Source organism: Struthio camelus, chromosome 26 (genome assembly GCF_040807025.1).
Source record: "Struthio camelus isolate bStrCam1 chromosome 26, bStrCam1.hap1, whole genome shotgun sequence".
In the NCBI taxonomy this organism is placed as follows: Eukaryota; Metazoa; Chordata; class Aves; order Struthioniformes; family Struthionidae; genus Struthio; species Struthio camelus.
In genome coordinates, this window is record NC_090967.1 from 3,355,894 (window position 1) to 3,634,681 (window position 278,788).

The window sequence follows — 278,788 nt, forward strand, 5'->3', positions numbered from 1 at the left end:
TGTTTACCTGCCTTCGGTGAAGAAAGTGAAAAGCAAGGTGGGGGGATTAGCAGATGTTCATGTGCATCCCGGCCCAGTAGCTGCCAGCACTTCTCCTGCCTCCAGGGAAGGAGGCTCACTGGTGGGGGGATTTGCTCTTTGTTTGTTCCCAGATCCTCCCCGAAGCGCCCGCTGGGCCCTTGCTCCTAGAGTGGAGATGGACACGGCTCTTCCGCCTGTGCAGTCAGGTATTTGCTCCCATGGGAATTGCTGGAGGAGAGACCGGGCTGCTGAGTGAGTTGTGCAACGCTGCTGGGCCTTGACATGCTTATCTGTGAAGGGGGCTGGCGGTCTCCAAGTAAAAGCTGGGGCCATGGGCAGGGGTGCTGGGTGCTGCAGCAAGTAGGGTGCTGCAGTGCGCAGGGGTGCTGGGTGCTGCGGTGCAAAGAGGGGCTGGGTGCTGCAGCAAGCAGGGTGCTGCAGTGCGCAGGGGCATTGGGTGCTGCGGTGCAAAGAGGGGCTGGGTGCTGCAGCAAGCAGGGTGCTGCAGTGCGCAGGGGTGCTGGGTGCTGCGGTGCAAAGAGGGGCTGGGTGCTGCAGTGAGCAGGGTGCTGCAGTGTGCAGGGGTGCTGGGTGCTGCGGTGCAAAGAGGGGCTGGGTGCTGCAGCAAGCAGGGTGCTGCAGTGCGTAGGGGTGCTGGGTGCTGCGGTGCAAAGAGGGGCTGGGTGCTGCAGCGAGCAGGGTGCTGCAGCGCACAGGGGCACCGGGTGCTGGGGAGGGCAGAGAGGCTGGGTGCGGCCGCGGGAATGGGTGCTCTTCCCCCAAATCCCCTGCTGCTCAGGCGTCCACCTGGGGACCAGGAAGCCCTGATGCTGTGGGGGTCATTCAACCACTGGGCAACGTGCTCGGTGTTTCACAGGCTGAAAACTACTTAAAAATCACCCGCTGGAGATGTTTAGAAACAAACCCTTCGCCGCCGGCTGTTTTGATGAACAACGTTCCTTCCCCGAAGCGAAACCCCCCTGAAATAGTTGAGATCGGCTCGGCTTTCGAGCCCTGCCTCGAGCGGCTCCCTCGCTTTTCCCGCGACCTTCGTCTCTGACCGCGATTTTCCCGGTGGTTTGTAACCGGCCCCGTTTTCCGCCCGGGGCCACCGAGGCCACGTGGCATTTTGCCGTCGCCGACAGGCTGGTGGGCGAGTGGAAAATCAGACCCAGGTCTCGGGCGTCGCAGGCAGCTGGATCGCTGCCTCTTCCAGCCCGGCGCGCGCTAATCTCCGACTTGCTGGCACGCGCCCAAGCCGTATTTCTGCCGGGCTCTCTTGTTCTTTTTGGATCCGGGTGTGTTTCGTCCTGCCTTTAGCAAAACGCACGCACAGGACGCGCGCTTTTTCCCCGGGAAAGGAGCTCGGCCGGCATCAGCTGCCGGTGCCCGCGGCCGGGCTGCGCGGGAACTCGCTCTCCCTGGGCACGCGGAGGCAAAGACGGACCAGCTTCCCCCCCCCCCCGCATATTTACAGTAAAACAGAAACGTGTCAAACCCCAGGAAGATCCTGCAAGGATGAATTTGGAGGAAGCCAAGGAAGGGCCTGGGTGGGGAGATGCTGGTGGGACAACCTGTGCGGGTGAAAGCTCCCGGGAGGTCCGGGTTTGTGGTTGTGCCTTGATTTCCAGCAATGCAAAAATTAGGGATTGTGGGTTGGGGGTGGGGAGGGTGATGCCCCAGGCACAGCTGGCACCCCATGGTGCCCCGCGGCACCCAGACACCCACCGTGGCCACCAAGGCGCCGGTGCCTCGGTGCCTCGTTGCCCTGCGCCGCTCTCCTCCATCCCACCCTCCCTCTTTCACACCCAGTCCAGCTGGGAGCTGCCCATAAAAGTGGAGGAGGCTGACGTGGCCCCCCTCCCCCCGTGGGGTGGCCCATGTCCCTCAGGTGCCCCCCCAACAGCCCTCACTGCCGGGCAGGCGAGATTTCTCCCAGAAAAGGGATATTAGCAACTGAATGGCCGAGAGAGCTGCAAGGGGGGGATGCTCCTCCAGGGCCTGATTTAATCGCTGAGCTCCTTGCCGTTGCTGGATGTCTATAGAGATGCAGAATGGTGATGGTATCTCTGAGCTCCCAGCCTTGATGGATGTCTATAGAGATGCAAGAGGGTATCTCTGAGCTCCTTGCCATTACTGGATGTCTATAGAGATGCAGGAGGGTATCTCTGAGTGTCCAGCCTTAATGAACATCTATAGAGATGCAGGAGGGTATCTCTGAGCTCCTTGCCATTGCTGGATGTCTATAGACATGCAAAATGGTATACTCAGCTCCCAGCCTTGATGGACATCTAGAGACACGCCGGCCGGATGGTACCACTCAGCTCCCAGCCTTGCTGGACCTCTGCAGAGATGCAGCAGCGCTGGCTTCGGAGCTCTCTGCTCTTGGCTGAGCCAGTTTGTCCGAGCTGAACCACGGCCTCCGGGCTTGGCCCCGTGCATCTGAGCACCTCCGGCCTGCAGGCTGGTTGACCTCTCTCCCTTACCTCCACCCAGGTGGAGATGGAGGTGGCAACCAGGCCGGCCACTTGCCTTTCCCAGGAGGCCGGCAGCTGGTCCCCAGGCCCAGGTCGCGGTCAGCACGGCCGCGGGAGGGATTTGTACTTTAACCGGGGTCACCTGGCCGCGGGGCAGGGTGGCACCTCGACGTGCTCCGCCTGCGCACGGCCTCTGACTAAGCTCTCCGGCTCGAGTTTAGTCCAAACACGCTGCAAGGGCAGGGGAAAAAAACCCTCTTATTTGCAAGAGGTTGTTGCATGCACCGTAAAGAGCTCCTCCAAAAGCAAAGGGCTGCAGAAAGGGGAGTGCTTCGGGTGCCTCGAAAGGCTCCACCACCGGGACGCCCCAGCACAACTGAAGCAGTCTGGCGAGTTTGCTTTAGCAGCAGGCTGCCCAGCGTCGCAAGGACGTAGTTCCCCGTCCGGTTCCTTATTGCCTCCCTGTTTTATTTTTTTTTTTGTTCGGAGCCCAAATGGCATTTATACAATTCCATCATGTTTGGAGAAGGGCGTCAATGGATTACATTTTAACCGCCCTAGCAGCGTGAAAAGCTTTCCATCATGTAGACAGAGCAAAAAGGATGTTGCATTAAAGCAAGGTTGCCGTTCAAGTTTTGTGTGCGCTCACTCGTCCCTCGCCCTGGCGATCCCCGGCCGACCAGAAATGTCAAGTCATCACATTTGATGAGCAGTAAACTCCCTTAATTCAAGAACCAACAGAGCCATTATTCAACCAGAAGGCAACAAGGAACGGACTATTTGTTAAGCATTAACGACGACACCGTCCTTGCCCCGCAGAGCTTTGCCCCGGCGTCACTTTTTGCTTGCAGGGAGCTGAACGCCACGGACGTTTCCTCCTTGCAAGGGCTGTTTTCAGCAGTGAGCAACTCTTACCTCTCCACTTTCCCTAAGTGCTTTGGAACAAAAGGCACAATGTCTGCTCTTTTTAAAAATAGCTAACCAGAAAGGCTGGGTTTGCTTGCTTGCTTTCTTTCTTTCTTTTTTTTTTTTTTTAAACTAGGAAAAAAAGCTCCAAAACTTGCTTGGACTTAGATGACCACACATCCCCTACAAGGCTTCATGCACCGATGTTTGCATCCCAGACCTCACCACGCGGCCCTCGATTTGCGCTTGGGAAAGAGGAAGGGAAATGCACCCATGGCAAAAGACCAACCGGAACAAGAAGTAGCGCGGAGAGCAGCGTGTTAGGAAGGAAACCCCTTGCACAAGCCACGCGCGGTCCGTTTGGAGGTCACTGATCTTGCAAAAGTGAAATGCAGTTACTTTGCAAGCGCTGAACCACCACTGTGCAGTGCGGGGGGCTGCAGTGGGGCGAGAGGGGCAGGTGGAAGTCTGCAGAGCAGGGCCTGGGCTGATCGCTGCTATAAGCCTTGCGCCATTACCCAAGTGCAAGGTGCAAACCTCACACCGTCACTTAGCGCAGCGTGCAAGTCTTGCGCTGTATCGCCTGCGTGTGACGCACAAGCCTTGCGCTGTTGCCTTATTCTGATGGGCAAACCTGACACCGTTACCTGGGTGCAGTGTGCAAACTTTGCACCGTCCCCTATGCAGCACGCAAGCCTTGCACCATAACTTTAGTGCAACGTGCAAATCTTGCACCACCACACATGCAGCATTCAAGCCCTGCACTGCTAGCTTAGTGCGATATGCAGACCTTGCACCATTACTGGTGTGGCATGCAAGCCTTGCACCCTCACGTTAGTGTGACGTGCCAGCCTTACGCTGCCACTCGCGCCTGGCGCTCTCACGCTGGTGGGTTGTGCAAACCTTGTACTGTCACCCCAGCCTCACGCCCTCATGGGTGATGTGCCAACCTCGCATCATCACCTGTGAGTGATGTCCAAGCCGGACACCCTCATGTTAGTGCCATGTGCCAACCTGTGTGCGGCACGCAAGCCTGGCATCCTCGTGTTAATGTGATGTGCATGTGCTGCACCGTCTCCCAGGCTTTGCACCCTCATGTCAGTGTGATGCGCAACCCTTGCTCTGTCCCCGAGCGTTGCACCTTCATGTCAGTGCGCTGTGCAAACCAGGTACCTGTGTGGCACGTGAGCCTTGCATCCTCCCGTCGGTGTGACGCGTGAACCTTGCACCGTCCCCGAGTGGCACCCTAATGCTAGTGCAACGTGCAACCCGTGCGCCTGTGTGTGATGTGCAAGCCTGGCACCCTTGTGTTGGTGTGATGTGGGAAACCTTGCATCGTCCCTGAGCCTGGCACCCTCCTGTCAGTGTGACGTGTGAACCTTGCACCATGCCCAAGCCAGGCACCCTCCTGTCCATGTGATGTGTGCGCCTTGCACCATGCCCATGCCTGGCACCCTCGCGTCAGCGTGCGCTGCAAACCGTGCACCTGTGCAGCATGCAAGCCCGGTACCCTCCTGTCGGTGTGATGTGCAAACCTTGCATCGCCCCCGACCCCGGTACCCTCCGGTCGGTGTGATGTGCAAACCTTGCATCGCCCTCGAGCCCGGTACCCTCCGGTCGGTGTGATGTGCAAACCTTGCATCGCCCTCGAGCCCGGTACCCTCCTGTTGGTGTGATGTGCAAACCTTGCATCGCCCTCGAGCCCGGCACCCTCTGGTCGGTGTGATGTGCAAACCTTGCATCGCCCTCGAGCCCGGCACCCTCCTGTCGGTGTGATGTGCAAACCTTGCATCGCCCTCGAGCCCGGCACCCTCCGGTCGGTGTGATGTGCAAACCTTGCATCGCCCCCGAGCCCAGTACCCTCTGGTCGGTGTGATGCGCCAGCCTTGCATCGCCCCCGAGCCTGGCACCCTCCGGTCGGTGTGATGCGCCAGCCTTGCATCGCCCCCGAGCCCGGCACCCTCCGGTCGGTGTGATGCGCCAGCCTTGCATCGCCCCCGAGCCCGGTACCCTCCGGTCCGTGTGATGCGCCAGCCTTGCATCGCCCCCGAGCCCGGTACCCTCCGGTCCGTGTGATGCGCCAGCCTTGCATCGCCCCCGAGCCCGGCGCCCTCCGGTCGGTGTGATGCGCCAGCCTTGCATCGCCCCCGAGCCCGGCGCCCTCCGGTCGGTGTGATGCGCCAGCCTTGCATCGCCCCCGAGCCCGGTGCCCTCCGGTCCGTGTGATGCGCCAGCCTTGCATCGCCCCCGAGCCCGGCGCCCTCCGGTCGGTGTGATGCGCCAGCCTTGCATCGCCCCCGAGCCCGGCGCCCTCCGGTCGGTGTGATGCGCCAGCCTTGCATCGCCCCCGAGCCCGGTACCCTCCGGTCGGTGTGATGCGCCAGCCTTGCATCGCCCCCGAGCCCAGTACCCTCTGGTCGGTGTGATGCGCCAGCCTTGCATCGCCCCCGAGCCCGGCACCCTCCGGTCGGTGTGATGCGCCAGCCTTGCATCGCCCCCGAGCCCGGTGCCCTCCGGTCGGTGTGATGCGCCAGCCTTGCATCGCCCTCGAGCCCGGCACCCTCCGGTCGGTGTGATGCGCCAGCCTTGCATCGCCCCCGAGCCCGGTGCCCTCCGGTCCGTGTGATGCGCCAGCCTTGCACCGTCACCTGCGCGTGGCACCGAGCCCGGCGCCCTGCTGCCAGCGCGCGCTCCCCAGCCCCGCGCGGGGCGGGCGGGCGGGCGGGGTGGGGAGGGGAGGGGAGGGGAGGGGGGGCGCGCGCGCGGGGCGGGGAGGGGGGGCGCGCGGGGGCGGGCGGGCGCGCGCGCGGCGCCGCGGGCTGCCGGCGGGGAGGGCAGCTGAGGACAGGGGGAGGGAGCGCGAGGCCTCGCCCGCCCCCGCCCCCCCGCGTCTGGCGCGTTGGTCGGGCCCGGCCCGGCTCCTCATTGTGCTCGCTTCACGCCGGCCCAAGATGGCGGCGGCGCTGGAGAGCCCCGCGAGCCGCTAACGACAATAGAGGGAGGCGAAGGGGAGCGGGCGCCCCCGCCGGCACCGGCCTCCCCCCTCCCCCTCCCTCTCCCCCCCTCCCTCCCTCCTCCTCCTCCTCCCCCCCCCCCACCACCACCACCACCATCATCATCATCGCCGCCTCACCTCGCACACGCCCCCGGCCGGGCCCGGCCGCCACACCCCGACCGGCCCCCTCTAGCATGGTGCGGGGCCGCCGCCGCCTCCTCCTCCGGCTGCCGACATGGGCGAGAGGCTGGAGCTCAGGCTGAAGTCGCCCGTGGGAGCCGAGCCGGCCGTCTACCCCTGGCCGCTGCCCGTCTATGTGAGTATGGCCCCGCGGGGGGGGGGGGGGAACAGGGCGCCCGGCTCGGCCCCCCCGGCCCCTCGCAGCGGCACCTGCCCCCCTCCCCGTTCCCTGTCACGCCGGTGGCCCCCCCCCCCCGACAGCCGTGCCCTCTGCTCCCTCGATACTCCCATTGTACCTTTATTTATTAATTCCCCCCCCCCCCCACCGGAGCCCTGAGGCGCCTCTTCCCCACGCTGCCCCCGGGGACTCGGGCCGGCGCCGCGCTGCTCCCCTGGCCGCGGCCCCGTCCGAGCCCCCGGCAGCCCGCTCCTTCCTCCGCATAACCCTCCTCGTGTCAAATATTTTCCCTCCTTCGGTGCCCCAGACCCACCTCTCTCGTCTCGCCAGACCCCTTTCTTTCCCCTCTCCACCCATAGTTCAGGTTGAATGTTTTATGTCACTTGTTAAGGCTTTTCCCCCCACCCCTTACTGAAAGCTGTAACAATTTGGATTATGGTATTTATCGTACAGCTATTTTAATACAATAACAAAAAAATCCAAACCAACAGGCTCCAGGGTAGAAGGCTGTTGAGGCTGGATTCTTCCAAGGCTCCCCAATCTGGGGTGCTATTGCTCTCCTGGAAGTCAAATTCCCTATTTCTTTTTATAATTGGTTGACTAAACTTAAGGGCGGGGATGAAGACTGGTTAATGAAAAGTTTTCGTGTTTTCTTGAACTCAGTTCGTGTAACTAGTTAATAACCAGAGCTGTTTCAAACTGAGTAAGAGGGCTTTCTAGCTTATAAATCTATACAAATCACCTATTCCTTCAGATGGTAGTGGGGACCCCCTTTCTTCCTCCCCCCCCGGCCCCCCCCCCAAAAAAAAAAAAAAAAACCAGCCACAGGAGTGGAGATAAACAGAGGAAAAGCTTAATTGTGGGCAGAGAGGGAAAGGCTTTGCACTTGATATGTATTTGTAGGGTTGGTGCTATTGGCTATGTTTTCGTTAAGCGAGTGCCCTTGTATGTGCTCTCTTATTTAGTCTAAATAGAATTCAAGTCAGGTTTGGCAGTTGATGGCAGTTGTAATCCACATGCTTTCAAATAAAATGTCACTTGTCCCTTTTTAGTTATGTCAGCAGAGGTTTTTTTTTTTTTTTTTTTAACTTGCCTGACTTTTGTCCTGCCTCTTCTGTGTCATGAGTGTGAGATGTGTGACCTTGATAACAATGTCCATGTTCAAATTAGCGAAAATCTCACGAGAGGCAGGAGGCTTGCTTCTAGTTTTTGTGTAAGGCTTGTACCAGTCCTTGAACAATCTTTTCATCTTAAATGTTTATGTCCCCTTTGAGAACCGTTTTGTAAAAAGAAAAAAAAAATTAACTTGGCGTGAGTACTGTTGATTCTTCCCTGTGTTTGAGGGTTTGCTCTTGTACGTGTTACACTTCACAGGGAGAACAAGCTGGGACATAGGCTGGGGAAGCTGGTATTGCTGATATTGTTGCTCATTTGTCAATCGTAGCCTATGTGTGTGTGAATGATTAGAAATATATTGCTTGTGGCAGAGGAGATGGCTGTGCGTTACTATCTGCTGTCTGCCTTTTGGTGCTGTTGATGTATCTGTGGTTTCCAAAACATCCTCCATGTAAGCTGGCGTGCTATTTTAATCGGCTGCTCCCAGAGCCTGAGCCTCCAGCACACACTAGTTAATGCAGCCTTTCCTGTTTGGGCAGCTCTGTCATTCGTATGTCTGTGCGCGGGCGCGCGCTATGCTTAAATTGACAGAAACTGAAAGCATAATGATGACCAGTTCAGTTTTCTTCACGTTACCAAATATTAACTTGCTTCTCCAAGCAGGTTATGTGAAGTATAGGTTAAAGATTACATAGGATAAGGATTAATCTGGAAGAAAGGAATAATTACATATGTATACTCACAAAACTTTCTATAGTAAAAAAAAAAAAACTCCAGAAAAACCCCAGATCCACAAAAATGTGCATTTTAATGCTGTTTTTAACTTAGGATTTGGTTAATTGGGGAAAACTTGAGCAGCTGGTTCTGAAGATGGCAGAGGACATAAATTTTCTCTTCCAGTTGATCAGAAATGCAGTGGGCAGGAGTGCTTATCCACATATGTAGATAACACATGTAGAGAAATGCTGCAGAACCCGAACATCCTGCCGTTAAAGTGGCCTCTCTGGGTTGGAGATTTTTTTCCACAGTAATACAGAAGTGGATGGTTCATCTGGAGCCAATCAGTATTTTGTCCTGCAGTTGTGCTGAGCAGATCATGCCGCATGTTATAGAAGCATATGTTTGTTTGTGGGGAGGAACACATACATACAGCCTGCAACTCTGGCCTTTGCAGCAGCAGATGAACTCTGATGCTTTAGAAATAAATCCTAGTCTTTGTACATGGCAGTGTTTGGCCTGCTAACATTGTACTCCGTTGAACTGTAGACTTTCTTTCCCTCCTTGGCTCAGGCTGTAGTTGGCAGCAGGGTATATGTACCGTTGTGGTTTTAGAGCTCAGCTCTGTTTGACGTAAGCAGAACATTTCTTAGTTTCACCACACTTTCTGCTGCTTGGTTTCTAGGAAGCAAGGTGGGATACCTGGAAAAAAAATACTTCAGGTAGTTTTATTTACCAGCATTCTCTCTCTCAGCTTCCGAAGGTTTACCGCTTCCTGTTGTATGCCATAAAATATATTTTCCAGAAGGGGCTGGAGAGAAAGGGGCTGGTGGGGGGGGGAGGGGAACCCTCAGTCCTTGCTAATTATTTTTGATAAGAACAACGGGAATGGCAGAGGATCATATTTCCCAGCAGCAGAGGTTGAGTTGTATTGCAGAATTGCTGCTTGATGAACACCTCCGTGATGTAACACTGTATTAAATAACTTAGCTATTTTATGTTCTCACTCCATCTTAAATTAGTGATGTTGGTGTTGCTATGTAAAAGAGTAAGAGTTTAATCTCTCATATGAATGAATACCTGGATTAATAATGTGTCTGTTTATTTAAGGACTGTTGCTTATGGTGTATATATAATAGAAAAAGTGGGATCTCTTCAGATTGCTGAGTTTGCATAATAGCTCAGCTGACAAACTAATGCTTGTTGAGATGCTAAAAGGGCCTAGGAGGGTGATGTGAAACACGTATTTCCCTACCAGACTAATTAAGGCCGTGGGAGGAGAGAGCATTGGTGTTACAGATACAGCCTCCCACTGGCTTACATACAAAACTGAAAGTATGACTCTTTCCCCCGCCTTCTGCTTTTCTCAAAGGAAAGGCCATGGTTTTCTAATGAATACATGGTGAGCAGTTCTGTCCATAACACACTGTGATGAGTAAGTTGAATAGTGCATGGTGAGTAATCTCTCCTCATGACTCACAAAATATTTTCTGATGTTGACCTCTGGTTTTCAGGAGTGCCCTGTTTAATCAGAGCTGAAGTACGTTTATTCTTTTGTATGCACAGTTTAACTCCTTGACTCCCAAATACCTGCCTCAATTTTTGCTTGCTCTAAGTTGTCAAAGGCCGGTGATGCTGCAAACTGAGTTCTACTTCTGTGCTTGTTACCAAAATAAACAATTTATTACATGTGAGAAATGAGGCCTCTAGATAAAGGAGGTACGTTATTAGCTCTGCTGGCTCACCCATTTCAAGCAAACGGATCTAGGTGATCATAAATAGGCTAATGCCAACAGAGAGGGTTGTTTGTGGTCATACTTCAGGTATTGATACACAAGAATTGGTATTTATTACCTTGAGGTAGATATGAAGGTTACAAAGGATGAAGTCCCCTTGTAGTTCTAAGACTTGAAGATATTTAGGTTTATCCTGGAGAATTGTCCTTGGATTGGCTGTGTTTTGTGTTTGTGTATGTTTCTGACTTCTGATATGGTTAAATATGAATATTTCTTAGGTTTGTAGGTTTGAACATGGAGTTTTTTCATAACCTTGATAAATTCTGCCTCATCTGCAAAGTATTTGAACACCTCTTTTGACAACGGGGCCTGCTTAAGGAGTCATGGCCTATGATGTGCAAAAGGTTTTTTTTTTTTAAAACCTGGATCAGTTCCTTGATCTGGTTTGGGCACCGATAACTGAGGGATTGTTTGTGAGTGAGTGAACTGAGTGAGTGGAGGCTCAGGTGCTGCCAAAGCTGTGTGTGTGTGTGTTTTTTTTTTTTTTTTTTGGGTGTCACCAAAACCAGTGTTTGTTCAGCTGCACCTTAGGGTAGTTTACAAGTTTGTATGCAAAAAGTCTTATTTTCTGGGTAGCTCTTATATCAATAAGAGGGCACTTCCCTGGTCCCTTTTTCTTCTGTCTTTTACATATGCACTGAACTGGTTTGCAGGGGGATCAAAGCGAACGTCAGCCCTGACAAAAGGGAGTGGATGGCAAGGCACAGTCAAGTGATGAGAGGAGGGTGGAATTGGTGTTGACTTTGAGTGACTTAGGCTGTTGTGGAACTGCATCCTTCATCTTGATGGCTTTAAATGACTTGCTGCCTGTCATGTTAAATAGTGCTTAAATCCTTGCAAGTTTCAAAATTAGACATCTGCCCGTCTTGCCTTGCTCTTTTCATCTAGTAGGCTTTCTCATTGTTTGCCTACTGAATAGCATTCTCCCAGAAGATAAGTGCTAACCTCCATACACGTCAGGATTTTTTTCTCAGGTATGACTTCTGAGGGCTAGCCGTTTCTGTTGTGATATCTTGTAGCGCAGGCCTCCATTGAGCAAATCATTGTGCATCCCAGGAGGGTTACCTTCTTGGTACCTTTAAAATCGTGTTCCTATTTTCCATATTCCAGCTTGGAAATTTCAAGGCCTTGACTCTGTCCCAGGGGAGGACAGTCTTGGTTGTGCTACTGGGGAAGTCATATTGGGGTGAAGTACCTCTGTGATGAGCCACTGAAGCTTGAGCCTCCAAATCAGCAATGATGATGATAAATCTGGACTGAATGATTCAGTGATTTGTCTGTGTTTTTTCTCTTTGCTGCTGTCTTTCCACTCTGCTCTAATGGCAAGAAATTCCCATTGGCTAATTGAGTGTTGTCATAGCATCACTCTCTGCAGCTGTTTGAGAGGTATACATGTGTCTGTTACTAAGGAGTAATGGAATACAAGCTTGATAATACTTGACTTTATTTGTACAGGTGGAAGAGTGCACAGTATGTGGTTCCTCCCCCCTCTCCCCTGCTGTATCCCGAACCTGGTCTGTGATACAGCTGATGCAATTCTGTCACCCCAGGAACGTGTTATGGACTAAAAGCTCAAGGACAGCCAGTGATAATGAAAATCGCAGCCCAGCAGGGAGTGTCACCCTTTAAAACTAAAGATCAGCTGTAGAGATGAATAACAAACCTTGTTTAAGAATTTAGTGCTTTTTTTTTGTTTTGTTTTGGTGGGACTCAGCCTTGCTGGGAATATAGTTTCTCTGATAACTGGCTTTGACTTGGGAGACACCCGTCTAGGTGTTGGAGCAGATGCTAAAGCTGAGAGTGCAGTTGTTCTGTATGGTAAGATCATTTTAGGCAGGCCTTGTCTTCAGCAGCTTGTTCCTACTCCTGTGCAGTACTCCCCTGTCTTGCATAGCGTGGTTTGGTATTGTACCTAATCTGGTGTAGCTGCAAGGCTGCTGCTAAGGGTGGTGCTGCTACCTCCTTTCCCTCAGCCACTAGTCATTTCCCTTATCCAGATCCAGCCATTACTTATTACATATTACATTACACTTCATTTCACTTGTGCATGTGCACGTGGGTTTTCTGTTGGATCAGCTTGTGCTAGTGGCTGGAGGGAAAAGGCGGGAGTGCCTGGCTGGAGATGAGGGGGCGCATGGTGAGGCTACCCCTTTCATGCAGCGAAACCGCAGGTGGCTGCTGAACGGTAGTGTCAGACCCTCTGCGCTGATGTAAGCCTGCGGGAGGTAGTTTGGTAAACCAGATTGCTGAAAATATCTACACAGGAAAAAAAGTTTTAGTGCTTTCACAGCCACCCCCCCCCCCAAAAAAAAAAAAATCTGTACTCTGACTCATACTGTCTTACCCCGGGCAGTTGTGGCAGTACAAAGGAGGGGGTGGTGAGCAGAGGAAACTGGTGAGCTGGCTTTGCCAGGCAAAACCCCCTCACACTTTGAGTAATCACCCAGAAATACAAATACGGCAGTGGTGGCAGGGGTTAGGGGATTTTTCTCTGACTTAATGTTGTTGATGAAGCTTGTTGGGAAACGGTTGCAGGGATGATACATTAATTAAAAAGCTTCTCTAGTGAAGAAAAGGTTTTGAAAACTTCAGCAGACTTCCTCTTTCTCAAGTCTTTCCCCCCCCCCCCCCCAAATTCTTCAAAAATGTGGAGTGCCAAGAGTGAGTAGTATAAAACCAGGAAATAATTGACTCAATCATTTCAAAAGTACTTAGGTTTCTCTGCTACCCAGCAAATAAACAGAAGCAAATGACAGAATTGGCACAGTCAAATAATTTGTACTTTTCTGCTCCTGTGAATGCCAAGTGGAACTAAGTAGTGTGCTTGTTCTGAGGTTGTTAATCTAGTAGCTCAGAAGGTGAGGAAGACTGTAACCATGCAGTTTTTAGCTGCAGCCTGTGGTTACTATAGAACGGCAGTTTTCTCCTGTACTTTACCCTTTTAAGTCTAACTTGTCATGTGTGACAGCCAGTATTTGTTCAGTTTTCAGACTAGCTTGTGTTAAAAGCCCTGACCCAAAAGATACAATCTATAGTAGTCCAGTAGGCCTAACTCTTTATCCTAATATTTCTATATGAAAAGTAAAAATTGTTCTGTTGTACTGCGTTGTGAGATCCTAGAGCTCTTATTTTTCAGGTAGCTGAGCTAGTTGAGAGGTAACTGTTGAAAGACAGAAGTAGTTGCTAAAGCTCCTGTTTTTCTCTTGGGAAGAATGGTGAGGATTAATGTCCCTGTCCTGGCCTGACTTCTAACTCTGACGATTGGAGTTGAGCTACCTAAAATTCACCCATCAGTTACAACTGGACACAGTATTGGTAGTTTTCAGTGTGCCATTTAAAATTTTATCACCTTTCTCCCCAGACATCCATATGTCTACGTTTGTACTCTTCCTTCTTCCTTTCTTTCTCCCTTTTCATACTGCCTAACTCTTTTTTTTTTCTTGCTACTTTAAGAGTTAATCTTTGACTGACTAATGCTTTTTACTGTAATGAGGAAGATAAGGAGCAGAAGTGGGGTGGATGTGGGTGGTTTTTTCCCCCCACCCCTTCAAACTGTCTTTATCACTGATTATTAGGTTGATAATCATGAAGCACACTTAAAATATTTTTGCTTAAATAGAAGGATCCGCAGAAGGAAAATAAGTTTATGCTAGGAACTTGTGAATGTAATAAATTTATGTTTGTAGTGATCGTTAAAGGCAAGACAAAACCAGCCCTGAAGGAAGAGCAAGAAATAAAACTGGACATATGATACTTGCCACACATTGTGGAGATATCAAATTGAGTAGGTACTATTTTTAGCATATAGGAAGAAGGTGAATGTATTTTACAACAGGAAATGATGGCCTCATAGATATGAGCAGATCTATGAATAACGAAAAGGTTTCTACTCTGCAGTATTTTTTTTTTGTTTCACTTCATGAGTGAATGAGAGTTTCCTCAAAATCAACATGCAAGAAGTATTTTGGTTTTAGATGAAAAAAATCTAGTGAACAAATGAAGACAGCTAAATCATATACTGGGAAGTGTTTTTGGGGATTGTTTTTTAAATTAATATTGTTATTGATATTAGAAAGCCTATAGAAAGTTCTGAGCAAGTTTCTTTGTAAAATTTAATGGCCTGTAACACCTTTTCTAAGACTGATAAGATTTCTGATATTTTCTGTGTAGTGTGAAGTGTGTGCAGTTTCCTGAGTGTACTGGCTTTACTTTGTCATTTACTTAGTAGAGCTTAGCAGTATTATTGGTATTTGATAGTATATGATTTCAAAATTCTAAAAAGTTTGGGCTCTTAAGCTGCTTTCTCATTCCTCTTCAGATACAGCTGGATTTCAGTTGCATTGCAGGTGATCCCTCTGGTGTGCACATCTGTTTGCAGAGTTATTTGATGCGAAGAGCTCAGGTGTTAGTGTGGGGCAGCATCTGACCCTGTAAAGCTGGTGATATGAGTTTGTGTTCTCATTTGACGTCTTCAGTGGCTGCTTGTTTGAAGGGATAGTAATTTTGTTCAGTTTCTTTTTTCTTTTAAATGAAGAATACTTTGTAATATTGGAGAGCCTAAACCATTTACAAGTCCTTAAAATGGAAGCTTTTAAAATGATTAGCACTTAGAATTTCTGTATGTATGCTGCTCAAAATCTGTAGTGGGCGTAGCTTGTACAAGTTGGAGCTTACTGGAAGAAGAACATAACTATTCATATTCTTCTTTTGTACCTTACAGAAACATTTTTTTTAGGAACTCAGTGGGCTTCATAAAGAATGCAAGGCTTTATTGCTAACTTATGTTGCAGCAGAACATTTATACATGAAAAGTAGGAGCAGAATTTGTGAGTTGTCCAAGATTGACGCTTCATAGAATGTAAAGCGGTTGTTTTAGGCAGCTTTGTCCTACCAGTGGCCTGCAGGATGCTTCCATTTGGCCTGCCAATTTTCCTTGTGGGAGATGAAGAACAGCTGTTCAAACACCAAATGCTCACCGAAAGAGCTAGGCTGTGTCATGAGCTTTCTCCTAGCCTCACAGAGAACCAGCCTCCACCAAGGAGGTGGGATAATGGTGGGCTTGTGGGAGCAAGAATGGGAATAGATGTGGTAGCCCTCTTTCATCAACAGCAATTATCCTGTTCTTTCTCTTTGCTCATCTGAAGTGCTCATGCACTTGTCACCGATGTCAGCTTATCTCCTGCAGTCCTCCAGCGTCTTGGTGACGGGTACAGCAAACATAGAGGTCAGTCTGCTGAGAGGAAGGGCTGGTTGCTGCTAGGGGAAAGTTGGAGGGGTCCTAAAGCCTTCATCTATCTCACCTCAGTTTTGATGGTTGAGTATCTTAATTAAACATGAGGCTAACAGCAAGAGCAGGTAGAAAAGTTACTTTTTTTTTTTTTTAAGGTAGATTGCCTACCTTCAAAATGAGAAAAAAGTTATATGAACTAGTACAATTCTAGATCAGATACAACTTTTGGCTCCTATAATTCTGTTTATTCTTTGGATGTATTCTGTGCATAGCCTGATGAGCCCTGTGACTTTTCCAGTAGAATGAGATGAAATCCAAACGTTTCACAGATGCTTTAGATGAAGGCAGTGGAGAGCCTTATTATAGTGGGAATTTTGTCACAGCCTTATTATACTGGGAGTTTTGTCACAGAATGACACACTTCAGGCAAATGTATTTGGTAAGTCTATTAATTTGTTTCCACTGTTCTAGAGCTAGACAAACATGCATGTTCTTTTATGAATAATAATTCTGGTGCTTTTAAATATTATCAAAGAAATTTGGAAGAATGGGCTTAACTTCTGCTTTCTTTTATTGCATATTCTTAATGGAATTTTAAAATTAATGCAACTGCAGTTCATATTCAGGCACTTAATGCAGTTTTGGGACTGGGTATTCATTTCTATCAGGAATAACCTACGTTAATTACCTTTGCTTAGGTTTTACATAAAGGCTTAAGTTTCTGGCAATGAAGATGGCAATGAAGGCTGCATTCTTCTCTGCTTCCCTCCCGTTCCTCCACTCCCTGCTATATGGGAGGGTTATTTCTCCATTAACATAGGCCATACTTATATGAAGGTTTAAAACTGTTGCTTCTGCAGTAGAAACCCTTCTGCCATCTCTGTCCAGTTGCTCCTGTGTTAAAGTTGCCTCACCCTTACAATGATATGTCTGTACAGTAGTGTGGTGAACTGGGTCAGTGAACTGGTCTGGTTGAAAAGTAACCAAGCCCCCTCCCCCCGAAAAAAGTTGAATTTTGATCTAGGTCTTCACTGACTTTGCTATGTGGGTGCACAGGCGCTGCTGGCCCAGAAGAGGAGGTGGCTTTAGTAGGAAGTAGTGGCTGGGCAGGTGGCTGTGTTGGCTTAAAGTGTTTGTGAAATGATGGCTAAAGCCATCTTCCTTGTTGACTGTAGTGAAAGCCCAGCAAACACTGGACATCTTTACGTGTACACATTGTGCTTCTTCAGCTGCTGGGATAGTTAAAGCATCAGCATGCTCCCTCCAGCTGTTTTATTATGGAAATGGTTTATAATTGCCTAAAACTTACTGAAAGAACAATAGCGCATACCAATATATGTTACCATTTTACTGAAATGGTTACATTCCCCTCTATATTCCAATAGAACAGTCTTTTTTTTTTGTTGTTTTGTTTGTTTTAAATAAGTCTTCTTGCCTAATAGAACTAGTATTTAATTATGTCTGGTCTATGTCTGGTTTGCAAGGACTGAAGCTAATAAGTCATACTGGTGTAACTATCCCATATGGATGTAGCCTTAGACGCTTCTACAGAGTGATTGCACATTAATATATTTCTACAGCCCCTCCTACCTGCTATCATGGGAACCATTCCCTCTTGCATTTGTGCAGTGTCCGTAGCAACAATTGTGACTGCTGTGTGGAAAGGCAAAATGTTTTTATTGTGGCTTCAGTAACTGCAGTGAAAGTGTGAGTGCCCTATGGTAGCCAGATCCACGCTCGTCTACAAATTATGCATCACTTGTACTCATGGTGTATGTGGGTTGCCCAGATCGGTGTGGATCCTCTAGTCTGATGCTTATGTCCTTTGTTGATTTTTGTAGTTTTAATAAATACTGGATCTCAGTCCAAACTTTGCTTTATTTTTCTTTAAAAATCCTGAAGCAGATCTTAAGGAGGCCATAACGCAGTGCATGTTTTCCATGGTGTTTTCTGTTTAGTTTTGTGGCACAGTAAAGTCTTACTAACTACTGAAACTGTGACCAACTTGTCATTTCTCTTGCTGTCTGGAAGATGGGTTTCAAAATGCAGTCTTGGTAGCTCTTTATTCCCAATTTAGTTAAGATTAAAAGAATGGACGAAGGCTGTTTGCAGCAGGAGGTCTCTTTTCATATGTATCAATACATATGTATATTTTTCTGTGTGTGTGTTTATACTTTCTTGATATAAGGGAAGAACAGTCATTGGATGCTTCAGAGAAGGTTTCTGGTTTGGTTGCTGCTGTGAAAATAACAGGGCACTGTCTTTTTTTTTTTTTTTTGTTTGCATAAAATCAGATAATGTTAAACAAAGTCATGGTCTGTGCAACATTACCTACTTCATACCTAGCTTTCTCTTTTCCTTACTCAAAGGGTCATAGGCGTTTGAGCATCAGCCAAAGACTTAAAAATTCTCAGTGATTCAAGGTAGTAGCTGTCTAGACTGCAGAGCTTGAGATTTTTTCCTTTTATTCAGCCGTCCTCAGGCAGTCTCTCTTTCTTTTCTGTTGAAGCAGTTGGAAGTACTTCTCAAATTGATTTCGACTTGTCATTGACTCTTATCAACCACTGTTTGCAGGTGTATTGAATATAAACATGTTCTGGACATAGAAACTTTACTGATGAATCTTTCTAGACAATGTACAAAGTAAGTTAAACCCTGGGGGGGTTGTCCTGGGTCAGGAGGCAGGCAAACTTTGGATGTCCTTAAAGCAGTGGTTATTAAGAGGGCATCCAAGTGCCATGCAGAATGCTGCATACTCTCCTCTCCTAATTCCTTTGGGGCAATTGCAGCTGCAGTAGCTCCACACTACCTTTTTTGTCTAGAGAAAAGCTTATCATCTGGCCGCAGATGGGGGAAATCTAGGGGATATTAAAGAGGCGCTAGTCTCATTGGTCTTCTGCAAGATAGATTGGCTCTTCCTGTTCCATCTTTTTGATCTCTGCTAACCATCTTGTCTTGAGCTGTAACACCCTCTCCTTTGGATTTATGGCCACTGCATGTGGAGAAAGCAGCCACTATGGGGAACTAGGCAGTGTTTGAATCTGGAGGCTAGTGAGACTGACCCCTTCTGTTTTGCAAGTTGAGTAAGATCATAGTCATTTGCAGATTAGAAATCATCAATCAAAATGACTTCTGTGAAAGTATAAGGAGTGATGTCAGTGTTTGGAAGTTGAGCCAATGTTACATGATTCAAATGCTGGAAGTAGAATGGTATTTAAGGATACATCATTAATAGTAACATTCGTGCAGTTTCTAATTTATTTTTAATTAAGTTGTCTCAGATTTTGTTTCTTCTGAATTGTTTGAATTCATTCGGTGGACAATGGAAAGCTTGTAAGAGATCTCTCCCTCCAGCTTTGCAGATGCTTGTCCACAGCTTGTTTGCACAATTTTGAAGAGCTGCTTTGGTCACCTAGCCCGTTGTTTGGGGAAGAAATGTGGTATAGTGATTAGAAGAACACCTGACTGGCTCTGCAAAGTTGACTTCTTGCTGTGGGACAGTTTACTCTTGGGCAAGTCAACACTTTGTGTTCTTTTGAAAAAAAAACAACAAAAAAAACCCCATCTGTGGAAAAGCAGATAAGGAATCTTAAAGCTTTTAGTAAGGTATTTTGGCGTCTACTGATAAAAGTGTGAGAGCTGTGTTTATTTTTTTTCACAAGACCACATCCAGATTCTCAAACGGTTGTTCTTCTCTTAGATTTGCAAGATGTTCTGACCTGCATTTTCCCCTTGTTTTTTTCTGGGCTTTTTGCTGCAGTTGGTATTTAGCGCTGTATAGACTGAGAAGATTTCACTGGAATACCCCATATTATACATGGGGGAAGATGAAGCTGGGTGTGAGATTAAGTTTAGGAGAATGCAGTGTTCACCCCTCATGCCCCCATGTGATAAGCATAATTTAATATGAAGGAATGAAATATAAAAAAAAAATGCAAAATTGGAAGAGCACTAGGATGTGGTTCCTTGCTTCAGGCAGTGCCAGCCGCAGCGTTTTAATTGAACATGCTCTGTGTTTGAGGAAGAAACGTATAGTGCTTAGATCTGTTACTTTTGGTTAGAGATTCAGTTTTTGGTATGAATTGTTGCTCTGTGAAATAACTAGTCCCTTAACAAATATACATGAGAGGCTGGGATACAGTACTGGATTACAGACGTATTTCACAGTAATGCCATTGAGCTATCCAAAGAGATGTTAACTTTAAAAATAGCCTGACCAAAACAGCCTCACCTCATGTAATATCAAATACAAAGCACTGCATGCTTTTCCATTACCAGCCTTCCTAACAGCTAGCTTGTTAAACTTATGCCGCAATACAAAGGGTTATTTTCACTCTCGCTTACTCTTGTAGAGTGTTCTGTAAAAACTTCTCATTTAGCTAGGTTTTTATTAGAAATTTGGTGTTTCATGGAACAAAGCTATATATAGACAACTGAAACGTGTCTGGTACTGTTTATATGATGCATAGTGTGATTGGGACCCCGTTAATTTTCTTATGTAGGCATTATAGTAATAGCTGTGATTACTACTCAAAATTTATCAGTTCTGATTGTATAGATTTTTTTTTTTAACTTGGGTTAACAAAAGGAGTATGTGATTATAGAAAATAATGATTTCATGAAAATACTTATTTGGGAAGCACTTTTAGACACTATCTTCTTTTAGGTTTAAGAACCCATGCAGGGCTTCTCATATGGCTGTCAGATATAAAACAGCTTCCAGTTCAAACGGAGAGCTGGCCAACTTCTGCACTGAGGTATTCAGAAACATTTGCATATCCTTGTTTCCCTGTGATGGGAGAGCTTAACTTAACCTTCAGGAAAAAGTCCTAGCTTTCAGAAAAAGCATGATGGATAGCTTTTGGGGAAGAGATGAAGGGAAAGATCAAACTCTTAAAAATAGTTCCATGGCCTAATCTTCATGTCCACAAAGGCAAAACTGCGAAGGAGGACTCATTCTGCTAGGCACTGCGTGTAAGTGCAACAGTGGGACCTTCCTCTATCAGTAGGGTATCTGGGCACCGAGATACTAAAAGTTAGAGTAATCGGTATACTTCTGGCGCTACTCTGATTAGAGTAGTATTAACGTATGGCTGGGCAAGTCTAATCTTAAGAGTCAGAACTGTGAAGCTGGTCAGTAGAGCTGGCTGCAACTTTTCTCCACTGTTTTCCATAGAAAATAAGATTCTTATAAGTGACTTTTTCAAAAGTGTCTGCTTTCTTTCCATTAATTTTTCCAGTGCAACATCTTGGCAAAAACTACTGAATCTTCTCTGGAAGCTCACATTTCAATTTTAGATTGAACATTTAGATTGAAAATAAGAAATGTTTTATTATAAACTTCAGTTGGAGAGAACTGACTGTAATGACTAGCTCTTAATATGTGTGTTTAAGTTTAAGAGAAAACTTGTTATGAATAGCTTTGGGCATTCTCAATAATTATATACTGCAACTTCTTATTTTAAATACTTAGTGCTTAGACCACATTAAAGAGATAATGTCTCATCTCATGAAATAGCTTCCATTTATGTGGCCCAGAAGACTCAGAGTGCCTCTCCAACTACATAAATATAAGATCATCGCAGAAGTACAGCCAGACCAACGAACGGCACGTAGTATGCGTCACATGAGTGTGTAGGGGAGGAGGGAGGGAGAAAAGCTCCGAGCAGAGCCAGAGGATGAATGGAGCTCCTCTTTGTGACAAAAAGTACTGTGGCATCATCTCGTGACTACATACAGAACAGATACGTTTCTTGAGACTCGTCCAAAAGGCTTCTGCACAATGTATTTTATGATAGAGAGCCAGTCTGTTTGTAAGAGGCTCTTTTATCAGTATATTTTACTGGCAAAGCATTGAGGGTATGGATGCAGATACAGTGTAAAGCTGTGCTGTCTCTGGTGACTGTTTGCCAAGGCACATCGTGACGTGTCTGTATAATGTGCCTGTGCTAGAGGCATAGCTGGCATGCTGGTATTGGTGATGGGTCGCTGCAGCCTGAAAAAAAAGTAGGATATGTCTGAATTTGAGAAGCTACAGGCCACCTTCAAATGTGCAGGTTTAACCAGGAGCTGAGCTAGCTTTAAAGTTTGTCAGACTTTTCTGGTTGCGGCGGAGCCACCAGGTTCCCATTTGTCCCTCCCAACTGGCCAGTTAGTGTTCATCTTGTGGGCAAACACTCCAAGTAAAAACTGCTTCACCAGGCTCAGTTGCTGTAAAAGTAGCATGTTTGGCCTAAACCAGTGCATTTGCTTGGAAGGGTGATTAGCTGAGGTTGATCTTGACCGGAGCGGAATCTGTGGTTTTGGTGAGGTTTCTATTTGACTGACTTTTTGAGTTGCTGAAGAATCTCCATCAGTGTCATAAGCGATTGTACGGGCACAGAGGTGATGACTGATGCTGGTTAGTGCCTGTTCTTATTAAATCTTACAACTGTAATGCTGAATGGGACTAAAAGTGATAGCTAAAGAAAATGAAAGTGATTAATGTTTTCACTAGATATGGGTGTTTTTTCCTCCCCTTTCCCTTCTCCGTTTCCCCGGCCATTTGCAATTTGGAGAAATGTTGGGAGATCACCTCTAATTTATTTTGGAAGACTTTCATGCGATCTTTGAGCTTGTCTACTCAGACAAAGTATATTAATTAAACAGTATAGTTAAATTGTTAAGTCTCTCAACATGAAAAATTTTATTGAGGTAAACGTGGAGCTTTTTCAACTTTGTTAATCCTTGATGACACAGAATAAACTCTGAGAGGGCCCTTCTGGCTGGAGCCTCCTTATGAGGCTGTGTTAGTAAATGCACTTGTTCGAATTGGAAGATCTGTACTTGTAGACGTGCATTGTAATTCCTTTAAAAAAAAAACTTTTTTAACTCAAGGTAAGGGAATCTGTTAAACAAGCAATTTTGAACATTTACAGGGTGCTTTCATGAAGACATATAGGGCAGGGTTTTTTAAACGGACGTTCTGCTAGCACTGAAGTTGTGCAAAGGAGTCAGTGAAGAATGTATGTTTTTCAGAGAAAGTGGTTATGCTAACATAAGCATGAATACACCTTCCCAGTATAATGTGCTTATGTTGATAAAGCATATTCTTACTATACAGTAGCACAGTTTACTGGAAGAGCTGGATCAGCCAAGGGGTTTATATTGTGATAATTGTGCATGTAGTGAAAGGTGAAAACTTAAAAGGCGTGTTTATGGATGAGCTGAGAGTCGTTTTTTTTAAATACCTTGCAGATGAGAAATAAAAGGCCTACGCTTTTAAATATATATGTGTGTATGTATATTTTATATATATATATATGTGCCCTGAGTCAGGTGCGAATTTTAGTTCAACCGTTTGCCTGTTTTTTGGGCCAAGACTTATTAAGAGAATTACTCTCCTTCCATCTCTGAACTTCAATTGATTGTCTGTTTGTTGATGCTGTTGGTTTCTGTTGGCTTTGGGGCTGTCCCAGTCTGGGGCCATGAGGTCAATGGCAAAGACTGGAAGAAGCATAATCCCACGGTCATTCTGGATTGCTTGTAGTGTCCCAGGCATTTGTGTAGCATTGGCACTTTGTTATGAAACATGACCAAAATAACACTGGTTTTCCAGGCTCTTGTGTGTTGAAACCAAAATGTCCAGACTACTTCTGATGTTGGCTTCTCTCCTTTTTGGTGGTGTTGTAACTGGAACATTTGGTTTTTCTGCTCATATGTGACTCCTGGATATGGGGTTAATTTCTGGCATTCTAAAAGTAAAAACTTTTCCTAGTAAAATAGGAAGCGTTACTTTGTACCTGTACTGTAACAGGCTAAGAGACACTTGCCCTTATTTCCATCCCTCTTACTCGTGCAACTCTTTCTCCAGGTTGCCTACAAGGCCTGTTACTTGTGTGCATGCAGGTTTCTGGGAGTGAGAGCTTCTACAAGGCAGGTTGACATTGTGTAGAGGAATCCATTGCACAAGGGGGGAAAAAAAAAATTTCTGTTTCTTTGTGCAGACTTGAAAGCTGTAATACAGTCAGAAAGCGCTTACGTTTAGCTTATGCCCTTCAATAACTTGTAGAAGTTGAAATAATCCCCAGCCATTTCTGTCATGTGTCTACTAGAGCTCCTCTTCCGCTCCCTTCCTTCCTCTCCTACCGACCCTCTGCTTTTTGTTGCCTCTCCCTACCCCTTGCTGAGAGATTCCCACAGGTAACACTGCAGAAATTACATTTCTGCAGCAGAAAAAAAGGAAAATTATTCGAGAGGAAGAGATAGTATTTACCCTTCTAACTCTGGAAGGTGCTTAGGTACTGGAGTCTTAATTAAAAGGTCAAACCCACTTTAAGAAACAAATATCTAAATATAACCTAAACTCTATGCAGGCAGTCTCTGGTAACTAAGGCTTCACAAAATGGACACAATAGTATGTATAGGAACTCTTGTAACTTTACTAAAATAGACTTTTTTTTTTTTAATATGATGCATGTGTATGTGGCTACAATGGCTTTATTGGCACTCATTTGGAAAAGCTTGCTAAACTTGCTTGTACTTCTGCTGTTCCCAAGTACATTCCAAAATTAATGTCAACAAACATCTGTGCCACAGTTTAGTATATACTTTCAGTGCACAATTTTTGATGTGTTTTGTGTGTGTTTTTTGTTTTTCAGTAGATGAAAAGGTCTGCATTTTCAAGTCTCTCTTTTTTGTACCCCTTTTTTTAATACTGATATCTGCTCTTACCGCTTATTTGATGCTGTATTTTAGAAAGCCATTTGGTGCTCTAGAATTGTATTGTCCATATGGAGACATGAGTGTGTACCAGACGCTAGGTCGAAGAAATCAGCTGTTCGTTACAGAACTTGCAGTCCCATACCTACTGCATACCAAAAATCTCCATGGGTATCAACTAGGCAATTCCTTATTTTTGGACGTGACAAAGAAATAAGTAGAATGGCACTTTTTTCATGTAAGTCTTGTGCTAGTCCACAGAAACTTGAAAAAATACAATCCTTAAGCCTGTTTCTCAGAGTAATCATTTTGATTGGTTTAATGGCCTGAGTGACAATTGAAGACTCCTTCCCTTGTATGCTGTCACCTGTATTTTTGAAAAGGTTGTGATTCCTGTAACTGACAGGTATGGTGTTTTTCAGACATCTCTTTGAAACATCTATTTTCCTTTAATTTCAGGACAAACACCATGATGCTGCTCATGAAATTATCGAGACAATTCGGTAAGTGTTCAATGCAGCCATGCCTCAACTTTCTTGTGTATTGCTTCATCTCAGTAAATGGACTCCCTGAGACAAAGTATAAAGGAGGATAGTAGTCATAATAACTTAGTAGCTCTAAATTTAATTTTCTAACCTGAATTGATGTTGTTGCAATACAAATCTGTAACTTTCCCTATCAAACTTCAACTTGATTTTTAACATGCCAAATTCTGTTCTTGTTTGGACAGAATTAAAAATGAATAGCGACATTCAACTTTTGTTGATGCGTATAATGAAGTTTATGATGCTTCCAGGAAACTCTACTTCACAAACAGTGATGGCAATTTGCCATCTTCAGAGAAACAAAATTAAGAAAATATAATTGTCATGATGTTTTGAGTTCTAGTACTGTTCAAGAATAAGCAGTTTATTCTCTTCTCCGCCTTCTCCCCTTTTCCTTTGTTGCTATGATGTTGCAGCGTCATTAGCATTTGTACTATTTAGAGATGACGTCCTTATCATTCCTCCTAGTTCTGGTGGAGTTGGATCAGTGCCAGGAAAAATGTGAGGATGGAGGTGAAAGACAAATGCAAAGAGTAGGACGACTGAATGTCTCCAAACAATATTAGGGTCAGAGGCAGGCAGTGCGATGACATGGCTTGCTGTTATTTCGGCAGGATTGGGAAGTGACTTTCTGTAGAGCAATGCCTATTAAACAGTAACAAAAACTCCCCAAACACCTCAGGTCAGTATTATCCATGTCAATTTGTTAAAAAGCTGTTATTGATAACTTTTAGAACCTTATTTTCTATGTTTTCTGGGTTGGAGGGCTTTCTGTGCTTGAGCGTTGTATCTGCAGCAGGTTTTAATGGTTTAACAGTGCAGATACAGATGAAATGTGGACAGTGTTTTGTCTACATATCTGCCTGGGCTTGAAATCTGGTCAGTAGCAGATGGCCTAGGAAACAGTGTTGAGACTTCTTTGCTCCCAACGTGACTCGAAGACCTAAGTGCTTGCATGCTTGCTAGAGCTAATAATAACACTTCCATGAAATCACAGTATTTTACCGTGGTCTGCAAAACAGGTTTCTTCTGTTAGTGGGAGAGAATGCGTAATGACCATGTTAGGGGCTACAGCTGAGACTTATTTCATAAAGCAGTGTTCTTTTCTAACTACAAAATCCTGATGCAAGATGCACTGTCGCTGCTACTTCCAGTTCAGTTGTACTGGTTCTGATAATGCCTTGGTACTTGTGGCTTCATTTGTCAGCGTGATTTTTGAGAAGGCCCTCTGTGAAGAGGTTGAAACAGACATGGTGCTGAAAGTGACTGCCAGAGTCATCTGTGCTAGTGCTTTCTGCACTATACCAGCTGAAAGCAATGAGAAAACTGTGTTAGAAAGCAGTTTGGCCGAAGTAGTTTCACAACTTTCTTTTAAGCGAGTATATACAAGCTGTTAAAATGCTTTCATGCTACCTTTGTCTGCCTTGTGCAAAGTAACCACGATGTGGTTGCTTTTGGTACTGAACAGTCTTACGAAAGTTTTGGGTGAAAGAATTCAAAGAAATATTTCTCTTTGCAAGCCAGTAGTAAACAGCAGTTGGCTGCCCATTGGCCTAATTTAAGAGAAGAGAGTTGCAGAGATAGAAGTTGTCACATTTTCAAGGAAATGGTAGATATTAGTCAGAAGAGAGGCAGACATAGATTTAAAAGTTCTGTTTTTTTCTTGCTTATTATATTTTTAATCATAGTGAATCGGACAGAAGGAACCAGAACTGTTGGATCTCTAATTATTATATTTTTTCCCCATTTTAAAGCTGAAGTATGCGTCATGGTGCGGGAAGAAGAAACTTTACCATTCCCCTTGCTGTTCATCCTACATTACGCTCTAGAGTTTTTTTTGATGATAAATGTCTTCCCGTTTTGATGCTTTCAGAGGAAAGAGTGTGCAAAGCCTTTTAAATTGTCTGTGAAAAGAAATAATCTTTGTTTTTCAAGAGTGAAGATCTCTTCTGTTAGATTCTGTTCTTGAAGGCATTGCAAATGGGTGTGAGCTTTCCGTTTTTAATGGCAACACCACTTTGGACCTTGTTAATTCAGCACACAAAAGGGATCTTTTATCAAAATGGTTTTTGAAAATCTGTTTCAGGGTTGGTCATTTAAGGTGGAAGAACAGTTTAGAGCACTGCACAAAGGAGAATATCCTTGCAACGAATATTTGGTAGCATTGTTTTGGGGTACTGCAGGAAATGTCTTCTCAACATTCAGCTTTGTCAAGAACGCTTATTACAGTATCGGTTTTGTTAAAGATCTTGTCAAAAGATTACACTTTGCATTATGTTTTATGTTAGGTTAGCATCAGCTACGGCTTTGTGAGTTTTTAGATGCATTGAATATATTTATCACCTCATTTTGAAGTTGTGCTGTTTCAAGAGGTTTATAGTACTGCCAATGTCCACGGGCATCTTACTGCTCTTACTGTTCGACACAAATATGAACTATTGCGGCTTTCCAATTAGCATTTTGTGATGTCTGCCTTACTCCTAACAGTATTGTCATCTTCCGTGTCTGCTGCAGTGTTCTGTTTTTATATATAGCAATGGCAGTTAGTCTGCCTTATTGAACTAAGTTGGAAATGTTGGTTTTATTCTGTTTCTTCTCTCATTTCAGGTGGGTCTGTGAAGAAATCCCAGATCTCAAGCTTGCTATGGAAAATTATGTTTTAATTGACTATGATACAAAAAGGTGAGAAGAATTTTTTTTTCTACCAGGAGGGCAAGCTAGAACAGTTTATAACGAATTGGTTTGTAACTAGTTATTCTTAGACACTATAAACTGAAGTTTTCTTTTAGAACTGGCTTCAGACTCTGCAAAGTTATTTTGGTAGGAAATGTGTAATAGAAATATTGGCAAAGGCTGTTGGATTAAGGACATAATTGGAAACTCCACACAGCAGAAAGTTGAGCTCTGGTGTACGTTGGAATTACTCACTCTGAAACAATGATTGGTATCTGTGCTGTTGGACTGCGTCCAGAGTTAGGAATCTGAATGGCATTGAGGTTTCTACTTTTGTAGTAGCTAAGAATTCCTGTTTAGAAAATGGCATGCCAGAACTGTCTGTCAGCACTGTGTCCTTCTCTTGCCATGAATGTAGGAGGTTAATGTTCCCCATTTCTCCTCTGTTTAGAATTCAATGCAAGTGGGATGCTATTTGAGTGGGGGGGGGATAAATTAAAAGGCAAAGTATTTATACCACTTTTCTGGGCAGCTAGAAGTAGTTTTAAGATGCCTTTGGCTACATGCGAATACCTATTCCACAAACAGCTTGAGATGTATGATATGTGGCATTCATCTAGTGGTTGGGAGAGGTGGATTCTGACCCTGTGACATATATCTGTGGAGAAGTTTGATGTTTTGTGTATTGACTTGGCTGTACTGAGCCTGGAGAAAGAGATGACCCTCAAGTTGTAATTCACAAAAACCTCCTTAATTGCTTTCATGGGAAAAACTGGATTTGTTCAAGTCCACAGCATGACGAAAGTTATAAAAGAAGGTTTACAGATGAAACTGCATCAATTGGTAATATATCAGCGGCTATTGTCCTGAGCACTATCGCAGTCTACTTCCTCCTCTTTATTTCATTTTCCTTTAATTGTTTCACCGCAAGACATGTTAGTCCCTCTCTCCTTCCCAGTGAATTCAAAAGGAGAGATCAGGGCCCAGCAGCCTCTGTCGTCAAATCCATGGTTTATGCACTGAGACTGCAGTGCTGTAACGTTTGTAGATCTGGTGTCCTCACTGGGCACGGGTAACTTGGTAGGTTCAGTGTTGTCAGCAGTGGTGCTGTATGAAACGAAACCACCGTTCCCCAAAGTCTCACCTCACTTACCTTCCTGCAGCTTTTCAAGGACGCCATAAACCTGTAATTCTGGTAATGGTTTTAATCTGTTTACTTCCTTTTGAAAATTTTGTCGGAAAAATTACGTGAAGCAGATTGACTGACAAATGCATGTGAACAAAGAGCAGTGACTTACAGAAACGTGTGCTCTGTATGTAGTCGAAACTCATTTCAGCCTCTCTTGTCTTAACATGGAATTAAACACAGACAGTTGAAAGCTTGTAGAGGGGATTCAGCAGCACTCTTCGATGAAGGAGTCTTGGCCAGGGTAGTGATAATTTGAGGTTCACAAGAAACTAAAGAGCTGCTTCCTTCCCACGGCCTCTGTCTCCCTCCACGCTTCCTGATTTGGGAATGGCCACGATTTAGTTATCTTACTCATATAATTGCTTGGATTGGTCTTTTCGCTGCTGCTTTGTGGAATCTGATTATATATGATGTTCCTAGCAATATCTTTTCCTCCCTGCCTTGAGATGAATTTTTTTTAAATCCTCTCAGCTTCTGTCATTATGTGACTGGCTGAACTGACTGTAAACCCAACCAACCCATGAAGCAATTGGTATGCTTTTCTAATGGATGAAGTTTTTATAGATAGCGTGCTGGGGCAGTCTACATGGGCAGATGGAACAAAGCAGAGCAATTTACATGTGTTAAATTTTTGTGTGTATGAGGATCTGGAAAGGAGGTAAGGGACAATAAGAATACAATTCCTAAAAAATCAGAATTTGTGTTAAGTTCAGTTCTTTTCCTGTTGATCAAGGAAACTAATATTAATGTTCAGCTTCCAGAATTTTATTGTAAAATGCCATTTTTGTCTTCTATTACATGAATATATTGTATTGCGGAATTTATTGCTCATTTGTCAGGTACTGCTGGTCCACAGTTTTAAGGAAACTGTATACAGTGCTCTAAAACTGTGTACGTAGTTACATAGATTGCAGAAAACAAATCCTAAACAGCTGTCTACTTATAGTATCTATGGTTAAAAAACAAAAAAACAAAAAAAAACTTGTACCTTCAAATCTCAGCTGCCTCTTAGAGCTCTGTTTTTAACTGACCTTGAGTGTTTTTTTTCTCCCTTTGTAGCTTTGAAAGCATGCAGAGGCTTTGTGACAAATACAACCGAGCCATTGATAGCATTCATCAGTTGGTATGTGTTTACCTTTGTTATGCCATGATGTTTATCTAGCCGGTTTCAAATTCGTGTATAGTGATAGGATATATCCAAGGAAGTGCTGACTTTCTTAACGCTGAACTACGTATATTAGTCTAGCTGCATCACCAGCGCTTCAGCATTTCCATTCTTTCTGGGAGTTAATAAAACTTACATTAAAACTTGTTTTCTTGATTGTATCTGGGCAATCAAGCATGGAGAGAGAGATATATATATATAGAGAGAGAGAGTTTTTTTTTTTTTGAGTGCCTTTCTTATCTAAAGAGAAAAACCATAATTCTTTTCCCAGCTGCAAGTTTGGAGTCTATTACTGTCAAGTGTTACCCCTTGGCACCCTTGTTTGGACACTTTGAAATAGCTGGGTGACCTTTCAAAAAAAAAAAAAAAAAAAAAAGATTTCCCTGAATTCAGCATTTGGAAGTTTCACAAGGATTTATCATATAGCTTTACTTTCACATGTGGAAATCTCTGGCTTACGGGCTACTTAAATAATCCATATGAACCCTCCTGTGTATTGCGGCAGTGATCCATGGCTTAAGAATTTCCTTTCTGTTCAGTTCAGCTTCTCTGTTCTACAGGATCACTCTGGCAAAACTAGACTGAAACTTCTTTTCAGACCGTTTTAACAAGTTAGTCTTTTTGACTTTCTTGCCCAAATATAAGGTTGAGTTGGAAGAAATAAAACATGAACAGTGGAGTAATACTACTATTGTATTTAATTTTGGAAATCAGTGGATGTTTTTGTCTCTAATGTGCTTGTGGGAATTATTTGAAATAGGCAACGTTATGACTATGAGATTTAACTTTTGTTTCATCTTGTGGGCCTACAGCTCCATAAAACTCGTGCTTGTTTGGATTTAGGTGTCTTCATTCATGTCTTCGCTAATAGCTAAAAATTTGAAGACATTCAGTGAAGACATTCAGCGTTTGTAACTGCCGTCTGAAATGTTTGAGCATAGGCCAGCTATGGAAACGGTACTGGAATCTCAAATAGAGGAATGCTTGGGAGGGATCCTGGAGTTGTCATCCCCTCCCTTTTTTTTTTTTTTTGCTCTTTTTTTTTTTTTTTGGAAAGATAGTTAAGAAGTATACTAGGAAGATTAGGAACAAAGTAAATTATCCAAGGAGAAAATATTTCTAAAACTAACAACTCCTCTATTTAGGAGAAAACTCTTTTCTTGAAGAATGGAAGCTTGATTTTCATCTCTTTCCTGCCACTCCCTACTTGAATGCATGTGATCCCTCCCATCCGAAGCTCATGAAAGAAAATGAAACTATTTCAGATATTAAAAGTACAAATAATGGTTTGGTAGTGACAAGTAAATAAAAAATGGGTAAGCTTGCTTGTCACCTATTCTGAATATATTCAATATGTGGCTTTATATTGCCCATTGATTTTTACATTTCTTTAATTTCCCCTTGTCACCTATTCCTAGCAGGCGTGTTTGAGGTTACCTATTAGTTGATGCGACACAGACGATAGAGTAATACTTGTTGTATTAACATCGTTAACATCTTTTGCTCTTTTCCGAGAACACCTGTAGACCAGCCTGTGGGGGAAGGGATGAGAGGGAATTGTATCAGTTCTGCTTCCTGCAAATGCTGCCTTGTTCTGATGAAGTTTACTTTTCCTTGTATTTGGCTTATGTTTTCTTCCTGCTCTCTGTTTAGTGGAAGGGAACCACCCAGCCCATGAAACTGAACACTCGTCCCTCCAATGGGCTCCTCCGTCATATCCTGCAGCAAGTATATAACCACTCAGTGACTGATCCAGAGAAACTCAACAACTATGAGCCCTTTTCCCCAGAGGTTTATGGAGAAACTTCCTTTGACTTAGTAGCCCAAATGATAGATGAAATTAAAATGACAGAGGATGATTTGTTTGTTGACTTGGGCAGTGGTAAGTGATGAATAACTTAAAGGATTTTTCTCTTTCTCTTTTTGCATACTGCTTTTTACTGCCATTCAAAAAAAAAAGTTACAAATATTTTGAAAGTAAACCAGGACTGAGGATTGCATTGCAGAATAAGCACCTTTTCTAGTTAATCCCCCAATGATGCTCTTGCTTTTTATGCTAACATTAATTAGATATTCTTTCCTGTGTTGCTGGTGAAATGGGCTAGAAAGCAATAAATCCATATTACAAAAACAGTTATCTTTAGAAAACTTTTAGTTTCTGTTGCTATTGGTAGATACACTTATAATGAAGAGGATATTAAGAATGATTCTGGAAAGATAAGAGTAGCGTATTCCATTGTAAGTATTCGACCATTTTCTGTGGATTGAGTTTATGCCCTTTGTAAATGAAATTGTGATTTCCTGGCCCTTCCTGTGCCAGCATGACATGCTTGACCTGTTATCTGAAAATCAAGCAGTTACTTACCCTCTGACATACTTTTCAGTATGTCAAAAAAGACTTTATAGTCGGCTTTGACAGCACAGTAACTCACAACTGCATGTCCTCTACAGGTTAGAGTTTTCAAAGGAAGTAAGTGTTTCTAGTTGGTAAAGAAACCAGATATGACTCAAACGCATGTAGAACAGATATACTGAGCAAGAAGATGATGTTCTTGTTTTTGTTGCTAAGATCTGGTTCAAAGCAGGAAAAGAAAAATAAGAATTTCCCCTTTTACTGGGTTGATCATAAAGTTTTAGATGAAGCATGTTTCGGTTTTGTGGCTGTTAAGATAGACGGCTTTGGGGGGAAAAATATTTTAAAATATACTTAACAACTAAATATGCTTAAACACAGCAGAACTACCAGTGTTTTTTCCATACTTAACATATTCCAAGTCAGGGGTCTTCAGCCGTTTTCCCTCTTCTCCCCTCAGTGGAACTTGGGTCTTAAATTTCCTGTTTCATGACTTATGTGCAAATGAGACACTTAAAAAAGCATCAGATCTGATGAGCTGTTTTCCATCTGGAAGGGGAAAAAAAATATCAGGGATACTTGTAGTTGTTTGTGCAGGAAGGTCAAAGAAGATCGTATCTGAAGTCTTGTAGTGCTGCTGTTTATGTAACAGGATGAAGTATGTGATCAAACTTAGAAGTTAGATTTCCTTGTACCACTAGAATCAAAATCAGGTGTTTATTGCTACCCTTTAGTGTTGGATATTGACCAACAATATAAAAATTTACAGAGTTTCAGTTGCATTTGAAAGGAATGGTTTAAATTCAGAAGTTTTTAGTGTTTGGAGCACTGCAATAATTAAAAGCAGAACGTGCAGAAGAAAGTATTCTCTCAGTTGTTGACTTTGTTCTGATGGAGTAAATTTTTGTAAATTGTAATGAATGTGATATTGAATGCAATTTAAGTGAAAATACTGTGACAGTATATTATTCCTGTCAGCAAACTTAGTATTTTTCCAATAATTACATGCATAAAGCAATGGCTGAACAGTAGGGCTAAACCTCCACCAGAATGTTGCGGCTGGGTGGTGTTTTTTTTTTTTTTTTTTTTTAAACTTCCATGTAGGATGTCAGGATTAATTGACTGATTGCAAGAGGATTTTATGGAGGTATTGATCATAATTAGGCAAACAAACTACAGCACAGTTAAGTTCTTTCAAAAGAAAAGCCAAGGAAAGACAAAATTAGTAACTTCTGCAGTAGCCATATGATTTGAGTCAATGCAGCTTGTTCTTGATCTTCCCTGTTGTCTTTCTGTCCTTGTTACTCTCCCTAAATAGGAGATACTGAAACAGTTGTGTCCCTCAGCACGTTTTTTCTGTGTTGTACCCCACCCCGTGCCCAGTGCTTAGCATGAGACTATTCAGTGCTTGTTGAAGGCACTGAACAGTTCCCCGTGCAGAAATTTATACATCTATATTTGCATGCGTTTAAAATCTGTGTGTATGCAAAGTGTGAAATAACAACAACAAAAAAATAAAGCAACAAATCCTGTCAGCACTGCAGTTCTGGTGGTGCCAGACGGCATTGTCCTGGTAATGGTTTAAAGGCAGGAGTTCCACCCCTTCAATTACCAGTGTGGCTTCCTGCAGGCAATCAGTGAAATGGAAAACGGCAATATGCTTTCCGTGCAAATGGGTTATCCTCTTAGATTCGTAGCGGGCTGGTGAGATGAGCATCCCTCTTGTGTTAGTCGTAGACAAAAGGTGATGCGTCAGTATACTACTGATGAATATTGCATGCTCATAGAAAATTGAAAGTGACCACTTTGAGCAGTGTCGTTCCACGTTCCTGTAGTGTGTGCAAAATCTGGGCCGTTTGTACAGACAGAAATCTAATGGATAGTTTTCTTTTTTTCCTTTTAACGTAAGTCAGAGAGAAAGAAGACAGGGAATGCATTGAGGCAAGGTGTGGAAATGGCGGCTAATTACTGCTGGTAGTGTCTGACACAAGTAGAATTCGGAGTGAAGGGAAGTTCATGCATTTTTAAGTAATGCTTAGTCTTGCCAGTGTAGTTTTGCTTCTGCAATTGTTTTGAGTTTTGAACCCTTTGCTTAAATATGCTTTATATGTTCAGACTTCCGTATGTACTGTGGATCATGGTGAAAGCTTGTATAAATAATGTTAGACTCTTGCAAATGTTTTTGACGTTCTTTAATGGCGTAGGCATGCGATCAACAAGTGTTTGTTTTGGGATGCAGTTAAATAGTGAAGTACATGTAAAATCTGTAAGTTTTGTGGAATGCATATAAAATTGGTGGACAAAAATTTTAAAATTCAGATGTCCTGAAGCCTCTCTGCATCTGTAAAAATGAGCCCTTAATATTTAATAAAAGTAGCTGTTAATGTTTATCAACACAAATGTTGCTGTAATGTTGTAGTTTTACACTATTTTGTTAAAAAGCCTTCAATGTATGGAAAAATATAAAACTCAAAACTGGAGTACTAGAATTTTTTTTTGGCCTGCAAGAAAGATATTAAATTACTCTGTTTATTTTGTAGTTAGGATGTAAAGTCCTTTTACTGAAAAGTAGGTTCTTAATATTTCTTATAGCTCTGGAAAACAGGACTTATTTTAATAATGCACACTGGCTTAAATCTTTTCAGTTGAGGAACGGACAGAGTTGATATGAGAACTGGCAGGCAGAACTGGGAGTTGAAACTGCCTATCCTGAAGTGCTGTCCCACAAATGATCTAAGTTTTCCTTATTACTGCCTGGCCTTTGCTCTAAAAGCACTCGTCTCCACTTGCAGCAGTTTTATACTGTGCCTTGTTCTCAGGCTTGTTTTTACTTTTCCTGCAGGTGTGGGTCAGGTTGTGCTTCAGGTGGCTGCAGCCACAAACTGCAAACATCACTATGGTGTGGAGAAAGCTGATATTCCAGCCAAATATGCTGAGGTAAGGAGGTGATGGGATTTTTTTTTTTTTTTTGAAGTGAGGGGCGTGTGTGTGTTTATATAAAAAATTCACACACACACCCCTTTTAATTTGCATTATATATAATGTAAATTTTATTATATACACATACATACACACACACACACACACACACACACACATATATATATATATATGAGTGGTACATACATACATACCCCCCCCCCCCTTATTTGAAGGCCAACTCAATGATTCAGATTACTGCCAAGTGCTGTGTAGTACCAGGCAGAAAAGCTGAGTTTGTCTTAGATGCTTTTGCTTTCTCAGATCAGTAAGATCTGGAGCACAGCGCTCTTGGGGCAAGCTATGTATGTCCTAGCATTTCCTAGCAGTGCTTGCTAAGTGGTGAGAAACAGCATTAGCCTGGTTTTGAAGAAATTTCAGGACCAGCAGCTGTTAAGCTGTTTGACTGTGATGGTGTAGGGCCTATTCAAAACGGAATGTAATGTAGGCTTCACATAAATGCTTGGAATCCTGTGTCTGAAATGGGTCTGATGCAGCACTTTCAAAGACCATAGCATTGAGCAAATCTGGGAATGAAGGACAGAACAAATAGTTCTTTAAAGCTATCTTTCCGCCTATTTTAGCGATGCACCTTTTTAGGTACCCCAAAGCTGAAATTTAACTCCGTTAATTAAAACGTTGTAGGCTAACTGGGCCTTATGTTTGCGTTAGATACTTGGTTAATAGCTGCTTAGTAGGCACCCAAATGAAGTTGTATAAGAGGACCATTGTAATATTTAGGCAATTTTCTTTACCCTTGTTCTAATTCTGTGCCAGTGGGGACACAATTCCAAGGAAAACCTGGAACACAAATGAACTGCAAGCAAACAATAAAAGTTAGTCATGCCTTACCATAAGAAGTTTACTGTCTCTAATAGGCTGAGCAGAAACGTATCCCTCCATATTGTTAAAATAAACTGACTCTGACCAGGCTAGCAAGTTGTACATTGTAAAGAAGAAGAAGAAAAAAATAATCCTTGATCCCCCTTTTGGGATGTATGGGCAAAAATGTGTAAACACAGTGGTGAAGAGGATCAGACAAGGATCTAAAAATCCGTTTCTCTTCTTCTGCTGTGACCCAGTGGAAACTTCCAACTGGAACGCTCTTTTCAGTGGCTTTGCAGGCATGTTCTAGTTTCTTTAGAGAGTGAATTGCAAGGCCTAAACTCCTGTCTGTGTTTAACAGTAAGCTTAATTTAAAGATCAGTATTTCAGAGGGAAAGATAAATTCTTGCTTTCTTTAATACGCCTTCCTATCACTCTATGTAAACACATGGCTTCAGTGAAAATGAGAATTGAATCAGTATAAAAAAAAAAAAAATTAGGAGTATTAACTCATGGAATCCTTTCAGCTTCAAAAGACATGCATCAGTATTTCATAAGTTTACTGGATGAACAAAATGTACTACGTTATCCTTCCAGTTATAGATGGTGTCCTGTCAGATTTAACAACTCAACAGCTGCTGCAGTTTCAGAATGCGTGAATCTGCCTGAGTACAGCTCATCTGCCTCGTGCTGTGTGTAGTGGACCAGTTTCCCTCCCTTTCTCTGACAAACATTTGTGACAAGGATAGGATTAAGCTTCTAGTTAAGACTTGCTGCGGCAACATGTCTGTGGCTGCTATGATATTTAATGCGGTTGGTCTTGAAAAGCTTCAGCTCAAGAGGGAGAATCTTAATTTTTTTTTAAGGAAGTTATCTTTTTAAAAAAAGGAAGCTCAAAATGAGAGTTCATACTGAGCACGAAGGTACCGAAGATTTGTGTGAGTTGTCCACTAAGCTGTGGGCTGCTTTTGAAACCAAAGAATTTTAAAATGCATCTGTCCACACAAGCTGTTTCATTGATCTGCTGATGGAAGTCTCCAGCATTTTTGGGTTGTAGGTGAAACCAGAATTCCCTCTATGCTGCTCTCCACTCTCTCCCTTCCTTGCTACCTCCAAATTTAGCCCCTTCATTTGTGGAGTAAAATCTTAAAGATACAGGAGGATTTTTTTTTTTTTTCTACTCTTTCAAGGCACTTAGGTTTTGTTTCTTGAATGTGGTATACAGGTGCAACCTCGCTGCCACCACAAAGTAGTGACTTGTGCTGCATATTCTCAGTTTATGTAGACAGGGACAATATTTTGTAAATATGGAGGGATTTGTTTGCAAGGCAGAGAACTGTCTCGATGTGTGGGGTTTTTGGCTCCTTTCTCCCTGTTTTCGGGCAATGGATAACCAGTGCCAGCTACCTGGTTTGATAGTAGAGGAGCCTTCTATCCCCTGTAACCCTAGTCTGTTTAAAAGTACTTTAAAGTGTTCTTCCTGATTGCTCTGGCAAGTGTGATGCTCCTTCCATTTGCTGTGTTGCACTTGCTCTGCATGCCACCTCCTGCTTTTTCATTTACCCTAGCAGACCTGTCTCTATCCCATTTGCTCCTTTGCTATCTGGATTTAGGCTGGGCTGCATTCAATGCCTTCTACGCACTGTGGGATTATATAGCACAACACAGTAGCTTCTTTAGGTTGTGCCATTTTTAGTGCTGAGTCAACTGAGGTTGCCTTTCTATAACATGCAACTTTGCTGAAAAAGGGAGGAGAGAAGAAGATGCCAGTTTTGACTTGGCCCTGGTGAAGTAAAGATGTTTCTTAGGAAAAAGAAACTGCAGTAGATATGTGTCTGTCCTTTGAGTGTTAATGGCAAAAATGCCTTGTGGGTCAATGAACGCTGTCAGAGTTGCATCTCCTTTCGCTGCAATGTAACTGGTAACACGAGCTGTCCTAATAGGTGGTTTTGTTTTTCCTCCCTCTTCTAGACGATGGACAGAGAGTTCAGAAAGTGGATGAAATGGTATGGGAAAAAACATGCAGAATACACAGTGAGTGAAATTCAGCTGAAAAACTTTGTAATCCATGCTGATGTACAGAATTTGCAAAGTCCTCTTCATCCCTTCACTAGCCAAGCAGCAGTATGAGTCATCTGCTTCTTGGCTTTTATCTTAATCCCGAGGATGGTGTTCTCTAAGGCATCCTCCCAGGGCCTTTTCTCTTTGTCTCACTTGACATTTGGTATGGTGTCATTGGGAGTACTTTCAGGGCTTTTCAGAAGTGCTTGGAAGATTTTACTCTTCCAAAGCATTGTCATTCATGAAATGGGGCTGCCATGTGTCTTTTCTGGGTCAAATCTTCTTTCACCCCTGTTTAGGTTTCTGAAATCTCCTGCTAGTAGAAACAAAGCTGAAGCTTTGGTCCTGCAGGCAGGTGAAGGTGTGGTCATCTGGGACAGGCGATGGAAGGGATGGCAGGGGTGTTTCGGCTTTGGGGAGCGTGGGGTTGAAGTTCTGGGTTGACTACCAGCACTGCAAGATCAGTGCACGAAGCTCCAGGGTTTGTAGGAGGATAGGTAGTTTTTAGTTGGAGGTAAGGGGTGGGTGTGCAGTCTTGGAAAAGATGATTAATAGTTAGTCCTGAGCTGTAAAGGATTGAAATTAAGTGCTCTGAGGGTGGAACTAGAGCAGGAGGAGTAAATGGGTCATCGCAGGGCATCTGTCTCCTTGGAACTAGGAATACATGTTGGAACAGCTTTCCCCTTTCTCCTAACCTTCCTCAGTCATTGTGGATGTGTTTTCCACTCTGAAATGATAGTTTCAAGCACGTGCGCAGTCATGTCATACTGTTTTGTGTTATTGCTTCCCCTTTCCCTTTTCTCCCCCTTCTTAAATGTCATTAAGAAAAACTACTCCCCTAATTAACCACTTGCCTGTGAGGAAATGTATATAATCATAGTACACTAGCAGCCCGCTGAGGATTTTAGTAATGCTTGCACGTGTGCTTCTCCTACCACTTCTTGTCCTCAGGAAAGAGGATGCATGGATCAGTGGTGTCCCCTAATTGCCTAGAGAAGTTAAAGCACTCTTTCCTGCTTGGAAGTTGCAGCTAGTGATGTGTACTGTAGCTGAGGTGCAAGCAAGCTTGAGGAACTACTTTTCCATTTTGTTTGTACAGATCACATTATTGCTATGTTTTTGGAATGGTTTGAACCACATGGCTATTAGCATCCCAGTAGTGTAGTATCAGATGACAGGTTGTTGGTGGCCAGCCTTTATTTCCCAGTTTTTGTGACTGAACTGAGAGCTATAGCCCCCTAGAGCTTTTTAGGGGGCTTATCTTGTAATGAGGGGTGCTGCGATTCTCCCTTTTGGAAGTAGGCTGGGGCAAGGTGACAGTACCATCTCCCTCTGTGCACTTTCTTCCTAAAACACCTTTATCATATAGCTTGAGTTTCATCAGAAGGACGCTGGGCCTGCTGTGGGACTAGTTTGTAGCAGGATTGATATCAAGCTGCTAACTCTTTCCTGCTGTGGAAACGCTGTGCGTGCTTTACTTTTCATGAAGTGGCCATATGGCATTTTTCCATTGTGTCACCCAGCTGGCATTACATGAAAGGAATTGTTACTGAAGATACTCTGCTTATGAGCTGTGCAATTTAAAGAATAGGAGAGGAACTTGGACTAAAATATTGAAAGCATATTGATTGCCTTAGGCTGCAAGCATTTCCATATTGTGCGTTCCATGTGACAGAATCTGGTACTGTATTGAAACAAAACTTCTTTTTTTTTCTAGATTCTTTGGCTTTTATAACTCTGTTTTGTAAAAAGTGTTTAGAACAATATTTTTTTTTTCCTTCAAGTATGCAGTTTGCTTTTTTGGGAAGTGCTGAGAACTTGCAGTGCTTTTTGACTTAACTGAAAATTGGTTTCTTATCACTTTGTCACAGTGAGGCTTAAAGATGGAGTTTGGTCTCTTCTGTGTGGACGCACAAGGTTGGGTTTTATTTTGTTTTTATTGCTTCACCAGACAGAGGTTTGCATTTGCTTTCTGTTGCCAAACAGTGTGTATATATGTATCTTTTTAATCACTCCTTAGCTCTTTAGACAGGTGACTCTATTTTTAGATAACAAACTTGTGTCATAAGGCAGCTAGAAGACCCTGAAAGGCAGGGGATTAAAAGCCTGGTACCTTCATCTTGGTGCGGAACAATCTTCTCTCTGTAAAATGTTTAGTGAGATCCCAAAATTCCAAATGCTGGAGACAGAATAAGCACAGATTGAAATAGTCTATGATCAACAGAGCTTAATTTCTGAATTCCACTCTAATGTTTTAGGCAGTCATATGCAAAATAAATATTTTGAGAAGAATAAAATGTTGGAGGAGGGAAGTTTGGCAGAAGCTCAGCGGGAAGAAGTCTTAGATCCCACCTGCTGCTTTGTCTGAATAATGCGGACGGTGGTTTAGACTTCATGCATGTCACAGCTGCTTTGCTGTAGAAGTAAAAACTGTGGTACATAAGGCAACCATAAATCCTGGGGTTCGGCCTGCAGGTTTACTTTTTAACAGCCAGGAGCCTAGTTCAGCTCTATGATCCCAAGATGAATGGATTTTTGATCACTCTCTGAAAAGTGATCTGCTGACTGTCTTAAATCTTGTATTTTAACTGACGTTATTTTGGTGAGGCAACAGTTGATAGCTAGCACTTATCGGCTCTGCAAACATCAGTTGGAGTTTGAGGTTGAGATTTCTTTTCCTTGTCCTTCTCCACTGGTATATTACTGCTATTGCTGGAAGTTCAGAACTTCAGCGCGTTAATTCTGATGAGCGAGGTTCAGGGGAACGCTGGTTGTCTCGCTGTATTTCCATTGTATTTTGTCCACAGTAGTAAACGTATGTTAGAAGAAAATTCATCTTTGAGAAGTATTTCCATACAAAATATGCAGAGTCAGATATATGCGGATCTGTCGAGTGGAAAAAAAACATTGGTAGTCACTTTCAAACGGTAGTTGTGTGTTCGACTTCTCCAGTAGCCAGGGCCAAACCGTCCTAAGGCATGTTGGATGCCTAAGGCTATAGCTGCTATTAATGGATTATTACTGCAACTTGCGAGTAGGGATAGCCACTTTGGGCATGAGACAAGTGGGAGAGAGTTTGCTCTTCATAGGTTGACTGGGGAAATTTTCTAATCTCCAGCTATTGAAGGTAATCATCTTGTTAATAAGTGAATTGAGTTTCATTTTAAATGACAGGCTGTTCAATCTCATGATTCTAATTAAAAAAAAAAAATCAACACTTTCTGGTAAAATGCCTTCTTTTAGTTTTTAATTTCAATTTAAATGCTTAAGCTCTCTATGAGTAATTATCTGTCCTTGTGCTTCCCTGGTATCGGTTAGGAGCAATCATATTCTTTGCTAGTCTTCTCTGTGTTTGGAAGGAGTATGTTATACTTGCAGAGGTTTTTCATCAGCAGTAAGTAGCTGCTTCAGCTTTTTGGGCTCCATTGTTCCACTTTGAACCCATCTGATTTTGTTTCAACTCCTTTTATATTCTGGTTTCTTTTCCCATGGGACTTGAAAGTTTTTGAAAGATTAGCTCCACCTCAGTCTTTTTCAAGAAACCTGTTGTCTGAAGGAAACTGGAGATTTTTAAGGTTGTTGGGCCTAGGTAATTAGAAAGTTTCTCCTGGGGAATTTCTGCACATGTGCAGTCACCAAATTAAAACAGTATTGCAATTAAGAGATAGATGGGGTTTCATGGTTTCTAACTGTAAATATCTTCCTGTGGATCCAAAATCAGAACCATCTCCAGGTGTCTAGGGTGTAATGCTGAGATTGCCCTGCAGAAGAAAGTGCCCAAGCGTTCTTCCCAGGGTACTCTTGAAATAAGTTTTTGCTGTGTCCTCAATGCCTGCTACCTGTTGTACTGTTTTGCTAAGGAGAACGTGTTTTCCAGTAGTGGGTTAGAGTAGCTCTGTGCAAGTAAAGTTGGCAGTAGCTGCAGTCCCGCAGTGGACCTGTCATTCTGCTGAACACGAGGGTGTGTTTTTGTTTGTTTGTTTACTCTGGGTTGTTATAATGGAAGGCTTTCCTCTGCTCCTTAAGAGCTTATTTTAACAGTAGGAGGAAATCATCTGAAAATCTTCAAAATAAGGGTAGGAAAACACAAATCAGCGTTGCTAACGGCTGAGACTTTGGCTGGATTGACACCTCTAACATCACATACTGCCTATTCAAAGGAAACCCCAATAGCTTCTAATACAGAGGATTCTCTGCGGTTCAGCCCCGTGAATCAGAGGTAATCTTTGTGCGTGAGTGAGTGGAAGCCTGGCATCTGTAAGCTTGCAGGCTTCTCTCTGGCTAGGTTTGAGGTGCTTGTTTTCGCAGAAATCTCACTTCTGAATAAAAGCAGGATGAGTTGTGTAGGAGTAGCACTGTCTTTTACTGCCTGATACCAGTAGCTGGGCTGTGATTTGTGGGGCTATAACTGACATCATCTGTACTTAAAACCTCCCATTGCTTAACAGCACACTCCAGCTAAGGAAAGGGCAAGATAATCTGTTTGTCCCAGATATTTTTGAATGCCCTATTTCAGCGGGAAACTTGATGTTTTGGTATTTGAAAAGCCCTCCAAACGTCCCCTGTGGCTTTGAAATGATGCCATGTTTTGGAGGTTTGGATTCGTGCCTCCAGTTATTTTTGAAAAGAACAGGAACCTAAAAATAACCATGTGTACTTTTCCAGGCAGAATTAACTGTTTTTTTGTGAGCCAAGTGTTTGCATGGAGGCTGCTGGAATGAGACATTCTGCGTGTGAATTTATGGCTTTGTGCAGTCGGTCAAACGGCATTACCAGAGAAACTGCCGGTGTAGATCTGGGGCGAGAACGAAGTCCTGTCCCAAGGAAAAGGACGCTTGACCTTCAGAAACCGTTGTGCTGCAATGTAATGAATAGAAGCCTGCTATAGTGTCTCTTGTTCCTTCCCGGTGGCTGCAACCTGCCAGTTTTCTTTTGAGTTAGAGGACTCGGATACCGTTGAACATGTTTCTGCAGTCTGTCGAGCAAATTTATCCAGCTGAAAAACCTGAAGAAAAACCTGGTTTTTGCTTCTAAATTTAGAAACAATGCAGGCTGGCAGCTCTCTGAAGCGGATTTCAGGGAGCTAATTATCCTTTCAGATAAAGCGCGTCTCCTGCATTGTCTAATCAGATGAAAATATCTGCATTACAGATGGTCCCTTCCATTCATTATTCACTAAGGAGATTAAGTTTCTCAGCGAGAGAGAGAGAACATGATGGGGGTGGGGACACTGATTGGAAGAGATTGAGCGCATCCCCATTGCTATTACTGCCGTTTCACGCTGACGTGCTGCGGTTTCCCTACATGACCTTAATGTATAGTGTTCTTTTACTGGCTTACCTAGTGCAGCACTTGGTCAGGAGTGTGCTGTTAACTTGCGTTTCCTTACCCGTTCTTGTTTCAGTCTTCAAAATTACTGCAGACGGCAGAGTTGACTGTGATTTTTCATTTGGGCTTTTGCATCCCATTGGAGTCGATAGGAAAGGGCGTACTTTTCCCCTTTTAGGAAACAGTGATCAATAAATACTTATGTGTGGTATATAAAGGAGCTGCTTGTTGGGAAAAGTCAATCAGATAGCTCTTGCGCTCTGTTTTGCGTGTAGCAGGCAGCTCATCTAGGAATCACTGTTTTGCTTCCAGAGGGGGAAAAAATAACCAGTTTTCTCCCAACCATAGTTGACCATCTGGTTATTTCTGTGTTCCAGTATTTTTTCCGGGTGAGATTTTTCCCTCAAGTATTGGCTAAGTTTGAGCTAGGGTAGCATTACAGTACAGAAATAGAATTGTTTAAAGGGGACTGTGGTTCATTTGAATTGTAACACAGCTATATCTTACTAAAGTAGACTGGAAAAACGTGTTCAGCCTGTATGTGTGTATCGAGTTTAAACATGGAGGTTTTGGTTGTAACTGTTCTTTTCCTAAACACATGGGCAAGGCAAACACATAGTGTAATTGGGTCCAAATAAAGTTTCACAACCACTTACGTTAGAGTTCAAGGCCTTTATATAAAACTTAATATTTCAAAATAGTTTCGCGATACTCTGGTTCTCTGTTCTCCTGCTAGACTACGGCTTTACGATCACACTTGGTTATTCCTGAAGCGTTTTTCTTTCTCCTATTACTGTATGAAAACTTCCTGCAGCCATCAGAAATTGTATGGCATGGAAGACAGCAATATAGAAGCTGACTTGCACAAATTTTTGTAAAATAAGTACAGTGAACTTGCATGTGGGTTTTCTTCTACTCTCTTGGTTATTCAACCAAGAAACTATTTACTACAAGACCAGATAAGTCTTTGAGACAGGATTATGCTTTAAAAATAATACCGGGAAAATATGCATTCGCAAATAGGGTATATGGTACCCTAGAAGTTAAGCGTAGTAGATGAGAAAAATATGCAAAACTTTTCTGATGTTGCTTTAGCTTTTGAATGTATTTCTTGTTTAGGTCGGATCTTCTCTCTCAGTTCAGTCTCCAGTATGTACTTTATGAACTGTAGTAGAGATGAGAAAAGGTACACTCCCTTGCACCTTCTACAAAAAGCATGCGTGATAATACAGGTGACTATTCTATTTAAAACCTTACTTCAGTGCCACTGTTAGGCAGAGCAGATGATTCCGATTGACTTTAAGCGTTATCCTCACCAGTTGTTTTCAGCTTGTACAATTTTTTTTAAGCTTAAGGCCCCTTGCAGGGTTCTTGACCTGGCTCTTGCCTAAGAATCCTTGATGTTTGTTTCTCTTAGCCCTCCTCGTCCTCTGGTGGAGCAGACAGACTCCTGTGAGCAACTGTGGCCTTTTCCTTCGCAGCGGCAGACGGGTTTACCCCCCTTTCCCATCCTTTCTTCCCATCTGAGTTAAGTCAACCTACTCTACTGGGAAAGGAAAGCTGTGTTAGAAGACATCATGCTCCAGAACGGATACAGATATCCCTGCTGTGCTAGTGAGGCTTCAAGTAGCTTGAGTGAATCTGCATTGCAGTGCGTGCACTTCTGTTTGAGTTGTCACCTAAGCTAGAATAAGTACTGGCGTTTGAAGTGTTCCTTTCTTCCAATAGAAAGGAATATACGCAGGGAAAAAAGGATGCTAAGCAATCACTGCTGTTGCTTTGATGTTCTTGGGGTTGTGATACAAACCTTCATCTTACTTGTTCCTCCTTCAGTATGTTACAATCATTAATTACGTAGTTGCATGTTATTTTTTTTCTCCTCCTTCCTCTTCTCCCCCTCCAGCCCTCCTCCTGCCTTACTTGTGACACAGCAAAATAGCGTGTCCTGTGAGGTTCCTCCCTCATTCCTGAAGCACAGCTGAAGAAACTGTTGATCTGCAGAGTAACTCTGTTGTTGCAGTATTAACCTGTGCCATGATGTGTTCTCATCAGCGCGTTACTAGATAGGTTACTGAGGTCATCAATACAGTCCTTTTCAAATAAGGCCTTTATGTCTTACTTGGTTTCTAACTTGAAAGTGTTAGAAGCATTCAAGATTCATACTTAGCACCACTGAAGAATCAGATGCCTGCCCGTCAGTTGTGAAGAAAGCCTAGCTTGGCCATGGGCTTTACCAGCATTCGGCAGAATCTCTTGCTTCGATTCCCTCCCCTGTAAAAAGAGGAAGATAGGATCTTGTTTGTCAGCGGGGATTTGAGGAGACGTTCGTTGAATGCTTACGATACAGATTCTGCAGTGCAGAGAGCCTTTTGCCTTACGTGCTCTGTATCCGAGTATAGTGTTTGTAAGACCCTGGTTATACCCTGAAAGATCCTTGCCCATTTCTCCCATGATGGAAGAATAGCTGAGGGGTGGGAGCAGAGAAGGGAGGCCTTCCAGGACCAAAAAGCTGGCTCGTGAATTGTGGGTGTTTTATCTTTTGGGTATTTCCTAAAGATTTCACATGGCTTCATTTGTAGTAGTATCACTGAATTAATAAAGCATGCTTGGCCTCCTCTAAACAAGAGGAGATATGCATTTGGAAGGAGCAATGTTAACTCTTGTGTGTTTGTGTGTGGTTTTTGTTTTGTCTTTTGTTCTTTTTTAAGCTGGAAAGAGGTGACTTCCTCTCAGAAGAGTGGAGAGAGAGAATTGCAAACACAAGGTATGGTACAGTACAGCAGTTGAATGCCGCTTTATGAACTGAATATTTGGGAGTCTGTATAATGGAAATTGGGAGGCTGGCCAGCTTTCTATATAGAATTTCCATAGCAAATAGCCACAAGCCTATCTGCCAACTTTTATACTGGCTTCTTTGGATCCTGTTTTCTGACTAGAGGAATGCATTTAAGTGCATGTTCCTTGACATTACACAGAAGGGTGTATCTGGTTATACAGAGAATAGAACCCTATTCGTGTCTTGTATATCCTTATAGTGAATGTCAGTTATTCTGGCAAAATACTAATTACCTCGCATACAGCTAGGCTCACTTTCTGTTAAATAAAAGAATAAAAGCAAAAGACCAAGTGAGGCTGTACCATCTTAAATTGGGAATTTGGTTAAATGGATTGTTTTTTGAATGCTTAGATCTGAAGATCTGTATGAAGGTTAGAGCCCTTTTTGACTGTAGTAAAAAGGGAGTAGGTTGTTAAAAATATGGAGGAATATTTTAATACTTTAAAGGCTTTGCGTTCTTTCAGCCTTAAGGACAGAAAGAAGTCTTACTAGTATTTGACCTTCTAGGACCACCCTATTACGTGGGGGAATGGAAGACGGTTGTCAAATAGGAAGACGTTTGAAAGTCTTCAGGGCTGTGGCAATTCATGGATTGCTCCCAGGACAGTGTTTAAGAGCTCTCCATTAAGAAAGCGTCTGCCAGCCTGATGACTTTTGCGTTATGCACCTCAGTTAAAATTCTGGAGCTGCCTCTTAATTTGTGGACAGACGTCCCAGCCCAGCAGTATAACGTGGTTTTGCTTTGTTGCTTGCTGTTCTACGTGTGTACTCCTCTGCTGTCTGTGCAGCTTTGATTCCTTTGGAAGAAATTTTGATTTTTCTTTTTAGATGGAGTGTATCTAACTGCATAGGGAAATGCTGGTAGATGTTTATTTTGCATGGTATGCAGCTACTTGTCTTCACGCTGATCCTTGCTCTCTGCTACGGAAATTCGTAAAGAAGTAGCTTTTTTTGTTCACAAATGTTAGGCATTTGTGTGTGTTCTGAGGGTGCCAACTGTTCAGCATCTGCTCTTTTTAATGAGAGCGCAGATTGCCCGATAAATTTACGTTTGAGCCATCCAAACTTCTAGAGTAAGTTGAAGTGTCACCCTTCTAGCGTAAATGGACCAAAGGCCAAACTCTGAAGGGAGTACATGCATTTTTACTAGTACACAGCACTGTTCAAGGGAGTGCTGACATGTAAGCAAGCTGTGTGACGCAGTTAACTCTTCTTGAGGCTTAGCAATATGCACTGAAAAGAGGGATGAAATCAAGGTGGACGAGGGGCTCCTGTAGTTCTGTCACGTGCATACAAAATACTGTGCCAGAACGAACACTAAAGAATATTCCTGGCAGACTTGCTCTTTTTCCCTTCCTTTCCTGGATGTTTTCTAGTCACATTAATATGCTTGGCTGTTCTGCAAGGCCTCTTTTTTGGCATGCGATGGGAAGGAGGAGGAAAGAACCCCTGCTAGCCTTACTTGCCAAGCAGGGTTTCCTAAGTTTCTAAGAGCAAAGCATAGCAAGAATAAGTTCTTTTTTTTTTTCCTTTTTATTGGTGAATATGCATATATACTTTTATATATATATCTCTTTATATATACATATATATTTATTTATTTTAACTGTGGTTTTAAATAGCTTTGGCTGCTACTCTTAAGCTCAGTGTCCTTTTTGAGCATGTTTCGTGTGTGGAGGCACTGGAAGGGGAGTTTGCAAGCAGACCTCTTGTAAAGAAATTGATTCTGTACGTTGAAACAATATACAGGAAAGGCCTACACAGCTTATGCATGCACAGTGCTTAATGGCTTCTGAAAGATATTGAGGACTCCTATTGCAAGCTGATAGGAAATAGGAACCAAGGACAGAGTAGGAACAGACTTTCTGCTGCTTAAAAATAGACATTTTATTTCTTCTTTAACCCATGACGTGTCCTGTTTCTTTCCCAAATACTCTTATCATTTGTGTGATTCTACCTTTGTGCAGGTCTCTGTTTCTGCGTGACTGATATTTTTCAGGAGCAAAAAACCCTCATTGGATTTCATAACCCAGAAAGAAAGATGCAACCCTCCTGTTGTAGGTTAGGATGAAGTGCTGAGCTTAGGACAGGGATAGTGAATTGAGAGATGTGAGCTGCCTCTTTACGTTATGAAGGAATTTAAACTAGCAGAAAAAGCTATGATATTTTGCTGCGGTGTTCTTAAACAAATGTGAAGAAATAATTAGATGAAGTTTGTTATATTGGAGTAATGTTTTTCATGTGTTGCTATACTACTGTAAGCGTATTGGTAGTTGCTCTTGTTAGGGTTGATCTCGGTACGAGATATGGTGAAAATATTTTAAACAGTATTTCTGTGTTGAAACTTGCTGATGTAAATAATAAGTTTACGGTGCAAAGCCCAGCAATATGATGTGAGTAATCGTAATAGGATGACAGTGTTTCAACAATATCTGTGAAAGCTAAAGATAACTTACTGTCTTGTGAAACTATGTAAGAGGAGAACTTGTTTACTGGATGGAAGTAGCTGTATAATCAGGGACAAATAGCATTTTTCTGTTTTGTAATAGTGACTGTCACTTGCAGCAGGCTTTTTGAGGGATAGTAGTGTATGTATACTAAAATGCCACTTGTCTGTCCCCGTTTATTAACTAGACCATTATCTTGCAGTGTTATTTTTGTGAATAATTTTGCCTTTGGTCCTGAGGTGGATCACCAACTGAAGGAGCGATTTGCGAACATGAAGGAAGGTAACAAATCGAACTTAAAATCCTTTTCCGTTGGTTTCCTGCAGTGCTGTGGGAGCTGGTAGTGGTAATGGTTTAGTTATAACCATCAAAAGCCAGGTTGGTGGGTTTTATTCTGTTCCTTCTGGACAAGTAGCTGCATCGCGGTGGTTAGTGCTTCGACTTCTTACTTCCTGTCTTAAATATACTCCAATCCACATGATCCCCGTTAACATGCTCTGCATGTTAAAGGTTTTACGTGGGGCTTTGTGGGGTGGCAGGAACTACCCCTCCTGTCCTACGTGCTATGGGAGTTGACAAAACTTCTGACTGGTAAACTTGTGAAATTTGAATGCTCTGAACACCAATGGTGGGAAGAGGGGAGTAGAAGATATATCTAACTGTGGAAGCTGCAAGGCTTCCTGGCTGTACACACAGGGGTTTGTAAATCCAGTTTCTGTAATTGCATGCTGAATGTAATTGCTGGATTCTCCTGTTTAACATTGCCACATTTGGACTTGAGTATTAACTGGTAAGCGTTAAATTGTGGACGCTGTCACTGGCAGCATCTCGGGTGCCTCTCGAGAAGATGCATCACGGATGCTAGCGACTGGAACGTCCTGTAACGCAACGGTGGCCCTTAAGTTGCCTGAGGCACTCTTGGTGTCTTGGTTTCTTTCCGCTTTACCACTTGGACAGTTAAGACTTCTGCCATAACCAAATACAATTTACAAAAATAAGTGTTTATTCTTAAAAAGAAAGTATGTGGAAAGAACAAAGAAGAGGCAACTTCAGCCCAAAGCTGAAGTAGATAGTGCAACTTTTGTGCTCTGATAGAAACCAGAAAACCCCAAAACTTAATCTGTCTTCTCTAATTATTCTGGTCAATATTTTTGATTTTTCTTTAGTAGTGTCTTGAGAGAAGTGGAAGATGCGGCAGGTTCAAGAGCTCCTCATAAAATTGAGACACCTGAGTTCTCTCCATGGTTCTGTTTCATGATTTGCTCAGGCTCTGTGCCTTTGATTAAATGACCATAAATAGCTGTAAAATTGAGATTAGCACTTTTTTTTTTTTTTAGATGAAAGGACTTTGGGGGCTTGTGTATAAGAGAGACCCTAAGTAGGAATGAGATAGCAGTGTTCCTAATTAAATTTTTGTAGATTGCCACAGAGAATTAATATGCTCCTTTTTCTGAAGCATTTTTAAGATCTGTCATTTTTAAGTGGTCCTTGATGCGCTACCTCATAGCTAGCTAGCAGGGCTAATACATTCACTTTCCTAGATGCTGCCAGCATTAGTGTTGTGGCATTTTTTTCTGACAATGATATACAGTTTTATTTGGGCTGCTTTAGGACTGTGTTCTGAGTTACGTTTAGTAACTAGTCATTTCTAGCAGAAATAGTGTTAACTGACTCTACAATTTTTCTTTTTCCAGGTGGGAGAATTGTGTCCTCAAAACCTTTTGCACCTCTGAATTTTAGAATAAACAGTCGAAACTTGAGCGGTATGATTGCCCTTTTTCCTTGTTTATTGCTCTTATTCTGTATTCATTGTCTGACCACGTCTATAGTGGGACTTTTTGCTGCTCTTTTAAGAGCTCTGTAAGCATATACAAAAATGCTGTTGTATTATAGCACACATGCCGAAGGGACAGATGTCTTAAATAAATTCACCAGAGAAGATGGACACTCCTTTCATGGGATTCATCGTGCTACATTTAGATGTCTATAGTGCAGATGTTTCACTGGCTTCCTTTGCCTGGGTATGTTTTGTAGTTGAAGAGAAATAAGGTGTTTCTAGGGCATGATTCATTTTTAACTGCAAAGGGAGTTGCAGTGATTAGCTTGCACATAGACTCATTATATCATAGCTGTCTAAATTTGGACAGGTAAATCCCACCAGTCAAGATTTGTAAGGCTTAGAAGCTGAAGTGTATATCTTTGAATGCCTTATCTTCTCTACCGTAAACTGATCAAACAGGCCCGTCCCATAAAGGCCCAGTTGCAGCATCTGCTTTGTTGCCAGCAATTTTTTTTTTCCTTCTGAATTGAGTAGGCTTGATGTTTGCCGATGTTATTCTTTGCAGGTCTGTGAACTGCAGTCTGAGGTTTTGAGAATGGTCATACCCCCGGGGTTGTGCTTTTGCTTCTGACCTTTTTCATTTCTTAACTGTTGAAAGCTTTGCAAGCAGTAGGAAGATCCAGGCCAGGGCTTACGTGCGTTTCCTGCGTCCAGTGCAAACCCCTCCCTAAACTAAAAAAGCCACCTTATTCCACTCCTTCTACAAACACGGCAGGTGACATACTGAGTTACAAATCTCAGTCTCTGTATTCCTTTTTTTGGCCTGCTGTTTATGGTAAACTGCTTTTCGAGAGTAGTAATTTGAAGGCTGTCATTAAGACCTTTCACTGGAATAGCGCCATTGTGGTTTATTTTTGCTAAACTTGAATTGTTGTGAATGTCCTGTGCATCGAACACCCAAAACTACCAGGTTCCTGCGTGTTTGCGATACTATTTTCTGTAGTGTCTGATTGCTTGGAACCTTAGTAACCGTTTTGACTCTAGTTTGCCAGTCCTTTTCAGACATGTACTTAACGGACAGGGGTGTATTACTTGGCAATCCTCAAACCTCCGGAGAGCTGAGATCAGTCTGTCACTTCTTAATAAGACAAAGAGCACCTAAGTAAAGCCTCTTACCTCTTTACAGCACGCTGTAACATGAAATGTAAGAAGGTACTTCAGAGGCTTCTGTTAAGAGATCTGCCTATATATATATAATTTCTTGGCCTTTGAAGCATTTTCTTTCCAGGCTTTTCACTATGTTGTTCTCTGTCTTTGCTAGGGATACTACAGTTTTTAAATAAATGGTAGGGTGGCAAAGTAGGCAACGTACCACTTTTTTTTCCCTAATGAAAGGCCTGATTTTTTTGACTATCAGCTGAGCCATTTCTTTATCCTGTTTCAGCCTTCACCCCAGTATGATTTCAGTGGGAATAATTTTCTGGAATGCCACCTGGTATTTGATACTTTATGTGAATGTTGCCACTACAATTATTTAGAGATAGCTAATTAAGATTTGGCCTTAATTTTTGCTTAGCAAAAGAACAGATAATAGCTTCCCCTAATAGGAAACTTACAGTAATTCCAGTAAGAGGTCTTCAAAAGGAATTACCTTTTATGTACTACAAATAATGGGGAAGAATTGTGGAAATGTGGGAATCCCATTCTGCAACCATACTGTACATGGGAAATACCAATATCAAATAAACATTCCTGTGATATTCTAGGCTGGGGCATGTTCCAGGCTTAATAGCTTGTTCTAAATGATGCTTTTAAGGAAGTGTCATCCACTTAGAGCTCATGGTATAAAAATGCAGCATATCCTTGACATACAGGGAAGGTGATTTGTTCACTTTGCTAGCTTTATGCTGCTGCCTTACTAGTTTTTTTGTAATGCTTTTATTCAGCAGGTTTGTTTCTTTTGTGCCCGAGCGTGACTTGACTGATGTGGCCTGCTGTCTGTTAATTGTTCTGTTCTGAAGTATAAACAGCTAAATAACTGCAAAAAACAGAATAGAAAGGATAAAACTTTAAGGAGGCTGCAACCTTTTTTTTTTTTTTTTTTCCTCAATACCATTTTTGTCCTTAGTAATTCCTCCTGGGAAAAGAAATGGAAATGTGGGAAGAATTGAGACAGACCAAAACAACTATTACAATGTAGGTAAAATGTAGGAAATTAGAACAAAACAAATGTAGGCAAGAAAGCAAATTATAAAACATTTGTCCTCAATACGAATATAGTGCAGTTGTAGTTTACATGGGTTGGATCTATCTACATTCTCTAACTGATCCTATCTAATTAGATCCTGCCTATCACTGCAGATGTGTTGTCACTGGGTTCCTTGTACAAGTTACTTCTGAGGCACAGGAAAGTTCTGTTCTATTGAAAGTTTGCCTTAACTCATAACTTTACTCTAGAATGCTTGATTATGGAAAAAATAAAAACAGATCTTCAACATGCATTTCCCAGGCTTTCAGGTATTGTACATATGGCAAGGGAATAAGAAATGCTTCTTAAACTTGCTGCTCTGTATGCAAAGTTTATCTTTTTGCTGAGAACACGCTTCAATACTGCATGGCTGGATTCAGCTCAGTAGTATTGAGTGGAAAACTGGCTTGAGCTTTAATTCCCTGACTCGGCTTTCTTTCTTTAGATATTGGCACTATAATGAGAGTTGTGGAGCTATCACCACTGAAAGGGTCTGTGTCATGGACCGGGAAACCAGTTTCTTACTACCTGCATACTATTGACCGAACCATAGTGAGTATGCAAATATAGGCTGGTGGATCTCTAGCTGCTTTACCTACTTTGGAATCAGCGTGCAAGCTTCAGACCCTCGTTCTTGAGTCGTTTTCATATTGTTCTTGCTATGTACAGACCTGTAATGCACCTTGTTGGAATGAGTGCCCTTCACCGGTTATCTGCTCAGTCTAAACGTTCCAAAAAATGCTGTGTAGTTTAGCCTTTCGCTACTTCAGAGCAGCATGTTGCACAAACAGATTAATTATGCACAGTAGTATTGTAGTCTGTAAATTAGTTGAAGATGCACAGATTTACAAATATAATTCCTTTTCATGTTCCAGTATATCAACTGTGCATAGTAACCTTTACTCGATGTAAAAAATTTGTTTAGGAAAAATTCTGTGCTTTTAATTCTTTAATTTGCTTTGTGATATACAGAGCACTTCACTCTGTGATATGCAAGCAGTAATTCTCCATCATAATTGAACTTGCAATTACGAAGTAATGCATTCACTTTTTTTCTTTTAAAAAAAAAGTAAACTCTTGTGGAAAAATACTTTATTTCCACAGTATCTGAGGTTTTTTTGCAATATGGTGGTAAGATTACTTTTCTAAGCCTGCTTCAGTCTAATAATGTTGTTGTTAAAGAATATGCTAGAGTGCAGACAAATATTTTAGTGAGGAATAAGAGTGAAGTAGCCTTACTGAAAGTAACCTTCTGTTGAGTGGCGATATATTACAAAAAGCTTTAAAACAAGGCTAGGCTGTACTGAAAATGATCAAGCCTTGTTGAGGCTTGGTTTATGTCCTGCTTTACAACATTGGAGTCTGTGTCTCTAAAAAGTGTGAATGGAAATGGCTTCTTAATGTGGCTTATCAGAAGAAAAAATGGTCAGAATTTCAGCAGTTCTGCATTTGTTTTAAATGAATATTTTGTTCTTCTGTTCTGACTTACAAAATGACTATCTTATCTTTCCCTTTTCAGCTTGAAAACTATTTTTCTAGTCTCAAAAATCCAAAACTCAGGGTAAGTTTCAGTCAGTTTTCTGTAGAAACCCTTCATAATGGCTGCTCCATTATTTTGAACCTTGAAAAGTCATTTGCTAAAGATCTACAGAATTGCTAGGAAGAAAAAATTTCTTGATGAGCAGGAAACGCGTGCATGAAAGTTATTGAAGTGAAGCATGTTACGCCATCAAACGCTACTACAGTCACGTTCAAGGGTTTTATAATTGAGAATTAATGGGGCAGCCTTAAGGTGTGTTTTCCCTTGCATTGGAGATCCATAAGGAGCTATTCGTTCACTAAAGAACTGGAGTTTAAGAAAGAAATAGCGAAGTAAATCTGTCCCAAAGTTTGTAAGCTTTGAAATGAAGCTTAAGAGCGCTCTGAGCTGTTACTTTGAGGGCATGTTATTTAAGACATGAAATGTGTCGTCTGTTGCTGCAGCCTGTGCTACCGCATGTGGAATTCAAATGCCAGAGGTTTTCTGAGACTGTGCTGGGCTGTACTGGTCTGAAATGACCTATGGAGCTGGCATTCCCAGTGAGAGGAATTAAGTGAGGCTGCTTAAATTAAACCCCAAATTCAAACTTGGGAGAAGAGAGACTTCTGAGAGTCAAAAGAAAAAATGCAAGATGTGGCCAAGTATCTTTGAACTACCTTGCTTTTAATGGTGAGGCTGTTTAAATCTGCCATTTATGCAGTCTTGTTTGCATACAAGACTTTTTTTTTTTTTTACTTAAATTTGCTTAAATTGAAAGGATGTTGGAGCTGTCAGAACTTTTTTTATGCACATGAAACCTCACCTGGAAGGTACAGGAAAGGCTTTTTGTGAGTTCTCTGAAAATTTCTGTCCTTAGCGGCTACTTGAAAGTAAACCTGAGAAGTCACTTGTGTGTGTTTTTTTTTTTTTTTTTTGTCTTGTTTATAGACTTGGCTACAATTGAATTTGTTTTGTTGAATGGCTTTGCCATTTCAAGTCATATAAGGTTTTTGTAGTGACATAATAACACATGAAAGGTTGAAGGTATAGATAAAGCTATTGACATTTAAAGTTCTTGCTTTTTTGGTGTGTGGTGTGTTTTTTTAAAAACATTTTATGTGTACACCAGTGTGACACAGAGAGGAAGAAGTTGTGGCCTGCTCTCCCTTGAGGCTGCATGTTTGAAGCTCTTTATAGTAGATATTGCAGCGCAATAGGGTGGCTTGCACTTACCCCAGTGCAGTGGGGCAGTGTAAACCCCCCCCCCCACCCCCGCGGGGAAACAAAGGATGTTTTTAATTAGTCTTTTATATGATAACTGCCTAGAAGAATAAGCTGGGAGAGATGAGGGTTTGTATTAGAAGCATACAGCAAGTTATAAAGTCTCCTCCAATGTTTATTCAGGAGGAACAAGAGGCAGCTAGACGTCGTCAACAAAGAGAAAATAAGAGCAACACAACTACTCCAACGAAGGTTCAAGAAAACAAGGTGGACTTCTCGCATTTTCATTTTCTGTTTAGCCATGTCTGGACTTGTAATTTGTGCCAGTAAAAGCCTGATTATATGGGAGAACTGTGTTCTGAATATGTAAACTCCTATAGTCTTGCAATGGGGAAAAAATGTGATGTAATAACTTCATAAGAACTGCCCTTGAAAATTACAGCAATAGTTCTGCAGGAAAAAAAAGTTGCATGATGAATAGAGCAGTTCGTTGTCTACCCTCATTTGCTTTCCGTACTGACTTGCAAAGTTTTTCCTAGGCTGTAGTCCATTGAATGGAGTTTGGGGTGTGTTGAATTGCTGATGCAAAGACTCATTTCCTTTCCCATTTGGTTGCATAATGTTGTTAAAAATATAGTGACTGTTCATGTGCAAAAGTATTAAGTACTTAATGTACTTTGACTTTAATGAAATGCAGTAGGCGAAAATACTCAATACGAGGTGAGCAATCAGCTTGTCTTAGACAAGTTACAGATTTCCTTCTCTATAATGAGTAGATCCAGAAGAGAATTGACACAACTTCTTGGGTGTCAGGGACAGCTCTAATCTCAAGGAAATCTGTCGAGCTAGCAAGTTACTTAGAGTGCATCTTCCATAAAATTAACAAACAAAGTTATTCCTGCTTGCTTAAAAGGGCTGCTGCGTATGAGGATATAAATGTCTAAATATTAAAGGGTTTTTAAAAATCCCTTAGGATTCTGGTGCTGAAGAAGAAAAGGCTGGGGCAAATTCAGTTAAAAAGCCATCTCCCTCCAAAGCACGTAAGAAAAAGCTGAGTAAAAAAGGAAGGAAAATGGCAGGCAGGAAACGAGGACGTCCCAAGAAAATGAACACTGCAAACACAGAGCGCAAGACCAAGAAGAACCAAACTGCACTAGAACTTCTGCATGCTCAAACTGTGTCACAAACATCTTCATCCTCTCCTCAGGGTGAGTTTAAGGCTGGCATTAGAAGAAGCCTCACCTCTACCATATGAGCTTAGATAAATGTTGAGGGTCTGAGTGAGTGTTTTGAGGTGGTACTTTTATTGCTACGTTTAGTTGGTCTTCATATTGTAACTTCTCCCTTACTATCAAAGCAAAGTTCCTTTTGAGGTGATGGTATGTCTGTCTGAGATTGTGACTGAAGCTGCCCCTAGTTATTTGCCAGAAGCTGCAGCTGAGCTGTGGCTGAGAGCTTGCTGTTGCTGCTGCTGATCCAAGGATAAATTGTAGATCTCCTTTCAAACACCGTTTGTTGTAGGAGTTGATCTAGCCAAATTGCTGGATCTTGCATTGTAAATGACAGGCTTTCTAATGGCGAAGCTACTGTGTACTTGCCAGAAATGCTGAATTTCATAAATCTGAAGTGTGATCTGTTTCTCGCTTTAGATGCATACAAGTCACCTCATAGTCCATATTACCAACTACCTCCTAAAGTGCAACGGCATTCATCTAACCAGCTACTGGTGACACCCACCCCACCTGCACTACAGAAGCTGCTAGGTAAGAATGAAGTGGCATCAGTGTGTGTGTTTAAGGGGACCTTTATTTTAAGCTTTCTAAACATATGGTAAATCAAAGGGCTGTTATTAGACAGCCACAGTGGAAAGCTGTAGATTGAACAGGAGAGGGGGCGCTTTACCCCACTGCTCCCATTGGCATCAGCAGCGTGTCTCAGTTCTCTTGCTTGCTGCTGAAATTGGTATCTTGGTTTGCATTTGCTTTTGATGTTGTTTCAGCTCTAATTTGGCACAAGAGCAGCAAAGCTTGGGTTTAACAAGAAGCCAGAATAACTTTAAATGGAAATGGCTTGTCAGAAATTATTTAAAATGAAACCATTCTCTTATTTTTAAATGATACAGTCTTGGAAATCAAAACTTATTTTTGCTGTAAAACTGAAAGCAAAGTCGAACAAAAATAAGGTGCTGTCTGAATTTTGGAGGTCACAGAGGAGGTGTGGTTAGAAATGCAAGAGGTGATTTAATGAAAAACTTGAGATTGTTTTTTTTTTCCATGGGGTGGGAAGAGTACAGCTTTAAGATCTGCAATGGCAAAGGTATAAACTGAGGTGGGATCAGTGTTCAGGCACGGTTCTTTAAAGGATGGAAGAAATGGGGATATGTGGTAGTGGGGGAAGAGAGTGGGGGAAGGTACTACAGGTACCTTATGTTGAGGTACCTGTAGTAAGTGGCTAACGGATCCAAGACGTCAGCTTGCATGGGAACACAAACTTTCAGCACTCTCTAAATTGATCTTTAGTGATTTGGTCTAACTTACAGCCCAAGCAACAAAAAAGAGGGAGCAAGGAGGGTCAAGGGAGCAAAGAGGGTTAAATGGGAGCGTTGCGGTTTCTCTCATTTGAAATGTGTTATCTCCTTATGTATTTTGCAGACTCTTTTAAGATCCAGTACATGCAGTTCATGGCGTACATGAAGACTCCTCAGTATAAAGCAAGTCTGCAACAGTTACTGGAGCAGGAAAAGGTAGGGGGTGGGGTTCTTTTTTCTTTTCTTTTTTTTTTTTTTTTAAGCGTTTCTAAACAAAAGCTGCCAGACTGCTAAATACCTTAGATGAAGAGGGAAAATACTGGAGGCTGTAATTGTGTACATCTTAACGACTGTGCCGCACCAGACCAATTAAAGGCTCTACCAGAGTAATGCTCAGTCTGAATGACTGTGCATGGGGATTTTGTTACTAGGTCATTCTGTCATTTTGTGTGCTTAAATTCCCACTCTGCGAAATGGGAAAGATGCATCTCTCCTCTTCCCGCTCAACGTTCTGGCCCCCCCCCCTGCAAACCACCTGATAAGACTTAATCCCTCAATTCAGTTCTTTCCTCCGTTTTGACACGCAACTGCGTGCATATGCAGGATGGTGGTGTGGCTGGAACCCTGTCCTTTTCTCCCAAACTTTTAATTTCCAGATATCACAGATGCAAAAGGGAGTGGTCAACTTTTCCAGCAGTGTGCGCTGCCTAAATGCATTCCTCCCTTCCTCTTAGAGAGGCTTCCCTGCATGGATGCGTCCTGTGAGCTGCCAGTTGAACTGTGCTTAAATAATTGAATTGTGTTTAATCTAGTTAAAGATTGCAGCAAGTCTGAATGAGGGCTGCTCTAAATCCTTGGAGCTGAATTTTCTGTTTTTTGACATTTTACTCTTTTAGGGTGTAAGAAAGCCTAAGTGAATTCTGAGTATTCTTGCTTCAGGGTGGCTTGTTAAACTTGTAACAAATTGAAGGACAAGCTGTCATGTAGCTGACTTAAGAGATGCTTCATTTAGTCTCCTAGTACTGATATTAAGACTGCATTGGTGGGCAAAGCGTAAAACTTTATATGGTGAGTTGAAATACATAGAAAGGCAAGGAAAATACTTTAATTATGAAATGTGGTCTTTGTTGCTGTAGAGACATCCCTCCAGCAGAGGGAGGAGATTTACTGCCCAGATACATTTTCTTCTTGTATTGCTTTACCTCAATGAATGAATAATTTAACTGCTTTATACATTAGGCCTGATGAGAGAGCCTGTGCTGAAGTACTTATGTGGAAGAACCTTTCCCCCTAGAGCTCAACTGTGATGTTTAACATCTTGGCAGTTCCAGCTTTTGGTAGCCCTCGTTGAAGACTTCCTGTGTGCAGGCTTTCTGAACATGTCAGTGTAAAGCCATTGCATTGTTTTATGGGATTTTTCCATAACTGGAACTCTTTCCCTATGTGAGAAGGGCTAACTTGTGCTACCCCATTCCTTACCGTGAATTGATCTGATGCTGTTGGGATGTTAATGAAAACCTTTTTGCCATGCTTGCGTTCATTTGTTTTCGCAGTTGAGCAGCGCTTTGAATTTTGGGCCTTTTCCTTAAGCAGTATATTTTTCTGCGTGTATGCCTGTTATCAGAAAAATCGGGTCATAAAGTTAATTTATCTCCTTGCACAGAAATAGAATGCAAAACGATAGCATGCAAGTATTGTGCCGTACACTGGAAGTATGACTTGAGAGTGTGGAAGAGTAATCACTTTGTGTTGGCATCTGACAGCTGTTGCATGCTTGAAGGCATTTGAAATGGGAAATTCTGTGTGAGAAGATTATTTGATGGAGTGTTATGCTGAGAGCACGGCTAGTTAAACTTCATGAAAGCAGATGCAGAACTGCTCTGGCAGAGGTGCTATTGTCCTATTTAAGGACTCCCCCTAACATGAGAGGTGTTTTTTTTTTTTTTTTTTAAGTACAACAAAAATGTCTCGAATACGATTTTAAAATAACAAGATGCTGTGAGCCGCTAGTTCACCAGAGTACCCTTAGATGGAGCTGTCAGCTCCTCCACTGCTTGTATAAACTGAATGAAATGCCTGATGTTGAAAGCAGAACTGATTTTTTTCAGCATCACCTATGGCAATCTGTTTAGCGTTGCAGTGACTCAGCTGTTTTGCCAAATCGTTGGCACGCGAAGCAACGAGCTGTACACCAGGTCTAGTGCTTTTTCTCTCATGTGCGGAACTTGCCAGCGCTGCAGCTTTGCTTTGGGAATGGATGCTTTGGAAGGTCAAGGTGTCTTTCTCCCTTGTCCTCCACCTCCTCAGGAGTGAATGCTCAGTGTTTGCAGAATTCCTGTTTGGTTCTAGCAGAAATTGTTTGCGGGAAAGCGTAATCTGCAAAGCTCTTTATTCTTCCTGCACTCATCTCGCGACCAGGAGCGGAAAAAATATGACTCCTTAGCTGGTCCTACCCTTGCTCTTTGCTGCTCACATAAGTGCAAGACCCTGAATGAGTAAGCAAGTGTCTAGTTAAGGAGTGTTACAGACAGGAAATGTTCCATGAGTGGAAGGGTAGGGTGGCTCATTAAGTAATTTTGGCATTAGAAACACAAATGATTTGGCTGCTTCATGACTTTCCTCCTGCCTCCCCCACAACGTGTTTTCATTTATTGAGTGTCTTTTGTGAATGTTTTGTAGGAAAACTCTGAACTGGGACTCTGGAGATCTAGATTCTGTTCTCAGTTTAGTAACAGATTTCATACAGATAATCTTTTCTAGCTCTGTTTCTCCTCTGTAGGATGTGGTTATTACTACTTCTTCACAGATGTGCTAGGAGGATAAAAATGAATTTTTAAGACTATCCTGATTATGTTTTACTGTATAGCAGAGAAATCTACTTAAAGCTCTCTTCAGCTTAATTAACTTCCCCTGAGTGTTGAACACTGTACAGATACAAGATGACAGAAGCCTGAGACAGAGCTGGATTAGTTTACAGATCTCTCTGAGCTCAGATTCACTTCCACCTGTGTACCAACTTGCTTTCCAAATTAGGTGTAAACATCTCAAGAGGAAACTTCCTTCAAGACATGTTTCACTTGGTGCTAAAAGTCTTTTTTTTTTTTTTTTTTTTCTCACTCTTTCCTCTTCTAGGAAAAGAATGCTCAGCTACTGGGGACAGCACAGCAGTTATTCACCCACTGCCAGGCACAGAAAGAGGAAATAAAACGTCTTTTTCAACAGAAACTTGATGAGGTAGCCTTGGTCTGGTGGAAGTGTGTTCTTATTTGTCATCTGTGTGGAAATATTTTTGCTAAAAAGGAGCAAGACCAGAGTGGTCTTGAGTCTTCAGCCTCCTTTTTGCAGATTACGTTAAATCATGTGGAATCTCTTTGCTTCTTTGGTTAGGTTTTATCTTCATTGTTAAAATTGTTGTGTGCCACTCTGCCTTATCTAGAGGAAGGGGATGACAGTCCCCAGACAGCATGATGTTTTAACGAAGGATAATTGCTAGTTGAATGAGCTCTGTATTGCTAATGCAAGTTCAGAAGCACAAAGGGAAACGTGGTGGTGGCTCTCTGCAAAAATAGTGTTCTCATGGTTGTCAAGAAAAACTAAATGTCAATTTTGGAGATGAATTGCTAGAGCAGCCACTCAAAGTGAGGTACTTCTGTCCTTCCTCATTATCCCATTTGTAAAATAGTGATGACAAAGTGCCTCAGAGTGCTGGGAGACTTTCTAGAAACTGTGAAAGTTCTACAGGTCTCCTTAACGTTACTCTTGAACGTTGTGACAGTTGTCTGGAATTAGAGTGTCAAGATCTTATTGAATGATCTCTTCCCTTCTCACCCTCCATCCTACAGTTGGGAGTTAAAGCTCTGACTTACAATGACCTGATTCAGGCTCAGAAGGAGATCTCTGCTCACAATCAGCAACTGAAAGAACAGACGAAACAGCTGGAAAAGGATAACAGCGAACTCAGGAACCAGAGCTTACAGCTGGTGGGTACAAAGCTTGTATCTGACTAGCAGAGTGATGCTGCCATTTATGTAAGGAGGGCAGGTCACAAGCCGGGGGCTGCCTCACCTGGCTAGTGTAGTTCCTCTGCAACAGAGAAGAATGATCCTGGTGGAGAGAATGCCGGTGGTCTCTTTCCTTGGAGACCTTTATTTACCTCTAGCAAATGCTGAGATGACAGTTGGCTCTGGCATCGTCTGTACAGCTGTGCATAGGCTCGTCGCTGAACTTGGATCTCAACGGCCAAGAAGTTTGTACAATGTTTGCTTCGTGGTAGCCATAACTCTTATCTTATTCTTCTCAGTATTAAGATGGGCAAGGAGAAAATCTGGATGCAGAGGTGCTTGGTTATCCTGGGAGATAAGACTAGTTTAAGGCAGAACCAGGTCACCTCCTGCCACGTTAGAGTGGGACTACAGGACTGTTTTGGTGGTGTTTGACTTGAGTTGAGAGGACTTTTCAAGAGGAAAAGAAACTTCTTGCAGAAATCCAATTGAAAAATGCATGGCACCCGCAAAGGCACGCCTTGCGCCTTGGGTGGTGTGAAATGGTGAAAGTGTGTGTGTTTTTTTTTTTTTTTTTTCCCCTCTGATCTGTTCATCCTATATCTTTGCAGCTGAAGGCACGATGTGAAGAACTGAAGCTGGATTGGTCAACACTGTCGCTGGAGAACTTGCTGAAGGAGAAGCAGGCCTTGAAGAATCAGATTTCTGAGAAACAAAAGCACTGTTTGGAATTGCAGGTAGAGAGCAAGGGCGGGGAAAAAAAAATTAGAATCCCCAACCTAGGTTAGCTCTCGGACAGTAGGCTCGTTAAAGTATTTGATTAAATACAGCATTAAGGGTAAGCTAGGTGGCTGTTAATTTTTTTTCCTAGAGATTAATATTAATCAGAGGGTTTTGGTGAACTTGAGATGAGTAAGAATACATATAACTTTTTGACTCTCAGGGTAATTAAAGGAAGCAGACACTATGACCTGATTCTCTTGTAACGCTGTGAAAGACGGAATCATGGTTTATCTTCTCTATATCATTAAAAAGCTTGACCTAGTGGAAAGAGAGGTCTGTCTTGTTTATATAATATGTGGCTTCAGTGTCTATGCGCTCTGAAATTTCAGTTCAGGAATCGATTTCCACAGAATCTCACTTAACCATAGTGAAAACAAATGAAACTGCTGTGACTGAAGAACTTGTTTCTTTCTTTGTGAGGTTAGCTTTAGAGAGCTTTTTGCTGGATGCCTTGATATGGGGTGACTCTTTCCTTCTGTGACTGACAGTAGTGAGTTACTGTGTACTTCTTATATATGTGTGTGTGTGTATACATGTATTTATATTGGAGTTATCTTATGTTTACTTCCAAGAGTTGAAAGGTGCTTTCTAATAGTCTCTGAGCCATTCCCCTTACCTGCACCTTTTCGTCTCGCAAAATCGGAGTAGCCTGTTGAAATTTGTTTCTCAAATTGTAGGTCGTTTGTTTTGCGTTATTCTCAGAAATGGATACGCTATTTCAGAGCAGCATATGATGGCAAAACTCCATAATGTGATAGAGTTCTTAAGTACGGTCTTTAATCGATGTCCTCCTCTTCATTTAAAGATCAGCATTGTGGAACTTGAGAAGAGTCAAAGACAGCAGGAGCTCATGCAGCTGAAATCATATACACCATCTGATGAGTCACTGTCAGTACAGCTACGCAATAAAAATCATTTGAGCCGTGATCCTGAGGCTGATCATGGCAGGTTCCAACTTGAGCTTGAATGCTCTAAGTTTCCTATGCCCCACATCAATGGCATGAGCCCTGAACTGTCCATGAATGGCCATGCTACTCCCTATGAAATTCATAACACTTTTAGCAGGCCTTCCTCCAAGCAGAACACCCCTCAGTACACAACCTCTCATCTGGACCAAGAAATAGTTCCATGTACTCCAAACCACAACAGCAGACAGAAGGCAGACAAGATGACAAGCTTGTCCTTACCCGATTACACCAGGTTTTCCCCAGCTAAAATAGCACTAAGGAGACACTTGAATCAGGACCATGCAGTCAATGGAAAGGCAACAACTAATGAGATACAGAGGTGAGAGTGATCATTTCCTAAGATGGGAAAAAGAGGGGTGGTAATGTTGTTTGTTTTTTTTGTAACAGTAGTTTATATGGCTTGTCAAAAAATAGTTTAAAGAGTAGACTTTTATACACTTAAAGCTCTGTGTCATAAGCCAGCAAAACCAGCAGTGCCAGCTGATCAGGTAAACAAGGTGGTATAGTGCCTTGAGTTCAGTACAGGGATTCCTTGTATCCTGACTGTTGTGCATCTCTGTTCCAGAGTTGACCACGTGAAAGAGAATGGCCTTACATATCCAAGCCCTGGTATTTCAAATGGCATAAAGCTGAGTCCTCAGGAAACTCGGCCCTCTTCCCCAGGGGCCTTACCCATTGCAGGCGAGAAGGTAAGAAGAGGTCTGATTACGCTTGGGTGCAGAGACCTTACACCTGGTAGAACAAAGAAAAAGTAGGCCAGACTGGGGGATGCAGACCTTACTGTAGTCAGCTTGGTGCGGGATGTAACACAAGATACAGTAGGTGCAGAACCCCAGAAAGGAGGGACTGGCTAGAGGAAGAGAGTACAGTGCTCATGAAAGAGATGCTTTCCTCTGAGTCACTGGCTTGCGTATGAATTATGCTAATAAGCTAGTAGGACTTTTGGTCTGATCTGAGTCTATTTCAACTTCAAAGCCAGATTTCATTTAAAAAAGAAAAACAAAAGTGTTGGTCCTGCCCCATGGTTGATCCTGCCATGGATCTTCCTGGTGTTCATTTTGAAGCAAGGAGGTGCCCTTCAGCAGGAAGTTACCATGGAAATCTTTCTGGCTGCTTCCTCTTCTCCATACAGAGTACCTCAGGATAAAAATTTTGTCCGATGAGTGCTTTTCATAGAGCTCTCACAAAGACCCTAGGAAATCAGCTTGCCTAAAGCATCCTTTTCCCTATGCTTTTGTAGCCAGCAGTAGCTTTGATTTGCATATCTTTCTACACTGTCAGATATTCCTGTCCCAGCAGACTGGTGTTGCTGGGTAAGCTATCTTTGCTTATATAATCATCACTCTTAAGCATGTAATTCTTAAACAACCACACAAAACTAAATGAGTTTTTAAAAAGCAGTCTTGTGACTAATAGCATGCAGTTAAGAACACTACTCTTTTTCTTTTTTGCGTTTGCAGGTTTTGAGAGAGAGAACCTCTGTGAGTAATGGAGAAACTATCACCAGCCTACCTATCAGTATTCCTCTCAGCACAGTGCAGCCCAATAAACTCCCTGTTAGTATCCCTCTGGCCAGCGTAGTCCTACCTAGCCGTGTTGAGAAGGTGGTGAGTAAGGGATTGTCAATGCTTTCCATCCCTAACTAAAATCGCACTGGGCAGGAATGGTGTACTGTGCACCAGAATCCTGAGTGGGCTGCTAATCTGGACTGTCTGTGATGCTTTGGGGGAGGCTGCTGTTGGGATGCATCCTCTTGGATCTTAGTCATTCTCTAGATTTTTACACTCTTGTGTCGGTGGAGTCGGTAGTATTTCATCCACAAAGGAAAGTGAATACATACTTCAAAAGAACACGCAGTCTAAACTCTGACTTGGTGGAAAAGTAGCAGAGTTTGGGAGTGTGGGACTGAGAGCCGAGAGTCACACAAGTAAACTTGCTCTTAGCCCTTGCCTTCTTGTATGACACTGGGAGACATATTTTCCTGCATCAGTTTACTGGTCCATACATTGTGGATTTTTTTTTATGTCATGAGAGCGTGGGATGAATACGGACAGTGCACTGAGATTGTAATACCTAATGTGTGAGTAACCACTATGTAGCTGACTTCTCAGGTATTACAACTACAGAACTTCTTGGGCCATCTGTTTTTGAAAATTTGATAAGTCCGTGTAACTCTTGGTGGCAGAGAAGTTTTAAAAGGCCGGGTCCTGTTTCTCACAAATGTTTGTCACTACAGAGTTTACAGTAGAGAACTAAGAATCATTCCCTGCTTTCACATAAGGGCTGTGAATTTAGAATCTATCCACAAATGTGTTTGGGGGTATCAGCATTACCATCCCATATTTGGAAAGCTGGAATTGTTTTGTAGTCTTCAATCCGTTATCTCTTTCCAGCCATAGACTCTGGAGCAGTAGCAGAACTAGAGTCTTCCCACCTCCAAGGAGAGGAGGTGGTATGTCCTCAGAGAGAGTGAATGGGGCATAAAGTGTCAGCTCTGGACACCACCTCTAACTTCGACACGTTGTTTATTCAGGCTAGGAGCAACTGTTGTGCCTCATCTTGAAAAATACCACTTGTTTATCATAACTCGGATAGCCTACCAGGGAATATAGCCTAGTGCATTTCATGTTGTTTCAGGGTTGCTTTGGGGAACCTGATGTATACCAGCTTGGGGACTTGATATCACCAGCTGTTTCCTTTCCGGCTGCTTATGAAACAAGGGACCGAGGCGTTTGTTCTCTGGTCGCTGTGCTATCCTGAGTCTAAACTTTCTGGGGCAATGAACCTGTTCTCTTTGGATCTGCATGGTATCTGGCATATGCTTGGTACTACTGCAATGTAATCATTATTTATTTTTGTCCCATAACATGCTGATCTATATTTTCCTCCAAACAAGCAAAATCTAGGATGTGTAGGAAGTAGAGCCACTTAACTTGGTAGATGTACCAATACATGTGAATTTAGTTTAAGTTGATGAATGTATTTTCTAGACTGAAACAGTTGTTTCTCTCTCTTCAGAGAAGCACACCTAGCCCAGTTCATCAGAGCAGAGACTCATCAACACTTGAAAAGCAGATTGGTGCTAGTTCTCATAACGGCGTAAGCAATGCTGCTGGAAACAAGCCACTGGCTTTGGCTACCTCAGGTAACAGCCTCATCTGTGTGAAGGTGTGCTGTCTCACAGTGACAGCACCCACAAGTGCATGTGTCAGTTCTGGGCACTTCAGGTAATTCAAGGCAGCAAAGCTCGAGATAAATGTGTGTTCGTAACAAGACCAAAGAATCACGCATATTGCATGATGGTGTTATGAGATCCTTTGGATGTGTTTTAGTGTGGAGTATTAGTTTGAACTTGCCTCAGTTATTGGAACTGCAACACCTTGCAGTGTAAGTAAATAATTGCCTTTGTAAATTCTGTATGGATTAAGACCTTCTTACCTTTACACTGTAGTAAACCAGCAAGATGTTTTGCAAAGCTAGGCTGTAGACAGACCTGGCTTTGAAAGCTTTACTTTTGCAGTATGGTGGAGTTTTTTAATAGCAAAATTGATGCAGGTCACAGTGGTGTCTCATGAGCAATTGTACAGGCACAATTATTAGGGTAGGAAGAACCACCAAGAGGGGAGAGGGTAGGGATACTTCAAGTGCAGACATTCCTGAACTCACTTATCTGTTGAAATTGTGACTTTTAGCTACTTGGGATACAGAGACCTTGTGGACTAGGAAAACTAATTGCTAGCATATGGAAGCTGTTCTATAGCTGATCCCTCATGAGAGAATGCATTTGTCCTTTATGCTTACCACCTCTAGGGGCTTGTGTTGTTACTAGCATCTCTTTTGTAAAGAGGGGCTTGGCTACTATTTCCTATAAAACGAATGAAGTATTAAAAAAAATATATATAAAAATTGTGAGACAATACTGTGTTCCCTTGTACCCCTTTCATTTAGGCAGCCCAGACACAAGACCTTACAAGAGCACCAAACTAATATTATAGACTGTCAAATGCTTAATTCTCTTTCCATGCTTACTCCCATGTGGCATTCTTCTGTTACAATTTCCTTGAAGATCCACTGTCACTTCCTAAGCCACATCTTTTTGTTTAATTTTGAGTAGGGGGTGGGCAGTATAGATGACAACATTCCAACATTCCTTCCTTTCAGGGGAAAGATAGTGACTGAATTTGGCAGTTTTCTTGATCGTAGGATCGTAGGAGGACCCCTGACTTCAAAAGCAAAAAAAAAAAACCAAACAAACAAACCCTTGAGTTCCATTTAAAAACTGGGTAGGCCATAAGATATCTCCATATAGCACATGAATTTTCCTGAATTGGCAAAAGAGAGTAGTGAAAATTGTTGACTCCTAACTGAAGCTGTCAGCACGCAGAGCTGTATTCTCAGCCTTACTGTGTAAAGGGCAGCTATGCAGAGTTTCCTGAGTAATACGCAGCTGCTCGTGATCTAATGCAGGTACTGTTGAAACCACTCCTAACCATCCCTGAAATTTAGCACCGTGAACTATCACTCAGCAGAAGCAATGATGTATACTTTCCCTTTCAACAGGTTTTTCTTACTCTTCTGGCTCCGTGGCAGTCAATGGAACTCTTTCAAACAGCCCAGCCCATCTTAACCATAGTGTTGATCAGGCAGCTCTGGACGACTCTGGGAGTCTGTTTAACTCAGTAGGGTCTCGGAGTTCCACTCCACAACATCCTTTGCTAATGATGCAGTCAAGGAACTCTGGGCAAAACTCCCCTGCTCACCAGCACTCAACAAGCCCCAGGTTAAATGGCACCTCCCAGAGCCTGGTAGGGGTATTGCAATATGCAGATGCTCAGAAGATATTTGCCGAAGGAACAAAGGGGGATCTTCAGTCTGATGCAGCGTTTTCAGATCCTGAGAACGAGGCCAAGAGAAGAATCATCTTTACAATCTCTCCTAATACAGGACATGTAAAACAATCCCCTTCCAACAAGCACAGTCCTCTGCCCTCGAGCGCTCGGCTGGACTGTGGCCAAGCACATGTGCAGGATGGGAAGAAGCGAGGTCGGCGGAAGAGATCCTCTACTGGGAACCTCAGCGGGAGCTCCGGGGTCTCCCCTAAACGCAAATCCTTACCTACTGTGTCAGGACTCTTTACGCAACCATCAGGTTCACCACTCAATATTAACTCCATGGTAAGGGCAAAAAATGAAGAGCTCTAGCAAAACAGAAGGGCCTGGGAAACCCCTTTCAATTAGAAATAAGCTCCACCTGCTCCACTCTGTAACATACTCTCAGGTTTAACAGTGCTGGTGGCTAGAATTGACATGAAGAGCCTATGTGAAAATGGCCCCTCTGAGAGGCTAGCGAATTGCTGAAAAGTGGATGAACTGTTTTTGTATAGGCAGAACATCTTCAAAGAGCTTTTTATCAGAACATTAAATATTAAAAATAATCTCTTAATTTTTAGTTCAGGCTGTTCCCTTATGACAAAAAGCTTGTGTCTGCAGCAAAGTTGATTTTTAGGCTGTAGATTAAATATTTTGAAATTAGTTTAAACTAAGACTGACTAAATAGCATGAGTACCATAAGCATATGACGTTATCACAGTTATAAGCTTGCTGTACAGGTTGTGTTCATGTGATCCTGCAGTAGTGGTTTGAAAAGAAGTGTGGTTATCCCGTGTTTTCATTTCTGCATTGAAACATAAAATCGAACTATTAAAACTAGATATTCTTCCACGTTATGTTAAAGTGTTTATCCAGGGCTCTAGTGCAAGATGCTGACGTCTAACAATGGCAGCACTAAGCATGCATACGCCCTGTTTTAATATCCTTAACAAGATGCCTTGTTTCTAAAGGGATGCTCTCATCCTTAACTGTTTTCTTTCCTTCTTGACCAGGTCAATAACATTAACCAGCCTTTAGAAATAACAGCCATTTCCTCTCCTGAAAACTCCCTGAAGAACTCTCCTGTTCCTTACCAGGACAATGACCAGCCCCCAGTATTGAAAAAGGAAAAGCCACTCATTCAGACCAATGGTGTTCATTACTCTCCTCTAACATCAGATGAAGAGCAGGGATCTGAAGATGAGCACAATAGCACCAGGTGAATACGCAGGCATAGATTTTTGCCATGAGATTTCTCTGACAGTTGATGAAGATGTTCTAAACTACAGGGGCGTGTTAAGCCTTCGCTCTTTGTACCCTGTATTTGGAGAATGATTCCACTAGGCCAAGCCTCTTGTGAGGCTGAAATTATAAATAGGAAAGTTATTTAGAAAGTAGTGCTTGAACAAGGGGAAACCTACTCTTCTTACTGTGTTTGCAAGGCTGACAGTGTCTGGCCTTTGAAAGAGTACGGAAATGATTTTTTTTTTTTTTGATTACTTTGTTGTTTTGTAGGAAGTACTGGGGCCAAGGGTATAACTTTTAACTAAGAATGTCTCCCCCTCACTCCCCACTTTCAGCTTGATGGAGAATTCTTCACTTCTTACCCCAAGTTGTTGTTGTGTTGCTCTGAATATTGCCACGTCCTGCCTGTGTGTGGATGCAATGATTTTTCTTGTTTGAGGCACTAGAAAAGTAACCGATATAGAGATGAGAGCAACGGGCTATTTCTTCTCATGAAAGAAGAGCATCACTGAAGTTCTCTGAACATGCAGTAATCTTGGGAGAAAGAGTGCAGAATTTTAACAGCTTCTACTCAAAGTTTTTAGTGAATTTTTTTGATGCTTTTAAGTACTTCTAGTAACAATATACTTTTGTAGATGACTTGCTTTATATATTCTAGACAACTCCTAAGACACAAATATAAGGAAGATAAGCTAGGAGGGTAAATGTGCAACAGTAAGACTGCAATTAGTGTCGTAACCTTCTTATTTTCTCACTAGAATTGAGAGGAAAATTGCAACAATATCATTGGAGAGCAAATCCCCACAGAAGACTGTTGAAAATGGTAGGTGGGAGGAACATTAATCATTCATTTTAATGGTTGGAACTGGGAATGGGATGGCTGCTGCTGACTTTTAGGTTAGTGGATAGCAGGCTTTTCTACAGTTCTGTGCTGTCGAGCAGACTGCAGTTCTGCTGGGGCTTTGAATAATCATCATTAAGACAGGTGGCTAATAATTGCAAATCTTGGGTCAGTTCTTTCTGTAGTCACAGGTCACTGTCTGACTCTTTTTTTTTTTTTTTTTTTCCTCCCTCCAGTGACTCAGGGTTTGGGGAAGGGTTTGTAGTGCAAAGGCTAAGGAAAGAGTAGATTAGCCGCCTTGGACTTTTTCAGAGCGTTGAACTAGAATTGGAGGGTAGTTAGGTGACTTCTCTCAAGTATTTCTGCCTTTCAATCAGAAATAGAATTGCAGATTGATTTAATATGGATGTTGGGGGTGGGGGAGGAAGAAACGAAAACAAAAAAGCTCCCTATTCTTAAGGAACAGACTCAGTGAAGGCTGTTCTCTGATATTTTTGTGACCTTTTCTTCCAAACTAGGCGGCAGTTTACCTGGGAGGAAACAAGCACAAACCACTGAGAACATAAATAGCAGTAAATGGAAATCTACGTTTTCACCAATATCTGACATCAACCTGACCAAAACTACAGATAGTCCCTTGCAGTCTGTTTCATCTCTGAGCCAGAATTCGCTGTTTGCCTTTAGGCCGTCCTCTGAGGATAGCCTAGCCATTGACTCCAAGATCACAGCACATGCGAGGAAAAGCATTGCCATGCCCTCCTCTGGGGCAGATGGGCTCAGCCCTAGTACAAACTCCACTAATGGATTCACGTACAATGGTGGACTGTCAACAGATATTGGTTTACACAGCTTTATCGATGGTGCTTCTCTTCCGCATAAGACTTCAGATGTGACAACTTCCAACTGCTCCCTGAGTTTTCAGTCACAGCGAAGCAAAGATGTGGGGGTATCGGAAACAAACCCTTTTTTGAACAAGAGGCAACTTGAAGGCCTCAGCAGCACGAAAGGAGAAGACTTAAATCGGTCAGGGGTCAAAAACAAAGAGATCAGCGAAATAAGTATTCGTACTGGGGGATCTTCAGAAAAAAACTCTTTGCAGCATAACGGAAAGGTTGGCAAAGGAAGGGACCGAGATGTGGAGTTTAAAAACGGCCACAACCTTTTCATTTCTGCTGCTGTTTCATCTGGTGGCCTTCTGAATGGTAAAAGCCTTTCCACTGCTGTTTCTTCAGCAGGCAACGCAGCATCTTCTGTTCAGCCGCACCATCCTTTCCTAAACACTTTGACCACTGGATCACAGTTCCCCCTTGGTCCCATGGCCTTGCAAGCAAACCTCAACTCGGTGACAAACTCCTCAGTATTGCAGTCCTTATTTAATTCAATGCCAGCTGCTGCCAGTCTGGTCCACGTGTCATCAGCTGCAACCAGACTGACTAATTCTCACACTATGGGGAACTTCTCTCCTGGGGTTACAGGTGGAACAGTTGGAGGTAGGCAGAACTCTTTCTCTGGTATAAGACAGGGCCTAAAGGAAAGTCTGACACTGCCTCTCCAGGGGTGAAACCCTTTCACTTCTGCAGGACATGAAGCAGATGTGTCCCACATAACCTGTCTCCTCTATCTCTTGGAAATGCTAGGATGAGTTCAGTTCCCCACAGTGAAATCTCATGAGCTTTGTCTACTAGATGAGCATGTTGTATCACCTTAATGAAAGAATACACCCAGACTTTGTGATTTCATAATGTATGCTTGTTCAGATGTTGCTGTGTTGGAACCAACTTAGGTCTGCCTGCAGGTAAAAGATTTAACTTGTCATGTTACCAAGTTAAGGACAAAAGGTTGAGATTAGGCCTTGAATGGATGTAGCATGATCCGGGAAGAGCAAAACATCAGCATCTCTTCAGAGGAGATGGTGTTGGGAATTGCGTAGCGTTCTGGCCCTTGAACGGACATGACGAGCATTTCTTTGCCAGGAAGGGCAATGCCATATGCACCTTGCACTTCTGGGATTCTGCAAGGCTTGGCTTCTGTGGCCTAAACTGGAGACAAGCTAGCAGGACTAGAAGATAGTCTGCACCTGCCAATGCTAAGGGTCAAAGGCAGTTTTTCTTACCTGTCCATAATCATTCAGGCACCATGTCGGGAAATCCTAACTCTCACATCTCTCAGCATGTAGATTTGCTGGAAATACAATCTCCCCTCTGCTGCCCTGTAAGTTGGAAAGCAGGAGGGTGGGGAGGGAAGAGCAGCAGTTTGAGTCTTCAGATAAACAACTCTAGAGACCACGTAATCTCTTCAAAAGTCTACCCGTGTGGTTTAGAACTGAAAGTTCTTGGGTCTGACCATTTTTCCTCGTGGCATTTAGAGGTTGGCAGTAGGAAAGGTAAGTGAAATCTTTTGTACCTCCTGGCCTGCACCATTATCTCTCATTGCTTGCTGCTATCTCATGCTGCATATTTTTGTATGGGGCTGTAACTACTATAATTTTGCTTTTTTTTTTTTCTTTTTGTTTTGTTTCTCTTGTCACTTGAGACTGTACAAAGCCCATCTGTTGAAGCTGAGTTTTTCTCTCCTGTTTGCAGGTATTTTTAACCATGCGGTGCCTTCTGCCTCCTCTCCTCATCAATTTGGAGCCAGTTTCAGCAGCAGTGCTGTCTCTAGCAGCACAGTGCTAAGCTTAAACCCTCTGCAGGCTGTTGCCAGCACCTCATCCCCATCCTTCCCATCCCCCTCCTCTAATTTAGTAACATCTAGTGAGAATAGATCTGCTCAGCACCTCAACAGAGCGCCAGTGCAATCTGTTTTTCATTCCCCTCCACCTCCTCCTAACGTCTCGTTGCCCCCACCTCCTCCATTACTTGCTTCTAACTCTGAGCCTGTGCTTCTGCAGAACCTGCCGTCCGTCCCACCTGGCGAAGCTTTTTTGCCATCCTCTTCTGCTGCTTCTGTCCAATCTGCTAATGCTTCTTTGTCTATTAAGCTAGCTTCTCTCCAGCACAAAACTTCCCGCCCCTCCTTTACAGTCCATCACCCGCCTCTGCCCCGTTTGGCGCTGGCACAGACCGCGCCAATGATCACGCAGTCCAACGCAGCTGGCACGTCCGCTATGTGGGTTACACTTGGCATGCAGTCTCCTTATGCTTCGCACCTTTCTGGGGTTAAGCCACGATAAAGAGCTTGCTTAGCTAACAGTTCTTATTTTGTAAGGTAAGGCTAGAGAAAAAAAATCAGGAGTTTTGTACGAGATGCTGAATGATGCTTCTTCCTTTGCAGAGATAGGGTGGGAGTGGGCTCTGTGAAGCAGAGCTCTAAAATGGGGGAAGTGATCTTACGGCAGAGGATGGAGAGCCTTAATGCGTCTTGTTTGGGAGTCAGGATTTCTCGACACGGAGTGCTCACTATGGTAACTCTGGTCTGTCTCATCTGACATTAGGATTATGTTCAGGTCGAGATCACTTCTTGAAAACGTTTTTTTGTGATGATCTGAAATCAGGAGGAAATGTCTATTTTTTAAGTATGTTTTTATACGGTATTGGAAGTGGTTGTTGCCTACTCTGATTCCCCTTGCCCTCCGATTCCCCTTCCCCTTGCCCTCCGACGCTAACTGTTGCATCTCCCACAAGTCCATGTTTCCATAGCGTTAGGATGCGTGAAGGTGCTGCTTTGTGACTGTATGTGGCAATGTGGTCTTGTTTTTGTAGTGTCAGTCAACAACAGCTGCTCTAAATACTCAAAAAAATTAAATCTCCAGGTTACAAGCTGCAGCTTTGTCTTGGAATGCAAACGCACGGGTCTTGCATTGCAGTTAATTTGTCCCTTGCTCCACTGCAAAATGAAGGAGCAAAGGCAGTTATAACTTGTGTCTGCCTGATGTAATCACAGGTAGCAAAGAAGAGTTATGCTGAATTGGATAAGAACAAACCAGGGAGGCCTCATCATCTGTGCACTACAGCTTTACTGGACTTCCGGGATAGGGCTAACAGCAACAGACTCCATCAGATGCTGTATTTTTGCTTGCTTTGGCAATCACTGACTTACTGCGTAGACTGTGAACGAGAAGATAGGGAATATGCAGGGTTAACTGTAGTCTGTGTTTCCTAAGGGCAGAGGCAGTATAAGAGAGGAAGATCTCTGGAGAGTATATATGTTTACCGAAGTATTTAAATGCCTTCCAGAGCAATGACAGAATAAAGTGTACCAGCACAGAGTTGGGTACTGTTGTTATGAAAATACTCTGTGGCGTTATGGTGTAACTTGTGATTGCAAAGTTAAATGAGTATGTTAGGCCCCAGAGCTTGCTCCGTGCTTTCTTGTAGGTCTTTGATGTTGTTGCTGTTCATTGATACCAAAGTTGCATACAATATATGGTTGAATGCTCTTTGCCGCTTATAAAACATTTGACTCAACTACAATCTACCTGAGAGATTCTTTTGACTGTGCATTGTGTATAGTGTTTTCATCATCAAACTGCTCCACAGACTTGAAAAATCCTCACTTAGGCTTTTGTGAGGTAGGTAAGTATTACCTTGATGTTCATTCATTACCAGAAAGTGAGGCTAGTAACAGTTCAATAATGTGGCCCCTGTGCATTAGCAGGGACTAATGATGTAATGTGGAATAGCATGGTGGTTACTCAGTAGGTTTGAAGGACCCAGGACAGAAATAAGAGGTGGGGGGGGAGATGGAGGTGGTTTAGGCTTCGGTTTTTGTATGAGTATGATCAAATGAGAACAGTGTGAAAGGCTTCTGTTGAAGCAGTTGCCTTACCTGAAATTGGGGTTATGTTATGCTAGACTCCATATGATCGTAGGTGAGGCTTCTGTCAGAAAAAGCTCCTGAGCAAGATAGGCAAAGAACAAAAGTAAAGTGCAGAGAAGGGTAGCTGGATGACGAAAACTAGACTGGAGCAAAGGATGCCACCAGCAGATGGTGTGTAACATACATGTACCACAGTTGTGGGTCCGGCTTAATGTGGTTCTCAAACATGGGTCAAATATTTCAGTGATTTCATTGACTTTGGTATGAATGCTTATGCTCAAAGACCTTGCTAAACTGAGGTTGAAATCTGGAATTGGGGACTAAAATAATCTGCTTTGTTTCTCTTAATGTTTCAGAAAGTGGGTGATGATCCTCCACTAAGGTAATTAAAAAAAAAAAAAAAAAAATCAAAGCAGATCAGTTTGTGTTAGAAAAAAACTGAAGTACTGAATACGAGAACATTTTTGCTACTCTTTGAGGTCAGTCACATGAGCTTGATATGATTACACTGTCAGAACGCTATAAAAATGACAGTAGCCAGGAGGGGCTGCATGTCACACTTGGAGGCGTCCTTCATGTCTAATTGTGGCTGGGTCAAGGAAAGAATCGTTCCTTCTCCGCTGGCTAGCAGGTCTCAGAACAATATAGAGATGATTGTCACATCTAACACGTAATAGATTTTGCCTCTTATTTAGATGAGTCTCTTCCTCTCCTCCTGTTGTGCAGGTAACTAGGATTTCTACCTCAACCCAATGTGACCTATGCAAGGACAACGTGGACCAACTTCACTCGGCTTCCACTGAAAGGTGCTCACCTGGCCTGTGCAGGGGTTTCTACTCTTACTACTGGACAAAATAAAAACATAAAAAGACCTAAACAACAGAAAAAAAACCAATATTTACTGTGAATCGGAGTAAAAAAGAAAGGAAAAAAAAAAGAGGCAAAAGAAATGTTTAAAGCTCCAGTTTGTATTGTTGATAGTTTAGATAAAGTATTTATCTTTTTTTAAAGTGAAAACAATTTTGACTTATTTTATTCCACCCAGAGTCATAAATACAACTTATTAATAAATTCTCTGAATAATAAAGAACTGGCACACCAGCAGAGATATAAAGAGCCTCCTCTCGGTGCTATTTCATCCGTCAGAACTGTGCCTCTAGTTTGAATCCTTGGTGCTGAATTTGGAGGGTTGACCAATGCCAAACCCAGTTCTCAGAAAGGTCTGCATTTTATTTATTCAACTTGCTCTGTTCATATACCAAAATCCACTTGGTTTGCAGCAGTGTGAGCTATAGAGAATGGCAGTCTTTGATTTAGTGCTTTGATCTAATCTGAACTGAGCCAGGTGCTCTGTTAACTGGGTGGTTTTTAACTGTGTTCATTACAAACAAGAACTCAGTACTCCCCTCTGGAACGGAACGGCAGCTACGTTCCCTGGGTTGCCCCAGGGAAGCTTGGCCAATTCAGGCACAGTTTGAACAGAAGAAATCCAAGTCCTGCCCCATTCAAACTACTTCACTGGGCCATTTGCAGTTGCTGGTGGCACTCAAGTCACTGTGAATTTTGGTAGCTAGTCTGGTAACTTTGTTTTGGGATGTCATTGGCATATGAACAGGGTGCATAATCACTGGTATTGGTCAGGCCCTTTTTAACAACATTGGAAAGACTGAAAATAGCGCTTCTGTACTGGTGCAGGTAGCATATTTTCTCAGCTTGTTGTTTTGTTCTAAGTACAATGTATTTTGTTAGTAGGGTTTTGATACTTGATTCAGAAATGGCTTAGCCGTGTACATTTATTGACTAAGTGCATTTTGCTTTTGTATTTCTTTGCTTTAAGTAGGTCTAAATGGTAGTTCACAAAAACACCACAATCTAGCTTAACGTGCTGCCACACTATCAGACTGGTGCATTTAATTGTATTGTGACTTGGTGTTCTGTGTACAGAAAGTGCCGCTCGGAGCAGCGGCTGTATTTTATAGAGATGTGATGAAAATTTATAAATTTCATATACTTTATTTCATTTATTTTTAGATTGTACAATGCACAGTAAACTTGTAAAAACTTATTTATTCAAGTGCACAAAATGTGGAGAAGGGTGATCCATTATGTCGAAATCACTTTGGTCCATAGTTCAGACCGGACCAAGCACCGATAAAGGAAGCTACAGTAAAAGAAGGGGAATTGCAACAGCAAAATGGCTAGAGTAAAAACACATATAGGCTTTGGGAAACACCTGCCTGCTAGCCCAGGCGCTCGAAGGGGCAGTATTGATGGCTCTGTGTCAGAGGCATTCACTGTCCTTAAATCCGTTCTAGGTTGCTAGTACCTCCTAATAAGTCTCAGACCTCCAGCAGTCAGGCATCACCTTGGGTTTGAGCCCTGCTTTAGCAGCCACCTGATGGAGTTTCCCCCGTGGTCACAAAAAGCTGGGCTTAATGAATTAGTTGTTTAATTCCTGCCTCTGCAGTCAAAGCAGACAAGATACTTCTACCCTCGTGTGCTCTCTCCTGCTGTCTTTTCCGGATTTGGGAGGCACGGCTGTGAATGCAATGCTGGTTGTGCTCAGAAGAGCGATGGGGTAAGAGCAACTGGTGGGGTGCATTAGCAACTCCTATCCCTTACAGGCGTCAGTTGGGCCCCTTTCTTTACACCTCATCTCTGGCAATGTTGTTGAGACAAAGTGCAGTTATTTTGTTGTTTCCTAAGTGTGTCTTCCATAGGCAGTCTTTGTGTGCAGAAACGGTCAACCGAGCTTTGCCGCCTTGTTCATTGAAAAGGGAAGGGATTTATATCCCTGGAAATGAGGGATGTTTGGAGCTGTTTTCTGCTTTGCATGTGGGAGAGGAGTTGACAGCGGTGCACCCTGTTGAGTTCTTAATAGCAAGATGGGACCCTGGAAAAGGGAAAGATGCTCAGGGGGTGAGAGCTGAGAAACATCCAGTAGCTTCTAGTAGAAGCCATACGCAGTTTATGTCCTGGAATCCAGGAGGACTATGTAACCCAGATATTATTCAGCTGGGAGCTGGGCAACTCCAGCTTGATCCAGATCCTTGGGTAAGTTGCAGAGCTGCCTTAGCATCCTTCCCAGCGAAAGGCAAAGTGCTCAGGTCTTTGGAAGGCTTTAAAATGATAGGTTGTGTATGAGCAATTGCTGGAAGGGCTGTAGCCTTAATTACATTTCTGTCCACTCCCCCCATTTATGTCCCTGATGTGAGAGTAGGAGGAAATACAAGAAGTAGCTCTTAATCTGTCTGCTTTCACCTGATCCCTTTCTGAAAAGGGACCAAGATACAGTGCTCCTTAGATCTTTTGTCCCCTCTTCATCTCAAACCACTGAAGACATCCAGCCAAGAGGGTTCAGTCACCATAACGGCTTCTGTGCTGGGAGATCTTGCCTGGGTTCATCACCCAAGATGCTTGCGGGACAAGAGCAAGGACGCCCCTTTTTGTGGAGAGGGAACTTGGAGAAGTCTAATGTACCTAGTGTACTTTCTAACCTTTAAACATCCCGCCTGATGCATGTGTTGTCCAGCTGGCTCTCGGTGCTTCTCTTCAGCTGAAGAGGGTGACCAGATCCTCCTTGCATGGTGTGACTTGCTTTGCCCCTGAAGTTCATGGCTTTTCAAAGGTCTGTGTCTCTGGAGCAGTCAGAATTGTCAGAGCCAAAGGCCCTAGGCAAGGACCTTGAGATCTCATCTCCAGTGCGTGTTTTCCTTGTGGAAAAGCAAAACACCTCTTTCCCTCTGTGCAATCTGCAGGGAAGGGTTGCCCTTAACTCTGTGTGCAGGGTTTGTGGTGCTGGCTGCTTTGGTAATGTGATGGTCTGTCAGTGGTGTCTGTGTGGGACTCTTCACAAGCAGTCTTCAGACATCTGTAAGTAAGCCTGCTGGCTCTAGCTAAACAGACACGCACTAACTAGATATTTTTAGCTAACTAGCATTTTGGACTTGACTCTCCAGCCGTCATCTGGGAAAACCAAAGGAAACCAGCTCGGCACGACTCCACCTGGTTCTGACCCAGGAACAAAAGCATAGATTGGGGAAACGCTCGAAAGGGATTCTGTCTGCTGGCAGTCCAGAATGTTGGACTTCTGCTTTAACCTCCTGTGATCTGTGGAGGCTTGGGCCTTCATCTACCTCTTGATCACCTCAGTACTGTAATTCTCAGTGACCTGAAATTTCCAGTCGCAGCAGCCTGCACTGCAGTCTTCCAGAGCTGCTCTGCCTGTGCCGGTGTCTTCCACCCGTGCCAGGCGCTGCTGGCACATTCAACTTTGTGTCCTTTTGTAAATGCATTTCGCTTGTGTGGGAGTCTAGGCTAAATCTTCCTAGTGATCTCAGCTGAGATTAGCTTCCAGGAGTCTGAAAAGCTAATGTTTGTAGAAAGGAGTGTGATATGGGAAGCTAGGCTGTGGGCTCCTGTGTTTCTGGCCAGGAAAACAGTGGTTTCATGCCCCCACCTTGCCTGATGCTACATCTATTTGGGGATTCAGCGCTTCTATGCGAAGGCTTTGGGCTGGTGTCTTAATACTGCTTTATTTGAGAGAAGTTGTCACTGAGGTTGCTGAGGGATTTAAGCATTTTCTTCTTCTCTACTCCCTGCATCCTTTCCCTGTTAGCTATTATCTTGGGCAAGTTCAGTTTGTTTTGAATCTGAGCCCCACTGTCTGCAGTATGGGGAGAGGACTTACCTTGCTTTAGGATTGCTGAAGGAATAGCTCTTGGAGGTGTTAGAGATCCATAATAAAAGTTCCAATCCCTATGGCCACAAGAATAAAACCTTTGTGACCTTAACCTGTGAGTGCAGTGCCGGAGATCTGAGACCTGTTTTCAATAATTGGAGATACTTTTGAGTAATCAAAGCCAAAAAGTGAGTTCCAAAACGAATTCTTTCTGCCTTACAGCTTCCTGTCCTGAGTCCAATCACTTCATGGCTGTCACAAATGTTCCTTTTCATCCATGTTGCTGCTGCCAGCAAGGGACTCATCAGGAAGTTAAAATACATCTTGTAGCATGTATGTTGCCAAAAAAAATTGAACTTCCTGAATGCTGTGCTGAGCTAAACCTGTGCCCTGCTGCTAAATGTCAGGCTTGGGGAACAAGCGTTGCACTCTCTTCCTTTTTTGGTGATTTGCTACCTCTGGCTCTTGCTTGCCGTTTCCAGTCCACTGAGACCCACTGTGCTCTGAAGCTGTGGTGTGCTGGGAGTGCTCCAAAAGCACAAAGCTTAAACTTGCTATTTGCTGTAGATTAGTCATTCAGCAACAATTCTTCCATTAGCCAGGGGTGTGTGGGGCACCCAGAAGTGAGATTGCTTTGCTCTGTGTAGCTGAGGGAGAAAGTGAAGAGATATTGCTTGAGGGTATAGATTTGGGTTGCTGCTGAAACCTCGCTCGTGTGCGCAGTCTTAGGGAAGTTGACCTGTACCTGCATTACCTGTTTAGTGCAAACAAGACAGTTTTCTTGGGGAAGGTGCAAATGATTCTGTGGACAATCGCTAATGAGAAGAAGCATCTTAACTCCTCTTAGTTGTGGTTGTGGATGCTAATGGGAGAGAGATGAAGGGAAAGTTGCTTGTGAGGAAACTGCCGACAACGGAGTACAGAGCATCCTAGATGTACTTTCTATTTAGAGACAGATTTTAAAGAACACTGTTTCCAGCTAGTTTCTCCTGTTAACGGCAGGAACTATTGTCTCCTTGGCGAGGCAAGCTAGAAGTCTTTTCTGATGCTTCCATCTCGCTTCCTTCCTTACGGGGATAGCCGCTTTGTCTTGTAGCGCGCGATTCGTGCTCACCCTGCCATTCTTTGGGGTTTGAATAGTCTCTGGGTTTGGGCACAGCCTAGGTTTTCTTTTTGCCAAGACTTGCTGGAGGCATGGGCACAGCAGGGATCGTGAGCTTGTAGGGTCTCAATCTGCGACTTCACTGTCACGGGAGTACCACACGTGGGAAACCTGGGCGATTGCTCGAATCTGAAGAGACTGTGCTAGTCGCTGGTTTTGTGAATGAAGAGATTTCAGACCCCCAGGCCTTGTCAGTCTCCAGCCTGACATTCGCACAACTATTTTTCATGCTTGTTGTGTAATCTCAAGTCCGAGTTTTTTATTAGCTTTTTAAATTCTTTAATCAAATTGAATACGTGAGCAACTAACTTCTTCACTTGAAATCTGCTGAGCAGATGGGTTTCAGGCTTGTTTGATAAGCTCTTCTGTTGCACCTCTGACTCAAACAATTCAAAATTAAGCATTGTTTCGATATCGCTTGACCATCGTGGCTGTTCTGGGTTGACAGCACGGCTCTGCATAGCATGGTCAGCTCTGCGGCTAGGTGTGCTTGCAATTGTGTGCCTTTACCCTGCTTGTGGGCAGGAGTTTCCTTTTGAGAGGTACTCGCTGTTACTAGAGTGCAATAACGTTTTGTCCGTACTGCAGAAATCTGAACAGACGTATCTGGGATAGTCACTTTGCCTCAGAAAATGAATGGGAGGGGTGTGAGTGGGAAGGAAACGAATGTAATCCAGATCTGCCTAGCTTGCTTTTGTTCTAGTACTGGTGCATATTGAACGTGTTGGAGGCTGGAACGGGAAATGATGGCAAGGCAGGTGCTCCACACCACGGTGGCTTTATTCCCTTTGGTGATCAGGTTCTGCCTCTGATGCCAACCTTCTTAAAAACCCTTCATGCTGAGGAATTGGTAGTCTTTTCACAAACTGGCAGGCTTTCCCTTTCAGCAGAAAGTGTCCAATGCCACTTGAGACTAAGGAGGCCGCAGCACAGACTGGCAGCTTGAGGTTGCCTCTGGGGCCTGTGTGGTTTGATTCTTGCTAGGATTGTGTAGTTAGAAAGCAGCATCTGCTCCTACCACCCGTTATTTTTTCCACTGGGAAGAGAATTCAAGCATGGAAGAAATTGAACGATTGCAGGACAGAGCAGGAGAGAGCATCACCTGGTGCAGAGCTGGTATCTGCAGCTGGGTAGACTTAGGTCTTGCTCAGGTGATGAGTTTTTTGGGGGGACACGGAGTTGTGAGCAGCTTGAAGGCCAGCACGTGCTTTCATCTTCTCCGAGTTTATGTGGAGGGCCCAGCTCTTTGTGACCTCTGAGGATACATAAATGGCTTACGGGGCCTTTGGGACCTGTGCCTGTGTAATGCTCCTGCAGGAGGGAGTTGCTGGTGCAGGTGGTAGCATTGATCCCAAATCATGGTGCAGCCGGCGGGCAGGATGGCGGCTCTGCAGAACAAAGCATGTCTCCAAAGCCCAGTCTTGCAAACAGTCGTTGAACCGGTGGGCAGTGCCACTGTATGCAGGTTTGCAGGACTGGCGCCTTAAATTATTAAGGCTTTATCCATCTGCAGTTGCCTTCTCCAGTCGAGGTTTTGCTGTGTCGCTGGAAGAGGAGACTCCCAACGCTTGGAGCTTGTCTTCAAGCTGCTGATGAGAGACTCCTGTCCTGGCTTAGACTCGGAACGGCGTTCCCCCATGGCCGTTCTTCCCCAGCCAGGTCAGGAGCTGGTGCTATTGTACCTCCTAGCACTGGTCACACAACATGCCTGTCACTGACCCAGGGGAGCCTTATCATGTTGTAGACTGCTAATGTCAGTCCCAGGTGCTGCTCGCAGAAGAGCCGTTTAGTAGGACGTGGTAACTTGTCTTAGTGCTAATGTAAAGCTGATAAAGTCCTATGTGTAGTCCATTTGCTTTCTGCATTGAAATCAGACCTTCAAATACAGGGTATGGAAACCTGAAGATTATTGACATATTTTTTTTTTCTTAGAGGGAATTCTCCCAACTGATACAGGGGGTTGTCTTCAAAAATTCTGCTCTTATTTTTTTGCCTGAGCCAAAAACATTTGAGAGGACTGGGAGAGCCCCAAATGATGGTTTCTTCAATTAAGAAATGAAAGTTAATACAGTGGACTGCAAACTAATATTAATGTATCTTAAAATCACAATCTGGGGAGAAGAAACTAGACAGTGTTTTTGTGAACTATCTTTGCAGCACTGAGGAAAAATCACAGTAATTGGATTTTTTTGAAGCACAGATGTATAGTCAGTGTACGAATATTTGAAGTTTTATGGCTAACTGTTCAAGTTTTTCCCTTTTTCCTTTGCTCCAACATTTCCATAGCTTGCATATCAGGTTTTCACTACAAGTTAGACTACCAGTTTTTAAAATTTTGTTGTGCCATATTTTATTTATCCTTTTGCTTTATAAACATATGAATACCTATTTAGACTGAATGATGCTATTATTGTGAACTTTAGGGTTTAAACACAAGAAGAAGAAAAAAAAAAAAGGAAATACTCCTCCAGTGTACTTAATGCTTGCGACCCTCTTTCTGAAGAGGTTTCAGAAGGTTTTTTATAGAGTGAAAAAATCAGGTGTTAAAACAATTTTTAAGTGCTAACCCTGAAGTTCTCAAGTTTGTGATCCTTTGGTGGTTACTGTTATTTTTTAAGGTACATCTGGTTGCTTGTTCTGGTGCAGTCAAATCATCCTTTAGAAAGGTCATGTTTCTGGAGTTAATGAGGAAAAGATAGAATGGGTTGATCCATCCTGCTTGGCTTTTTTTAACCTATTAATCTCTTAAGTGATAAATTTCAAATTAAAACCCAACTCTTTAGGTCTCTGTTCTACTTAAACTTTTTAGGAGTGGGAGCCTGCCCTCGCTGAGTGGGACTTTGATGGGGAAAGCAGTAGATTGAGGTTGCTGTTGCTCAGGAATTGATTAGTAAACTTTTAACTACTAATAAAAATCCATTTTTCAATGGATTTTTTTTAAATACCCATTTTCTTAGAACAGTGATATGGGATGTTTCCTAGTGAATAGGAATTAGTTTATATAATTTAGCCTATAAAACTGAATTATTTAAAATTCAAACTTCCCCTAATTTATCTTTTTTTTTTTTTTAATATACTGGTAAGTTGTCCTGTCATTCCCTTCATTCTTCCATAGAAGTAGTGTGAATTCTTCTGGTGTGTATATATGTATGTATAATATATATATATATATATATATATATATTTCCACCCTACCTTTCTAATTCTCCACAATGTAAGAGTTAGTTTTTTCCTCCCCTTCCTTCACTTTAATTTCTTGTGTCTTTACCCTGATTTGTAATTGAAACAATGCTTTGAAGTTTTGTCTTTATATTAAAGTGTATGTATTTTAATACACCGTACTGTTGTGGAGTTTCACTGCTTCAGCAGGCTAGACTTCCAGAGGGGACGGTATTCAGCGGCCATCGGAGCAAAGAAAATTCGGTGTTCTGGACTGCAGCTTCCTCGAGTGAGAGAGGCAGTCTGAACTCCCTGCTTATCTCCCCTGACTCTGGGCTTAGGCAACTCATTTAGCTTTGTCAAGGCTGAAGACAGTTACGCTGTCAGGGTTTAACATACTAGTAATGTTGCAAGACCACCCTTGTGAAGTTTCCTATTTACCCTTTTAGCCAGTAATTTTGCTGATGGAAGGAAACTTAAATCACTCAGGCAACATACTTAAACTTGAGAAGTGATAATCGTCAATCTTTCTAAGCTAACAATTTTGCTATGTGATTCCTAAAATGAGATGAAGACCCTGATTCTTGCCATGCTTTAATAGTCCTTCGAGTAAGGATGACCTTTACAGGGGAAGGCTCCAGATCGGATGTTGGTTGTTGACAAAAGGTTGCAGCAGTGTTCTCAGCAATTCTGTTTTCCTCAATGCGTTTGTCACTCAAGCTCCTGCCAAAGGGTTGGCTCTGCTAGCAAAAAGCATGCAAAAATCCCAGTATGGAAAAATCACTTGCTAGCTTCTGAGCTGCCTTGTCGCCTGCTCCTACCACAAGTGTGGAGCTCTTCCTGAGAGGCCTGAAGGAGCAGTCTCTGTGGTAGCCCTACTCCAATTCCCTGCAACTGCTGATCTTTTCTCGGCAGTCCCTGCTGTTACCCCCTCCTCCAGCTTTGCTAGCACAGAGCCCAGCTGAGGCTTGATGCCAGGGGCAGTCAAGTCAGGTGAGAGAAACCTGCTGCATTGCCTAAGGTAGGGAAGGGGCAGGCTTGGCTGACTGGGCACACCTAGCACCATGAGCTCACTGTATCCACCCCTGCCCAGCAATGTCTTTGGTTTCTTAGAACAGCTCTGACTGCCACAATGATTAAAACAAATTTTTATTGGAAACAGTCATTGTACAACAGAAAAACAGCTTCAATATACTTTCAGGGAGCCTGTACTCAATGCTCATTGGAATAGGCCACTGAATTACAAAAAGCATAGTGAACAGAGTATGAAAAATGAACATTTGTCTACAAATCACCAGCAATTAATGCAGATCTCTAAAGTGGCTAGAAGTACCGTCTTCCCTTACTCCTGAAATCTAACCCAGTGTCCTAGCCCTGGTCTAGAAGTTGATCTAGCTAACCAAGTTATCGGGCCTGGGGCAGGCCCACATAACTCTTCACAGCATTTGTCTTACATTCAGTTAAGAAATGTCATAGTTATTTCTTAAATAAGTGTTGGGCTTCTTTCTTGCTCACCCAACTGTTCCCCATAACATCTAAATAAAATGCCCATTTTATATACAGTGAAGATGGCAGGTGCAAGACCTACCTTCTGAAAGGCTTGTAAAGAGAGGAAGCTAGTGATAGTAGTGGAAGGCACACAGTAGAAACCTGTGTTAGCTATTGAAGGTGGCTGGCAGCAACAGTCAACCTTGCTGTAGTGCCAGACTTTTGTTTGCTACAGAAGATCAAGCCTTGGCAAAATTCCTAGGGTTTTGCTTACAGAACAGTTGACGTTGCATATTGAAGCACTCGCTAAGACCAAAGTTTGGGAACTGAGTCAATTTAGACATGGATGTCAGTGTTCTGCCTCTGAAACGGGCTGGAATGGGCTTGCACTTAAGCCTTTCCTTTCTGCAGTCCAGTTCATGTGCTGGTAAGCTAACGCTGAAGGCTGGACAGCTGTGATACCTCTGCTTCGATGTGGGCACCCATGGCTGCGCTGTTCAACCAGAACTGCTGAGGAGGAAATACAATACGCTGCCATGTAATGCTGATTATCTTGTTGCTGAGAGCCTAAAGCATGTCTATCACCCTGGCACTTGTAAGGCCTCTTCAGTGACTAGACAGACAAGTGTTGTGTGTTTTTTTTTTTTTTTAAATCACAGTAAGCAAGGCTGCTGCGTACCCCACCAGCAAGTCAGAAACGTGTCGCACCACTGAGGTAAAGCGGAGTAGGCTCATGAGGATGAAAATGCACTTTAAAGTCATCTGAGGACACTAATTCCCTGAAGCACAAGCTCCGATATGTTCCTGCTTCTAATCCCTTATTGCTGCTTCCACTAGAGTTGCCATCTGTCACCAAAAATGGCCTATTTTCTGCTTCCAACCTCTCAGGTCCTCAGTTTATTATGCAGGACAGCTGTCCCTCTGCTCAGTTTGGTAATGGCTGGAATAAGCACCTGGAACCGCTGCAGGGAAAGGGAATATCTGGGCAGAGCAAGGAAAAATCTTGGCCTTGAGGTTAAAAAATAAAGCATCAGTGACATCTGCCACTCTCCTAGTACTCAACAGTGTGAGGTAAAGAAGGAAGGCCAGGCCACTAAAGCGTGCAAGTGCAGGCTCTTGTTCCTGCATTAATTCCCCATTACAGAGACTCAAAACTCACCCCACAAATCTGGCTCACACACAGGCTGCTCTAACTCGTCTCGCTTGCCACATGCTGTGTAACTGCAGAGCAGCCTTCTGGCTAGCCGGGCAGAAAAAAGCTGAAAGCTGCAAAACCCTAGTGCTCAGGTCAAAGGTGAGTGTTTCCACAGGTTAACAGAAGCCTCTTGCTGCAGTCTCCTGCCCGAGGGGTGAGTGACGCTCTGTCTGTCATCACCTGCATGAAAAACGTTACCTGGGAGCTTCCACGTGGATATTTTTTTTTTTTTTTTTGAGGGAATGCCTCTATTTCCACGGGTTGCAGCACTCAACTGCACCCTCTGCTACTACAGAAGCCACTTCTTGGCTTGGTGGGACTGTCCTGGTGGCAGTCAGGAAGCTGGGTCTCTTGAAGCCAGCTCTGCATAGGTGTGTGTGGGGAGGTGGCTTTCTGCCCCCCCCCCCCCCCCCCCCCCAAAATCTGGCTACCATGCTCCTTCCTGCAGTCACAGCAATGGCTGAAGGTGCAGAGCTTCCAGGAGAGTCGCTGTTCCTTAACGCTTATCATTTCATTACAGGTGTCCCAGGGAAGGCAGCACTCGGGAGAGCCAGTGTAGCTCTCTGTGACCTTGGCGTGTGCAGTTGTTCTGGTCTTTCCCTCTGCAGGCTCACAAAAGGGTGTAAAGCTGCAGAAAGGGCTCAGGGAATGGCATGTTAATGCACAGATGTCAAAGGCTCCCTGGGCTTAACCACAGTTCTGCATTCACTGAAGCGCATACATGAAGCAAAAGTGCACGTAGCAGTTCCTGTCTTTACAAACCTCTTTGTCTGGCTTTCCTCCCTGGGAAGCTAAGTAACTGCACAGCTTAGCCCAGCCCACAGTATTGCAGAGGGAAGCAGGATCATGAGACACAGAGCTTTCAGACCACTCTTCTTTCCCTAGTGCTTTGCAGCCAGACAGCCTCACTCGCCGTATGCATTTGTGAGTGCACTCTAGCTGAAAGCTGTAGTGTGGGCTGGCCCTGGGGCCAAGCTTCATCAAGCCTCAAGGAATTAGCACCACCTGCCCAGAGAAGAAAGGCGTTAAGAAAAAAAAAAAAAAAAAAAGCCACTCTCCAGAGGCAGGTGCTAGTGACTGCACAGACACTGCTGCCTTGACACAGGGGAGGTGATGCCCCTTCCCTGTCAGTGGAGCTGTGGCTGAACTGCCAGGGTGGACCTGCGTTAGTGGAAGGCTGCCCGCTCCTCCTTGCTTAGTGCCCCCCCTCCCCAGCCTTCAGACTCTGCTAGCACAGTCTCAGCAACCCAAATGGCTTCGTAATGAGCAAGAAAGGGCACAAGGAGGTTGCTGGACGAGCCAGAGACGGAACTGCCAGAGCCAGAAGAGCTGAGTAAACCATTGCAGAAGGGGGACAAGAATGAAGAGGGAAGCAGGCCCTTGCTGGAGGACAGCAGATGCTGGGGACTCTCTTCAGTCCCTGCCTCCTCTGCTCTTGCTAGCAGTGGGGGCTGTTTTACTCCCACAGCTACAGCAGTGCAAGCAGGGAGCACCTGTGGAGGTGTCAGTGAAGCCACTAGTCAAACTCATAGTTTTGGTACACAGTGAGCAGTTAAGACTCTGGCTGCCTGCACCACTGGGGCAGATCAGGGGCACCAGAAGTGGGAATGTGCAATGAACTCCCTTAAAAATCATACAAAATTATTTGGCTAATAAATTAAAAAGTCACTTGGTCACCACTGTGGGAAAATGTTGCTGTTCCTCCCTGAGGGAGCTTGGGTTTGACCCACCCCCCCCCCCCCAAATCTTCTGGCTGTGGCCAGAAGCCAGTTCAGCCCGAGCAAGGGGGTTATTGCTTGCGTGTTCCCAGCTGGAAGCGGGCTTCCTCGGAGATCCCATACTGCTCCAGGGGGTCCTGCAGCAAGAGCACAGGCAAGGGCATCAACAAAACGCGGACAAGCAGGCAGATCAGTAGAACTGTCTCTTTATCAGTCCACAGTCCAGCACATAGGCTATGCTGTGAGATGACTACAGGGGCTGGTGCTGATTCCAGCTGTGCGCTGGATTTAGTCCAGCCTAGCACCTGTCTGGGCTGGCTGCTGGTTGCTAGTGCAGAATGTCATGCAGCTCTCAGGAAGGACGCAGCTGAAAACCATTGTTCACACGCTCTACTCATTCCACCCTGGCACAGGTGCTGATGGCTGAGACTCAGCCACCTCTGTCACCTCAAGGTGGCCAGGAGCAGGCCACCTAGCAGAGGTGTGAGCAGCACCTCATCCCAAGCACACCCTGATCTTGCCAGGGCCAGGTCTGCCTGTGAGCTCCTGCAGGGGCTTAGTGGCACTCAGGGCTAGGCCAGGGCAGGCCTGTCTGACTGCAAACCCCAGGCCACTCTGCCCTGCGCTTAGAACGTACAAGGGCTTGAGCCGAGCACTGCGCTCAGAGACAGCCCCACGCATGTGCCCCAGCTGGACGCAGGCTACTCAGCAGAGGAAGACTCTCAGGTTGCTGGGCTCAACCAGCTGTTGAGATCATGGCTTTAAGAACTGACTCACTAAGGGATCTCTTGCCTACACAGAGCAGCAAACTCCCTTGTGTAGGACAGGTGGCAGCAACACTGAGATCACCAGCCACCGCTCCAGGCCAAATCCATAGGTCTGTGCCTAAAAAGCCAACCACAAGGTACTCACCTTCCCTGTCATTTTCTGGATCTCATTCCGGTAGAATATCAAACTTCTCCTCATGAACTCATAGCTGTAAGACAGGAACAGACCATGCAGCAGCAGGATGAGCAGAAAAGGATGTGAGGAAGTTTCAGATGCTATTTACAGCTGAAGGGAAGCTTGCTCGGGAGGAGATAACCACTTTCCTCCCTGAGTTCACCACAAGCCACTCTCAGAATACAAACAGCACAGAGCTGCACGACACAGAGAGCACAACATAGACCTTGCTGTAGTGGCCCAGCCTACCTGGCTCGCTTGAGTGCCTCAATCCACTCCTGACACTGCTCTTCACTGTCACATTCAAAGCAGTATTTCCTCTCCGGCTCCTCAATGAAACCTGCAGGGATAAGGAATAAGAAAGGTCCTGGCAGAGCCACCTGCATTCCATTGTCTCCCTCCACAGCACAAGTCAGACTGTGTCAGGCTGCAGTTAGCATCTCTGTTCACCTAAGATGGCCCGTGAACAAGCTGGTACTCCAGGTCTCCTTCTCATACCACTGTTCCCTCTAGGTTTCCCTAGAGGGCTTGGGCTCATGCTCACTCCCTATCCTCTAAGGGCAAAGGCCCAGCAAAGGCCTAAGCTTGCCACTGCGCGCTTAAAAGTCCAGCTCAGGAAGTGGCTTGCTCTGGGCAGCTGTTAGGAAGGCACTGGAAAAAGCAGACATGTTGCTACAGCTACTCAGCTGCCCCAGACCTTCCCCTGCTTGGCTGCTTATACATAAATGCCCTTCCCCATACCGCTATGCTAAAGCGGTATGGGGGACAGGGTGGCCCAGAGGTGCCTTGGATACCCAGAGCACCTCGTACTGTTACAATCCCTTTGCACTCTTCTTGCCTGAAAAAAAGGTGACACCAGCTCCAGAGGCACTTCTGTGCAGCACCTCCCAGGCGGCCTGGAGCAGCTGCCTGCAGCGTATGTCAGTGGAGAGGAAAGAGCAGCTTCTCAAACTGAGAGTGACAGCTGGGAATTGAATCTGGATGAGCATGGCCAGATCCAGGACTGAAATTCCCTCAGCCTCCTTGCAAACAGTCACCTAAGATTTAGTAACCAAATGGAAAATGGCCTCGAGGAAATGATTTTGATATACGCAAAGGGCAGCCATCTGAGGAATTAAAAATCACACTCAGAGAAGGCACTGACCTGTCTTTTTGCTGGAGGCTTATGGGAATTTGGTGGTGCGCACAGTGGAAAGCAAGTCCCTGTGCAACTCCAGTTCTTTACAAAGACAGAATCAGGACATCTAATTAATTACGTTGTTCCCAAAGATCTGCACTGTATTACACAATTCACAGAAATCTAGGCTGCTGCTGAGAAGTAACTGGGTCAGACTGCATCATACACCTCAGGGCTCCCGTATGGGGACGCAACCCGACTCCAAATGCGATCGCTTTTAACACTTTTCTCAGGAAACCTCATTCACTAGGGCTTTTGACAGTCCTAAAGCCCTGGTAATTCCAAGCGTGGTGCCTAGACAGGTTGGTATGTTCAGGCTGTCTCCAGGATCCTTTGGAGACAGTGAGAACGTGGTCCCTCCCGGCTGGAAGAGAAGACAAGGCTCTGCACAGAAAAGCAGCTGTGCCTGACAGCCAGGCCAAAAGATATGGGGATGGCCTTGGAGAAACATCCTGTTATTTTTGCCACATACCTCTTGCACAATGATTAGTTGTTGGATGAAAGGCTGCTTACAAAGGACGACACACCATGAGCCAGCTGGAGTCATGGCTATCAACACAAGGACAAACAGTGTGGCGGGAGGACTGGTGCTAGATTAGTCTGACAGATGGTTTATCTGAGGCTCACTTTTTTTGATAAAAATGTAATAGCACAGAAGCAGCAATCTGTCAATACCAAACCCTCCTAGAGAGGGATTTCCACAAGCACTAAGCCATAGCCAGTGTGTTTTTACAGCTTCTTTCCTCACAGGCAGCTGTGCAAATCACACACACTGACGATTTCAGCCAGCAATGAAATACCACCGTCTCGGGAATGGCAACATCACAGTAACAACTGGCAGCTGACAAAGAGAGGGGCTGAGGAACACTAGGCCCAGTGTAACCAGAGAAACACAGGGAAAAGCGGGAACTAAGTAGCAAAACATTTTCTTTTATATAGTATTTTTAATTGCATAAGGGAAACACAAACGGCATCTATATGCAGAACTCACTGATTGAGAAGACGTTCTCCTCCTCTTTGGTGATTCTGCAGTGCTCCAGCAGCAGAGCTCCGATGGGCTAGAAAAAGACCAGGAGAGAGGGTTTAAACACATGTTGTCCAGCCAGTGCTACAGGCATGGATCACTAGGGGAGAGTGACCAGATTCATTTTAACCCAGGAGGGGTTATAGGGGAAACCTATCAGAGGAACTGTATTTCCAGGAGATCTTTGCATATTCTGCACTAACTGCAGTAAAAAACAGAAAATCAAAACCAAACAAGTTATGCCAGTGTAGCAAGTTCCTGACCTTCAGCTGATGCTGGAATAAACGTGCATACTCACAGCCTCATTCCTTTGCGGAAAAAAAAAGATTTGCTCAACAAACTGTGAAGACAGCTTGAAACATGCGAGATATACATGTATACATATGCTTTGCTCACATAGTTCTGAACCCACAGAATTTTGCTACTGACTTTTAAGTTTCAAAACTTGATGCGGCTTTTAAGGTAATTTAGTCTACAATTAAAGGAACGTTCAGTGTTCTTCTAAGCAACCGATTTGTGTCTGCTGACATGCTTCATTTTACTAGTCTTATTTTTAACTCTCTGTTTCTACTTCCTCAGATTCAGTCTGGGGGTTAGCATGCACTTCTGTGATGCACAGACAGTGACAGAGTTTACTCTCTAGCTCAACAGATCAAATTAAGATGAAATATTTCAGAGGGCACAGAGAAAGACTAACAAAATTCCACATTTAACTTTGTAAGGGCAGGCTCAAAGCTTTGCAAGAGGCTAAGAACAGTGTGTTGATGAACTAGAACAGTTCAGGATAAACAGACAAACGGCAGGTACTATTTGCCACCCAGTGCACGCTGAGCAAGGACATGAGAACCAAGGAGTGATAGAAGCCATAAACAAAAGCAAACCACAAGTGAATTCTTTTGTCCAACCTAAACAAAACGGAAGAGACAAATAAAGCAGCAAAGAAGATACCGAAAAATCTGTTTAAAATATGTATTTCTGGCATGACAGTTTTACTTTAGCACTAATCACCTGCCAAATTACTTTTGATCCATTCAATAACATCCTCTGCCTTCCATCAAAACCCACAAAAATGCTTAAAAATAATAATTGTCAGAACAGAAAACAGCAAAACTAGCTTTAGGTTGCAGTAAAGGAGACAGGCTGTAAGGAGTATCCTCCGACTCTCATAACAGAACGCTCACGTGGGAGTTACAGACGAATCTTTACATCTGTCTGCATGTCTACATACACACATACAAGAATGACTGCTCAGCTTTTGGCCATACCTAGAGTATTGTGATTGCAGCTTCAGTGGAAAAGTGATTAGTGACTGCAGTTCAGTAGGCAGGAGAAAAGAAATATCTTAAAATAAGAGCATAACCATTATCAGGGTTAAATTTTGTAATGGACACAGTCTAAAAATGCCACATACCTCTTGCCAGCATGCACACAGCGTGTTTCTTCACACACGCTAAAAAGATTTCTTTTATACTCATTTTTCAACTAGAGACTCTTTAGCAACAGTTATTAAGGAATTCACTTAAAAACCATAATATCTCAGCAGTGGCAAAGCCAGAAACTGAAGCCAGATGTCTTATCCCTCATTCTACTTTTCTAGACCTAAACAGGGCCTCCGAATGCCAAAAATAATAATATTAACAGAGCATAACCATGCAAGTTTCTCAGGAACAGTGAGCACTGTATGTAAGCAATATTCCTGGTGTAGAAGAGAAGAAACAATGCTAATTCTTTTCCCAGGAGAGCATAATATAAACTTCCGCTCACAGTTTAACACGAAAAGCTGCAGCCCTACAACTAAACATTACAGATTCCATCTTTTGCAGTTTTGGGCAATGGTTATGTTTAAAAGACTCATTCCAGATGCATGCAAACAGTATCTGGATGTGGTTAGATGGCAGTGATTTCTTCTCACCCATAGGAGCTTTTACTGTTTTGATAGAAGAGCAAATGTGGGCTCACTGTTCTGGCTAGGGCAGCCTGTTACTGTACCAATTTACAAAGTACATAAAGTCAATTCACAGAGAAAAAAGCAGATTCCATACCTCCGCTTCATCTGTCCGGAAGTAGAAGAGAAAGTTGACAACAAGCTTCACAAGGCGTTTCTTTAACACTGCAAAGAAAAAGAGCATTCAGGTGGCAAGTCTGTGGGATGAAGCGTGTGAGCCAGCTGGCAACGGAAAGGAAAAGGGAAGCACATTCCATCTTTGCTAGCACCCAGCAACACGCTGATTCAACCAAGTCTAGGGGGAAGCTCCATTTTAATTTAAACCTTTGCCGCAGGAGCATCCAATACTAAATCATGCTTGGCCCACTCAGGAAATGCACCGTCTCGATTTATCCCAGTGGGCTGCAAAAAGATGACAACAGAAGTGTCGCAGATTTCTCTAACACCTTCTGGCTGGACCGATCCCAAAGTACGGTGTCAGCTATATACGTGATACAGCCTCCTGCATGTGGCATCTCAAATCCAGGGAGAGACCCTGCCTGGAACTATCAGCACAAAAGTCACTTCTTGAGGATAAAGCCTGTCAGGTCCCTGCAGGTCCTCAGGAAGACAAAAAGCTCTGGGCAACAGCATTGATTTAACATTTAACAGCAAGGAATATTGCAGCAGTATTTCAGCAAAGAGCCTCTTATTTTGACAGACACACTCAAAGCGTTGGGAGAGAGAAAGGAACGTATCTACTTTCCACCCTGATGCCTCCTGCTTCCCTTAAATCCCTCCACATCTCTCCATCTGCATATCCCTCCAGTTCTCCTATCACCCAGTCCCACTTTCACGGCCTCTGCCAGCCACACTCTGCCCCAGCACGTCCAGTCCAGCCTCCTCGTCCTGCCACAGTACCTCCACCCCAGCCCGAGCCCCTCCAGTCCAGCACCCAGTCCTGCCCCGATGCTGCACCCCCAGTCCAAGCCCAAGATCTTCATTCCTGTTCCCCAGCCTTATACCCCCGCTCTACCTCCAGTCCAGCCCCCCAGTACTCCCAGTCTGGCCCTTGCCCTTTCCCCCCAGTACTCCCAGTCTGGCCCTTGTCCCTTCTCCCCAGCACTCCCAGTCCGGCCCTTGTCCCTTCCCCACCAGCACTCCCAGTGCGGCCCTTGTCCCTTCCCCACCAGCACTCCCAGTGCGGCCCTTGTCCCTTCCCCCCAGCACTCCCAGTGCGGCCCTTGCCCCTTCCCCCCAGTACTCCCAGTGCGGCCCTTGCCCCTTCCCCCCAGCACTCCCAGTGCGGCCCTTGCCCCTTCCCCCCAGTACTCCCAGTGCGGCCCTTGTCCCTTCCCCCCAGTACTCCCAGTGCGGCCCTTGCCCCTTCCCCCAGTCCTCCCCGGCCCGCTGTCCCCGCCCGCCGGGCCCCCCTCACCGCTCCCCTTCTTGGGCACCCGCATCAGGATCTCGGCCGCCTTCTCGGCGGGCTGCCGGGCCAGCGAGAGCAGCTCCCGCTCGTTGTAGCGCATGGCGAGGCCCCGCCGCCCTCGGCCGCCGCCGCCGGGCGGCCCCGGCTCCCCTCGGCCCCGGCCCCGGCCCGGAACCGCTCCCGCCCGGAACCGCTCCCGCCCGGAACCGCTCCCGCCCGGCCCGGAACCGCTCGCGCCGCGCCGGAAGTCGCGCGCCGCGGGAAGAGGGGGGGGGCGGTGCGCGTGCGCGTGCGCGGAGCAGGGCGCGGGGCGCGGGCCGGTACGGGCCGGGCCGCGGGGGGGGGGGGGGTGCTCGGAGGGAGGGGTGGCCCGTCCTGGGGGTCAGACCCGTGCTGAGGGGCTGGGGGGGGGGGGAAAGGGGGACTTTGAGGGCTGCTCGGGGGGTGGGGGATTCGCGTGTGGAGCTGTGACCTTTGCTGCGGGGCCGGGGCGAGCGCGAGGGGCCTGTGACCCCTGCTCAGGGCGCGGGGGGGGGGGGGCGGCTCTGGGGCCTTCCTGGGGCTGCTGAGGCCGGGGCCTTGCTGAGGGGTTGGGGCCGGCGGGTGGCCCTGGCCTCCGCCGAGGGTTTGGGGGCTCAGCGGAGGAGGCTCTGCGGCTGTGCTGGTGCGTGTGTGGCGGGGGCGTGGGGCAACTCAGCCTTGGACCCTTGATGGGGCTCTGGGGCTGTTCGTTATCGAGATGGAGGGATTGGGGGCACCTAGTGGGGCTCGTGTGTTGCTAGGGGAGCTGTAGGGCCTTGCTGGAGCCCAGCTGAATGCTTGGGGGAGGAATCCGTCTCTCCTTTTTGCTGAAGAAGGCGTTGAGGAGGTTGGAAGGTCTCTGGGCGGGTTATTTAGGGTTTAGATCGTTTTGGTTCTACTCAACACGCAGCTTGTTGAGTCAGCGCCCCAAGACCTACTGACTTTGAAATTGTGTTCTGTAGCGAGCTCTTAGCGAACGCTTTTACTGTGCCCATCTCCTTTTCTTACTGGTGGGTCTAAATAGGAGAATGACGTCTAGGTTAGGAAAGGCATTAATTATCACCCATGTTGCTTTCCTTCATTTTTCCAGACTTTTTCGTTCTTCTGAACTAGTTGAAGTAGAGAAGTCCCCATCATGGATTTTCAGCATCGTCCTGGAGGTAAAACTGGAAGCGGAGGCGTAGCCTCCGCTTCAGAAAGTAACCGAGACCGCAGGGAGAGACTTCGGCAGCTAGCTTTGGAAACGATTGACATCAACAAGGTGAGCATTGACCAGTCTGTGTATTTAGGAAGGAAAGGACATGTCACTTCAGTCCTACAAACTGTGGCTAAGTTCAGAGCTCTGCTGCCTGGATGAAACAGTTTGGAAGATGAGAGATTTGGTGGAGAGTTGTAGATTTGAATGAAATACTTCTGTTTCTTTTAATGCAGGAGAAACATTTGTGAAAGGGCTGAACAGAGAGAGGCCAAAACTTGTGCATTCAAATAGCTGCCATTGCGTTATTCTTGGGCTTCTCAGGACTGGTTCATATTTTGCTGTTTCTTCACAGCATTTGGGTCTGCTGTTACCGCTTAACAAAATTAGTGTTGTTTGTCTCTGCTTTTATATTCCTAAAATAATGTTATGCTAATAATTGAAACCCAAGAACTCAGTTCGTCCAGGGCAGGAAAAAATCTGCATTATGTGTTTTGATTACTCTATTGTTTTGCCATGAATTTTGCTTGTGACTTTAAAAATTCTCTTCCTAGGACCCTTATTTTATGAAAAATCACTTGGGTTCTTATGAATGCAAGCTTTGCCTAACGCTACACAACAATGAGGTGAGTCTATCTTAATCTCCATGCAAAGAAATATTTTGGAATAATATTAACTTCAAATGCAACAATCTGAGGCATATGTAATGACTGATTACTGAGGAGATGGTGAGTGAGGAGTGGTTTGTGTGTGTTAAAGCACGACAGTTCGTGACAGCTCAGCAGTTGTGAGCAATCTGCAATTTTTGAGTAAGATTCCTCTCTGGTAAAGGGGTTAAAATATCCTTGTGGTTTAGAGCGTTTTTTACCTGTCAACATGTAACATAGCTTCTCGTCTATGACAATTATCTTCCAGTTTAAAAACAGTCCTGTCTTCATTTAACTTTCTTCTATCTTGCTTTCATTTCAGGGAAGTTACTTAGCGCATACCCAGGGGAAAAAGCATCAGACCAATTTGTAAGTCATTCTCCACTGTAGCTTTATTCTCCATTACTTAGGCACTCCAGAAGTATGATTGCGTTCATCTATAAATCTTGAATTATGTAGCGGGACACTGTGCTTGAATATCCTTTCACTTTTGAAGTGAACAGCCTGGCACTGGTGAGCAGGTATGGACTAGATCTGCTCCAAACAATGGTGCCAACAAGCTTCGTTTCAAGCTGAAGTTCAAAGCCGGTTGTGGAATTTCTGAAGGAAGGGGGAGAAAGAGCTTTAAAAGCAAACTGCGTAAGTCTGTTTATATCAGGAGTAGGTCTAAGCACCCCTCCCGCATGATTTCAGGGCCCGTCGAGCTGCCAAGGAAGCTAAGGAAGCTCCTGCCCAGCCTGCACCAGAAAAAGTCAAAGTGGAAGTGAAGAAATTTGTGAAAATTGGACGACCAGGTTATAAAGGTATGTCGGGGTGTCTGTCGTGGCATATACTTAATGCTTGGTGAGCTTGCTTGAAGTGCTGTGCTGTGTGTATGAATTATTAATTAGTCTTTTTAGCAGATCTGGCCATGAATAAGATATGGACTTATCTCCTGATGTCCTTGATTGTTTAAATTACCCATGGAACATCTCTTTAGAGCTGACAGTTGAGTGAGGATCTTTTTAATAAGAGATTGCTGTGTCTCAGTCTTTCAGCTCTTATTATAACAGTGAGACGGAAGATGATGACATTGCTTCAGTCTCTCCTCCCCTTTTTATTGTGCTGTACCATCTTTCAGTGATGCTCACGAATCACTCATTGGGTGTATAGCTCAATTTTTTCCCCTCAGCTCCCCATTGTTTTGCTTTAGCCTTCAGTCTGTCTCCCATCTTTGTTTGCAATGCACAGTGTGTCAGTGTCTTTGTCCCACAGCAGCTGAATTTCAGTAGTGACCCATAGTAGCTTTGGTTAAAGACAGTGTAGCATTTGGTAAATGAAAAAAATCTCACAATGTTTTGTTGCATGGAGCTTTGTGTATTTTGTAGGGCAGAAATAATGTTGCTCTGGCCCTGTTAGGCGTGGTGCTGAGTTCTCCTATTGCCTTTACAGTGACTAAACAGAGAGATCCAGAGACGGGCCAGCAGAGCCTTCTTTTCCAGGTAAGGGCACTGTTATGTTCTTGGTGTCTGTGTTATTCAAGTAAAAGTGCTGCTAAGTAAGTAGTTCTTTCCAGGATTCATTAAAAATAAAAAATAAATAAAAAGGCCTCTCCTCGCTAGTCCTCTTTTGCTGGTGGTATTTGTATCCAGTAAACAGAAGAATCCGTGATCATACTGTCAAGCCAGTTCCTTTGGTGGCATTAAGTTTTCCTTCTGGAGCTGATGTCTTGACTTTCTTCATAGCTGAGGGGTTTGTTTTGTAAAAAGGGAGACTGAGAAGGCAATGTTCTCCTTAACGCTGCAATAACACCCCAACAGATTGATTATCCGGAGATTGCAGAAAGTATCATGCCTCGGCATCGGTTCATGTCAGCCTATGAGCAAAGGATTGAGCCCCCTGATAGACGCTGGCAATACCTTTTGATGGCAGCAGAGCCCTATGAAACCATAGCTTTCAAGGTAAGATTTGAGATTAACTGATTATGGAGAGAGTTCCCGCCTACATTTTCCAAGACATTAATTCCCAGTGAGCAGCAGACTTGCTCTATTCTAGCCTTTGTGGGGTTAATAGAGTGGAATGGGGGGAGGGGGTCAAGAAGAGATGACTGGAAGTCATTAAACCCCACTGAGAATTGGTGGAGGACTCTGGCATGAAAACTAGGCTGTATGCTGAGCTCTGGGGAGCCATTGAATTCTCGGTGTCTGGCACAGAAAGGAGCCTTCTGGGCTTTGCTCCTCAGCCTTTGTGCAGATGTTTTTGCCAGCACACTTGTCCTTGACCGATAGGAAAGTAACTTAATTCTTTCCTGCCCCCCTCTCTATCTAATAACATCCGAGACTAGCACATCTCACAAAGGCCTGGAATAACTGTGCTTATCTTGCAGGCTCTATTGCTAAAAAGGGCCATTGAGCTAATCTGGCGGTGCTAATAATAGCTCCTTATTCTTTCTTGATGCAGGTGCCAAGCAGAGAAATCGACAAAGCAGAAGGAAAATTTTGGACCCATTGGAACAGAGAAACCAAACAGGTAGCTGGAGCATTACAGCTTCTTTCTCAGGGATAGAAGAGAGCTCAGGAGGGCAGAGCAGCTTGGGGAAAAAGGCAATGCAGGAAGAGAACACATCCGTGGTGTCGCTGGCTTTGATGCTAAAATCTTGACTCTTTCAGTGTAACTGCGTAGTGACTCCTTTTGGGATAGGTGAAATGAGTTTCTTTGGCTGCTGGTATTGAATGGAGACAGTGTTGACCTGCTGAGCAACTTCTGCATTTTGTTTGAGATGTCCCTCTTACTCATAGTTTCAACAAAGAAACTGAGATTTGACTAGGTCACCGAGATATAACTTCCAAGACCTCTTTGTCCCTTAAGTTTCTCACGGGGCAGGGTGGATTTAGAAGTGCAGTGTTTAAGGCAAAGCTTGTACAGCTGCTGCAGAATTGAATTCCTATATGGAACATAAAGAAGTAATTTCAGTCTTCTCACTGTCAAGCTAGGTATCTGTGGTGAGCTTGTAGTGTGTGTTTACCCACTAGGTATCATATGTGGGGACAGGGCACCAATGCATAGGTAGGGGACGCTGACCCCATCACTGATAGCACTTGGAACAAGTTTCAGAGGAGTTAAAATACCGGGCAAGACTGGTGAAAGCCCTGAACGCTGTCAGGGTAGAAAGCCAGCTGTGATCTGTGAAGGTGATAGTTGAGGAAAAAAAACGAGTTTTTGTTCCTTGAGGCAGAGACAGAATGGGCAGAGCGGCTGCGTTGTGTGGTGTTCCAGAGTTGTCCCGAGGCGTGATTGTTCCCTCCTCTTTGTTTCTCCCGCCGCAGTTCTTCCTTCAATTCCACTTCAAAATGGAGAAGCCCCCAGCTCCCCCAAACCTCCCTCCAGGGCCCCCAACTGTGAAGCGGCCTCCTCCACCTCCGCTGATGAATGGCTTGCCCCCAAGGCCACCTCTGCCAGACTCCATGCCACCTCCTCCTCCAGGAGGCATGACTCTGCCACCTATGCCTCCCTCTGGACCAGTGCCACCACCGCCAGTACCACCTCAGCTGCCACCAGCACCTGGTGTACCTCCTCCTGCTCCTCTGCCACCCATGATGAGACCACCTCTCCCCACCGAGGGGCCAGGCACTATCCCCCCTCCACCTCCCTCCAACTGAAGCCCCTCCTGGACTCAGTCCCACTGGACTTCTTTGGCTCGCGTCTTTTTATACGCACGTTAGAACTGATTCAGACAAATGTTTCTGTTTTATATGCCTGTGATTTTGACTATATCCTGTAGGTTCATTAAAAGGTTTTCAGCTTTGCGCTCTCTGTTTTCCTGTGTCTTGGCTAAAAGTGTTGCTGTGTGTTCACTTTCTTTAGCCTTTAAATATATGAAAACATTTTCAGTCTGGTAATGTGTTGGAAATTATCCAAACAGGAGAAAAATGATTGCAGACCTCTAGGCTCTTCACTCACTTCTGAGGTAACTATATTAACAATTTATTAACAATTCAGTTGTGTTAGCGCAACGTATTTCTCCATTTTAGATTGCTTGACGTGTGTCCCGTAAATAACCAGCCAGTTAGTCAGTTGATATTCATCTACATTCTTTGTCAAGCAGTTCATTCAGGGACTGGGAGACTCTTCATAGACTCACCTAAAAGGATTTTATTTTATTTTATGACTGTAGTACCAGTAATCCCATTGGTGGACAGAACGTAGGGCAAGTAGAAGTTTCTAAATGCAGTTTTGTCTGTGTCCCTGCTGAGTTACAGTGAGTCAGAAATGCATTGGTTGTGCAGCTTCAGAAACCTCTTTTGTTCTGCCAGTGTCAGAGCACTCTACGGTAGCTCAGGTGTTGCCAGCTAAAAGCATAGAAGCATCTTTACTGAGGAATTAGTTTGGACTGGTTCTCAAGAGTCCTTGAAAAGTGCCAGACAAGGTTTCATTGAGAAGTCTAAAAAGACAATCATCCTTCTCTGATATGCAGCTGTCTAGCTCCTTCCCGGTGCTCACTAGCCTGTTTATGCCAAGCTTGGGTTTGCAAACAAAAGTTTTTAATAATTTGTTGGTGCTGTCATCATCTTTGATGATGGCAGAGATTCTGGAGGTGTTTAGTTAAAAGACTTTACTGAAACTGCAGTTATATTAAAATCTTAATTTATTGCTGTAATTCATAAAATGTTGTCTGTTTGCTTATGAAGCACCTGCTGTCATTGCATATGATTTTTATTGTATACATCCTCCCACTGGTAGATTAGTTTTGGCAAGCTTTTAGCCCTCTGTGTTTTATACTAAATGTTTCTTTCAAACAATCATTTGTGATTCCCATTAAAAAGCGGAAAAAGTTCTGAGATTTCTCCTCTCTGTCCTTTCTGGGATTCATCTCATTTAAGTGATGCGTTTCAGTTAGCGCTGGATACTAGGGCACTCTGTGGACAAAAAGTGCCCTCACTTTGCTAGAGGCTGAGCTGGCTGACCCCAGACTTGCTCTTAGCCAATGTCTGGCTCTTTTCAGTGACTGCCTAGGGAGGCTGTGCCTGCTAGAGCACTTCAGTTACATGCCTGTTGTCTGGTGCAAAGAATCAAAGCCTTTGTCTCTTCTGCTGGCCTGATACGGATCCCTTTTTACCCATAGCCACGCAAAGTCAAGAGCCAGGCAGAGGCTTTCCAGCTCTCAGAGGATTTCCAACTCTCACTGGCTTTCATGCAGTATTAAGCATTTTTTCTTAAGCTGAGCTGACCTGATGTCTGAATCAACCTGTGTGAATTTCATGTGTGTCAGGTTCATATCTTTTGTTCTAGCTCCTTTAGAAGAGAGGTCTGTGTTCACCAGCCCCTTGCTTTGTTGCCCTTTATTCCTGCCTGGGATGGAGTCCTATAGCTAGTTCCTGAGCCTTAATCAACTGCAGGAGTCCTGGAAACCCAGAGAAGGGTCTGACCATGTGCTGGAACTTTTTTGAAGGTACATTTCCCCCCTCCCCTCCAATACCAAAAAAAGGTATCTTGGGCAGGGAAGAGTTTCCCTGGAGTGAAGTAGGTAGTGGCGTTAGTAATTCCAAATGCTATAGTGAGTATTGGTATCTAATAGAGGGAGAATCCTTATAATATTTACATGTGTTGTGAGACTTACTAAGGCCTGATCTAATCAAATCTTAAGTGTTCAAATTTATCAGGCTCCAGCTGCACCCCATAAGGTACTCTTTTATATAAAAGTGTTCTTGTAATTTTGCAATGTCAAGCAACATAAATTTCAGGAAGAGACGTACTAAAAAACCCTGTAAGGTGGCCTCTCTAAACTGCACAGTGCACAAGGTGGCTTTCCAGTGAAGAGAGAGAGAGAGAGGGAGCACTTTCTCTACTTCTTCTTCTTAGTTTCTTCCCATTATCTGTCTTTATCCCACTCCTCCTAGTCTAGCTAATTCTTCCCTCCTAGTGTTTCATTACTGATGGGAATAGTATGTGCCAGTCCCCATGAAGATTCAAGTCTAGACTTCCATCCTCCTTTAAAAAAACATCTGAAGTCAAGGACATGCATCCCTACACGAAAGGGAAACAGCTTTAATTTTTTTACATTTCCAATACTAGATGCAAACCCAAAAATAGACCAGAAAAGTTTCTTTGAAACATCCCTCCCTCCTTTAGAGCATGACAGCCTTTGAGTTTCTCGAGGGAGGTGTGTTGTGCATTGTCAACTCAAGGCCACTGCTTTTTAAAAAGGGAGATGCAGTCCTCCCCTTCCGCACAACTGTTTTGAGAGATGCATTTGAGCGACTCAAGACAACGGAGTTTGGAGTAGCTGAAGTGGGAACATGAAGCCTGCTCTCAGGGTGCTTTTGCAGTGCCTGGTGCTGTTGCTCCCGTCTGTAGCACTGCCAAGAAAAGGGAGCATTGGGGAACGGATTTCCCCTACTGATGAAGTAGAGCTGCCTCTTTCAAAGGCGCTGGGATTTGAAGAAGAGGAGAGGAAGAGAGAAAATGCAAGTCTACACGAGAGAGTGAGACCCAGCTCATTGGCAAGATCAAAGATGACTGTTGCTACTCGCCTCTTTTCCAAGACTGACCCAGGAGCAAAATGCCTCCAGGTGATCACTGAAGATAGGGGCGTAAGCTGGTCTGACTCTAGCCTTCACTCTTGGCCACTTGGGGGGCTGGAAGGTCCAGTGTGCAGGGTGAAAATGGAGCAGGACGGAATGACCCCGAGGCACCTGGAAATCGTGGGTGTTCTCACCCACTATGAAAGTAGCTTCATCAAGCTGTTAAGACAACGTGCCAGCTGGGACGAAAGCTATCTTGAAACCTTTGGGATCTGTCCGGCAGGGGATGCACATGGTGCCCTCCGCTCCCTGAAACACATCCATGCTCACCTGGCAGAGCCAGGGGAGGATCGGTTCCTTGTGCTGCATCTGGAGGAAGGTGGGTGCTTTCCTGATGGAAGAAAGTAAAATTCCTGAGCTAAGACTCAGGATGTTGAAAGGGGGTTGAGCACAGTGCCCCGGCAGACAAATGTTATTTTATAGGCCTCAGAGACGCTGTCAAAAAAATTAAATTTGTGGGGTTGGATTCACTTTAAAATTAGTTGATCAGTGTATTAAAATATCTTTCCATTTATAGTTTTAAGCAGCTGCAGTTTTAAAAGTGATGACAGCCTGTGTGCAATAACATGCTTTGTCATTGGCTGTGATTAACACAAGTACCATGGTATTGGTGGCTTTTATAGTACCCGTTTTCTGAAAGTAAGAGCTTTTCTCACTTTCTGCCTTAATCTTTTGGATTTCCTATGCAACCCAGTACCAGTTCTATCTGCCAGGGAAAAGAGAGGAGACAATTGGACAAGCAGACCTGAGCGGTTCTGCTGCGGAGTAAACCTTTCTAATCTCAGCGACCTAAAACATATGCCAATATTTTATGCTTAATACTGGCTTGATAGCCCTGGAACCTGAACGTATTTTTTATAGCCTAAGTCCCCCATGTAGATCAAATGCATGCATCACTTCTGTTCTGTTTCAATTAGAAGTTATGTGCTTGAGGGAGGACTCCCTGGTTCAATCCTTGGTTTTAATCTGGCCTCCTGCTTAGCAAGAGGATCACAGTTGTTTCCCTGGCCTTGAAATTATTTCCTCCCCCTCGAAGGTTTTAGATTTTCAGCTAAACTTGCTGGTGTTGGTCAGCTGAGGATATGGCTCTTATCTGGAGAGTGCCGCCCTGTGTTCCAGCTGCAGGTGTTGATAACCAAGCTGCAATGCGATGACTGGGATTTTCCTGAGCCATTGAAGGGACTAAAATTGGAGAAGGGATTTCCAGAGGGCTTCTGTCTCTGAAAATTTGCCGGAGTAATTCGGAGAGCGAGGCTGTGCCATGCTAGCTGGGGCTGTAGGGTCTGCCCTGCTGACCATGTCCTGCCTCGAGAAGGGGGAAGGAAATTTGCAGTGTGCTTCCACTTGATCAGCTCAGGGCAAGCAGCCAGGACTTCCAGGCTCTCTGCCCTTCCTCTGCCACCAAAAGGTCCCATATCAGTAACATCTCCAGCTCTGTCCCACCAAGGGTCTTCGTTTGGCTCAGCAGCTGGTTCAGAGGACAGTGAAATGACTGTGGACGTGGGTGACTGTGCTGTGGAATAACCTGCTCAGCCAAGGAGGGGAACCGTTTCTATCATCCCCAGCTGTTAACAGCTGTGTAGGAACAGTGGTTGGCCCTGAAACCCCTCCCTTAGCTGCGTGCTTGTCTGTTGTTGCCCCTTCCAGGCCTGCCTCCAGGAGTCGGGCGGATGAAGGGGGTTGTTTCACGCTTTTTGTATTTTCCTTTCTAGTGAAGTGGGAGGCCCAGGCCAAGCTGCAGTTTAAGCTGGTTTTCCAGGCAGACGTGGGGCGGTCGCTGGGAGAGCTGCGGTTCGCCTTGCTGCTGTTCTACCTGGGCAGCCGAGAGGGGAAAGGCACCGGGGAGAGAGCCGAGCTGCTGGCAGCGGGAAAAGGGCTGTCCCAGGAGCAGGTATGCAGCCACACGGAGCTGGCCGGTGTGGCCGGGGCCAGGGGGTCCGGCCTGGGGTGCTAGCAGGGAAGGTGGGAGAGGAGGTGTCTTGGCACTCCTGGCCCAGCACCTTTCCAATTATGTCCCAGCATGTCTTCCAGGCAGCACCCTGTGGCTGGGGCCAGCGGGGCTGAGCTGTGCCTGAAGATGGTGCTGTTACCCTGTGCCCAAGCTGCTGGCAGGGACAGAGGGAGAGCACCGAGGGGGGGGTGACACAGCCCAGGCTGGCGGTCCGTTCTGGGGGGATGCACAACTCCCCCTTACTGTGCTGCTCTCTCCTCTCCCAGCTGCCCCAGTGCTCTCCAGCCTGACTGGGGAAGCAGCGGCAAAGCCAGCTCTAGTGGCACATTAGCAGGGGAGAAGTGTGTCTAGGGCTTGGGCTGATCTCACTGCCTACTTGGATGCCTACTTTGTTCCCAGCTGGGCTCCCAGACATCTCGCAAAGCCACCAGTTGGCCTTGAGGATGGCCTGGAAGTGGACATGACCATTTCCAGGGTCTCCAAGACATCTGGCATCTGGCACCCGCTACTGCTAGGTCTCTCGGTCATGTTAGCCACTGTCCATACCTTGGACTGGGTCAGGCCCAGGGCATCCAGAGCCAGGAATGAGCTTAACAGGAGGCTCATTTTACTGCCTGCCTCCCGTGATGTCTCACCTAAATTCTCAGGGGCTTCTGTGTCTTTCATCTCTGTACAGAGCCTCTGCCTCTCCAGGGATACCCAGTACTTGGTCCTTGGAGCCTCAGTAGCATCGGTGACCCGCACAGATGAGCAGCTCAGCTTCGAGGTTTCCTTGGCAATTAGGCATCGTGGTAACGGAGGTATGGAGTAATGGTCCTAGGCAGCTGGAGGTCTGGAGGACTGTGGGAAGCCTGTGGCAGGAGGGGACATTTGTGTTAATGGTCTCTATGCCTCGACTTGGGCATTTGGCATCATCTCAAGCCTGACTGTGACAAGGGGAAGGCTGTGCATTCCTGTGGGGGCTGTGGGGCTGCATGGGCATGTGTGTGGGGCCCTGGACCACTGTCCTCACCACTTTTCTCCCTGCCAGATGCCCCCCTGCCCTCAGCAGAGACCCAGCAGCTCCTTTTCGGCTCTGATGACAAGTGCTTCACCAGGATGACACCCGTGTTGCTCCTGCTGGCCAAGTCACAGAGGGAAGAAGACTCTTTGGCCCCTTCTTCCTACCTCTCTGCTGCTGGGGCAGTGGAAGTGGCTCCATATCCACAGCTCAGGTCTGTGGCCTTCAGCACAGCCACAGAAAAACACAGGGATTGAAAGCCGGGAGGGGGAAGAGGAGAGAGCCCCAGCCTTTCTCCCTTGCCAGTATGGATACTCCAAGGCTTGGGTGCCTGGTGGGAGCAGGGCAGACTCCGTGAGGGTGCTGGGCTGGAGTGCCTGACTGGGAGCTCCCCAGAATCTGGCACTGGCTGGGCTCCTTGCCGAGTGGCCTGGGATCCCCACAGGGAGGGATGTATGCTGGGACCTGGGAGCCTTCCCGACCAGGTCGGGGCAGTGTGTGTGCAAGAGTCTGGGGAGATGGGGCATGTAGAGGGGGGTCTGAGTGGGGACCGTGGCCAGGAAGATCGGGGGCAGGCCTGGTGGAAAGGGGATGCTGTGGTCAGATCCATCACCTGTGGGTGCAGAAGGGCCCCTGTGACCCTCTGTGTTCCCCTTGCAGCCCACCTCAGGCTGGGACTAAGGAGCTGCCATCCCCCACCTCGCTGAGCCAAGCCAATACTTCATCCCCAGTGCCTGGTGGCAGCAGCCAGTTCCTGGACGTCCTGACCAGGTTCATCCGCCAGGTCCTGAGCCCCTCCAGTGAGCTGCCCACCCCACCCAGCTCCCACCACTGGCTGGACTTCCAGATGATGGAGACCCTCCCTCACCAGCTGCTCAACCTGTCAGAGAAGGCAGCGCTGGAGCGGCTGGTGCAGTCGGAGGAGCCCTCGGTGCTGCTTTTCCCCCAGGACAGCACCGCTGTGCTGGAGCAGCACTTTGGGGGCTGGCAGCCAGAGGCAGCCGTGCTGCAGCTGCTGATGGGCAAGCTGCAGGCGGTGATTCAAGAGCTGAAGGACATCCCCTCTTTCCAAGCCAACATGGGGCTTTTCCAGCATCTCCTGAGCTTCTGCTACTACACGCCGGGGCCGGGTGAGGGCCAAGCCAGCGAGCAGCCCCCCAGCTCTGGGAAGCTGCACACGCTGCTGCTGCTGAAGGCCTTGCAGACGGTGCGTGCTCGCTGGCAGGAAAGGAGGAAAGTCCTGCGGCAGAACCGCAGTGCGCGGCACCAGGCCCACTGCCGCCTGCAGGAGCTGACCATCGACCTCCAAGACCGCAAGTTCATTGTCATGCCCACGGTGTACGTGGCCAACAACTGCGAGGGCCCCTGTAAGCTGCCCCTCTCCACCCGCGTCCCCAGCTACTATTCACACACTGTGCTGCTGCTGGGCATGCAGGAGCGGGGCTCGCCCCTCCAGCGGGCTCCCTGCTGCGTGCCTGTCCGCTACTCGGACCAGCTCATCATCAGTATTTCCACCGAGGGGCTGGAGGTCCGCAAGTTCCCCAATATGGTGGCAGAGGAGTGTGGCTGTCGGTAGAGGCTCCTGGTCACGTCCTGGCTCTCTCTAGTCCCTGTCTGCCCCTGCTTTGCCCTTGCAGCTTGGAACGGGGGCTCCTCACTGAGGTGTGTGGTCTCTGCCTGCCTTTTCTCCATGGTTTGGCTTTAGTGTTGCTCTGGTTCTGGGTTTGTTTTTAGCCTTGCTGGTCCTTGGAGAGCTGATTTGCAGCCTGCTGTTTCCCCGCTCCCTTTCATGAGCCTGGGGATGTCCGATGCACCAGGAGGTCCAAGCTGCTGCGTGGTTTGGGCAGGATACAGGAGGTTTGTTTGACCAGTAAGGTTTGGGCTGGGTACAGGAGGTGCAGGGCCGTTGCGGACAGGGCAAGACCTGACTGATCCAGTTATGACCACAACTATTTATCCATTGCCTTCTGTTTCTGTAGCTCCCTGGGGAGGGCAGCTGATGCTTCCTCTCATACCCCTTCACTTGCAGGATGCTTTGGCTGTTTCTGAGTCCAGCCCATGGCCATCGCTAAGCGCATGCTGTCCACATTGCTCTACATGCCCTGAGGAGCAAGACAAGCAGCAAAATCCCCCCTGCACGCACAGATGAAGCCTGGCCCAGCTTTGTTGCTGCTCACACCATAAATAGGACACAAACTGCGGCCTCCGCTGCCCTCGTTGGCAGTGTCTGTCACCTCCCCGGGCTGGGCGGCTGCCAGGGCACCTGTTCTGTGTCCCCTGTCCCATGTCCCCCCCACCGGCGTCAGCCCCAAAGAGCCCAGCTGCACCCAGATCATCTTCCCAGCTAAGCAAGCGGCAGTGCCCTGTGCCCGGTGCTGCCCTGCTCAGCTGCTGGGGCTGCGCAGACCGGTCCCTGCAGCAGCTCTTCTTCCTGCTGGACGCGGTAACAGGAATGAAAAGCAAGATCCTCCCTCTTCTCAGAAAAATCGGTGCTGCCCTCTCAGCCCCAGCACTTAGTGTGACCTGCCTGGAGCTGATGCAGGGCCCAGCATCCCCCAAAAAGGTGAGATGCTCCCCCTAGCTCCCTGGACCTCTTCCTGCATGCCTGCAGTGAACTGCAGCCCTTGGCTGCAGTTGATGGCTTTGCACCATCACTTTGGCTCTGCACCAGCCCCTTGCTGACTGCGGGACTGATGTAGGCACAGCCGGAGGCCGGAACACGTTGACTCCAGCCATGCAGCCCCCATGGGACCTTCTGGCACCACTAGGGGCCTGAGTTTCAGGTGAGCCCCGGTGAAAACATGGAAATAGAACCAGGACCAACTTTTTTCTTTTTTTTTTTTTAAAACATTCAATTTAATACTTTATTAAAAATGAAAATAGTTTATTTTTAACCTCTATAGATGTAGTAAATACTGCAATCTGCCATGGTTTGGGGCTGTTAACGTCTCCTGTAGTTTCTACAGCACTGCGAGATATTGCACTTCTGGTTTGTTCCTATAAGCTACTCTGTAAAGGCAAGTCCCAAAGGGAGCCCAGGGCGATGGGCTGTGTCAGCGGTGTTTGGTTTCTAGCAAGCTTCGCTTCATCCTGCAGTGATGGCACCAGGGCCCAGCTAGCTCTTTGTGCTTGTTTCCCTGAAGTCCATCCAAGGATGGCAGCAGCCCGGCTTCTTTAACCCAGAATAAACTCTTTTGATTTGCTTTTAATAAAACAATTAATTGAATTCAAACGCAAAGCAGTCTGCAGACAAACTCTGTTTGCTGGTATCACTACGGCAGCTCCTTTCCGACTGTACCATCCTGATGTCTCGGGTACTGTGTGGTGGGCCTGGTTTGCAGAGCAAAAGTGAACGGCAAGAGGTATTTCTGGTGGGGATGGAGAATTAGCACGAAGCCCAAGTGAAGAGAAGCTCATTTCCCCAGTCCTTTCAGCTTGCCTTTATGCATCTAATCCAGGGGGGCCCAAAGTCCACAGGGAGGCTTGTGCCTTGCTCCCAGGCTGCTCTAACTGCCCAGTGCTTCTGCTCAGAGATCCAGGAGCACCTGCCCGCGACAACTGGCTTGGGGACGGGGAGATGGAGGGATAAAGAATTGATGTGAGTTGGGCAGGGTCTCCCAGTGAGCTGGCAGCTGATTGGGAAACAGGACCCAGGCATCTTCACCTGATGCTCCGACCACTTGAGCTGCTGGCTCCTCTCAAAGCATGGAGTGGAGGCACGGCTGTGGCTGGGGATTTTGGCAGATAGATGGAGTCCACGTGTCTCTGGAGGGCAGACAGGGAGTGGTAGGAGAGCAAGTAGATCTTGGCCCTGGAGGGGGGCTGCTGGGGTGCTGACTGCAGGGCCCAGGCTGGAGGAGTTTGGACTCACCTGGATTTAGTGTTGTTCAGCCCCTTGTTCATCCCAGCCTGTGGGCCGGGGGCTCAGTCACGCCTCTTGCCTTCCTTAGGCCTGGCGGTGCCATCCTTCCCTGGGACAGACGTGTGATGCTCCCAGGGCTTTTTGCCCTTCTGCTCTCCTCGCTGCTGCCTCCACTCCCGCTTCCGGTTGTCCTCGCGGTCAGCCTTGGCAGGGCGGCCCTTCCACTCATCCTTCCTGTGCTCTTCTCGCTCCCTCCCTTCTCGCCTGCCCTCCTTGCCCTCCCGGCCCCGCTTCTTGTAGGGCTGTTGCTCTGGCTCCTTGGGTGCCCTTGGGGCTCTGCCAGCCTTGTCCTCAGGAGCTCTGTCCTTGGGTCGTGTATCCTTCCGGCTGCTCCTCTCTGTCTGGGCTGCACGACTTTCCTTGGGCTTCTCTTCTTTCCTCTCTGGGCCTTTGGGCTTCTCTCGGCCCTTTCTCACCTCAACCTTGGCTGCTGGCTCCTTGGGTTCAGTTTCGGGCTCTTCCTCTTTGTCCTCTGGCTCCAAGCGGCCAAACCATTTCTTGAAGATCCACGGCTCAGCCTGCGGGGAGAGCAGAGCGAGGCAGCATGCTGGCTCCAGCTGGTCAAGCTCCCATGGCTGAGGCCTCAGTCCCTGCATCCCTGCTCTGCCCTCCCTGGCTCGTGACCCACCTGACCAGGCCCTGGTGACAGCTGCCAGCCCACCACAGGAAGGGCCTGGCACCCCTTTCCCGTCCCTCCCTTGGGAAATGAGATGCTCCCGCAAACGAAGTGTTCAGAGGCTGCTGTTTCGCCTCGCCCCAGGCCCATACCAGGTTGCTGTCAGCATCGTTGTCATCGTCTCTGTCATCCTCACTGTCACTGTCCTCAAATAGGCTGCTCTTGGGCTGGACCGGTGGGGCAGCCACCACTTCTGGGACGTCCTCTTCGGTGTCGATGACCTCTAGGAAAGGAGTGGAGTGAGGCAGTGCTCTGGGGAGGCCCAAGAGCCTCCATCTCTGCACACACACAGAGGAGAAGACGGGGCGGGGTGGCTGCTTGGATGTCTCACCTCCCAGATTATTAGCATTTCCCCCCACAGTGCCCACCCCAGTCCCTGGTGCCAGTTTAACACAGGGCTGCTGGGGCCATCCTACCCCAGCCACTGGCTTCACCAGGACGTAACCCCCATCTCAAGCCTGACCCAGAGGACTGGGGCAGTCCTGAGCCAGACCGGAGCATCTGAACCTACCGTGAAGAGGCGGAGGTGGAGGGGCCTGTCTGTCACTGCTAATTCCTTCCCTAGAGCAAGGCGCTAGAAGAGAGAAGAGAAGAGGAGGCAGGAGGAGTGGAGCTGAGGGATGCGCTGTTGGAGGGTTCTGGCCATCCTGGCCACAGCATGAGGCTGGGGCTGCAGCCTTTTGCTGGAGAGCGCGTTGCGTTGGCAGCAGCCGGCGTGTGGCTTTCAGAGTGGCCAGGACCTCGTTCCACTTTGCATCTCCCAAATCCCCCCCGGGCTTCACCCTAACTCTCCCCCGCAGAAACCAGCCTGGGAGCAGCCACTGGGCTGTGACCCAGCAGAGTGAGGTTTGTTCCAGCAACCCGCTGGCTGGCCCTGGGCAATTAGCCCCTCCTTGAACCCCCGTGAGCCCCAATGGGGCCATGTCCCCGGAGTGGGGCCGGTCCCTGCAGGCTCCCTGCTCACCTTGGAGCACCTGGAAGCTGACGCTGAGCAGGGCAATGAAGGAGGCCACAAGGATGCATTTGTTGAGGGTGAGCCCTTCCCAGATGAGTGGCTCCTCTGCGGGGTCGAGGCTTTCGGGCTCCACTTTCCTCTTCACGGGGAGGCTTTTGGGAACTGGTGAACCCAAAGGAAAAGAGCATTACGGGGAGGGCAGGGAAGTGGCAAATGGCTCAGTGCTGGGGGCAAGAGCCCCCTGGCATCACCCTGTATCACCATTTCAGGGCGGAAGCAGAAGCAGGAGCAGGAGCTGCCAGCAGTGGGTTTGTGCTGTGGAGAAGAGGGAGAAGAAGGGACGTGGAGGGTCAGCCTGAGCCACGCTGTGATGGCTTTCTAACATCCCAGGGCTCAAACAGAGCAAATCTGCCATTGTTTCAGGCTTCTCTGCCCTCCTCCATCACACGACCAGTGGCAAAGCCCAGCAGGAAGAGGAGGGAGATTTGGCAGGTGACCAGCAAGTCCCGTCCCCATTTCGGAGGGGCCACGTCCTCTCAATGTTATTGAGCTCATGGGGACTATGGAGAGGAGTGTTCATCCCATCACCACTCCACGGCCATATGTGCTTCCTGGGCTGGCCAGAGAGGCAGGACAGGGGGGTCTGTCCCCACCGTGGGGCCAGGCAGCTATTTTGAGGCGGATGCCCGCCTACCTGGGGGCACAGAGGCGCTGCCTTTCACTCCCTGCTTCTCCCCACGCTTCTTCTCCACCGCTTTCTTGTCCGCACTGAGGGCCGCTGGTTCCGGCATGCTCGACTCCCGCTTGTCTTGATCTTCCTCAGAGACACCAAGTTGGGACCTCTCCTCCTCTAGGCCCTGCGAGGGGAAGGACATGTGCACGCTGGTGTCAGAGCATCACGCGACAGCCACAGAGACACTGGCAGCGTGGCCGGGTGGGAAGGGGGTGGTGCATGACTGTGCATGGGTGCCTCCTCCCAAGGCAGAGGGTGTTTAATGCAGCCGGCTCAGGTCCCCTGAAGATTTGTGGTCAGACCCTCCGATGTCTAACAGGGCTGAGCAAATGCTGCTGCCGGGCCCCGAGCGGCGCTAACCGGGCTCCTGACTCAGCCCTTGGAGCAGCCAACGCTGGTGCACGCGTTTGCTTCATCTTAACCCTCTTGGCTGCCTTAAAAAAACACAAGTGGGTTTGGGCTAGGATCGATTCAGCCGCTAGCCGGCTCCGTGCTGCAGGGAAGGCCTGCTAGCACGGCGTGTGCACACACTCACACTCGCACTCACACACGTGCCCGTGCACGCACGGCTGCTACCGGGCAGGGGCGGCTACTGGGCAGGGGCGGCTTCACCCTGCGTGTCAGAGGCACTGGACTGGTGCCCCGAGCGAGGACTGCCTGCACGGCTCAGTGACAGCGACAGCTGAACACTGAGCCCTTTGGCTCCGACGAGATGGATGGGGTGCAATTCCCCACGAAGGCCACCCAGGCCCCGCTCCTGGCTAAATGTCACTGGGGAATGACCCCCCCCACCTCCCCACCGGTTTTGCTCCCCTGACGGGAAACCTCTCCCGTGCTTGCCTCAACCGTGGCCAGAGTGGCAGACACCAGGGCAGGACACGACCCCTTGCCACCGCTACGCTCTCCTGGCTCATCAAGCGAGAAATCTCAGCCGCCGAAGGGAGATCTGCTCCAGCCTCTGGCTGGGGATTAGTTTACACCGAGGGGCTTCGTGGCTTTACCCTGGGCTGTGTAACCAGAGCTGTCGCTCTCAACCGAGCGTCTGGCGCCTTGGCCAGCCTCTGCAGGCTGGGTCCACGTCCCGGGATGGGCCTCTGCGAACCGCCCCGTGGGGCCACCTCGTCCAGCTTGGCTCTGGGTTCAACCGTCCTGCCCCTGCGTCAGGGGCCTTTTTTTGGCTTTTTTAGTGGAGGGGAGGCAGTTTTGTTACCCAGGCCCCCTTCATGTCCCCTCTCCCCCTCCAGGGACACAGAAGGGATAGTCCCAACAGCTCGTGAGCCCGATGTCAGCTCTCCCCCCCCGGGGCGGAAGGGTTTGAGGGCTTTCGTCTGGGCTGCAAGGTGGAGCCCAGCGTGCCTGGGGCTGGGGCAGACCCATGGCTCAGGACCAGTGGCCCAGAGTCCCCAAGGAGAGGTCAAGCGCTGAAACCTCCATCACCTCCATCACAAGCTCTTGCTGTGGAGGTGATGGACGGAACAAGCGGGTCCAGCTCAAAGAGGAGCCTGAGAAACCCCAGCCCCTGCTGTGACTGCCACGTTCGCCCGTTCCCGCTGCAGCATCTCAGGCACCGGCCACCAGCACAGAGAGCGCCGTTGGCAATCCTGCTTCTGGCATACTTACATGGGACCTGCCGTTTGCCCCATTGCTGATCCCCGGCACGTCGGCATCTGTTAAAGACAAATGCAATACAGTGTGTTAAGCAACGGGCTGGGAAGCATGGGAATTGCCAGGGGCTCGGGCTACGCGGTCCTCTCACTGCCACCAGCCAGCCCACAGAGAAGGAAAACATGCTCCTGGCACGACAGTGCTTTTCCCTTCGGCACAGCAGAGCTGCGGCTGTTTCAGATCGGAGCAAGCCTAAGTCCCTAAGAGCGGCTCTGCCGGCACGTTTCCAGCCTCATGGCAGGGCCTCCACAGGTCACATGTGCAATGAGGTTTCCTTAGACAAGCAAAAGCCACCGGCCAGCCAGGCTGCAGCCTGTTGCCTTCAGCATCATGGCACCAGCTTGGAAGATTCAGGTCCAAGAGCAGCATTGGTTGCAGGCTGCCAAGCCCCAAAAGGTCACCATCCAGGGTGAGCTAAAGTTGAGGGGGGACGGTGGCATTCCTGCCAGACCCCACACAGGGGAACACGGCCTGGGATGCACCAGGACACCCTGAAAACCTGCTGGCTGGAAAGACACCATTCAGGGGTGCAAGGATGGACGCAGCTGAAGCCATAGCCTAGGCAGCAAGACAGACCCCCATCAGCTGGGGCAGCACTTCAAGAAGGCTTTGAATCACCAAAGAGGACCATGAACCTCGCGAGCACCAATTGCACCAGCATGATGTTGTACACGCACAAATGAGAGTGCTGCTCCAGGCTGGCACCGTGGAAGGATTTCAGCTTTCCAAGGGCAGCAGTGAGGAGGTGCTCAAGCCCACCCAGCCCACTCCCAGCCCCGGGAACTGCTTCACCTCCAAACCTTGCACTTTCACGGTGCTCTCCAGATGTTAAGTGGGAAAGAAAACTACCAGAGGAGCAACCAGAATTCTCCAGCGCTTTGCCACAATGACTGGATTCAGCGGCTTCAGGAGCATGTTGGGCTTCTCTTGGTTTATAGTTGTTGTAGGCAGTCATTTTGGCATCTATGGGTTTGGCATGAGCTACAGAATTAAAGAAATACTAAATTGATTCCAAAGTGAAGAGGTCTCGGCTCTCTCAGCAACTCCGACCTCAACACTTGCTCCGTTGGGATCTGAAAGTCGCAACCACACAAGCGCTCATCAGAGGCAGGAATTTCTGCCTCATTTGATCCAGAATCTGCTTGTTTTACCCCAGTGGAACAACTGAACACTGAGAAAAAACATCGGTTCCCAAGATGAAATCTAAAACATGATACTGGAAGCAAAACACATAAATAAAAGGAAACCTTTTGGCTGGGGAACAATAGCCTGAAAGATCTTTGCTTTCAACATGAAAACAAAGTATGTCTTTGGTTTTTGTTTTAGCAACATCAGGAATAGCAAGTCTGGTCTTTTCTCTTTTGGGAAGTCTTGGACCTGCCACGAGGACGCCGAGATTTTTGGCCGGGAGGGTTCCCAGCCCCCAGTTAAAACACAAAGATGAAGAATCATTCGTTAAAGAATTTTTCACAGAATGACAGAATGGTTGAGGTTGGAAGGGACCTCTGGAGATCATCTAGTCCAATCTCCCTGGTCTCCCTGGCCAAGCTGAGCCCCAGAGCATATTACCCAGGAATGTGTCCAGATGGCTTTTGAATATCTCCAGGGAAGGAGATATTAAGGAGTTTTGCCCTCAAGCACTTGTCTTGTTTTTGAGCCACACAGACCTTCACAAATCCAGCAAACCTGAAGAAGCTTTACAGCCTGTGTTGTAAGATTAATAAAAAAATCATTCCTCTCACTTAATCATTCATCAGCACCTTACGCCAGGTCAGTTCAACCCCGTCGGCTGCCCAGCCAGCCACAGGCTTCCACCACCCTGTGCAAGGCCTGAATTTCAGACACGATGAATTAAATTCCCCTTTCAAGCATTTTTTTAAGCAAGGATCAATGAAGAGGGCACAAGCCTCTATTGCTCTTTGTCATCTTTAAGGCGCACATGCTGCTGCTCGTCTCACCCCAACTCTCAAGCAGCGGAGGTGCCTGTCGCATTGAAAGGTCACCCCGAAATTTCACCAAGAGGCAAGAAGATGCCCTGCACTCTTCCGAAAGAACTAGAAGAGTGTTTCCAATGCCTTGGCAGCAGGATCAGGCCAGCCGGTGCAGCGGCCAGGGCCCCAGTGAGGACAAGGTACCTTTTCTCCCGTCCTTCCTTGGCCGCCTCTGAGCGCTCCCCGCCTGCCCAGGCAGCTCCTCGGTGGCCTCAGGGTGTCCAAAGTCTGTCTCCAGCACCTCCCAGGGACCTGCTGCCATCTCACCTCAAGGGATGCTCACTAAACCGAGAAGGATAAAGCAAATGCGGGGCGGTCAAGAGGCAGTGGTGGGAGCGGGACGTGCGGCCCATGGGCCGGCCCATTGTGCCCTCGAGCCATTTGCTGGCAATATGGGTCCCAGGCTACACTCAGCTCCCGTCTCAGGGTGCTGGGCTCTCCCCGTGCCTTCGTCCCATGGATTCGGCCTGATGGAGGAGTCGCAATCACCTCCGAGGGTGCCGGTGACGTGGGCCCGCCCGGGTGCTCAGGCCTTGGAGCAGGGAGGTGGCCGCTTCCCTGGCCCTTTTCCCACATGCAACCTTCAGGGCTGCACTCTTCCACTTGATCAAAGGCGTCAAAACGCCCTGTGTGCTTTAACGCTTCATCCTCGACCCACCCTGGGCTCCCTCTTTGCCAACCAGCATCGTTTCCAGGTTGGTTTCAGATGGGTTCTGTGCTCAGGGGGTGGATGGGGAAAGCCCTGGGACTGATCCTGCCCTGCTGCCAGGGGCCAGCTGGCACAGCCACCACGGGGTGTCCCCACGCTGGGTCCCAGTGAGGCCCTTGCGCTGTGGCCAGAGGAGGATGCTGAGCCCCTTTCCACCCTTGAAGGCTCCTCCAGAGCGAGGACTGAAGGTACCAACCATGCAGCAACCGCCCTGGCCAGGTGATGGCGATGGCCACCAGTGCCGGGGAAGGCTCACCCTGGCCGGGACGGCCATCTGCAGCCCGGAGAGCCGACCTCAGTCCTTGGCGCCCACTGGAGCCTTCAAAAGGATTGAGGCAACCTCCTGCATGAAGGTTGTGCCTTCACCATCCCCTTCCCAGCCCTGTCCATGCACCCGCTCCCCTGGCTGCACCCTCTCGCGCCCGGTCTCCAAAATGCACCGAGCTGCAGAGGTGAAATGACTCTTCCCATTTTGCTGGCCCTGGGACTTTTCCTGATCGGTCTCGAGATCCCACGGGTGCCTCTGCTGCTGACTTACATCAGAAACTTCCCAAAATAGTCCCTTGCCTTTACTGCCCGCCTTGCGAGTGCCTGCACGGTGGCGGCAGTGGTGGCCCGGCCCTGGGGCCACGTCTGCGTCCGCAGCGAGCGGCCAGCCCTCCTCGCAGGCCGTGACCGCGGGCCGCCCCCGGGGTCAGCGAAAAGGGTTAAAAGCAAGGCAAAAATCGTACCTAGGGCTTGAACGTGGCTGCCTTGCCTCCGGTCTGCCTCGGTCGCGCTGGGATAATATACAGCAACAGCTGCCGGATCCTGCCAGAGCAAAATAGCACCCAATCATGGGGCACTGCAACACCCCGTGCCTGGGGGAGGCCGGCCTGCTGCGCGTGCCGAAAAGGCAATTTAGCAGTGGGCGTCTTCTCTCCGCTGCCCTAAGCAGACTGTCTGCTGCGGGATGGGCGATGGGGCAGCTGGGATGCGGCTTCTCCCTCAGCCGGGACGCGTGGCCCCGACGAGAGGGGACATGGGGCTCTTCGCCTCGAAATGAGGGTTTCGGGGTGAGCGACGGGACGGCCGCGATGTGTTGGCGATGCGCAGAGACCGTGCGCGAACCCGCTGAGCACGGGTGAGCATGGGTGAGCATGGTCAGGCATGGTGGAGAAGGGCAGACACCCTCTGCACATCCACTTCTGAAAAGCTTTTGGTCTAAAAACCTTAAAATGGGATGTTGTGCTTTTGCGGTATTGGTATTTTTCTTTAGCAGGGGTTAGAGAATTGGTTGATTGCAAGATTTAAAGGAGGAATAAACCAGATACCAGTTTCCCGGAGGAGCTCACGCTTTCTGCCTGGCTTCCCAATACCAGAAGTTAAAGGCAGCCCAACACCAAAAATGGTCCAGTCGCTCCTCAAAGCCCTGGGCTTTGCAAACAGTTGCAAATGGCACTCTCTGTTTCCCCTTATCAGCATTAAAAACAACTTACAGCACATTTTTTCCCCTTAACATCACTTTAGTCTCTGTTTTTCTGATGTCTCAGTGATGTATGGCATGAGCTGGCCTGTGCCCAAGGTTGGAGGGCTCCCAGGATTTTTTGCACAGATCCCAGGGTGTGAGCGAGAAGGGACAGGGAGGAAATGTGCAGGGCGGCGGGGTGCACATTTGCACCCTCATTTTACCCTGGAGAGCTCGAGCTCGATTGCAGATCCTGCAGCTGCAAGGCTCTGGCCTGCACAACTGGGGGTTGGCCCAGAAGGGCCAAGGCAAACCACAGTTTCCGAAACAGGACTGCAAGTGCATTTCTGGCTGGACTTCCCAGAACATGTGATGCGTTTTCTTGCTGAGCATCCTCCCTTTCCCATCCTCCCTGGACCTCGCAGCGCCTGGTTGCGAAGGGAGCTGGCTGCCCCAGCGCGTCTGCGGGAACCTGTCGAGAGCACCCTTGGTCGAGTGAAAACATATCGTGGTCCTGCTTTAAGTGCACGCAGCAAACGAACTCCGGAGCAGTCATCTGCTTTCCAGGGCAGGGATTTCCCCTTTTTGGCAGAGGCAGGACGAAGCATGCAGTGAACCCTGCTGCGGTATAAATAACATGCTGCAGAAGCTGAACCCAGATGGAGGGAAGAGACTGCGCTATAAACCAAGACCTCCCTGCCGCACCAGGGCTGTGGGCTCGCATGCCAAGGGTATTTTTCTCAGTTTTATTCCCACTCCGGTAAGGTCAGGGCAGTTAACCAGCGAGGCATGTTTGCTTTATGGGGATGCAATGAAAGCAGAAAAGTACACATAGGCCAAATAAAAATCCCTTCTGTTCCCAGTTAATCACGTTTCATGTGATGCTTGCAGAATCTTAATCTTGTCTCCGTCTCCTGTTGAGTAGCTTGTCTTCTCAGGAAAAAAGGTGGGGGTTGAGGGATTAACGTTTGCAGGCGGCAGCGCTTCATCCTGGAGCCAGGACGTGGGACAGAGATCTGCTCTCCCATCCCTTCCAGGGGATCTTTCAACACCCGTTTCCTGCAGCGGGGAGGGACCCGGGAGTGTTTTTGTCTCCACATGTTTAGCTCTGAACGCTCCCCCGCCAAGTTCGAAAGCCTCCGTTGCCACTGTACAATTTAATCCAGGCAGATGGAGGAAGGTGATTTCCTAGGGGTCAATTCTTTCCTAATCCCTTGCAACTCCCCTCAATCCCTGCTTCTCCCCTGCCCTGAGACTGGTAAGTGTCTCTGGGACAAGGTTTCCTTGGAGAAGTGGGGAGAAAGCCTCCGAAACGTGATCCAGCTATGTGAAAAGGCAGAGAGCGAGCGGCTGGTGGAGCAGCACGGGAGGGTAATCAATCAGCACGATGGACTGGGGTCCGGCTGCCCACAGGCTCTGCTCAGCGTTCATGCGAAATATCGGCTCTCCGGCTTTGGCTCGTTCATGGAAATCTATCTTCTCTTTCTCCCCAGGCTGCCAGCTCGCTTCGGATTTGCACGGGTGCTTTTCTTGCTGCGGTGTGTTGGCCACCCCCGTGGCTCTGCCGTGGCTCGGCGGTTGGTAGTCCAAGAGCCCGGGTTTGCGGTCTGGATGGACCGAGTGGCGCTGCAGCATCCCCTCGCTTCTATGGCAACTCTCATTTATCCTCCCACCAGGACATAATCTTCTCTCTCACTGTCTTTAATAACTTGCAGTTAAAAGGCAATCATCAAGACAGAAAATTAGTCACTGATTATTTTCAGCGCAGGTTAGTTCTGGTGATGAATTTTCCTTTTCTCCCAGCAATTCATCCACTGTCCCCAGAGCCCCTGTTCCTACAGCAGCCCCCTAGTCCTGCTTCTCTCTTCTCCTGCCAGGGAAGAGAGAAGGGAAGGCAGATGCTGGAGGCCAGTTGCATGGCTGGATTTGCTGCTTCCCCATGTCCTGGTCCAGGCACACCAGCTCACCAGGCATATTTTCAGGTCTTCCTACCCCCTGGCTGCAAGCTGGGTTTCATCCCTGGCTATACCAGACCCATCCAGCTGGATTCCCCAGGCCTGGGAAGCAGCAACCTTCTTCAGGCCCTTGAAACATTTATCCTCCAGCCCCATATGCAGACAGGGTTGGGCTCTTGCCCTCATTTAATGATGGGAATTTCAAGGTTGCCTGCTAAGCCCAGGCCCAAGCCTGTGTTCAGGCCTGAAAGAGACTGGTGTCTCCACGGGTGGCCTGGGTTTGGGTGCAGGTTTGCAGCGAGTTCAGGGACACAGTGGGGAGGCCATTTGGCCTTAAATACTCATTCAGCCTGGCCCATGGTATGCGCCCATTGGTTAGCACCAATGCTTGGCTAGGAAGGTCCCAGTGCTGCCAACAGCAAGGGCCACTGGCCTTTCCAGGCACCACATCCTCCAGCCCAGCTCTGTATGAAGAGCTCTGCAATCCTGCTTGAGCAAGATTCAGTTCCATGCTGAACTGAAGGCATCATCCCTGGCCCCTTGCGCGGTTCTGGACGGCTATGGGTGCTCGGGTAATCCCGAGCAATGCTGGTGACAGCCCCTTCAGCTGCCCGGTAAGCCCAACACAATGCGCTGCCTTGCAGCTGCCTGCAGCCAAACAAATACCTGCAGGAGGTGCACGCAGTGCTCGGGCTGGGCGTTGCATAGACTTGTTGCAGGCACTTTGCATTTTGTAGCCCTCCACCCTCCTGTTAGATGTGGCTGGAGTTTGCCACTGGGCTCAGAAGGGATCGGAGGTGGGAGCGGGGCTGATGGATGGAAGAGAGGTTCATAGCAGCATAATTTCTGGGGGAAATCAGGTGAAAGAGCATCCCGATTCCTTGCACTGTCAAAAACTCAAAGGCACAGGTGTCCCCAGAGCAACCTGGCCATATCCCAGCACTGCCAATCATATCCTGCTGACCTAAAATTCCTCTTTTGATTGCATCCAGCAGTCATCAGCTCTTCCCATCCTGAACAGTTGTGCAATATCTGTGTGCTGAAACGCAGCTGCTGCCTCCTAACCCCGAGGTAGGAACACATCAGTGTCAGCCAGAGAGATGATTTCTCTGGGTGATTAGAAGAACCACACTGTCATTATTTGGGAATGCTCTGGAAGTTATAGGAAGCAAAGAGACGTTTTCGGTCTGCCAACTGCGGGTCTCCTGTCAAATCACAATCTATCATCGCGCAAGATTTTACATATGTTGAGCTGAGCAATCTCTCCATGGAAGTGCAGCTAATTGCAAGCTTGGGGCATTTTGGAAGCTGGATGTTCCTGTGGCTTCATGCCACCAGGCATAACCGTGGGGTTGGGTAATGTTTCCCGACACACCGGGAGGGATCAAGCGAGACAGATCGTGCATCCTTTGCGCAAGCCAATACCCACAGCTAATACCTGGATGGGCTCCACTGTGCTGGTGCAAAGCCCTGTCTGGCTGCTTGCAGGTCCCAGCCCTGATGGATTCAGCTACTGGAAAACATCTAATACTGCAGGACTGTTACAAGGGCTCAGACTTGGGCTTTCCCCTCACTGTAGCTTCAGCGTTGCTGTGATTTGGTTAGCCAGGTAATTACAGGTGAGGATACCTTCTGTCCCTCACCTGGGGTGAGGGAGAATTGGCCAGGGAAGAGACAGAAGCTCTGTGGGTTTTGTGACATCTCAGGCCAGCCTGTGGTTTGAGAGATCACAGCTTGTAGAGTCTTGAAGGCCCTTCTCTTTCTTCTTCTCACCCAGAGCTTGTAGCTGTGGGTGAGCTTGGTGGGATGGCGAGCTAGGAAGATTATGGGTCTTCATTTGAAGGCAAGGACGTGCCCATGGAGCAGGCTGGGAGGACATAACACCAGGGGGTCCTTAGAAGTGATGTGGGGTCTAACATGATGCCAAAAACCAGGCACCAGCATAACCACCTGTGGGCACGTTCTTCCAGCAGAGGATAGCAGAGATAATCACATCCATCTCAGAAACACTCTGCAACCTCACTTCGGTCTTTCCAGGACTGAGCTAAAGCCAGTTAGCTCTTCATTCAGGGATGAAGCAGTGTCTGTGCTGGACACACAGACTCATCTATCAGCAGCATCCCGATTATGTTAAGGGTCCATGTTTTCTCACACCCATTCCCAGTGGTGATGGCTGGATCATGCTGGTGACAGGGCTCGGCTCTGCAGAGCTCCTGCAGGGTGAGAGCAGCCATCGCTCAGGTGCTCAGGGACCTGCTGGAGAACAAGAAAGGTAGATGGACCCCAGCCGTTTCCAGTTCCTGGAGCGGCTCTCTGAGATGGTCCGGTGACGAAAAGCTCACGCTGAACCAGGAGGAAGGTCACCTCCACTGGTGGCCATGGGAAATATGTCCCCTTGATGCACCCAGCGGGGTCTCTGGGCTCCCTGGCTCTGCCAGGAGGGTGAGGTTTTGGTGGCGGTGAAGGGTTAATGACTACATTTGCCTGTTTTATCCATCAGGAGGAGGGGAGAACTCGGCAGGCAGAACATGGATACTCTGCTCTGGCCTCGTGCCAGCACTAATCACCCTTCATGCTGATATGGTGAAAAAGCAGCTGCTCAGATAACATGAATAGATCTAGCTAGGCTGTGGTTTGCTCTCAGATCCTGGCCTTGCAGATGGCCCCAACAGGACTCCTGGGTTCACTTACCTGCCTTAGTCCCAGGACTCGCTTGGACCTCTCAGCACCATTGCAAGACATCAGGCTGGCTGGCAGGGACAGAAAATACTGCATCTAACGGATCTATGACCCAGAGCTGGGCAAGAACAGCGTGGATGTGCTCTTAAATGAAATGCGTTTGTTAGGTCTCTGCTACCTCCACAGCAAAGAGCAGAAGAGGCAATTAGTGTCTATGTCAAGAGAGAGGCTCGAAGGCTCTGCAGTCTCCTCTCCTGCTTGGACATCTACGTCTGAGTGGGAATGAGCACGGTGCATAGGTGTGCTGTGGCCAACGCGGTGGCAATCTGGACCGTGGGGAAGGACTTGCGGCCCGTGCCCACAACTACTGTGCTCACACGCAGGTGAATAATGCTTGTAATCTAACACGCCTTACAAAATACAGCTCCGGAGGTAGAGCGTTTCACTAGGCTCCCCTGTGATCTCCCTAAAAGCTGCTGAAAGCATTGATTCCTTTGCATACTATATAATTTATATCTGTTCGGAGCAGCTCTACATTAAAGCCAATCTGATCACACTCTAATCCACGTGTGACCTAAATACTCTGACTTACAAATCTCAGAGGTTTTCACTCTCTTTGCTTGGCAGAATGAGCAGCATTCAGGTCAGCTGGAACAGAAGATGCTGGATCCCATTAAATGCTACTTTTAGTCTCGGCTGCTTTCAATAATTGTTCCATTATATGTTTTCTCACAGCCCAGTGCTGCTTAGGGCTAATCATTATTCTCTTTGAAGATTTACAGCTGTTAGTACCTCCGAGGAGAATACAAGTAAGTGACTGTGTTTGAACATGACATTTCAAACGAACTGTCCTTGGCAGTGCCGTTTGGGAACAGGGAAACAGGCTGTGATGTTTGTCCCTTAAAGGGTTACCACTGGGAGTTGTGGCTCTATCAGCCCATCTAGTCTTAAATACGAAGGTCAAGGGAAACTGAGGCGAAAGGAGATTAAAGGGAAAGTGAGGCTTTGGGTAAGAGGTGCTGGGCAGCTGCCCAGCCCCTGGAGCAGCCTGGGAATAACGTCCCAACAATCACAACTCTGCCCCGTTTTGACTTTCTTTCCAGAGGGCAGTGACTGATTTGTTAGTGGCCTTAATCAGTGAGGTTACTACCCCTGACCATGCTGGCACAGTGGGATCCACAGATCTCACCCTCCTTTCACCTACAACGTGCGACTAGCCAGGCAGCGCTCTCCCCTCGGCATCTGTACAATGAAGCAGCCAGCGGGGTCCGATTTCACCGTGATCCCTTGGCCGCAAGTGGCCAGGCCACCTCTTGACCTAGGCCAGGCAGTCAAAGGCTGCAGCCCTGTCCTCCAGCGTGCATGAGGACTAAACCACCCAATTTCACGTCCTCTCAAGCCATGAGAGAGCCTCCATGCTCTCATCATTGTGGCAGCCTCTCTCTGCACTTGTTCCAGCTTTGGTCCATCTTTCTGGACTACTCTGGCTCTTTGGGATGACAGTAGGAGGCCTAGTCCTGTCAGTTTAGCACTCCCCTTTCACCTCTTTGGTTCGTAAACCGTAAAAAGAGCCTTACCTGAGGCTCCAGGTTGCCCTGACACCATTAATAACACTGCCAAGTCCTGGTGGGATTGAGCAGTCCTTTCGAAAGCAATCAACCCACGTCTAAAGAAACTCCTTTTTGTCCCTCTGTCATTGCAGGGAGGATATTCGCAGTTCTCAGGAGCCTCTCAACAATTTCACAAGGTGCTCCTGGAGCTCAGGGTCCTCAGGGATGATGCCTGCCCAGAGCCCCTTTGCACTGGCTGGGTTACATTGCAGGAGGGAAGAATTGCCCCAGGCAGGCTGACTTCAGGTCTTTAGGGTTAGGTGGGTCATAAAAGTACAAAGTACACCTCAAAGTACAGCTGAAGCCACTGCAGCAAAGGCAAAAATAGCAGGAACTTCTTTAACTGCCAGGAGACCCTTAGCTGTTGTTGTTTCCCAACAACTTCCCTTAGCTTAGATGTTTCCCAATGCCTTCTTGCTCCCCCACCCAATTCCCCACTTTCACCTTTGAGCAATTTCTCTCTCTGCTGTTACCAGACAACGAACCTGAAGTTAATGTTCAGGAGCCTTCAAAGGTAATGCACAAAGGTTTCACACACACCAGCTTGTTCGTTCTCTCCCCTCTGCCCCACACCAGTTATTTCTTTGTTTCCCTGTGATGGAGAAGGAAGGCTGAAAAGGTTTGATTTCTGTTTCCTCAAAAAAAGTTTCCCCTTCACAATGTCAGGACGAGCTGCTCTGGTATTTTCTGACTCTCTAAGGAATGTACTAGGGTCCTCATGGATGCATTTTGTTACCTCTCTGTGAAACTTTGATGATGGCTTTCCTTCTCCAACATCTGAGCTGGTCTCCAAATCAGTTAACTATAAACAGCATAGAAAAGGCTGAGATTTGGGGGACAAGTTTTTTGAGTGAAATTCTGTTCTGCTCTCAGCTTTCAGTCTCCTTGTATAAAGTAATGCCAAACGCAATACATTATGAACTGTAACAAGCAAGAACCAAACCACTTAGGCCTTAAAATAGCAGCAAACTCCCTTTGCCAAAGCTGCATTCTTAATCATTCAGTTTTCTCTCCTTTTTGCCCACCATTGTTAGCATCAACTTGCAGATGGGCTTTTGTCCAGCACAGGCAATTCCACTGCAACAGTGCAAACCCATAAATGTCCGTGTCCTGCCCTACTTGAAGGCTGCAGGAACTGTGGGGCTCTGGGATCACACTCTCCTAGCTAAGTCAAAACACATCAAATCTCATGATCTTTAACATTTTCTAGTCCTTTCCCAAAATTTCCTTGCTGGCCATTTGTTCCTAAATTATGTCCTGTTCAAACAGTGCGGAACAAGACCCTTATTTAAACAAAGGTTTGAAACTCTCCATATCTGTGGCAACCATGACCAAATTTCTAGAAACATATGGCTGAAACTGGGTGAGCCAAACAACTGTCAAATGGAGAGGTGTACGCAGAAGTGAGCATCTCCCCTCACCATCAAACCACCTTCTCTTGACCATGCACTGCCAAACACACAAGCAACCACGTGCAGAGCCTGGGAACCCAGCGCTGCAATGCCAGAGTGAGCATTCTTTTGGCTGTAGCTGACAGTAAGCAGCCAAGCAATTAATTTTACCTTCACCCCGTGGACTAAACACAAAAGCCTTCTGGCAGCACTGCTCTGCTTTCAGCACCTGGTGCCGGGAGCTTGTGCAGGGTCCCTCTGTGCAGAGGCGGATATCATTGTAACTTGCGCTCACAGGTCATCGTTAATACCCGCAGCCTACAGGGGCTTTGCTAAATTGCAAACGCTTGGGTTGAGGCTTTGGGTTGTAGGCCAGGATGAGTTTTGCTGGTGTAAATCCAAGGCAGCTTCATTGAATCAATGGGGTTATGCTAGATTTACAAGGGGATTACAGAGCTGTGGCTCTTTGGCATCAAAAAGGCCAATCTATAAGACGGATGCTCATTCACACCTCCCTCCCATCACCAGAAGAAATAAATGTCCTGGAAAAGCCAGGGTGCGACTGCAAACTTGCCAGGGTGAACATAAGCTTAAGTAGATCTTTTTTTTATGACTTGACAGAGCAGAAGATGCAAGAATGAAGCTTTAAGGAAAGCAGGCTCTTTCCCATGTGGCTGCCTGTCTCTAAAGGGACTTGGACAAGTACCGCCATCCGAGGGGCCATGGAGTTATGCAATTATTCTGGTTCATCTCTGTCAATGTGCACTGGTTTTTATGCTGGTTTCTCACCAATATAACATGGTGATGGGAGTACCAAGGCTTGTTCTGATCACTGACCCTCCCCTTTTCCCCTCTTGAAGAAAGCTTGGTTAAGCAACCTCATTTTCACTCCAGGTCCAGCACCCTGTGCTTTACTCTAGAGCAGGAGACAACCCTCTGTGATTGTTCCTTGGATCACAGGAGCAGAGCTCAGCACAGACTGAACTCATTCCCATGATCGTCTGCAACACCAGTCTGGTATTTCTTGGCATAAAGGCACAAAGTAATGAAATGCGCCCCAGGACGAGGCAGGTAGGAGCAGAGACATATACGGGAAATGGCAAGGTGCCGATGTTTGCTTTTGTGTACAGCCAGTGAGGACTTGAGTCAGGAGCCTGGAGGCTGTGGTAGTAACAGCTATTTAAAGTGATGATGGAATTATTAAAAAATGGCAACACTCCTGTATGACTGGGCAGGAGAGCGGGAGATGATCTCCTCCTCCTCAGCCTTATCCCAGAAGCAAGGTGCTCAGCATCTCCTCCAGTCAGGCTCTGTCCCCTGGCTGTACCCTCTTACCTCTTGCCTAGAGATTCCTTAAATGACCAGAAACCCACTAAAGGTTTTATGCTTTGGACATACAGTTCAACTATAGAAGCTGGATCCAGGTGCAGGCTCCATCCTACGAAGAACATCCAGGCACAGCTGCCAGAAGGAGGGGTTGGCCAGGGCAGAAGGACATGGGGGGCAGGACCGTGCCCCCCTCCCCCCCCCCCCCCGCCAAACTGGCAGGCTGGATGCAGCCAAGCAGAGCAGTTACAGTTGAAGCCATCCGAGCTAGATGGTTTCCAGCAGCACTTCCAAACCCTTCCTGCTCCTAGGATCTGCCCTGCTTTGCCTAGCTCTGGAGAGCAGCATTTAAGCACAGGGTACCACCCATGCAATGAAGGGGAGGTGGAATTGTCTTGCCTTTTCCAAGCTCTGGGGCAGGCATTTTCCTTTGAAGTGTGGCTGCCCTCGAGTGGTGTCTCAGGGGCACAAGTGAAGCCCATCAAAGGGATGCTCGCTTGCGACACAGATCCAAAACAAATGTTTAAACATTAATATCCATAGTTTCATCAATTCTCCACCCTCCTCCTCGCCCCCCATGTGTCCAGCCTGCTTCATGCTGGGAGCTATGAAAGCAAAGCCAGCTGAGTCCTTTTGCTGGGTTTTTTTTTTTTTTGTTTCAGTGAAATGCAAACAACAGCCTGAAAGAATTTCCTCCTCGAGCCCCAAGGTAGGCCCCAAATTAGCCATTCAAAATCATCAGGGTTTTCTTTCTGTAGGAAATGCTGCAATAGTATTAGGCACCAGCAGCCTCCCTCGCTCTGGCCACTGTTTCTGCCAGCCTTGGGCCTCTGCATCTCGGGAAAGAGTCAGGTCTCACCAGCGCAACGGAGCGTGGTCTCCAAGCCAGCTTTAGCAGCGCAAGTGATGTCATATTCTAGAAATCTGGGGATTTTAACAGCAAAAGCAAGAAGAGCACAGCCACCTTCTCTTTAATCACCTCTGACCCTCCAGAGATGTGGGGTGGGACAGTCCCCCACTGCATCCCCAGCAAAGCTTTGGAAATAAGCCTCTCGCAGTGTTTAATGAATCCCATGTACCACCTGGAAGCCAAATACACACCTCTGACAACCTGCTGATTGTTTCTGGCTCTGCACCTCCATATTGCAAGGAAGGGTGCTATAGAAGACACTGAGATGGCAGAGACAACTCGGCCTTAAATGCACACAGAAGATATCCCCTGCTGGGGAACTAACTGCTCCCAAATCACTGCATTGTCACCACCAGCCTGTTCTGGTCTATAGTAACTAGGACAAGAAACAGAAGCCGTGGTGGCCCAGCAGGTAATAAGCCAGAGACCGAAAAAGACTCCCTTTCAAAACCAACAAACCTGCGCCAGAATACCATTTGGTGTGTGTTTTGCTCTTGCGTTCAGAGGTAAATGATCTCATCGGAGAAGAATCAAAGGCAGCAAACCATTTTTGCAGGTGAATGAACAACACGGCCAGGCTGAGAATTACAGGACAAGACGAAACAGCTCACAACGCAAGGCAAAGTTTGGGTTTGGCTGCAGAAAGGTTTGAAGGTCTGTGCTGCCTCGTGGGAATTTCTTTTAATGTCACGTTGGGGAGGAGCGTTGGTGAATAATTGCTCCATGGCAGGTCTAAGAAGTGAATAATTTTCCAAGAATAAAGGTTAAAAGCCTAGATACTCCAGTGAAGGGCACTCTATAAATAGGTCTAACCAGGCAGAGCAGCAGGAATAAGTGGCAAAAGCTTCATGTGGAAAAGAGACGGAAATGATCTGACACACATGTTGGGAGTGGACCTGTGATCATCTCTGCCAAGCAGATGTTTTACAAAAGCTAACATTGCACAGAGGGCCTCTTTCGATTTTCTGATACCCCTCTGAAAATGTGGCCTGCTGCATCTTGGGCCAAATAAGAACTGTTAGCTGTCTGGAACGCGACTGTCTGAAACTGTCTTACTGAAAAGATGTGCAACTTGACTTGTCCCTGAACAGGAACGCTGTGCCAATGCCGAGTGATAAGGCACCAGAATGGCAGCCGAAATTTGGTGTCGATCAAACCATCACAGAGGATGACTTCTGTGGCCAGAGGAACCAGAGAAGCCTGGCTTCCTCCTGATGTACGTTCTTTGCCCCCTTCTTCTCTACCACCTCTGTTTGTCCCTCACTGGACACAGCCCTCCGGTTGGGGCATACATATACGAATTAGTGGGATGACAGATAGCATGATCATGTACACTTTGTTTCTTTAAAAAACAGATTAAAAAAAAAATCCTAATGATCCATTTGCAATAACAGGCTGAAAATGAGCTAATGCTACTCAGAGATCTTGGAGTCACTGTGGCTATAACTCTGCAAGTGTCAGCTCAGGGCTCACCACAGTAAAAAGGCCTCCTAGGGAATTGTTGCAAATGGTATAGAGATCACATTAGAACGTTTTTGTATAAATGCCCTGTGCACCTGCACCTTGAACGCTTCCAGCAGTTCTGGTCACCTCATGTCAGAAAAGATACAATTAAGATGGAAAAAGGGCTGGGATGGGTGTGGGGGCAGATGGTGTATAGGGCAGAGCTTCCACACAAGGAAAGACAGCAGAATAAAAGGTCAGCCTGGAAGAAAAATGACTACCTGAGAGAGCTACAAAAAGCAGGAATGCTGTGGGGAAGGGGGAAAGGGGGCCGTTACTTTTTAATTCCCATAGCACAAAACCTGGGGCTCCAGATGCAATTAGGAACAGGTTGAAAACTAGAAAGGAAGTACTTTTGCCCAGACACATCATGAATTTGTGGAGCTCATTCTCATGGGATGTGGTGGGAGCCAAGTGAATAAATACGTTGGAAAAGGGTTTAACGAAATGCATGGAGGACCAGCCCTGGAGGGGCTGTTAGACTCCTGAAGCCAAGTTCAGCTCGTAGTTCAGAAGGTCCTCAAACTGGCCACTGCGGGAGACGAAGACTGTGCTGCAGTCAGACTTTGTTCGCTGACTTGCAGTCGCAGGGTAGGTGCAAATCTAGCCAAGTCAGATGATTTACAGGAGCTTTACAATTGTGTACAAGGTTAGACGCAGGGCCCAAATCTGCACATCAAAACATATTTCCCATAAATTACTATGTTAAGGCTTTTCATCAAAGTTTAACAGCACAGAGTATGACTCATGAGGAACTTGTAACGTTTAATTAAAGGGGAGAAACCAAGCCTGCTGAGAAAAACTTCCAGATCCCATGCCAAGCTCATCATTGACTTAATTTATGGGAGAGAAACAGGTCAGAAAAATAGCGTAAATGGTAAAGTCGTGTAACTTTGGCCAATTTGGAATTCAAGCGATTTACAAACTAAAAGAGAGGAGGGTGGAGGTGTAGCAAGAATACAGCAAACAAACTGACTGGCGGCACAGTATGGGGAAGATCTAACTTATTCCCTACTACAGCTGTTCTCTTTGCTACTCCTCCCACTTTCTACCCCCTGGCATGAAGGTCATTGGTCTTATACACTATGAAATTCTTGATTGGCTTAAATTACATGTGTCCTCCAAGCTTCTAACCCTAGATGTCAAACTGTCAAGGCTGCTGTGTCAGTGACATGGGTATAAATTCTGGTTAACTCCAGAGAAATTCATAGAATTACTTTGGTTTTATACCTGTGGTACCAATATCCTACACTGCTATCCCACTGCCAGAGAATGTTTCTCCTGTTTCCCTGGGGCTCAGACTTACTTGCCCTGTGCATGCCTCTCAGTGTAACCATGCCCACGATAGGATGCAATGTGTGCCCAAAAAGGGATTCTCACCATTATTCATACGGAAAAAATGCTGTGGGATTGCTTCCCTTCATTGAACTAACTGGTCCCATGACCTCAGTTTCATCAGTCTTGATTTCTGAGTGAAATAATTTCCAACACCAAGAAGGGAGAGGCTGCCTGGTTGTGGGGAAGGCAGTAACTGAGACCGTTGTGAGCAATTGCTTGCAAAAGAGATCAACTTGGGAGCCACACCTAAGCCGAACTTGGCTCCAGCCCTGGCTCCTTGCACCATCTGCCCGGAGCCTTTCTAACAGCAAGACAGTGAATTGGGACTTCGAGCAATACCTAAGAGCCACAGAAAATTGTTGCTGGATACACCTTCAATGGTGTGTTCACTGGTCCCTAAATAGAGCAACTCTCCACTTACATGGGAAAGAGGGATGTGAAGAATTCGAAACCAAGAAGAGAGAGGAGGTCACTGCAGAGCTACTCGAGTTCAGCTGCAGTTTCACAAACTCTTTAAATACCCTTCTCTGCTGTCCTATCCGGGCCTGGCCAGCATAGGGAAAGCCGAAACGGCTCAAGGTCTTGGAAAGATAAAGGGGGAAAAAAGAGGGGAATGACAGGAGAGGCTCCCTGATTGTACAGGGAGACGAATCCAGCTCCCCTCTTTCTCATCCCTATACAAATCAGGATTTCACAACGAACCCGCATTTGAGTTCTAGGGAGCGAAAGAAACTCCAGAAGAAATTGGGTAGCTAATGCCACGTCCCTGAAGCATACCACAGAGACACAGAGGAGCCCTAGGCTTCAGTTCTACGGCAAAATACCTGGGACACAAACCACTTGGCTTCCTAGCTGACCCACTCCTCAGGAAGAAAGTTCATGCCGCGTTTCAGAAAGACACTAGGTTCACAAAAGGGATGCTGAAACAGAGGAAAACAAATTAAAAAGGCAAAAATATATGCAAAATAGCCCAGCCCAAGACTCTGGGGTGCAAAAAGAGTTACAGATGCCAGGAACACCTATGCAAGGGGAAAATTGGAAGATAAGCACCAACTCACGCTGCTGGCAAGAGGAGATCAGCCTGTCAGGGCAGCCTGTTGCATTCCTACAACAGGACAGGTCTGAGGCCCGCAGACTGGAGAAAATCATGCTCGAGTGTATGAGGCAGAGCCCCACGCAGCTCCAGACAGCAAGCACTGCCATTGGACCTGCTGCGGGCGCTGATCCGGGGACCATGCATCCCCCTGCCTCTCAGTGCTTTGGCTTCCCTTTCTGTAAAATAGGGAGGATAATATTTGCTGTGCTCCCCACAATACAGAAAGGTAAATGAGTTCAATAAGATAGGTTGGCCTAGATGAGTTTACGTAGCTTGCGTTTTTGTTGCAGGGCTTAATCTTAAATCCACCATCCCCAACTACTCCACAGTATCCCCTAGAGCTTTATTCAGTTCAGCTTTCAGCATCCAGTGTTTTTTTCTATTCCTCCTCTTGGGATATGACCCATGGCTTACCACATCCCACAGCCAGAAATCATCCTTGACACCCAGCCTACCATTTCCATTTATTTAGCTTAATCCTTTTCACAACACAGTTTCAATATTGCCGCCACTTCCTCTTCCTCTTCGGGCACTACATACGTGTGGCTGGCTACAGCAGCAATCGCTCCGCCAACCTGCAACATCTGCTCCCGTACTCCCTGGCGTTCGGGGGCAGATCCCAGCCCAGCACGGAGCCAGCTCCCGGGAGATTTCTCCCTTGCGCCTTCCCACCTCCATCGCTGCAGAGTGGAGCGCGGGGCTAAGCTCTTAGCAACACTGCTCCTCCTGCACGCAGCTTCCTCCGATGGCAATGGCAGCCAATGGGCGAGTCGGTGCGGAGCAGAAATGTTTTCTACTTGGAGACAGAAAGGCAAAAAGATAACTGAATACAGCTGGCTGGGCTGGAGGGGGAGTGCAGCGTTGGAGATCCACCCGGGGAAGGAAACGGAGAGGTAACGCAAAGCAGCAGGGGAAGGCATGATTTGCACAGAGAATAAAAAAAAAAAAATCACTCCGATCGGCTTGTATCCCTAACAAATGCAGCTGAGGAAGGAAAGCTTTGCAGCAACATATCGCTGGAGTTTTTCTTCTCGTCTACTTAAGGACATTGTTGTCAAGACCAGAAAGAAAACATAACGAGAGCAAGAGATAAGGAGGAAAGCTGGACAGAGCTGGGAGTGGAGGGAGGGCGGAAATACGAAAGAGAGAAGGAAAAGAAGAATCAAGAAAGCCGGAGCGCAAACAAGCAAGCAGCTCAGGAAAAAAAAAAAGGCAGGGTGTGAAAAAGCAGAGTGGTGAGAAAAAGCATAATGAAGCACCACAGAAAAACAAACCCAAGGGGAGCAGGCAGGAAGAGTGCGCTCAATCAACCCCGAACAAAGGCAGCCGCAGAGGCAGCAGGGACAGTCCCCCAGCGCACACAGAGCAGGTTCACGGGACGGTGATTTGCATCCCGTGTCCAACTGCTATGAGGCACAGCAGAAAGATTTTTTTTCCCCAGGCTACGTGGAGCCAGCTGGGGAGTCAAGCGTGTGCGTGGGTGTGCGTGTGTGCACACAAGGTGCATCAGGGAAGGAGGAACAAATCAGCTTATATGTGAGTAAAGATCGCAGGACTGCTAGTCCTCAAGCACCCACTGCGGGAAGATGCAGAAGGATTTACAACTTGAAATTCAGTGCATTTATAAAATACTGATTTTGGAGGATTGGGTGGCTTTAGTTAGATCAGATGCCACTAACGTTGTCACCTTCTGTCTTCCAAGCACTTTGCATGAATGACACCTGAGAACGTATCTGCGCTGTACGCAGATGGTTTCCCTCTTCCACAAACACAGCCGAGGTCCAGAGTGATGCCCAGGGTCACTGAACTGTTCTGTGTCAGAGCTTTGGACCTGTTTTCCTTGCCCTGTCCATTTACCTGACCACCGCTTCTCTTTGTGGCAGTGCCCCACGCAGCAGGGGAGCCCGTTCTTAGTGGGTGCCCCAGGGCCAGCAATAACAAGTGGGATAGGTGACCCACATCAGCAGTGGGATCAGCACCCTCTGCTGCCTTCTCGCTGCAGCCACCTCTCCCATCTGTTTTCACTTGTGCCAGATGGGAAGGGGAGGGAGGGATGGGGGATGGCGCTGCATTGCCGGGCTGTCGGGGCCCCGTTTCTTTCTCTTCTTTTCCTAGTGACACTTAAATGGCTGGCCCTAAAACACTTTCTGACTGTTGCATGTTTTCCTAATGACACAAAGGTGAGAATCTTTCAGAATAAACCCTTCGGAGGCAGGGAAAAAAGAAGCAGGCCTGGTCCCCCACATACACACACCTCCCTCCTCTTCTCCCTCCCCTAACAAGCATGCTTTGGAGCTGCTCAAGCAAAGGGAAGAGTGAGCAGGAGTAATTTTCCATGGATGCAAGGAACAATTGAGCCCTGCATGGTTTTCTGTCGTTAAAATGCTTCCCTCCAGCACTTTATGTTCATCCACAACAGACAAAGGCGATACGCATGCAGAGACCAGTTTAGTCTTGCTCCACCCTCTGGTGCTGAGGAGTCGAGGTGCAGGGTGACGGGGAGGAGGAGTGGGGGAGAGATACTCATGTCATGACGCGGGACTCGCTCCAGCTCCTTTAGCTCTGCACGTAGGGGATGTCGGAAAGCAACACCTGAGTCATCACTACTTAGCCACAGCACAGACCTGGCACAGAGTCAAAAATGCCCAGGTATGTGGACTGGTTGGGGAGGGGAGAAGGGAGGGGGCAGGCTTGGCACAGAAAAACGAAGGTGTGGGCTTAGCGGGAAGTACCGCTTGTGTTCCCAGTGTGACACCACTGCCTCTCCACACAGGCGAGATGCTGGGAGTGGAAGGAAGCCACATTGCTCTGTGCAAACACCAGCCTGCAGCGTGATTGTCCCCTGCGAGAAGACAAGAGCACGTGTCTGTGCTCTTACCACATGCTGGTGTCACACTGGGGCGGAGAGGCTTTAGGAGCAGAGTGATTTAGGCGTCCTCAGCACTGCATAAGCTCCTCACAGTGCCCATGACAGCACAGCCAAAAGGAGACTAAATGCAGCTGGGGAAAGCAGTGCAACTGCTGGACCCTGGAGGTTTGAGAAATGCAGGAGCACAGCCCTAGTCCTGAAGCACAGCAGGGTGATCCCTGAATCAGGCAAGGCCTCGCCATGAACCTTTTCATCTTTGCCTTTAATTCCCTTCCTGCCCCCAATCCTTTCGGTTTGAGGAACATATTTCGGTTCCTGTCCACTTCCCCTGGCAAAGAGTTCCCCAGCTCTGAGCAGCAGCAGCAGCCCCAGTTACAAAGAGGAAGGAGAACTTGTTTCAAGCCCTCGGAAGTCCCCCGCCCTGGTGTCAAGCCAACATGTGATATGAAAAGCACAGCTGGTTTTTATAGCACAGTTCTACCCAGAATAAGAGCTACGGCCCTTTCCAAGTAAAATTGCTTTTATGTGTCCATTTCCAGGACTTGTAAGACAGTAGGGAGCAAGCTTTGGGTTGGCAAGTTCTTTGCTCTTACAAATCAAATCGCAGCATCGTTTCTGAGCCCCTTTCGGCACCTCATTCTTGCTCTTCCCCAAGTGATGCTTTCTAAACACACCATCCTGGGAAATCTACTACTCACCGGGAGCGCATAGGGCTCAAGAGGCAAAACCACTGGTCTTGGGGAAACTACGTTAAGAGTACATTTAGCTCTGAGTGTAAAGAAAGATGAAAAGCAACTAGTTTCCAACGAAATAATATTCTTTTAGTTCCTTATCAAAGATCAGCATATGGGAACTAAACAGACTCAGGCCCAGACTGGTGGGAGATCTCTAAGCAACATTTTTGTGGTGCAGAGTAAGGTTTTGCCAACCTCCTTCCACCTAGATACTACTGCGCCAGCGGTTCAGACCAATGCTGGTTTGCATCCTTCTGCCAGACCACTGAAGAAGGCTTTCAGCAAAACATCAAAGCAGAGACCCAATGAATCACAGGACCCAGTGTTGAAGCTCCAACAGCCCTTTTGGTAAGCATAACAAGCATTAGCCCCAACATCCTTGTCAAATTATGACTCCCCAGGTGCATTTGCCAAGCTTTTATCTCCCTGTTCTACTTGGATGTGCGTGCTTTTTTTTTTTTTTTTACCTTATTTCAACATTCAGTGAATGCATTTATAAACAGTTGGGTTTTCACCTAAGAGATGATGGCACTTAATGTGGTCATGGGTAGATTCTTTACATATATGACTTGAGCAGCAAAAATTTAGGATGGCTAAGATACTTCCTTGACAATAAGCATAACAACAAGGAAAAATGAAGCTATTACAGAAGGCAATCTTGGTTTGCTTAGCCTAACAAAACAAAGGCCCAAACAAGTATGATTGCTATGTATAAAAGCACTCGTGAGAGGGCTCAGACACTTAATTAAGCATACGGGCAACGTTGGCATGAGACCAACTGGGTAAAAATCAATTACACACAAATAGAACTGGGATTAAAAAAGGAGCTTCTTAACTCTTAGAGCGCTCAGCTTGTGGAATGGCCTTCTGGAGAACACGGTGGAGGCCAAAATCCAAAGGCTTTGAAGGTGGAGCATTATACCGTTATGAACAGTATCCCAGGACTACGTGGGATGGCAGCAGGACTGGATTTGACTCAGAAGGTCTCTTCCAGCCCTATGCGTCCATCACTAAAGATATCCCACACTCGCGTCTCTGAAACAGGGAAGCTAAACCTTGCAGCTTGGTGTGTGTGTGGGTGGGTGGGTGGGTGTGTGTGTGTGTGTGTGTGTGTGCGCGTGTCCCCAGTGCTCAATGTCCCCATAAAGCTTTGCCAAGAATTCTTGAAATCCTCCGAGACAAAAAATCAATCAAATATGCTGCATAAGCTGACTTCTCTTGGATTCCGTGTGTCTTGAGACTGTCAACTTTTCAAAATGCTATAATGAGCAAGGAACTTGGAGAGCTACAACAATAGCTTATTTTCAACAAAAATTAAGAACAGCTTGTTTTTCCTAAGCTTTCAGTTTCCTCCAGACAAATGTGTCATGGCTGTTATACCTGGAGGTCATGGAAAAAAGGTCTCATCGGAACTGCTGTGAGAAATATTTTGGCTTGGGAAAAACCATTTTGAATGTGTCCTGCATGAATACAATAACAAAAAAGTGAAGAAAAACTGTCTTCCTTAAGCATGGTAACAGAAAGCTGAATAGCAGAAATGACTTTAAGGGGAAAAAGCCCAAATACTTTCTAGTAATAAAGACAGAAAAGTACTGGAAGAGACCGTCTAGGGAAATTTTGGCTTCCCTGTCACTGAAAGATTTAAGAACAGGTTAGATACACTTCTGTCAGGAATAACTCATGAAAAAATGTGGTATTATAGTCTGAATTAGAATGATAAAGAGTTAAATCAAGCCTCGCACAGAATTAAACCTTTACAGGGCAGCTTATTCACGTTGCTTTGCATGCTAGGCTCATGAAAGTATCTACTGCCCCAGATGTTCAAGTTTTTGGCTTCCTAAGTGGGCACTAGCTGATCAAACTCAATGCTAGAAGATTTGCTGCTTCAAACTTGGATCAGATCTTTGCAATGTAAAGCCTTTTCTAGTTCAAAGAGTTAAAAGTTGCAGGGACACCGAGAGGGTTCTCAAAAGTGGCAATGCAAATGACCAGAGTTTTATTGCCATCACATTGGTGTTGCTTGGCAAAGATACAGACAACAGCAATAGCAGTTAGAGCTGTTCAGAGACCCAAGACAATGATAACGCCAATTTGCATTACCGTGAGAATATTAAAATAAAAAAATAGTTTGGTATGAATTAATGTGTCACGGCCATCTCCCTCACATTTCGTGGGAAAAAAGCATCTAGTTACAACCAAGCAAGCATATTTCTGAAGCCATATAAAATCTTAAAACCACAATATATAAACCTAACAGAACACTAAACAGCAAGACATCAAGAAAGCATTGAAAGAAATGCCCAGTATAATATAAAAGAGAATTGAACACGACTATCACTGCAAAGCCCACAAATATTTTTAAAGACAAAAAGAGGATTATCAACAAGAAGTGAGGCAGGATAAGGACAGATGATTTAGTTCTATTTCAAGAGAACATTTTTGCCTATTTCAAAGGTGCTTTGAGGTAAATAGACTTTTTGAAGTGACCCCAAAAAACCCCTCAGTCCATTTTCTGTAGATTTTGAGGTTAGAAGAGACAGCACGAAACGAGCAGAGGTGTGAAAACTCTTCAGCTCCGATCTCGGCTCTGCCGCTGCGTGGCCTTGAGGTTAGTCCTTTCTCCTCTTTGTCTCTCATTTTCCCTATCTATAGAAACACAAGCACAGTAAGTTCCAGCCTCCTCAGGGACCATGAGGGCTGCAAGGAAGGAGAGGCCGTATTAGAAATTTAAATATGCAAAACATGGTTCCCATTTTTACTGTCTAACGAAGAGCCACAGAGACGGTGCACGATCTGCTGTCACTACTGCAACATGCTCCGATCTCTACAGCGATGGGTTTTAATGTACATACTCCAGCCCATTAAGTCCGTGACTTGATTTAGCGAAACGGTGGAGCAGTTGTACTGTGTACATTGTTCTGACAGCTGTTCAGGACTGACCTGCTGATGCTCATTGTTTCCTGTCACATCCCGTTCCTTAAAGAGCTGATTACATTCTCCTCCCAAATGAGCTCAGTGAGCCTGAAGATGGGCTGAGACTGCATAACTGCATAGTATGATATTTGGCTACTGCTGCTGCTTGATGGCTGGCAGTCAGAGACTGAGGACATGTCCGTGTCCAAAGTGAAACAAATATTGCACGGAAGCATCAAGGGGAATAAAGAACTGTGAGCTAAGAAATCCATGTGGCTTATGACAAAGTCCAGGGAAAGGACCAGAAAGGCAAGGGACAGTTTATGGATGATGAGTTGAATTGCAATCTGCATGCAATTGAAAAGGCCATATATGCTAGACAATCCAAAATTAGCCTGTGAAACTCACTGACATAAGAATAGGACTGAGACAAACACTCATATAGGGATCAGACATCCATAGGAACAAAAGGAATAGCTTCAGCAGTTAAAATACCCCCTAAATATATTCAAGGACTAATTTTCAAATCACTGTCCAGCTTATTTTCTGTAACCACAACTGCTCCCTTTCTTTAGGTACATTTCCGAAGCGCCAGGTTTTCAGACCTTCTACTGAACTACATGGAAAAAGTCACTGTAAGTAGAAAACAAACTAAACAGCTCATTGGTCTGATCCAGAACGGTAATTTCTAGCTTTCTTGCCTTCCTTATGTCAGCTCTTTTATCTTTCAGCACCTTAGGAAATCTCTTGGTCTTAAGTTACAAACAAGCACTCAGCTCTACGTGGCAGCGTACTTTTGCAGAGATAAAAAGACAGTTAATTTCCATAACCTTCCCCAAAGTCACCACAAACGAGTGGCAGGGGAAGTTAAAAGCACTACCCCATATTCAAGAGATTTAACTATTGGACTACCCTGCCTCTGCAACCGGAAGCCCCTGTGGGTCGAGTTAGCATGTCTTTGTGAGATGGCTGTACTTACGCGCAGCGGGACACTCAGGAATAAACAGCTCCCCTAGGGCCCGGTTACTTAGGAAACATGGGGACAGCCATCGTGATTCTCTCCGGAGCGCTGCTGTAAAACATTACAAAACGGCCTTTCAGTGCTTTGCACTGAGACGAACCTTTCAATCAGGGTAAGTAATGAACCCCTTCAACTCTCAGCTTCTCCTAGAAGTTAATGACAAACAGGAGGCAACGTAGGTTAATTTGTATCTAGAGCAGCTTCATAAATAAAAACCTTTAGGAAAACTGGAAAATTCTGGTAATGGAAAAGAGCTGCCTTCAGTTTAAAGCCTCCGCACTCTGAAACCTAAATCAACAGTGATTAAAAATCACGTCTTTTGACAGCTTGGTGACTTATTTGATGGCAGTTTGTAGTCAGGTCCTTATGAACACCATGACAGCACCGGTTGTCTTTGGTTTTCCTTCTGCAGCTTCCAGAGCGATGGGTGGGGAGAGGTTGGGGGGGGGGGTCTGCTCCTTACCCGCTCCTCGGAGGGGTTTTCCTGGACAAGAGGTGCAGCGAGCGAGCCGGCTGGAGGGGAACACGCTGCAGGGAAAGCTTGGGTTTCCATTGCTGTACCTGCTGCGTGGGCAAAGGCTTACCAGAGCTGTCAAGCTGTCACCTTTCACCAGCCTGAAATTCAAGAGCATTTTTTAAAAATGTAAACAAACCGAGCCTGCCAAGCGGCCTGTTAAGCCAGCCCGATGGCTGATCCCAGCTCTGCTTTCCCTCCGAGGGATCGCTGACCACCTCTGCACCCAGAGCAGCGAGTAAACTCTGGTTCAAAGGCGGACAGCCCGGGGGCGAGGGCACAAGGCTGCACGAAGCCCAGGTAAACGGGCTGGCAACAGATCGCTACGGCGGTTGGCGTTGCTCGTGAGCTTGCTGAGCGCTGAGTCCACTTCTCTGCCATCCCTTCCACCGCATCCGGGGTTAGACCCGAAATAAAGCAGCAGGCAGCTGGAAGAAAACCTCCTGGGCTAATCCTGCCGGTCAGAGACCTTCCTCAGCTACAGCGAACCGATTCCCTTACTATCAGCTCTCGAAAGGATGAGTGTGGCATGTAACTTATTACAGGCTAAATAACCTTCCCTGCCCTGGAGGCCTGTTCATTTTATTTATGGGAAAATGTGCTCGTTAATACTCTTATCAAAGGAATGATCTAATCGGGGGGGGGGGAAGCCTCCTTTGAATATATCCATTTTAATGAGCTGCTGGGCGAAATGTTTCGGCAGGCAAAACTGACTCTGAACTCGTTTCTGACAGAGCAGTTTCTGCACAGGTCTTAACGCTCGTCCTGCTGGCATCTGTTTGTTTTGATAGCGTCCCCAAACGAAATTATGAGTAACAAAAGCCGAGCTGTACTGTGCACTTCCTCGTCCCTAAGGCTGACTGATCCGAGCACAATAGGAATTAAATGAAAATAACCAACCCCCTCCAGTGCAGCCTTCCCCCCCCCCAAAAAAAAAAAAGAGAGGGTGCGAAAGTGGCCCGTCCTGTAAAGAAACATCAGATTGCGCCTGAACCGTTCTGTTAAAGAAAAGGGAAGCTAAGCAAAAAATAAACGGATAAATCCACCGCACAAAGGCTCCAGCAAGCAGCTAGGCAAAAGGGTCAGCAGGGAAAGAAAACGTTCACGAAAGAATTGCACAAAGCCACTGCACGCCCGAAACGCTAATTCCATATGCTCAGACAGGGGCTTGTTTTCTCAGGACCTGGCTCTGCGCGGTGCTCTGCACCCCACCGCTCTCCCCCGCGCTCAGGGCAACTAAGGCATTTGATCCCAGCCGTGAGTTACACTCCCCTCTACGGGATTGCACACTTTGCAAGAATCCGATCTTAATCGCTTTGCACTAACGCGGGCAGGGGGAGCGGAGGGAGATGGGGGACGCGGAGGGAAAACAACACCGTGCACGAGAGCTGGCCCAAAGCGAACGAAACAGGCAACGTATCATGGAAGAGAGGATGTTGCAATGTCTTGCACTGTATTGCTTTGCAGCTACCTCCGAACTCTTCATGAGCGTTTATTTAAAATTGGCAGCAACGTCCGGAGGGAAAAAAAAAAAATCAACACAAAAATAAAGTTTGCGGAACATTGTTCTTAAATTACAGAATCACAACTGCAAACTGCAGAAGTGCTCTGGCACACTTCTTCCCCTAGAAATGTTAAGAAACACAGCAGTATCTTGTGTCTCTGTGAAGCTTGCTTGCTCACTATCTAGCTGACTATATTTCCTGTTCGCACTTCAGACTTCTCCCCTCACCCCACATTAATTTGATACAGCGACTGAAAGAGATGCCTAATAAGTTTGATCCTGCAAACCTACAGAAGATAAATCAGAACTTATTAGGTGGTTGCCACTATGCTGGGTTACACCCCTAAAACAGAGAACGAGATTTTAAAGTATATTAATCATCTGTTACCTCATCTGCATTCAACATACAGTCCTCTTCATACCAGCTGTTTTTAAGTGAGAAAGCAGAGATCCAAAATTTCTTTTGGTGAGAAGTACTGACATTGGTTGGCCTGGGGAACGAGCGACCGCTTTCTACTTTAGTATCTCACAAAGATCTTGGAAGATCAGCCCAGATCTGGGCTGGTAAACATCTAAGAATGCCAGTTTTACTTTGCAGTGCCATGCAGAATTTCCTTCTAGCACAAGTGGGTCTGCAAAAAACCTGACCTTCAAATCAAATCGTTCTCAGAGGAAAGAGTCAGTGAAAATGAGGAGAGTTTTCCAGGTAGAAGTGGTGTTCTAATTACACGTCCCACAAAGATCAGAATAGATTCTAACACACCAAATAGCATTTTACTAGGGGAGTATTTAAAATTAGCTAACTGATAGTTTTCTGTTACCTGTAAGATAACGAACCAGAAGTTCCAAAGAAGGAGATGGATGGATTTAAGGGTCCTGCCTTATAAGACTGACAAACTACAGATCTTACAAATTTCAGATATAACACTGTCCAGTGTTCTGATAAAGACTTTGTAAGATTTTGCTGTACTTCTTCCCCACTTGGAGCTGACCTAGATGAACGTTTATAGTAGTTTGGGACTAAAACTCGCTAAATTACAGGGTGGAGAAGTCATGACATATAATGATTTCTGTGAAAACGCGTTATGATGGAAATCTCTGTCTCATGTTCTAATTCTCTTTTGGTGCTTAGCTATGTCTCTATGTAACTCTTAAAACTGTAAGAATGAATGGAGCCCTCCTGGAATGGAAAGAGAGAGGAATGGCAAGCAGACCCTCTTGATTTAAAGTCTTAATCACTTAATTTATTAAAAAGTTTTAAACCACTTTTTTGGGGTTACTAAGTGTGTAACGCTATGCAAGGACTGCACACGCTTTAAAAGGCAGTTCTGGTTTTTCTTTCTGCTCAACTTCCTTATTCAGCAAACCAGAGGCAGATTAATTCCCATAATGCTGCTCAGTGTCATAAACATCTCCTACTTCCACGTTCAAGAAAAGCTCTGACAGCATGACGCAGCTAAGCAGAAAATATATTAGGTTTTCTGCTACATGTCAAAAATCAATTTTTTCCATTCATCTTCACTGGAGCTTTGTTACTCCTCTAGAGAACTTGGGAACAGCCAGTGAAGCCTGCGGCAGATCACTCTCAAAAAGCTCCTTTTCAGTGGTAAACAAACCCAGATGCACTAATATTTGCAACCTTGCTATTTAGTTAAGTTTTAATTAGCTAAACACCAGAACTGCTGATCTTTCCTTTTCTAAATAAAAGAAGCACTGCAACTATGATATCAATGTGCAGGGTTTCAAGCAGTCAAGTCTTATGAGTGTTTCAGGTCCAGTAAATCTTTTTGAGCATTAGTTTCTTGTCATCTGATCACAAACACTTGCAAACCTGAAAACAGACAATGAAGAAGACATTCAGTTACTTATCTTGTCCACTTCTTGCTCTAATATCTGTTAATATCAGCTACACGTTCCTTTGCTGCCACAAACTCTTCTTCCAAACTAAGAGCTTTCAAAAAGTAAAATTATAAAAGCTTGACAAAGAATCCTTAACTGGGGATTTTGACTAATGTTCAGGATGTCCCTTGTTAAAAGAAAGAGAATGAAAAGCATGCTAAAACAAGCTAAAAAAGGAAAACGTTCTGGAAAATAAAACTCTGGCTTTCCTCAACCTGAAACAACTTAAATTTAGATTCCTATCGTGGCGTTCCATTTTGTTGCTTCTCTTTACTTTCTCTATTAGCAGGTATGGTTATTGAGTAACCCAGATTGTACAAGATATTTTCCCAGGCAATTTTATACAGCCTAATTGAGGTTATGTGTTTGTGCAAGAACACAGAACTTCTGGACTCAGTGCACGCTCGCCTCTGAAAGAGTTCAGTAAGCAGTTCAGGAGGGAATTCATATAAACGTACTGCCACTGGCTCCTTGGTATATCCCCTGCTTTGCGGGCTACACTGGTCCTTTGAAACAGGTATGATGGAGGTGGAAAGGCTGCGGCCAAGGGGAGCCAGTAGAACGAGGGGGTCTTTGTATATTCAGGGACAGCAGCACAGGCCTTGAGATGAACTGGAGCGTCAGGGCTTCAGTGAACAAGATTCACTATTTGCAATTGTCCACCTTACCTCTGTGCTGAAAGTTATCATGCCACAGCAGAATTGGGCAGGTAGGAATGGATGCCCACACCTCAGCTGTTAGAGTTCTCTCTAACATCATTAGATAACACCAGGGCCTGGGATGGGTTTGGATTAAGATGCCAAACCACAAAGGCAGCTGGAGCCACTGAGACACAGACGCACATTAACTTCTGCCTACTCTGCTATGGGTATGGTAATCCATGGCAAAACATCGGTAATACACAGCTGGAGATGGCAACATCTCAAACTGCCTCAGCTGTTAATCCTGAAGCTGTAACTCAGAGGCCTCTCGGTGAGGATTTATGAATCATTGTCACCGCTAAACTGGAAAAGTCAGGGTAGCTAAACAAAACTGCAGCTGAAACTAATCCCCCACAGTATTCAATGCACGGAAACAAAACGGGTTGATTGGGCCCTTTTCAGGCTGCATAACACCACAGTGCTGTCCAGGTCACTCATCTGTAAAACGGTATGACGGCCTACTGAGATGACAGGGATCCAAAGATGAATTGTCACAGTAAAAAGGGAGGCAGCTGCAAAGATGATGCCCTCTGACACAGTGCCATTATAAAGAATTACAAGCAGATTACCACATAAATAATAAATACCATTATTGGAAATAACGAAACCTGAAACACAATTCTAAGGTTGTCCTTCCATCACTGAATCCATCCAATTCCCCACCAGAAAAACCTTTCTAAAGCAACATACACTACAGAATTGCCAAATCCTCTCTGATGTGCTTCGTTTGGCCTGAGTATTCCCGAGTTGCAGCTAGGCTATTGGTTGAGAGCGGTGTCTGAATGACACATTAAACTGCAGTCAGCCTCACCTCCGTAATTCAAGAGCCAAATCTCAAGAGCGGGGTGAAAGCAAGTACTAATGTATGTTCTGGAAGTTAAGTGCAGATACCTGCAGCAGGAAAAGGATTTTTCTCTTGCCCTTCTTACTTACCAGGACTCCCAGACAAGTAACTGGCTGCTGGCCAGGTTAGCTTGTCATTTAAGCTGCGGGAGAACAGACAATGTTTTCTTTTGGCAATACACTTTGTTCCATCATAGTCAGTGTAGGACTGTTTCAGGACACAGAAGGTGGGTGGGGATTTAGACACTTATTCTTGTGCTAAGTGGAACCATCAATGGAATATCCATGTGCTCAGAGTTCCTGGATGGGAACATTTTAAAGCAGATAAAAATAAGAAACAGGGTAAAAACAAAAGATGCCCAAATACAGCTACGGTACCCGAAGGTAATAAATAGGCTTGTCACAGCCAGAGTTGACTGAAAAAAAAAAAAAAAAAAAGAACAGCCATCTCCGTTTTTTTAAGAAAGCCATGATTTTGAACAAACACACCTTTGGTCGTTTTCTTTGGCTCTATATACGCCTTTTTCCACTTGCTTTTTGGGCACCTACGAGGCCTACCCAATCACAAACTTGATTCAGCATCAGGTAAACCTTAATTTTGAGCGTTCTTTCCATGTTGGACAATAAGATGTACAGCTTAGGACCCGCTCTCTTCACCTTCTGACTCGGATTTCAGAAGAGGGCTGGTGTCACCTCATACGTTACAGACTTAAAACGTTCAGAACCGTCTAAGGTCGTCCAGGTCGTCGACTTCACGTCTTCTCCTGCAGACCTCGGTCTGGCCGTGAGGCTGCAGAAAAGACCCACCTATGTCTTGAGGCCTTGTATTTCCGAAACGCTGGCAGGAGCTCAAATGCATAGCGTTACGTTATCAGGGGAGTGTTTCTGACCGTTTGTTAAAGGCGTAGGGATGCAGATTAACTTCTGCTATGTGAATAAGTAGCTTTTGCTTACTTCCTCATTAAGGTGCAGCACAAAAAATATATTTTGTATTCCCCCCCCCCCCACTTAAAAGCATTACCAGCGAACCATTCCCCACTACCTCAGCTGTAACTATAGATTAGTAGACAAGTCAAGGAGAAATTAAAAGCTTTAAGGTGTTGAAATTCCAGCCGGGTGCACAGCAACGAAGGAAAACGGGCACACCAAAGACGTGTCACCATTTCAGCCTCCTCTTCTCGGGACCCACCCGGGTACTACGTGTGTGCGGGGCAGCTTTTTTATTTAACATTTTCTCCAAATATTAAGCCGATGAACGTTTTCCGCGGCAGCGCCCGCGGTCGTCACCACCACCGCCGCCGCCGCCCTCCTGACAGGCTACCGAGCTGCCCTGGGGCGGCCGAACCGCGATGCGCCCCCCCACGACGGGGGGCCCCTCTTCCCCAGCCGCCGCCCCGTAGGGCAAGCGGGGAAGGCCGGACCCCACCGCAATCGGCGCCCCCCCCCCCCCAGCAGCAGACCCCCGCGCCACCGGCCGCGGCCGCCGAGGGACGCAGCCCCGCCGCCGCCGCCCGGCCCCTCCCCCTCTCCTGGCGCATGCGCGAGGCCAGGCCTAGCCCCTCCCCCTCCCTGCGGTTTACCTCAGCGAGGCGGGGGCACGGACGCCGGGCTCGAACCGGCGCTTCCAAAGGGAGTGAAGGCTGCGACGCCGCGCTGAAGCCTCCCGGCCAAACCAGGCCAGCCTCAGCCCACCCGCAGGCGCGGCCAATCAGAGCGCCCTCTCCCCCCCCCGCTCCCGGCTCGTCGCGCTCCTAACTAGTGTTACCCCCCCACCATGCTGTCAACCAATAGGAAAGGAGCATTGCGTTCCGCCTCCGCTCTCCCCTCAGCCAATGGGAAGCGAGCCTCTCTAAGGGACAGTCTGGCTGTTTATTGCAGAGGAGGCCTTTCCTGTTCGGGGGCGTGGCCCACTCTGTGGGGCGTTGCCATGGTCAGGAGGGGCGTGGCCTGGAGGCTATATAAGGACCTGTTACTTACCGGGTGCCATTTTGTGTAGCAGTGCCTGGAGAGCGGTCGGCGGGAGGCGGCGGAGGGTTTCGGGGTTCGGACCAGAGCGGCCGGATGGTGAAATCCTCCCTGCAGCGGATACTCAACAGTCACTGCTTCGCTAGAGAGAAAGAGGGGAATAAAAGCACCGTCATGCCCGCTGTGCTGAGCCTCAGTACCGGACAGAGCAGGTGAGAGGCCGCGGCCTCCCTCGGCCCTTGCACCCCAGGGCACCCGCGACCTCCTCCTTCCCCCCCGGGCCCGCCCTGCCGACACCTCTCCTCCCTCAGGCGCCGGTTACCGGTCGCTGCCCCCGTCACGGGGGTGGGGGAGGGGAGGGGTGCTCCGTGGCGGGTGGGGGAGGGGCAGCCCGCGCCGCCTCCCCCGCGCTGGGCGCTGCCGCGGCCGCGCCGGGCGCCAGCACCGCTTTGCGGCTCGCCTCCCCCGCGTAGGGGGAGGAAGAAAAACAAAAAAGGTTTTTTCAGACCCCCCCCCCCCACGTCCCCCTCGATTCTAGTGTGACTCCCTGCCGTGCCGGGGTGGGGGCGGTGGGTGGGTTCGGGGCCTGCACGACTGCACTTCCCCCACCCGGAGAAACGCCGGGAGCAGTCCCGGACCAGCGCCCCCGCAGTCGGCTCAGCCTCCTGGGCGCTTCGTGCCGCGTGAGCTGCCGTGTGCCCGAATGGAGACTTACCGATGTAATCTCTACCGGTCATAAACCGCGACAGAAAGCCTTGGAAAACACATGCCCTGGCCGTAACGTGAAGCGGCTCCTCAGTAGTACCTCTCCCCGAGAAGATAATAGGCTCAAAGGTGCCTTGAGACAAAAGCCAGGGCCTGAGTTGCCTTTTCCCTACCGTGGGAGAAAACACGCAATTAAACAAGGCTGGTAAAGGATTGAAAGCCGTGATCACGTTATGTAACGGTAGATGTTCTCGAAAACTAATCGAGGATACTGAGTCTAAAGTAGAACATAAGAGTGTTAAGCGAGCCATTAGTTTAAAATTCAACCAGAGGACTGAACAATCCCAACAGATGCTGGGAAGAAAATATCTGAATATCAGGGTGAGCCGTGTAGAGTGATGGAAGCTTAGGACACCAAACTGCTCTGTAAAACGAAAGTGATGATCAGACCTGGTATGTGAATTATAAAACTAGTTTCTTCTTGAATTCTTTAGAAGCCTATTTTCATACTTGATTGCTGTTTAAAGAAAGATTCTCCTTTTTTTCCCTCGAGAAAAGTAAGAGCACACAAACATAAACTTGAAATATATCCCCCATCTCAGAGCCTAGACAATCTTTGTCATGCCCCCATTACTGGGTGAAAGGTGAAATCATAGCATATAAAGGGTTACTACACTCCATTATAACAATTTTTGTTGGTCAGTTCTGAGCAGGGTGTTCAAATAGAGATTTACTTATAAGGGAGTCAGGAATACATAGTTTTACATAGATTTCCAATCGATCTTGGATAAAATAGCAAGTTTCTAATGCTAGTGTTAAAGGAAATTGGCTCTCTTGGAAAGAGCCTAAAAATAATAGATTGAAGGTTTACTTAATTGAAGTAAAGCACATTCTAGTATTTTCCATTTGGATCAATACAACTTTGCAGTTACTGCCCTTACTGATTCTTTCCAGCCTGTAGGAGATGGTCTGTGTGGCCATTCAGTGGCTTTTTAATATGGGTCATTCATCAGATTTATGACTGATTAAAAAAAAATTAAGCTCACATGAACTGTGCAAAATGGTGGATTATTTTGTACATGTTTATTCTGATTTGCAAATGGCTGCTGGCCCTCACAGACAGGACGATTGTGAAAATTTCCCTAAGGGCCTCGATTGCTGCATCTGCTGAGATGACGCAACTGAAGAGTAAGCCTGCAGGGTGAAAGATGGTGCAGAGGGAGGGGCCAGTCAGTGTGGCGTTTGCTCCTAGTACAGTAGAAGGCTTATTTGGTTAAGCAGGCTTACAGATGGTATGAAACTTAGCGTATGTACAAGAAATCTTTCATATCTTAACAAGATAGCATTCTTAAGTACTGAACTTGGAGGAGCACTGTAAAATTGCTCCGAAAGTAACTTGGTAGAAAGATTCAAGTAGGTTTACAAATATTCAGAGGCAGGCTAAAATGCCTTAAAATTGGCAAGCTTCTTATCTGAGCTTTGCATAATGAAAGCATTTAAGGTAGTTTGACATCTCTGACTTTAATGTAATTTTCTGACCTCAAGCCGAGAGTGCTGATGCGAAGATCTAATGTAATGATGGCTGTATATCAGGAGGAGGAATGATACCTAGCTTGCTGGGCAGGTATATTCATGATGATTATTACAAGGTCAGACTGGGGGAGGAGAAGAAAATGGTATGTTGGCATGTGTGATAGCAAACCAGGTCATCTCTTGAGATCAGGTCAAGTACACTGCTGCCTCAGTCTGGAAATACTTTAGATTGAGAACACGTTCATGTCCAAATTCACTTGAAATAGTATCAACAGTAGTATTTTTTGAGGCTTTTGACAAGTTCCTTTGCTGGGACTGGATGTTCCTTTGTCTTGTCAACTTGCCTAGGTGGAAATGGGAGGAGTTCCACTGGCTGGGGAGGGGTTATTTTTTTAAAAACTCACCTTCCTAATCACTGTGTTAAACCTAAAATTCACAAGGCTTTACTTAGCCCAACTACTTGTTCACTTCTGTAACTGCAATTCCTTTCTAGTTCCAGGGTTCCCTTCAATTGCTGTAGTAACCTGGGTCCGGGGCCTCGGTGGTGCTCCTGATGTCCCTCACCCACCCCTGAAGATCCCAGGTGGGCGAGGGAATAGTCAGAGGGATCACAATCTTTCAGCTAATTTATTTTATTCGGTGAGTAATGTTAAGTAGTTTGCTATGATGAACTCAAATGCTTTTCTTGTCTTGATCCTATTAACGGGAGTTACCCTTTTTTATATAATGAATTAGAAGTAACTTTGCACATCTTACTGCTACAGGATAATCGGCTGAATGTAACAGAAGAACTAACATCTAATAACAGGACAAGAATTCTGAATGTCCAGTCAAGGCTTACAGATGCCAAACACATTAGTTGGAGAGCAGTGCTGAACAACAACAACCTCTATATAGAAATTCCCAGTGGTGCTCTGCCTGAAGGGAGCAAGGACAGGTAGGTAGAACAAAACGCAGCTGCAGTTTTTCTTTCCTTGCTCTTGAAGGTTCCTTGGTGCAGGGCACTAACACTGGTGTTGACTGCCATAAGATACAAGTGGTCTTTCCTTTGTTCTGAAAGTTTAAGTCTAATTATGGTGCTCGAATCTGACTTGTAAGAAGCAGTAAGTGGTCCTATTTTGACATCTTTGTCTGTCTATTTTTCCAGTTGGGACCAACAAAAAGTCTACTTGAGGCTGTGTTCCCAGGTGTTAAGAGTGGCTACTTTTTATCTAATGAAAATACCAGTTTCTTCTGAGCTTTTATTTAGAAGAGCGGCTTGGTTGGAGCTGATGTCACTGAAATACTGCCTTTGGTTGCCACAAGCTTGCTTTGCATGACAGAGGCTTAGATTTCTGCGTGCCTCCCCCTTCCTCCCCAGGTTATACCTAGGCCTCATGTATAAATCTGCAACCCCAACCTGTTGATTGTGCCTATGAATACATTTGCAGATATACCTAGCAAAGCCTTGTAAGCATGTCTGGAAGACAAAACACTTGCAAGGTATTCTCTGAACATGATCATTTGTCTTCCAGTTTTGCAGTTCTTCTTGAGTTTGCTGAGGAACAGCTTCGAGTTGACCATGTCTTCATTTGTTTCCACAAAAACAGAGATGATAGAGGTAGGTGTTATCTCCTTACCACCATTGGCTCTAGGGTTATTGGTGCAACATTTGAAGTTGGTTTTGCTGGATGCTCTGTATGAACTGTTGTATGGTATCAAGTGGTTGAATTATGTATTTTCTGCTTTCTTCTAGCTGCATTGCTCCGTACTTTCAGCTTTTTGGGCTTTGAGATTGTGAGACCAGGGCATCCCCTTGTCCCCAAGAGACCAGATGCTTGCTTCATGGCCTACACGTTTGAGAGAGACTCATCAGAAGAAGAATAGATTGCAATGTTTGCCTCTTAGAGCTTTCTTGTTGTCTATAAAGATGATTCTGTAGAAATTTTGTCAACATCTATTACAGTATATATAACTGTTTGTACAAAACGTTGTGACCAACTGCTCTGGTGGTGAGATGTTGAAAATTTCAGACTCCACATCTTTTTCTGGATTTGTGCGCATGTTGTGGTTGTGCAAATAAATGCTCCCTCCAAATTAGCAGTATATTTCTTGAAGTTTAATATTGTGTTTGTGATACTGAAGTATTTGCTTTAATTCTAAATAAAAATTTATATTTTACTTTTTATTGCTGGTTTAAGATGTTTAAGACTTGCACTCTAAAGAGATTTGGCTATGAAATTGCCCCAACCATGTGAATTAAAATTCTAGGTATGGAAAGGCTTGCTTGGGTCACTCATTGCTTCACGAGAACTTGTGGTGGTGATCTGTCAAGGCTGAAGTAATCTAGCAGTCCTGTTTAGAAACCTGCTCTTAGTGAAAGAATTGGCATGTTATCTGTTTCCACTGCTAATAAGGGGCAGATGGAGTTGAAGGTGGATCCCTGGTGTATGAATGTACCTCCCCTGTCATAAGTGTCTTATAGAATGCTTCAGGGCATGTATTAGATAAAACTAATGGTAAGTGAGATGCTCAGAGAAGTACAGATGTGTGTATCTTGAAGTCACCATATGTAAGGATCAAATAAGCAGTTCTGGTATCTGAAGTCACTTGTAGCAGTGAGCAGCTATGCTAGTGTGTGCTAAACTTTCCAACAAGATGACTCAATGACAAGATCGTTGGCTGTGGTTCCATTAAGGCCTCTGACGCTTGTATTGGCAAAGAAGTATTGTCTAGGTTAGGCAGCCTCTGGAACTGGAGACAAAAATCTCACAGGGAGAACAGATTTGAGTTGAAGGGGAAGGGCAGGAATCCTCGATGCTTGTTGGACTGCACAGGCATGCCTGAGTTAAAATTTGGGATACTGATAGAAACAAAATGTGTGCTTGCATGTTGCTAGTCCTACTGAAAGCTGTGTAGGAATACTGGTGTCTCAGACCTGAGATCTGCCTAGCCCAGTGCTGTTTTCTATGCTGGCTGTCTGCTTGCTTCCAAGGGAAGGGCCATGTAATGCTGGCAGGTCTCTGAAGAGATTCTTTCTGATTTGCTGAAGAACCCTGCTCAAGGCATTATATTTCAAAGCTTTTCTTAATACTTGGGTGACTTTGGAGGTTTGTCTAACACCTTCTGAGCCCCTTAACTTTGCCTCTCTAAAAGCTTGTAGCAGTGAGTTCTGCAGATGAATTTCTGCTGGATCTAAGGCTATTTCATCAGGTTTGAAATGCACCATTGTTAGGCTGTGAGTCAGCATAAATACAAGCACATGACCTTCACCAAAGTGTGCGCTTCTTTCAGTGGCTTGACATCCATCCAGAGCTTGGCTTTGGAAACCCATGGTCTATCTTGGAGCTCTGTATCAATGAATCCATTGGGGATGCTTTTTTGGGGTGATCGTTAGGCTGCTGAGGCAGCTGGTCTTGCTAAACAATGCTGGAATGGTGTAGAGTATGTTTAAACCGTAACCCCTTAAAATCTGTTCTTAAAGAAGCAGCAGTGAATGTCCGTTAATTGTAACTGCCATCCCTGCTACAACCCCAGGTCTAAGAAGCTTAAAAGGCAGAGGGTGCTACCTCCCAGGGGACGTGCTAAATTAGCAACACAGCAAAAAAGGATCTTTTTAAAGGGGCTTCAGCTATGTATCTGAACCTTCCGCTATCAAGTCAAGCCTTGCCAATCTCCCCTCCCCAGCTAGGGCAGCGCTCTCTGTTCCTTGAGTTTCTGCATACAGCACGTAGCACAACAGCAGCCTGAGCACGGACCAAGGCTCTTGACTACAGCGTGATCCAGTTAATAGAAGCAGGCCTTTTGCCAAGATGTTGTGGCTTTATAATCATGCCCTTCCTGTACCTTTGTTTTTAAGCTGTGAGCTTGGCAGTTCTTGGTGTACAAAAGGCCAGCAAAGAGGAGGTGGGCATGAGTCTGGAATGGGTGTTTTTGCTTTTGCTAAGCGTGCTACCCCAGGCCTGAAGTTCATAAACTGTTTCTCTAGAGAAATGGTATTTTTCTCTGATTCTGCTGTTGCAGGCACGCTGCATCTGTGGTGGTGTCTGCTTTCTGCAGGGGTGTGTAAGTATGGAAAGACAAGTTGTGCTGCCTTGGAGGCCGTGGTCCCCTATAAACTTTCTCCTTGGGTGCTCTGTATCCCATCTGGCGAGTGGGGATTGTAGGACCTGTCTTGCAAGAGAGGCAAAGTAAGCATATTTGAGTGCGAGGTGATCACCTAAAGGTGATGGTCAGATGGAAACCAAAAATGGAGATGCAGGTGGTGGTTCTTGGAGGTGGCACAGATTCTCGCCGGCCTGGCTCCAGGACACGCTGGGGCTGGAACAGGCTTGCAGGTGCCAGCCTGTGCCTTGGTCCCAGCAGAAGCAGGTTTTTTCCTTGCTGCTCCGAGATCAGATGCCCAAACAAGCCATGTTGGTGTAGCTGCTGCTAGGGCCAGGTGTTTTACTGCCATCTTGTAGCCATGCAAGATACTGCAGGAGACGTCGTGTGGACAAGGTTGCGCTAAATCTGCGGCGCTGCAAGCCGGCGCCTTACTCGTGCTTCAAACCCAGACAATCTTTTCTGGACCTTTTAGATCCAAAAGCCCATACAGGGGCTAACCTCTGAACAGTTTTTGGAAACCTGCTTAGGTGAGGATGTCAGGATTTCTGTGGCTGGGGAGCGTGCCTGCACGCACATGCTCCCTGTGCTTATTTGTTCCTCTTCCTCTTTGAAACTCAGCTGGGGAGATCATGCTGATAGATCAGGAACAAATCGACTTTCTACAGTGCTGCAAACATGACTAGCCTGAGCCTCTACCCTCAGGGCCAGCCTTTTCGTTGCATGGGGTTCAGCAGTTATTTTTCCAGGAGGGTCTGTTCCTGTAAAACTGCGGTGTTGCATAAGCTTAGCCGCATGGCAGGCAATACTGAGCATGGTACTCACCAAGGTGGGCTCTGCTGAGAGCCCTGATCTCCAGAGACACTGCAGCTGCGAGTCGTCCAGTCTATTTCCATCTCTGCTCCATGGGGTGACCTGGGCAAAGGCGGTCTCACCTCTCTTTGATGGCTGTTTTAGCTTTAGTTTGGAAGCCGTTCAGGGCAGGAACAGTCCCCCACTGTGTGTCTGCAGAACCTCGTACAAAGGGGCTGTGATCTCAGCTGGGTCTTTGGCCCTGCTGTAACCCAGATAATGAGGCTGCTGTCTTCCCGTGCTGAAGGCAGAGAGAGACAGAGCCTGCCTTAAGGGCCATGAGGCAATGGTCACATGGAGCTGATGGAGATAGGAGCATATTTCTGCTGTGCCAGGCTAGCAGAAAGCAATGCTTCCCCTGGGAAAAGCAGCGCGCTTATCGGACAGGGCAGGAGGTGGAAACCCACTGTTTGGGGTAGCTGGTAGAGCTCATCTCTGTGGTATCGTTTTTTTGGGGTCATGCCGCACTTTGCCAGCATTTCTTCAAGTTTGAGGACTTCTAAGTGGAATCCTCCCAGATCCAACCATGCCCTCGGCTCGACTGTCCTGTCGTTGCCCACATCATGGGAATGGAGAGGCTAACCCAGCGGGGAACGCTTGGAGGGTCCATTTTACTGCTTGCATAGCCCACAACTGCTTGCCGCTCTCAGAGTGGCAGCTCAGAGTGGATTAATAGTTGCTGTGTATAAATTGCCCGAGTGGAGCTTTGCACAGCACTCCTCCCTCTGCAAAGGCAACTGCAGAAACTGGGCCAATCGGCCAGCATCCAAGCAGCGATCAAAATGCAGATCCCGCGTGGTACTGAGCAGCTATAACTTATATGACCTTTCCTTGAGATATGCCCCCTCGAGGGCCCTGGGACAGAGGTGTGGATCTCATTAGAGGTCTTTTTATACAGAAAATTAATTTGTTGCAAGCTGCACTCAGCTGACTCACTGACTGAGTCAATGTGGAAGCATCTTGCAGGCAAAAAGAACTTCCCAGAAAACCTCCAGTGAGCTTGGTTCGGAGTGTTGCATCACAGGCTGCAAAGCTGGCTGAAGGTCTCAATACCGAGGAAATACATGCCGCAAAGTCCAGGGCTGTGGGGAGCGATGTGCAAGTTCCAAAATGGGCCTCTGGGTTCCTCACAACGCTAACCCTGCTCTTCCAGCCCCGGGTGTTATAGCCAGACCTTTGGAGACATTGTGCAAGATCCTAGCATTAGGATCCAGCATTAGGTTGTCCTACTGCCTGGGTTGAGGACTCACCAGCTTGAGGACTCTCTAAAATTTTACGTAATGGATTGCACCATGGAGACTGCTGTGCAGACAGAGAGATACAGGACACCCAGGTGCTGGGTTTGCAGTGTCTCGTTCATAACAGACCCCTCAAAAAGATTAGATGACTTACCTGTGAGTGTATCTTGGACCTGTCTCGGGCTCATCCACAGACCGACGCTCCAGGCCAATTCCTCTGGGTGCAGCAGCTGTAAACTGACCTGTACTGTTTACTCTATGCTATCAGCGCTAATCTAGCTCGTCACCACAGAGCGGTGAAGCTTGGCTTTGTATTTCTCCCTGGGTACATTATAAGGGTGTGTAATGCTGTAAAAGAAGCACATAAAAGACCAGTATTTAAGAGACTCACATCTGAGTTTTATTGAAGCTGTGTGGCTGGTGTATTTCCCTCTTGGAAATGTCATTTATATTTGCGACAGTGCCACAAACTCTTTCTATAGAGTGAGGCTAGGAATGCCTTAAGGTGAACTGTAATAGTTGCCATTGTATTGTTTAAAACAGAGCATCATCTCAGGTGAAGCAGGAGGAGGGGTCTGAAGGACTAGGATTTTTTTTTGTCTGGAGGCTAAGCCCTGTAAACCCCATTCAGGATAATCAGCCCCTTAACTGGCACTTGATCCTGTGGCTTCCATCAAGGCACCTCTTCTGAGATGCTCCAATGAACTGGATTCATATCCTCAAATGAAAATTGTCTGAAGGAGCAAAAATACATCCCGCATTGTGGGAGTTCCTTCCAAGGTAACATAGGGTAGGAATTTGGTCCCAGCTTACTTAGGATTGTCATTAATGAGCTATAGAAGAAGCAGCATCCCAGTGCAGAGCTTTAGAAAAAGAGTTTTCCCAGCCAAGCTACCAGGATTAGCTTTGGTTTCTTGTGGGAGAGGGAGGTTGGCAGATTTGGCCAGGTCACCCATTCTCCATGGGCTCTTGGCTTCCAGGAGGCCTCTTGGGCAGGTTGAGCTTTAGCTTGTCTTTGGGTAACCCTCAGCAGGATCTCCCAAGCACATAACATCTTCAGCCTCAGTGTTCAGTGAACTGCCTGGTCTTCTGACTCCGATGACTCCATCTCTTCTTCAGCAGAGTGAGAGGATGAAGGGGATGAAAGTCTCCAAGAGTTCGATGCATAAACCCTCCAGGCTTCAGGGAATGTAGAGAGCCTGGGTTGCTTGGTAGACCGTGTGTTCAGTGGCCTCTTTAAAGTACTGGCAGCACAGCCAATCCTCAAGGCTGGGACTTCCTCCAGCCCCAGCCATCTTCTCTGCAAACTTTAGCAGTAGCAGAGCCCTCTTGACATCCATCCAGCTCTGGAGCAAGGCAAGTGTCTTCTTGCTCCTGGCAAAGAGCTCCTGGCGAGGCCCCCAGAGCAGGACCTGCAGGATGCTCTTTGCCTGTTCAACAGAGACCATCTTGCAGGGTTCTCTGTGAAGAAGCAACATGGCCAAACGCTTAAGTCCTGTGGAATAGATAGACAGGGATGGGATTTCAGGAAGCCTATTCCTTCTGAGGCCCAAGGCATTTTCCAAGGAGATGTCCACATGCAAGAGTGTATAGATCAGCATGCCTATATTCAGCTCATCTGCCACTGGGGAGAGAGGTGCAGAAAACCCTTTGGTCCAGTCTTGCTCTTGGGTTGTAGAAGTAGGTCTTTTCTTTTCTTTAGCTTTGAAGAAGTTACTGATGAGTAGCCTTGGAAGGGAGAGCCCCAGGGATGTCTCTTTGCCTTGCTGGCTCAGGGGAGGACAAGGGCACTGCACTAACAGCAGGTTCTCTGGGCAGATGTCTCCCTGACCAGCGTTCTGCATTTTGAGGTGCTCCAGCCCTGTGCACACCTGCAGAAGGAGGAGGCAAGCCAGGCGTTCATAGTGACCGGGGCTGGCCCTGTGCACGTCGTGAGATTCCTTTACAAAGTCTGCCAGGGTCTGGTAGGGAACCTCAGGAGAAATGAGAACCTGCAGGACAGGAGGGGAGCCAAAGAGGGCTGTGTCCTCTTCTCTGGACAGAGACTGTCTGTGCTTCCTGGGGTTTCTTGGGAGTGCAAGCTCCTGAGGGAGGGAGTCAGTGAAGTGGCCGATCACTCGCTGTATGCTACAGTGCACCCCGAGGGAGGTCTGCACGGCCAGGCTGCAGGAGCGGGACTTGAGGACCTGTTAGGAGAAGAGACATGGCTTGGCCAGCTGCACGAGGACAAAAACAATGGGTCAGCCAGTGCCTTGTTCTGGTCCAGGCCACAAGCTCAGCTCAGCGCCACCAGGCCTGCCTGGGACAGGTTCTGCATAGGTTACTGGGAGACAGCAGTACCATTGCGTCCTTTGGCAACTACTGGGAGGGGAAGTGATGAGGAATGGACAAGCCACGCACAGCACTGGGCTCTCTCCTTGCACCCGTTCAGCCCATCGATGCCTGCTGAAACACGTCCCTGCCCTAGAATGGCTTTGAGCAAGGAGTGGGATGGGAAGGGGGAGGTTCGTCACTCCAGCCCAGCTCAAGAGGGCTGGAAAACTGCTGCGTGAGGTCTGATCCTGCACTACCAGGGAAGTCAGCTCCACTCCAGCTTCTGCTTTATGTCCACTGACCCACTGAGACCTCTCAGCAGGTCATTTTCCCCAGTGACGCTCTTCTCCTTGATGTGTCCTCTGGACTATTTCCAGGTAGAAGCATCCCTGGACAGGCTGCTAGCTACAAAACCATGCAGGGAGCCATCTCCCCCACCCCTCTGTGACATATCAGCAGGGTCTTTGTTAGGAAATGAAGAAATAGGTGCTAGAAGGGGAAGTGCCTGCTGTAACAGTGAGTCAGTGAAAAAGCCAGTGCTCCTGACTCTCATTTCATGCTCATTTGAAGCATCACAACCCCCCCGCCCGCCCCGTGCACTGTGGGAGTGGATTCCCTCCTGACGGTGAATAGTCCTGAACAGGGCAGAGGCAGGACTGAGCTGAACTATTTCAGGCTCTTTCTCTGATTTCTGTGCTTACCTTGGCTGCAAATACCAGCTGGGCTTGTTCAAAGGCAAAGCCGACTCGGAAGTACCAGGCATCCCCTGATTCACAACATGGGTCCTTCTCCAGGATCTTGAGATCTGCCCATTTCTTCCCTGCCAGCTCTGCTCCCAACAGCTGCTGCCAGTCCTCCTTCCCCAGGAGATCCTCCTGGATGTGGGCTGAGAGCCGGGCCAGAGATGCCCACTGGCACCCCACCACCACCTCGCACACCTTAGCTCTGCTCTCCAGGGCCTGAAAGAGGTGTCCAAGCTCCCCGTCGGGGGTCATGAACGTCAGCTCCGCTGGGCTGGGCGATGGTGCCAGGTTGCCTTTCTGCAGGCTGCTCTGGGCCACAGGTGCCCCCAGGCTTTGGGACTTGGTCAGGGGCCTTTTGGGTCCCCAGCAAGGTCTATCCCGTGGTGGGCTGGAGCTGGCAGCCCCCTCCTCACACCTCGGATGGGCTGGCAGGATGCTGTAGAGGATGCTACTGGTGTGCGGCAGGGTGTCATCCCGACAGTGACGGGCCAGCCCCTGCTCTGGGAGGGACTCGGCTCGCTGGAGCTGCTTTTTCGGCAACGGGGGAGGCAGGGGGTCCCGGCCGGTCTGAGAGGGGGGTCTTCCAGCTCCTTCCCTTCGGCTGGCCTTGGCGGGGACGAGGTGAGCCCGCACCTCTCCTAGGGAAGAGGAACAGACGCAGGAGGGCTGAGCCTTCCCTGGGTGGGGAAAGAGGTGGGGGACAAGGGATGGGGATGGTGGACTGGCATATAGTTATTTGCCCCCTCCTGCCACATATTTCCAGCCCCAAAGCGATGCTCAAAGCCCAACCCCGACCCTGCTCTCAGGCAGCCCAAAGGGATGCCAGCCGGGTGCTGCGGGAGGGTGTCAGGGACACGACCGGTGTTTGCCCCCCCCCCCCCCGGCCCAGCTGGCCCCTCGGGGCCCTGCCTGCCTGAGCGAGGAGGGCAGAACAGCTGGGGCATCACTCACCCATGTTGCTGTAGATGAGGGCTGAGTCGGGGGGCTGGGGCGAGTGGCCCCCCTCGGGATCCAGCATGGGGGCAGATGATCTGGGGGGTCCCAGGTCCAGGCTGCCGGCGCGGGAGCGTGCTGCTCCCTGGGCTTGCGGGATGTCCCTGCACGGAGACGAGAGTCAGCGCTCGCCCCTCCGTCAGGGTTTCCGGCTCCTCTTGGCGTTGGCTCAGGGGAAGTAGGAAGAGAAAGGGGAAGTGGTGGCTGGGGTGGCCCTGGTTTGGGGGAAGGATTGGCGGGGGGGAGTTGGTGGCCTTTAGGAGGGAGTTTGGCAACAGCCTGTGACACCTTTCTCGCAGGGGGTCTCCAGCCACAGCGTTGCCCTGGCAGCTGGGGGGCTCTTGGAGCGCTCCTGCACGACAGAGGTGCCCTTTGGCGGTGGGGGTTTGTGCACCTCCGTGTGTGCTTGTGCACGCATACACACGTGTGTGCACGCACGCGTGTGCACAGATGGGCTCACCCCCCCCCCCCCCTTCGGTGGCTGCAAGGAGAAGGTGATGCTGGAGCAGGAGAAGCATGGGATGAGAGGAGGAAAATCCCACCAGGGTGCAGGGCTGGGGCAGCAGCGTGCCTGTGGACAGACACAGAAACGGGTGGTGGGGGCAAGAGGGACCGAAAGGCACCCAGAGAGGCTGAAAAGGAGCCGTCTGTGATCTCGTTCGGGCTCGGCGCCACGGTGGGTTTCACTTCCCTTTGCCCCAGGCAAGCTCAGTGCAAACCTGCAGCTGGGCCCGTGCCTTCGCAAGCAGTAGTGGAACTGGGGAAGGGGGGGGGCTTTCTCTAAAAAAATCCCCACAGTTTTCTGCTGTGGACATCACTTGCTGAACAGCTTCACCCCTCTGTGGCTGACGTCGTTCCCCTGCTCCAGGACCCCGGGGGAATTGGGGATTATCACGATGCCTCTCCTGAAACGCGGCGCTGCGGTGGCCTCACCGGGCTGGACGAAGAGAGGAGCCCGGCCGCCGGCGGAGGCTGCGCCGGGGACGAGACGCGGCCCTCGGCGCTGCCGGGAGCCGCCTTGCACAACTCGGTGCAAGCCCGCTCACTGGAGGACGCGCTTTCAAAACACGTTTCCCGGCATCGTGCGGGTTTAAGGGCGGCCGAGGGTTCGGCATCGCTCCGGCTCAGTGGCTGGCGCTACCCCGGGGATGAAGCTCTGCCCGCGGAGGGTTGCGTGACGGCCGCACGAATTGCACCACCTTCAGTTCTGAACACGGCGAGTGTTACAACCTGCCGCGGTTTGGTGCAATCTGTTTACTTCACTTTGGCGGCTCCGGGGAGGCTTCACGCTCCTTTTCCCGCGGCGCTTTCTAGGCGTTATCAGCGTTGCAGGGAGGGATTTCCACTGTAAACCACCCCCCAAACCTTATTTAATTCCCGGTTTTGCGAGTCGTGTTGTACTGGTTATATTGGCTAGGTGGGATTTTTGATTTTTGTCATTTTTTGGCCAACATTTCCTGAAGCATTTACTCTTTGGGAGCTGAATCTTCAACAAACACGGTTTCTCCCCAGGTATTACATGCGCTGGGAGGACACGAATCGCCAAAAACGCAGCAGCCACAAATCCCCCTGCTGCTATCTGTCCCCTCTAGGATAAAGCTGCGCTTTTGACATTTGAAAACATGAAACGTTTGAATATCTGCCCCCTTGTGTTTAGTCTTTGAGCTAATTAGCAAATAACTAACAGCACTAATTAGCAATTAGCCTGTGAGCCGATGCTGGCCGGTCCAGCGCGGGATCCACTTTGCTGAGAGCTGCACGGTTGCCAGCCAGCCCGGAGGCCGGCGTGCTAGCGGGATGCAGAAGACGTGGATTTTCACGAGGAAAATGCAAACGCCTGGTCCCAGCCCTATTGTATTTTTAAAGTTTGCGCGTTGAGCTCGTCGGGGCTCTGAGAGTTTTTTTTTTTGGCTGCTCCTGTGGGAGCAGGCACCGTGCCAGGGGCTCGGGGGCTGCTTTGGGGCTCAGCTGGTGCCTGCTGGTGCCAAACACCAGCCAGGAGGCAGCCCGCATCTGTGTTTTCCTTGCAGTGCGGTTGGTTTTTTTGTTTTGTTTTTGTTTTTGTTTTTGTTTTTGCAGTTCCTGTTTTCTCATCGACATCACCCAGAAATCTGGCAGGTTTGCGTCTGTTTGCCCACGGCGCTTGTCAAGGGCCCGTTTCCGAGGCACCTAGGCCATATGCTAGAGCTGATAAAATATTTATTGGGACCGAGGCGTGTTTTAATACCTAGAGCGCTCAGAAAGGCTGGGCAATAACGTGGGAGAAGGCAAACAACACTTTGGCAGTGAATCAAGAGGAGGGATGGGGTGGGGTGCTACGAGGGCCAGTTCTGCCGCCTGCGAGGGCAAGCTGGCAATCGCCATCGACAGGGACCATTTCATCTCCTTCCTACGTGGGCTGCTGCTTTGCTTTTCCGGCTTATATCCACCCTGCCGGTACTTCCCAGTGGCAGTGGGGCTCTAATAATTATTTAGCTCCCGAGGGAATTGCAACTAATCACTGCAGAGCACTGAAGCGTGGCTTTATATTTCTCCCTAAACACGTCATCTCGGGCTACAATGTTGTAAAAATAAGGAATATAAATGGAGAGCATTTAAGATGCAGCAGGATCCTGGGCTTATTGATGGTGTTCAGCAGCAGGGTCAGTATATTCCCTTCACCCTAATCAGTCATTTATGTTAATGAGCGTGCAACAAACTGTTTTAAACAACAGTAAATCTATTAGAAGCAGCAATATTTCTCCCTGATGAGTAATCTTACCTTCAAGATAAACCAGAGTCCATTAGGAGGAAAAAAGTACCAAATTAATGAAATGAATGTGGTGCCACCGAGATAGATGGGGAATGAGCCCAGTGGAGACCCGCAGCTGGGCAAGAAGGAAGCCCTTTTCGGAGACGTAGTCACTGCAAATATTCTGATGCCTCTTATTATAACGAAGGAGACAATGCCAAGGTGAAAAGCAATCCAAACCTTTAAACAGCAACGTGGTCTCTATATTGCTAAGCACTTCAGGAATATTAAGCAAACGCTCATCTGAGCTGGGGTGTTCACCCCTTGCCTGCTGCGCTGGGACGTTTCTGAGCAAAAATGGCCTGGGGATAATTGTTAGAGTTGAGCTTTTAAAGGTTTGCACCTGTAACTTCAAAAAAAAAACCCAAACCTGAAAATCATTTACAGTATACTGGCATTACCTGGAAATGAGTGCAATGTACACCAGCACTTTGGGTAAGAACTAAATTGGTTTCTAAATTGGCCCAGCGTTAAATCACTTTGCAAAATTAAATCTCCTAATGTCAGTTCCATGATAACACTCCAGTGCCAACTGCAAACAGCAAATTAAAGGTGATAAAGCAACCTAGCGACTCCCTAAATTAGAGAAATTGCAGGTATACCAGCCAAACCGAAAAGTCACACTTTTGCTGTTTCTCCTAACGGCCCTTGCCAAAAAAGAGCAATGGCAAAGCTCTGCATGGAGAGGAAAGAGCTCTCCCGCTGGGAGTGCCTTGGGAGGCCGATTTTGGGATAAACCCGGAGGCGCCGCTCTCCGTGGCACCTCGGGTTACATCTGCCGACTGCTTTTGCAGGCGTCGCCGAGCGTCCATCACCTTTGGTGGCTGCCGGGCCAGGCAGGTCTCAGCCTCAGCGCCGAGGTGCGAAGCCTCTTGCTCCGCGCTGAACTCCGCGGTCCTGGGATTTGCGGAGCCGAAGCAGGGAACTTGCACTTAGCCAAAGTCTTTTTTTAATTGTATACGGAAACTGGTTTCTCTTCCCAGCGGGGAGATAAGTTCTTTCAATGCAGCCGCTGGAAAAATTGCGTTTTCTAATTGCCTTTTTGTTTTGTTTTGTTTTGGAGGGGGGGGGCATTATCCGTAATACTTAGCCGAGACGGGGGCTCGAGGTGCCGAGAGGAGACGGCTGCCCTGGCACGACCTCCGGAGGGAAGCGGCTGAAAGCACTTTCGGAGCCGGTTTCCCAGCATTTTTGCTCCCGGCGACTCCCTTGCACCCAAAAAGCTGCCGAAGGAGCCGGCGGGCTCAGACCTGGGTGCCCCCAGCTCCCTTCGACACAGGTCGCTGCACTAATTGCGTGGTTAAATTAACAACTTTAATGAAGAACGGGGTGGTGCGGGGGCGAACGAACCTCATCATTGCACATCAGGGCTAATTAGCTTGAGCACGGTGCCGTCTCAGGCAGCTCCCTTGTCACCTCGCCGCCTCCCCAAGGAGCCGCCGGTTCCCGCTCAGCACCCGCCGGCGCTCCTGCCCCATGGCGCTGCCCCGCGCCCGCCAGCCCCCAAACCCGGATCGGGGAGGCCGCCGACGAGCTGGGGGCGGTGGGATTTGGGGCGCGGGATGGCCGGAGCCGGTCCAGGGCTGTTTTCTCCAGCAGATGGAAGCATTGCCTGTGCTTGCACGGCGCCATCCCGGTTCCTGTCCCCAAGCTGGCACCCTGGGGTGACCAACGGTGAAGGAAGCATGGGAAAAAATCGGCTTTTGAGACCAAGGCGAGCGTTTCGGAGAGGGTCAGCAGCCCCTTTGCCTCTGGGAGCACGGGGCGGAAGGACAGACGGTCCCCAGCAGCTCTGGCCTGGGTCCCGCCGGCGTCTGGCAGGGACACGGATGGGGACGGCCTCGCGCGGGACCGTGGGAGAGGGGGCACGACGTGAATGTTTTCTTTAGCAGGGGAAAACGCGCGATGCCAGCAGGCCCACAGCAGCCGCGTCCACGTGGGACCAGCTCCCGCCACCCCCTTCATGCTCCAGGCAGCCGAAAAATGAGGGCTCAGCGCGCGCGCGCACACACACGCGCGGGTTCATCCTTCCCGACTTCCCTCTTCTTCCCTCCGCACGTGGAGGGGGGATGCTAGCGTGGCACCCTTCAGATTAAGGGCATAAACGCTCCCTTGCTAATTAATAATAGATTAACGGCGGGGGCAGTCTGTTAACACATGCGCATTAATCATTTACCGGGTATTAATCTGCTATTCCCTGCCCTCGGAAAGTTGCTTTAGCATCGCTTCTGAGGTGTTTGACAGGGCTGGCAGGGGCGTTTGCCGGGGAAGCGATGGCAAAGCCAAACCCACCTATTAATACTCGCTCGGGAGCCGGAGCCCTGCTCTGAGCCGTGCCCGAGGCACTTTGGGTCCCTCACCGACGCAGAAACCTGAACGTGGGATGTTATCCCCCCCTGAATGGGGGGGCTGCTGCTTCTGCGATGCCAGCCGTCACCGCTACAAAATCAGGAGCTTTTACTTAATAGTTTGTTTGTCCGTGGACGTTTGGCTCGATCCAGCTCATTCATTTTTAAAGGTGGCTGCTCAGCCTTCACGAAACCCTCCTATTAGCCAGCATGAAAAAGCTCCCTGCAGTTTGTCACGTCCGGATTCCCTGCCCGAGCCGCTGCCTCCCCAGCGCTGCACAGCCCCGCGCGCTGCTCCCGTCTCCGGACCCTGCGCACGGCGCTGCATAAATCCACGGGGTGATTAATGCCCGCCAGGATGCCCTCCCCGCTGCCAGGAGAGGCTAAAATCCCCGGGGCACCCGGCTGCTCTGCACCCGGCTGCAGCAAGGCCAGACCCCGCGCGCGGAGCAAGGGCGACCGGGGTGCCTGGTTTGCGCAGCGGAGCGGAAGGTTGGACCCGGCCCGCGACCGGCTTCTCTGGCTCCTTCGCAGCTTCGTGGCCAGGCACCCACAGCATCGCTGTCACTCCTCTTCGCAGGCCTTTCTCCATCGATCTCGGCTTTTCTTATCCCGCGCGCATGAGGAAGAATAAGGGGGGGGGGGAAAAAAAAAACAAGCAACCCATGAGAGTCCTGTTTTTTTTTGTGTGTTTTTTGTTTTTTTCCCGCAAATATATTTCACATGCTTGTTACATAGAAAACTGTGCAAGTTCTGTACTGCCAAAACCCTTCCTCTGCCAGCAGCGGGCATTTTCCCCGCCGCCCGATTTCCATGCCCGGACCTCCTCCCCACGACCCCCCCACCCCGGTTAAAAAAAAAAAACAAAACCCAGACACCGAACGAGGATGCGGGAACTGCGCGGGTGACACCAGGGGACTCCGGCCACGACACGGCATGCACGGCTCAGGGAGCAGGGGGGGGCTGAGCGGGGGGGGCCCCTGGCATGCAAGGGGGCCGCGGGCTGATGGCAGCGGCGGATGGCTGGGGACAGACAGGGAAACGCCTCCGCGACTCGCAGGGCCACGGCGGCGCGCGAGGGGCTGACATCGCGGGAGCGGGGCAGGCGCGGGAGCAGCCTCCTTAGCAAAGCGGGTCGGAAGACGAGGTTTGAACGCTGAGCCCCGGGCGCTGGTGGCATCTATGGGCTCGCTCCTTCGCCCCGCTCCTTCTGGGGGTCAAGCCCAGTTTGAGGACAAAGCCAAAACCTGTTGAAGTGACGGGGGGGGGGAGGTCAAACCCAGCGTTGTGCCCATGGGGCTTACGTCAGGGCTGGGACGGGAGCAGGATGGGGTGCACTGAGCTATGGGGTGCAGGGGGCAATGTGAGCAGCCACTGTGGCTCATGTCCCTCCCAAGACGCTTTTGTCCCATCCAGCAAAGCCGATGGGCAAATCCCTGCCGGGCCGTTCGGTGCTGCCATGGTCTGTGTGCCGGCCGTGGCAGAGGGCCAGTGCCCCTGGGCTGCCAGCCCCCACGGCTTGGGGGACGTCCGTGTCCCTGTGCCACGCAGCACATCTCAGCCGTGGGCTCCAGCATGGAGGGGAGGACTGTGCTTTCCAGCAGGTTTCAGAGCTGGGAGGAAGCTGCTCGAGCTCCTGCGTGACTTTTTGGGATTGCACGGACAAAACACAGCGCCTCAAACGTACCTCCGAAGGTGCAAGAGCTGGACGAGCAATCCTGCCCTGCACCCCCTGTGCACAGGGCTGCGGGCTGGGCGCTGCACAGGCAAGCACAGCCCCAGGCCCGGCCTGTTGGGCTGCTCGGGGCAGCAATGGCCTTCCCATCCCATCAAAGCCCCGTCCAGGCTCTTCGCTTCCAGCACTGGCAGCTCCGCTCCTTCTCCCAACCATAACAATTTGCCCCCGTGCCGAAGGTGGCGGGGGCCACGGGCAGGGGCAGACGACCCACAGGGGCGAAGGACCGCTCCAGATGCCTGGACCTTGCATGCACAGTCGCGTCCTGGTGCTCCTTCCCCAAAAGCACAGGGAAAGCAGAGCACCCTGAGGTTGTCCCAGCAGCTGGGCCACCCTGGGGTGCATGGCTGAGCCTCAGCACCCCTTCCCGGGAGCCACCCTCCTTCCCTTCGCCTGCTCTCCCAGTGCTCTGCAAGTGCTAAACCTTGGCTTAGCCTCACCGTTCCCCTCCAAAACCAGGCGGGCCGCCAGGCGCTCTGATAGCTTGAGTGCCGAGGAAATAAAAATAAGCAGGGATTTGCACGCAGGAGCACGAGGAGGCCCTGAAAGGGGCCACGAAGCCCCAGAGCCGGCCCTGCAAAGTGGCCTCTCCTCGAGCCCTAGCTCAGGGGGTGCCAGCCTGGCTGGGGACCATCCCCGCGGCAGGAGCTGCTGGATGCGGGCACTTCTGCCACGGAGAGGAGGGCTGTGCGCGCTCACGCATGCTGCGCACGCGCATAGAGGCACGGATGCAGACAGCAGTAGCCAGCGCTATCTGGGGAGCTTCTTTCTGCCTTTGCTGTGTTGCTCTTGCCGCTGGTTCCAGAGCTGTTTATTGCACCCCCTTTTCCCCCACTCCTCTTCTTTCTTGCATTGCGCTGCCTCCCTCACCTCGCCAGCGTGATTGCGAACCAGGTTGCTCTCTCCCACCAACTTTGACCTTGGAAACTAAAGAAAACAGCCTGCCTAGCCTCAAAACTGCCCCTGCCTTTTGCACCTGGCCCAGCAATCACATGCGCTCACCTAATTTGCCTGTGCAGTTGCCTGGGGGGAACAGATGCTAACAAGCTAACTTGGGACCTCAGAGCTGAAGCTCAGATGCATTCCCCCTCCCCACCCCCGATAAGATGCCTGGGAAGCCCAGGCCCCAGTGTCAGGAGCTATGGATGGAGCAGGATGAGTGACCCAAACTAGTTCACTCACAGTGTCACCATCCCCCCGCAAGAGGAGATGCTGCTCTCCCCGCTGGGCTCGGGGCACTGACTCAGCCTCCACCTTCCCTCACCGCCATGGGCTGAGCTTGCCGGGAGCTGCCCTTCCTCCCCATGCTCCCAGCTTGGCCCCAGGTGTCACCTCAGGTGTGACTGCCCATCCCAGGTAGGTCACACCTGGAGAACGGCTGTGTGGATGCAACAATGGGACCTGCTATGCAGCTGTTCCTCCTAACGATGGTGCCTACGACTGATGCCTCATTTTCCCTTTTTTTTTTTTGGAGCAGTGTTGGCACAGTCCAGCCGAGACTGCCGAGGTGGGTTATTATTGCTTTTGCAGGAGTGTCCCTGGGCACCCAGGTTTGCAGATGCCACTTATTAAATCTGCCAACAAGCTTTCAAGGCACAGCCATGCCCTGCGGGGCTCTGGCTTTGCCGAGGGGGGGTCAGAGAGAGCTGGGGTACCCGTGTTGGAGCAGCGTCCCCCAGCGCTCCAGTCCTGTGTTGCATCGGAAGACTTTTCTCTTGGAAATTCATTAAAAAAATTTTTGGAGGAGGAAAGAAAAAAAGAAGAATCATAAACAATCACCATGAAATTTTCTGGAATCTCTCTAAAAAAAAAGGGAAAAGGAGAAAAAAAGGAAGCAGGTTTTTCCCCAGGCTCAAATGCTGCTCACCTCATCGCTTGAGAAATGCATAGTTGATACACAAGAACGTTAGCTACATTGGGAGTCTCCCAAAGCCCTCGAGCCGTGACCACCTCCAAGCCACTTCTGCCCTGTGGGAGGGCAGCCTGGGGTTTTGGCAGGTTGTCCCTGACCCCGAGGTATGTGTAGTGCAGTTCTTGCTTGGCCCTGCCTGCGAGACGCCTTCGTCACGTCTCCCAGCCACCGCAGAGCCCTGGTGGTGAGCCTCAGCCAACATCTCAGCAGACCTAGCTTCGCCGTGAGCATGCCGGAGGGGAAGAGGATGTCACTGGAAAACAAAGAACGGATGCTCCAAAGCCAGTCTCCCCCACTCCAGCCCCGGCCTGTGTTGGCCACATTTGGGGACAGGCAGAAGAGAACGATTCTCCTTGGGAAAGGCTCAGATCATCTTCATGTTGAACTTCCTGGCTCCTCCTTGGCCTGTGGTGGTCGTGGGGCCGTCCACCTTACGGAAGGAGTACTCCACAGAGAAGTTGTTCTTGTGCTGCCCCCGGCCTCGGCTCCACACAAAGAGGAGCAGGAAGCAGAAGAGCACCACCCCAAGGAAGGTGATGCAGCCCATGGCCGTGGAGACCAAGATGGTCTTGAGGTCCAGTGTAAACTTTAAGAAGACTTGTGTGTCATTGTGGTAGGTGTCATTGAACTCGCTGAGGTACAAAGTCCGGTTTGCATACAGGGAGCTATCGGCCGGGTGCCCCTTGACTGTCAGGGTGGCAAAGTAGGTGTCGTTGCCCCCTGCATTGCTGGCAATGCAAATGTACGTGCCGCTATCTTGAACCTGGGCAAATCGGATCTCCAGTGTGCCCCCTGGCAGCACTATCGCCCGCCCTGTGCTTCTGGTGGTGATCATGCGGTGCTGGGGGGAGACCCACACAATGGAGGGGTCTGGCTCCCCGTCCGCCCGGCAGAGGAAGGAGACAGATTGTCCTTCCCGGGCTGTGACGTGCTGCAGCTTCCGGTCCCTTATTTTGGGCTTTTGGCAGGTGAAGTACTCAAAGAGTATGGAATCCGGGAAGTCGCGCAGGGCATTGCCCTGTATCTCAGGTGGTGAGGAGCACATGGGCTGCTGCCCGTCAAAGTTGAGCGTCTTCCGTCGCTGCAGGATCCAGAGGAGGCGGCAGTCACAGGCCAGGGGGTTCTTGTCCACACGCAGTGTCTCCAACGTGTTGACAGAGTGGAACGTGGTCTCCTCCAGCGTGGAGAGGAAGTTGCTGGAGAGGTTGAGGAGCCGGATTTGTCTCAGGCCAGAGAAAGCCTGTGGCTCCACAGAGACCAAGAGAGCACCCACAATGTGGAGCTCCTGGAGCCGGATTAGGTCTTTAAAGGAGCCCTTCAGCACAGTGCTAATGGGGTTGTAGGACAAGTTCAGGTACCTGAGGTACACCAGGTTCCTCAAGGCAGCTGTGGGCACAGCTGTGATGTTGGTGTAGGTGATGGAGAGCGAGGTGAGGTTCAGGCCCTGGAAGCTGGTGGGGGAGACGTCTTCCAGCAGTGGCCAGTTGTCAATCTCCAGCTGCAGGAGGTTGTAGAGTTTCTTGAAGTTCTGATCTTCCAGCGCGGAGATGCTGAGGTGCCGGAGCCGGAGCACCTCCAGATTCTGGAGGTAGGACAGTGACTCTGCCGAGATGGAGGTCAGGTTGCATTTCTCAATGGTCAGCTGCTCCAGGCCGAGCAGCCCAGAGAAGGCTCGCTGGGAGATGTACACCAAGTCGTTATCGCCCACCTCCAGGCTCTTCAGGTTTCGCAGGTCCTGGAACATGTAGTCCAGCAGGATGACAATTTTGTTTTCGCTAATGTCCAGAAGGGTGAGGTTGGTCAGCTTGGTGAAGACCCCTGGAGGGATCAGCTTGAGCTGGTTCCCTCGCAGCCGCAAGGTGTGCAGGTTGAACAGGTTGCTGAAGGCACCCGGCTCCACATTGGTGATGATGTTCTCGCTGAAATCGAGCTCCTCCAGCAAGGGGTACGGGGAAAGGTCCCCCGGGTTCAGGCAGCGGATGCGGTTTTTGTTGAGCTCCAGGATCCTGGTCTCGGTGGGGATGCCCTCGGGGATGGAGGTGAGCCGCTTGCGATGGCACACCACTGACTTGATCTGAGGGGCGCACTCACAGCGGGCTGGGCAGGCTGCGACCAGGTCAGTGCTCAGGAGGATCAGGTGGAGGATCAGGACCTGTAGCCAACATGTCATTGTGTAGAGCATGGTCTTATGGGCTCACTACCATTCTCCCATGCACCTGGAACGGAGAGAGAGATGAGGTGTTAGCAGACAGGCTAAATAAGCCTCACAACCAGGGCATACCAGTTTGAAAACAGGGAAAGTGAGGCAGAAGCAAGGGCAGAGATTTGCAAGTGAACCTAAGGCTGGAGACCCACATCTCAACCTCTGCCCCTCAACTCACACCAACTCTGCCACCACCAACGGTGCCCATTCTTCTGGAAAACTGCTGCTCTCACGGAGCTAAACTGGGCCAGCACTCAGCTGAGCGCCGTGACCTGCGTGCTGGCTGACGAAGCATCCCCACAGTCTGCAGACGGAGGTGGTTGTATCCGTGATGTTTTTTGGTGGGTGGAAGGCAGCGTTTGCACATATGCGTGTGCAAGCGTAGGAGACCATGTGCATGAAGGGGAGCATGTTCGTGAGAGCATCCTGGGATAACAGGGGACACAAACTGCTTGGGATTGCTGCACAAGCAGAAATGGTGTTAGCATCCCCTCAGACCAAGCATGGGTGTGTAAAAAACAGAGTCCTGAGGGCGGCTTAGGAGCAACGAGAAGCAGCCTGAGACCCTGAAAACTTGTGACAACACCACATCCTCCTTTGCATCCTGTGGTGGCCACAGAGGTGTCTCAGCAGGTGGCACAAATCCTTCCCTGCCATGGTCTCACAGTCTTTCCTCCAGGTTCGGCCGTTCTGGTGGCGTGATGTCCTGCAGGACGAGGGACGCTCCTGACTGCACGTATGGGGTGGTCCTCTCAGCCCCAGCAGCTTGGAACCACCCTTGGCAGACTGGAGATTAAGAAGCCTGCAGACTGCAGACCCAGTCTTCGTAGATTATGGATTAATACCGACCTTCTGAATCATAATGCACTGTCCTCACGGCTCAGCAACCGCTGCCCTCATTTTGGAGGGATTAGCACTTTCCCACCAGTTTCCCTTTTCTCTCCTCTCCCCTTTCCCGCTTTCTTTTCCCCACTTCCCCCAACCTGCCAGCCCTGCTGGGAGCTGTGGCACGCTGCCCTTTCCTGCAAGCCCTCTGACTGTAACTCGGGGCGTCTGACGGTGGCCAGGCAGGGACAGGTTTCTCTGGAGCATACCTGCTGACAGCAGACCTGGCGTGAGAGCAGGCAGCCTCTCTCCTGCCTGTCGCTGTGCCACCGGGCTGGCTGGGGCTGGCAGGTCTGGCACCACCAATGAGGTAACGCCCTCCTTATTTTGCAAGAGGGGAAACTGAGGCACAAAGAGGGAGGTGGCTGTCTCCACCTCTCCAGGGTGATGGTGTGCCTGAGGCCGGTGAGGTTATGCTGCTACCTGGGAGTTACTGAGAGCAGAGCCAGATCCACGGTTGCCCTTAGCTATGCACTTTGCATATGGAAGGAGCTTGGCAGGTCTCAGCTCGGCTCTGAGAGGTGAAAGAACAGTATAGAAAATACCCCAAAGCACCTGAATGAATGAGAGCCCTCTGTCCCTTTTCCAAGAATGACTTTGGCACAGATTTGAAAAGGTATTCAGGGAGCCTGGATGCTTCCGGGGAGCCATTCATTACCTGCCTTTTTCTACAGGTCTAGCACTGCAGAGGCCTTCGAGCTCTCAGCCCATCTCCTAGTAGCACCACACATTTGCCCACCCTGGGAAAAGCAATCCTGGCTGTGTCTGTGCCCTTTCCAGAGACAATTGTGTCCGGCTGCCTGGGAGCCGGGCGATGAGGCAGCTGGAGCAAGACTTGTGGATGGGAAGTCTCATTTTTTTTTTCACACCACTTGCTAATGCCACCAGTTTAGGCTGAAGTCAAGCTTTGGGCAGCTCTTGCTTTGGTCTCCAAAAGAAGCATGGCTCCTCCTTGCCTTTCTCGCAGTGTTTTCATCCCAGGACTGTGCCTCTGGGCTCTGAGAGGTATTTCTCTCCAGTTTTCCTTCCCCTCCTGCAGTTCTTGCAGGAGAAAGCCAGCGTGGGCCCATCCGGCCCCCTCCTTCCCGCAGCAACACAGATTTTAACAAGAAGAGAAAATGGCAGGGCATGAATCAATTGTTATATGAATCAGAGGATGGTAATGAGAACTGAAAATGCCATGCCGGGAATGGGATTTGCTGACCATGCAGAGAATGTCCCAAGGACGGGAAATGGCAGGAGCGCCTGCTCCGGACCCAAGGACAGTGCTGCAGGAGCAGAGGTTGGGGCAGGCCTGAAATTACCCCGAGGTCGTAGCAGGACAGGGATGCTCCTGTGGCCGCATACAGGGGACAAACGGGAAGCAAAGGGCTCAGCTCTGGTCTGGGAATGGTCCTCGCCCCCTTTGCTGACGTGGCCCAGGCAGTAGCTCCCGCACACCAGAGCCAGGGCACGATGCATCTGTTCCCACCACCTCATCCAGCACAGGAGAAGGGTCTCCATCCATCACTAGGCCAACCCAACCCACCGCGGCAGCTCCCTTTGCATGTGTGGCTGCCTCCTCCTGCCTGTTGCTGGGATTTATTGGCTTTGCACTTCCTTGCTAATGTGTCTCTTTGTCTACGCGCCTTATCGGCACAAGGCAACAGCAGCTCACTCCCTATCTACAATATTTATCTACGGGCCTCTGCGCTCCTCCTGCTCTCGCCGCACCAGCGCTGCCTCTCGCAGCAGAACCCGTCTGTCTCCCGGACATCTCCATTCGCACAGCCTTGGACCTTGGCCCGGGGCACCTCGTAGCAGCAGCAGCCAAAGGACAGCAGCTCCTCCGCCTCGGCACAAGCTACCAGGGATTTAACCTCTTCCCTGCTGCCTTCCCTGCTGCTCAATCACGTTGAGCAGCTCTTGGGCTGGCTGGGAGCGATGCTGGAGCCCGGCCGCCCCCAGAGAGGTTGGCAGGACGCAGCTAGCCCGCTCCACCTTCCAGCCCTGGTGAAAGCTGCTGTCTCGGGTGATTGGAGTTGATATTTTTAGAATGAAAGGCAGGTTGGAAAGAAAACCCTGCTTGTTGCCTTTTCTACCGGTGTAGACTTTTTAAAGGCAATTTAAAGCAGTTTTATAGACAGCTTTATCAAAAGTGACATGAAACTAGCTGCTGACACCTTCAATTTACTAACTCTTTCCCTCTGCCTGCCTTCTCTATTATTCACATTTTCAATAACCAGTCCAACACTGGTGCCGTTCTTTCCTATTAAAAGCTGCTGCAAAATCTGGAGGGGGAGAAAAGAGAGGCCAGACTCACTCAGCACTATGGGAGGGAAATTTTCTGATTTCTCGTGCAGTTGCTACGAAACCCCTTCTTTGCCCTCCCTGGCTCTCCTTGGGTGGGTGAGGTTGGTGTTCCTGCACCCAGCATTGCTGCCCAGAGTAAGGCTTGAACCAGGAGAGTGGCAACCACCTCCCTCGAGGGGGTGGTGAGCCCAGGACATGGGTGGGGAAGCTGGTCCCACTGCCCACAGCACTGGGATGAACTGGTGTGCAATACCAGCTAGTGAGCGGAGCTCACGCCAGCCACCGTGAAATCCAAACTGTGTCCTAGGGCAGTTTTGCATCTCAGTTCAGTACTTTTTTGGCAAGTTTGCTCACAAAGAGCCCTCCAGTGTGCCTTCCCGTGTGTCCTCTGCCCCTTCTTCTCCCTCTGGGCTCCCGAAATGCAGTCATGTCCAAGCCTGACACAGTGCAGGGCATCACTTCCCCCCCCGCCCCCCCCCGGCAGGTGGCACAGGATGGAGCGAGGATGTCACAACATCCGTCGGTGTCGTAACTCGTGCCAGGATTGCCTCAGTTTCTTGTGTTTGAGCCTGCCACAGCACTGCTGCATGTCTTTGCTTCCGCACTGCGTGCTGCCCTCACTCCGATCCCACTGGAGCGCAGCGGCAGTCTCCGAAAGCTTCTCAAAAGGCAGGATGTAAAGGGGCTTTGCACTTGGTTTAAAGAGGAATGGAGGGAGAAAGAAAGAGCCACTGCTCTTCAGATCTCGTCACTGCCAGGAGCTGTGCAAGGGAGAGACTCTTGGTGGGCAGGTGCCAGGGGCTGGGGCTGTCTCCTAGCCCTAGGCCCCTTCCTGGGCAGGCAGCACATCCCCAGCCTGCCCCTTTGCGAGGGAAGATACAGAGAATGTCTGCATGGGGAGAGGAGGGCTGGTGCTTCTCCCAAACCTCGAGCTGGCTTTCTTTGGCCAGCACTTCTTGGCGCTCACCGCGCTCCTCTGGCCAAGCTCCCGAGCAGGTAATTACATCCCGCTCCTGGAGTCATCCTGCGCCATTTGGCCAGCGAGTTCCCCAGACGTCTGGCGAAGGCCCTGGCTGTTTGTGCCCTCCGCTGAAATGCTGTGGAGCAGCTCCAGGAGTGACCGCACTTCCTCGGGAAGAGCATCTCTAAAATACCTCACACCTCTACCTGCTCCCTGCAGGCTCCTCACTCGGACGTGCTTGTCTGCTGCGGGGTCAGCAGACGTGTGACAGACACTTGGCAAATGCTCGGGCAATGCCATCTCCTGCTTGCCGGCAAGCCAGCCCGCATGGCCACCCAGCGCTCCCAGCCCTTCCTATTCCCTGGGCACTCAGCGCTAATTATCTTCATTAAGCCAAACACAGACTCCTGCTCATGCCTCCTCGTGCTAATTGGTACCATGATGCTCCCAGGGAGTATGAGGATGAGTGACAGAGACCCCCAAAACCCTCCTGGCTGATGAGCCCAGAGCCACATTCCCAAGTCCTGGTCCTGACTCCAGATGCAAGCAACCAGGAGGGAGGCAGGAAAGGTGCTGGGCACCCTTCGGTGGCATGACCATGGCCAGAGAGGCAGCAGCGATCTTCCAAATTGCTCCCAGCTCAGTAGCTTCCCATCAGCTCCGAATTGGCCCCAAGTGTCAGGGCATGTGGCAGAGCTGCTCCGGGCAGTTACTGCTTTCAGATGACACCACACAGCTTGCGGGAGCCCAGCGAGAGCCATGCAGGAGCATCTGTCACAGCCCAGGGCCCTGGAGAGCCCAAAACGAGTGATGGAGCAGCGAGCGCAGGAGAACACATGCCAGTGGCTGGCTTTGTCCTTGTCAGGCGGCACGCCAGCTTTATCTGGCCCTTTCCTGAGCTCCCAGGCCTCAGAGAAACATCTCCTGCAGGTGTATGGACTACAGTGTTCATTAAGGATCCAAAGGACCCATATTACCTTCCCTCTCCCACCAAACTTGGGTCCAGGAAGTAGGGTGCCCAACAGCAGCTGAGCCAAGACTCAGCAGCACCTGGCTCTGCCACGACAGGCAGTGCAGGCTAGGAGGGCTCTGCATGTGCTCCCCTGCCTTTCTTGAGCACCCTTTCTGCAGCTGGAGAAACTGAGTCCACGGTGCACGCACTCACACCTCCACTCATGGGACGCGATACCTCAGATGAACGCTTGAGCTCCAGTACCTCTGAGCCAGCACCTGGCACCCACCCCACCGGCTCTTTGGTGCTCAGATGCCCATGGGCATCCCGGTCAGGGCATTACACCCTCTCCTCCCAATGGGGCCGGCTGTTAAAGGGAATGTCCTCAGGGGGTGCAGGTGCAGTGAGATTTACAGCCCTCTTTGTGCACGCATTGCGGGGAAGGATGCAATCTCAGTGGCTAATTTCCAGCCCTGATCCTATTATCCAAGCTGAGCAATTCTCTGGCAATAAACCCATTGCTCAGTGCAATTTAGGAGCCGCCTGAGATTATCTTTTAAAGACTTTTTTTATGTGTCTTAATTTTGCCACATTTCCCGTTCTCTTTAAATGAATCAAACAGAGGGGGAATGCATTATGATTTTTCACACAGCTGCAGGTGGCAGGGAAAGGATTAATAGCCAAGCTGGATGTTGAAGCAGGTTTCCTTGCTGGGGGCCTGCTGGCTGAGATCGGAGAGCCCACTGCTGCTGCTGTGATGCACTGCTCATAGGTGACATTTTGCAGCAGCAGGTTCCCGGGGCTTTCTGGCGCCATGGGGGGACATGCAGCTGGGAACGGAGCAATGCAAACAGCCTCATGCAGCTCGTCCTCTCTCCTCTCCAACCATGCAATCCCTGCGCATGCAGGACTCCAACATCACTGGTGTAGGACTGCTCAGGGCTGACCCGTTGCACCTGGCGGGATGCTTTGCTGTATGTCCAGTGACACGGGCTGCCACGTGGACTCCACATGATGCCTGGGCATGAGAGGGAACAGGGCAGCGCATGACTTGAGCCTGGAACAGCTTTTCCTGGATGCTGTCTCATGGGAGCCTGCTCTCAACCACGTCAAGAGCCATTTTGAGATCGGCTTTGCCTCACTGCCAGCCTTAGGAACTCAAGACAGCTTTATAGCTATGCCCTTCCAACTCAAATTCATCCACTCAGTTTAAAAGACTCTTTTCCTTTCCTAATAGTCACCAGTGCATTTATAAATGAGCTCTTTCTGCCTTCACTGAGCTGTGTGGGAAGGATGCATGCAGACATCCAGATAAGAACTAACAAACCTACAAATGTAGCCTGTGCTTGAAAAAGGGGGCCAGACACTGCTGCCCACCCTGGGCTGGTGGTTTGGGGTGAGTGCAGTCTGCAAAGCCTGGCTGTGCCCTGCACCCTCTGGACCCGACCCTGGACGAGGCAGCAGATTAGCATGCTGGCTATCTGTTGATTCCTCTGTTGTGTTCATAATGAATGAGCCCTCTGTTACTATACTCCACTTTTGGTTACTACTTTGGCCACCTGATCCTCTAAACAAAGGTATGAACGTGCTCGGGTTATTTTACCCGGTTAAAGGCAGCAAGGTGAGTGGGAGCTGCAGCTCCTGCACTGTCCTTTCCCCTCCAAAAACCAGAGCACAGGACCTGCTGCCCCGAAGCCCTGTCCCACGAGCACCCAGGGGAGCAGGGGCACTGCCTGATGGTCTCATCAAAGCCCAAGGTTGGTGATTACTGGGTGCACTGCCTGGGCACCCATCCTGTCCATTCAGATGAGGACATCCAGAAGTGGTATGAAAACATCTGACCCCCCCCCCCCAGGTCTATTCCCAGCTGCAGAGATTCCAGGTCCCTTAACCCTGAAGTGGTGACCGCAGGCTCCAAGCAGATCCCATCCGGCGTGAGCAGATCCGAGTGGAGGAGAACAGTGTGATTTATTAATAGCTCATTACTCTGATATTACGGCATTCTCCAGGGCTTGCCTGGTCTCTGGGGAGCAACGCCAATTAAGACTCTACTTGAAGGCCTAGATAGAGGCACTTCTTTGCATTTAATTTATTTTTAAAAATAACATGCCCGCTGCACGCAGGGTTGAGGAATCGAGCCAGGAAACTCCAAGGCCCAGGGTTTCTAGCACAGCGCAGACACAGCCCCATCTCACACTGGAAGCCAGAGGTCTGACAGCTAGCAAAGGGGAGGGAACTGCGTTTGGCCGTTTAACTTCCGTGCCCCAAGGATGCCTGAAGGTCCACCTTGGCGAGCACTCCCCCTCCCTTCCAAGCTATGACATATTGCCATCAGCTCTGTTTTGTCCCAGTCACCACAGCACAATATTTCTTAAGACGCACAGGTTAGCGTGCAGGAGAAACCACTGGTCTCATGTTTCCTGACTCTCAAATGCTCAGTTACCTTAACAGCCAGCCAGTTCTGTGGGTGGGTTTTTGCTCCCTCACATCTCCACTTTAAATGAAAAGGGGTGGCAAGGCTTCCCCCACTTTAAATGACTGATACTTCAATGGTAAATACTCAGCACTCCCAATTCCTCCAAGAGCTGCTCCTCCTCAACTTCGATTTCTCTCCTTTTCTGAATAAAGGCCAGAAAATAAGCCAAGTTTGACATTTCTAGGTTCTCCTGTTTTGACATCATGCAAGTACAAGCACTTCAGTCAAAGCAGTGTCTTGTTTTATTCTTCCATCTACTTGCAGAATTCAAAATGGTCCTTGTTAGATTCTCTTTAAAAAACCCACACCTCTTCTGTTTAAAACAAAGCACACGTTATCTCTTCTTCCCAGGAGTCTGCTTCAGGAAGTTAGGAGTACCCAAAGAGGAGGTTACGTGCTCTGAACCAAGGCTGTTGATATGGCAAGCTGCTAAAGCTTTCCCAGGGATACCATGTTTAGCGGCGCTTGTAACGGTTCAATAAGGTCCCTGTGCAATGGAGGGACCCCAGAGGAGGATCGCGAGATCTCCATGTAGGAAGAGAGCAAATGGGGATAGAAAGCAATGCTTAGACGACCAGGCACTTTGGAAAGGCTCGTCCTCAAAACACCGACGCTGCAGAGGAGAATAATGGGGTGATAATATAAACACCCTGATGAACAGATGATACGGAGGTGGCAGCGCCATCTTGCCAGTGACAGCACTTTCCAAACTTAGCAAGAGTCAGGAAAAGGCACTTAGAGGGATCATGCAAACACCTACCTCAGCTGAGAGCCAAACACTCCTGATAGCACCCTGTACACCCTCCCCAGACAGGTGATGAGATGCCCATTTACATCTGTCAAGTTCAGAGTCCGCAGCAAGCTCATACCCTGGTAGTGAGACATCCCAGCTGCCTCACCACAGCTGCCCTCACTTTGTGGTTGCTATTCCCAGCCTGTGCTAGTTTTCGTGCCAGCTCATTTGCAGATAAGATAGCAATATAAATGCTGTGCTGCCACCCCGGCAGCAGCCGTGCAGATGGCAGCCTCTTCCACGCATGTCCTGAGGTTGTGATGAACACCCTCATACAATACTATCACCCCAAATGAGAATTCCCAATCACCCTGCGTGCTGTGTTTTTGGCTGGGTTTCTGAGACGGATGGAGAGGCCGAGCAAAATGAGTCATTCTCTGCCTAAGTGATGAGAGGAAGGATATTTCCCCTGGCTGTGGCCCGCTTATAGCTTGCCGAGAATGTTAATGGGAAAGTGCCGGACTCAGATATCTGTCAGCACAAGCTCTACACGTTCCCCAGTCCCAGGGTATCAACTAGACGAGATCTTGATTAACAAGAATGTGACTGTGGTTGCATTAAGCAGGCTTGATGGCTTGTTTGGGACTCAAACCATTCATAGCTGCTGGCAGAGGCTTTTAGCGGAGGATGGGTGCACTGAACACAAATGCCAAAAACATCTGCATCCAAAAGCCAGGCTGAGTCGTGACTCCAACCTCTACTCCCACAGTTGGGCATTGCACACCAAACTTTGCCCTTAGCCAAACCGCCGAGGGACAGAACAGTTCAGTACCAGAAAGTCAGCCAAGATCCCTCTGCCAAAGCTCTAGTCCAGAATTTGGCTCCTTTCTGCTTCTCCTCCCAACCTGTAAAGACAGATGCTACAAAAAAGAGCATCTTAGATCTTAGGTCATCAATCAACGGGGGTCTGAACGCTTAAGGACTGATGGTTGCTGCTTCTTTTAGATAGAAGGAAGCAAAGGCTGGTGTCTCGTGTGGCGTGCTGCTTGCAGCGCTTCTTATAGCTCAGCTGTAATATGCCTGGGGCTGGGATGTGCTGCTGAATGTCTACTTCCTGTACATACAGAAGTATACCGAGGCGTGCTTGGAAACTCTCCTTCCTGGCCTTCCTTGCCTCATTTGCTGCAGAATAATCTCTCTGTTTGCCCCAGGCAGGTGGGGACCAGAGAGGCCCTTCATGTTCCCATTTCCATCTGTTGTGGTAAAGGCTTTGGTAGAAGCACAATCTGCACATAAATATGGCCTCTTTGAGAACCCGCTGTGGGTTGGAACATGCTCTGGCTGCACATCGCCAAAAAGCTCCACTTGGAAGGTTTCCATCCCAAAGCCAAAATATTTCTTCTGCCAGTTCATCTGGTCCCATTTCTCCAAGGACAGCAATTTTCTGGGACATCTGCAGGGGGAATTGCATGGATTATTCTGGTGTTGCTGTAACCGTTTGGGCTGAGATGGGATTCGGCCATGTGAAGAGGTGGTGATCAGGTTGTGTGCTGGGATCTTCGCACATAGGGACTGGTAGCACTGAACTTTTAAAAGCTGACCAGCCTCTCACTTTGGTAGGGTAACATTACCTCTCTTCACCTCTCCCCAAATACATTGGCCAAGCCCTTCATTCCCCTTCCCTGCCCAGCTTTGCTTTATCCCCTTCTCTGTAGAAAAAAAAGAGCTTTGTTTTAGCTGTTATGGAGTGAGGAGGGATTATTCATAACTTAGCTGGTGTTTATGCCCTTTCAGACCTTGCAAGGATAGGACCTAGGAGCTTCAAAAGCCCACATCAAGCAAGTGTCTCCCTAATGTCCTGGTGGCGTCGCTGGCAAGAGGAAAACACAAGGTGCTGTTCTCCTGTCTCCGGAGGCCTGCGGGAAACCTCCTTCAGCCCTCAGTTCTCTGTTTTGAGAGGTCAAGAATGGTCCCAGATATGGAGATGGCTACCCCAAACCCCTCTGCACTTCTTCCCCTCGCCTGCCCCCACTCCTCCTGTGTTTCTCATCTCATTCATGCCGCAAGTTCGCCGGGGTGGGAAGCCTTGCTTGGGAAGAAACTCCTAAACATCACAACAAACTTGGTGCAAGAGGTACCACGAACAACTGCTCAATAATTCACAATGTGACAAAGCACAGGAGCAACGTACAACCCCTCCCCCATGCCACATAACTTAACGCCAGCACCGTCAGGTATCTTCACGGCCCCAGCCATGTCCTTCCCTCCCTGCAAGAATCCCCCAAGCCCTCAACTAAGCCAGGCAACGAGCAGTAAGGCCAAAAGACCCAGAATATAGTTTTCAGGATGTAAAGGGAGAAAAGTTGGCATCTCTGGGATGTCTACTCTTTGCGCAACTCTTGCTACCACTGGCAGGGGCACTTGCAATGCCGGTGGGACTAAACCCTGCCGCACCAGCAGGCACACGTGCATTCGTGAGGGCACCAAACCATATTTTCAGAGCTGACGGAGCAAATTTCCAAGCCTGAAAGCGAAGCCAGGGACTTGAATTGGGTTTTTTTCCCAGCTGATGCCGTGAATGGCTTTGTTTGTTGTCTCTTTCGTCCCTTTGGAGTTGCGGCAGGGCTTTAATTATCATAGAAATTGCACAACGCTAACGGCTTTGCTGGGAATATTAAAGTGCCTTGTTTGGTGGCTCAGCGCTTTCTCCTGCCACCACCCAGAAATAAACCGGTGGCTCCTGATGCTGTATTTAAATGTGTTGGCTCAACTCTGAAGAAAATGGGGGGTTTAGGCCATTACTGTGCTTGGAAAAGCCCCACGAGCGAGCCAGGTGGTGGGGGCACCGCGGGGCCGCAGAGCCCCCGTCGCCCCCAGGCACCACCGAGCTCTGCCTGAGTGAAACGCCTCCTTTGTCCTGTGCGTTTCTCCCTGAAGACAGGGAAAAGCGGAGTAGGGGGAGGTGAAGGTGGGCTCCAGGTCCACTTGCAACCAGGCTCTTCCTCGGAAGGGGTTGAGATAAAATGCTGCAGACTGAAACACGCTAGGAGTTTTCCCCAAGGCGACACATTTCTGTCCTACAGTTTGAACTTTTTGCTGCAGGTTCCCTTTAAAGGGGTGAATGGTGAAGGCTAAAGCATGCCTGTAGGCTGCAATGGAGCAGATGTTATGGCAGGGGGCTTTATCACACCAAGATATTAACGTGAACATGACCGATTCTAGGTCAGGGCAGCGCCTCTGCTTCCGCAAAGTGAATGGGATTAGCAAATCCAGCGAGGGAAGCATGTGGGAGATCCCAGGGATTAGAGCAGGACAGATGCAGCCTTGCCGAGCCGGACAGCGGGGACGGGCACCTCCCCGGGTGCCTGCACGCCTCACACCTGATCGCAGTGTGGGCAGCATAGAGCAGCTCCCGACAGCTCGCCGCAGTCATGAGACAAACGCTGAACCGCGCATCCCTGGGGAAGCCCTAGTGCTCTGACCATGGGGGACATCCTGGCTCCAACAATCATCACAATAGCTAACGAGGGAGACGACAACTAACGCCCAGTACTTGGCACAGCAGCAGAGGCAAAGAGATCCTCGAGATGTGCAGGCTTACAAGGTGGTTGATGATACTGGATGCCCTGTTTCCAGGCCACCTCACAGGGAAAGGACCTCTGCACATGACATAGATAAGGACTGTCCCACCCAGGCCTGGTGGCTGCTTCGTGGCTGCGGAGGGCAACCATTTAAAGAAGAAAAAAACATCCCTGGGGATGAATTGAACAGGCATTTCCCAAGCTGTGCTTGCTAAGGCTTAGCTCAGCCCCATGGCTGGAGGGAGGTGGGAGCCACATCACTTGGATGAACATCCTTGGTAGCAAAAGGGTTGCTGCCCCTTTAGGGAAGCACAGAGGGTTCCTCACTGCTCTGCAGCTTCCCAGCACCGGCTATTCCTGTCCTCTCTGCTCACCTAGAGCCCTGTGATGGAGAAGGTTTGCCTGTTTCTACCTGGGCCCTGCGCAGAATTGCTCCTCTCTTCTCACAGCCAGCTCCAGAGGAAGAGAGCATGTAGCGGAGCAATTAAGAGCCTGCCAGCATCCTCCAATTCTCCATTAATAAGACAGCAGAGACAAGCCAGAAGGAGCTAGGGCACGACAACCTCCAATACACTTATCTCCTGCCCTCAAACTCCCCCTTGTATTCAAGGGGCATCAGAAGAGCAGCGTACCTGCCAGAGAAATACTCGTGCCCAACATGCATGTGACTTCCCAAGAGCCCAGGGTTAAATTGGCGGGGGGAAAAAAACATTGGGGCAGAGGAACAGCTCAGCCCTGCCACCAGGAAGCCCAGAGGCAATGTATGCCTGTCATGTTGCACCTCTTTCCACTCCACCCCTGGCCAGGCACAGCTTCCTCTGCTCCTGCTCGGGGCTGAGTGTAGAGTAGAGCCACACGTTCAAAGAGGCACTGGCATGAGTCCATAGCTCTGCACCCAAGGGGAAGGCGCACGCGGGGAAGGATTAACGATGCACCTCATGTTCCTACTGAAGTTCTCTGTGCCCAGATTAAACCTGCTGCGAGAGGAGAACACAGCACGCTTTGATAGAGGGATTAGAAGGTTTTGCTGCTGCTCTTGGGAGTGCCCCTTCTGAGCTGCTTTGTTGTGCGGTGCCGAGGCTCCTGTGCAAAAGAAAGCTGGTAACCCTACACCTCCTGCAAACCTCCGCTCCCTTTCTCTGCTACCACAAAGAGCTCTGCTCTCTGCTTTCTGGGATGCCAGCTCCTTGCTGTGGAAGAGTTTAAACTCATACTAGACTTTGGCGTAGATGCAGGGGAGCAGGATGCTGAGGAAGTGTCCTGCTTTTCCCCACCAGCCCCTGTAGTGTCTACCTTCCTATGAGAGTCCCAAATTCAGCTCCTTCTTCCTTCCTCAACCCTGCAGCAGAGGAGGCCCTGCTTTGCACGTAGCCATTAGCACTCTGAAAACAGGCCTCAGCTTTGCAGGGACACGAAAGTTTGCAACTGCCTCATGCCCCACATTGCATGGCACGCTGCTGTCAGTCTGCAACCTGCTGCTGTGTCCCAAGGAAGCCCTGGATCTGGTCCAAGGTCTCAGCCTGGCTTCAAGCCGCTACTCCAAACCCCTCACAGCCTTTACCACCCTATGGAGAAGGCGTTTCATCTTCCCAAGCACCCAGCAAATACCTCTCCACCTGCTGTAATAATGCCTTCACGGCCAGAAACCAAACCAGCCCTGAACTCGACCTCATCCCACAGAACACCTCCCTGCGGGGAGGAAAGGCAGAGATGGTACTGGCACGGCTTTCAAGTATGTTAGCAACACCATCTCATCTGCACGCGTGCAGCACAAGATCCTCGAGCACGGTGGGTACAGGCTGCACCAGATAAACTCCAGCCGAGGCTTTCCAGCAGTCATCAGCACCCTACGCACTTCTAAAGGGAGTCCCTGCTTCTCTCTTCCCTGTTTCACCCTACATCCTAGCTCCTACCTAATGCCAAATGTAACATTGATAATTCACACCGACAACCACCTCCCCTACAGCACAGACAACCTAACGCAAATTCAGAGAAGCTTTTTTTTAATAAGATATTGTATTGTATCACTAGAAAAAGTTTACTTTCCAGGCACTTTCTACGTGTCTTCATTCACTGTCTACAGTTTCTGTTCCTAATTAAGTGCCCCAGGAAGCCACGTGCAGTCTCCTAACACTGATGACAGACTGAGGTAGGAGACAAAATGCCCAGCTAGGGACAACAATCTATCTACTGCCTTTGATGCGACTGCTGAGCATTAAACTGAGCCTTCCAGCCCTCCTGCAGCCTCTAGCTTTGGGCCTGGTGTTTGCAAATGTTGCTGCTGCCCTGGCTAAACGCCCCTCATTCTCTCCATGTAGACAAGGCCACCTCTCCTGCTCTGACTACCTGACATCTTTCCTTTTTTCACTATGTGACTGGCAGAGCTCCGAGTAGGAACAGATTTCTCCACCTGATTAGGGCAGCAGAAGCAATGCTGCTTATGCAGTCTTATTATAGGGAGCGGAGGAGATTAAATCAGAGCTGAGACATAAACAAAGAGACAGAAAACTCGGAGGGTCAAAGGAGGCCAGTGATTTTCCCCGTGTGTCACTCCAACGAGACTATAGTGATCAGGCAATTAGTAAACCAAGCGTGAGAATAATCCAGCTGAGAGAGGGAGAGCACTGGGAGTGGAAAGAAAGAAAATCAATCACCAAATCTAATGGAGAATTATCTAACAGAGAATTATTCCTAATCCTATCAGAATCTGGCTGGGAAAAAAAATTCTGTCTCTGCCACTCTCTGTGCATCCAGAAATTGTTTTTTCTAGGTCATTTCATTTGCAGGCTGTGTTTGCCTGCATGATAAAAAAAAAAAAAAAAAAAAAAAAGCTGGGGCAGGTGGGATGCTGAAGGGAAGGGCTGAAAGAGTAAAAACGGAAAACCAAAGCAGAGAGGCACGAACGGCCACGACGGGCTACGGGGTAGCCTCAAGAGCTGCATGCCCCTGCCCTCCTTGTGAGAGAGGCCACAGTTGCTGTTCGACAGACTGCCTTGCACGTGCTGACACCCGTGTGCCCAAATGCGAGAAGCCCTGGGGAGGAGGGAGCAGGCCGGCCAGCAGAAGAGGCAGCCTGTGGGCTGGAGGAGCCCTTCTGGCCAGGCCCCGGAGCCCTTCCCATCCGTACCTCTTGACGTGCATCTGTCACGTGGCACCTACATGGCTGTGCGTCTTGAGTGCCTCCAAGAAAGGCTCCGCAGCGTGCCCCAGCACTGCTGTGCTATGCAACTCGCTGACCCAGAGCTGACTTGTACAGATGAGACCTGAGAGATGAGCACCCCTTCGAGGGGCTCTTTCAAATCTTTCTTCGCTTGGGGTTTTTTCCCACTTATGCTGCAGCTGAAGAGAGCCAGAAGCTCCTGCCTTGAGCTGCTGGATTCTCCTCTGGACTTGCCCTGCGGAGGCACCACCTTGGTTTCCGCAGAAGCCAAACAGAGCTAACGTCACTGCCTGCCTTTGCAAGGAAATTTCTGCTAACAAATCTGGTAAGAGCATATGAAGACCTTTGTGATTCTTGGAGGAAAATCATTACACAGGTGTACAGCATCTGAGGACAACACAACTGCTGCGGCAGCAGGGTCAAATGGCTTCACACCTCCTTCAGTGAAACTGTACCTACAGCTCCTGTCTTCCTTGACACTTTTCCCTTCTCCTTTCTCACTTCTCTCTGCCATCTCAGCTGGCTGAGAGAGTCATTTGGGCAAAAGCTTCCATAAGATTTAAAAGAGCTGCCCACCCCATCTGGCTACCTTTCTTCTTCTGCTTTTCTTCACCCTCCTAGGCCACGACCACTGGCAACTCAGAGCAAACTCCAAAGCATTTCTTAAACCCTCCTCAATGGCTGTTACAGGAAATAATTTATCCTCCTGTTCTCCTCCAGGCAAGAGCACTGCAGTTTCAAAAGGCAAAATAAACCTTAAAAGAATTATTTTTGACCCTAATGCACCCTTCTTATCCCTTCATCCTGGAAGCACTCAGCCTACTGGGCAGCTACTGCTCTCTCCTCTGGTAGCCGTTTGATGCCGATTTCAAACACTTCCCTCAATGTGCTCTCTAGAAGCTAGCTGCGCTCTCCTAATTCATCACCAGGCACCTTCTTGCGCCATACCTGCTGCCAAATATCACCTCTTTGCAAAGGTACAGGATAGAGCTGGCTTTGCTCCGTCACTTGTGGGCTAACAGGGCAGTTGTCGAAGCGCTCAGACAAGCTTCATGTTAGGGGTTCTCCTAAGCACCTGCTGCACATCATCAAAAAGCACTCCAACAATTTGTTTCACCCATGCACCAGCCTGTTCCTAAAAGGCTGCAGAATAGCCTGATGAATGCCCCCAAAATGGGGTTGTGGCTAGAGTTTATCAGGACACCAGGCAGGTGAACACCCCAGCCATGATTACATGCTGCTTCTCAACATGAGAAACAGCTCAGCAGCACATTGCTGCCTGGCAGAGAACTTATGTTCTGGATACTCTGCTCTCACTTAACGCACAAGACTTGCCTGTCCCAAACTAATGGGATCACAACCCAGTTGAGATTACTTAAATAGAGGCAGATTTTATTGACAACTTACAGAAATAGGGAGAGAAAGCATGAAATCAGAGATGACTGTATGAGGAGACATGCTCCTCCTGGGTCACTGCAAAAAAATGCCCCTAAGCATGACTTAAAGGGACTGTTTAAAACTAGTAGTGAGTTATTTTGGTGACTGGCAGCTGCAGCATCTTATGACTCTCCCCCTGCTCAACAGCCCGAGGTCTAGGGGCCAGCCAAGACGATGTTAGAGCACCAAGGTTACACAATCCTTCAACGGAGCCAGGTTTTACACTTTCTACCTAGCAAAACCCATGACCGATGTCCTCAGCCGTGACCACCCAGGACACTCCACTCCCCTTTCACATGGAGACTCCCAGCCCTCACAACTGCTGAGAAAACCAAGAAACAAGGATTCTCTAATGAGCTAAGACACCAAGGAGGCAACTCAAAAGAAGCCACTGCTTATTTTTAGAGACAACCTCATGATTCTTGAGCATGTGGACAAGGGAATACTGCGCAGGCAACCACAGATTGGCTGCAATCTGCTTTTCTTCTTGATAGACGTTATGTCTGAATCTCTATCTCGACAAGACGGTCCCAGGAGAGAAGACATTTAGGTACGACCACAACTTAGAACATTTCAAAAAGGTCAACGCATATACTAGAGAATGAAGCACAGAAACTGTTGATAGGCAACAGGGACTTTGGGGAGGTAGTTGATATTCCATAAGCATCTTTATTTCTTTACCAAGGTGAAAAACTCTAAAAGGACTGCTGGGAAATGGGGAGCAGAAAAGGTGGGGTGCTATACTTGCATTTCAACCCAAGGAGTTAGACTAAAACACCCTCTTCTCCAGCCAGAACTGAATCTGAACTGTTATTGTGAAATGTTTGCTGGGAGCAAACCTGACCTGAATCTGAACAGCTGCACTCACTGCTGGACCACTCTGGAACTATGGTATTGCTGACTTTGACTGCCTGTCTTCAACTGGGCCCAAAAATGTCATGTCGCAAGCAAGCTATTCCACTAGCACGTATCAAAAAACATTCAAATTGAATTTTGTTTTAGGTAGTGGAAGTTTTAATCGCACAATCAGGGTTCAAAATTTTATTTTTGCAAATACATAGACGATTAAAAGATGCAGCTGAATCCCCCAGCCAAAGCCAACCAAAATGATGCCCATGCTGGCCTTGGCAGAGCAGAAAGCAAAGGCACTCACCTTGAGACAGTCTCCCAGATGCACAGCCAGAGCTTATTTTTTTGAGGAGTCCCAGCAAGTATTTGCAGCACAGTGAGAACTAAATTCCTAAAGGCACGTTACCATCTCCGGCTGGATCCTGATGTTTTATGATGGAGCTCTTCCTGGATAGTTTGCCACAAAATTATACCCCTTAGCTTTCTGTCACAGTTACTGTCTGCTGGCCGTATCCCCCTTGGCATTATGGCATCCTTGTGCGTGAACACCCATCAAGTTGGAAGAGGAAACCAAATGCTGTGAAGATCCAGGAATGAGTTCAGAGGGCAGCCGGAGTCTAGGAGACTCGATCTGTAAAACTTTCACCTTTCTTCTCTTCCACCAATTTGCAAAGTACAGCCTCAGCGGCTCTGGGATTCACCCAGTTGTACCTCCTGCTGCCCCATCTGCACTGAATTAGGGCCCCAAAGTTTGGCCATGCTCATATTTCTTCCCTCCTCACACTGCCACAGCCCTACTGCCCTTAGGTAGTGCGATCTGGCTGAGGACTGGGCGCGTGGACGGGGAATCCAAACCTCCCAGGAAACATCCTCCTGGCATCTGTCATTTTTTACAGCCCCCCCCCCCCCCACAACGTTGCTGAGAGATTTACAAAACACAAACCCATAACAGCCCTGGCAAGCACAGACACGATGGTCAGGCATGCACGTATCCTGGCTACGAGCATCGCATCTCGGAAAATAGGGATACGCTCTTGGCACCAGCTCCTGCCCCCACAGAGACACAAATAAAGATTAGTAAGTCAAAGAGGGGAAATCTGCTCCTTCTACTGTAGCTACTTTCCTTCCCTGCCTCCTCGAAAGTGAGATCTCTTTACTCGCTTGTCACTTATCTCCCTCTCATCATCTGGTAGGGGTCTCCAGAAAGCTTTGATTGGTGTTGACACCCTTCTCCAAACCGCTCAGCCCTCCTCTTGCTCTCACTCTTCATTTTGGGCCCACGCATTAGTGTCTCAGCTCTATTCAGTCTCCTGAGCAAGGCTCCTGCCAGCCCCCATAGGCCACTTCTGCATAGGGGGAATCGCTCCCACGATGGGAGGCTGCTGCAGATGGTCCTTGATGGGGCACCTACCAAAGCCAGGTGCCTACCAAACATGGCTGTGCCCATGGAAATGGCCCAGCTTTCCCCAGCATGCCGTGCTTGGCCAGAGCTGCATGGAACAGGTGGAGGGAGCACAGCGGACCCCAGTGAAGTAGGACTTCCCCAGGATGCCCCATCCCCAGCTAACCCCAGGCTGTGCTGGGACACCTCGCATGCTCGGAGCATCTATTTCCCACAGAAACATCACCTGGAAAATGGCACGCAGCTCCAAATAGCAGGGTGAACATGCAACCTTGTCACACGCTTGCCCGGAGAGGGGTCCCTGTGCCTTCACTGCTATTACCCGGGGAGTGTGCTGCAGGCAGCTCCATAATAAATGAAATACAGGAGCAGGATGATTAATAATCATAACAGAAAAGCATACGCTGTAATTATCCACCTTTCAGAAAGCTGATTAATGACACTGCTCGGGGGTGTGCAGAGCACTCGTTCTGGCACACAAATTCACTCTCGCCTTCCTGGCCTGAACCAGGCCCTGGGTTCATCCCAGCAGGAGAAATGAGAGCCAGACCTGGGTCCAGCCAGCAGCGTCCAGGCAACTCCCTCCCTGCAACTTCAGCTGTGGATCTTGCAGCAGCCTGAGTAGAAGCTGCTTCCCCACAGGCTTTGCCCCAGCAAATGACCTTGTTTGTCCACCTGGTCCAGTGCTTCACCCCTAGCTAGATCAGGTCATCCTCATTAGTTCATAAAACTCAGCATTGCAACGTGATTGATGCCTCTAATCTAGTTGCCTGCACTAGATCATTGATGGCAAAGTCTACTGCTAATTCCTTATCTGAAGCACCATAGCTCTGTGGTGCAAGGTTCTGTGCAAATCGAGGACAGCAAGGCAGTCCCTGCAGAGGATCCGGCCTCCCCAGATGCTCAAATGACAGCAGCTTCCAGGCTTGACCCTAAGGAAAGATCCCATTCCTGAGCACGCAGCCCCACGGGGAACTGCTGCCCATGAGCAGGGGGGGTGCTGGGGTGCTCAGCATGTCAGCGAGCTTGGCTTCCTGGGGGGCAGCCAGCCTCCTCCTCGCCAGCCTCACTGCTTGGACCTTGGCTGCTGGAAACAGAGGGTGCAAGGGTGAGGAGGGAACGGGAGACGAGAGAGAAGGGGCCTCCATAGCGCTGGAGGAGGGTCAGGGAAAAGGCAGGCTCGTCTCATCCTTGCATGCTGCTGACAGCCAGACGCTGCTGAGGTGCTCTGGTCAGGAGGGAGATGCATCATGCTAGAGGGTTTAATTTGACCAGACAGCTGGGATTCGTGGGTAGGATGAACAGACTGACAGGCCAGACTGATGGACAGATGTTCGTTCCAAGGACAGCGTGAGAGAGGTAGCTGTGGATAGGAAACAGCCCCGTCCCAGCAGGACTGCTCTGCTTTCTGCAGGCTAACAAGCTTGTAGCTCCGAGACCAAACCTCTCGGAGAAAATGGGTGCAGAGGGGCAAATGCCGGAAATCTCATGCCTCCAGTCTCCTGGAAAAACTTGCTCTAAGCAGTAATTCCAGGTGAGGAGTGAGTGGAGTGACAGCCTTCCTGAGACGGCCTTCTCTACGCCTTTCAGCTCCGCTCAGCATCAATCCAGGGTTGAATGCATTTTTTAAGACCTGTCTACAGCTGTTGCATCTGAAATTTTATTGCCATCCCAATTATGATCATACGAGCAGCCAGCAAAGAAAGCAAAATGCCATTACAGGGTGAAATAGCGCTTGACATTGCATTATATACCCTCATCCTGCCAGGCAGGAGTGAGACCAAACTACCTCTGCTATAATGAGTCACTGAGAGGGGAGGGGGACTGGGGATATCTTTGCAGCACTGAGTGCTACAGAGAGCAGGTCCCAAATCCGCCGTAGTCCAGGCACCAAAACCTCTGCAAGGCACCTGCCAGCATCCCCAGCTCCTCCAAACCTGCATCCATGTCTGGGGGATGAACTGGGAATAAAGCAGTGTAAGATGTAAAACAGCAGGATCCAGAGCTGCAGCCAGCCATGCTATGAGCATGTCGGTTCCCCAGCCTGTTCCCAGGCTTCAGCTGCGTCAAACTGATGTTTCCTCACTGGAAACTTCAGTGGAGTAATATTTGGAGCGAGACACGCTGGCATCAGGCACCAGAACTATGGCTTTGGGGCATCAGCTGTGGCTGTGGGATCAGGAGAACATCTCCCTTCCCATATGCAGTCCCAAAGAGGCTTCCAGAAGGCAGAAACCTCCATGGCGAGGAGGCCGGGCTGGATTTGGGAGGGGATGGAGGAGGCAGAGCTGGGCAAGCAGGGGTGCTCAGGGCTGCAGCACAAGCACGGTTGGTAGCCAGATTATGGCCTCCAAGCCCGGGGCCTGTGCCTAGAGCAGTGCCCGAGGCAGGCTTGTTCGCCTCGTTCTGCAGCCAGGCGGTGATTGCGTCCCAGACCTTTCGTGGAGTATCAGCTGCTGCCAGATGCAGCACCCAGGTGTAAATGCTCAACACGAGGCTGCAGGTTGTCACCCCGCTCTCAGCAGCTGCGTGCCAGGAGCCGTGCCGAGCCAGGCCACCGCCTCTTGCTGGGCTCAGGCATGGCTCTGCCCTGTGGGACTGTATCACTTAACTCCTGGTCTGGCATCTTGACAACACAGAAAGGGCAAAGCCTCCAGAGCTCTGCCTGCGCTCCTGCCCTTTCCCAGGACTATGTAGGTGGAGCCGCCGGACTCCCAAATCCCTGTCCACCTCTGCAAAACCTGTTTGCACATCTCAGCCCCAGCCAGAGTCCCACCGCTCCTTGGAGCGACCCCTCCTGTGATGCCGCGTGCACGGCCTCCCGGGGTGATTAAAGATGGGGTCCCTGCTCCTCTCTGTCCAGCAACCTCAAAGCGATTACCAGAGCCCCGAGCTTAGCATCGAATTGTCACTTGAGTTACTTCTTGCTCATTTTGGGGATGCGGCAACGGCAAGAGATTTCTCCGCTGTTACGTGGAATAAACTTCACGGCCCCAGGCTTAGCGGTATGGAGCACTTAAAGCTGCAAAGAGGAGGGCGAGGGGAGAGGAGGGAGCTAATGCCACAAAGCGGAGATGGTAATGAGCTAGAAATGAGCTGGATTTCAAGCATCCCAGCATCAAAGCCTCCTGAGATGCCGGCTTTCACCCCAGCTCGTTAGAGGACCGAACGCAGAACTCATGCTGATCCTGAACCAAATTTTTTTTACACGTGGCTCTTTTCGACTTCCCTGCCTCCCTGCTTCTCGATCTCAGCCTGCCCTGAGTGCTACCCTCTTCTCGAAGACGACCGGTGCGGCAGCCCAAAGGGGCAGGTTTACTGCCATGCCCACAGAAGCTCTCTGCTCTTCCTGCTTGGCAGGACAGGGCATGGAGGCACAGGATTTTGTCTAGCAAACAGGGCCCAAACTCCCTCTCCTGTGCTCATCCCCTGTGTTGCCTGCACCCCTCCGCTGGGCTTCACCACTGGCCGGGAGGCTCGGTTCGCACCCTCCGGCTCCTGCAAAGCCACCCAGCGCGGGCAGGAGGAGGGCAAGCCCCGACCTTAGCGCCTCGCTCTGAGCCCCGGCGAGCACTCACCGTTCTGCAGGTCTGGCTCTGCATCGGCATTTGGCCCTGCTGCGGCATTCGAGGCTACGGAGGTTTAAATGGCAAAGCGTCCAGCACAGCCAGCCATGGCTCCTCTGGATAAAACAGCACAAGGAAAAGACTGTAAATTACCTTTACAGACCACAGGGTCCAGCACAGAGATCCTGAAAAAATGCCCCTGAGCCCAAGGTCATGGTGCACAGCCACAGACAGGGTAACGTCCCAGCTTGGGAGGGGAAGCAGCCTTACCCTCGCTCTAGCCTGACGTGTGATCTGAACACCGTGAGTCTCCTAATTATATAGTGCTTTGCACCCTGAAGGATCCCCTTACACACAGGACAGAGCCTGAGCCCAGCACCACAGGCAGCCAGCTCTGGGGTGGAGGAAGGGCGCGCGCAGCAACGCTCGCCAGGAATCACACGTGGGGATTTCAGCAGGACATGGCACCTACACGGCAGATGCCTCCTGACAGCTTTTCAGGAGTCCTCTCCCTCGGGGGTTTGCCTCAGCCGGCGGTTTGGATTCAACCCAGACTTTGCAAGCAAAAGCACTGTTGGCTGAACCGCCCCCCTCGTCCCATGTCCCTGCCAAGGGGACCCCATGGGTATTTCTCAGGATTCAAGAGAAGCGTTTCCAGCCCTGATGGCATGCACAAAGGCTGCAGGACATGAATGTTCAAGTGAATGTTTTTGTTGCAGCTTTGCTAAAGTGTTTTGACCTCTTGATTTGCCTGCAACAAAGAGAGAGGGAATTTTAATTGCTCCCTTTTTTTTTTTTTTTTGGCTGGGGAATCCAGCCCATGCTGGTGAATAGCTCATAAATGGTTCCAGACCTAAGGTCCCGTTTAGGCTACACCTGCACAGAGATATTACAGATCAGGAGCTGCTCTGACCTTTCATGTGGTGAACTGGGGCCAAGGAAGCGGTGACCTTGTTCCGACATGCAGGGCTGGAGACACTCATGCTCGGGCACCAACCCATTTCTTTCCCCTGTAGCTGCCCGGCACCATCTCCCCCAGGCTGCCCAAGGGCAGAAGCAACTGGGGAGGTTAATTCCCTACTAAGAGACGGCTTGAGGAGCCTTAGCCAAAGAAGCTTTCCCCAGGGATTTGCAACAGAACGACGGAGAAACAAAGACCTGACTCCAAAGCAGCAGTTACAAGTGGTTCAAACCCTGTTAGCACTAATGGGAGACATCTCTGCTGAGATTGAAATGCTAAGACCTGGACCCCAGTACGATAGCATCTTCTGGCATGGGCAACGCCTCTCCTGGGAGCCTTGGCTCCATCAAGACACCATATAAGGAAGGATGAAGGGTCACCTTCTGGGACCCATCCAGTCCCTGAAGAAACGACCGAGTCCACAGTGCTCCTGGAAACCTAGTGTCACTCTAGAAAGACATTGTTGCAAGGTCTCCCCTCTCTCTGCCACCCCTTTTCATGCGTTTCCCTGCCACAGCTTGTGCTCTGATGGGACACAGGAGCTCTTTAAGTGAAGGCCAGCGGATGCCAGCTCCTGCGGTGCCAGGAGCTCCTGCGCAGCTGGGAGCCGGGCGAAGACAACTGGTTTCCTCCCCCAGTGCAAGGTATTGCAGCACAGCCTGTTCCCACCGCCTGCCTCCGTGTCACAGCTCTGCTACCCACCTGAAAACTGTCTCTCGCATATCTCACTCAAGCACTTTCTCCTGAAACAATGAGCAGGAGGTGGCAGCCAGTCCGCACCCTCTAATCAGTGCTGCCGCAGGCTGCAATATTCTCTAGGAGTCGTGACATCCACCTTCTTCCTGCCGTGGGCTGGGCTTGCACCACTGCTTGGGGACCTGCTCCTTCTCCAGAACCATTCAGTCAGGGGCAGAAAATCATTGGGGCACGGCAGGGAATCTGAGGTGACACTTCCCGGCCTCTGGCTACAGGATGCTGGCAAGGCGAGGCGGCCACGCTGCTCTCTTAAATGATCCCCGTAGAGCTACCCAGGACAAACCTGGCTCAGATGGTGAGTGCTGCGGGGTGAGATACCACCTGCAAATAATCCCAGCTCACTTCTTGCACCAGAAGACCTTCTCATCTGCCTCTGCCTGGAGGACCCTGACTGTTCCCTGAGATGGCAAACACCCATGTTTTCCAGCTGTCCCCCTGCCGAAAGACCACAATATTGCCACTTACACGCTCAATAGTTTACTGCAACCTCCTCCAGGGTTATCTTTTTGCAGCCAATATCATGGACGCATATGCATAAAATTAAGCTTGTGCTTTGCTGAATAGGGCCTTCTACCTAGCAGGCACATGCTCCAACAGAGATTAGCTAGCAAAAAATAACAAAAAGGGAACAGCATTGAAATTCCCTCCTGTTCAACAATAACGGCAAATAAAATCTTCTGCCACAGACTTGCCAAGCTTGGCTGTTCGAGGAGCAGGCAGAGGCATGAGGAAGTGAGGTCCTGGGCCCTCCTTCCCCGCATGAGGAGTGCTCAGTTCCTCTCCAAGCGATCCTGAGATAGATGGGGCACTGGCAGTGATGCAAAATTAGAGGCAGGGAGCACTTCTGAGCCTCCATTGCGGCATGGGTAGAAACATCAAAAAAATCCAGTGCAGATCCCACCCTAAATCTCATCTAACCTAGAGCTGAAAAACGTAAAGGCACATTGGCTCAGCAACATCCCAGTGCAGAATGCTGCCGCATGGGAAGATGACACATGAACGTGCCTGCAAATGATTCACAACAGTAAATTCAAAAGAAGACCTGGTACTTAAAATAAAGGCGCCAGCTATCTGAAGCAACCCCCGCTTGGAGGCAAATGACCCAGAAACACCTTGGCCTGCCTTCACTGTGTGCTGAGTGGCTGCGTGTAGGAGATGGAAGTTTGCAATGCTAATAGCAACTACAACATGATGCAATACAGCAAGGATTTTGAATTAAGCCAGTGTATGTAATTCGAGGGATTATAGCCTTTACAGTGTTGATGCACAAATATCTGTTTCAGCTACACACTGCTGGTAGCTGCAAAACAGGTGGAGCTTCGGTAATGCCCAAATACTGTGATAATGGGGAGGGAAGACGTATTTGTTTTGCATTGTCGCAATGTGTGCGGTACATCTCAGACTCCAGCATCTTTGTGCTTTGTAGCAGGAAGTCAGGGGTGGGGGAGGTATCCGCTGAAAACCTTCAGAGGCATTTCCATGCAAAAGTTGAGTACAACTGCGATAGGGCAGCTCAGCTTGCTCTTTGCGAAAGCCAGGGCTTAGGCTATCGGGGATGGATAACGCAAAATGTGATATGAATCCCAGCAAGCTGGATGTGCCCATATATTTATTATAGTCCTGCTGAAACTAAATTGCAGTAAACCCAACAGTTATCAAAAACGACTCAACCCCCTGCTCTTACCAGCCCGTTATGGTCTCCTTGCAGACTGCAAATTCTTCCATGCACTGGCTCTGCCTCTGGACCTGTCTGCAACGAGCCAGCCATGCCGTCGCAGGGCTAGCACTGCTTTTATGCTCACTTTAGAGCGAACATCTGGAGTTGGCACATTAAACTTCTGCAATTGTTATTTGAACTTATCATTCCCATATATCTGAATGATTAGGGTCTCAGCTGATGTTCTTGGCATTTATTTTTGGTAACTCTTACGTCACTTAGCAACCTCATTTTCAGGTTACTTAAGTTTTTTTGTCTGTGGAGGCATTATAATTTCAACTGCCTCTGCAATGGGACCTAGAAGCATGCTAATAAAGTGGATTAAAAGTGTCTTTTGGTTCCCATGTACCAAACTCTGAAATCTCTTCCTGACACTCCTTGTTTTTGTAATATCAGAGCACATTTGACAGTCTAGCCTTTATTCCCTTTAAACCTGTATTTTAACTCTTTTCTTAAACAACGTGCCCAAGGCCATTCAGATTGCTGGTGAAAGAGCAGGGAAATAAATCTCCTCTCTCTGGCTAATGCACGGGATCAGACTTTCTGTTGAGACGGCTCAACTGTGAATTCTGAGCCTGGGATCATCTTGAAGAAGAAATTATGCAGCCTTATCTCAAAGCCAAAGGACAAAAAGGACCCAGTTGTCTTTTGAAATCAACAGAGATATTTTTGCCTTTTAGAAGACCAGACCATTATGTCCCATTCTACAGTACTTCCTCCTATTGCTGGGTCGAGGTCTTCTTGGGAAGGAACATCTCTTGGGACAGGCATACAGCATCAGCCGGAGCCTGGAGACAACCAAGGCAGCAAATCTGCAGCTAATACCCCAACGCAACAAGTCTGCAGTGCCCTGGCACTCGAGGAGTTTCATCACGCCATGCAGACAGTGCTGCTTGCAGCTGGAGGACAAACCAAATCTCTTCCAGCAGCACAGCCCCACTGCTAAAACATGAGGACCCACTAGTTGCCATCAGCGTGGCCCTGGGACCAACCTTTAACTGCTTTCATTGCATTCATCATACCACAGCAGTGCTGCGTCCCCATGATCCAGGAGAAAGTAGCCTGTAGCAGTAAGCCAGAGACTTTTGCTTGTTAGTGTAATTACTGTCAGAGTTCCTAGCTGGCCAGGCTTCTGACTGACCTTTTAGTTATGGAAACATGAACAACCAAAATTACTCATTAATGTGGAGAGGATGTTACAGGCTGTTCATCTGAACAGTTTCAGCATGTTCATGGACCAACACACTGCAGATGTGCTGGAGGCATCAGTCACGACCATCACAGCTAGGGAAAGATGTTCAGTGACACCCAGGGCCATTGGCAGAGTTGGCCAATGACACATGTCAAAGAGCCACAACTTGTCCCTCAAGCACACCATAGTGTGGACAGGTCTGGTCCGCCCGTCTCCCAAAAAGCCATGGCAAGCAGCTGCCTATGAGCAAGCGAGCATCGCTCAGTACCCAAGAGACGAGCTATGAAAAGTTTTTGCTGCCACCCTCCCTTCCCACACCAGGCAGAACAGACATCTTACCAGCTTCCTAATCTCCCTTGCAGGCAAGGAATACCTCCTCTTCTTCACGAGTAACTTTGTAGCAAAGTATCTCTCCGCCTTGTTTAAAAAGTGCCCTGAAAATTATCTCATCTGATTAACACAACAGCCTGCCTGACATGAGGACCAGCACGGAGTGAGCTGCCTTTCCTCAGAAGCGGGGAGGAGACCAAAGGCTACATCTCAGTGTCAGCCATGTGCATGAGCGCACGGATTAATGAAGGCAGATTTTTTTCCCCCTGCATTTGTCACACTTAGTTAATACTGTGGCTTATGGAAAAAGGTCACAATTTAGATCTCGTTTATGTCACTTTATCTTCAGCTTGCAATTGCAGGGTCCTGCTCATTTTCCACCCCTAATTAGTGCTCAATTACAGCAGCCCTGCTCCACCTCTCTTTGCTGCTGCTTACTTGGGTTTGCAGATTATGGGCCAAAGCTGCCTCTTGGTGAAAAACTCCATGCCAAAGTTGGGTGATTTCAGCAGCTCCACTCCCCTCTGGAGAGTCAAGAGGAAGAGGGGAAGAGCTCAGCATTATGGAGCTAATGGAGAGGCTTCTGCAGCTCTGGAGCAAGTTCCCTGCAGCCTGAAGAGCCTGCTGCTCAAAGGATGCTCCTTTGAGCTGAGCTCCTGGAAATCAGCACATGTCCTCCATCACTCTAGAGCAGATTTGCAGAGCTGGGAAAGGATAAGAGCTGGAGGTACTAGGAGTGCAACCTTGCCTTGGTCTACATCTTAGAGATGCCTCTTAGACAGCTGACCTGAGACGAGCCTGTTTCTTCTGGCAGCATAAAGGGAACCAGATGGACTTTGCTTTAAATGAAATTTAAATGGAAAAATACAAAATAGCTCATTCTGGCTATATCGAAGAGTTGGTGCCCAGCTGCCCAGAGGCCTGGAAAAAATCAAGACTTGGTGACCCTTTGGTAAAAGGGAACATAAAAGCCAAACATGCTCACAGTTTGCTCCTCTTGTTGCACCACAGCACCAACGCAAAGCTGGGCTCGCGCATCCTGGCGTGGGCAATGAGAAGGCAACACATCCCTGAGGTCTGACACAGAGGAGCATTGCTCAGTGCGCTGGTCCAGGTGCTCATCAGGGTGGTCCAGGTGCAGAACCAGGATCCAGGACCGGCTTTCCCATCCCCAGCTCCAGCACGCACGCAGGATACGGCTCCGGGCAGAGAATTCAATACTGCTCACTTCCCTCCTGCTCCCCTTCTCCCACCAACGGGAAACAAAAACACTCACCTAATTTGAGCTATTATTGTATATACAAAATAGAGTCACCACAGAGGCTCGGCTGATTGAGCTAGTGATTGGGTTCCTGGGCCAGAGCCGTTTTAATTATTCTGCTCACCATATCGCTGTAGGCCTTTACTCCACAAATGTCTGTTATTTACTGACCCTGCAAGGGGCATCGCAAGGATTAAGCTAAACGTTCATAAGGCCTTTTGAAGATGGAAAGTGCAGGATAAAGGCCGGAGGGCTGGCAGACGGCAGGAAAGGGAAGTGAGGAACTGAAGTCATTAAGGATTATATTCTGTGCTTGAATTATCAGGCTCAGAGGTGGTCAAAAAGCTCTGGAAACACAAGCCCAAGACACTTCAGTGCCTGGGACTCTCTCCCTGCTCCCCAGACCTGTGCCCCCAGCAGAGCCGACCCTGAGCATCTACTTGCCCTGTCCCCTGCGGGGTCCCGGACCTGGCAACGGAGCTTGCCAGTGCTTCCCTGGCCCTGACCCACCTCCGCTCACCTGGGTCTGCTGCCTGCTCCTGCCACCACGTCCGTGCCCAGCCTGTGCCTCGCACGCTGTTCCCAATCCAGTTGGATCGCATTTGATTTAGCGCCCCGGGCCGATTCTCCATCTTGCAGCAGGAAAGCCTTTTTCCCAACTTAGTTTATTTTACAATAGTCCTGGGCTGCCCTCGGGCTCCGTTTTACAACCAAACGTCCTCTTTTTACAGGCTTCCACAGGCTAAGATTAGTTGGCCTCGCAGTCTGCAGACTATCACTCGCTGCTCTAAATTATTTCTGCCCACAAATTTACTCTCGCATCCGCCCAGCTGTATTTTATGCTGGCAAGTAGGTCTTGCTCTGCCCAGATGCGGAGGGTGTTTTGGCTTTTGAACTCCACAGGCTGGAAAGACTACCGCGGTCGCAGGGGTGTTCACTGCTGCAAGCGCAGAAAAGACGCTCAGCCCTATAGCCAAACGGCGGCAACACTATCAAAACAGCGTCAAAAAAAAAAAAGGGGGGGGGGAATGAAAGCGAGGCCTGAGGAACTTTTCTGGTGACGCAGAGGACTGAAGTTGGAGGTCACGTCTATCCCTGCGAGGTCCCTGGGCAGCCAGGCTGCACCCTGGGAACAGCAGGGTCCTGGCACCGCATCCAGCAGGGTCACCGATATCTGCCTCCCGCGTCTCCGTGCCTTCACTGAAACACCCTACTTAAATACAACGTCCCTCTCTACTTTCTCTCCTGGGCTTAGGGCTGTTAAGCAGCACCTGCATTGTGGTGACTGGAGCAGTGCTTGGGCTCAAGCTCACCTGCTGTACCTGGACAGCGCGAGGACAAGAGGGAAGATATTTGTTTCTAATGTTCTTATATTAAGAACAACGTCCCCTTCCTGCGACTTATATATTTTCCCTCCTCCTTTTTAAGAACCTCCTTTATTTCTCCCCAGCTCCCTCTAGGAACAGGACCTGGGAGAAACAATGAATTTTTAATAGAAGGCAGGGGGAGAAGGAGACCCTCAGGCAAAGATGTAAAGCAGTGATCTATTAAAAAAATCCATTGCCATGAAAGCACACATTAGGGAAAAGCAAACCTCTCAGATCTGACTCGCAGGCCTGGTGCTGCAAGCATGGTGGGGGCGAAGCGCCTGCCCGTCCCCAGCACCGGCAGGCCAAGCACAAGGGACCGCACGAAAGCCGGGCAGGGAACGAGAAGATGCAATAGATAACATAATAACAACTAAGGGCAAAGAAAAAAGGAGAGTCCACAAAGCAGTGATGCGCTCCAGGCAGCCCTCCGAGAGATGCCTCCTCCGGAGCTCAGCAAACGGGGACCACTGGGAGCACGAAGCTCGTGTCCCTGCCGAGCCCCCGCTCCACGGAGACAGACGTGGGGAGCCGCCAGGGACAAGGACGTCACCTCCTCTGCACACTCAGCCCTTCTGGCCCCGGCCTCCAGATCACACGGCTGAACCTAAATATAGTCGCCAGTCTCCTTTTCTTGTAGATGCAACCAGTGCTCCGGGTGAAAGTCCTTTCCCATGAACTCACTGTTGCTTAATAAAGCGTAAACCCTCCGAGACCTTGATACGGGGCTCTGTCATTTTAATTCTCGGCAACACTTGTTCCTCTCCACTACGGCATGCAGCTGCTGCTATTTTGGCTGACGCAGCGGGATCCGAACGAGGAGCTTCGGTGCTGTGAGTCCGAGCTGTTCAGAGCAACCTAAGCTAAAGAGCCAGACCGCGGTCGCGAAAACACCCAGCCTGGAAGGGGTCCCTCGGCGGCCGCAGCGGGGCATGAAAAATTCAGAGGGAGAGAGGAAGAAAAGAAATGAAAGAACCGGGCAGCGCAGCGAAGAAGCAAAGGGATGAAAACCCAGCCTCCCCCCAAAACTCCCCTGCAGCCTGGCAGCTCTTTAGGAAGCGGCGTGAAACCCTCTGAACCCAAACGGCAACGCCACGCCGAAGGACTCTTTGAGGCAGCACCAAGGATCTGGCTGATGAGGGAGGCCAGGCCGATGGAAGCAGGAAGGTGGGCGCCATTCGGGAAATCCTGGTGGCCATGCCGGGAGGAGGGGAGCCTCGCGGGTGGCTGCGGCGGGGCTCGCCGCTTGGGATTTAGCGGCACCGTGGATCCCCCGCGTGTTTGGAAAGGCGGGTGCTTCCCCCTCGTCCAAGCTGGGTGCAAGCTCAGCGCTGCCCAGATGTAACAGCAGCACCGTAGCACTGAAGAACATAGCTAAGACCCTTCGTACTTATTTTTAAATTAACCCTGGGGGAAGCTGTGTCTCTCCGGCTGCCTGGGAGCCGGGATAAAGCCAAGTTCTCCCCAGCGCATGCATTTATGTGCAGCTGGAGGCTTGGCTGCAGCGTGGGCAGCCCGTTCTTGGTGGTTTGCACATGGACCGGCGGCTGCTGGGCAGCTCAGGGCCCTGGGGGACCCCAGCCCCACGCCAGCATCACCCAAGGCAGAGCGTCCCAGCCAGGAGGCGGGTCAGGCCAGCTCACAGGCCTGTGTCAGGAGGCATCGCGGCTGCAGGAGGTCATTGATGACAGTTGGCCGAGTGTTTTCTGCAACACAAGTGCCTGCTATTTGACTGCGTTGGGGTGAGTTAGTTCTTTCGCAGTTTTGCCATTTTCTGATAAAGACAGGGAAGAACAGGCACCTGCGGAGCGCTCTGCTCCCTGATGAGAGATACTATCGCCCAGCTGATGTAAAGAAACCTGCTCTGACACCAAAACCACTCCAGGGCCCACGGTCTGCCTTGCCTTGGCTTCCACTGCCAAAATCCTGCAGCGTGTGCTGGCGCTAGGACGCCCCAGGGCCAGCACAGGGGTCCAACTAGAGTCCCAGAGGGTTGCGATCCAGCTAAATGATCAAACGAAGGGGAAAGCAGCACACGCCACTCCTGTTGGTGCCCACTGACCGCTACCAACAACCAAGAACAGACACAGAGCAATGCTTCGGTCCGGCCTCCATCACCCCTGCATTGCTGGTCCCCTGTCCTGCATCCACACCTTGCCCTCAACCATCCTCAACCAAATAGGTCACAGGCACAAGACAAGCACCTTCCTCACTAAACACCCCCACACTGTCCATCACCCTGGAGCCAGGCACCCAAGCAGCTCTCCTACACCACCATGAATCCCTCGCGCGTCTGCTGGGGGGGCCGCTTGGAGAGGTCCTCGCGGCCTCTGCCGCGCTCAGCACGGTGCGGCACTTGCGGAGCTGGGACGCCTTGCCAGCTGGCAGGGAGCGCGCCCGACGTGTTGCAATTTTCATGGAGCCGTTGCGGGTGTGCTGACAGTCCCAGGAGCCAATCGTCGATGAAGCATTTGCTTTGTCTTTCAAGGTAAACCCTACATAAACACTTCCAAAATAGCCTCCCATAAAAGTCAACCGATAACGCCTGAAGTCAAATCAATGTTCCTACCATGGCCCGCGAGCCAGAGCGGCTCTCGTCATCTTTTCCAAATGCTCTCGTGGGTTTTAGTGCTTTACTTCATCTCTTCTCAAATCTCTGCTCCGAACATTTCTGCCCTCGCCTGTTCGTCTTGGTGTTTTTCCAGGACTCAAAACAGCCCTTCAGACTCAGGCAGCACCTCTGTATTGGGGATGGCTGCAACACGCTGTAGTTTGACAGCACCCTCCATCCTGGCATCTCCAAGCCCGCTGCACTCCAGCCCCAGCGTGGGCATGCCAAAGATATTGCATGCCCCCTGCTCCCTTTTAAGAAAATGAAAACCTCATTTTAGTCAGAGAGAAAGCTGAAAACTAGAATGCAGCAGGATCGGAGTTGTCTGCGAGAGCATATGAATGTAGAGAATGAAACCTTCAGAGTATATCCATTTCAGACAGAGAAACTGAGGCATGGTATGCACATTGTTTGTTTGTTTTGCTTTTTTATACTCACCCAGTGCCTCAATGGCACAGCAAGGAACAAGCTCAAGGATGGCCTCGCTTGAACCCCTCCGCCCCTTAACTCCGAAGGGATGTGGGATCCAGCATGCTGCGAGATGCTGCCGGCAACTGGTGTCACGGGTGGCCTACCCCTGTTAGTCCTTGGGCACCATAGCGAGCCACCGTGCAGAAAACCGAGATGAAAGAAACACAGTTCAAGGTGTCTGGGCAAGTAGGCAAAGTCCTCCAAAACACCCCAGGCCCCAACTAAGCCAGACTGAACGTTTCACTTACACCCATGACCTCCTGCAGCAGCTTCAGTCCCCCAGAGTGACGCAACTGTGAATGACCTGGGGGACGTAGGAGGAAAACCAGCAGCTTTCACCCGCTCTGCCCCGCTGCTGGGCTGCAACCGCCCCAGTACGGCAGCGTCACCGGCAGCAAAACTTGCTTGGCTTTCCCTGCTTCCCACGACTCGGGCATCTGGTGGTCCAACCCCACACCGCGTTGAGCATGCAATGTTGCAAAGGCCCCGAAGGGTTGCGACACGTGGGAATTGCAGCTGCCCATGCAAAGCACATCCCCTGCACATGCTCTGTGATTCAGGTACGCAACACCAGCCCTCGCTCTTTATCCCACGGACACAAAGGCAGCAGTGACACGGAACAGCCCAGCAAATATAGCTCCTCCATGACCGTCTGCTTGTTCTGCCTGGCCCCTGCCTACTCAAAGCTTTGGTTTCCCATGACACAAGCCTTTGCTGAACGTGCCGCTCCAAGCTGCTGGGCCACCGGGTCCCTGGCCATGTCAGGAAACCTCCAGGCAAAAATGCAGTAAAATGCACAAGTTGAAAAAGCTACATCAATTCCAGCGGCACCAATTTCAAGCCTTTAAACGTCGAGCGCAAACACATCCAGGCACCCCCATCCTTCTGTACAATCAGCCTCCAAATTAAGCGTGCAATTCAGGCCCGTAAGGTTGCTCGGAGGGGAAACTGCAGTGATTAGTTTAGGGCCTTGGAGCAACAGATACATATCTTACGGTACAAGATTAACATAGCTAACACAAATAGACACTGCTGAGCAGAGTTCAAAATATAAGAGAATAAAAAAAGCCCACGGCCCTGCTAGTTTCAGCCAGGGGACGGCACAAGTGCTTCACCCAGCAAGGGCTGCTCACTCTCAGCATCTACCTCAGCTCTCCTGATCGTGCTGGGTCTGGGCCCCTTTCTCTAGTCCCCTACTCTCAACAGGGCAGGAAAAAAGCAACATCTGCTGATGTTTGAGCCAAGAAATAGCTCTTGCTTGAAGCTGCTTTGCCTCCTGCTTCCCTCAGCCTGTAGGGGACACATTTGCTCCCGACTCTCAAGTTGTTTCTCGTGCTGTTTTGCAGGCTAGGCATTTCTGTGTTTGTGTGAGCGCATCTTCCCCCGAGCTCAGCTCAGCTGAGGACAGGAGGCTGTGGGAAAGGCTGCACATACACAACCGGGATTTTTGCAAGCCCCTGAAGACCATGAAAAACGTTGGTGCCTCATGAGCCACCTCTCCCCGCTGTTCTGGCTCCGTCTGGAGCCAAAACTCATGCATCTTCTCCAGTGGTAAGAGGCAGCACCTTTCCTCCCTCCCCTCACGTATTAACGAGGGCCTCAGAAACACCAGTGCTAAACAAATCAGCTCAAACGAAACCAGATCAATCACAGGCTGTCAAACTGGCAGCTCCCCATCGGATCTTTAATGATTCTTTTCAAGTCATGTTTAAAGGACGTACGCCATGTTTCTCGCAAGGGTGCAATTCTTCCAGGATGCTGGATGCAGGCGGCAGGTGGTTGATCCCTAGTTTCCAGCCTGCAGTGCAAGGGATGATAATGAAGCAAAGGCGAAGGGCAGAGCTTTGGGATGCAAAGCCCTGAGCCACTCCCTCGCCCACAGGGCGGACAGAGCACAACTGGCATCACTCTCTGGGGGGTTACAGAGCTTTGAGCAGCAAAACAGGCTCAGCCCATGCTCGGATGGGGCAGGGACCAAAGGTTTTCGTGCATATTATGAATTTTTCAGGCCAGCAACAGAATCTGGCCCCTGGCTTTAAAGACACACACGAATACATTGCACCAGGCAGCTGCTTGGCTTGCTCATTTTTTTCTTTTCTTTTTTTTTTCCTCCAATTCCTTGTGATTTTTCTGAGGGAGACGTTTGTATGAACTTTCTCTTTCTGCATATGCCTCTTTGCAATGCTTTCTCCCCTGCAGTAGAACCAGAGCTGGATAAACCAGCGACTGCTCTGGCAGTTAGCTCCGAGTGGGACGGCCGCTCCTGCCAGCCAGGCAGCCTGTCCCCAGCACGGGAGAGACCACGATGCCGGAGGGAGGCTACAGAAAAGCACCGTGTTCACAGCTGAGACCGAAAATAAGCAGCAAGTGGGAACTCTGAAAGGCCCATGTTGCCGAGATGTGGCTTGCCCGAGGCAATCCAGCTTCTCTGACCCACTGCCCCAGGTCCAACCTCTCCCGTGGCCACAGGCGGCAGAGGGGATGCTCTTCACTTCGAAGACAAGAGCTTGCGCTTTGGGTGCTGCCAGTTTGAGGGTCCAAACTCCACCACGTACAAACACTTGCCAGCATCTACCCACGAGCCGTTCTCTCTCTCTGCTCCCTGCCACACACCATTCATTCGGCTGTCAATATATTTTGCATGCACTTCTGCCTGTTTCTGTTATCCTCTCTCTTCCTGTTTGCTCTTTTTTCCTTCCCCAAAACCATCTCAGAATAAGACAGGGCACGACTGTAAAGAGCAGCTGCTCTTCTGCAATAGCTCCCTTGTGCGAACACTCGGGGAATTAGAGCACCTTTTGTCAAGTTTTAGCTCAATCCACTTTACAAGTGGATTAAGAAACTGGCACAAAAGTACACTGAATCTGGAGTAGGAAGAGGCAGGCTGCTATTCTGGAACTGCGATAGGAGTCGCGTATGCTGCGATTGCTGCCTGCTCCATTTCCCTGTGAAACGCAACCCTGGTAACATTTGCATTTAAAATCAAACCCAGGATTTTTGACAGAAGAATCTGCCTAGCCCTAAAATCAGTGCAGGGAGGGGGGGGGACAGGCAGGGCCCTGGGGTGGCAAGGAGTGAGAACCCGCAGGACTCAGGAAAAGCAGGACTGATAGGAGATGTGGAAGACCCTTCCTTACATCCAGAGGTGCTCAGACCCGCTCAGGTCTGCCAGGGAAAGGCTACGTGGGGCTGCGAGAACCATCAGGCAGTACCAGACACTCCTGAACCTAGTGGATGAAGGCAAGCAGTGGAAGACGGAGCGAGACAGGTTCAGCCCCAAAGCAGCCAAATGCACTTACACGCACAGCTCATGATATATTTGAACCCGAGGGCATTTAAACCATCCCTCTGATAGCATGGAGGGCAACGGACGTGCCCGCGGCTTCCCGGTTCGCCAAGACCCCCAGCCTGGGCTGAGCCACTCTCCCCAGAGGCTGTGGGGAGCAGAGGGGCCTTGCAGCCGCCGCAGGTGGGCAGCGGGCGGGCAGAGCCCTGCGGAGCCGGCGAGGGCCGGGGGGAGGCGGCGGAGACCGGCAGGGGCAGCCGGCGGGGGTCGTGCCGGGCTCCGCGAGGGGAGGCGGGGGAAGCCCCGAGGGGCGGCAGGGGGCTCTGGGCTCCGCGACGGCTCCTGACCCGGGGCAGCCACGTGTGCGCGCCCCGGGGCGCCCCGCCGGGCTCTGCCTCCCGGGCTCGGCTCGGGTCTGCACGGCTCGGCACGGCTCGGCTCGGCTCGGCTCGAGCTGGTGCGGCGCGGCGCGGCACGGCTCGGTGCTGCATGGCCCGGCCCGCTCGGGCGCGGCTCCCCAGCCCCGCCGCGGCTGCCCTCCCCGGGACCCCGCACTCACCGCTCCGCTCGGGCTCCGCGGCTCCCCATGGCGGCGGCGGCGGCGGCGCGGGCTGAGCCGCAGCCCCGGAGGCGGCGCGGCGGCAGCGGCTCCGGCCGGACCCCGGCCCGGCCCCGGCGCGTCCCCGGGGGCGGCGCGGCGGCGCTCAGCGCCTCTCCCCGCTGCCCGCCGCCGCTCGCCCTGCGCCAGCGGAGCCGCGGATGGGAGCCGCCCCCCGCGCCATCCCCGCGGCCACCGCCGGGCCACGGGGGAAGGGAAGGGGAAGGTCTGCAGGAGCGCCGGCCCCGGGCTCGGCTGCTCGCGGAGAGGGGACGGAGCCCGCAGCGAGAGGGCGGGGGGTCCCCTCCTCTCCCCTCCCCTCCCCTTTGGGCACGGCAAAGCGGGGTGCGGGGCGAGCAGCGTGTTTGGGGGAGAAGAACCTGGTGCGAGCAGGGTGAGGTGTCCCCCACCCCATGCCACCCTGCCTGGATGCCCCAAATTTCGGTTTGCCTGGGCTTCCTGCCATGCCAACCTGCCCAGGTGCCCAAGGCCAGGGTCCAGGTGCCCACCCAGCTGGGAGCTCCCCTGGGCACCCCCTGCATCAGAGGCTTCTTTTGCAGAGGCGATTAAGGACTAACCGTTTCCCCCCAATCCAGCAGGGAACCAGGGGCCAGCGGTATCGTGGCAGAAAGGGCACCGTGGCAGGGTCATCTGCCCTCTGCGAGGAACAGGCACAGCCCCCGGCGCAGCCAGGGCTCCTGCAGCCGTGTTCCCGCAGCAGGCTGTACTGGCCGTTCCCCTGCGGATGTGCCAGGCTCTGGGGCTGGTGTAGCACAGTCAGAAAGATGCCCATCACTGAGGCTAATAACACCTGTACCAGGGATGGGGAAACCAAGGATGCAGGAGTGATGGAGGATGGACTGAAGCATTACAGCCTCACCAGGACTCCCGCTGCACGTGGGAACAGTGCTCACCAATTAACCATTGGGAGCTTCCCCCTAAGCCTCCCACAAATGGGGGTTAATTAGGCTTTGAAGGTGAGCAGGAGCACTTCTCTAATTAGGGCTGATTTCCTTCCCCCCCAGGACTGTTGCTCCTCTGTACTCACTGGTGCTTTGGGCCAGGCTGGCTTTAGGCTTGCTGGCTATAGGGCTTCCTTCTGGAGCTTGCTGAGAGAACATGGGCTGCTGAAGCCAAGCGTCCTTTACTGTTGATCTTCTGTGTTACAGCCGATGATAATCACCTGAGTGCTTAAATTACATTTTCTGCATCTTACAGGGGTTTCAAGCTGAGCCTGGCAGCACATCCACCATTTTTCAGATGAGGAAACTGAGGGACACACAGCAATTCTCAATCAGCGATACAGAACGGGCACAGCCCTCAATCCCAGGCTGACTGAGTGTCATGGGCTCTTTTATTACACGTTCTTGCTTGAATTTGCTCCATTTGTGCAGGATCCTGCCAGGAGAAAAGCCAAACTATTCTCCTATCTCGAGTACCTTATTATTTCCAGTTGCAACTTCCATCCTTCTTCCCTTGCTGCAGCCCAGCGCTTTTGCTGATGGAGATTTCTGTCTGCCTCCTACTGTTCATTTGCTCTGGGATGTGGATTTATATATCCATTGCAGACACAAGCATCTCAGACTTCTCCTATCCCCAGCCTCATCCCTGGATCTGCAGTGAAAATCAGGAGATTTACATGTGGGTGAAGGAATTTTGTTGCTATTCTAAACAATAATAATATATGTACTTAATAAAAGAGGAGAAATCAGCATGAGAAATGTAACTGTTTTATCTGGAGTTGTATTTTTTAAGAGGCCTGCATGGCGGGGGGGGGGGAGGGAACCCCAGAGCAATGCATGTTTCATTTCAGTTCCCCAGAATGAAAAGGTGATTCTGGCTAATTTGAACCTAGTCATTAAGTCACCATTTCAAAAAGATAGAGTCAATTAAACAGCACTCCCCCCCACCCCCAACCTTGCTCTGCAGGCCTGGGCTGTTATTAATCAAGGGATAGGGGGAATTGCTTCATCTGTATGGTTTGCGTGCTTGCATTGCTGGGAGCCAAGTGCTTCTCTTTTGCCTGACAGAGGAAGCTTTTATGCCTGCTGGATCAGGTGAGAGATGTGAGGCCTGGACTTGCTGCTTAGTCCTAGTGGCCTTCTGGTACCCCTTCCCTGTCCTCTTGCCACTCCATGCACACCAGCGATATGAGCCTCTAACCAGGGGAGCAAGTTATATGCATCTCATCACGTCCTCTTGATGCTGCTACTCTTATTTTACTTTGGGAGAAACTGAGGCACAGCAACACGATTTGCCCAGGGTAAGGGAAAAGGCAGCTTGTGCCTAGAGCCCACGGTTTGGATTCATTACTCCCTCCCTGGGTACATCCTAGGTCAAGGGAGGCATCTTCCCATTTGCTTTGATGCTCTTTTAGCCTCACTTTGGTCATTCATAAAAGAACAGGGTAAACATTTGCAGAAAAACAAGCCAGGCTAGGGTTAACAACAAACATCCAGCTCTGTTTTCCGGAGCCTGGATCACCCCAGCACAGATGATGGGAACAGCACGGCTGCTTCATGCTCAACAGAGAAGCACGTGATGCAAGGTCCCCAAGTCTTGCTCTCCAATTAATTCAAATTGGCTCGGATAGGAGCGTTGCTCAAGGGATCTTAAATACGAATTAAATAAGGCTGCGTCACGGAGACAGGGAGGGTTTTCTGGGGCACTGCGGGGACAGCTCTGTCAGCCACCCCAGGAGGGGAGGGAGAGCTGGGAAACGTGCAGAGGACACAGCAGATACTGCTGAGGAGGGCAAATCTGACTGGGTGGGGAGCTCAGAAATGGAGTCACCATGAAAAACTGCAAGAGGTGGAAAAAAAGGGAAAGGGGACATAAATCCGCAGTTGGCAAGAGGAGCCAGAAAGCCAGTGAGGTGGCAGAGGACGGTAAATCGATGCAGGCAGGAGCTAGTAATGTGAAATGGCAGCAGCTTTGGCTTGAGTGCTTAGGGGCGTTGTGCCAGGAGATGGGGGGGGGGGGGGGGAAGGCTGTGCTGGGGGTCCGCATGTCCGCAAAGCCACCTCAGCAAAGATTTGTGGTCCCAGAGGGCCCTCTCTCTGGTCATTGCTCCAGTTTCAGGCCCCCTAACTGTTCTTGCAGCGTACCAGAGGGACCACCTCCCTTGGAGAGCTGTGCAGCATGATCCCAGCTCACGTTTGCAGGAAAGTCCGTAGGGAAAAAAGCACTGCAGCCCTGGGGCCATTTGCACACACAGATTCAGGGCACAAGGGATGGTCTCTCTGTTTTGGAGGTGCTGCTCTGAGCAAACTATTGCTGGGAGCATCTTGACAAGTTTTACTGTCTTTCTGGGTCATTTTTGCACAGACTCAGCAAAATAATAAAATAAAAATCACAGCTGCTCTGGCACACACTCAAAATCCTGAAATTCTGAAGAGTTTTTGGCTGAAACATGCCAAGGCAAAAAAAAAAAAAAATCCAGTAATGAGAGCAGTAAATTCCCCTTTGCCCCCACTTCATTCTCCCATTGAGGAGCAGAGGAGCTTTCCATGATGAGGTTGGGGTACCTCCTCCCACAGCACTACACCAGGAGCAAGGGCCTTTTCCTGCTGCCAACAGCTCCCTGCTGGCCCTGCTTGCTCCCTGCCAGCTGAGATGCAGCACTTGGTCCTTCCAGCTCTGGCAAAAGTGATATCCTCCCCCACCCCACCCTCCCAGTAAGGATGCAGCAGTGGGCACCATGTGATGACTACAAACCCATGATCATTAATTTTGACTAATACAAAGCTTAAATAACTCATAGAGGAAGCCACCTGAACAGTTCATGATCCATAAGATAAATGCAAAAGGAGCCAGTATTTGCCAGCCTGCAGAAACTGGACGATTTGGAAAGCCCGTTGCATGCCCTTTTGGTGCTGGGAAAGAGAGGGCTGGATAGATGCCGTAAGGGCTCAGGGGACACAAGGGAACCAGTCGTTGGTGGGACACCATCCCCAGGACATGGCTGGAGAACGGCTCAGATGCCCCCAGTACCAGCCCCAAACCAACACAGAGCACAGCCAGTCAAATCACAGGCCACCAGCCAGCGGGACTTGACGACAAGGACATCCCTAGGACTCGTCCCCCTGGGATGGGCACTGCTCGAGCTGGGTCCTGCTCTGGGACAGGCCACAATGCCTCTTTCCTGGGCACCCAACCGCTCTCACGGGAAATGAAAAGGGGGTTATTTCTTCCACCCCATATTTCTGCTGCTTGGGATTGTTTTGCAGAGACCCAAATTTGAGTGGAGAGTGACACCGCATGGCCAGAGACAGCAAAGGTCTTGGGTGCCCAAGGAACTCCAGGATAGGGTTGCATTCTCCTCTGGCAGGTAGGGCAGGTTGTCTCCTCCTCCAACTCCATCAGTGGGCTCTCCACCAAGATCAATGGCTGGCTCTCCCCACCACTGGCGCCCATCGCTTGCTCATCCATCCTTTCCCTTCCCACACAATCGCTCCATCTAGGGGGTAGGAGAAGGGCAGGAAGGAGAAATATAGGCAAGAGATAGAGGCCCTCCAGCCCTGGTGGAGCAGAGGGTGCAGGGGACCACAGGCTGCTGCCCACGGATCCAGAGCAGGAGGGAGAGAGAACAACAGCACAAGAGGAAGAGCAGGGCATGGGAGAAGCATTGCTCGAGCATGACACCAGCTTCAGTCAAGTCTCAATTGCTCTCACATCAGGCTGTTATTTAACCTGCCTCAGCCAGGTCTTAGAGAAAGATGCTCCTGGGTATCACGAGGATTTGGCTGCTGTTAATGCACCCCCTACACATGCGCCCTGTGTGGGACCCTTCAGCAGGTTCAAATCAGGGCAGTTTTGGGAGAGGCAGCAGATTCACACGCCCGCAGAAGGGACAGAAGCCAGGGGATCTGAGCACACCCAGGGATTTGGGAAGCACAGGACAGGAACAACCCCTTTTCTACAACACTGCACGCTGCAAGCAGCTTGCGTGACCACCTTTGCAGGGAGCCAGAGTTGTTCCCCTCCCTTGAAAGCCTATTTCCTCCAGCTTGCTCTGCCCTGACCCCGTTGTTTCTGTATCCATGGTTTTGATCTACTTCAGAGCACGAACCCCAGGGGGAAGACCTCTTACCCTTGTATTTACCTACAAAGCACCGGACATATGTACCTGCTCTGCAAACACAGCCTGAGCCAATGACTAATCCCTAGTTACTTTTAATAAATATTTGGTAACTAAAATAAAAGTTTCTGCAGCCAAGCACCTGCTGTTCTGAGCTGTCTCCAGCAGAAACACAAATCAGGCAAAAGAAAACCCTGCCCCAGACTATCAGGGCTTTGAGGGACAGCAAAGAGGAGATGGCAAAGCCCAGTGCCTGGCTATCCATCAGCCCTTGCTCCCAGCTGCCTCTTGCAAACCCCAAATGAGCCCTCCAACTCCCCAGCTCCAGGCCATAATCCTGCCTCTCTCCCCATCCTCCTTTGCCTTCCCAGGAGTTTCTTGCCATGTAGAGAAACCTCACCCACTGCAGTGTCTCAAAAGAGGGTGGATTTCTCCAGCCCTGATCCTAATATAGCACCAGGAGAGGACAAGAAGGTGCCTAAGCCTAGCTGCCCCAGCACATCCCCTGCAGCACAGCTCCCTGCTCCAGGGAGCCCTGGACCAGTTGGAGGCCTTCATACCCCAGACCTTGCCCTCTCACCTGCTCTGCAGCCAATTGGTTTCAACTTCTGGACCCACGTGTCCAGCTTCCCAGACCTTCACCCTCTGCTATATCCCCCTGCACTCACCTCCTCAAGCCACCTGCCCCAACTGCTTGCTGCCCTCCTATCCCTTTGCCATCAGCAGCTCAGCTGCAGCCCCTGTGCCCCTGATTTATATAGCTCTGCAGCTGGGGCAGGCACCAGCCAGTTCATTCAAGGCCTTTTTCATATTCACAGTTGAGGGGTTTCTGTTTGTCATGCTAATATTTTCCTGGAAAATGCTCCAGGTACCAGTATAAATAGGTAGGAAAAAAACCCACTGCAAATGGATGTTCTCCTATCTCTCTTTCTTACTGTGGTCCTCAGCTCCAAAGAGGTTTCTTTTTCCCTGCTGCCAAGCCAGGTCCAGCCATGCAGGGTTTTGCAGAACTGTCCCATGTCCACGAGGGTCCCCAGACTGTTGATGGGGCTTGGAGCAACCTGGCATGGCTGGGGCAGTGTGACAAAATGGAGGGGTTTGTGAGGTCAGGCTCTTAGAGCTCATGGGGCCAGGAAGTCCTGGGAGGTGTCCCTGTCCCAGGAGACCCTCAGGCAGCACATCCTTCCCGGCTTGCCAGAGAGGGGCTCTGCCCCATGCCAAGGAGCTGGGAGCCGTGCATCCACCTGCTGTTCTCTCCTCTGCTGGCACCCCTCCAAGCCAGCAGTTTGTATTTCATTTCCTCTCTTTTCTAAACAAAGCTGCTCCCAAAAAGCATGTGAATGCGTGCGGGGAAATCCACTAAACCTGTAAAGTCAGCAAGATCCGGGGCTGAGCCGACCACCACTGCAGCAAGTTACAGGGTGCTGCTGATAGATCGGGGCATACGGCGAGATGGCCACGCTGCCTTGGCGGAGGATGCTGCGCGCACAGCAAGAGCAGCAAGCCAGACGCGGCTGCCACCAACGCTTCTACCACGCTGGCCTGGCTCTGCCAACAAACCCAAATCCCCCATTTTTATAGCAGCTCAGAGGTTCCCCAAGAGCTGGACACTCACAGAAGTCACCACGGGGTGGGCTGTGGTCACCCTCGGGCAGTGTGTGGCTGCAGAGAGCTGGAGCCTGCAGACCTCAGCTACTGCTGCATCCTCTGTAGGCACCAAGGTTCAACCTGCCTAGAGATGCTACAGCTTGGTAGCATCAGCATTCCTGGCTGGCGCTTGCCATTTTGGGGTTTCCCCAGGCCCTTGGCAAGGGCCTATCAAACCGGTTCCTTACTCCACACCCAGAGTGAAAAAAGGGTGCAAATCCCTTCCCCAAGCATTGACCTTGGCTTTTTAACCACAGCCCCAACACCTCCCACATCAGAGCACCTGTCAGCAACACATGCAAACTGTTACATCTCACTGCTGTCATTTTATGGCTAGAGAAACTGAGGTATGGAGGTGAGCAGTGGTTTCTCCAGGCACAGGAGGCAGAAATCTTTTTTTTCTGCCCTACCCACTAGGCAATACAGCCTTGATGATAGTCTATCTGCCAGGCCAGGCAGCCTAGCTGGCTCCAATCGAGCTGGCCGGTGATGCAATGGGAGCTAGCAGAGCCAGCTTGCACACTGGGGGCCTCCGCGCCACACAGGCAGCCAGTCATGCAGACGTGTGGGCTCTCCCATCGGAGCTGACAGATGCTGCGTTTGCTAAAGGAGCAAACCTGGCAGTTGCCCACGCAGCTATTTTCTTCCACTTCCTCATCCTGGGTCAGTGCCCCACGCGATGCTGCAACAACACGGTGCCTTCCCAGTCCTCAGCACGTTGCGCACTGGCACAGAGGCTCCTGCCGCTGCCTGCCTGGGTGAGGACTGCCCAGACCCTGGGGAAGTAGCGGAAACAGCGCTGTCACTGCCAGCCCTGTGGCAGTGTCTGAGCACGCTCTGCTCAGTACCACCAGTGTCACCGTGCTAGGGCCGCTTCCCCACTGCGACTCTCAGGATCAGCCAAGCACTGTTATCTTTGCTCAGAGCTGGGGAAACTGAGGCACAGAGCGTTCAGTGCAGGGTACAACCCTGGGAGGGGGACACGCACAATAACCAAGTGCTCATAAAGAACCTGATTTGAGTCACTGCCCCCACAGACACCCCTGCGGGTGCCGGATGTGGAAGTGTGCATGGTCCAGCCTAGTTATGTGCTAGAAGCTAATAAGATGCATGGAGCTCATGGTCCTTGGTGCTGGCCAAATGGCTTAGCACAGGCTCAGTGAGGGGTTTTTCTTTCTGGCCTGTTTGGATGCATCTATCCTGCCATGTCCATGCAGGGATCACACCCGCTGAAGGTCCTAGCCCCATGGTGGTGTGCACAACCTCTACTCTGGCCCATGCTATGGCTCCAGGTTGGCATGAGTCAACCTGGTTTCTGCTCATGAGAAAGCGCAGGCGTGGGCTGCAGTGGCTGGGAATCAACCTGAATGTGAATCCTGGCAGTACGGGTGTCATCACAGCTAGCAAAATTGGACTATACGTGGGTTGGGATCTGCCAGGGCACCGTCTTGTGCAATGTGGCCATCTTGATGCAGAGATGGACAGGAGGAAGGCCTGTACAGCAAAATTTTACATAGTGCCAATTGTTTCATCCTCCTGTTTTCTTTGCATGGCAGAAGCACCTGTAGCTGGATCTTAGCAGCTGAACCGGACAGACCCAAGGTCACCTATCCATTACCCAAAGGAGTGCAGGTGGTTTCACGCTGGAGCAGTGCCCAGCAGGGTCCAAACCCTCCCTTGCAATCAGAGAGCTGGGGGCGGCTGCTCTGCTGCCTTGTAGCTCTCTCTCCATTAGGAAATTGCTCCTGATGAGATTCAGCCCACATTTCCCTTCACTCAGTTGCATCAGGCTCCTGTGAAATGTGCTCCCCGCCCCCGGCTCGCTCACTCTCCCTCCACGCATGAGTCCTGCCTGCATCTATCTGAGCGTGGCATCGAATCCCTCCTGGCAGCTCCAAGCTTATTTTCAAATATCATTAGAGCTGCTTTGCAGGCAATTGGGATTGCAGGCACCAAGGTGCCACAGACAGTAAATGTGCCATTTGCACCTGCTCGCCTGAAATCGGCCCAGGTGCCTTCTCTGCCCCATGCCCCAGGGACCCTGGTGGCTGTCTTCACACTTAATGCAAATAAACTATGTTCTCACCTCTGCAAGATTTTTGCAGAAGCTCTCTGGCAGATGCAGCAGCTGTGACATTCGACCTTGATCGGGCTTAAGGGCGAAGGGCCTGCTGAGGCTCTAAGTGCATCGAAGCAAACTGTCCCGAGCTGGAGAGGGAGAGCTCGGCTCCCCAAGAACCTCGGGGAGGTGGGTGATGGGAAGGGGTGTAGCTGTGTGGGTAGCTATTGGGAACTAGTGGCAAAGGGGGCTGTCCTGGCCACAGATGAAGAATGATGTCTGAGGAGGTGGATCCAATGGCCAATGAGTGCTTTATGTCCTAATACAGAATATGAGTGAGTTAAAATGCCAGACTTAATTCATTGACTCAAGCCGAAGCCATGCCTGCTCCCAGCTCTGGGAGTTGCTGGTTCCTGGTTATGGAGAAGAGAGATGTCCTGGGGCTGGAGACAGGACTGCTGCACACAAGTCACAGCAGTCTCATCCCCAGCCAGTCTACACAGAAGTGCATGGATGCATCACATAACGCCATGCAATAAGAGCCCAGAGCTGTGTCCACTCCTCTGTGTGGGATGGCTCTGGCTCCCTTATCATACAAGGATGCTGAATGTACTCTTAACCAGTCCATGCATCTGCTGAACCCACCTAGCAATGGGGTGCCAACAACAACTGCAGGAACAAGAGATCTCCCCTCCCAGACCCTGGGACGAAGACATCTGCCAATACCATCAGCCAAAGGATGTCCTCCTCCTGTATTTCTAATGACTCTCTATCAATTATGCAGCATTTCTGATACATCTGTTACTCTGCAAGACAATCACTTGGGATAAAAGTTACACTTTGATGCAAATCACTTAGGAACACATCCTCAGCTTCTGCTATTTTTTTTAAATTTATTTGAAAGGAACCAACTTAAAGCATCAAAAGCCATGGAGGAAACATTACTCCTGAGCTTGCGAAGAGACATGTGCAGAGGGCCAGAGGCAGCCACAGCGCGAGGGAAAGAGGAGGGCCTGCAGCTGCAAACATCTCACATGGCTGAGAGCATGCATGTCACAGCAAGCAGTGTTGGGGGGCTACAGCCCCCTTTCCAGCCCCCATACCACGCCGCATTGAATCCAAGCTAATGCATGGAACCTGAAGGACCAGTATGGCCAAATAGCCCCCGGAGCTCTGCTAAGACTTAATATGGAACTTGGCTGCTCTTCTGTGACTGCTGGGCCTTGGATAAAGTTCAAGTAGAGCACCCACAAATTGGCTGCAGTGGGCCAAGACCCCCCGTCTTGGATTTGGTGACCTCTTAATTTCCATGTTGGCAGCTACCAAAGGGCTCTCAGCTGCCTCTGCGTCTCTGCTATGTCTGCCAATAGCCAGCAGATGACAATGGTGTATAACACACTTTGATCCTTTTCTTATTGGAGGCTTTCAAGGTTTTATTCATTTTGCTGCTACCCTATCTCTGCTCATCCAGGCTACCCATTGGAAAGTGCCCTTTTAAGTAAAGTTTGATGGCGCAAGGCTACACAGAGATGAGGTGCCAGTAACGCCTGACAATTCTTCGTCTTCCCTGTCCTTGTGTGTACCGTGTCCAGAGTACAAAATCAAACGGCAAGGGAAGAAACTCCCCAAATCCTCTCTCTTGCTGCCCCACTGATTTCAGCACATGGGATCCTGCATTCTTTGGCTGTCAAACTCCTTTCATTCCACAACCTCAGAGTGGGATGGGAACCATTATGCTGAAAGACAAGACAAATTATGCTCACATGCAATGATGGTAGATCTGATTCACAAGCCAGGAGGGTCTACATGGTGTAATTTGGGATGAAACATAGCTGACAACTTCTTTAGTAACGAGGAAGATTAGAAAACTTTTCTTTAAAGAATGCATTATTTCTTATTAGTTTAATGCAGCTGTCATGCTCATCTAAGGGCTCCACCTCATCTGCAGGGTGAAAGGGCTTTCATGGTTAGGAAACAAATTTTAAATAGGAAATGGTTTAACAGGAAAGGGTTTTAAATTTGCCAGAAAGGTCATGCACGTGTCTGCGCCTTGGTTTCCAGGGGTGTTGGCCAACGCTAGTTGGAAGATGGCATATGAGATACCAGTCTCCCTGCTGGGGAGCTCAGCTGTTTCCAGCTGTTGAGAGCCGCATCTGGCCCATGCGTGAAATTTTGCTCTTTCTCTGTCTCCTGTCTCCAGAGGCCCTAGAATGTGGGTGGGCACAGAGGGCTTCAGCTTTCTGATGTAATAGCCAGATGAAGCAGTGGTGAGAGTAGGCAAAGCACAGACAACCTTGGGCTGTCTTCGCGGTGCTCTCTGTGTGGTGGAGACTCCCCAGGGAGGTTTCAGACAGCTTTTCCGCAGATGGCAGACATCAGGACAGGCCTGAGCTTTGTTTTTTGTTCCCAACAGAGAACAAAATGCCCTGCTTGTCCAGAGCTCAGAAGGAGCTAATGTTCTCCCGAATGCGTGGGAAAGAGGAGTCCTTCTTCCCAATACCCCCTAGACCTTGCAGCCCTAGGAAGATTTGTCGAATGGGCCACATAGGGTGGGAGCCTGGACACGGAGAGGAGCCCTGAGGTAAAAACTGGCTCTAAGGTTTGAAGCTACTTTTCAAGCTTGATACTGAGGGAACTGGCTTTGCTGCTAAAGGTTGTCTGCAGCCAGACAGGTAATTACAGCTTAGCTGTCAGCATTATTGAGACGCAAATGCCTTGGAGGCTAGAGGAGAAAAAGCTCTCCTTTTGCCTTTGATAACTCAGTTGTGGGGTTTGCACAATCCCAGTCTGGTGTCATGGACTGCAGAGGGCTCTAAATGGAGCATAGAGGAGCATGGGGTTGGAGGATAGGACCCTGAGGCCAGAAAAGCAGGGTACAGGCTGTGGGCTGGGCTGGAGGAGCCTCCGAGGAGCATCAGCAGCATAGGTGAGAACTCAAGCTGTGCAGCAACACAGCGCCTGGCGCTAGGCCAGCATTATTAGTCTCTCACTTTAACAGGCAACAAATCCACCCACATACTGAATCGAAGGAAAAACTGTTTGGAAACAAGGCCTCTACCTGGCAAATGAATCCAGATACATTCTACCCAGTGCCTCCCTATCGAATGCATCTATCCGCAAGGCACCCATCTCTGGGCCGCACAGGGTACAGCTGCATGACTGAATGCACAGCCCAGCTCTCACCCATATACCTCACCCCCTTTCCCACCCCAAAACTGGGTGCCCCCATGTGGCCTGCCCTTTTGGGATGGTCCCAGAGCCATCCCCAGGACCCTTCTGAGCAGCGCTAGCTGGCACAAGCCAAAGCCACGCCAGGATTTAATGATTGAAGGCCTGGCTTAATTACCAGCATGGGCACGGGTGTGAAGGCAGCTCCTTCTAAAGAAGGCTAAGATTTTTCCCAGCCCAGGGTGCAGAAGAAGCAGGAGCTCAGAGACAGCCATTTGGTGAGGTTTTGTGGCATGAAACAGTGACACCATGAAATGCCAAACCTTGATGTCTTCCAGGCATGTGCTGTGGCTCCTGCGAAGAGCAGCTGTGGCCACGGTGGCCTGAAAGACACAAACACTGTGCAGTACTATTGCAAGGAAGAGAAGGTGCTTTACAGGGAACATATTGGCACCTGGGTGCTCAGGTGCTGCTTAGGCAGCACACTGCAGCAGCAGGGTGTCACTGCATGGAGCCTATGGCACGTGGGCACAGCTCCCAGCTCCCAGCCCAGGACCTGTATGGGACAGATAGAACGAATCCTGGTACAAACACCTACGTTGCATGGAGCCATTCAGAAAGGCAGAGTTTGGCTCCTTCCCAGCAATGATCTCTCCCCATAGCCCCAAAGGCAAAGCCCCTGGGGCAAACAGTGCCTCAGTCTAGCACCCAGCCTTGTGTGCACCTTGCGTGCATTTTCCACCAATAGGTGCTCAAATATTCTGCAAAGGAAGGGAAGAGGACCAGGTAGCTTGAGGGAGCGGTCTCCTCCGCTATAGCCGAGGCCTGAAACTCAGTGAGGCTCCGTTCACCCCTTGGTTCGAGTGACAGCTCTGGCCACCCCTCCACCCCCAGCTCATCTCTTGCTCTTCCATTCCTCTGTGTTCGTGTCCCCAGCAGCGTGGGACTGTTTGTAGGCAGCCTCTGTCAACTGACAGCCACCTCAATTCCACTGCCAAGTCAGCCTCGTTTACAGAGGGGTAATTAGGGCTCCAGGCAAAGGGACACTATTGCCGACTTTTGCATTTTCCTGAGCCATTGTCTCTGTTAGTGTTTTCTAAGTAGGTTAGTTAAACTTGGCAGGATCTTTAGCAGGGCAGCAGATGCCTGGTTCACCAGGCTGCTGGGAGGCAATAAGGGAGGTGATGGGGTTTTACTGGGATACGGGAATTGAACGGGTCAAAACATCCATCAGAAAGACCTAGGCGCAAATCTGCTGATGCTGGCGCTGTGTGGCTCAGTGGCTAGAAGATGGCTGGAGGAACCCACAGGTTCCTCCCGGCCCTAGCAATGGGATGAGATGCAGCAGCGCCCATTGGGACCGGGCACTGTGTCCACCCTGGGGGGCTGTGATGCCCCCACCAGTCTGTTCATAGAGACCAGCATCTCCCTGCATGGAAGAACTGAGTAACAGTGAGACAAGGGCTGAAGGCTCAATTCAAGCACTATCCAAGCAGTTTGCCAGAGGCCCACATGCGACCGATGGACAACTTTTTCCTGAAAGTTTTTCAATTAAACCAGAATTTCAGAAGGACCAAATCAAGTAACAAGTTCAACAAATAAACAATTTTGAAAAATATTGAGAGAGAAGGAGAGTTAAAACGTTCAAAACTTGTTATTTGCTACAGAAATGCTCATTTTTGACCACATTTCTCCCTTGTTTTATTTCTGCCATTGACCAGAAAATCACTGCTTCTCAGATTTATCCATGAATTGAACCTCTTAACAGTTTTGATTCTAATTGGGTTTGTGAAGCCTCAAGATTGCCCTTGAATTTCATGAGTCTCAGGGACAAATCCACCTTGCCGTTGGTGGTGCTGGGCCAGATGGTCCCTGCTCCCTTTCACAGAGCCATCCCATCCTCCAGGCTCTGCTCAGCCCCATCTCTCCAGCTCCTCTTTTAAACACTGCCTTGCTCAGCTTGGCCAGATGTCTCTGGCACATCTTTGTGCCTGGTCTCTTCCCATAACGATGCTTATTGAAACTTTATCCAGTCAAGCCTGTACACTTGCTGAAAGCTCCCAAACATATTTCATCCGTGAAAATGAGAGGAATAGGGCGTGAAGAATCAAGAGGAGAGGTGCATTGTAGTTGTTAAAGCAAACACACGGGGAGCACTGTCTGATTGCTCTCCCCATTCAACAAAATCTACTCAAGCTTTATTAAACTTCAGGAGTAACAACAATCCATCAAACTGCTGCCATCATTAATCCTTGGTAATTGTTTCTATAATTAAAAGCCCCATTGTGTCTTGTCTCTCTAATGTGATTTATCAGATAGGGAGCACTCTTGCATGGGTGATGCATGGCTTTTGGGAGGACATCTGCCTCATGGCATCGGCATTAAGAGAAGTGTGTGGAGGTATCTTCAGTGCCAGCCATTCCTTCATCAGCCACGTCCCCTGCGCACATCTCATGGTGTTCACCCTGGGATGAAATTCCCCTTCCAAAAACCCCTCTTTGCTGCCTGGACACCTGAGGAATGTCAAAGACAACTAGGAACCAGATTGCTTCGATGCTCTGTGCAAAGCTCTTGGCTTCTGATCCACATGTGAGCTACAGTCAAGGACAAAGCTAACTCGTGAGCAAGAACAGTAAGAGAGAAGCCACGTAAAAGAGGTCTGTAAAAGGGCTGGGTTTAATCTCAGAAGATTGTGCTCCTGCCTCAGATGCTAACTTCATTAAAACCTTAAAAAACAGGACCAGGCACAACTCAAGGTAGGAGGAACTACTCCTTGCTGGCCAGTGGAGATAAACTAGCCGGTCTTTAAATTCCCTTTCCATGCTACAGACCACTGAAGATGATGTGGGAATCAGCTGGAACATGCAGTAGAAGATACAATCCAAGACTGTCCCTTGGTGGTACAGAGCTATATGCGTTTTGGGCAAAGTTCCTATTGCTGTAGACTCCTACTGAAAAAGCATTTTTGGTGCTAGATCTGGGCAGCTGCTATGAAGACTGAAAGCCATCAAGGAGGTCTGAGCAGACAGTCCATCTCCTCTGTATGCTGCAAGAGCAGCAGCCTCAGGCAGGTAACAGAGGCCCTTGGAAATGCCAAACACAGCATGCAGGGGACTGCAAGTCAGCCATGACAAGATGAACAGAGCAGAAAGTCAATTGGGGGGGGGGGGGAACCAGTGACCTGCAACCCTGTCTGTGCTTTCAGATTGCAGATTTTTGGGCACCATGCCCAGATCTCCTCCTGGCAGGTTGAGAGGTGGAGACGTGTCAGGAGGCACAGTCACCTTCTAACAGCCTAGAGGGACAGAGCTCTGTGCAGAGGGTCACCCACAACTACAGAAAATGAGGTCTATGAGGGAGAAGAGGAGATGTCAGAGCAGGGGCCACATGGGTGAAGAGATCCACAGTCCAGCCCTGTTGCTTTCCTGAACCTGTTCTCTTGCATCTCGCATCTCAGCTGCCTCTTTTTATACAAGAGATGAATCCAGGGCACTTTGGCCAAGGAACCCAGCATAATCCTTAGCCCCTGTCCGGCTCCTCGGTGCTTGAATAGCTGGAGCTAGTTCTAGAGCACAGATGTAGCAGATCATGCTTTGGTGCTGGCTACTCAGCTTGCCCAGAAGGACCTGATCCTTCCTTACCTCCTGCGGGTTGGGATGGGAGTTGTCCTTAGTTTCCTCCAGCATTCTCAGTCTTCATGTCACCTCTCATTTTTTTTAAGCTAGTATCTTGCAGCATCTTAAATGAAATGTGAATAAATACAGTGTGTTTCAGAGAGTGCATGGATAAAGCTAATCAGATGTGAAAATTACTTTCCTTTATTGTGTGAGTCACACCTAATGTATGTGCATGTTAATGCCTGCAGCATGCTCTCTTTCACATTTTCATTTTCTAGAGGTTTCACTAGGGGTTTGGCCAGAGACATACCACAGAGCGCCCAGGTGACAGATATGTAGCTCATTTCCCAACTCAGCTGAATTAGTGTGGGGAGTCTGAATAGCTGGATCTCACAACATTTCAATCATTTTGCTCACTGTGTGACATGGAACAAGTCTCTGGGCCTCAGCTCTCCACCTCCCAACTAGGCATTAGCCCAGCATCCAGTATAGCACTGGTCTTTCCATGCCTCCCAGCTGTGACCAACAACTTGGCTGCAGCTCAAGGGGCCAGAGCAAGAATAGCAGTGCTAATATTGGCTCAAGGCCTTTGGAAAACTTAGGCATTCAGAGCACACAGGATTCATGAATATTTGGAGTAGAAACTGTATACCTCTTAGGTGAGAGCTCCATTTCTAGAGGTATGCTTCATGGCTAGGAGCTCTTTGCCACTGAAATAATATTTTACTCCTGTGGTGCAGACATGCAGGAACAGACCACACATGAAAGGAGTTCAATTTGGGTGCTCTGGGGCAGCAAGAGATCAGATCTAATTACACACTTCGATACACCTCTCCTCACAGCAAAGGGGCTGTGTGCCCAGCTCAGGTGCCAACACTAAAATACCTCTTAGTTTGTCAAAGGCATCCTTGGACTCTTGGATCCAGGTAAACTTCTTGTTAAGTGGGAATGATGACTAGCCCTAATAAAAAGGACCCTGATGACACTGTTAAAAACTGTGAATGCTGCCTCAGTTCAGCCTGACTTGCTGTCACTGACCAGTCACCTGCACAAAACAGAGTTTGTTCACCAGTCCTGCCTGTACAAGACTACTCTGTGTCTGTGTGCAGCACTACAGGTGGGGAAGGATCTAGCTTGTGGAAAAGGATCTTTCTCCATCCAGCCAGGCTGCAGCTTATGTCAAGCTCAGCAACAGCCTGAAGCTCAGTACTCCTCCTGCCATCCTTGACAGAGGGACACCTCAAAGAACTCACTCCAACTGGTCAAGCAGATGGAGATAGGCAAGAATTGCAGCACATCGCCCCCCCCTTCCCCCAGCCAGCATGCACTGAACCCAGGCCTTGCTCAGACATATCTCCACTCCTGCACACAGGTGGATCATCCCTGGGCTAGCACAGGAGAGAGTCAAACTAGAAGAGGCTGGGGATTTATTTCAGATGTTGCCCAAACTGCTATAACAGTGTGAGTAATGGGGGGTGGAGGGGGAAGACCAGCAGGCTGAACAGAAAAAGAAAAGCTCAGAGAGAAGAGAGACTTGGGTTTTGCATTTATCCAAAGGAATTAAAAAAGAGTTTAGTTGACAGAAATGACCCTAAAAAAGATTGTGCTGGAAATGAAGGTTTTGAGTCACTGACTGTTGTAAGCATGTGATAGGTAGGAGTGTTTCCCAGTACTTCAAAAACCACATTCAAAACCTTTAACCTCATTATTTCAAAACCTTTTCTGTTTTTTCTTTCTTTTGGTTCATTTTCATTCAGAAATTTCCCATTACAAACTCAGGTCACATTGAAGTAGTTTTGTCTGATGACTCCTTAACTCCTGTCCATGCCCCTCCAAACCCACCTGCTGGGGCAGAGGCACTGCAACAGAAAGCACTCCCACTTGCAGCCTCCCAGCACATGAGGAAGGGTGTAGCCTGCTGTAAAGGATGGCATGAAAGATGAGAAGACAGCACAAAAGAGGGGCAGCTGCAGCTCATGAGATGCTCTAGAGAACTCTGCTCCTTGGGGAAAGGGCAAAATGCTCGAGTCTGGCACTAGAACAACCCTGGAAGAAGGTTTTGACCCTCTTGATTAGAGGCTTTAAACCATGATTGCATTTGTTATGAAGCTGCAGATTGCATGGAGAAAGTTTCTGCTTCAGCCACTACTCTCCACTCAGAGCCCAGTTGCTGACAATTCACCTCACTAAGCACAGCCCCCTAAATCCATTTCTCTATCCTAATTAGGGGCAGAGAGCCAACAGGTCCTGCCTGCCCCAAGGCAACAAGGCTGCTAATGAAAGCAGGCCCCAAGAGAGCACATGCCACTCCACAGCCCCATTTCCTGGCATTGCTAGGCTGCGTGGCTGCTCCCACACTACCCCTGCTGCACACCCTCCCAATGACAGGCCCAAGGTAAGGGCCTGCCCATGGCTCCTAATTGGATTTGCTCATGCTAATTGCTATTGGTTTTGCCTCAGTTAAGCCATTTGTTTCCCACACAACTCCCTTGTCATAGCTCTAGCAAGGAGCCCTCTGCAGGCCTGTTGGCCCATGTGTCCACAACCACATGGTCTCCTCACAGCTGCGGCAGCGAGGCTCTTGGGATCCTGGCCCTACAGGCACAGGTCACCTTCACTCACCTCTTCAGGTTCTCCTCAAATGCCACCTTCTCTCCATCCTCCCACCACTGCCCTGACTTCCTAATTTCTCCCCCTTTCTCCTATCCCCCTTCCCATCTGCCTTCATCCAGGGATACCTCTTTCTTCTCAAAGCACCCATGTTGCTCTAGGGAGCAATATGATAGGATAGCTTTTTGTCCAGGAGGCAAGAGCAGGTAGGTGGGACTAGCCCTGGAGTCACCCATAAAGCCACCAAGTCTGAGTGGATCCAGCAGCAGAGATGTATTTGAATCATTTCCAAGTATGGCCTGTTCAAAGGGGCTGGTGAATGTGCAGACCAAGGCCATGGCTTGCAGCCCTTGGCGTTCCCACAGACCCAACCCTTCTGACCTGTGGAAAGGGACACAGGAATGCAGCCTGCAGACGTAGTGATTAGAGACTTTCAGGGGGTGCTCCAGAGGCCAGGAAGGGTGGAAGGGGGAAGGAGGGCAGCTGGTGCTCAATGCAACTCCTCACCCCTCTTCCACAGCCCTAGAGCCTCGCTTAGTGTCACAGCCACCTCCTCCACACCTGGAGGAAGGATGAGTGGAGCGCACACAAAAGCTCGGCTCAGGCAATACCCATTCTCTGGGTACAACCCACAACCCCTCTCAGGTCTTTTCCCCAGAGAGCGCTAGAAGGATGCTGAGCAGCTCCATCCAACCAGAGCTCAACAACCCGCTAAGTCAGGCTGCTCCTTACATGCCCCCTAGACCCAAGGTGGGCTTCCAGTTTGGCTGCAGCCTCCCTGTACAGCCTGGGGCAGGTCCCTGTGCTTCACCTTCCCATCCAAGGGGGAAGGACAGAGCATGGACAAAGAACCAGACTGAGACACAGGGGAAGAATGGCAGGTGAGAAGATGCTCAAAGGCACTTAGCAAAGACTTGTGGCTTTTGGCAGAGGGACAGATTCTCCCTTCACCCCTGTGCCCCACTCTGTTACTCTTCTCCACCCACATGCAGCTTAAAGAGGGGTCAGATCCTCCAAATGCATCAGGTCCTGGACATCCTGGTGAGTGGGCCTGTTGCAGCACCACTGAACCACCCTAAAGAGCCTTTTAACAAAGGATTATGTATTTCTGTGATGTATGAGCCTTATCCTACCGCAACTAAATGAAACCCATGCTCAAGTGCATATTTAGGGCAATTCATTCACAAACATGCAGAATTCCTGGCCCAAGGGAGCCTTGTTTCTCCATTGCTTCTCTCCCCTGCTGGCAGGGCCAGGCAGCAGCTGCAACTGCCATTCCTTGCCAGCCCACACAGATTGCTACTAGCTGCCACTGCAAAACCTGCAGCAGACTACTCCTGGGGGGCTGCTGGGAGAAGCCACCCAGCATGTAACTCTCCTAACATCAAGGCTGAGCAGCAATGGGGAGGGAGGGGGAATAGGTACAAGGATCTTCCATGCAACATTTCCCAAATCTGTTATTACCATTCAGATGAAAGGGCTGATTAGACATAAGCTCCTCTGACTCTGAGCACAGAGGACTGCCTACCCATTGCCCACAGCAAGGGGCTGAGAGAGCACAAGCAGTTTGCTCCCAGACCCCAAAGCCAGTGGAGTTGCCAGCAGAAGCTGGATCTCCATTTACACACCTCCCCAGCTCCCTGCCTTTTCTCTCCAGGCTAAGCTCTCACTTGAGCAACCATCAGCTCACCCCTTTTCAGCATCCTGCCTAGCCTCACCCATAATACAGACATGCACCACCTACTTACTTGGGCTCAATTCAAGGTGATGACCTTGAGATAAGACAGCTCTGCATCCAGTCCTCACTCCAAGCCATTTACTTGTGCCACATTGATCTCAATTCTCTTCTTAAATCAGGTCTTAAGATTCAGGAGGATTTGGGCATGCCCCTCATTGCAGACAGGTGGGCATAGGATTGATTTGCAGGTGAGCTCAAATAGCCAGATTCAGAGCTAGTCCTTTCCTTGCTACATTTTAAAGCATAATTACTCCGCAGCCTGGCACCCAGACAATGAACAAAGCCTCCTCTTTAATAACACTGGATTTTGAGATAAAGTTCAGGAGCAAGCATGACAGTCCTGCACAGATATCAGAAAAAGCCCTTACCTAACTATGTGTCGCTAAAGAACGTTTTATTAATTTCTGCTTTGAAAATATTGGCTGCAGAGAACAGGAGAGCTATCAAACACAAACGAGAAGCAATTGAATTAATGCAGAGCCCAATATAATATCCATGAGCTGCAATATCAGCTCCTTTATCAACCTTAAGGAAAATCTGGCTATTATTCAGCAGTAATGAAACCAGTGTTATTGCAGCTGCAGATAATGTAAGGCAAGAGGCATACTAACATTTAAAGAGACACCACCACAGCAAAGGATATTGAACAGCTCTAATTACCTGAGTTTTATGACTCGGGACTGTTTGGCACGCTAATGGTGCGCAAGTATACTGGTCTAACCTGTAGGAAAACAGTTCTGTCCAGTCCAAAGCACAGCCCTTTCATGCCCCACTGAAGCAGAGGTACAAGGAGCAGTCTCAGTGCCAGGTGCCCTGCAAGGGTCTGGCCAGAGCTGTATGGGGAAAGCTTGCTTTAGAGCCCCAGGGGGATTTTAAGGGCTGCAGCCCAGGGAGAGATGTCCTGACCCACCCACTAATTTCAAATGAAATGATTCCTTCCTTTAAAAGGTTCATTGCTGGCCAGAGCAGCCCTTTGCAAGATTGCTTTAGTCCAACAGGAAAAGCTGCACAGATCAAAATGTGCCCCAAAGCTGCCTCTTACAGATGAAATAACCTTTAATTAGAAGAACATTAGCACATGATTGCCTTTGGTAAGGCCCAGCAGGGTCTGGGAGCAGGGACACCTCCAACCTCATTACAGCCCTGCCTTTGAACTCTGTGGGATTTTGAACTCCTGCTCTTCATTACAGCCCATATACAGCAGAAGATGTAAGAACAAAACCTTAGGGCATTTTAACACCCCCTGCTCCCTTCAGGGCTAGGGAGGATTTCCACTTCAGACATTTTATCCTTGGCAGAGGTCAAGAACAGACATTGCTATGGTAGCAGGGCAGAACTAGCTGTCTCATTCCCATGCTAGACCTGGCCTGGCAGCACCTGCACTGCTGGAAGTTAAGCCTGATGGAGACCTCAGCTCATTCAACAAAACATCCCTGCTGCAGGATGCCACAATTACTTCTAATAGTTGGAACACTGTTAGCCCAAAGGGCAGTTTATTCACATGCAAATATGGCTCAAGGCAGTTGCAAAAGGTACCAGACAGGGCCTCCAGGCAGACCTCAAGCAATGGAGCCGTCGCCAATCTCCTAGAGCCTTTTTCATTACTCTACTCACATTTGGAAGATTTTTATTCTCTTTTCAGTTTCAGCTGCTGTGATTTGGTCCAGATAATATGCTGGCCATTCTCAAGTCATTGCACAGTTGTGGGTTGTGTTCATGCACCTCCTGAACCAAACCTGCCTTTCCAGACCCTGAATCACCCTTCACTCAACCACTGCATTGAAGCAGGGTCCTTTATAGATCCATTTGGAGGGAGAAGGCCCCACGCAGAAATACGTAGGCACAAAGGAGCCAAAAAGTAGACAGAAGACCCTTAAGCGTCCAACAAGCAACGCTCCGGGCTCCACATGAAGTTGCCTGGTTTATCCCACGGGGGAGAGAGTTGCTACCTTTCTTATTGTTGGAGATGTCACGTTTGTGGAGGTTCTGGGTCTGTGAAGAGCTTCTCCATGGGATAGATCAGAATGGGAGGTCCCATGGGCATCCCATTTCCCACTTGAGCTCCATGACAGGAAGCAGCTTAGGCCCATACCCTGGATTAGAAGCAGCCATATGACCATGCCATCTGGCGCACACACAAAGCCTGCCAGCTCCAGGTACTGAGAGCCAATCACTCCTCAATTCACATGAAAGAATAAGGTAATTTTATTATAAAGTTCCAAACTACTAACATGGCATGCAACTGGACAGCTTACTCATAGGGCACAGTGGCCACAGAGAACCAGGCACTTCACAGCCACAGCAGAGAGGTCTGGGCCTTAGAGTCCGAGCTCCTGCTTATCCTAGGAAACAAGAGATTTCACCCTGAGCACCCTTGCCAGCTAATATCAGCACTGGGGGGTGGGGGGGGGGGTTATCAGCTGCAGAGCAAAGCATTACTGCATAAACCAGTATATCCAACACCTCCCCCTGCCCATTTCTTTGGGAGCTGGGCTGCTTAGTACCAGCATGATTAGGAACTGAGAGGCTATCAGTTAGTGCTCTGGGAACAGATGAGTCTAGAGCAGTGAAGGAGTCTATGCAAAGTCACTAGTGATGACTCCCACAGATTTTTTCCATTTTAAAAGGCAAGATCTTTGGGCCAGTGAATCATCAAGGTCTGAAATCATCAAGGTGACTTGCTGGTACAGACTCTGGTTCAGAGGTGGCTGCACTGGGTACCAGCACAAAATGCTCAACAGGCTTTTACCAGTCCTGTTGCACAGGATATGAAGATACCCAGTGCATTGAGCGCACACAGCATCATCTCAACAGCATACTTGAGACTGAGGATGTCTCCTTCTCCAGTGAGGGATACCTACAGCCCCCATATCCCTCACCTTGCCCACATGGCAGTGATGGGGAGGGAAAGCCATGGCTCAATGGCTCAGGGACATCTGCTTCCCAAGCAGAAATGCCTCTGAGCACAGACAGCTTGCCACACATCTCCCACTCTACAGAGGGATGCTGGGAGGAGTTATTACTCAGCACAGAGAAGTCCTCACCTCATTCTGCAACAAACTGCTGCCTCTATCATGATCTGCATCAGCCTCCTGCTCCTGAGAACTGCCATCACCATTGCTCTCATCAGCTTGTGGCTTCTGGGTATCCTCATCACCACTGCTAGTGACATCTGGAGCATCCTCCCCACTGCTGGACACAACTGGAACCTCAGATGCCCCCTCTGTGCTTGCAGCCAGGAGCTCTGAAGTGTTGCTACCCCCATCAGGTTGTACATTCTCCACCTGCAGAGGCAGGGGCATGTTCAGCCTGCAGCTCATTGCCAGGACAGTACAGAGAACTCATGAATGATCTTATGAAGTTCAGAAGAGTTTGAGTAAGCCCAGAAAGCTCTAACCAAGGTGACAGGGGAAGACCTGCAGTCCTATTGCAGCAGCCATGCCAGCATGGCTTGCAGGGTAAAGACACAGGTCTCACATGTCTCATGTTTCACCCTCTTTATAAGGGCTCCAGCAACATAGGGTCAACCACTGGAGGTCAAGAAGATCAGAGCCCTGGACTGTATATCTTTCCTTCTGTAGCCAAGGAGAGGCAATGACTGAAGGATGTTTTCTATACTAATACTTAAAAATCTACCCAGGAACAAGTCTACAGCCAGCACAGGAGAGGCCTGCTCACCTGGAGATTTGATGATTCCGTCAGTACTATGGCCCCTTCCTGCTCTTCAAACTCCAAGTCTGTCTCAGTGTCATTCTGGGACTTGTACTCCTCGCTATCTGTTTCCACTTCTGATGGCTATGGGAGGAAAGACACAGTCTGAGGAGGAATGCACAGACCACACTTCCAGCTGTGCTGGGAAACAAAGCCAAACAGCAAAGGATGGCCAAGATGCTCTTTGCAGTGATACTGATCAAAAGGAAACATCTGTGTTATAGGAGCAAGTGGGGCACCCACACTTTTCAGACACCGAAGATGTGATGTTCAAGTGCTTTTTGGATATCCTACAGTCCCTGAAAGGTGTAGGATAGAGGAGGCCTCTTTACAGCTCTCTGCACAGCAGCTCAGCACAAGCTCCCCTGCAGGCCTATGCAGGGACACCCCCAGTTTACCAGGGGGGCACAAAGGCCAAGCACTCAGTCCCTGACGAACAGATCTACTCAGCAGCCAGAACTTCATACCTCGTATGTGACATCTTCAGAGTCATCTTCTGGCAGGTCTTTCTCCAGGACCACCACCCAGGACTCCTGTTCTTCCAGAGCTACATCATCTCTCTTCCTCTTATTTGCTTTGCTAGATGGATTGATTAGAGTTTCTCTGATCTCTGCAAAGATTCATAGGAGGCATGAGCACAATCCATATGAAATAAATGCATGCATTTTTCTGTTTCACCACTTTCCACCCAACACATGAGCTTTGAGCCGGATGTGTTTCGATATGCTGCTTAGTGCTTCTGGGATGCAAGCCCTTCAAGGGTCCCAGGAGACCCTGGTTCCTACCCTTGGGCATGTTGCTCTGGCCCCAATTTGCTGGCAGATAGCCCAGAATGTTCTGGAACCTGGTGGGGACAATGGAGAAGAGGAGGCGTGCTAGTCTCCCTCGGCGTTTCTTGGCAAGCCATGGCCTGTTGGGAGACCGTGTAGGGTAGATTTTGTTGACAATAGTCTCCACAGGGACCACAAATCCAACCCAGACTGATACTTTTTGAAGGACCTTCAGCTGCAAACAAGGGAGAGAATTACATTAGGTAATACAAGACCTTTCGGCTAGTTAAAACCCTTAATGAAGCCCTTAAAGTTTAACTCTCAGAGTGTGCTGCTGAGATTGGGAGCAACTTTGGCCAGGTAAAACAGAAACTATCAGACTACCTTATCCCCAAAGATCTCCCATCCTTTCTGGCCCAGAGATAGAGAAAAATGTGAATACTGCAACAAAATTCCAGTGCGTTGGATCTCAGCTTTCCTATGTATGAAAGGAAATTTCACCCAGATGCCCTTCAGAGTGGGCACACTGGACCTGTGTGCTTGGCTTCCCCACCAACACCCCTAATGCTCCCACCTCAGCTGCCAGAGCCAGACATGAAGAATAACCCCAGTAATCCTAGGCTGGAGGAGCAGCTAGGCAGCTCCTTAGGCTCTGATCCAGCAGGAGATAAGCAGTCTAACTGTGAGAACAAATGCTCTTTCCTTCTCTACAGCTTATTTGATGAACAGGAATGCAGCAAGAGCCACCACACACCTATTGCTCAGGGTCCATAGCAGGCCACCATTAGCAGACAGAGAGCAAGACAAGAACAAGCCAGATAAAAGTCAAAAGATGGGATGGGAAAGAAAACAGGATGAGCAATACTACCTGTAGAACAAGGTAAAGCAGGGCAGAAGGAAGAGACTGAAGGAGCAAAGAGGATGATATTGCAGAGAGAAGCAAAAGGAACTATCAGCCTCAGGCTTTTACCCCACCTTTCCCCTTGGCCTCAAACTCCTCCAAGCAGCAGAAGCATCACCTACCAGGTACTTGACAAAACCCAGCTGAACAACACGGCAGAAGAACCTGCTGGAGAGGGAGCAGGGCTCATTATGGATAACCTGCCTCCCCTAGACACAAAGAAAGAAAGGTCAGACATCATCTACAGCAACTTGAACATTGCCCTCAGCAGAAACCACCCATCCGGCACCTGGAGGAGCTCTGCCCACTCTAGGCTGGAACGTGGCATAGCAGACTTTGCTTACTGCTCCAGAAAGCCCAACACACTGAGCAGGGCAGAAACCTGATTTAGCCCAGCCTGCAGCCCCCCCATGGTACATGTAGGCTCTGGCCCAGCTGCTCCCCATTTCACTGATGACCTGCAGGCCCCACTAATCAGTGGTGCAGCCTAGTGTTCTCCCATGGGGAGTTTCTCTAGTAATGGCACTGGTCTTGGCACCTTGTTTGAGGGTGTGATGGACCTGAAATAGGGGCTTATTTTCTCTGATTTTGGGGTGTCTGTCCCCTGCTGGGGGTTGTAGGCTGCAATGCCAAGACTCTGATTTGGGACACCTTCCCCCTGCTCTGTGCTGACACAAATAACTGCAAGGCAGAGGGTGATGAGATGCCAGCAACAGCTTTTCAGATGTGCAGCAGTGTCTTGTGTGTCTAGGTGCTTATTTGGCTTGAAAAACATGGTACTTGATCTCCCACTGCTACAGTTGCGAAGGCAAAGGGAAATCCACAGATCCCCTTTCAGCTAGACCCCCAAGCACCACTTCTACCAGCTCCATATCCCCAACATGGAGTCTGAGCTGCAAACTCCTTACTCTGCACGTCACAGCTGCTGTGACTGATGCTCATGGTGCTTGTCTCCTGTGCCTGGAGCACTGGGGGCTGCAATAACAGAGCTGTGCAGGAAACTTGCCACTCTGAGCCCCTCAGTGATGGGAGAAGCTGGACTCCAGGCGAGGGCCAGCCCCTCAGCATCCGTCCTCAGCATGTCTATGCCCTCCCCTTGCTCCCAGGCTGGGAGTAAGCTAGGGCTTGGATCTTTTTAGTCAATAAAGATGAAAGGAAGGGAGTAAGCCTGGTTCTTTGAAGCCTCAGCCTGAGTCAATTAGCCAGCTCTTAGGCGTGCATACAAACATGCACGCGTGCGCGCACAAACACAAACACACACACACACGCTCACTCCCCTTCACAAAACAGATGCATCTGAGTCCCCAGCAGCATCTTCCAGAATCTGCTTTGCAGTAGAGTCTTTCAGCCCTCGCTTGGTGGAATCGCTGAGGTTTTAATGCTGAGCAGGCTGTGCCCTCTCTCTGCTGCACACCCGAGAGCCCCACAGAGCATCTTCACCCTCAGCCCTGCTTCGCACAGATGGTTGGCCCTGGTGACCCACTGCATGCAGTGGAACAGTGATCCCCTCTCCTGCTTTGCATTTGGCCAAACTGGCTGCTGTGATGTGCAGACACCCGTGGCCTAGGATCACGGCTCTGACTGACTCATGTCTCACAACTGCTAAGAGGGATTTTCAGCTGTTATTTCTACTGAGCAGATGTTTTGGGACTGGGGAAGGGTATTTTGTGTCTGGGTGTCACTCTGTCCTCTTCTCCTTGCTCTCCACTGCAATGACCAGCAAAGCACGAAGAACAGGCATGGTTCCCAGGGTGAAGGGTGCGGAGTAGGCATAACAGGGCGCGTTCCCCCTTCTTTGTCCAGCTGAGCATGGCAGTGTGGGAGAGGTAATCTTCCTGCGTGCTGTTTGTTTGATTGCTGCTTGCAATCTGAAACTCTGCAGAGCCTACTTGTAGTCCTGCCATCAAAATCAGTGCAACCAGCTCTGGGGTGGATGCAACCAAGGCTGGAGGCACACCATGTGGGGGCCCCTCTCAGCTGCCCCCATAGAGATTTGGCCATGACTCTTTATGATGCTCTCAGACAGCCTCCTGGGTTTGTCTACACTCTTAACTTCTGTCTGTGCCCCAAAAGGCCTGCTCTTGCTCCTGCTCCTACTGAAACCAGTGGCAGAACCCTCTTCAGTTTGAGGGAGGCAGAAGCTGCGGCAGGAAACGCAGGGAGGAAGAGTGTGTGAGACAGGACAAAATTGTGGCACATTACAACAGGCCAATGTGCATTACTGCAGGGTCAGCTAGATGGTGCTTAGAGTCTGACATGGCACTGCACAGAAACTGAGCTGCTTTTTATCTCTGCATCGTTTCCAGGGCAGGAACAGTTGTAAAGCAGCCTTTATCCACCTGTTAATAGGGGAGACTTCATTAGCAAGCACTGCTCGTCTGAGACTGTGGCAGGGCAATCCAACTCTGTGGCTCTGCTGCTGCCCAGCCGTAAGAGAAGAAAACACAAAGCACCCTTTGATTTAAGCACCGCTAAGAGAGCAGGTTTCACGCTCCCTGTCTGGAGGAAGCACAACGCCACTGCTGTGGAGCTGCCGCTCCTCTGCAGTTGTAGCCATGCACAGAGGCCTCCCTGGGGAAGGCTGCCTGGGGCAGACCCAGAGATACCTGTGACCTGCAATCTGAGAACCTCCCCCAGCAGAGACAGAAATACAATGAGACCATGAGAAACAAGAAAGAGCAAAGACCTAGCAACAGCAAAGATAGGAAGTGGATTTGGGGGCTAAAGCTATTGAAATTGCTGATTTATCTCAGTAATCGTGTTGACTGACGTGGAGGTTTTCCTGATGGGAGATTTACTAGACAGAGAGGAGAGGAGAGGAGCTGCACAATGATTTTATCTTGCTCTCCACTTTCTTGCTTCACTCTACCTGATGCCCACAGACAGATGATTCATCTCGGGAAAGGCCAATGCTGTCTTCATTTGTTCTCCCCTTTGTGAGCTGCTCCCTCTCTGCCCTGAGCTCTGCAGCCACAGGGTCAGGCAGCTCTTTCAGTTCTTTGCTTCTTCAAAGTGTCCCCTCTCCCCACCTCCATGCTCTTATCTCATGGGTGACAGGAGCCTGTGGGCACCAGTGGCCCTGCATGTGAGAAGCAAGGCAGGAGCAGAGGTTGGGGACAAGTGTCTCCTCTCGTGTCCCTCTCCAGCTGTCTCTCCTTTGTCTGGTGGGTGATGAATAGTCTCTGATTCAGACAGAGCAGGTGCAGCAAGCTGGCAGCAGTCGTCATGGAGCGTCACCAGGCAGAGAGCAATCAGGGCTGAGTGGAGAGCATAAATACAAGGAGCTGCTCCAAGGAACCCTGCAGGAACCTCACACCTGGCTCGCAGGCGCACGCTGGGGCAGGGACACAGCCAGCACCCATCAGTCTGGAGATGTCACTCTGGAAGGTGATGCCCTGTTCCCGCTCACTCCAGGACAAGAGCTCCAGGGACATCTTCCGTTACGTGGTGACCCCTGACAGCATCCCGCAGTTTTTTATCCCCTCTCTGGAGAGCCACAAAAAGTATAGGCACTTCAGCAAGGAGAAAGGGCAGCCCGCGAGGAGAGCCTGGAGGAGCAGCTCAGACCCCGTCACGGAGAGAGCGTTCAGCCAGCCCAGCTCCATCCTGCCCTGCTCTAACGCTGAGCTCACCGCCACAGTGGAAGCAATCCCAGACCCTGTTGCCCGGGCAGCCCTGTCCCTGCCCCATCTCCCCAAGATTACCACTCCATATGGCTTTGTCACCCTGGGGGAGAGCCCTCAGGTCACCAGTGAAGAAGCCTTGTTTTTTCACTTGGACTCAGGTTACCCTCTGTGTCCTGCTGCCAGGATACATCCTGCCTCCCAGGAGAAGCCTGGAAGCTGCAGATATCCTGGATTTGCTGGTGGAGATGATTGCTCCCAGATGGGTGGATACCTGAGGGACTGCAAGCAGCTGAGTCCCCATGCCATCAGTCACCAGGACAGCAGAGGAAGCCAGGAGCCGACAGGGCTCCTCTTGCCCGGGAGACATGCTAGCCCGCTAAGAGATATCCAGATAATGGATGTGCTGGAAAGCAAAGAGCCAGAGAAGACTGAGAGGAAGCAGAAGATTTGGTTCCTGGAGGTGGGCTGTCAGAGGAGCAGTTCCAGCCTGGAGCTCCCTGCTGGGAAACCAAGGAAGAACTTGTTCCAGCGGATCCTCAAGAGACACTTTGCCCACCTTCAGCAGCTCAAGCCTATGAATTTCACTTTTCATTGATCTTGCCAAGCAGCCCTGAGAAACAGAGGTTGCCTGAAGACTTGGGGAAAGAGGGACTTTTTCCAAATGCTTTGGACTGCCAGGCATCCAGACTCAAGCACAGGGGCATTAGATGCGTCACTTTAGCTAAAGGAAAAGAATTCAAATGGTGTTGCCCTTTGCTAGGGCATCAAACTTGCTCTGTGGCAAGAGATGCTACAGGATTGACCACCAACATCTGCTTTGCCAGCTGCAGTAGGCGAGACAGGGTCTGGGCTCTGTGCAGCACAGCAACACTCCTGAAGCTGTGTGGGGCAGGCTAAGGGAGCAGAAAGCTTGCAGGTTTGTAACTGTACGTTGTCTGAATAAAAGTGACAACATTTCAACTGATAAACGCACCTCTCCTTTTTTCTTGCCTGTTCCAGCAGTCATGCGTCAACAGAATATTCTGATGACAGTCAAAACACTCCTGAGTCACATGCATCCCTTCACCCCAATAGTCACTTTGATCACATCCCCAGTCTCAGCATGTCCTGCTATTTACCTTGTGGCTGTCTGAGATCTCCAATTGCGAGAAGGTTCTCAGTGGGCTGAAACTGCTGACACAGAGCAAGAGACAGTCCGTGCCCCCCAAGACACACATTGCAGCAGAGTGGGAGAGAAGAGCGATTATCACATCCACTTTACAGCTGGTTTCCAGCTTTGGGGCTGTACGGTGGGACATTTGCAGGTGTTGGGATCCCTATCCCAACCTGACCGTTCCAGGTGGGACTCCTGCTTTCAGGAGACAGCAGCTTTCCTAAAATAGTTACTCTGCAGCCAACCCACTGGGTACAATCAGCAGCCGCTCTTAAACAGCTGCAGTAAAGCACATTTCACATTACTGGATGTGGTCTCATAAATTGCTTTTTGTTTTTATTGAGAAGCAGAACCTGCAATGCCAGAATTAAAGCATTAGTGGCAAGCAATGTTTTGGGGCTAATGGAGCGGAGCCTCCTGGGTCAGCAGCACTGGACTGGCGCCATATTCACTTCAGGGCTTTTAATTCTCTGTAAGGATCCCTTGAGAGCTGGAATTTGGAGAGCTGGTCCCAATCCAGATATGCGGCTGGAGTGCAGCCAGTTTGATTGTACTGAAAAAATCATACAGGTAGACTCAGGAGGAGTTAGCAGAGGTCCCTGCAATAAGATCTCAAGGAGCAGGGAGCAATTGGGTTTTTGTAACAGGGCCTTTAAGCTGGGAGTTAATAAATGGTTTGATTCCATCTCTGCCAGGCTGGCTGTGTGACCTGGGTCATGTCCTGTCCTAAATCAGTGGCTCAGTTTCCCCCATCTCTTCAGACTAGTTAGGTGATAAGTTCTTTGCAGGAACTGCCACTGAGCAAGGATTTTGGCACTGTGTCTGAGTCCTGCCCTGCAATAAGGACTAGCAGAAGGAAGATGTAATGGGCAGAGTCGTCTCTGCTCTTTTCTAGACTATGCTATATAAAAGTGCTGGTACCCACAGGACTTTATAGACTTGCATTGGCATGAAATGGCTCTAGATCTTAGATAAATATCCAGAGCAACAGTCATAACAGAGATATGTGATGAAGGAGGCTCAGAGTTTTCAGGCTGAGCCATCCCTGAGTCAAGGGAGGAAGTTTTCCAGAGCACTTATCTCACCTCCTTCTAGCCCTGTGTGTGCCCTTCTGCAGTGCCCACGGCATGGATATTGAAAATTCTTCCTCCGACACAGGAGACCTCAGCACCAAGGGCTGCTAGAGAGGGAACCAATATCTGCTACGTGATAGAAAATCTGCAAACCCTGTACTACAAGGAGCCTTGGCACTATGGAGCAAGTCAGGGGCTAAAACTCCTAAAAATTTAAGTTGATCTCCAGCTCCCGAGGGTATTATCTCTGTTCAGCACTCAGGATTGAGAGGGCAGATTGAGTTACCAGTGATTAATAAACGAGCGGTTGTCAGTTAGCTGAGTTGTGATAGCTGAACATGCGCATGCTCCAAGCTGACCGACAAATGTGAAGTAAGCCACGCTACCTTAAACCTCTCTCCTTTTTCTTTAGATGCTTAAGCTACTACATAGTAGCTAGTCTATCATCGAACTGCCTCTGTAATCTTTCAAGGGAAGCATGGGGACAAATTCCCAATGACAGCTCTTTGAGTTTGTGGGCCTACTGTATTTAGAAATTATACCTGGAGACTGGGGGCCAGGACTCTTGGGTTTGATTCCCTGTTCTCCTGCCTTGTGACCTTCCTCAGCTCCCAGGAACATTTTTGGGCCTTTTGTCTTATCTGCAAACTGGGAAGAAATCTACTCTGCTTCACAGGTGGATTGCAGGGCTGCATTCATCCTTGCTCACAAGGCATTTCTGCTGTCCTTGGCAGGCTTTCCCAAGGCAAGAACTATTATGATATGTTATACTGCCTGCCATGATACTCATTTCCTCTGGATGTGCCCGTGTGGGGATTATTAGTCTCGACAGAATCACAAATTAAAGGTTGATATAAAATGGTTATGGTAGGGACTACTATCAGGCAGGCACAGTGCTTGGGCTAAGCAAGGAGGGAGACATTCGTTCCCTGCAACGCAGCCCAGCAAAGGCCCTCTGCGGTGAAAATGTGCCTCTCTGCTGTATTTCTGCTAGCTCCCAGGTTACAGTTCAAGGCACCTCTCCAGGCTGTGAAGTGAGAAGGGGGATATCTCCTCTGACAGCAATGTGCCTCCGAGACTTACAGGAAGACCTGCCTCTGCTAACCCCGCTCCAGGCAGGGAGGACATTACAGTGGAAGATATCATTGGCATGGTGAGATAAACAGTAGTTACCAGGGACTGATTACTCTTCTTGGGCCTGGTACATTTTCTAAATGCTGTTTTTGTCTGACTCACAGTTTTGTTCTAGCATCCTGCAGGTACAGACAGCAGAAAAGCTCAGGGCTAATTATCCACTCGTAATCCCACATACAGTGGCATTTTAGCTGCACTAACCATGCTTGGCTGTAAGTAGGTGGAATTTGAAAAGTAACCAGTTAAAATCTCCCAGGCACACAAGGCCAGAGTTGAGGACATCTCTTTAAATGCTCTGCAGCCGGGAGCTTCCCCCACTGCCTTCTCAAAGGGTTTTTGCTCCTGCTCTGGCTGCGAGAGCCTGGAGGTGCAGCCTCGCCGTGCCGTGCTCTCCTCCCTGAGCATAGTCCCCAAGCAGGCAGTTTGTCTAGCAACACTGAGATCCTCTTTCCCCTTTTGCGCTGACTTCACATGACCTCTATGAAAGCCCAGACCCTGCAGAGGCCAGTTTATTTGAAAGAAATCAAAATGTGCAGCGTTCCCAATGCTTCATTTCTACTGACTGCAAACTTTGTATTAAGCAAGAACCAACATCTAGTGACTAAAAACTTTCCCTTCTAGTCTCAGTTGCTCTAGTATAGCTCTCAAGGTCCCTCTGATATCATCATCTCACCTATTCTCCACCCTTTCCACTTCAAACCATGGAAAACAAGATATGCCCCTTTTCTTTTCAAACAACCTGGCTTCCCACGCTACCAGGCTCCTAAAATCACTGGTCTCATTGGCACTGCAGCCTGGCATCCTTCCGTTTAGGCTCGATGGGGCAGAGCAGAGCTCCTCGAGGGGATGCCAGTTTCTCCGTGTCGATTACGTCTGGGTGCAACAAATTTCACCCACTGCCTGATGAGGGCAAGCCATGAGCAGGCCCTTGGCCATGCTGGGCCGGGAGCACTGGGCCCTAATCAGCAGTGGGAGCTAAAGGAGAGCAGAGATCATTTTTCCATGTGATTTTTATGCGACTGAACACCTGGCCTTCCCAAAAATCAATACAGAGCTTCTGTCTTTGCCAAGAATTTTACAGCCAGCGTCTGTGCCTTCCGGGTGAGATAAACCCCTTCATGCGCTCATTAGTTACATCGCTCCTTTTCCAGCTAATTAGTGCTGGAAAGGTCATGTTCTGGCTGGCAGATAGAGTTTGCTGCACTTTCAGGAGTCACTCACTGCTCAGGAAGCAGGGGGGTACGCATCGGTTGAGACTGGGATGTCCAGAGTTGCCCTTGACTATGCTCTTTGTTCTCTGACGCCAGCAGAGGCAGGGAGGCAGCTTCTTGTCGCAGGGTAGCGAGAGTGGGAAGCGTGTCAGTGCCTGCTCTCGCCACCCTTGCTCTGCACTGCAGGTGCCTGGCTAGTCTGCGGGCTTAGCTAGTGCCTCGATGCTACAAGAATAATGGTTTCTCCAGCGGATGAGATTTCACCTCCGCAGCTGGCAGGCTGTTTGCAACCAGGTACTGATTGCCTTGCATTTAGCTGCTATTCCCATTTATTCAGTGAATAGGTTTGTTCGTTTGCTTCCGTTACTGGCAACATCTGGCAGCCAAGCTGTGCTCTTTAGCTGTGTGTGGTGCAGGGCAAAGGCACAGCAATCCCCGTCAGGAAGAGGCTCTGTGAGGCACATGGCAGCAGCTGCTCTTGTGCACAGCTGCACTTTCACGGAAAAACCACTTTTCCACCCACCCCAGCTCCAACAGCAAGGTCTCTTTCCCCAGCTGTAGTCTGTAGAGGCATGGTCATGTGTGTGCAGCATCCATGGCCTTGCTTTTCCATTCAGATGCTTCCAGAGAACCAACCTTGGTGAGATCTCCCCATTGACAGGGAGGAGGAATTCTAGCTGCCTTCCCCTCTTCAGGTCTACTTTAAGCCCCAGCATGATTATTTGTTGCTCTTCATGGAGAGTTGAGAGAGATTCATGTTTGACTGCTTTTCTAGCAGTGCCTCTTGTTTTGAATATGTTCAAATAACATGTGGTTTGTGGAGATGTGGTTTATAGCGTGTAGCTGGGAGGGATGGTGCAGCTGGTGCATGGGGGAACACAATGTTATCTCTGGACATCACTGCTCTGTTGGTGGAGCCAGGCTTGATGGAAAAGCAAAAGCAAAGCAGGCTCTGTGAAAGAAGGAGGAAAACTCCTGGCCGAGCTCAGCCCAAGGCAGCAGCTGAGATGTGGTGATCTGAAAATAGGAGCTGTTGGGGCAGGGGAAGAGCTCGCAGTGATTAGCAATTGAACTGTGCAGGGCAATGGAGAGAGCCAGATTGCTGGAAAAATGAACTTGCCCAGAGAGGACATTAACGGCAGCATCTCCTGGGGAGCAAGGCAGATTGGTGCCCAGCACATGTCAGCACACCTTCTACCTGCAGGAAGTTTGCAGGTGTGATCATGAGTGAGTAGAGCTCAAGAATAGGTTGGAGAATTTGCCCTGTGCAGTGATGCTACCCCAGGAATCTCCACCTGTGGCAAGTATAATTCCTCCCTGAAGAACCAGGCAGGCTGCTCCTTCAGTGCACACGGCCTAGTCTCCTGCCTCTCATTTGATGCAAGGGATTGTTCCCCAGAGGAGCAAGCTATTCACATCACCCTTGAAAGCAAGGAGCGTGGCGTAACAGCAGTGCCACAGTCCTACTGCCAGCACACAGGGCTCCTCCGGTACCTCTCCAATTCTCTGCTAGTCCAGTGCAGGGGAGACAGCCCCAGGATGGCAGGAGCAGGGTTGCCTAATGCCTGGTGCAGTGTGACCCTGTACTTGGAGCTGTGGATCATCTCTGGCAAGCCCAGAAGGGTGAGGGTGGGTTGCACTGTGCCTACAGTATCCTCCTTCCCCATCATTTCCTGTGCATCATCCTGTCCTGCATTAATGGCATTTCCCCTGCCTGAGCAGATATGATTGTGCTGAGACACAGCAAGAGACAGCGCATTACCTGTTATTAGAATCGCCACAGCTGTAACGCTGTTGTGACAAGGCGGTGGCAGGTGGCTGAGATGCGCTCTGCCATTTTAGTTGAACCCCATCCTGGGGAGAGGAGACAGGGAGGATCACATACATGGGCTTTGTAGTAGACCTTGAATCTGCTTTTTCTCTTTTTTGTACAATGAGATGCCAAGTTTCCTGAGTCAGTAACTTTTTCTTAATGCAGTAGCAGCCCCGGGAACAGAAGGGTGGCTAGGACTGCTGTGGTAGCAAGACTGGCCAGCACCAAAGCCAGGCGGCTATTCATAAGGAGTTGCCCATTACTCTTTCCAGTCGAGTCCCCTTCTGCAGCTTGTCGGACCAGAGCTTGTTTGAGCTTGCTCCTGGATAATGCGACCCATCCATGGCTTAGCGTAGCTTTGAGGCCACAGTTCCTCACCACTGATGCTTGGCTCAGCCAGCATCAGTTCTCTTCAGGAACACAGTAGGCAACGTGGCAGTGTGATTACAAGCTCAGAGAGAGTTAGACATGGTGGTGAAGTGAGATCCTAGATGACTGTCTCCTTTAACAGCCTTCCAAAGCTGCCGACAAAATATATATTGTGCCAGGATGGTGTCCTTGCTCCATTGCTGGAAAGCAGCAAGACTTGGGGGATGAATCCTGAGAGAATTTCTCACTGGAGCCTCCTGGGGTGCTCTACCTCCCAGTCAGGGCTTCCCAGGGCTACTGCAGAGGGTCTCCTGCTGTGAGAGGTGGACTGAAGAACCCTGTCTCTTGCTACAGCATGGTCCTCTGAGAAAAGACCCCAGTTGAAACACTCCAGGCAGGACTTGCCTTAAAGACATTATTTTTGACTGCTTTGCGTTTTCCTTGAGTTCTTCTTGCTCTACTGTCTTCATTATACCAGCAGAGAGGAGACAATGGTTGGTGGTAACTCTCTTCTCTGGGGCTGCTGGGAGAGCATGGGAAGACCCTGATTTTCCCACCCCAGTGAAGCCTGCATCGCCAGTTCCCATCCTCGCACATGAGCGCCTGCTGACGGGGACTCAGCTCTCATTTGAGTTGTAGTGAATCTGCTCCCTCTGCTGAGGGCTGGAGCCAGCCCAACTGAGATAGCCAGCTCGATTAGAGGAAACACATGGAAGGCATCTATGAGGATAGCTCCAATTTTGGATACAGGGTAAAGCTGGGAAGCTGTATTTTTTTTCTTGTTTCTACTAATTATCTGCATAGATTAAACAAGCTGTTAAGATTGGAATCCAGAGTAATTTTCTTCTATATGCCGGCCTTTATACCTCTCCAGATTTGACCCTACTGAACAGCAGAGACCTGGTTTGTTTATTTGTGGGTCTTTTATTTCTTCCTGGCACCTCTTCCCGTGATCTTATCTAGACATAGAAGATGCTCTGCCCACCCTTGGGAAAGCAGCATTTGCATGAAACAGTTTTCCTGGGCCTGGGAAGGTGTTTTCCCTTTCTTCTGCAGCATGGAATCCCCATCTAAATTCAGGCCAGATTCAGTCAGACCAGAAAAGCCTTTTCTTGTGGAAGGCCAGCTGAGTCTTGCAGGGCTGCAAAGCCCTGGGAAGCTACATGTTGTGCTGCCAACACTGCTTTTGCTGTCCGGAGGCCCGGGGATGTGAGGTCTCACCCGCATTAGCTTTGCACCACAACAGCTGGCTGAATGCAGATGAAGTGAATGAAGCAGAAGTGCATTACTCAGTGTTAGCTGCTGTTTTCCTCGTGTCCAACAGATCAATAAACTGTGGCTGAAAATAAAATCAGTGTTTGCCTTGCCTCCTTTCGTGTTCGTCCTCAGCCAAGAAACTTTAAATGCCAAAGGAAGCAGAGGCTGATCTCTTCAGACAGGTCGACGGCTGCAGCAGGCTGATTTGCGGAAACCGCTGAGATGAGGTAACGTGGTGGGAATCCCGGGCTGGCAGCGCCAGCAGAAATCAGCTGGAGTGTGACAGGGCTGCTGACCCCATCTCTGCCGTGTCACGGAGCGCAGAGCTCCTCTTTGGAAACATGGCCGAAAATACTTCGCCAGGAGTGGAGCTGCAGTGAGGGAAGACAGACGAAACTTGCAGCAGGGAAAGGGGGCAAATTCTTTGCACCCGGTATTTGATGGGGCGAGTGAGAGTGGCAACAGTGAACCACAGATTTCTTGGTGCAGAGAAAAGCCTACAGTCAAAGCAGAATGGATGTTTATGCTGCTAATCTGTGATTGCTGCTAAAAGGAGACTACAGCCCCTCTGTGTCAGGTGCTGTAGAGATATACAGCACCATGCAGCTTGCCCCAGCCCCTGTCTAGGTCCCTGATCTATAACACTTTTTGACTCCCTACCACCTGCACAGCAGGACCAGTGAGAGGGCTGGAGGAAGGAGAAGAAAGAGAGAAGGAGGCACTGTACTCTTATTGTCTACCCCAATCTGTATGCTGAAAAATTATAGGCAGCCAGTTTGCAGATCTGGGGCCTCTCTCTGAGCTATCTCCAAACTCCTCCAGGTTCAATGGCTCTCACCTGATGCTCTCCACAGCTGCTATTTTTCTCCCTCTCTGCATGAACTTGTGTGTCAAACTGCCATCCTTTAGCCTCTGCTGTCAATAGCACTTCACACCCTCTGCATGTGTTTGTATGACAACAGCCAGCAAGCAAACTTAGATGACCAGCAAACATGACCATTGCAGATCCCTTCATCAGAAGAAATGAATAATGCTCCCCCAGACGCCAAGTTCTCATCTTCTATCTCAACTCCTTCACACGGGCAACTGCATGTGAAAGTGCTGCTAGAGGTTTTCCAACCAATATTGCTTTCCGCATCAAAAGCCCTGAGTCATGTTATTTTTAAAAGCTACAAGGTTCACCTTTGTATCTGCTTTGAGCTAATTGCTTTAAAAAAAAATAAGAAGTAGGATTCATTATGTTACTTTAATTGCCCTTAGGGCTGGGTGTATTGTGAGGGTGAATTTAATTTAGCTAGGAGATGATTTTCATTAGGGGATAAAGGAGAAGAGAGAAAACGTGCTGTGTGCTATTTTATTCTTTAACAAAACAATTCTTTGCAAAGCTCTTGAGAGGAAGGGGCCAGGCTGCTGGCAGAGCTGCACTTGGTAGGTACTGGGAAAATCAGATCCGCTTGCATAGTTTCTTTGTTCATTCACCCAGCCTCTCTGCTGTGTTGCTAGTGCAAACACAGCAGTGAGTATCTGCTCATCCTGGGGGCTGGAAAATCCTTTGCCAGATGTACAGGAATGGATGGCACAAAGTGTGAAGTGCCTTTTTGCTCATGGGCTTTATTGAGGTGTCATGTGCCCTCAAAGCAAGTCCTACAAGGGAGCATTGTGCTCCTCTTCCACCAGTGAAGTCTGCAGATGCACAGCTCTTCAATGGGGCAAGGAGAACTCAGTCAGGCCACTAGACTGCTCTGGAAGCATTCAATGTTTCAGGGAAACTGAGGCACAAAAAGTTCTCTGGCTCATCCAAACCAGCAGAACAGAGCTGGAGTTTGAGTCCTGCCTTGCCACTAAGTGCACCAGGAGGTTTCCTCCCTTGTTGACTAATTTCCTAACTCACATCAGGCTATATGCCTCTCCAAGTCTGACTTTGCTCAGAAGAAAAGCCTGCCCTTGGAGCTGCACTTCATGTACGCTCATTCATTTCTGAACCACCCACTCCCATGGAGAAGTAGCCACCCTTGCCCTGAGCCAGCTGCCCAGATGGACCCTGGAAAATGATAGTACATTCTGTTCCTAACCAGTTCTTAACAGAGTGTGTCCAAGCTGGGCTTGTTACCTACTACAACAATTTTGTAGCCCTTTTTGCCACCAAAGGGTCTCACCTGGCTTTGAGACAGAAAAGAAGGAATGTTGAAACAAGGAGCCTAATTACAAGATAAAAGTCTAGGTGTGAAAAGTGCTGAGTGTGCACTGCTTTGTGAAATTCCAGGCAGAAGTGAAATTTTCTCTTCTCGCCTTGTCTCCTCGCTGTCACTGCTCACGTCTCTGATGGAAACTCATCATTCTCCTTCTCTTTGCGTCTTCGCTGCTCTCCCCCTATCGCTTTCACTGCAGCAATTTGGGGGCCATCTGTATGGCAGACTGTGTCACACTTTTGCATTGTGCTGTTGTACTGCACCTTCAAAGCAGGAGTCTCAGATTTCCTGATAAGATTCTATTCTGGGAAATACATTTCAGCGAGACCAACTGGTCTGACGGAGATTTAATCACTCTATACTTCAGAAAAAGTCATGATAAGGTAATAAAATCTGGGTATTTATGGCCCTCCTATTGTTCTGTTCTGAAAGGCGCAGGTTGGTGAGAGGAGAAATGTGCAACGTGTACGGAGGGATATTTTTTCTGCTTCTGAAAAGCGGAACAAAGGAGGACTGAGGATGGGCTGAGCTGTGCAGAAGTGCCCAGACATACAGCCCTCCAAGTAAAATGGCAAAAGACATGAATTTGATGAGTGGGAATTCTTGGCGAAAACTTGTGAAAACAGAGTTGCACGAGTGCAAATGTCAGAAGTACTCATGGTTTTGAGGGCTTGAGAAAGAGGAACCTGGCGAAGAGAAAGTATACGATGTGACTTATGTGACCAACATAGGAGAAGAAAACGTCAAAAGCAATAGTTGTCATCGGCCTATGACTGAAATCAACTTCTGAGCCAGATGCAGATCTTGCAGTGGAGAAAGCCCATGTTGTCTGGGGGGATTCATGGTGATAACTATGGAGCTATGGAAACAACTAGCTGATTAAGTCTATCTTTCCCAATCTCCCTAGCAGCTAGTTTGCGATGTGACTGGTGAAATTAGATGTGCTGATGCGAGGTCTCTGCAAACTAATAAAATGCTATTTTGTTTTGGAAAGATAAATCTGCACTGGGCTTTTATTTCTGGCTGCATGTGGTCCCTTTGAGAGTAAGCCCACTTAACTGAGCTGAGTCACGCAGACAAAGAGAGCTGCTTTAACCCGTGGCTCGGCTGAAGCAATCCTGTGGTTCGGATGTACAAAGATGCTGTACTGGAGTACCCAGGAGGGTGATGGAAACGCTGGGGTCCTGGGTCTCCATATGAAGGCTTTTCAGTTTGTCCTTCCCTCTGTGCATCCCCCATCTCCATGCACATACCTGGCACGCATCCCAGATCCATTGATATTTTATTTCCTCTCCGCAATTCTATCACCATCTGGGCTGCGGAAGGGTGGATGGCTACAGAGGCCCCTTTGGTCACTGCCTGTCATGCAGCCCTTTGCTGGGCTCTGCAGCCACTCATACACCCGGTTGCACCCCTATCGCTCTCTAAGGGACTGGATCAGGGAAGCAAACCTATACTTGGCCCCAGAGAAGGGAGAAATGCAGCGACAGGCTTCACACAACCATTTTCATCAGGGAGCTACGCTCCTTTTAACCCCCTACTTCCATCATCGCCTCAAAAGCAAATCTTTTAATGATAGAGCTGTCAGGGAGCTCTCCTTTTTTTTTTTCTTTCTGCTCTTCTTTCTCCTCTCCTTCTTTCCTTTTTTTGCCATCACCTTACAGCTCTGTTCCACCGCATCCAACCTTTTCGGAGAGGCAATTTCCTGCAGTCCCAGAGGAATCTCTAAACCTGACAGCGCAGTAAGAAACTGCTGGAGGCGACTAAACTCATCATATTTCTTTGGGGATTACGCTCGGCCAGAAGAGCTCCTCTTGCTCTCCTGTTCTGTGGGAATTCACAGTCTGCCTTGCAGCCTCCTGCTAATAAGCGAGACACGTGGAAATAAGACGATTTTAGTCAAGTTTGCTTATACTTCTGGGGCTGACGTATTATTTAAGAATGGTTTAATCCAAGCTTTTGTTATAGCAGCGTAGTGATGAGGATACAGCTGTAGATACTATATCTACATAAATCGTAAGTCCCATTGATTTTAATGGGGTGATTCATTGGCTTGATTCATTGGCTTCAGATGAAACACCTGCTTATTTCATCTACAGGATCACAGCCAGAGAATGCAGCATCTTGCAGGATCTGGCCCTTAAATACCACAGCTAGCTACAGCCAGTGCAGGGGAATCCAGCCCTTTTAGTAGCAAGGGTTTTGAGATTATGTTGGGGTTTTATTACTATTATTCTAGGCAGGATGCCCAACAGGGAAGAGGCTGATTAATATTTAGGGAAGAAATCCAGAGGTAATGGTCCCCACGAGCCCAGCGAATGGGGACATAGACAGCCCTGGGAAGCCGGGTGGAACTGCCAATTTCTGAGCTGCAGTTTGGATAGCAGCAACTTTTCGTGGTGGACTGGTGGCCCTAGAAATAAAATCCAACTACCCACACAGCTCACCTGCTCTGCTACAAGGGACTGTTTGCCACGTTTCTAAAGCCTGAGTGCCGTCTCTGGGGTCCTGCCTTCAGCAGGTGGGCAGCTGTGGTCTCCACGGATTGCAGCCACCCCGTATCCCAGGGTGCAAAATGGCCTCACGCCCATGTTCTTGGAGCATAAACCTGTATTCAGACTGTGCTTATAAGAGCACAGCAATCTGCAGCCGAGCATCAGGTCTGTCCTTCCCGCTGCACAGACGTGGGCAGCCAGGTAGGAGAGCTCACCTTCTCCTGGCCTGGGCACCCCGAGCACAGAGAGACCGTGAGGGCAAATGCTTCCCTCTGAGCAATAAAACACTCTACTATGACCCAGGGATGGGCGCAAGCTAATGGTGCTGCGCTCTCTCTCTCTCTCTGCCTCCAAACACCTACCATCTCTCCTCCCTGGGCTCTTGGGGGATGTGACGCTACGGCCCCAAATGCCTTGCTCAGCTTTGGCTGCTGCTTTGCAGCTTTTGGTGCCCTCCTCTGGCTCTCTGCTGCACTGTTCTCCTTCAAGGCCAATTTGCTGCAGATGCTGTCCCATGCTCACAGGTTTTCAGCCCAGGCAAGTGAGGAAAGTTGCTCTTTGTCCTACATTGTAAATATGTGTGGGTTTTTTCAGTCTTGGTGAACAGCTCATGATCTTTGAGATAGATAGTCTCTCTAGGTAACTTTTTTCTCTAACCTTTTTTTCTTACTATATATTTGGTTTTTTTGTTATCATTCATTTACCTTTCCTCGTCTCCTTTCCTCTCCGTGTCTTGGTTTATCCCCATTCTCATTTAGCTAAGGCTAAGATCAGGTTTTTTTGAGAAGCAACCTCATAACACTTCTCCTACAGGTGTTGCCAAGGAGCAGCAGCACGTCCCGCTTCTCCCTGTCAGGCGCTCTCCAACAGAAAACGTTACCTTTGCAGGCATGGAGGATCACAAGCTATTCCTGAGTGATGGGGGGGTTCATTCTGCCCAGTGCTCAGCACCAGTCCTGGTCCTGGTGCCTGAGGAAGCTGAGTGCTGTATTCAGCACTTACATGACTTCAAAACAGGTAATTAATGTGAGTTTGCATTCAGCTCTATCAGCATTTCTCACGCCAGGGAGATGACTGTAAGAAAGCTCATGCTTCTTTAGAGGTGGGACGTTCCACCTTCCCAGCAAGATCAATTTTTAATTAATACAGTCGAGGAAGAAACTCCCCAAAGGGCAGGTTTTCCTATAATTGCCCATGATGGGATTTTCTGTTCCATCTCCTATAGCTATTTGTTATCGTCCTTCACAAGCGGCAGGATATGGATTTAGTGGGAATTATTTGTTCCCAGTCTGGTCGTTCCTAACATGCTTTTAAATGTGTTTGTAGTTTTGGCTGTTTTTTTATTTGATTTGGATTGATTTGGATTTTGGTTTCATCACGGGGATGCAGGGAACAAGAACAGACAGTCCTTTTAATTCAGTCATCAAATACTTCATGTACCCATGCTGAGGCCATGAAACAATCACCCTAACAGCTAAATGAACAGAATACAGTTTTTTGTTCCTCAGTGCTTTGTCAGTATTTACTTGCTGACCCACATAAAAGGAACCAGGCAGAAATATTGGGCTCTGAACAGGAACCAATTTTTGGCTGTCAAAGATGCAGACCCTGCGTTTGGAGGCACACTTCACTTTCTCAGACTAAGCAATGCCCTTCCACGTTTCAGCTGAATCTGCTACATAAAATCCCGGCCTGTGCTCCTCCTGGGATTCATAAAAGCTTTCCGTCGTGATAGAAAAGGACAACTTCCCCTCTCAGCTAGATAGTTCCCAACACAGTCAGTTCCCATGGGAATGGAATTGATCCTTCACATACAGGAGTTTAGAAAGTGAGAGCAAAGTTTTGCAATTTTCTTTGAGTGCAGTATGACAATGTGGTCTTACATTATTCATTGGATACTCCTCACAGTATGTTCCACATAGGTGATTAATCTATACTATATTTTAAAATCTGAGTCTGCCTATGCAAGAAGAATAATAATTAGACTACTGCAAATGCTAAAAAAGAAATTTGGTAACACTGATTTAACCTACTTATCTTTCACTGTTAAAGCAGTTAACCTCTCAGTAAAAGGTATCATAGGACAATGGTATGTTTGCTTTTCAAAAGATTTTCCTGAATTTAAGGACCTCTCCTTTCCAAAACGCATGAGAGAAGAGGAGTTGGTATATGAAGGTTGGAAAAAAGCCTGAATATTGCACTCTATGTGCTCTCAGAAGTGAGGCAGATCACGCTGAGCAGTTCACACTAATTTAAATAAAGTCCCAATGTCATTATTAATATTTAAGGGAACAGCAAGACTTCATCAGGGCCCAGGGCTCCTTTGGGCTGCATACTACACCAAGTATAGCATAAGGACTGTCCATTCCAGTAGTGAAACTGCTGTCCTTCAGGCTGGAGGATTCCTGACCTACCAGAGAGGGGTCTTCTCTTCAGCAGCAAACTGAACATCAACAGCCTTGTGCCATCTGGCAACTGTGGAGTGGACCAAAGCCCTTCACTAATAGAATGGCTGTGGTCAGCACCCTTTGCAGTGACTTCAGTGACCACACAGACTGCAAGTCAATGACAAATGGGGCTCTGTGTCTGTCTGGTTCTGTTGCTCAGACCTGACCGATAACCCATGCTGACTAGAGCTGCGCAGCAAGGCAAGGTTGGGTCCCTCATGAGGTCTCTGCAGGACAGTCAGCCCCACACTAGCTGGAGAGTCAAGCAACGACAAAAAAGGCAAGGAGATTCAGGAAGCAGCTACGTGTATCTTGGACAGGTGCTACTGTGTTGGGTCACCACTTCAACAAGCACGCTACTGTAGCAGGGTGAAACAGGCTTGCCTCACGTGCAGAGATATCTAAAGCTGTGGGCCCTGGCACTTGAACAACTGAGGAGGTCGAACAGCAACTGCGGCAACCCAGCCAGGTTGTGGAGGACAGTATGAAGAGGTTAAATGCCTATGTCCCGGGCACACAAGGCTCAGTGCCTCATGAACACAGAAAAGCTTTCCAGCAGACCCTCTTTCCAGCCCATCAGTGGCCTCAGAGTCTAGAGCATCCATAGCTTCTAGTCTGATTAAGATAGGTTAGAAGGACATGGAGCCAATAACATGTGACTTCAAGAGCCTGGAGCAACGGTGACCTCCACAGATAAAAGTGCTGACTGATGCAGGATCGTGCCTGCAAGCTGCCCACATCATCACCTTTTTTGTTCTCCATTCCTAACCTAAAGCTCACAGAGCCCAGGGGAAGGCCAGGCAAGAGGCAAGTCAGCAAATGAAATGGGGCTGCTCTGTTCCCTTTGTGCCAAGTTCTCTATGCAGCCTTTTTTCAAGGACAAAAGTCTTTGAGAGATGATAAGTGTCACATCCGTGGTGACTTTTAAAACACCGATATGGCCTGGACTCGACTGGAGGCTTGCTGCTATGTTTCTGAGGAAGAGGGCAGGAGAGTGGGTCTGGAGAGAAAAAGGAGAGGCAAAATATAAAGAACAGAAGCAGGAGAGACATACAGAGTCACTGGAGGAATGAACACAGACGTCAAAAGAACTGAGAGAGATGGAGTCATGCAGCTAGAGGAGAACCAGATGTTAAAGAAAGAGTCTGATAACTGGTGTCAGAAGTAGTAGACTGAATAGGACGACGAGGGCAGGACAGGCTTGACATGAAAAAGGTGTTAGAAGCTTTAGTCTCGGTGAAATAGTCAGTAGAAGGTAGTCTGGAGGGACCCTGAGGGATGATAAAGCATGGAAACTCCAGCAGGGACTGTAGTGGTAGCTGACAATTTATTTTAGGTAAAGGGAGTTAGAAGCGTGTCTGCTCATCAGTGGACTGGGACTATGCTTATGAAACTCTGGACACACTAGGAGCCCAGCTCTGACTGAAGGCTCTCAGAAGTTGAAACTCAACTGCAAATCCATGGCATTTACACCTGTCTCGTGTTCCTTGGTGCACAAAACACACTTGCCTGTTAAACTGCACCTCGTGAGAGGTGGGAATGAATCTGCTCTGGATGTGAACGGAGAGATTTGGCTTGTTTCCCTGGCCCAGCCTGTGACAGGAGATCACACTGAGACCATCCCACTAGATACATAGAGATGTCCTTTCAATCGTCTGAGCTCTTGTACTAGTTAGTCAAAACCTGAACTGGCTTGTAAAGATACAGTGTCCTGTGCAGGCATGAAAGCAAGGGACTGTAAAACAAGGAACATACAACTTTCACAGAGCTTAAATTTATCTGCTTTTATTTATTTAGGGTGTTGATCCTCAGGTCTCAACAATAACACTGCTTTCTTATCATCAAGTTCCTAATCATTATGGAGAGCCTGGGAACAACACGTCTTTGCTAGTGCGAAACGACAGTATGTTTTTTAACAGAAATTTTATCCACATTTTTTGATCTCTATTACACGAGCCAATAACGTTCATCTTTCCTGTCCAGGCTTTTTTTCTGAAAGAAATGTCTTCATCTGCCTGGGGGGTGTCACCTTTTGAAGATGAGTTTTGTCATTTGTTATGCCGCTAAACTGCATGCTGATCAAGTATCAAATTCCTGTCTTGAGAGTATAACCATGACAAAATGTAACAGCTATCAAGGATGCTGTCAAAATCCATCTGGACTTTTTGGGCTTAAATTCGTTCAAGTTTTTCAACTACTAACTTTGTTCCTAAAAAGAAAACTTCTTGGCTCTGTATTGTAAGAATTTACCGGGAAACACATCCTGTATCCATTATATTGTTAGTATAAATAAGAGGTAGGGACATGTTAAAAATTCCAGATGAATCTCATGCTTCAAAGGAAGCACAGATCTTTTTAGGTGCAGATGAGTACTATCACCCCAAGATGCACTACTGTATTGTCAAGGGATATAACAGAGATCTTCATGAACTGTGAAGTCCTGGTCCTTGTCTTTGCTGGTTCTAGCTGCCAGACTTCAGGGTGCTGGAACTGTGAAAGCAACACTGCTGATAAGGAGGGAAAGGGTTGGTAGGCAGTGAAATTTTCCCAATGTTTGCTTTGATAATAGGAATTTTTACATTCTGGCCAGGCTGCAGTTTGGCTTAGTGTTTGGCAGTTGGCTTAGTCTGCAGCAGAGAAATGTGCAGTTACAGTGAGAGCAAGGCAGAGGAAAAAGGCTTGTGTGCAATACTAGGCAATAGTAACAACATAAGAAGCAGCAGCTGCTCTTCTTTTCCAACCACTAAAGCTGCATATGGTTTGCAGTATCTATCAGCAGAGATTTGGGTGGCCAAGAGGGATTTGTCAGGATGGAGGAACAGCGTAAAAGCTGGAGGAGAAGTCTCCAAGGCTGCTCTCATACAAGCCGGGCTCCCATGGCCTGTAAATCACCTACTTTCAAAAGTGCTTGAAGTCATAATGTTCTTCCAAATACAAACCTACGTTACTGCAGAATTTCTCAAGCCTTGAGCTCTGTGCTCTCATACTCCAGGCTAAACAAACTTCCTGCCTGCTGCAATCATTGCAACATTTTCAGCTCTACCTTGGGATGAAGTTCAAGCAGAAAGCAGCCGAATCTGGCACCTCGTCCTTTCTGCTGACCGAAACGTTCTCATTGCTGAAATAGCCTATTTTTTACATATTTCTTCTGTCAGCTGGACTTGGTCTTGCCTCTACTCAAACCTGTGCTCAAGATCGCATGAAAAGATCCAGAAAAGCAAGGGAAAAGCAATCTGTCTACACAGGGCAGATGCTGAGCCAACAGTTTACGTGGGCTTAGGAACTCATCCCTCAGGGTACTAGAAACTAGCTCAGGTCCCATAAAGGCCAGAGGTGGCTTCCCTCTATTAGTTGTTCAAAATCCTCAGGAAATGATTGATAAATAATAGCCTACATCAACAGCAAAGTTACACAGAAATCTGTCAGGACCAGGTTCTGAGCAAGTAAAGGAGAAAATGAGAAGAAGCTGTGGTAATTGATCTAAATATTCTGTGCTGACCTCATGTTATGATTAAATTCATTACAAAAATCACATACAAAGGGTGCAACCTTGTCTATATCTGTACCTTCATCTGCTTGGCTCAGTACAAATATAAAATTCATCAGCTGTACTGAGAAAAGCTTTTAGAAATACACGTAATTCAATTAGACCATCAAAAAGATGATCTAATCACGTCAGTTCAATTATTCAGACTAGGGCAAGCTAAAATCTTTAATGTTACCTAAATTGAAAGCCTTCTGCTGTGCCAGTCCTCCAAGAGTAATACTCAGATAGAAGGAGATTCATTTAGACTTTATTATTGCTTTTCAACTTAACAGTAGGTCTTTTTGGATAAAAAAAATCCTCTTAGTCTGATTTTAATCAGAAAAAAAAAAGTATCTCAGACACTACAGGACATTTTGCAGAATAAGAACAGATACAATGTGAACGGGGGCTCCTATAGGTAGGATATGCACAATTTCTTTTAACGTTGGACCTGGACACAGAACCTGGCTTCTGTGGAGGCATATTTTGGCAGAAGTCTTTTTGTCCACTGTGGTTTGGCATGATTAGATTACATAATTCAAATTATGATGCCTATGCACTCCCTTTTCCTACTGTTACTGCTAATTTTCAGCTTCTCTGTTCTCACCGCATTCCTCCTTCTTTTCTTGCCCACTGTCTTTTCGCATTTCTCTAAAAAAACCAAATGGAAGATGACAGGGTTTCTCACTTGTTTGCTTGTCTGGCAGAACTTTTACTAGGGTCATTAAGAAAACACCTGTATGCATAAAGGCACATCTTATTCTAACTTTTCCCCAGTTCTATGAAAGGACACAAGATCTGACCTTCAGCAAAACCTTTTTCCCAGCCCTACCGCATCTCATTCCTGACTCAGCCTACACGCATATCCTTGGTCTCCTGTCAATCAGGTATACTGTTTTTAGTGGCTAAGGAACTATGCTAACAAGTTGACTCTTATCAGATGCTTGGTTTCTAGAGACAAAATACTTTTACACTGAACAACCTGTCACTACCATTCCTTTAGCGGCTGCCATGCAGTGAATACATCCTCCCTGAAAACAAAAATATTGGAACAAATGCATAGGGGATACACAGACGAGCCTTTTGATACACATCAAGCCTCACCCTCGAAGCCACCCCAAAGATACAAAGAGTTTAGCCTTGATTAAACAAAGCTATGAGCACACTCCTTTTGCTACACTCTGCTGTTGCTGTCGGGCAAGTCCTAACTAGATGCAGTGACGGCCAGATCCGAAGAACGGGGAGCAGACTCGGTGCCAGCTGGCTCTCGCTCTATTTATTCTTATGTTTGCTCACTTGATCTTGGACAGTTCCAAAAGTCTTTCACTCCAGCAAAACAAATACATCGCAAACAACTGAAGGAAGCCTGAAGAGCACAGCACATGGCAACAACACTTTGAGTGCTTTGTATAAGGATATAAACAGGTTCTATCTGCGTGGATTCATCACGCAACATGGGCATGATTGCTACCTCTGTTTCAGTCTAGGGATCACTGACAAGGAAATGTCAGAGACTCAGCAATGTGTTGAGGTCAAATTCAGATGGTTAAATAGCTCTGCAGTGAAAAGTTCGCTCATTGATTGGAAATTTGTCAAGAGATGAAAAGCAAAATGTAGGAATAAGTGGTAAATTTTCAGCATGGAAAGAGATTAGTACAGCTTTATATCCTAACAATTTGTGTAAGAGCCAGGATTACTGCATATATTTAGAGATGATATGTATAAGACAGTGAACAGTGGATGTCATAAAATTATGGCTTACAGAAAATTATTTAGATGTGAGAGGATTTTAAATAGTCCTAGATAGGAGAGGATTTTGAAGAACTTTGGAAGGACAGAACAAACGATCTGCTGGGCAGTAGGATGGCAGATGAAAGTCATTGCAATATGATGCATTTGAGATGAAACACTTTGAATTATTCCTAGTCTTTATGCCTTGTAAATCAACTAAAAGGCCTTGATGTCACAGTTAAAGAGTTCATTAAGACACATCTGCTCAGTGAAGCGTTCTGACCAGAAAAATAGTAAAACATTAAGGCATTTAAATGTGAACTGTATGTAATGATGAAAATATTATAGCGCCATATATTACATAAGTGATGATATCTGCTCATCTTAAACAGTGTGTTCATTCCTTTTCCGTTCCCCTCATTTGGGAAGTATAAATCAGAAAAGGAGGTTCAAAGAGGGCAAAAAAAAAGGCTAGAGACTTGGATGATTTTCATATGAAAAAGAGACTGAGTGGACTATTCTAGCCTTAGATAAGAGATTAGTAATGGAAAAAACTGAAATTCATTCACTAATGAGTGCAACTTCTTCACTGTGAGGGTGACAGAGCATTGGAACAGGTTGCCCAGAGGGGTGGTGGAGTCTCCTTCGCTGGAGATATTCAAAAGCCGTCTGGATGTGATCCTGGGCAATATGCTCTAGGTGACCCTGCTTGAGCAGGGAGGTTGGACTAGATGATCTCCAGAGGTCCCTTCCAACCTAAACGATTCTGTGATTCTGTGAACTGGAAAAGCATAACTGATCTTCCAATATACTCTGTGCTGTACTGCTAAGAGAATAAAAAGAAGGCACTGATACATATTCAGATAACCTTCTCATATGGCACCATTTTTATATGTCACCATTAAAACACAAACTTTTGATCTGAAAACTTATTAACTGAATATAGTAATTTGTGTCCAAGAATTTAGTGAGATTCCAGAAAGAGTTATACTTCTGTGTCAGCTGCATTATATGCAACTGCACCAGCTAGACTAAAAATGTGTAAGTGAGAATAGTTTGCCTGCCTTAGACCAGAAGCCAACTCCTTACTTTCTGCAAAGAAGGCAACACCTTTTCTGATGAGAATGAGCCCACAATATTGCTGCTTTTGCAGCAGCAATGGCAGAAGGAGCCAGGCAGAAGGGCTTTGGGGGTTATTCACATGTCTACTTCCAACAGGGAAAATCTAGTGGGGAATGCAAAACACCTAAGCTAGTCTCCTATTCTGAATCACTTTGAAGAATGAGTTTGTGCAGAGTACTCAGGAGGAACACGTCCCCAACATGGGCACCTAGATACCTAAATTAGACAGTATGACAATATTAGCTGTATGCTACTGTTTTGGCTACTCACTCCTACCTCTCCCGCTACTGCAGCTAAAACCCAAACTTGGGCACCAATCCAAGAGTTGCCTCCTCTTCTCGTAGATACTTGCAGACAGACAATGCCAATTCTCACATTTGGAAATTAAAAAAAAAAATCTCATTAAAGTCTCATTCATCTGGATGACTCCCAGAGTATTTCTTGGGATAGACCTCACACTTCTAATACACCACTGAAACTTGGATTTTGAATGACTCACTTGCCAACATATTTTCTCCAGGAAACATCCAGAAATGCTCTGTAATGTCAAGCCTAGTAAATCTGGGCTGCTGTTATGCACCTGCCGGTTTAGCTAGCAACATAAGAATTAAGGTGTGTGAAAATTATTTCATATGCGCGTCCTTATTTCAAGCAATTTCAGGTAACTCCCTAACTTCCATCCTGCAGTTTTAAAACCTTGGGAAAAAAAAACCCATTACACATCAACTCCAGGCACAACCTTGCATCTGAGAGTAGAATGAGTCACGTATTTGGGAACATTCAAAAGCACTCTGTGGGAAGTCCAATGGCCACTGTGGGATCTGCAGTAGACATGCTGCATGGCAAACGGCCTCGAGGCCAGTTGCAAGATGAAATTCACCTACAAGTCTAGATATTGATTCCCAAGAGTGAGCTCAGGGTCAGGCTCAGAGCAGAGGAGTACACTTGAGAGCTACCCCAAATATGCCCTGCATTTAACAGGTGCTCCAGCTAATATCAGCTGCACAGGCAGCCGACTTGGCCACTCCATGCATGACCCAGTTCCACATTCTTGCAGTGATAGCATGAGCAATGCTGGTCAGATGAGACGGCCCCTAGGCTTTCCTAGACTTTTTCATTCATCACCTGCTGGGAAGGCAGAAGAAAACTGCAAGTGGCTGAAGTTCAGTCTCCTCTACATAACAGTGTGGACTGGAGCTGGATCCCAGGAGAGCCCTGAGGCACAGGTGACCCCCAGAACCAGCCACTTCAGGTACAGTACATACAGAAACACAAAGTCCTAATCTCTCCTTACAAGTAGGATTGCCACAGAGCTTCCAAACTACGGGCTAAAGGATGGTGACGGAGACATACCATTCTGCCACATATGATACTTTGGGATAGTTTCATTAAATCTCTTCACTGGCTCCCTTAGCGACTGTCATAAACAACATTATTTTAAAATACAAGCTTTGAAGGAAATGTTTAATTTATGTAGGAATGAGAAATATTATAAATGTTACAGAAAACATCATAATGTAGTTTTGCATCATAAATCAAAAATTTAAAAACCCCCATTAGTTTGGCTTCAGTGAGAATCAATAAGCTTAATCATTCAAAATAATAGAAAATACTATGTTTGGGGAATTAAGTGCAGGGTTAAACACAAATTCAGCACAGTTGTAGGCCTTTCCAGAGAAAATCAGGTCTTTATAAGTCCCCCTGCTTTTATATGGTTTTCCATGAGGAAATACCATATTCACCAGGAGCAAACTGTCTTTTGAGTTTCATCTGGTTCAAATGAGAGGTCCACGAATGTGATGGCAGAGGAAGGCTGGGCAGCCGTGGTGGGACCAGGGCACGCGTTTCAGCACAAGTGTTTTTAGGAACTGAATGTAATTTCAGTACCTGGTTTGAATTAATCAGCGCAAAAAGGTCCCAGGACACTCAGTGCTGTCATATATATCACTCAGGACTTGTGCTTGTCCCACCAGGTTCTGCAGAGGATTTATGCAAGGAAAACAAAACCAAACCAAACCTGCCCTGCGCTGAAGGCACATCCCTCATATCTCAGTGGGGATTACACAAGATAGTCTTATGTCATGATATGGACCAAAACTTGCAAACCCTTAAAAGAAACCCATTTTTATACAAATATCACCATGTTCTTAGATAATCCCTAAATAGTAACAGTAGAGATTTTAATCCTCAGAGAGAAATCCACACCTCAAGATCAGAAAGCTACACTGACAATGTGTTTCAACAATTGACCTAAATTTTCCTCCCTCACAGCTTACTGAAGACAAAAAGCATACTCCATCCCTAAGACTACTCTCAAGCCCATCCGATGAGTAAAGTGGGTTTTTTTTGTTTTGCTTTGTTTTTTTCCTGTTTGCAGGATACACATGCATTTTCAAGTCACAGAATGCCCAGCTTTAAAAATATAATTCTGGATTTAGTATTTCAATTTAAAGCAATAAAGCAACGTGGATCATCTCAGAAAAGCTCACCGCAAGATGTCTGAGCTTCTGCAAGTGCTCCTTACTGACCTTGCAACACGGTTGTGGTGCAGAAAACCCATTTCGCATCCACCCTGAAGAACTGTTCCTAGGGCTGGTGAAACAAATTGAGCAATAATTAGAAAAAGTACAGACTTTTCATGCTGCAGCCTTTTAAGTGGATGCAATTTTCACGTATTTATAACGTTTTCCCACATGTAGAGAAGACACCATCTTCTGTTATCATTTAATTTTGCAGGAGAAAAGTGTAAATTCAGAAATGGTCTCTGTAGGCAAGCCCACTGAGGCAGCACTGGAGATGAGTGTCGGAGGTGAGGGGTTAAAGAAGAGCCCTGGACTGAAGTCCCTTTGGGCAGGTGAATGGCTTCACCCTGGAAGCATAGAGCCTTAGTTCTCTCTCCAAATGGCTCTTGCAAGGAAGCCAGGAGGCTTATTTCCACAAAAATGAATAAATAGCTTATCCGTAATAATGGAAAGTAGAAATTAATTCCACAAAGGAATGGAGATAAATTTTAGATGTCTATCACATAAGAATGAAGTTGTGTAAGGCTGTCAAAGCAAATTCGGTGCTGTCCATATCGCGTCCTTCTAAAGAAAAGACCAGGTAGTGCTGGAAATCAGTCTGGCATAAAAGCCGTTCACTCTGCCTTTTGCTAAAGCAGTGTACTAATGTAGCCATCTCTTATAAATGAAATCATGAATTTAAATCTTATCTGAGGTTAAACATTTTGAACCGGAGGACCAGAATGTCAAAGGTTCATTCCTCAGTGGGATCAAGGTTTCCTGGCAGATCTGCAGGGAGCGAAGGAAGGAGAACGGGTAACTGGCCATGAGAAGCATTGTTGGGTCTTCTGCTAGGGACTGGAAACACTTCTGACACCAAAATGCACGCCTCTTTTTCATGCATAAAGTTTTCAAAGTTTTAAAAGCCACACTGATGATACCTTGTATTTAATGCGTTATTAATGAATTCTGTTCATTAGATTTTACAGATTTCACAAACAGTACTTTTGAATATTTGGCACTACGCAATCAAAGGTTGGACTTTGTAACATTTAATGCATTAAGACTACACCTACGTGGAAAATGAAATGTCTGTTTCCTTGGAAATTCTGTGATTTCAAATTCAATTTTCATTCCAGTGTGGAGTGAAATGTCATATTTAGAAATTCAGCACAAAATGAAATGTTAAAAAAGTTTTTAAAAGTTGCTTGAAACATTCTGTTGTCATTTTGACAGGCTTCTTTTACATTATTATTGTAATTTATTGCATCAAGTGATAATTTTCATAGCAAAAATTATTGTGAAAGGAAAAATGGAAATGTTCAGTTCTTGTCATTTTTAAATGGAACAGTTCAGCCTTATCTGCATGTTTGACTTTGCATTCAGAACATAACGGGTAAAACCCAACACACGCCTGGTAAAAGCTTAGATTGAAATGAAACACCATTTTCTGAGAGGAAAAATGTCCTGTGAAAATGACGCCCAGCTACGCTGAGACTCAGTACTGAGCTGTTCCTAGCTCAGTCCCACTTGGTCACTCCTGCAATGCTTTGCCTTAGCTCAGATGTCTCTTCAGCAAAGGTACCAGGGCGACAAGAGCTCCTTGGCTTTAGGTAGGGCATGTTCATAACACATCTCACATAGGCTTAATGAACACCAGCAACGATCACTAGGCTTTAGCACCCTCAGCAAAGCTCTGAGCTGGACAGACCAGGAGATGAGCCCTTTCTTGTGCTTAGTTGCATAGCTTGAGACCCTCTTGGGAGGTTCGAGACGCTCACATTGTGGGTGGCTCGCACGCGTAGGAATCCTTGTGAGATGAAAACACACAAAACCACTTTAATACCACATTTTTCCCTACCAACTACTGCTTTTTTATATAGGTGTCACAGATGCGCTAAAAAGCTGTTTCTTCAAGCTTGCTGTGGTCCAGACTTTCTTTTTAAGAGTAACAATCCATGCTATCTTAATTTAACAGGTGGCAAATAGATGTACATACTGAGGCAGCTTAGAATTACTGACATTTTAATCTTATTTCAGTTAATCAAAAGCACTCTCACTGTTTCTGCTTTACAGCTTCATTGGACCATACTGTGCGAGACTTACACGTTTATATTATGGTGACAAATCAACCCCCCAGCTTAGTTATATACGAACTGCATATCTGTATTTTGCAGGCTCTGAAACTGGCACAAGTTTGCTAAATCCTTTTGAGAACTTTGTTCCCATGAATAACTGCCAGCAGTAAAACCCCAAAGCCTGTCTTCTATTATGGTTGCGCCTTTGCTAAACAAGCAGGCTTAAAAGAAAGGAAGATGAGTTGATCCCCACAAAATCAAATCTTCCCACACGGAAGGATCTATCAGCAATATCAGAACTATTGCTCCTTTGTTCCCCGCTCCTTAGGTGATGCCACAGCGGAAAGAAGTCATGGCCCTGGTGACAAGCTCGTCCAAGTGGGATGTAATCAATTTGTCTGTGATCTTTTCAATCAGGGAAGGAAGAAGTAAACAGCAGATGCTGTGAGTGAGTCTGGGGAATGCAAAGTTTCCTCTTCGCCACGGGCGGGTTGTGTGACCTGAGCAGCAGCATCACGCCGCCATGCTTCACCTTGTCTTTTTATCCCTAAACATCTGGCAAAATAAAAAGTTAACTTTTCAGTGTACTTCATAATGATTAATTCATTTAAGTTGCTGAAGGAGCTTTTAGAAAGGATGAATGTTATGAGACTTTGCCTCACTAATAATGATATTGATCCCAAAAGCATACAAGGAAACGCACACACTGTCTCTCATGACTCACACTTGGATGAACCCTGCTGTTATTGCTTCTCCCTGGGTATTTACAATTATCTGTCACTCCTCACAAGGTTGGCCTGTCATTCTTCATCTTTTACTCCATGCCAAGTGCGACTAGGGCTCAGGCTCTGCATGAGGGTGGAGCGCTGGGGTTAACAATCTTTGTCCTTCCTCACACTTCCCAGGTGTAACACAGCTCAAGCGTGCTGCAAATTTGGCCCTACCCACTGTGCTCTTGCATCCTGTGGGTCCCAATACCTGTACGCCACCCTCACCTCCAAGCCCTCAGATAGCCCCAGACAGTTGAACAGAGGGAGCCCAGAGACCCCGGCAAGGCCCTCTGCCTGGAGCAGTTTACCTGCATCTTTAGCCTGTCTCGTAGAGCAGCTAAACTGGGAAAACAATGAGAGATGCACTGGATTAGCATGGCTACAGCTCCTCCAAGAGCCAGCTTGCCCAGCTGGGGCTCAGCCCAGCACCATGCCACGGGGCCAAAGCCATTCGACAGTTCACACTCCCTCTTGCTTGACCTAAAAAAGACTTTGGGCTGCAAATGGTTTATATTAGTAATATAACATCACATGCAGGGTCATTTAGGCAGGAATATCTATGTCTACCGGAAGGACGGAGGCGGGAGGTAGCACAGTACAGTAACCAGACTGCTCCACGCAGTCTGCAAGGAGGTGTAACAGCTTAAAAAGCAGGCCAAAAACTGCACGGGTCACAAACCATTAAGGCCGTTACACCGGTTCAGTGATATTATTACTCTTGCCTCCCCACTGCTTGGACCGCCTCCGGTGAAAACTAGGACCACTCCTGCTGATGGAGAGCGACAGAGATGACACAGATTTCTCTCTCCCTGCAGGGAATATCCCCTGTCTTAGCAGGTAAAGGGCCCCATGTGGGGGGAATTTGCTCTGACTTTTTTCAAGCTGAGCCAGCATGGCTACACCTGCCTTTCACACGCAGCCGTGGTCACCCCAGGTGCTTTCCTGGTGAACGAGCAAGGCACCTGAAAATCCTTTACAGATCAGCAGAGCCTGCTAGTGCCTTTATACTTTAGCTAAAAACATGTTAATGGATCCCTGAACTTCTTTAAAGGAGCTGGCAACAAGGGATTCCCTCAGGCTCTAAAGCAAACCTACTTGGCTGCAGACAAATCTGAATCAGGATACGTTTGTTACCAAAGCCCTTCTAATGACTGCAATGCTAGAAATGCAGGTCTACAGGATCCACACACCTCCCAGGGTCTGAAACGCTTGACCTTCACATTAATGCTTCTCGCCACACCCCAAATATAGGGGCATCCAGTATAACTTCATGCCTCAGGTGCTATTCTTTCCTCTGTACAGTGAACTGGAAATGCCTCTCTGTCTGCTCTTTCATTGTGTTGGCATTTGCCTCTCCAACCATCTGGGCTCCCTCGGTTATTCTCCTGTTAACCCTTTGATTGCTGAGGAGAGTAAAACACAACGTGCAAATCCAAATCAGGCCTTGGATTTCAATATTCAGAGGTATTGAGGTTTTGGTATGACCCAGTAGAGGAAGAGGGCATAGCTGCAAAATAAGGAGACTTACTTGTGATTTTGAACCACAGTTTCGACAAAAGCTGCTCAGGGTCTGACTTCATGACGTGTACTACTGTGATGTGCTCATATATCAATCAGAAAGTGCACCGTACAGTTTGCCTGGGGTAAGACTTGGCTTTTTTTGCAAAAAAAAAAAATTTAAATGCACCTGTATTAGAGTTAATCTCATCCATGGGATTGTGTTTCAACAGAATTCCAGGCATTTGTACTATTTTGTTTAAGAAAAGTTCTTTGGGCTCTTAATTAGATACAGGATTTATTCCTATTATTTAAAAACTGAAAGGAGGAAAAAGAACAACCACAGAGGTCTTTAGTGAGACAATACAGAGCCCCTCCTCATGTTCACTGCATTGCATCAGCTTTAACCTTTCTGAAATCTCCTATTGCAGAGATATGTCACCTAGAAGTACCTGGCTTTGATAGTCAATCACTCGGAAGCTGAACAAAGCAAATTGATATCCTTTATGAAACGGGTCTTGGCGTTTCTGCAAGGTTTACACATAATTACCTGTGCAGGAAAGCTGAGCATGAATGATGGCAACACATTGCTCCTCACCTTCAGATCAAGTGACCTCTCTGCCAACCTGTTGCTGATCGGTGAAGAAACGAGTAAAATGGAAAGAGCTAGAGCTGTGACCGGTAATGCTGGGTACATGCCCACTGCCACGTACCTCGCCTTCCTGTGTGGTCCCTGATGTCCTTAGCCCACGCTGCCCCATGGTATTTTGCGGAGCAAGTGCCTTCCGAGGAGACTCACGGGCACATATGGCACCACACCTGCACTACTGAAAAGGTCCTGCTGTGGGTCAGATGCAGCATGGATGTGACCAGGCTACTCCAAAGCAGGAAACGGCGATAACAGCCAAGGAAGGATGGCAGCAGAAGGGCAGCTGGAGCTGTGTCTTGCAGGGCTGCTCGACAGGTTAGGAGAGGTCGTAGCGAGCCGGCTGAGAACGGAAAGCACAGAAAGGGGTTCTCCATCTCTTACAGGGCCATACACTGAGACATGAGCACTGGGGAAACCATCTATAGTTCTTAACCATCTGCCCAAATCATATGCTTACCGATACATATCTTACAACCAAAAAATTGTTATATATATATATGAATGTTCTACTAAATTGGACTCCTGTCAACATCCTAATATTTCATCTTCAGAAGATGAATTGAGGACAAAATACTTATTCTCTCTTCTAGTTATTCATGTCCCTCAATTTATTAAACGTATCTTGAAGAACTTCTAGACTAAAAACATGACAAATTTAGCCTTCCAAGATTGCAATAGGATGAATTCCACAGGATTAGCTTTGCTCTACACGTGTAAATTTGATATCCTTTTGTGTTGCACGAGGGCAGGTACTGTTGAACCAAGCCTACTAGAGATTTTTATGATCTCTCCTGTTCAGAGCAATCATTATTACCAGCAGTGGTATCATTACTACCCTGTGAATGGCTTGGAGAAAACAAGACCTCAGGAGCCATTTATGGCCACTGGTGCTGCTAGTGCTGGTCGACTTTCAAATAGCAGGTAAGAAACGGATTTCTTTCAATAATTTTCTTGAATCCCTTAAGTAGCCACACAGGCAATTTACAAGAAAATTATTTTTCTTTTGTCTAAACTTTCCTGTATAAACATTTTCTTAATGAATTTGCCCATATGCTTTTTTTCCCAACAAAATCATCAAAAAAATCATTTAAAAATAGATATTACTTGCAAATGATCCCCACAGTGTTGAAAGCTAATGTAGCTTTGCACATAGTTTCCCTGTAGCTTCTTTGATGATAGATGAGTTTAAAATAATTACAAAATTTGTGCTTGAAAAATGAGTCAACGAATCCCACTGTTTGGCAGCTATTGAGCTGCCAGAAAATAATATCATTGCACACAATGCTGTGGGAAAGACTTCAAGGTTTTGTGATGGGCTGATCCATGTATGAATAAATGCTTACAGTTTTCCAAAAAAAGGAACAATCAAGGAGCAATTTATTTCTAAAATCTTTAAACCTTGAGCAATATTCCCTTCTGTAATTCCTTGTAAGGCTCTGGTAGTAAACTTTGGAAAATTAGGTATTTGAATGTTATTTTTGCATGGATACAGAAGGGCAGGATTAAACATTTAAATTTTCCTAGGGCATATTAGTTAAAAAGTTTCACAGAAATACCTAGAAGCAGATTTTCAAATTACTGTTTGAAGTCAGTGTTGCTAAAGCAAATTTCAAGGTTGCCACCAGCATCTTGCAGAATACTAGAAAATGAAAATCATTATTGCTGTAATGTAATTAAATCTGAAAGAAAAGCTAAAAAGCCTGTTAGGGAAAATATATTCTACATATTGGAGGCCTAGTAATGCATCCATGCACAACATCACAGCAGCCTCACTACTGTAAGAGTATTGTCTCACTATTTTCTTAATATTTTTTTGTAAAAATAAGCTTCCTTTCTCAGAAAGAAATACAATAAACTTTTCCCTGTTAAATCTCAAGCCTTACCGTGTATCATCTATGTAAATGGAAATATGCTCTTGGGAAGTTTTATGAAAAAAAATAACATCCTTTCTGACCATTATTTTCTGATGAGACAAATGCAGAAATCTGAGCCACTCTAAGCACACAAGTCTCACTGCAGCCTTTGCTATCTGAGATATGCTACTGAAAGGGCTTAAACAACCTGCAGACAAAATAATCCTGCAACCTTTATGCACCTCAGAGCTAAGCTACTCAGATGAAGGACATTTAGCCATGTTTTTAAACTGACTTTGGCAATGAGCTCGGCAATCGCCAGACTTAGAGATGTAGCTGCACAGAGGCTGGCTAGGGACAGTAAAGGATTTTTACCTAATTTTCACTGGGCTCCTAAGGAATAGCACAGATGGAGACCCAGAGAGACCCCTAGAGCCACACCTGTGGGAAGTCCTTGACAGCATTTCTAGGCGCTAAAGATAAACCAAAGGAGCCAGCAAGGTCCAGTAAACACGTTGCCTTCAGCCACATATCCAAGAAGTCCCTCGGACATACCCTCGCTCCTCGGACGCTGACAGAAGTATCTTCTGATGCCAAGTCTGGTGGCGTTATGAAGTTGTGCTGCCAAATTCATGGTGCACAGGGGAGCCATAAATTGGAGTTAAGGCTGTTTTCTCCCCCATAGTCTAATAGAGGGGGAACAGTGATATGCTTGCTGAAGATATTAGACTAAAAAGGAAAACAAATGGATTTGTTACTTCTTTTTCAAATTAGTCCAACCCTCCAGGTAAAGGAAATCATCCTCTGACAAGCAGAAAAAACAATTCCCAAGCAGCACAAGCCTACTAACCTCTGGCTTGCTTTTTCCAGAGTTGTTCCACCCTAAAATGCATTCACCTGAGCCCAGAATCAGCCACAGGACTGGGGCTGAATAAGGAAGCCAGATAACAAAAAATTCCTAATCCTCTTATTGTTTCCTTTACTATTAAATCTCTTAGTGATTGGTCAGTGAACTGGTCACATATCTCCCTCCCCTCAGGATGGGCGCTGGAGCGTTAAGGTAAATAACATTTGCTTTTGGACTCTGCCAAATCGTCCATGCCTTAGAGAGGCAAAGGCAGCGCTTCTCAGGGGGCGGCACTTCAAATGCTGCTCTGTCCCCAGCGGAGGCATGAAAACTGAATTTCCCCAGAATTTGGATGCCGAAATCCAAGCCTGTGCTCCTGGCAACCACGGCTCTGCTGCTGCCTCTGTGCTGCGTGCCGGCTTACGTGCAGAAAGCTGCTGGTGCGGGCAGAGCTCAGGGCCAAGGGGGAAGCGAAGGAGCAGGACAGCAGCCAGCCATCCACCTGAATTTCCTGCAGTCTCCTAAAGTGCTCTTGGAGCCCAGCCAGCAGGTGCTCAGTCTGCTCACGGGGTTCATGGCAATTCATTGCTTTGAAAAACACCTGGAACAAATGTTGCACTCATTCCTCCCGCGCTGTTTCTTTCTTTATAAAGCAACAGCCCGATGTTCACAGCACCCAGAAGCTAAGAGAGGTTCATTCATTTACACGTTTGGGAAGGGTCAAAGCTCTTTTGTACTCCTCCCAGGTGTCCCTAATCCCAAAAAACTAGGACCTGTCTCCCAAGAGAGAAGAAAAGTAGCAAATTTATTACTTGCATCTGCACCACTGCTCAAATAGCATTCACATTAGCTATGTTTGCAATAGTTCTATATTTATATAAGAATTTCACCCAGTAGTGTGTTTTTAAATATTTCTTTTCACTGCAGAGTAGATAACACCATTGAATATCCTAGGAAAGGGAAACTAGTATAATCAAGAGCATGTACGCTAAGAAGTAAATCTAGGTGTGCAAAGACAAAGCCCAAAAGGAGTTCAAGGAACTGTCTTTGCCTCCAGCTAAATTGGCCCTTACTGGATCTGAGTGCTCTCTGGCAAAATAACGTTAATTATCTACAGTTCTCAGCTGGTGACACCAAAAAAAATCATTGCAATTTTGGATTCTTTCTCTGCTGAGCTCAAAGGCATTAAGTGGTTGGAAAGGTCTGCGCCCCTCTTTCCCTTACACCTGAACTATATGACACAGCAGTCAGGTGTCTGCTGAGCTGGCCCTCGGCTGAAGGAAGAAGAGTCTCAGACAATTTGTAAGGGACCGCACAGGGAGGGCAGGTCACTTCTGATCTATTTTTAAATCTGTATTTTCTTATCTCATGATTTACTTTTGTAACAGCGCACCCAATTTTTCAGTCAAGAAATCAGCTTTCCTTTGTTAGAATAAAAGCTGCTTTCATTTCAAGATTGTCTAGGTTTTAAAGTAAGACTTAAGTAACTGGGGGAAAAAAAAAACTGCTAAAAGCCTGATTCCAACTTTTTAAATGGGAAAATGTATTTTGCGATACAATACAGCACTGCATTTCCACACATCATTGTATCCTGCTGGTAACTCAGGCATATGCATTGCACTTCTCCCTTATCTTCAAAACAGTGGGAAGCTGGGCTTTGTCACATCCCATACTTATACAGAAAATCAATGATGCTTTCCATAATCAGCCACTTTTCTGGCTGTGCCATTTTGATTACACAATCCTGGCAGATTTATTTGCAGATGCCCTTCTGGTTTTCCATAAGTATGTTCATTTAAACACTCCTTGTTCATAAAGGACTTGGTTAGAAACTCTGCTTCATTGTACGCCTGCCAGGGAAACCATTTACTAAACAACAAGAGCAGCACTTCTTAAGAATCTTTCTTTTACAGTCTTATAAAACTCACTGAGAGACCTATTGCAAGTAGAAATGAAAGCTTTGTTTTGATAGACAGATGCAAAAAATCTTACAGCTTCTACAGACCACCAGAGAGTCTGCAGAGATCTGTTCCTGATCCAGTTTGTTAGAAGTGAATACAGCTGATCAGCCATGAATCTGCGTTAAAATCACCAATAATCTTCTAGAGATACATGGACCCTGAATTGGGAGTTGTTAAAGTGTAAAAATTGAGGGAGCTGCTTACATCTACCTCAGACCTTCCCATCTTTAAAAATAGTAACTCTGTCTCTGGTCATGCTTGTTTTTATTTACACTAATATTTATTTATACTAATATTTTAAAAGACTAAGTTAATACACAATAGGTGTCTATTCAGCAGATGCACAGAAGCAGGCAGTGAAAAGTCCCCTACTATATTATTGAGGGACAGAGGTGCCGATGATAAAACATCCCTGAATTTTCAAGATCTTATCCAACCTCATTCCAGAAACCTGTGAGAAAGGCATCTCTCCTGGAGTCTGGCCACCGTCCATCTTAGCCAGAGCAAGGATGTAATAGAACATAATAATTCAATGGATGTAATAATTCAACAGAAGCTTAATGCAAGATAAATATTTGATTTTATAAGATTGCAATTTTGCGATGATTTTTTAGTTACTAATTTCCATGAAAGGGAAAGACTGGAACAACATAAGCTTTTCCTTGTAGAAGTCAGTTTTGTTTTGTTTTCTTATGTGAACAATTATTTTCAGATGGCATCTGTATTAACAGCTGTGCAATCAATGCATGCACATATTACTATCTTAAAAATAAAGAAAAAATGAGTAAACTTTGTACTACCATTCTAGACATAAAGAAAAAAACTTCTAGATAGAGAAGGCAGATTTAATTCAAACATCTGTCAGTGGAATTGTCTTCCTTTCACTTTTTTTTTCTTAGCCTGAGAAAGATACAGCATTGTATTCTGGCCTCATCATGACTAACTTCAATGTAAATACATACAAGTAGCCAATATTTAATCTCCAATTTTTTGCAAACATATGCATTGAAACAGAAGAAATGTATTCTGTGACTCTGGAGAAAGAGATTTGTTTTGATTCACTTCTATTTCTATAAACAGAAGAGTAAGAGTAATGTGATACAAGCCAGGTCCCTGTTCAACCAGAGAAGAACAAACATCCCCTGAAACTCCTTTAATCCTCTAAGCAAATAATGGTAAGAAACTGCAGAGAAGCTTTTAATATGTTTCCTGCTTCTTTCTTGAACCATTCCCACCTTAGGGCCACTCTTGTTCTATGAATTGAATTTGTATTTCATATAATGAGGTTAAAAATAAACTTTAAAAAATTGAAACTTTAAAATAGGAGATGTGTATTATAAGAATTTAAAGAGGCAAGAATTGTTAAGTCCATGTATTAATTACAGAAAAAGGGATAGTTAACAGGATTTCTTTGATACCATCTGAGCAGAACTCCTGTTTGGAGAATGCATTGTTTTCTCCCTTTACTTATTCTTGGACTTGCTCTAAATGAGCTGTACGCATGACCCATGTTCAAGGCAAGCCTTAGAATGGCATAAAAAGGACACAAAGCAAAAGATATAAATCTGACATAGATTTGGGAATATGATATAGATAAGGACAAACAGGCCTGCACAAATTGCTGCACTACCAGGATTTTGCTGCTTTCATTATCCAAGATACTTTGTTTAAATCTCCAAAATCTCTATGTGACATTGCAATCTTCAGTGTAGGCACACTGAAGTCTCTCTGAGTCTTAATTGCAAATCCCTGACTCCGTTATGAACTGATACCATCTCTGATACTCCAGCCTGCCTCTCACTTCACTGCAACACCTTCATTAAATGCACTTAGAGCTGAACCAGCCCTGGAAACAGTAGGATACCCGTTGACGGAGTTCTAGTTTTAGCCTACTCAGAGTTAAAAATAGGCTTAGGAACTAGGAATTGATGCAAAACTGAAGCCAAACCACAACACGAAACTTCTGTGCAATGCGAATTTGTGCATATGTCCCGTCCATCAACACACACGCAGCAGAGCCCTGTGTGGTATGGAGGTGTGAGTGTGGGCACAGGAAAACCATGAGCAGGTCGGCTGTTTGAGTTACGGCTCCTCCAAGGAGGCAAGAGAAGACTCAAGGGAAGAAGGGTGCAAGGAAGTGGAGTTCAAACTGTTTGAATTACAAGACATTTGGGTTACAAAATCTCCCTTCTTTCTTCAGGTGAATGACGTAAAGGAAATAGGTCGAGTTCACAGCCAGTCTTAGTGAAGAGTATCTGTTTTCTAAAATAACGCAGAGTACCAGTTTTAAGCTTCTTGGAGAAACGAAATTCTTTGAATTAACAAACAGGGTAAAGGTAAAAAATAGGACAAAACCAAGACAGCCAGGAATCAAGGCAGAGAAAATATATACACATCTCGGTAAGTGCCATTAGCTAAAGTTTTTACTCGCTTTCCCATGCTAAGAGGCGTCATCAGACGTCACAAGGATGAGGGGCAATACATCCATATACTTAAAAAGTGCAGGGATGTGAAATAAAGGAGGCACAATGCAGGAGGACTCTCTCTCATTCAGTAGCGAGGCAGCTCCCTCTGCAATTAAACTCTTAGGGTCCTCTGGTTAACTATCACGGCAGAGAGCAGCTATTCCCTTTCCAAACACAGCAGCTGATGAGCTGAGCACAGTCACGGTGCCTGTAGCCAGGACAGACAGCACCCGGTTTCATAGCAAGATGACTAGATGGTGCTGAGTATTCCTGTCCCCCTCTGAGAGGCAGGCTAGCTCTGCCCAGGGAACGAATCTGGAAACAGCATATTTATTATCCACTAGCCACTGAAAACTGGACTTTCATGGAAGGAGACAAAAAAAAATGGATGTTACAATAAATGATTCTTACAAGCTGGACGCATCCCCAGGTGTCTTGAAAAAGAGATTTAGTAATTCAGTTCTGCTAAACATCAGTAGAGAAGGAAGTTAAGACAGGCAACTCTTGCCTCAGTAGCCATAAAGCAGCCCTCTTTGGAGAGGATTATTCCTTACGCGCTACTTAGAAATAGCATTACCATTTCAGGGGAATGTCATTACTTCCTTTACAAAAGCTGTAGGAAACATGAAATATACAGAAACCAAAATTTTACTCATTCTAAGCATATGTGTACAGAAAAACATACAAGAAATCACCTCCAGAAATTCCCTAAAAGATAGGCTAAAAGCCCAAATCAGAGGAGACTGGGCTATGCTTGGATCCATGCCTAATGACAGAACTATTGTGTGAAGAAGACAGCTCTCCGACTCCCCCATCAACTTACAGCATATTTCAATGCTCATGTAAATTGTATTACAGAACAGAACTGAATTTTCTATTGTGTCCTTGTCAGGTATAGAATAATCCTAGAATTGGTGTTGCATAAGCTTTTACACCCGTGTATTTTATGTTTCATTGCCACAGCCTGGAACGATCCGGTTTGCTAATACAGATGATGCCACAAACAAAAGACTTCATTTGGAACACTAGCTGTTATAACTCATTAGACAAAGTGATCTTACATTAATTATCCCACATGATGGCAAAAAAAAAATATTCATTGACTATTCCATACAGAAAACGTCAAGGTTAATGATTCAACCAGCAGGAAAAACTGCTAGCAGAAAAAAATCAAAAATCCCCGTATTGACAAAAGTTATGATATTAGATATATAAAAAGAAGTAAAGATTATGTTGGATGTATGATTTCAGTGAACACAACACCTACAAAAACCCAACATATCCCACTTGTACAATTATAAAGCTACATTTTATATTGACATTTTTCAAGCAAACACACCATACCAGCTTTTCTCTTGCACATTATATTTTCTTCAAACAACTTCAAGCAAGACCTACATTTATACCACAAAATGCTCGGAAAAACCTTCAAACATGAAGCTTATTCCAGGGGGTGGTGTGAAAATCGGTCTATTCAACTGCAGCATGTCACCCAATCTGTACCTTGGCGCTCTGCCTTTAGGCACTATGTGCAAGAGCCAGGCGCAACTTGGTATTTAAAGCTATAACTCATCCCATCAGCACAGCACTATCGGACTCAAATCTTACAATATAATGAGGACATTTTTTTTCTGTCAAATCTGATCATCTGCTTTGCCTTGAGCAAAGGAATCACACCACATTAAATATATTTAAGGGGGAACCCCCTCCCCCCCCCACGAATGCTCTTCTCTCTGTGTCTAAGCGTAGCTCTCTTTTACAAAAGATTATTAATTATAGGCTAGCTATTAGGAGCCTAATTTAATACTGATGCCTTTAGTAGAGTTCTCCCAAGATGTTTAGACCCTAACTCTGCTAAGCATAACCCTAAAGCTAGGTCCGTATTGAAGCCTCATTGAAGCTAACGTGCTCAAGACGGGGCTTTGGCACAGGTATGATCACAAGCAGAGTGCTCTGCCCAATCTTCAGCCTATCTGCGATTGCCATTACGCTGCCACAGCGCTGCCTGCCAGCTGTGCAGAAGCAGTACTAAAAACGCGAACCCGGCTCTTTCCCTTCAAAAGGAAACATGGGGTTTGCACGGTCCTTTGTATTGTCAGTTATGCCTGTACAAACCGCACATAAAACGCTACCAAAAGACCTCGTTACAAAGGCCAACTCAGGAGACTGAGCTTCAGTTTCTTGTTGCTTTTGCCTCATTTGCCCCTTTCATTCTGCATCGCTCCAGCAAAGCCCAACTACCTTGTGTTTTATTGCTGTGTGGTGCCAAGGGCTGACCTCTCCCTCCACTCCTATCACAAAGGCTTTTATGTTTTATGTGTTGCTAGGAGGGAAGACCTGGAAGGACTGTACGGTGTTAGCTTTCCTTCACACCCCAGGCTGCTCTATATGACCTCAGTCTTTACTCTTCGCTAACCTCCACAGGAAGGAATGGATTCAATACAGAATTTAATCTGCAGTTCGACAGAAAGCCAGAATGGCTGGTCAGACAGCAGAGGTTTTAAATACTCTGCTATGAGACAACAGCAATACTAGCTGTAACTAAAAGATCGCTGAATTTGTACCACTAAACTGTAGCACAGTCTTGTGCAGTGCAGCACCCTTGCTCCAATACTGAGCAGTAGCAAATACTTCAGAAAAAACACACCAAACTCGTAGTGGTACGAGCAAAGAAAAACCTCTCCAGAAACAAATGCCTTTCCTACCCACTGCCACCTCCATACAAGTTGGCATGTATTTTAGAATGAAAATTTCCATTACTTTTACATCAAATAAACCCGCATATCTATGAATTTTTCTCATTAGCTGAATAAAGGCTAATGTATTTTAATACAAGTGAGATTTTGAAAAGGGAAACTTCTCTAATTCTGTTGGACTTGCTTTCATCAGGCAGGTCCGTGATGGAGACACCAGTAGAGTGAAAAGCCTATCACATGAAGATGGAGAGGAGTTGTGGCTGCTCTCTGTGTACGTACATTTGGAGGGAAACGCTAAGGAAGGAGAAGAGCTTTCAAGCTAAAAGCCTGGGGGGGGAGGGGGTTTGCCACAAAGACACACAGGCTAGGAATTGTCCCTGAATACATTTAGTTTCGAAATTAGATTTTTAACCCTCAGACAGGTAATAGTAGGGAACAGCTTTTCAATAGCAGTATTAGGGCAAAAACCTAACTAACTTTAAGATGGAACAGGACACATCTTTAAGCAGAGTTATATAACATCATCATAGGCTTGATGACACAAGGAAGGTTGAGTCCTACATTCCTGTTTTTTACTGTAGGTGCAGGACATTTCCTGTACATCAGCTTAAGCAGACAGTCAATACAAGTTATCAGCTTTTCCTCTGCTCTGTCCTCATCCCTTGCCTCAAAATGTTATTGCCATACAAAAATGATCCTCCAGAAACTCCTCTGAGAAGAAGGTTGGACTAGATGACCTCCAGAGGTCCCTCCCAACCTAAATTTCTCTACAATTCTCTGAAACCCCATGGGCCTAGAGGTTACTTAATAGTCAAGCACTTCTGGCATATGCAAGGAAGTTCTGGGGAAAGAATAACTTGCACATTAGCCACTTGGGTTGCCTTAAAATTTTATAGCTTTTAATTAATCTTCTACATTCCTTGCTATTGTCCTTTATTCACATGCGCTATACTACTTTATTTAATGAGGTATAGGATGGCCTCTAGTGGCACAGATGATGCACAAGTAGAAACCCTGTTTTGTTTCACTTATCAAGGTATACACACAATGAGGTTATACAAACATACACCTTGCACAGAAAATGGGCTGGGCCAATATTAAGCAACCTCCATATATCTCCTTCCTCATTTCAAACAGTACCTGTAATAGTAACGTACAAGATGCATTTTTCATTTCAGGAAACAGATGCACTTTATTTTCTAGATTATAAGTTGATTTCATATCTCTGTTTAAGAAACTTGCCTTTGGAAAACCTCTGCCTAATTAGCACAGCAGGGACTTGGGCAGGTTAGAGGTATGCGATCAATGGTATTGCTTTGATATTAAATGAGCTTGGTGATCTCATTCTAGTCCCCAGGGGATGCTTTTGAACATTTCCAGTCCACTGTTAGGACTAGCATCTTCCAATCATTCACCTCTGAGTACCTGAACCCCACCTGAAATAATGGCAGAGGGATAGCTGCAGTCCCATGCATTCATTGCAACAACACTGGAAATCAGGAAATGTCATTTGTTTCTGTGGAATAGTAATCTAAATTCATCCCTCTACTGTCATTATAGGAGCAAAAGAGGAGGTGATGTGCACCTGCCGTCTTCTACAGTTATAGGATTAGCACATTTTCAGATGAAGGCTAGGCAATATTTGAGGTTGATGTGCTTTGCAGGGGTGCCAAACTGACACAAAACCAGATGGGAGTGATTTTTATTTTTTTCAGTTAGCTTCTTCCTTTAAATCAGTATTTGAGCAAAAGATGGTGTGGGCAGTTGCTCCTGTAGAGCCAAGTCCTCTCCACCCTCTCTGTGAAACAAACGAAGAGGGCTGGGGAGTAAGGGACGCCTGAGTGACCTACTGTTTCCTCTCCTAGCCCACCTACTCTTGCATGGTCTAGGCAGTTATGTATCAATACCTTTTCTGATGTTCCGTCATGATAACATTGCTTGTGGAGACCTTCCCTGTTCCCAGCTTGAAAAGTAAACTTCAGCCTAAGAAACCCATTTTACTTTTTTGTTGTTGTTAGCAAATCCACATGCTCTTTCACTAATGTTGTCACAAAGGTTCTTTCACGTACAATGGCTTAGCAGGGTGGTACTGGTCCTCAGGAAAGTTTTGAATGGATGCACAAATGTAGCTGCATTTTTTTTTAACCATAAATCAACACTTTGGGCCCATAGGCTTCTTGCCCAGATAACGACAGGCTTCTTAAACTAGGCAGGACTTAAGGTGTGTCAGCTGCTTAGCTAACAGAGCAACGTGCTTGCATTACCTGAGTTACTTCCATAACATTTGGAATTTGCTTTCAGACGTAGCAGAGTTACAAGGCACCTGAAGCAAATCTCATGTGGACTAATAGTCTCAAAGCAACAAAATGACTTGGAAACATCGCCCTATGCAATATTTTGTACAGCATATATTCATAGTCTTGGCATTTTATTGCAACATGTGTGCAACAGGTAGGAATTACTTTGTTTTTATTATTTCATAGAGTACTCCAAGGAAATGGTAACTTTTTATAATGAAGGGGGGAAGATTATTTAAAGGAAATTGTATGTGTATGTCTATACGTCTATGTGTCTAACTGTATGTAGGCTAGGACCAATAGTAGTGGAGCGTATTGAGAAATTTCTCTCTGAATATTTATTTGTACATACATGTCCATACAATGCAGTACATGAAGTCAAGGCAGAACATAGCTGAGATACTTTCTAGTAATTCTACATTACTCTGGGAATGAAGAGGAGAGTGAGAGAGAGTCCCAGATAGTTAAAACTTGAGCAGTCTATGGCAAGCGCCTCGTAATGAGAGGTAACCACATAATTAAGGAGTGACATAATTTGCCAAGGCTAGGTTTGCTTATTTCAAAATGACAAACATGCTGTGCTGATCCAATTATTCCAATCAAGTTTGTTTTTCGGTTTGTGCATTTTAGGAGGATTTTTGAAAGACAAACATACTGTATTTTGTAGCTCCTCCTCACTGGCACAGATGTATCTGTTGTTCATACACAAACAGGCAATCTCACTAATTTTAAGGCCCATGTTGGGTATTTCTGTATAATCCCCATGCTGTGGTTGACATGAAAGAAAGAGATGCTTTCTCTTGCAAATTTTGA

At 47.8% G+C, this 278,788-nt stretch overlaps 8 protein-coding genes and 1 long non-coding RNA gene across 30 annotated transcripts; 5 read left to right on the forward strand and 4 right to left on the reverse strand.

Annotated features, from left to right (window-relative positions):
• The first annotated feature begins 6,309 nt into the window (after positions 1–6,309).
• Positions 6,310–76,587, forward strand: DOT1L (DOT1 like histone lysine methyltransferase). 6 transcript variants are annotated; one of them, XM_068919748.1, is made up of 29 exons: positions 6,310–6,715; positions 24,776–24,819; positions 27,469–27,543; positions 29,783–29,846; positions 31,542–31,770; positions 35,084–35,178; positions 38,017–38,079; positions 46,143–46,198; positions 48,920–48,999; positions 50,412–50,480; positions 53,191–53,297; positions 54,265–54,306; positions 55,669–55,752; positions 56,459–56,693; positions 57,135–57,248; positions 58,137–58,228; positions 61,145–61,246; positions 61,855–61,992; positions 62,625–62,750; positions 63,602–64,083; positions 64,330–64,453; positions 65,225–65,371; positions 66,783–66,909; positions 68,325–68,938; positions 69,646–69,851; positions 70,636–70,700; positions 71,237–72,208; positions 73,301–73,925; positions 76,203–76,587. In XM_068919748.1, exons 1-28 carry the CDS (start codon positions 6,635–6,637, stop codon positions 73,888–73,890), a joined length of 5,223 nt encoding a protein of 1,740 aa, XP_068775849.1. In that variant the 5' UTR covers positions 6,310–6,634; the 3' UTR covers positions 73,891–73,925; positions 76,203–76,587. The 6 variants fall into 6 exon arrangements, with proteins under 6 accessions (XP_068775849.1, XP_068775853.1, XP_068775854.1 ...); XM_068919752.1 differs by lacking the exon at positions 73,301–73,925; XM_068919753.1 differs by lacking the exon at positions 73,301–73,925 and having other exon boundaries at positions 68,709–68,938.
• Positions 76,588–85,610: 9,023 nt separating this feature from the next.
• On the reverse strand, positions 85,611–95,570 carry PLEKHJ1 (pleckstrin homology domain containing J1). Its single transcript, XM_068919754.1, has 6 exons — positions 95,385–95,570; positions 94,065–94,132; positions 91,990–92,056; positions 90,071–90,161; positions 89,792–89,855; positions 85,611–89,016 (listed from the first exon to the last, which is right to left on the reverse strand). Exons 1-6 carry the CDS (start codon positions 95,476–95,478, stop codon positions 88,951–88,953), a joined length of 450 nt encoding a protein of 149 aa, XP_068775855.1. The 5' UTR covers positions 95,479–95,570; the 3' UTR covers positions 85,611–88,950.
• A 22-nt stretch (positions 95,571–95,592) lies between these two features.
• SF3A2 (splicing factor 3a subunit 2) lies at positions 95,593–102,058 on the forward strand. 5 transcript variants are annotated; one of them, XM_068919755.1, is made up of 9 exons: positions 95,593–95,698; positions 96,490–96,660; positions 97,149–97,220; positions 97,564–97,610; positions 97,935–98,044; positions 98,673–98,722; positions 99,041–99,181; positions 99,681–99,749; positions 100,547–102,058. In XM_068919755.1, the coding sequence occupies exons 2-9, from the start codon at positions 96,535–96,537 to the stop codon at positions 100,877–100,879; spliced, it is 948 nt and encodes a 315-aa protein (XP_068775856.1). In that variant the 5' UTR covers positions 95,593–95,698; positions 96,490–96,534; the 3' UTR covers positions 100,880–102,058. The 5 variants fall into 5 exon arrangements, with proteins under 5 accessions (XP_068775856.1, XP_068775857.1, XP_068775858.1 ...); XM_068919756.1 differs by having other exon boundaries at positions 95,602–95,681; XM_068919757.1 differs by lacking the exon at positions 95,593–95,698 and adding an exon at positions 95,708–95,759.
• Positions 102,059–103,426: 1,368 nt separating this feature from the next.
• Positions 103,427–109,371, forward strand: AMH (anti-Mullerian hormone). The gene is made up of 5 exons (XM_009684926.2): positions 103,427–104,120; positions 105,514–105,692; positions 106,429–106,552; positions 106,783–106,966; positions 107,413–109,371. Exons 1-5 carry the CDS (start codon positions 103,517–103,519, stop codon positions 108,326–108,328), a joined length of 2,007 nt encoding a protein of 668 aa, XP_009683221.2. The 5' UTR covers positions 103,427–103,516; the 3' UTR covers positions 108,329–109,371.
• Positions 109,372–109,397: 26 nt separating this feature from the next.
• On the reverse strand, positions 109,398–147,727 carry JSRP1 (junctional sarcoplasmic reticulum protein 1). 9 transcript variants are annotated; one of them, XM_068920382.1, is made up of 12 exons: positions 147,237–147,611; positions 146,146–146,446; positions 145,747–145,956; positions 142,602–144,044; positions 140,659–140,810; positions 140,154–140,246; positions 114,659–114,705; positions 113,000–113,162; positions 112,315–112,467; positions 111,862–111,924; positions 111,443–111,573; positions 109,398–111,192 (listed from the first exon to the last, which is right to left on the reverse strand). In XM_068920382.1, the coding sequence occupies exons 4-12, from the start codon at positions 142,610–142,612 to the stop codon at positions 110,677–110,679; spliced, it is 1,329 nt and encodes a 442-aa protein (XP_068776483.1). In that variant the 5' UTR covers positions 142,613–144,044; positions 145,747–145,956; positions 146,146–146,446; positions 147,237–147,611; the 3' UTR covers positions 109,398–110,676. The 9 variants fall into 9 exon arrangements, with proteins under 9 accessions (XP_068776483.1, XP_068776484.1, XP_068776482.1 ...); XM_068920383.1 differs by lacking the exons at positions 140,659–140,810; positions 146,146–146,446 and adding exons at positions 116,839–116,976; positions 118,135–123,058 and having other exon boundaries at positions 147,237–147,610; XM_068920381.1 differs by lacking the exon at positions 146,146–146,446.
• OAZ1 (ornithine decarboxylase antizyme 1) lies at positions 147,636–152,026 on the forward strand. Its single transcript, XM_009684969.2, is given in 6 exon segments — positions 147,636–147,833; positions 150,353–150,410; positions 150,412–150,498; positions 150,624–150,796; positions 151,374–151,459; positions 151,595–152,026. Coding segments are annotated over 6 exon segments (651 nt in total). The 5' UTR covers positions 147,636–147,717; the 3' UTR covers positions 151,726–152,026.
• A 4,383-nt stretch (positions 152,027–156,409) lies between these two features.
• On the reverse strand, positions 156,410–160,268 carry PEAK3 (PEAK family member 3). Of its 2 annotated transcripts, none has more exons than XM_068920378.1 (3): positions 160,040–160,268; positions 159,047–159,765; positions 156,410–158,218 (listed from the first exon to the last, which is right to left on the reverse strand). In XM_068920378.1, the coding sequence occupies exons 1-3, from the start codon at positions 160,104–160,106 to the stop codon at positions 157,214–157,216; spliced, it is 1,791 nt and encodes a 596-aa protein (XP_068776479.1). In that variant the 5' UTR covers positions 160,107–160,268; the 3' UTR covers positions 156,410–157,213. The 2 variants fall into 2 exon arrangements, with proteins under 2 accessions (XP_068776479.1, XP_068776480.1); XM_068920379.1 differs by having other exon boundaries at positions 159,047–159,726; positions 160,040–160,267.
• A 2,334-nt stretch (positions 160,269–162,602) lies between these two features.
• On the reverse strand, positions 162,603–207,924 carry LINGO3 (leucine rich repeat and Ig domain containing 3). Of its 4 annotated transcripts, none has more exons than XR_011136400.1 (4): positions 207,876–207,924; positions 193,377–193,480; positions 168,823–171,083; positions 162,603–165,821 (listed from the first exon to the last, which is right to left on the reverse strand). XR_011136400.1 is itself a non-coding variant. In XM_068920054.1 (3 exons), exon 3 carries the CDS (start codon positions 171,047–171,049, stop codon positions 169,232–169,234), a length of 1,818 nt encoding a protein of 605 aa, XP_068776155.1. In that variant the 5' UTR covers positions 171,050–171,083; positions 193,377–193,480; positions 207,876–207,924; the 3' UTR covers positions 165,893–169,231. The 4 variants fall into 4 exon arrangements, 2 of the variants coding, with proteins under 2 accessions (XP_068776155.1, XP_068776157.1); XR_011136399.1 differs by having other exon boundaries at positions 162,603–165,826; XM_068920054.1 differs by lacking the exon at positions 162,603–165,821 and having other exon boundaries at positions 165,893–171,083.
• On the forward strand, positions 207,113–209,626 carry LOC138062346 (uncharacterized). Its single transcript, XR_011136401.1, has 2 exons — positions 207,113–207,499; positions 209,133–209,626. It is a non-coding gene; the product is annotated as an uncharacterized lncRNA (long non-coding RNA).
• Positions 209,627–278,788: the final 69,162 nt, after the last annotated feature.

What these genes read in the sequence shown, in the direction of transcription:
- DOT1L (XM_068919748.1), top strand. Translation starts at nt 6,635, where the DNA reads ATGGGCGAGAGGCTGGAGCTCAGGCTGAAGTCGCCCGTGGGAGCCGAG. An exon ending in TTGATAGCATTCATCAGTTG is followed by an intron (nt 29,847 to 31,541) that starts GTATGTGTTTAC and finishes CTCTCTGTTTAG; the next exon opens with TGGAAGGGAACCACCCAGCC. An exon ending in AGCACTGTTTGGAATTGCAG is followed by an intron (nt 62,751 to 63,601) that starts GTAGAGAGCAAG and finishes CTTCATTTAAAG; the next exon opens with ATCAGCATTGTGGAACTTGA.
- PLEKHJ1 (XM_068919754.1), bottom strand. Translation starts at nt 95,478, where the DNA reads ATGCGCTACAACGAGCGGGAGCTGCTCTCGCTGGCCCGGCAGCCCGCC. An exon ending in TCCGGACAGATGAAGCGGAG is followed by an intron (nt 92,057 to 94,064) that starts GTATGGAATCTG and finishes GTCTTTTTCTAG; the next exon opens with CCCATCGGAGCTCTGCTGCT. An exon ending in TCCAGAAAATGACAGGGAAG is followed by an intron (nt 89,017 to 89,791) that starts GTGAGTACCTTG and finishes CTCTTGCTGCAG; the next exon opens with GACCCCCTGGAGCAGTATGG.
- SF3A2 (XM_068919755.1), top strand. Translation starts at nt 96,535, where the DNA reads ATGGATTTTCAGCATCGTCCTGGAGGTAAAACTGGAAGCGGAGGCGTA. An exon ending in AAAAAGCATCAGACCAATTT is followed by an intron (nt 97,611 to 97,934) that starts GTAAGTCATTCT and finishes GCATGATTTCAG; the next exon opens with GGCCCGTCGAGCTGCCAAGG. An exon ending in AGCAGAGCCTTCTTTTCCAG is followed by an intron (nt 98,723 to 99,040) that starts GTAAGGGCACTG and finishes ACACCCCAACAG; the next exon opens with ATTGATTATCCGGAGATTGC.
- AMH (XM_009684926.2), top strand. Translation starts at nt 103,517, where the DNA reads ATGAAGCCTGCTCTCAGGGTGCTTTTGCAGTGCCTGGTGCTGTTGCTC. An exon ending in TGTGCTGCATCTGGAGGAAG is followed by an intron (nt 104,121 to 105,513) that starts GTGGGTGCTTTC and finishes TTTCCTTTCTAG; the next exon opens with TGAAGTGGGAGGCCCAGGCC. An exon ending in AAGGGCTGTCCCAGGAGCAG is followed by an intron (nt 105,693 to 106,428) that starts GTATGCAGCCAC and finishes ATCTCTGTACAG; the next exon opens with AGCCTCTGCCTCTCCAGGGA.
- JSRP1 (XM_009684939.2), bottom strand. Translation starts at nt 140,827, where the DNA reads ATGCTCTTGAATTTCAGGCTGGTGAAAGGTGACAGCTTGACAGCTCTG. An exon ending in CAGCGCCTCTGTGCCCCCAG is followed by an intron (nt 112,468 to 112,999) that starts GTAGGCGGGCAT and finishes TGGGTTCACCAG; the next exon opens with TTCCCAAAAGCCTCCCCGTG. An exon ending in TCCACCTCCGCCTCTTCACG is followed by an intron (nt 111,574 to 111,861) that starts GTAGGTTCAGAT and finishes CTCCTTTCCTAG; the next exon opens with AGGTCATCGACACCGAAGAG.
- PEAK3 (XM_068920378.1), bottom strand. Translation starts at nt 160,106, where the DNA reads ATGCTGGATCCCGAGGGGGGCCACTCGCCCCAGCCCCCCGACTCAGCC. An exon ending in CCTCATCTACAGCAACATGG is followed by an intron (nt 159,766 to 160,039) that starts GTGAGTGATGCC and finishes TTCCCCACCCAG; the next exon opens with GGAAGGCTCAGCCCTCCTGC. An exon ending in AGCTGGTATTTGCAGCCAAG is followed by an intron (nt 158,219 to 159,046) that starts GTAAGCACAGAA and finishes TTCTCCTAACAG; the next exon opens with GTCCTCAAGTCCCGCTCCTG.
- LINGO3 (XM_068920056.1), bottom strand. Translation starts at nt 171,049, where the DNA reads ATGCTCTACACAATGACATGTTGGCTACAGGTCCTGATCCTCCACCTG.